At 43.6% G+C, this 250719-nt stretch overlaps 5 protein-coding genes across 10 annotated transcripts; 3 read left to right on the top strand and 2 right to left on the bottom strand.

Moving 5' to 3' along the window:
• Nucleotides 1-1271: 1271 nt before the first annotated feature.
• Nucleotides 1272-1978, top strand: LOC134353512 (tyrosinase-like). Its single transcript, XM_063061510.1, has 2 exons — nt 1272-1415; nt 1448-1978. The coding sequence occupies exons 1-2, from the start codon at nt 1272-1274 to the stop codon at nt 1976-1978; spliced, it is 675 nt and encodes a 224-aa protein (XP_062917580.1).
• Nucleotides 1979-7317: 5339 nt separating this feature from the next.
• Nucleotides 7318-125310, top strand: sgsm3 (small G protein signaling modulator 3). The gene is made up of 25 exons (XM_063062598.1): nt 7318-7382; nt 14848-14930; nt 18003-18075; nt 18281-18362; nt 24985-25070; nt 33389-33452; nt 35653-35861; nt 41441-41548; nt 46455-46598; nt 58700-58895; nt 66348-66493; nt 73426-73521; nt 80221-80352; nt 80937-80991; nt 85894-86024; nt 88090-88245; nt 95829-95883; nt 103081-103130; nt 107468-107620; nt 108013-108083; nt 115525-115573; nt 119477-119562; nt 120724-120846; nt 123008-123068; nt 123741-125310. The coding sequence occupies exons 4-25, from the start codon at nt 18353-18355 to the stop codon at nt 123822-123824; spliced, it is 2265 nt and encodes a 754-aa protein (XP_062918668.1). The 5' UTR covers nt 7318-7382; nt 14848-14930; nt 18003-18075; nt 18281-18352; the 3' UTR covers nt 123825-125310.
• A 2587-nt stretch (nt 125311-127897) lies between these two features.
• LOC134353983 (ER lumen protein-retaining receptor 3-like) lies at nt 127898-154087 on the top strand. The gene is made up of 6 exons (XM_063062604.1): nt 127898-128208; nt 139465-139690; nt 141258-141358; nt 144212-144370; nt 150217-150469; nt 151175-154087. Exons 1-6 carry the CDS (start codon nt 128110-128112, stop codon nt 151213-151215), a joined length of 879 nt encoding a protein of 292 aa, XP_062918674.1. The 5' UTR covers nt 127898-128109; the 3' UTR covers nt 151216-154087.
• A 137-nt stretch (nt 154088-154224) lies between these two features.
• LOC134353982 (probable ATP-dependent RNA helicase DDX17) lies at nt 154225-183709 on the bottom strand. Of its 6 annotated transcripts, XR_010019707.1 has the most exons (14): nt 183553-183709; nt 182662-182815; nt 178933-179029; nt 177366-177499; nt 175411-175476; nt 174457-174598; nt 173375-173535; nt 173022-173194; nt 172816-172926; nt 172232-172293; nt 169822-169881; nt 167558-167643; nt 163538-163771; nt 156025-156161 (listed from the first exon to the last, which is right to left on the bottom strand). XR_010019707.1 is itself a non-coding variant. In XM_063062600.1 (13 exons), exons 1-13 carry the CDS (start codon nt 183597-183599, stop codon nt 155515-155517), a joined length of 2088 nt encoding a protein of 695 aa, XP_062918670.1. In that variant the 5' UTR covers nt 183600-183709; the 3' UTR covers nt 154225-155514. The 6 variants fall into 6 exon arrangements, 3 of the variants coding, with proteins under 3 accessions (XP_062918670.1, XP_062918671.1, XP_062918672.1); XM_063062600.1 differs by lacking the exon at nt 167558-167643 and having other exon boundaries at nt 154225-156161; XR_010019708.1 differs by lacking the exon at nt 156025-156161 and having other exon boundaries at nt 163726-163771; nt 167558-169648.
• Nucleotides 183710-187143: 3434 nt separating this feature from the next.
• dmc1 (DNA meiotic recombinase 1) lies at nt 187144-240327 on the bottom strand. The gene is made up of 13 exons (XM_063061511.1): nt 240271-240327; nt 230921-230965; nt 229079-229225; nt 225919-226001; nt 223835-223887; nt 222587-222628; nt 222150-222222; nt 218540-218631; nt 210424-210497; nt 202674-202788; nt 198422-198482; nt 191009-191125; nt 187144-187504 (listed from the first exon to the last, which is right to left on the bottom strand). The coding sequence occupies exons 1-13, from the start codon at nt 240325-240327 to the stop codon at nt 187435-187437; spliced, it is 1029 nt and encodes a 342-aa protein (XP_062917581.1). The 3' UTR covers nt 187144-187434.
• Nucleotides 240328-250719: the final 10392 nt, after the last annotated feature.

Below are 250719 nucleotides of genomic sequence, written 5' to 3' on the forward strand. Positions count from 1 at the left end.
ACAACAGACCCAACACTGATCCCTGTGGCACTTCACTAGTCACAGGCCTCCACTCAGAGAGGCAACCATCGACTACCATGCTCTGGCTTCTCCTGTGAAGCCAGTGTCCAATCCAATTTACTACCTCATCCTGAATGCCAAACAACTGAACCTTCTTGATCAACCTCTCATGCAGAACCTTGTCAAAGGCCTTCCTAGAGTCCATGTAGACAACATCCACTGCTCTGTCTTCGTCAACTTTCCTGCTAACTTCCTTGAAAAACTCAGTAAGATTGGTTAGACTCGACCTACTATGCACAAATTGATTACTCTAATCAGTCACTGTCTAGCCAAATACTTATATATCCAGTCCCTTAAAATAAATTCAAGTTACTTACCCACCACTGACATCAGGCTCACCAACCTATAATTTCCCAGCTTATTCTTAGAACCTTTCTTAAATAACAGAACATTATCTATTCTCCAATTCTCCAGCACCTCTCCCGTAGCTAAGGATGTTTTAAATATCTCTGCTAGGGCCCCTGCAATTCCCACACTAGCCTCCCTGACTAGGGTCCAAGGGAATTCTTTGCCAGGCCCTGGGGATTTATCCATCCAGATTTCCCTCAAAACAGCAAACTCTTCCTCTTCTGTAATTAGTACACGTTCCATGCCTTCATGTACGTGTGTGTGTGTGTGTGTGTGTGTGTGTGTCTGTGTATATCGGTGTGTGTCTGTGTGAATGTGCGTCTGTATGCATGTCCACGTCTGCATGCATGTGCCTGTGTGTGCATGTGTGTGTGTGTGTGTGTGTGTGTGTGTGTGTGTGTAAGTGTCTGTGTATGCGTGTGAGTGTGTGTTCTGTGTTTGTGAGTCTGTGTGAGTGTGTGTATGTGCATGCGTGTATGTATGAATGTGTGTGTGAGTGCTTGTCTCTGTGAGTGTGAGTCCATGTGTGAGTGTGTGTATGTGTGTGTCTGTGAGTATAAGCGAGTGTGTGTGTGTGTGTGTGCGTGTGTACCAGTGAGTGTATGTGTGGCCATACATAGGGGTGAGGTTGTGCGGATTTCTCTCTCCCTTGCATTCATTTATCTCCTAAGCTGCTGTTGTGTTTCCCATTCCTTTGCAAAGTCGGGAACACCTGGGTGAGCCAGGAGGGGCGGAAGGGCCGAAGGGGCAGCGGTGGGGATGGAGGGAAGCTGGAGACAACTGGTGCTGTAACATACCCATTGCGCCCTCCCTTGGCATTAGCTCCTTCCCACGTGGCCCTAGCGGACAGAAAGGTCGCAACCATGTGGGGTGCCCTCTCGGTGCAGAGCCCTCCTGAACTCTGCACCCAGCTGCTGCTGGTGCTGAGGGTCCTGGCCAGTGCCAGTGGGCAGATCCCACGCCTCTGTGCTGGCAGCAAGCATCTGGCGAGCCGCCAGCACTGCCCGGTGTTGTGGAGAGACGGTTCTCCCTGCAGCAGTGCCTCGGGCTGATGGTGGTTCCGGGCCAACTCTGGTGGGACTTCCGGCTGGGCTGGCCCAGACATTTCTTCGATGAGCTGCGTGCGTGCGAGCCCCACTACTCGGGAAGCAACTGTGGGGAGTGCGCCGACGGCTGGCCAGGCTCCCGGTGCCAGCTCCGGTGCCTGGTGGAGCAGCAGGACCTGTGGAAGATGGGCGCGCCGGAGCAGGAACTGTTCCTAGACTGCCTCCTGCTGGCCAAGCGCACTGTCAGCCCACAGTACCTCCTCTACAGCAGCCCCAGCGCCATGCTGAACCTGCCCTTCCGCTTGCGCGATGCCAGCCTGTACAACATCTTCAGCTGGGTGCACTACCTCTACTCCAAGGACCGAGGGGACGACAACCCAAGCTCCTTCGCCCACAAGGGCCCTGGCTTCCCCTCCTGGCCCCACGCCTTCCTGCTGGCTTTCGAGCCAGAGATGTGCAACCTGACAGGAGACCAGGACTTCTACGTGCCGTACTTGAAGCTGGGCCGGACAACAAGGCTGTGACGTCTGCATCGACAAGATCTCTGGCGCCAACGACGGCCAGGGCTTCCTGCAGCGGGCCTCGAGGTTCCGCAAGTGGTGGGTGAGAACAACAAACTTCTCCATTGCCTCTACTCCCACAGTGCCCACTTCTTACCCACGCCCCTCTCCACATCCTGCCCCTTCCACCCCATGACAACTTCCTGCTGGTGATATTAGTTTCAGATCCCTACGAATCAGAATCAGGTTTATTATCACCGGCATGTGTCGTGAAATTTGTTAACTTAGCAACAGCAGTTCAATGCAATACATAATATAGAAGAAAAATAAATAAATCACAGTACAGTCGGCCCTCCGTATCCACCGGTTCCGCATCCGCGGATTCAACCAACCGCGGATCGGGATCGAAAAAAAACCTGGAAGTTCTCTCTCCAGCACTCGTTATTTGAGCACAGATCCTGGCATTAACATTATTGAGCCTCCTCCAAAGTGTCCTTATTCCCTAAACAATACAGTGTAACAACTATTTACACAGCATTTCCATTGTATTAGGAATTATAAGTACTGCAATCTAGAGATGATTAAAAGTATTACTCGTTGTTTGAACATTGTTCGCCTCGTGTCTCGTTCGCTCGCTACTTGTGTTGTGAGCAAGAAGAAGGAGTTTAAGGCTGGTGAGGGATGTCTGGCTGTGTAAAGCGCTACAGCCTCAAGAACTTAAAGATCACGGGAGAATTGGCATCGGCTGATGCCAAGGCAGCATCAGCGTTCCCAGAAGAGCTACGATAGCTGCGTACTGAACATGTACAGACTTCTTTTTTTTGTCATTATTCCCTAATACAGTATAACAACTATTTACATTGTATTAGGTATTATAAGTAATCTAGAGATGATTTAAGGTATACGGGAGGTTGTGCGTAGGTTATATGCAAATACTATGCCATTTTATATACGGGACTTGGGCATCCGCGGAATTCGGTATCCGCAGGGGGTCCCGGAACCAATCCCCCATGGATATGGAGGGCTGACTGTATATGTATATCAAATAGGTTAAAAAATCATGCAAAAGCAGAAATAATATATACTTAAGAAGTGAGGTAGTGTTCAAGGGTTCAATGTCCATTTAGGAATGGGATGGCAGAGGGGAAGAAGCTGTTCCTGAATCGCTGAGTGTGTGCCTTCAGGCTTCTGTATCTCCTACCTGATGGTAACAATGAAAAAAGAGCTTTTCCTGTTTGCTGGGGGTCTTTAATAATGGACGCTGCCTTTCTGAGACACCGCTTCTTGAAGATGTCCTGGGTACTTAGTAGGCTAGTACCCAAGATGGAGCTGACTAAATTTACGAACCCCTGCAGCTTCTTTCGGTCCTGTCAGTAGCACCCCCCCCCCCCCCGATTCAGAGAGTGATGCAGCCTGTCACAATGCTCTCCACAGTATATCTATAGAGGTTTTTGAGTGTTTTTGTTGACATACCAAATCTCTTCAAACTCCTGATCAAGTACAGTCATTAATGAAGAACACCCATTGATGGTCAATGCTCTCTCTCCTCCATCTCCCACTTCTTTCTTGTGCCTGCTTTTCCCCACTCTGTCTCCACGCTTGTTGTCTTCCTGCTCTCTCACCATAGACCCCACTTTTCTTTCATTAATATTCCGACGTAACTCCGAGTTACACTCACGCTGCAGGGAAATGGGTCATTCTGACTCCACAAGCCACACCAGCCAATGGGCACCCATCCATATTAATCCCAACTTCCTGCCCTTGGCCCATAGCCCAATGCTTGGACTATTCAGATGTCCATCTACATCACTCCTCTGCTGTCAGTGTCTCTGCTTCCACCACTTCCTCAGGCAGTGTGTTCCGGGTACTCTCTGCTCTCTGGGTGAAAACAGAACCCTCAGATCCCCTCTAAATCTCTTAAATTCTACTCCAAATCTACATCCTCTTGTCTTTTCTACTGCGTTGATGATACAATGCCACCCTTCATCCCAGTGGTGTATAACCGAGACTTCATGAAGAGCTCACTGGAATTTGGCTATACCTGCTCAGAAATGACCATCTGAACTGACCCCTAGACCCTGCTACCTCAGTTTACCATTGGCCTGCCCTTTCATTTGTATTTCACCCACAACGGGCACAGGAACGTGGTGAGGGTGAGTGGGTAAGGTTTCAAAGTGAGACCAAGTTGCCCCATTTGGAAATATGTTTACCACTAATTCAACATCATGGTCTCAAAGTACTGCAGTGTTCTGTCCCTACCAGTGCCGTGTGAATACCTGGATCCAATTCAAGAGGATAACATGCCGGCCCTTCCAAAGAATAGGAAACTATGAGGCAAGCATGATCCGAGTAGAATTTTCAATACAACAGAGATGGCTGAGGAGATTCAATTCTAGCACACTTCAATTACCATGCAATTTTCTCAGAAGCTTCACAATCCTTTGAGTGTGACCAATCCAAAGGACTTTGGGTCTGGAACTGTTCACAATCACCAAAATGGGGCTGAAATAAGATTCCATACGTCTCCTATTCACACATTGTTATTTATTTCATTGTGTACATATTTTAAAGATCATTTAAGAAGTGATTCTACTGGTAAAATAGGAAGCTTTGCATTTATATAGAACTGTTACCAATCTCAGAACACTTAAGTGAAAAACAGCTGTAAGGTTGGATCACTTCTTGGACAGTATCAAATAAGCACAAACCAAAAATTATTCATACAAGAGGTCAAAATTGTAAGTGCAGAATTTCCATACACATTTCTTTCCTCATATCCGCTTTATTCCTAACAATTAATAAGTGTAACTGGGGACGTCTTTCTCTACATTCATTGTACCATCGATTCTCAAGAAAGCAGGTTCAGCTGCAGCGGCCATTGCCTGAGAGGATTTGGGGCTGCACTGAACCTTCGGGTCAGAGTGAAGCAGCAGGGCCCAGGTTCGAGTGTGGATAATGAACTGATGTTCGCCAGACTGTCCCACGCACCTAATAGTCTGCATAATAATAAAACAAATGCCTCTAACATCTCCTTTAAATATCTCTCCCCCCCCACCTTAAACGCATGTTGTTTAGAATTAGCAATTTCTGCCCGAGGGAAAAGATTCAGTCTCCTTTATCTATGGCTCTCATAGTTTTATAAACTTCCACCAGGTTTCCCTTCGGCATCCAGTGGGTTGCTGGGCGGTGCGGCTGATTGGGCTGCAAAGGCCTGTTCTGCACCGTATCGCTAAATAAATAATAAATACATCTAAGAAAGGAGTAGGGGAAACCATGTCTTCACCCTGGAGAGCAGCTGAAATCAAATCAGCCAATATATTCAAAGGGTCAGTTAAAATACTGAGAACCAGGAGCAAGACATCTTTTGAGTTAGTGGTGGAGAGGAGGTCACTGAACAAGCTGTTATCCATTATGGACAATCAGGCACATCCTCTCCGTGAGCTACTGAATAAGTAGCGGAGCACCCTTTCGAACAGACTCATTCAGTTCGGCTGTCACAAGGATCATTACAGAAAATCTTTCCTACCAAATGCAATAAGCATATACAACAATTCGACAGGAGAATGCACATCATAGTACAATCGTCTGTTTTATTATTACATACATTATTGCACATTGATAAATTATTATTGTGCATATTACTATTCTGTACATCATTAGTTAATATTATTATATTTATTATTATTGCTAAGTGTATTTTTAAATGTTGCTGCTCTAACGAAATAATTTCCTACTCAGGATCAATAAAGTACTTATTACGAGGGGTGATTGATAAGTTTGTGGCCTAAGGTGGGAGGAGTCAATTTTAGAAAACCTAGCACATTTATTTTTCCTACATTTACACACTTAGTCCAGCGGTCGTGGAGCATACGGATCCCCTCTTTGTAGAAGTCGGTGTCTTGGACCTCCAGAAAGTGGTCCACAGCAGGGGTGATTGATAAGTTCGTGGCCTGAGGTGGAAGGAGATGAGTTACTAATTTCAAACTTTCTGCATAATCACTGAGTTGAACTGCATGTGTATGTAACGAGAGCTGTGTAACTCATCTCCTTCTACCTTAGGTCACGAACTTATCAATCACCCCTGTTGTGGACCACTTTCTGGAGGTCCAAGACACCGAGTTCTACAAAGAAGGGATCCGTATGCTCCACGACCACTGGACTTAGTGTGTAAATGTAGGAGGGGACTATGTTGAAAAATAAATATGCTAGGTTTTCTAAAATTGACTCTTTCTACCCTAGGCCACGAACTTATCAACCACCCCTCGTATTATTATATGCTGATTAAGAAAACAGGGTATTGAATTTGGAAAATCAGCCATGGCACAATTAATGATGAAGAATAACCCATTTCTGCCGAGATTTTCTATGTTCTATTCCTATATGAAAGTGAGTGGAGAACACGAACACCAGACAGCATCTGATCCCAGCGTGACAGATGGGAGCAGTCCCAAAACCAGACCTTCAGTGTCAGTGGGCTCTCCTCAAGCAGCACCAATCTCATTTCAGAGGGTCTGGCCAACCGTCTACATTCGTCTCCATAGATGCTGCCTGACCCGCTGAGTTCATCCAGCATCTTGTGTGCGTTGCTCTGGATTTCCAGCACCTGCAGGATCTCATTTCAGACCATGACGTGGTGGACTCCCTGCCCCATTGTGCCGAGGGAGGATGTGAAGGGCTTTCAAGGGGATCCAGTCAAGCAGAGCAGAGTGTGAGAACACAGCCAACAGAATACAATGTGGACAAATTAGAGGTACAAGATCAGCAGAGTATATGTTGACAGTATATTGATGCGCCAAAGCACGTCATTTAAAGCTAAAACCCAGGTGTAGGAAGGCTCGATTACGAGAGGGTCTGCGTACAGGAATACAGACGTTTTGCAGTATTTATATAGCTCCTTGGTGAGCCCACGGGTGCAGCATTGTGTACAATTTCAGTCTCCTTACCTGACAAGGATTTACTCGCTACAGACTTGCCAGGCTGGCTCCAGGACTGGCAGGTTTGCAATAGGATGAGAGGTTGAGCAGACTGGGAACTGCGTTCGCTTGAGTTAAGCAATGGCTTTCAAAGCGGCGGGGGGAGGGAATGATCTTGGCGTGGGATGCGGGATTTTAAAAACTCGGTTCGCTGTCTTTGCTTTTAAGTAAACACTGGTCCCTCAGAGTGGGGAATGTATTATTGGGTCAGCCGGTGTGGGGGACGGGGAGAAGAGTTGAGGGGCGGGAGCAGAAGCCGGCACTGAGGTTAGGGGGCACCTGATCCCTCCGACACCGACCCCGACCCCCGAGTGAGGGCCACATACCGGACCCGGGGGTGGGGAGACCTGGCCCCGGCGCCTCCACCTTAACCCGGACTTCCGGCTCGGACCCGACGTGGCGTAAGTGCTTCCGGGTGAAACAGTGACGTGTCAGCTGGAGCAAAGCGGCGACAGGTAGGTGTCGTGGCCCCTCGGCCCGTCTAGCCCGGCTCTCCCACAAAGGGGGAGATGTGACACCTCAGACAACATATTGATCCTCCACCGGTCCGGTCATTCTGACCATCTTGCCCCTGGTCCAGGCTCCCTGCCCACCTCCCGACCGGTCTCTCTGACCCACGCAACAGCCCTGCCCCTCTCACCTCCCCCGGTCCGGTCACTGACCCAATCGGTCCGGGCTTCCCGCCCCTCTCCCCTGTCCCGGTCCGGTCACTCTGACCCACTAACCCTCCATCCACCTTTCACCCGGTCCGAACTCCCTGCTCACCACACCATCCTGTCCCGGTCCGGTCACTCCGGCCCAATCGGTCCGGGCTTCCCGCCCCTCTTCCCTGTCCCGGTCCGGTCACTCTGACCCAATAACCCTCCATCCCCCTTTCACCCGGTCCGAACTCCCTGCTCACCACACCATCCTCTGCCGGTCCGGTCACTCCGGCCCAATCGGTCCGGGCTTCCCGCCCCTCTTCCCTGTCCCGGTCCGGTCACTCTGACCCACTAACCCTCCATCCACCTTTCACCCGGTCCGAACTCCCTGCTCACCACACCATCCTCTCCCGGTCCGGGCTTCCTGCCCCTCTCCCCTCCACCCATCCCCCTTCCACCCCATCCGTATTCCCCGCTACCTGCTCACCACACCATCCTCCCCCAGTCCGGTCACTCCGACCCAATCGGTCTGGGCTTCCTGCCACTCTCCCCTCTCCCGGTACGGGCTTCCTGCCCATCTCCACTTCCCCGGTCCGGTCACTGATCCAATCGGTCTGGGCTTCCTGCCACTCTCCCCTCTCCCGGTACGGGCTTCCTGCCCATCTCCACTCTCCCGGTCCGGTCACTGACCCAATCGGTCCGAGCTTCCCGCCCCTCTCCTTTCCCCCGATCCGGTCACTCTGACCCACTAGCCCTCCATCCCCCTTTCACCCGGTCCGAACTCCCTGCTCACCACACCATCCTCTCCCGGTCCGGGCTTCCTGCCCCTCTCCCCTTCACCCATCCCACTTCCACCCCATCCGTACTCCCTGCTACCTGCTCACCACACCATCCTCTCCCGGTCCGGTCACTCCGACCCAATCGGTCTGGGCTTCCTGCCACTCTCCCCTCTCCCGGTCCGGGCTTCCCGCCCCTTTCCCCTCCCCGAACGGTCTCTCTGACCCACGCAATCGCGGTCCGGGCTTCCTGCCCCTCTCCCCTCCCCTGGTCCGGTCACTCCGACCCAATCGGTCTGGGCTTCCTGCCCCTCTCCCCCCTCCCGGTCCGGGTTTTCTGTCTATCTCCCCTCCCCCGGTCCGGTCACTCCGACCCACTAACCCCCTTCCCCTTCCCCTTCCCCCTCCCCTTCCCCTTCCCCCTCCCCTTCCCCTTCCCCCTCCCCTTCCCCTTCCCCTTCCCCTACCCCCCTCCCCCTTCCCCTTCCCCTACCCCCCTCCCCCTTCCCCTTCCCCTACCCCCCTCCCCCTTCCCCTTCCCCTCCCCCTACCCCCTTCCCCTTCCCCCTTCCCCTTCCCCTTCCCCCTACCCCCTCCCCCTTCCCCTTCCCCCTCCCCCTTCCCCTTCCCCTTCCCCTTCCCCCCTCCCCCTTCCCCCTCCCCCTTCCCCCTCCCCCTTCCCCTTCCCCCCTCCCCGGTTTGGGCTTCCAGCCCCCCTCTCCTCCATCCGACCCGGACTCCCTGCTCCCTACCACCACACCGTCCTTCCCTGATCCGGTCACTCTGACCCACTGCCTCTCTCCCTTCCACCCGATATGGACTCCCTGTACCCTGTTCAACCGCACCATCCTCTCCCGGTCCAGGCTTCCTGTCCCTCTCCCCTCTACACGACCCGGATTCCCTGCTCACCACAATCCTTTTCCCGATTTGGCCTCCCTGCACACCCCTCCCCCTCCCGGTCCGAGCCCCCTTCGCCCCCCCCCGTCCGACGGTCCGAGCCCCCTTCCCCCCCCGAGCCTCCTTCTCCCCCCGTCCGAGCCTCCTCCTCCCCCCCGCGAGTCCGAGCTCCCTTCCCCCCGTCCGACCTCCCTTCCCCCCTCCGTCCGACCTCCCTTCTCCCCCCCTCCGTCCGACCTCCCTTCTCCCCCCCTCCGTCCGACCTCTCTTCCCCCACCTCCGTCCGACCTCCCTTCCCCCACCTCCGTCCAAGCCCCCTGTACACACCCCCCCCCCCGTCCGAGCTCCTGCACCCCCCCTCCAGCTTCCTGCACACACCTCCCACCGGTTCGGGCTCACTCCCCCAGTTCCACAGAGACTGAGTCTGCGACCTTTGATGTTTATTACTTAATGACTGTATCTACTACACTCATGTTCAAATCAGTCATTAAGTTTGTAGGTGACAGAGAAATCTGTGCTGGTGTTAGTTTGGAGAACAGTTTTGTGTTGCAGAATGACGGTAATCGGCTGGTAAATGGGACTTGAGGATAAACCTGATTCTGATATGGGTCTCCATTGTGGACTGAGAGTGGGAAGGGGAATCATGTTTGGGAAAAAGGGAGGGGAGCGGGAAGGATGGATTAAGCCCAATAAGCATAAAGTGATGCATATTCTGAGGTCCAATAAGTGTCGGACTCACACCGTGAACCTGGAGGAACAAACTGGAAAGTTGGTTTATTATTGGCACTTGCACTGACAGTCTTGTCCTGCCAGATCAGAGTACTGAGGTGCAGTACTGTGCAGGAGCCTCAGGCTAATATATAGATTAGATAGCTAGGGTGCCCAAGACTTTTGCACAGTACTGTCTTTGTTAAAGTGGAGCGGAGAGCGAGTTTGTAAATCTGGCAGGCCAAAGTATTTTGGGAATGCCGAGGGTGGAGTGCCGCGGGGGGGGGAGCGTGAGTGGGGCAGGTGACAAGTGTGCCAATGGCAGGAGGTGTGCCACAGCCGGCCCTGAGACACCAGCTACCGTCTTTTGATCCCAAACAAATGGTTTATTGATCGTTACAGAATGTCTCTCTGGTGCTTCCCGTTCCCTTCCCCTTTTCCCAACCATGATTCCCCTCTCCCTGCCCCCTTCCCACTCTCAGTTAACAATAGAGACCCATATCAGAATCAGGTTTATCATCACTCTCATAGGTCGTGAAATTTACGTTCCTTTTGCGGCAGCAGTACAGTGCAATACATAGAATTACTACAGTACCATGCAAAAGACTTCAGCACCCTGGCTATATGGATGTGCCTAAGACTTTTGCACAGTGCTGTAGAACAAGGTAAACCAATAACAGAATGCAGAATAAAGCGTTACAGCTACAGAGAAAGTGCAGTGCAGGCAGGCAATGAAGTGCTAGGCCCCGAAGATGTCGATTGTGAAGCTAAGAGCTTATCTTTTTATACAAAAGGCCTATTTAGTTGTCTTATAAGAGCAGGACCTCCAAGAGAACCACGGTCTTGTAGGGTTTGGAGACTTGCATGCCTCAATGACCTGGAGAGCTATGTTGGCTAGAGCCAGGGCCCTGTGCTTTGGCTCTTGCCAAACAGGTCAAAGGATAGAAACCAGACTAAGAGTGGTCCACCAGTCCTCCAGGTTTGGGGGTCGAGCTCAGGGCCAACAACCCGGACAAAAATTGATGGAAACAGCACGGACAGACAGAGATGGAGGACCTTCATTGCTACCCTAAACGCCAGTGGCGTAACGGGCAGTAAGTAGGTACGTTCAGGGTAGAAGCTGTCCTGGAGCCTCATGGGTCGTGCTTTCAGGCTTTTGTATCTTCTGCCTGGTGGAGGTTGTCTGGGGCAGGTGGGTTCCGATTATATCGGCAGCAGGAAGTGTAGACAGAGTCCACGGAGGGGAGGCTAGTGTAAGTGAGCAGTACAGGTAGATAGCTGGTGCAGAAGGAACATGGGATACTGGTCTTCACTAGCTGGACCATAGGATAAAGCACATTGATGTCATAGTATGGCTTTATAACATGCAACACACATAAAAGTTGCTGGTGAACGCAGCGGGCCAGACAGCATCTCTAGGAAGAGGTGCAGTCGACGTTTCAGGACGAGTCCTGACGAAGGGTCTCGGCCTGAAATGTTGACTGCACCTCTTCCTAGAGATGCTGTCTGGCCCGCTGCGTTCACCAGCAACTTTTATGTGTGTTGCTTGAATTTCCAGCATCTGCCGAATTCCTGTTGTTTGCGGCTTTATAACATGTTGTCCAGGCCACAGCTGAACAACTGTATGCACATCAACATACTGGAGAGGAAGCAGAGGGGATTCACCGAGGTGTTGCCTGGGGTGGGATATTTCAGTTACAAAGAGAAACGGATGGATTGGGTTGGTTTTCCATTGCATGGAGGAGGCTGAGAAGGGACCTCTTCAGAATTAAGAAGGGTATAGATAGGGTGGATGGCAAGACACATTTTCCTTTAGTGGGGATGCCTGAAACCAGAGGGTGTAGATTCAAGGTGAGGAGTCAGTGAGTCAGAGGGATATGAGGAAACATATCCGTTTCACTCGACTTATGAGGAAATATTTTTCACCCGGAGAGTATTTGCAAGCTGGAATGCACTGCCTGAGGGAGTGATGAATTGGAAAGTAGGTCAGGTGCCATCTTTGGGGAAGAGAACAACAAACTAATGACACACAGTGGTGGCTTTCCTCAGAACTGGAAAGGTGAGAACACAAGCCACGAAGGAGAGGAGTGGGGAGAACAAAAGGAGTGTCAGGGTGGAGACTGAGGTTGTCCGTGTGACGCAGTGCTTTTATGCAGTCAATTGCAGGATGATTGAGTGCAGTTAAAGAGATGGAAAAACAAAATCTGTCTGGGAGGCGGCACATAGTGTTTGCTGGAAACCAGAAATAAAAGAGACTCAGGCAGCACTTGTAAGCTAAATATCAGATTAGGAACAGCCAATTATCTGAAATTGGTGAATTCAGTATTGAGTGCAGTCGGCTGCAGTGTGTCTGATTGGAGGACGTGGTCCTCTTCCTCAGGCTTACCTTGGGGGTTTGTTGTGCACAGATAGGGTGGTTAGAGTGGGATGGAGAGAACTGACAGGTGACTGGAGGCTCAAGGTCATTGTTTTGGATTGAACTGCAAAACTATCGTGTACTCTGATGTGCTTTGTGAGCCATTTCTTCTGAAAGCACTGCTCCGGGGCGGCAGGAAGGGAAGTGGTGAAAGGGCAGGTGTTGCTTCTCTGTTTCAGGGAGACGTGCCACAACAGGAAAATGGTTGGAGGAATTGGAGGAGGAGATGAGTCATTCACTAAGGGGTCAGTCCCTTTGAAAAGCTGAAAGGAGAATAGCTGGTGGAGGAATTTGCTGGGGATGGTTTGTTGGTGGAGATGGTGAATGGTTGTTGGACCAGAGGAGTTTGATTTAGATGGTGGAGAATAATTGCTGTAGATGGTTCGTTGGTGGAGATGATGGAGAATGGTTGTGGAGATGGAAGAGTTTAGTGGAGATGGTTGGTTGATGGTGATGGTGGTGAATGATTGTTGGAGATGGAGGAGTTTGGTGGAGTTAGTGGAGAATGATTGTCAGTGATGGGGGAGGGGATGAGTCATTCACAAAAGGGCCAGTCCCTTTGAAAAGCTGAAAGGAGAATAGTTGGTGGAGGAATTTGCTGGAGATGGTTAGTTGGTGGAGATGGTGGAGAATGATTGGTGTAGATGGTTGGTTGGTGGAGATGGTGAATGGCTGTTGGAGATGGAGGAGTTTGGTGGAGAATGGTTGGTGGAGATGGTGAATGGTTGTTGGAGATGGAAGAGTTTGGAGATAGTACAGAATGGTTGGTTAGTGGAGGGTGGAGAATGGTTGGTGTAGATAGTTGGTGGAGATGCTGGAGAATGGTTGGTGGAGATGGTTGGTGGTGATTTTGGTGAATGGTTGTTGGAGATGGAGGAGTTTGGTGGAGTTAGTGGAGAATGATTGTTAGTGATGGAGGAAGGGATGAGTCATTCACAAAAGGGCCAATCCCTTTGAAAAGCTGAAAGGGAGGAAACGATGCATCTGGTAAAACAATCTGTTTGAGGGAAATAAATTCTAGAGGAGGGAATTGGGAACAGTGTAGAAATGCAGATGTTTGTATTTTGATACACCTCCTCACAAAATAGAAGGAAGTGATTTGGCCATCAAATCTTTGCTTGTCCCATTAGTCCCATTCTATCAGATTGTATCCATTCATCTTCTCCTGCCACCCATATGTGCTAAAGATAAATTGGTTTATTATTCTCACATGTACAGAAGTACAGCGAGAGACCTGTTTTGCATGCTGTCCACGCAGATCCTTTTATTAGAAACACAAAGATCAATGGTAACACACACAAAATGTGGGAGGAACTCAGCAGGTCAGGCAATATCTATGGAGAGGGATAAACAGTCAACTTTTTGGTTCGAGACCCTTCACCAGGACACTATTATCTCAATACAATGCTAATTTCATTAGATCAATGTATTGAGGTAGTACAAAGGGAAAATCAATAATGGGGCAAAACAAGGTGTTATCGTTATAGTGAAGGTGCAGTGCAGGTGGACAATAAGGTGCAGGATCCTAATGAGGTTGTTTATGAGTTTGAAAGACCATCTAATTTACAGAATTTACAGAAACTTAATTTATAGAAACTTATGGGGTAATCACCATCATTATGTGCTGTGTCATTAAATGTGGGTGATCACGGTCTTCCATCTGTCTTTAATCTGACTACCAAGTGAGGGATCATTGACTGTGGGGCAGACCCTCTTCCTGCTGTTGCTCTTTCCACAACCATGATTGTTCTCAGCAAATCTTTCCACTGAAGTGCTTGGCCATTGCCTTCTTCTGGGCAGTTACAAAACCAGCCAGTAACAATACTCTTCTGAGATTGTCTGTCTGGCGTCAGTGGTTGCATAACCAGGACTTGTGATATGCAACACGTGACCCTGATCGGGGCAGCTGGACAGGTACATCTTGCCCCAGGGTGACCTGCAGGGTAGTGGAGGGAAGGACCACCTTACACCTCCTTTGGTAGAGGCAAATCTCCCCTCTCCCCCCCCCCCCCGCCACCCGAGGTAATACAAAAGCTAATTAACCACATAGTTACTGAACGAACATGCAAACTTTGTATAAATAGCACTCAAGGTCAGAACTGAACCCTGTCCTTAGAGGTGAGATAGAAGATTACCACTTGTATTGATGAAAGGTAGAGCAAGAGTAAAAGACCTACCTTTTATGGTCATTCTTATTTCTCCCTTACCCAAAAGTTGTAGCTAGAACTGTCCCTTTGCCCTGATGTTGCAACTTTGAACCCTCCCATAATCTAGACACTCCTGCCCCTGTTCAAATCCTACACTCCTTCCTTCCCCTTGACAAGACACCTCTCCCTCACGTGTCCTCACCGGACATGTACACTAAAGTGAACATCAAACTATTGAAGTTACTGCAAGCCTGAAGTGAAAACAAGTTACTGAAAACTGGTTCGGCAGTGTGCAAGTCGATAATTTGCTTCCACAACCACATCTCTTTCCACAGCAAATGTCTCTGACGCCAGGTCATCAAAATGGATTCCAAATGAAGTTCCGCTCTTGGTAATTCGGATCCAGCCAGGATCAGAGGTATGTTCGAGCAATCCACTGTTTCTCCTGGCAGTGCTCTCCTCATACTCGCAGATTCACGCATAATGCCATGCCTTTGGTTTCTCTGTGCAAGAGCACCAACACCTGATCTAAAAATGACCTTATTCTGCAGCTCCGGTCTGTGCTTCCAGCATTTGTTTCTATAACAAAAGTCACATTCCTTCCGTTCATATATCAAAGTTTGCAAACTTCAACTGTTCACTAATTCCAAACTCATCTGGAGTTTTCTTCCCCTTCACTTTGCTCCATCATCACCTGTCACCCCTGGGATGAAGCCCTCCCCTCGTTATCTGGACACTATTTTCCATCCCCTCCTCTGGCTTGGCCTCTACAGAATCATAGAGAAAAGAATCAGGCCCTTCAACCCACAGTAGCTGTGCCAATCATCAAGTGCCCATCCGAATTACAGCAATTGGTCTGTAGCCTTGCATGAGCTCATTGCTGAGGCTTCGGTCAGACCGCATCTGGAGTATTATGAGAAGTTTTGGGCCCCATATCTAAGAAATTATGTGCTGACAGTGAAGAGGGTCCAGAGGAGACTCACGAGAATTATCCCAGGAATGGGAGGGTTTATGTATGATGGGTGTTTAGATGGCTCTGGGCCTGTACTCGCATTTAAAAGAATGAGGGTGGATCTCATTGAAACCTGCTAAATAATGGAAGGCCTAGATAGAGTGGACGTGCAGAGGATGAATCGGTGGAATTCATTGCCACGGATGGCTACGGAAGCTAAATCATTAATTATATTTAAAGCGGAGGATGATAGGTTCTTGATTAGTAAGGGTGTCATAGGTTACAGAGAGAAGGCAAGAGAATGAGGCTGAGAGGGAAAATAAATCAGCCATGATCGAATTAGCATATTTGATGGGCTGAATGGCCTTATTCTGGACCTATGTCTTATGATCTCATCCTGATACTTTTTAAATGTGAGATTCCCTGCCTCTGCAGCTTCTCTGTTAGCACGTTCCCAATTCCCACCATCCTAAGTGAAATGGTTTCTCCTCAGATCTTCTCTAACCCCCTTTCTCATTTCCTTAAATCTATGCCTTCTGTCTCATTATGGGGAAATCTTTCTCACTATCCACTATATCTATGCCCTTAACAATTTTTGTACACCTCTATCAGGTCCCCTCAGCCTCCCCTGCTCCAAGGAATAGAACCCAGCCTATTTACTTCCTCCTCACAACATCCCGGTGAATCCCCCCTGCATTCATGACCTTACAGTGGGGCGACCAGGAACTGCACTCAGTACTCCAGCTGTGGCCTAACAAAAGTCTAATAAAGTTGTATAATAACCTCCCTACTCCCACCTTCCATGCAGTCGGCCACTCAGCCCCCAAGCCTACTGCCAAATCCAATATGATCACGGCTGATCTACCCGGGTTTCCATAGAGACACAAGACTGCAGATGCTGGAATCTGGAGCCACACAGAGAGCGATGGAACAGCTTAAGAGTCCAGATGAAGGATCTCAACCTGAAGTTTCAACTATCCATTCCCTTCGTAGCTGCTGCCTGTCCCAGAGATCCTCTAGCGCAGGGGTTCCCAACCTGAGGCCCTCGGACTCCTTGCTTAATGGTATTGGTCCACGACATTAGAAAGGTTGGGAACCCCTGCTCTAGCACTTTGTGTGTCACCCAATTTACAAATGGCTTATCAGAAGAGCAGAGGCCATTCATTATTTTGTTCCAAATGGTTACTTGCCAAAGCATTGTGATCTCCAAGCGAGTATTCCTCGACATTTTTATTTCCAAACCTTTCGTGTTATAAAGGCCAATTCACTAATTGCCTTGCATGTTAATTTTATGTGTTTCTGTTAGCGCCTCTGGATTCAACATAGCAGCATTCTCGAGTCTCACGGCATGTAAATAAGTGGGTAAACTCACATTCTTGTGCAAATTTACTTTCCCATCTCCTTGCCCACGCACTTAACCTCCCCGTGTCACTGAAGACTTGTCTTTGTCCTTCTTGCAACTACCTTCATACTGTCAGTCAACTGGCTTTAGTTCCCATGTCCCGTCCCCCCGCCCCACCAGATTTCTTGGCTTGTGTCTGCTGTGAAACTTTTTTTAGAAGCTGGGGGATTTTGACAGACTGAGGCAGTTCAGCTTCCACCTACTTTAGCAGGCAGTTAGTTTCCTTAGTGTTTGTCTTTAGTAACAATTATTTCATGTTGCTTCCTCCCTTTTCAGTATTCTACATTTTTGTATGTTTTTGTGTCTTCCACTATGAAAAGCTACTAAGTGCTTGTTAAACATCACTCCGTTTGTTTATTAACCGTGTTTCACATGTCTCAACTTTCAGGAGATCAATTTTTTTTGTCCTCTTCCTTTAAGCAGGTAGAACTAATTCACATCTGTATTCTTTTCCGTTTTTGACATGCCTGTTACTCCACTGGCATTTAGGACAGCAGTGAAGGTCCTCCATCTCTGTGTATCCTTAGCCATCAAAACCAGTCTTGGTCTTCCTTCATCGTGTCAGTAGCTTCCTCTTGGTTTTCACTGTTGTCGGTCATGCAAGTCCCAGTTGGAGACTCAGGAATACCACCGCACTTTGATGTAGAAGGATTCTTCATTGCTGGCTCCATAACAATTTTGTTTTACCAGTCGCGCTGAACCCCCAAACCAGGAGGACCACTCTACCCTTTGACCCATTTGGCAGGGTGACCTTACCAAAAGCTGTAGCACAAGGCCCTAACTCCTGTCAACATAACTCATTGAGGCACGCCAGCCTCCAAACCCTACGACAAGGTTGTGGTCCTCTTGGAGGAACCTGAGTTCATGGTCCCTGTTATTTCACTGTTGTATTCTATGTGCTGCTCCTTTATGTGTTTTTCAGCTGACTTTGAAAATCCTTGCAGATTTCAATCCATCTCCATTATTTGCAACAATGTCAGCATTTTGTTCTGATTCTCAATATCTTCTTTGACGATTATGAAATATTCAGACATCTGCCACCACTAATGTAGAATTGTATCACTCAATCTAACCTCTCAGCCCACTTCAGCCATTTTTTCCCTCATGCCTACATGATTGTTTGTATTTAATTCAAGACTCCAGTTGTGTGATGGTGATCTGCAGGAGTAATCCTTGTAACAGCTCATGGTCTGCCAACTGTTCTTTCAGGTATGGTGAACTCTGATACCTCATTTTCTGATACACCGGTGGCTTGCATTTATGTGTTGATTAATATGTTGTTTATTATGGCGAGGAGTTTATTCACAGTGAACTGAAAGTGGTTGTTTTCCAAATCGGCTTTATTATTGATTTATTATTTGTGATTTCGTCTTCATATTCCGCAAGGTACCAATCATATTTTCTTGCTCCATAGCGCGGTGAACAATTGAGGCAAGGGAAACACAGCAGAGACTTGTAACCTGGAAGCTGTCCTGCTTGTGGCAAAATGACTTCAGGTATGGAATAAAAGATTGCGTCTAAGGGAGGGAAGGGAATTTAGAAACAGTACGTCACTGAGGAATATCATGTATTACAGATTGACAAGCATGGATCGGTTTACATCACCCATACACCCAGCCCTGATGATAAAATATTATCTTCACACAAATAACTGTAAATTTTGCCTTTATTTCTAACAGCTTAGTAACTCACGTTGTCAGTATTATTTACTTTTCTAAAAATTATTTATACAATTTGTCTTCCTTTCCACATCGGTTGATTGTCAGTCTTTGATTATGTATAGCTTTCCAAAAAATCTATTGTATTTTATTTTCCTGTAATGCCTGCAAGAAAATGAATCTCAGGGAGTATACGGTGACGTATACATATTTAGAAAATACATTTGCTTTGAACTTTATTCCTCAACAGTCACAGTTTCATGACTTAAAATTTGTGACCTTAACATTCAGCTAGCCGTTTACAAGTTGGTAATTGTGTTCTTTTCTCTTGTATTTTGGTTCAACAACATGATTCACAGCTATAGTTACTTACATCCGCAAACTGGTTGTGAGGGAGGAGTTATGCTGCATAACTGTGAGGCTAAATCTCAGCACTGACTGGAGATGTGAGCACGAAGGCACAGAGGGATGTGTGTCACTGGTGGGTGTCCTGTATGGTGAAGGGGGCATTGAAAGAGGTTTGGGGTAATAGGCATAGCAGCTTCCTGAGGAGATTGAGACAAGCGAGACCTTCCCCACCCGCCAACTGAATTTTACAGGAGCACCATTGAGATCATCCTGACAAGCTGCATCTCCATCTGGTATGAAATTAGCCGAGCATCGGACCGGAAATCTCTATAAAGGACCGTGAGAATGGCAGAGAGGATCAGAGGGGTCTCCCTATCATTCACAGGGGACATTTATCAGGAGCACTGCGTGCAGAGGGCCCTTAGTATTATCGAGGATCCCACCCATCCATCCAACATCCTCATTGACTATCTACTATCCGGCAGGAGACTACAATGCATAAAAACAAAAACGGTCAAGGATGGCAAACAGCTTCTCCCCTCAGGCCATTAGGCTTCTGAGCTCCCTCCCTGCCACATCGCATTTAAAGTGTCACCGGATCATTTGTATCACACCCGACTATATTTAATTTATGCACTTTACTTTGTTTATCTATGCATAATTAATCTGTAGATTTAGTTCTTACTTTCCTAAGTTATTGTGTGTTATGTGTACTACTGTGCTTTACACCCTGGTCTGGAGCAACATTGTCTCATTTGACAGTATGTTGTTAAATGACAATAGACATAACTTGTGGGTGAACGTGCTGCACTGCTCGGTTGAGATAATTGAATTTGTGTTTGAATCCAGGAACAAACACCACTGTGATACTGATTCTATAGCCAGAGGCAGCCGGAGGTATTTAATGCTAACAATGAGCACATACCACTTACCTGTCTAATTTCTTCACCCCACAACATCTCATCCGCCAAGATATCAGTGCACCTGTTCATTTTTGTCTCTGCACCGTAGATACTTCCATAGTCAGACAACACACAAACAGCCCCCTCAGTCCAGCACATTGATGATGACCATTTCTACAATAATCTATTTACTATTACTTAGTCCTACCATGCCTTTGTGATTCATATGCATGTCTTGATATTATTTACATCAAGGCATGCATATGAAGATTCTGGCTGCCTCTGTCACCTTCTCAGCCAGTGCCTTCCAGATTCCTAGCCACCCACTGGGTGCAATAAAAGCCCTCACTTCTCTAAAATCTTTCCTCTAAAGCACTCTTACTTCTCACATTAAACCTATGAAGGGTCCTGGCCCGAAACATCAACTGTTTATTCATCTCCATAGATGCTAACTGACCTGAGTTCTTCCAACACTTTGTATGTGTTAAACCTATGCCCTTTGCTTTTAGACATCTCCATTATGGGGAAAATTTCTCACTATCCACTCTGTCTATGTTCCTCAGAATTTTACAGTGCAGTATGTCTTTAGATACAAGTAACAAAACTGATGTATGCGTGTCTCTACCTTTCCCTGTCGCTTTCAAAACTACTACGCAAATGTACAGTCTGCCAAAGTAACACTCTTTAGGCTGCTCTACCCTCACCTCAGGAAGTTAAAATCCTCAGTAGTACCAAAGACCATCCATTTCAATTGAAATTTACTTCACCTACAGAAAATGCAGGAAATAATCAGTAGGTCAGGCAGCAGCTATGAAAGGAGAAACAGCAAATATTTCAGACCTCTAAAGTCTGCAATTTTTGATTTTTATTTGTTTCAACAACAGTGCATTGCATTTCTAAGGTGCTTTTAATGTCAACTAATATCCCAAAGCATTTCATAGAACTGATAGTTAAAAGATAATACAGAATCACAATACAAGAAATGAAAATGGTCAGGAGAGGCTTCATAAAAGATGTAAACGCAAAAGGAAAGTCAGAAGAGGTTAGGTCAAATATTCCAGAATTGAAGGCCCACGCAATTAACATTACAAGTATCAATGAGGTAATCTGGATACCAAGTACAAATGATCTCAGAATATTATAGAACTGGAGATTGTGTATGGGAGGTAACGGAGAGATTTCAACATGAAAGGGGGAATTGTTCAATCCTGGCGAGTTGCCAGGGAAGCATTGGGTGCCAGTGAATTATGGAGTAAATGAAGATTCTGGCTGCAGAGTTTTGGATGTGAGGAGTCAATGTGATGTCCTGCCCAGGAGAACATTAACCCCCAGTTGATTCTCGGGCCTGGGTGATAACGATGCGAACTGTATTTGTGACTGAGTCTGTGCGTGTTCCTGTTTTTTTTCTGACTTTCTATGGATGGATTTTGGGCTTGTTGTCCTTGTCCGTTCCTGAGTTGAATGAGTTGAGGGTCATTGCCTTGATGGTACATGGGTCCATTCTTCCCTTCCTTTCTTTCAATTTTCCTTCCTCCTCCTCTCCCTCCATTCCAATGACACTATGGATGGTTGGGTTCTTTCTAGACCACCTCGGGTGTCATAGAATCATACAGCATGGAAACAGCATATTTGACCCCCTCCCACCATGCTCATAATGATCATAAGGTGATATCCCATTTATCAACACTTGGTCCATAGGCTTTCCTGCCCGTTTAAATACTTATTAAGTGTTTTAATGGTACCTGCCTCAACCACCCATTCAGGCTTCAGATTCTACTGACCCCCTGGATAAAAACCGATCTCACATAAATTCCCTCTAAACCTTCTACCTTTTAAACTAAACCAATCTCTTCACGTTTTAGTTACCTTGGGTGTCGGGAAATATTTTTCACTGTCTACCTTATTTGTGCTCTTGCTATGTACACCAGCTTATCCAGTCTGTCTCGTAACTGAAATGCTCCATCCCAGGAAAATCCTGGGAAATCTCCTCTGCACCATCTGAAGACCAGAACTGCAGACAGTACTCCAATGTAGCCAAACTTTTATAAAGTTGTACATAGCCACCCTGCTCTTAAATCCTGTGCACTGGCTAATGAAGGCAAATATTCGGTATGCCTTCTTCACCATCTTGTGCATCTGTTCTGTCAAGTTTAGGAATCTCGATACTTCAAAGTTCAAAGTAAAATTTATTATCAGAGTAGGTACACGCCACCACATACAACCTGACATTCCTTTTTCCTGTGGGCATACTCAGCAAATCTATAAAACAGTAACTGTAAACAGGATCAATGGAAGAGCAAGATCACAGAAGACAACAAACTGTGCAAATGCAAATACAAATATTTAGCAATAAATCAGATTATGGAATAACACAATAAAGAGTCTTTAAAGTGAGATCACTGGTTGTGGAAACATCTCAATAGATGAGTGTAGTTAACCTCTTTTGTTCAAGAGCCTGATAATTGAGGAGTAGTAACTGTTCTTGAACCTGGTGGTGTGAGCCCTGAGGCTCTTGTACCTCCTACCTAATGGCAACAGCGAGAAAAGAGCATGGCCTGGGTGGTGAGGATCTCTGATGATGGATGTTGCTTTTCTACTTAAATGTTTCACATAGATGTGCTCAATGGTTGGGAAGGGCTTTACTCGTGATGTAGCGGGCCAAATCCACTAACCTTTTGTAGGATTTTCTGCTCAAAGGCATTGGCGTTCCCATATCAGGGCGTAATGCAACCAGTCAGTACACTTTGCGAATAGGTGTTTGACAAGGTTTTTGGTAACATGCCAAATCTCCGCAGACTGCTAAGGAAGTAGAGGCAATTGTCGTGCTTTCTTTGCAATTACATTTATATGATGGGTCCAGGGCAGGTCCTCTGAGATAGGAACACTGAGGTCCACTGTTCCTCAATAACCTCTAGGGGTTTTCCATTCATTGTGTAGGTCTTAATCTTACTAATAAAGATTTTATCGTCATTCAGTTCCATCTGCCTCTGCTGTGACCATTTTTACAATTGATCAATTATAATCCTGCAGCCCAAGCCTCCACTCCTCACAATCATCAAAACTGCCAATTCTGTTATTCTGCAAACTGATTAATCCTCAACAATCATATCCAAGTTATTAGCATAGAAAGTAAATATTAAGGGTTCCCGTGCTGATCCATCACTGGCCTCGGACTCCCAGTCACTAAAACAACACTGCTCCATCACCGCCTGCCTCATTATTGCCAAATCAATTTTGGGACTTGCTGTGAATCCCATGGCGGAATGGGTGGATAAAAAGGTGAAGGAGGCACTTGGGATATTGGTCTTCATTAGCTAGTGCACAGAATTAAGGAGCAGTGAGGTTGTGGGATAACACGGTAGCACAGCCCTTTACAGTACAGGAGACCCGGGTTCAAATCCTGTCATTGCCTGTAAGGAGTTTGTACTTCTCCCTGTGACTGTGTGGGTTTCCTCTGGGTTCATTGTCCCATGATTAGGCTAGGATTAAATGGGGGGGTGGGGGGGAGTTGCTGGGTGGCATGGAATGGCCTGTTCCACAATGTACTCAATAAAAACTTTATAAAACATTTGTTATAATCCTTTCCAATGGATTAGGAAGGAGGAGTTAGAATGCACAGTAATTATGGGAAAGATTAAAGGGAAGAAAGCAAGAGGAAGGCAAAGACAAATGATGATGGAGACAGCAGCCAGAGAACTGGAAATGAATACCAATGAATTGATCCACTTGACCCAAAACAGGAGTGTGTGAACCATGGCAGTCAAAGCTCAAACAGGGCATGGCACCTGATAATAATGATGATCTTGTCATATCGTGTAACATCAACTTTAATTCCCTCATCAATAAACTTTACTACCACTTTAGAAAAATTCAGTCAAATTGTTCAGGAAAGGTGTCTCCCTATCAAAGCCATGCTGACAATGGTTGCCCTAGAGAACAATTAGAAATGAACAAAAATTAATGGCCTTGTCAATACCACCACAGCCTTCCTTTTCTTCCCAAATGTAGATTAATCCTGTCTAGTGTGAATACAGTACTCTTGTCCTCACAAACAGAATCAAGTTTAATATCACCAGCAGATGTCACAAAATTTGTTACCTTTGCGGCAGCAGTAAAATACAATACGCAATAAATATAGTGAAGTAAATAAATCACTTACAGTAAATATATCTACTTATATCAAACAATTAGGTTAAAAATAGTGCAACAGAAGTGAGGTAGTGTCCATTGAGAAATCGGATGGCAGAGGGGATGCAGGATGAATGTGACAACATGGGATGCTGTCGAGATCTATGGGGATGATGCAGGTTTGGAGACTATCTTGACAGTGGTTTTTGTTTGGAACAAAGCAGAGGGCGCACTGATACCAGTGCTGTTTATTGAACTAAGAAAAGTCTGCACAAAGTGAATAGGAGGGGCCCTTTCCCTTTAAAGCTGGGGTTCCAACCTTTTTTATGCCATGGACCAATATCAGTAATGAAGGGGTCAGTGGACCCCAGGTTGGGAACATAGAAACATAGAAAATAGGTGCAGGAGTAGGCCATTCGGCCCTTCGAGCCTGCACCGCCATTCAGTACGATCATGGCTGATCATCCAACTCAGAAACCTTTACCTGCCTTCTCTCCATACCCCCTGATCCCTTTAGCCACATGGGCCATATCTAACTCCCTCTTAAATATAGCCAGTGAACTGGCCTCAACTGTTTCCTGTGGCAGAGAATTCCACAGATTCACCACTCTCTGTGTGAAGAAGTTTTTCCTCGTCTCGGTCCTAAAAGGCTTCCCCTTTATCCTTAAACTGTGACCCCTCGTTCCGGACTTCTTCAACATCAGGAACAATCTTCCTGCATCTAGCCTGTCCAATTTCTTTAGAATTTTATACGTTTCAATCAGAACGTCTGCTTTAAGGGATGATCAGTAATTCGGGGCATGGATTGGCGGAAGAACTAAGATGAAAGGTGAGAAAAAGTTGTTGGTGAAAATCTGAAGGTAACAGCATGAGCCCCGACATCATTTAAACAGAATGAGTTTTAATGATAACTTGTAGGGCTGTGGACAAGAACTGGGATGTGAGATTAACTTGAAATCCAGTTTGACCGGCATGGTTACAATGGGCAGACGGATATGAGTCCAAGTTTGTACACGACTGATATTCTGAACGTGCTTGTCCTTCCCTTCCCACTAACATGGATGTCTGATCTTCCTTAACAGGCAGCAGTGCTCCTCCTGGTAGCGGCCCCTTTACAGCACTGACTCCAAGCATGTGGCCACAGGATTTAATGACCAAGATCTCCCAGGTAAGAGAGAGCCCTTCTCTAAACAAAAGGCTCTGTCCGAATGATGGGTAGCTTGCAGTTTTTCCTCTTGGATGGAATTAACATCTCAGCACTGTGTGAATGAACTTCATTTGTCCGCCTTGGTTTAATAATCGCATGGCAGAGCAATTATAGGAGTTGGAAATAACTGGGAAGATGCGTAGCTGGGGTGGTTGAGTTGTTCTCTGATCTTGGCAATTTACTCTGCAAATGTAAGGAGACATCGTCAATGCGCTGTTGATTGTGGTGTGTCCTCAGAATGCTTGGCCTTTATATACCTTTCAATCAGCTGATTGGTCGAGATTCTGCCCCCCAGCCCCGCATATGACAATTGAGTTTCCGAAATGACGGCCAATCAGCTGAGTGAAAAGTATATAAAGGCCAAACGCCCGGAGGACTCACCACAGTCAACAGTGCACTGACGATGTCTCCCTGCATGGTGACGAAACATTTGCAAGTAAATTGCCAAGGTCAGACAACAACTCAGCCCAACCAGTTATGTTAGTAACCTAACAAAATCAGATACCAGAGTACAAGTGGTCACTGTGGAATTTAGATTCATTTAATAAACAATTTTTTGAAAGGAAAATTGCCATTGGTAATGATGAGCACAGAATGAATGGATTGTCATTTTACTAATGTTCTCCAGAGAGGGAACCTTCCTGGGGAGCCAATGTGGGACTCTAGACTCCTACTCCTCAGTTATCTCTGAAACAGCTCAACAAACAGTAGGGTTGGCAGTTAGGGAAGCCCAGATGCTGAAAGATGAATTGAAGCGAATTAATTATTTAGAGACTGTGGATGGTACTGACGAAGCAATCGTTTTTCTTTTATTTCTAATTGTCTTCTAGATCGGCCTCTTAAATTATTGTATTTCCTTTGCTTCTGGAACTCATAGACTCATATAGTGGTGAAACAGGCCCTTTGGCCAAACTGGTCCATGCCAACTGTGGTGCCTTGTGTGCCCTCATAGTGCAGTTGAGCATCTAGGCCCAGCTATGGTGAAGGGGGGTTCCTAAGGTTGTCATAGCTGGAGGTGGTAATGGGGATAAGCTCCCACTATGTGTAAGGTGCTCCAAATAGCATGCATCTCTAACAGCCTCTGACAATCAAGTCCAAATCTTGGCCTTCACGTGTGGCTTAGCCCGGTGGAACTGTTTCCACTGATAGGAGAAGGTGCAAAGACAGACCACTGGTGCCTCAAAGCCCGTTGCTTCGGGCTGGTGGGGCTCGGCAGCCCACCTAGAAGAAGGAAAACTCTGATTTTAAACCTCTGCTGCCTTGTGGCCATGGGAAAGGCTTCGGACTAAACACCGAGGAAGATATCCGGAGCCGGGGTCGCTAAGGCAGTTTGATGTTTACAACTTTACTCTGGCAACCTCTGCAACGACACTGGTGCCAAGCTGTATCGGCACTTGCCCTTCCCTTGGACTACATCAGTGACGTGGAGAGGGGGAGCCCACTGCATGGACAACAGCCAGTTCTTCAAATCTTCCTGCCCAGGCTTGAACCCTGGAGAGGACACAGTCCATCAAAGGCGCAAACCCACAATCCCCTGGGATCGACGGCTGCCTTCTACTATGGTGAAGGGATGGTTAATATATACCGAGTGGGAATGTGGAACGACTTGGGGACCACGATGACAGAGGCTGTAGGAACGTGACCATTCTGTGAATGGTACATCTACTACGTCAGTAGTGAAGGGAATGAAAGCTTCAGGTGGCAAATAGCATGCTAACTCAGTGTTTGCTTTGTATTATGTTATGGTGCAGACTTTCTTCGATGTTCATTTTCGTTTAGCGATACAGCATACGGTAGGCCTTTCCGGCTCTTTAAACCACGCCACCCAGCAACCTCCGAATTAACCCTAACCTAATCATGGAATAATTTTCAATGACCAATTACCCTACTAACCGGTACATCTTTGGATGGCGGGAGGAAACCGGAGCACCTGGAGAAAACCCATGCATTCCACAGGGTGGACGTACAGACTCCTTACAGAGGACGCTGGCATTGGACTCTGAACTCCAATGCACCGAGCTGTTACGGTGTCGCGCGAGCCACTACAGTACTGTTTTATTAGGTGGCACAGTGGCACAGCTAGCAGAGCACATCTCCAGTGGTCCACGTTCGATCTTGACCTTGAGTAGTGTGTGTGTGTGCGTTTGCACATTCTCCACCCACCCCCCCACCCCAAAACCTTCAGCAACTCTGGTTTCCTCTTGTACCCCAAAGATGTGCAGGTTGTTGCCCACGTTAATCCTCCCAGTTTGTCAGTGAATGGTAGAATTGAGGAGAGGTTGATGAGAGCGTGGGGAGAATTAAGAATGGGATTAGGTAGGGTTGGTGTAATGGGTGGCTGATCATCTCTGTAGACTAGGAGGGCTGAAGGACCTGTTTCTGTGTGTTGTATCCTTGATCATTACCATAGGGCGCCACGGCAGCGTAGCAGTTAGCGTGACGCTATTACGGATTGGGACGTCAGAGTTCAGAGTTCAATTCTAGCACAGTCTATAAGGAGTTTGTATATCCTCCCTGCAGATGCTCTGGTTTTCCAAATGTACCACTTAGTAGGTTAATTGGTCATTTTACATTCTCCTGTGATAGGCTAGTGTTGAATAAGTGGGTTGCTGGGCAGTGCGGCTCGTTGATTCCGCCCTGAATCTCGAAGTAAATTACAGATGGTGCAAATGGTGTCAGGAGTTGAATGGTCCACTCAGGATACCCAGCCTTGTAGACATGGCATTTATGTGACTGGTCCAGTTGAATTTCTGGTTATTTGAGATCCCAGGATCAGGGCTTTGGCGATAGGAATTGGTATATTCTAAACACAAAATAATCTGCAGATGCTGGGATCAAAGCAACACTCACAACACACTGGAGGAACTCAGCAGGTCGGGCAGCATCCGTGGAACAGGACCCCACCACTAAGCACATCTTTCCCTCTCCAACCCTCTCAGTTTTCTGCAGGGATTGGTCCCGCCGCGACTCCCTGATCCACACGTCCCTCCCTACGGATCTCGCACCCGGCACTTATCCCTGTAAGTGTAAGTGCTACACCTGTCCCTGCACCTCCTCTCTTGCCACCATTCAGGGCCCCAAACAGTCCTTCCAGGTGAGGCAACACTTCACTTGTGAGTCTGTTGGGGTCGTCTGTTGCATCTGGTGCTCCCGGTGTGGCCTCCTCTACATTGGTGAAACCCGACGCAGATTGGGGGACCACCTCAATGAGCACCTCCGCTCCGTCCGCCACAACAGACAGGATCTCCCGGTTGCCACCCACTTCAACTCTGCTTTCCACTCCCATTCAGATGTGTCCATACATAGCCTCCTCTACTGCCATGATGAGGCTAAGCTCAGGTTGGAGGAGCAACACCTCATATACCGTCTAGGCAGTCTCCAGCCCCTTGGTATGAACATAGAATTCTCCAACTTCCGGTAATTCCCTCCCCCTCCCTTCCCCTATCCCTATTTCACTCTGCCCCCTCCTCCATCTGCCTATCACCTCCCTCATGGTTCCGCCTCCTTCTACTACCCATTGTGTTTTCCCCTATTCCTTCTTCACCTTTCCTGCCCATCACCTCCCTGCTTCCCCTCCCCCACCCCTTTATCTTTCCCCTTACTGGTTTTTCACCTGGAACCTACCAGCCTTCTCCTTCCCACCCTCCCCCCACCTTCTTTATTGGGCCCCTTCCCCCTCCCTCTACAGTCCTGATGATGGGTCCTGGCCCGAAACGTTGACTGATCGTTTCCACGGATGCTGCCTGACCTGCTGAGTTCCTCCAGCGTGTTGTGAGCAGAATTGGTATATTGTTTTGCGATAGCAGAGGAGACCAGACATTGAAAATGCCTTCATGTTGCCCATGGTTAAACCCATCATCTTCCTTGAAGATCTAAGTCTGGGTCCCTTGGACAAAGAAGCAGAAGTGTCTTGATAGGTGCACAGACATTCAAGGCTAATGGTAGAAGGGTGGTTACAAATGAATGGAGAGCTGAGTGAACAGGTGACCAGAGCAGACTTTATCTGGCATGGTCAACAGGTGGTGAATATAGCTAAGCAAATGGTTAGCAATTATTGCCCATTCCATACTGTCTTCACAAAGGTGGCAATGAGTTGTCACTTTGAATTTCTGCAGTCCGTGTGATAAAGGCACACCCACTGTTGGGCAATTCCAATTTTTCCTGCCCTCTTCTGCTTATCCTTGATTTCCTTTGATTAAAAATTAATCCGTTGAACTAAATGGACAGTGTTTATTATAATTATAATACTAACTTAATCTTTTGAGCACTTTTCATGCAGATGATTCAGTTCAAAGTGATTTACGATGGGAAATGAGTTGTCACTTAGTGGTCTGGTCTTAAGTTGCAACTGTTTTACGCAAGTGCATGTGGGGAAATGGTCACAGGCTTGTGCACCGAGTGACAAACAGTTGCAGCTTTTATACAGAAAATACAGTTGCAGACAACTGGCCTCTGGTACATTTCTCACTGGGTTAGTCACTCTTACTGCTGCATACAAGGGTGTGTACTCAGCTGTGTTTCCTGGTATTTTGTTTTGCTGACACTGAGGGAAAGATTTCTGTCTTGACTCCATGCCACTAGTCTCTCTGTTTTCTTCCTGTACTCCCACCTTGTCATTGTTTGAGATCCGGCCCACTTTGGTGCTGTTAAATGCAACTTTATAAAACTCCGGTTAGGCCACACCTGGAGTATTGTGTACAGTTCTGGTCACCCCACTATAGGAAGGATGTCGAGGCTTTGGAGTGGGGGCAGAAGAGGTTTACCAGGATACTGTCTGGCTTTTAGGGCATGTGCTATCACGAGAGGCTGGATAAACTTGAGTTGTTTGCTCAGGAGCACCGGAGGCTGAGGGGAGAGGTTTACAAGGTTATGAGAGGCATGGATCAAGTAGAGAGTGAGTATTTTTACCCTGGGTGGAAATCTCTAATACCAGAGGGCATGCATTGAAGTGAGAGGGAGTAGGTTCAAAGGGGACAAGAGGGGTAAGTCTTTTACTCAGAGTAGTGGATGCTTGGAATGCAACGCCTGGTATGTCAGTAGAAACAAATACATTAGAGGCTTTTATGAAAGGTTTAGATAGGCACATGAATATGAGAAGATAGAAGGTTATGGACATTGTGCAGGTAGGTGGGATTAGTTTTTGGGCATTTGATTTACTTTTTAGCTGGTATGGCACAACATTTTGGGCCGAAGGGCCTGTTCCTGTGCTGTACTGTTCTGTGTTCTACCTGCAAGCTTATAGACGGAGGTAAATGGCTGCACAGGACATGGAGGACAGTGTGGGCCACGTTAAAGTGCTAGAGCTTTTTGAGAATCAAGATGTGGTGATGTTGGATCTTTTGAACAATATCAAGATGGATAAGTCCCCAGGACATGATATACTCAATCCCAGGTTATTGAAAGAGACAAGAGAAGAGATTGCTGGAGTCTTTACAAAGACCTTTGTATTTTCATGTGCCCCATTCTGGTTGCCCATTACAGTAAGGACATGGAGGCTATGAAAAGGATCTAGGGTTCTGCTTGGATTAAAGGGTGTAAGCCATAAGAAGAATTTCGACAAACTTGGGTTGTTTTCAATGGAGTGTTAGAAGCTGACAGGAGACCTGATTAAAATTTTATAAAATGATGAGCAGCACAGATAGAGTGGACTGTAAGAATCTTCTCAGGGTAGAAATGTCAAGAAATGGGGGTCATGCATTTGTGTTGTGAAGGAGAAGTTTAAAGGAGATGTACTGAGTAGGTTTTCATATACAATACTCAAGGCACTCTAGCTATATGTACAGAATGTGTCTAAGACTTTTGCACAGCACTGTTCCTCGAGTAATAGGTGCCTGGAACAGGCTGCCAGGGATAGCGATGCAAACGGATACAACGGTGGTGTTTAAGAGGCTGGTAGACAGAACGATGATTATGCAAGGAACAGTAAGTTATGGATCACGTACAAGTGGAAGGGATTTAGTTTAATTCAGCATCATGGCACAGACATTATGGGCCGGAGGGCCTGTTCCTGTGCCTGTGCTCTACTGACCTGCGTTCCATGGCAATACCTTCTATGCCTGGGCGATTCAAAGTGCTCGACTAGACACTTTATAAGAGGTGTCAGTGACCCTGCTTTTACCTCTCTCTCAGGTAGCGCTTTCCAGGGTGAAAACGGTCTCCCTCAGATCCCTCTATACTTCTCCCTCACCCTAATTCTAGAAGAGGTCTTATCTACCTCTGACATGAGGAGAAGTTTCCTGCAGTCTGCCCTTGCCCTATCTATACCCCATAATTCTGGACCAGTACTGCTGGGGCCTGATCCGCCCTGGCTGGGTCACCTGGGTGATAATGTCTGAAAGACCCGAGGCACCCAACGACCCCAGGTTACATCACTGCTGATGTGTCCCAGCACATCCTATGATGTATCTCAGCATCATCACACCTCAGCCATGTCCCCTCTTAAACTCCTCTCCTCCAGGAAACAAATCTAGCCTCTCCCTGTTCCCTCTGACTATTTATAAAGCATGGAATCTCTGGGACTCGACAAATTGCACACGGCCAGTGTGGGATCTGAGTTTCCTTCTGTCTGGTATCACTTCATGTATTACAGATAAGTCATGAAGGATAAATGCAGAGAGCCCATGCTCGTGAACAAATCCATAAATTACAACGTGGTGCCTTTTCTTCTTTAAGGTACCTTTAAGTTCCAAATAAAAAATGTTCTTCCCAGCACTTTTGTTCTCAGATTATAAAATGAACACTTCCAGTCCTGTAAACAAAACATAAAAGGTTAACAGCTTTAACCTCTCAGCCTGACCTCTCATATTCACAGTTTCTTTGAGAAGTGCAACATCTTACCAAACACCATTAGCTTTTGTTCTCACACAGCAAAACTATCTCCTCCTCTCACTCTCTCCAATGTAAATTGGCCGGGCTCCCTACAATATTTTAAAATTCAGAGCACCCATACATTTTAAACGACATTGCTCGTGCCCTCTTTATCTGGGTGCCTGATGTGGCCTGGGTAGGAACCGAGTCTACTTAAAGAAGATACTCACACAACTTGTCCCTGTTCTCCCTCAGTGACCTTCACTCCTTGAATCCTGCCGACCACGCCAGACCGTCGAACTAGCTGGACAACAGCAGATAATAGTTCATAGTCGGCAGTCTGGTCTCAAGGTGTAAGTGGTTTAGTCAGGGAATCAGGTTACCAGTTGTGACATGTTGTGGCTTTTATCCAGAAGATGCAATTGCACACCTTATAATGGGTGGACAACTGAGCTGTGTTGGATTTATCAGAATCGGAATCAGGTTTAATATCATCGGCATATGTTGTGAAATTTATGGACTTTGCGGCAGGAGTACAATGCAATACGTGATAATATAGGGGAAAAATTCACAGTAAAATTAAATAAGTAGCGCAGAAACAGAATTACAATCTGTGCCCTTATCACTAGGTCATTCACACCTGTCACCACCTGAGGGGTTAAGGGATCGTTCAGCTGGTTCATTGCCCCTCAGTGCTTTGTCCTATATCCTGTGTCCTGTATATTCTATGTGTCCTATGAACTCTGCACGTGACCTTCCCACACTCATTGGCCATGCATTGTCTTCGTGCTATCATTCTCTTTCTCATTGAACAGATGAATTGACACAAGGCACAGAAACACCAATATCGTGCAAACCATTAAGTACAATCACTCATCCTATTTACCAGCCTTTGGTCCACAGCCTTCTGTCGAATCAAGCGCTCATCTAGATTCTTAAAAGTTTTGAAAGTATAGGCTTTCTCATCCCCTCAGGCAGTGTGTCCCAGATTCCACCACTGATGAATGAATAAGCTTCTACTTCGAACCTCTAACTCTGTACCCTAAACAAGGCTTCTATTTTTAGATACATCTCTTCAGGAGAGAAGTTTTCTGCTTTCTCCTCTGTCTACACCCCTTATATGCCTCTGTACTTGGTCATTCCTCCGCCTGCTCCACGTGAAGGAAAACAAACCCAGCCCATCCAATCTGTCTTCATAACTGAAGTTCTTCAGGTTCCATCCCCCCCCCCCCATCATTCTTCCTCTCATTCCCCTCCGAATTTCCTTCCAAATCCCATATCCACTTCCACGCCAGTTTACCCTACTTGCTCATCCCCGGTGTTGAAGACACAGAGCTTTAAATTTGTGAGTGGCTCCCCCTTTTCAGAGATTGTCTGATTATGGGGATTTCCTGGCCAGGGAGGACTTGAAGGTGTCTAATCACTTGTCAATGCATATATGGCATGGAATTCACCCACTGCTTTTCTTCCAGGAGGATTCTGTAACACGCCCAGAGTTCCAGTACGATGTGTTTGGATTCCGTATAGACAAAGAAGGTAACCGTGCATTTCTGTTCCAGACTCTTTGCTTGTCCACCACTGCCAGTGACCATCTGCAGTTACAGTCCAAATTCACTTCATAGGGGCTGTTTTCAAATAAAATTTCACACTAGATCTGCAAAGTTCAGTTGACCAAATGTTTCGACAAAGAGGGAGGTTTTTACTGTTGCAACACCTAATGAGGACATTCAGCCCATCGGTTCCATGCTAGGTCCCAACAGAGCAATTTCTTCAGTCCCATTAAGTTCTCGGTAACCCTTTAATCTGTTCTCTCCTGCATGCCCACCAACTCCATTTGATTTAACTACACTAGAGTTAATTTGTAGAAATCAGTTGGCCTGCCAACCCAATGTTGCTTTGGGATGTTGGAGGAGGTTGCAGGACTTGGCAGGTGAAGGGAAACCCATGCGGTCACAGGAAATCTCCATAGAGGTGACACCGAAGTCAGGGGGGAGCCCAGGTCACTTGAGACTGCAGCACTAACTGCTCTAACGAGCGACTGAAAAGAAAGGAGGAAGGTTAGGGAAAGAAATGCCCAGGGGTGGAACTTCAATTGTTGAAGATACAGTCGCCAACAGTTGGATCATTAAAATTCAAATTTGCATAAAAACAGCTTTGGAGGAGTACAGAAATCAAAGAAGTGTTGTAAGGCTGGTGAATGTTGCAGTGGGGAAGGAGAGTCTGAAAACTAGGATGAGAATTTTAGAACTGAGGAGATGGTGTTTCAGGAGTCAGCAGAGATCAGTCTATACATATGTGATGAGTGAACAGGGCTAGGTACAAGCTGGAATGTAGCCAGAGAAATTTGGATGATGTTAACTTTATAGAGATTGTGAGATGGACCACAAGTCCCCCTCAACCATCAGGCTCTTGAACCAACGAGGATAACTTCACTTGGCCCCATCATTGAGATGTTCCCACAACCTATGGACTCACTTTCAGGGACTCTTTATCTGGGCACGTGGCCAAGTGGTTAAGGCATTGGACTAGCGACCTGAAGGTCGTGAGTTCGAGCCCCAGCCGAGGGAACGTGTTGTGTCCTTGAGCAAGGCACTTAATCACACTCTGCGACGACACTAGTGCCAAGCTGTATGGGTCCTAATGCCCTTCCCTTGGACAACATTGGTGTCGTGGAGAGGGGAGACTTGCAGCATGGGCAATTGCTGGTCTTCCATACAACCTTGCCCAGGCCTGCGCCCTGGAGAGTGAAGACTTTCCGGGCACAGATCCATAGTCTCGCAAGACTAACGGATGCCTTTTTTTTGATAGTTTATTGTTGTTTATTTTTTATTACTATTTCTTTCTTTCTTATATTTGCACAGTTTGTTGTCTTTTGCACACTGGTTGAATGCCCAAGTTTGTGCGGTCTTTCATTGATTCTATAATCGTTATTATTATATTATGGATTTATTGAGTATGCCCACGAGAAAATGAATCTCAGGGTTGTATGTGATGACATATATGTACTTTATTTTAAACTTTGAACTTTGAAGTCAGGAGAATCCTGGGATATTAAAGGGTTTCAGCAGCACATGACCTGAGGCATACAGAATTGCGGTGTTAAGGAATTTGAAGTTGGGCTGGTCTAAAGTTCACCTGATTCAGCAGGGAATGGATGTAGACAAGAAAGGGGCATATGATGAAGTTTGTCGGCTTCCTGGTGTTTAGCTGAAGAAAATTTGTGCTGAATAAAACTGAAGGGTTCAGGAAAAGCTCTGATAAGTTGGAACTCGTTGTTTCAGCAGACATTTGGAATCCATTACACTTTTGAAGGATGTTACTGAGGAGCAGTATGTGGATGCGAGATATGAGGGAGAGCAAAGGATAGATCTAATCTTAATGGATTCCTGAAGTAACAGCGTAGGAGTAGGAAGCGAAACCACTACAGGGAGCCCTCTGTCTAAAACCAGATAGATATGAATGGAAGCAGGGGATTGCAGTCCCACCCAGTTGGATAATGGAGGAGAGACAGTGCAGAGATGATTTGATGGGATTTTGTAAAGGGCTTCATTCTGGGCAAGAAGATTCTGAGACTTGGTTTATTATGGTCACATCAGATTGGATACCTTTTTGACATTGATAAAGGTTTTAGTTCTGTGTCAGAGAAGAAATATAGTATGGATTCTGTCATGGATTGATTCATTGATGACGTAGAGAGCACCCAAGAGACTGATATATCTTTGTTGCAATTCAATAGATGGATCAGAAGCAAATCACAGGAGAGTTCTTGGAGTCCCACTCCCAGAGGATCCTCAGCAAAGGCTGAGATGGCAAGCATACCTTGAGTTCACGCATAATCACGACGTCGGCGATCTGACGTGGGATAAAATTGACGTAGTACTGCCACGCTCTCAGAAACTGCGAACTTTGGTCCTTTCCGGGATCCCGCACACCTTGCGACCGCAGGTAAACCCACTGGTGTCCTTTCCCCAACTTTGTGACTTTTATTTTGTCTGTTCAGATGATGCTGTGCTGCTCTTTCATTCTCCTCTTCCGCTGATGATCACCTCCTGCACCCACCATCCCTCCAGTTCAACTCTCAGAGACTCATTTCACATTTTATCCCTGGTTTCTTTGCCATTTGTAGTCAGGTTACTGCCTTTGTTTGTAATTTATTATCTTAGTCTTTCCCAATCTTGTGTCTTTCTTAATTAATACCTGAAAATGAATTCCTTTATACTTACTATTGTAGTTGCATGCTAATAGTTTTCTAATCTGCTCTTTGGTTCATCTACTATTGCCAAATGTAGCAATGAGTTACCCAGTGTGGCTGTTTAAATACTGGATTATTATTATGCACTTTATGGTACTTTCATTTCCTTACCCCTTTGTCTAGACCTTCTGCCCATTTAATTTTGGATAACTGACGTCAACATTTGCAAATTGATTTACTAATTCTGCACTGAAGAATTTTTGCAGCAATGCAATGCCATTGACTCTTTTGGCTCCATGACTCTCATCTGTGAATCCATTTTCCAGGAATAATGCACATCAAATTTCCTTTCTTCTTTGTTGAGGTCACTGTATCATGAGTCATCATAATTTATTATCCAATTTTGTTCTAAAGGAGTGCATTTCTCCGAAGTTATAACCATTAATACTAAGCTGGATGTAAGTAATAGAATTATAAAAATGCTCATCAGGTAGACAGCAGACATCTGTTAAATCTTGCCACTTTTGTTGTGTACCATTCAGCTAGGTCTTCTAATGTACAGTAACAAACTACAACAAATTCAGAGTGGATCAAATTGTAGGCACATTTTATTCTTTACTTGCAAGGGAAGCCACTCCACACATTATTGTCTGGTAAATAGCTTCAATCTTATAGCTTAAATAAACCACTATTATACTTTTACAGATAAGTAATTAGGTTGTTCCATTACATAATGGCATTCTTCTGTTATCTGTATCTGCCTCTAGTTCCTGACATTCGGCTTTAGAGGTTTCTTCCCCCATGATAGCTATATTGTTGTCTAAACATTTCCCCCATAAGACAATAGATGCAAGGGTCTGGCTGATTTTGCTTGCTGTCCTGCAATGTTCATCCCTTTCTCCACGGCGCTGAGGCCGTGAAACAATGCAGCTTGCGATGCGTTTTTGCCCCACTGGTGTGATGAACCGGGATCAAGTCTTGGGCCTACTCCGGCTGCTCCAGGAGCGGATCTAGAGACTCAGTCTGGTTCGAAATGCTGTTGGCTTGCTTCTATAGTTGGCAAAATTTGTGGGGTTTTTTCCTGTCTTTCTCTGAGCAGTGGTTTTTGGTCTTTTTTTAATGTGGCTACCTGTAAACAGACTAAACTCAAGGTGTATAATTTATACATTCTTTGATAATAAATGTGCTTTGAATCTTTGGATCTTTGATTTGATAAAGCACACATACAGACTCCTTGTAAGTCTCCATGCAAGCAAACCAACAAACCAGCAAAACACTCTGGGATCACACAGGTTCCATTTTGTCACATTACATTTTACAAAAGTTATAAATTCATAAAGCATTCAGGGTTACAGATATATTTCCACACTTCCATGCTATTAATAATCTGTAACATTTCCTACATGGTAAAAGTAGGCATCCTGAATGTCACCCCTAGAACTGCACTAAGTGATACAAAGGGCAGCAATGTTATAATGGAGTACAAACGTGGGACATCATGTTACAGATGTACAACATGTTGGAGAGACTGCACTTGGAGTCTTGTGTATAGTTCTGGTCATCCTGTCAGAACTGGAAGGACATGATTAATCTTGGGAGGGCACAGAAATGGTTTACAAACATATTGCTGGGACATGAGGGCTTGAGTTATGAGGAGAGACTGGATAGGTTAGGACTGTTTTCCCTGGAACGAAGGAAGTTGAGGGGTAGACATGTAGAGATTTATAAAATCATGAGGAGATTAGATAAGGTGAGGAAGTAGTAGCGGTGGGTACAATTGCAATGTTTAAAGGAGATTTGGACAAGTTCATGGGGAGAAAAGTTTATGGGACTAACTCCTGGTAGGCCACCTGGTTAACGTGAATGGGTTGGGCTGCTGTGCTGTTTAACTCTATGACTGTAAATCTATGAATAGAGAGAGGGGGTGAAAGATTAAGCATATGGTTAGAAGGTCGGAATCACTGGTCCACGCATCTGAATTTGAAAGAAAAAAATGAAATTGTGGCAAAATGTGAAAGGAGTCAGGAGAGCAAGGGATCTTCTGACATTGCAATCTATGGCTTGTTTAAATAAGACCATAAGGCTATAAAACATAGGAGCAGAATTAGGCCATTCAGCCCATCGAGTCTGCTCCACCATTCCATGGCTGATTTATTTTCCCACTCAACCTCATTCTCTTGCCTTCTTCCTGTGACCTTTGACACCCTTACTAATCAAGAACCTATCAACATCCACTTTAAATGTACCCAATAACTTGGCCTCCACATGAATCAATTCCACAGATTCACCACCCTCTGGCTAAAAGAATTCCTCATCTCTGATCTAAAGGAATGTCCTTCTATACTGAGGCTGCTCCCTCAGGTCCTAGACCCCCCCCCCCCGCACCACCCCCACTATAGGAAACATCCACTCCACGTCCACTTTGTCTAGACATTTCAATATTTGATAGGTTTCAGTGAGACTCGCACACCCCCCTCCCCATTCTTCTAAACTCCAGTGAGTACAGGCCCAGAACCATCACACACACCATATACATTAACCCTTTCATTCCCAGGATCATTCTCGTGAACCTCCTCTGGGCTCTTCCCTATGACTGCACAGCCTTTCTTCGATAAGGGGCCCAAAATTTCAAACCAATTGTTTAAGATGTATGAAATACACAGAAAATTACAGAGACACTCAGCGGGTCGGGCAGCATGCGTGGAGAGAGGAACAGTTATTGTTCCAGATTGAAGACCCTTCACCACAAATGAGTAAGCTCTGGTTAAAGGGACTCTCCTAGTCCTGATGAAAATAATTCGACCTGAAGCCTCAGCTGTTCCTCTTTCCGCAGAAGCTGACTGACTGCAGAGTTTTTGCAGAACTTACCATCTTTATTTTAGATTTCAAGCATTTGTAAATTGAGGAATGCCTCCAAGCTTGGTTTGTTATTCAGGACTCGAATGCACCCACCATTCTGCCAGTGATAGGAAGTCCTTAGCTGTTCTATTGTGTATTTCTGTGCGGATTTTAAAGCCACAATCAAGTTCCATGTCATATGCACTTAACTTACAGTAGCAGTCACAAGAAAAGCACAAGTTAAGCATAAATTATACATGGCATTTACAAGAAAGTACAATTAGGCCAACAAAACAAGGCCATTTTAAGGCGAAGTAATCAAAGCAAGTCATAGTGTTTCTAAACTGTAGTGACCTGGTTCCAGTTGGTTCAAGAACTAAATGGTTTTTGGTGCTGAACCTGGTGACAGGAGACTTCAAGTTTCTGTGCCTCCTGCCCGAGGGTAGTTGTGAGAAGATAGCATGGGCCAGAAGGTGGAGATCTTTCATGATAGATGTTACCTTCTTGATGTAGTGCCTCATTTAGATGCTACTGATGCTGGGGAAGGATGTTTTCATGATGTATTGGGCTGAGTCTCTGCAGCTTCTTACGTTGATGCAACCAGTCAGGATATACTCAATAGTACATTCATTCATTATGACCTGAGCGATCATGGTCTTGACCATGATTGTTCTAGGCAGATTTTTCTACAGAAGCTGTTTGCCATTCCCTTCTTCTGGGCAGTGTGTCTTTACAAGACGGGTGACCCCAACCATTATCAATACTCTTCAGAGACTGTCTGCCTGGCATCAGTGGTTGCATAACCAGGACGTGATGTGCACCAGCTGCTCATACGACCATCCACCACCTGCTCCCACAGCTTCACGTGACCCTGGTCGGTGGGGGGGCAGGGGGGGAGGTCTAAGGTGGTGCCACATCTTGCCCAAGGGTGACCTGCAGGCTAAAGGAGGGAAGGAACTCCCTATACCCCCTTTGATAGAGATGCATCTCCACCCCGCCACCCAAGTATTCAACAGTACATCTGAATTAAATTGAATTGACTTTATTACTTACATCCTTCACATAAATGAGGAGTAAAAATCTTTACGTTACGTCTCCGTCTAAATGTGTAATGTGCAATTTATAGTAATTTATAATAAATAGTATGTACAACAAGATAGTCAATATAACATAGAAATATAGTTGTGTCAACGTGAATTAATCGGTCTGATGGCCTGGTGGAAGAAGCTGTCCCGGAGCCTGTTGGTCCTGGCTTTTATGCTGCGATACCGTTTCCCAAATGGTAGCAGCTGAAACAGTTTGTGGTTGGGGTGACTTGGGTCCCCAATGATCCTTCAGGCCCTTTTTACACACCTGTCACTATAAATGTCCTGAATTGTGGGAAGTTCACATCTACAGATGCGCTGGGCTGTCCACACCACTCTCTGCAGAGTCCTGCGATTGAGGGAGGTACAGTTCCCGTACCAGGCAGTGATGCAGCCAGTCAGGATGCTCTCAATTGTGCCCCTGTAGAAAGAAGAGGTTTGTTAATGTTTGGTGACAAGCCCAATCTTCTAAAAATATAAAGGCACTTTCTTACTGATGATATGACTTATTATTCCTAATATGCACAGCTACTTCACCTCTCCTTCTTCTCTGAGTATTTCATATTCTACAATGTCTTGTTGTCAGTTAATGTGTTTTTTTGCAGCCATCTCTCAGTTGCTTTTACAACATTTAGTTTTTGATTGGTGCCTCCAGTTTATAATGAACAGAATGTATTACTGTAAGATAAGTTTTAATAGTGGTTCTTATTTTTTCACCATTTTGTTTAGAGTTTTCATTTAATACCTGGTCAGAGAATCATAGGAAGCTACAGCTTAGAAACAGGCCCTTTGGCTCATTTAGTCTAGTCTCATCAACCTGCATCCAGACCAAGGCACTTCGTACCCCTCCCATCCATGTACCTATCCAAACTTCTCTTAAAAGTTGAAATCCAGCACTTGTGCTGGCAGCTCATTCCACACACTCACTGCCCTCTGAGTGAAGATGTTTCCCCTTATGTTCCCCATAAGGGTTTCACCTTTCACCCTTAACCCATGACCTCTAGTTGTAGTCTCACCCAACCTCAGTGGAGAAAGCCTGCTTGCATTTACCCTATCTATACGCCATATAATTTTGTATGCCTCTATCAAATCTCCCCTCAGTCTTCTACGTTCTAGGGAATAAAGTTCTAACCTGTTCGATCTTTCCTAACAACTCAGGTCCTCCAGTCCTGGCAAATTCCTTGTAAGTTTTCTCTGTACTCTTTCAATCTTATTTACATCCTTCCTATAAACGGTCAGACACGTACATGTCCTTTAACTCCTGGTTTTGATTCAGTCTTAATTCTTTGTCTCGCCAATCCCTAACTCTCCCCAACCCCATACCTAAAATTTGAAATTTCTTGCTCTGTTATTTCTCAGCCTGATTTTGAAGTTCTGTGAAGTTTCTTATTAATCCTGTCTCTCTCTAGATCTGGATGCGGTTGTCAGGAGCTTTGCAGAAGAAACGGAACACTGAAACCTCATACCGTGACATCGTCAAAAACAGCTCCAACGATGGTGGCATTGCAGCTAAACAGGTGAAGGAGTCAGTGTAAATAACTTTAATAATGAAATATTATCCACAGAAAGTAACTATATAGTGTTTTACTGTTCCACGGTGCCTCATGGAGGCACAACCGGTGGTCGAAGTTCAAAAGCTCAAAGTACATTTATGATCAAAGTATGTATACGTTATACAACTTTGAGATTTTCTCCTAACAAACAGCCACGAAGCAAAGAAACCCATATACATATGTCCGTCGAATACCCCAAGTGCAGAGAGAAAATAAAACACATCATGCCCATAAAAAGAACCCATAAAAAAAATAAGGAACTCATATAAAAACTGCCGAGCACCCAATGTGCAGAGAAAATAAAACCACAAGCAAATAGCGTTCTGAACTGAAGTCCGCAAGCCAGTCCCATAGTTCAGCGCAGAGCCGTGTAAACATTGTGGATCAGCGATGTGAACCAGCCATCCAGTGTGGATACATAGAACATGCACTTTGGTTAATTGAGAATGCATTCAGTGTGGCCAATTGGAGCTTTGCAGCTACAGAACTATAGAGCCCAGAAACTGGCCATCTGGCCCACCATTCGAAGACATGACCATTAGTTGTGCAGTGAAAGGGAAGTGCTCAAAGGTTGCAATCAGAACATTGAATTCAGTGAGTAAAGGTGCTGTAGGATTGGAGCCGTTTACAGTAGGCAAGGAGGCAAGAGGACCTGAACCATTTTAAATATGGAGATCTGCACGTAGCTGAACATTAAGTCCCGTTGCAGCCTTACACCTCCCTCTTTTATCTCGTCGTCCCTACACTGATCAACCTCTGTCTTTCTTTCACCAACCTGATGGCATGAACATCGACTTCTCTAACTTCCGCTAAGGCCCCACCTCCCCCTCGTACCCCATCTGTTACTTATTTTTATGCACACATTCTTTCTCTCACTCTCCTTTTTCTCCCTCTGTCCCTCTGAATATACCTCTTGCCCATCTTCTGGGTTCCCCCCATCCCGACTTTCTTTCCGGACCTCCTGTCCCATGATCCTCTCGTATCCCCTTTTGCCTATCACCTGTCCAGCTCTTGGCTCCATCCCTCCTCCTCCTGTCTTCTCCTATCATTTTGGATCTCGCCCTCCCCCTCCAACTTTCAAATCCCTTACTCACTCTTCCTTCAGTTAGTCCTGACGAAGGGTCTCGGCCTGAAATGTCGACTGCACCTCTTCCTACAGATGCTGCTTGGCCTGCTGCGTTCACCAGCAACTTTGATGTGTGTTGCTTGAATTTCCAGCATCTGCAGAATTCCTGTTGTTTCTGTCTTTCTTTCCTCCTTTGAGATGTATTTAAAAATTTTGCCTCATTGATAGTTTGTGATCTGACTAAATATTACGGGTGAATCAGTGTACTTTTCATTGTGATTGTTCTTCTGTGAGGCAGTTTAAGATTATGTAAAGTTATTATATAAATGCAGTGTGCTCTTTTGGAGGGCAGTGAGTCGGTGTAGTTTATTAAGCTTTCAAGGTACCTTTATGATCAAAGTACGTATGCAGTATACGGCCCTGAGTTTCTTCTTCCCCACAGACAGCCATGAAACAGAATACCACAGAACCCATTCAAATAAAAATATTAAACCCCCCACACACAAAAAAAATCATGCAAACGACAACAAAAAAAAAAGAAAAACACAATATAAAACGCAAAGTTGAAAGAGTCCAGGCATATTTCAGTTCAACTCAGTGTTCATTATCTGCAGGGTGCCCCGATTCAAAATTGCCCAAAATCGCAACAAAAAAAGAAGCAACCAAAAAGCAGAAACATATCATAATGTGAACTGCAGAGTCCAATCCACAAACCACATCGATTGGACCTTCCCCAAGAACTCTGGTACCATCCTCTGACAGCATGGAGGGAGAGAGAGAGACCATCCGAATGCAGGGACCTTCCTCTGGGAGCAGCAAGCAAGGGAGGAGAGAGAAAGGGACTGTCACACACAAACACCTTATTCCAGCAGCAGGGAGAGAGAGGCTGAACAACCCCCTCACCTCGATGATTTCAATCTTCCTTGGCACTTTAATCGACGAAAAATGGTGTTGGTTGTGGGCTTGTGGCCTGTCTGCAGGCTTCTTGGTCTTGAGGCCACACGCCTCACGGAACACCCTCAGAGACAGCAAAGCACTAGATTGCTCAGTGCGTCCAAAAACACACCACCAAAATGTAGATCACAGGCTCCAACAGTAGCAGAACCACACTTGAAAGAAAAAGAAGTGAAAGAAGTAGTTTCGTGAACTATCTGGAGGATGTCACCCTTGTCGAGTTGTTCACTGGCACCATCTTCTTCCAGATTGCAAATGCGAGGATGGGGGTTAAGATATGAGGAGAAGAATTCTGAATGAGTAGAACGGTGTGAAGGGAGCACTGGAAAAGTTAAATTAGGATGTGGCAAAAGAATAGGTGAGGATTTCGGAAAGGTTGAGTTGAGAGCTTGGGGAGAAAATATCAGCAGCAATCCTTTGCATTGTAGGGAATATGGTGTCAGAAGACTGAATAAGAGAAAGCAGGATCTCCCAGTGGCCGCACATTTTAATTCCACATCTCATTCCCATTCTGACATGTCTATCCACGGCCTCCTCTACTGTAAAGATGAAGCCACACTCAGGTTGGAGGAACAACACCTTATATTCCGTCTGGGTAGCCTCCAACCTGATGGCATGAACATCGACTTCTCTAACTTCCGCTAATGCCCCGCCTCCCCCTCGTACCCCATCCGTTATTTATCTATATATACACATTCTTTCTCTCACTCTCCTTTTTCTCCCTCTGTCCCTCTGACTATACCCCTTGCCCATCCTCTGGGTTCCCCCCTCCCCCTTTTCCTTCTCTCTGGGCCTCCTGTCCCATGATCCTCTCATATCCCTTTTGCCAATCACCTGTCCAGCTCTTGGCTCCATCCCTCCCCCTCCTGTCTTTTCCTATCATTTCAGATCTCCCCCTCCCCCTCCCACTTTCAAATCTCTTACCAGCTCTTCTTTCAGTTAGTCCTGACGAAGGGTCTCGGCCTGAAACGTCGACTGTACCCCTTCCTAGAGATGCTGCCTGGCCTGCTGCGTTCACCGGCAACTTTGATGTGTGTTGCTTGAATTTCCGGCATCTGCAGAATTCCTCGTGTTTGCGTGAATAAGATTTCAGTAGCTTTTTTTTGTGAGTTTGAAAGCTACTGGGAGGGAGAGCAGAGGCAGTAAATCACCAACAGAGTTTGTGCTGTTACCTGTTTAACCAGATGAAATTGCAACACTTCTAAGGTAGCTGATAATTAATTCAATTACTCAGTCATGTAGAAGTGGAGACAGAGCTGTCTAAGGGCAGACGGGAATCTGAACAGTGTTAAGGTGAGAAGGGGTAAGTTTAAAGGAGATATATTGTAAAGATTAAAGATCTTTAAAGATAGCTTTATTTACTGTATGTAGATCGGAATATACAGTGAAATACATTGTCAGCATCAACAATTTACACAGTCCGCATGATGAGCTGGGGGCAGCTCATGTGTGTCGCCATGCTTCCAACACCAACAGAGCATGCCCACAACTTACTAACCCGTACATCTTTAGAATGTGTGAGGAAACTGGAGTACCCATAGGAAACCCATGTGGTCGTGGGAAAAACGTGCAAACTCCTTACAGAGAACAGCGGAATTGAACCCAGATCGCTGGCACTGTAGTAAAGTTAGGTATTTTTACACAGCGAGTGATTAGTGCTTCAAAAACAGTTAGGGAAGGTGGTGGAAGCTGATAGAATGGCAATGTTTAAGAGGCGTTTAAACCCATGACCAAGCAGGAATGTTGGAATGTACAGTACTGTGCAAAAGTCTTAAGCACACACACACACACACACACACACACACACACACACACACACACACACATATATATACATATATATGTGTGTGTGTGTGTATATATAGAAATATATATACAGACTTGGCACAGTACTGTATTTGTCAATGTGGGGTGGAGAGTGAGTTTGTAAATCTAGCGGGAGCAAATGATGTTGGGAATGGTGAGGGTGAGGTGCCACAGATTGGGGCGGGGGGCGGGTGTGTGATAGGTGGCAGAGAAGGAGTGTCAGAGGCATGGGGTTGGTGCGGATGCAGACACACCCAGCCCCGAGACAGCAGGCAAGACACCATTAGGTTTATTGATCTTTATAGAATGTGTCTCTGGTGATTCCCATCCCCCCGCCTTCGTACATGCTCAGCAAAGGAGGTCTGGAAGGAGACCTGACGTAGATTGGGAGGCTGCTTCACCGAGCACCTATACTCCATCCGCCAAAAAAAGCACAATTTCCCAGTGGCCACCCATTTTAATTCTACCCATTCCCGTTCCGCAATGAGGCCACACTCAAGTTGGAGGAGCAACACCTTATATTCTGTCTGGATAGCCTCCAACTTGATGGCCTAAACATCGATTTCTTGAACTTCCTGTAATGCCCCCCTCTCCTTCACCATTTCCTATTCCCAATTCCCTCTCTCATCTTATCTCCTTACCTGCCCATCACCTCCTGCTGATGCTCCTCCCCTTTCCCTTTCTTCCATGGCCTTCTGTCCTCTCCTATCGGATTCCCCCTTCTCCAGCTCTCTTTCACCAATCAATTTCCCAGCTCTTTACTTCACCCCCTTCCCCTCTCCTGTCACCTACCACCTTGTACTTCTTCCTCCCCTCCCCCAGCTTCTTACTCTGACTTCTCATCTTTTTTCTCCAGTCCTGAAACATCAACTGTTTACTCTTTTCCATAGAGGCTGCATGGCCTGCTGAGTTCCTCCAGCGTTTTGTGAGTGTTGCTCCACAGGATCTACACTAAGCTTGGACCTGACCTGCATGGCTGGGTCTGGTCTGGTTAGGTAGCCAAGTTCTAATTTGTCTGCTAATTTGACTATTTCTTCGTTTCAGATTGAAAAAGACCTGCTGCGCACAATGCCAAGTAACACATGTTTCTCCAACATGGACAGCATTGGTGTTCCAAGATTACGGCGAATCCTACGTGGGCTGGCATGGCTATATCCAGAGATTGGTTACTGCCAGGGAACAGGAATGGTATGAGCTTTTCCTCCATATTCTTGATATCCTTATTGGCTGAGATTGGTGGAGGTTTATTTGCCTAGAACCCTTACACAGATCAATATTTTGTAGTATACTTCCCTTGGTCCCATGGTCAAACTTTATCTAGTAGTCTGACTTCCACTCTAGTCCATTGCAGACCATCCCTTTTATTCTGACTAACCCATGTCTTTGTCCATTCTCCTCCATCCTAAATTCCCAATGCTCCACGCTCGCTATTACTTCATGCAAGCAGAACCACCTGTGCCATTAGGAAATATTACAGGGATTATATTCATTTTATATATATCAGGAACAGGAACAGTTAGTACCTCTCAACTATCTTGAACCAAAGAGGATAACCACTTGCCCCATCATTGAAATGTTCTCACAGCCTACGGACTCACTTTCAGGGAATCTTCATCTCATGTTCTTGATATTTATTGCTTATTTATTTATTATTATTATTTCATTCTTTTTTACTTCTTTCTTTACCTCTGGTTCAAACGTATTCAAATATCTTTTACCTCTGGTTCAAGTGTATCCAGACTCTCCTTTCACAGCCTTTTCAAAGATAGAGTTGGACGGTTTATTGTGTTTTGCATATTGGTTGAACACCCAAGTTAGTGTGGTCTTCCATTGATTCTGTTTTGGTTGTTCTTCTATTATGGAGTTATTGAGTATGCTGCAAGAGAATGAATCTCAGAGTTGGATATGGTGACTTATATATACTTTGATAATAAATTTACTTTGAAATTCGAACTTGGACCTACTAACCTAAGACTCCCAGATGTCTCTGAACACTTGTACTCATTAGCGACAAACTTTTTAAATAATATTCTGTTTTTCTATTCTTTTTACTGAAGTGGATAGCAAGAAATTTACTCCACCCACTCCCACTTTTGCCCATTCGTTGAACCTATCCACGTCCCTGTGCAGATTTGTATGTTCTCTCTCACAGCTTCCTTTCCCATTTGGTGCTGCAGGCAAGCAAACGTAATACCCTAAGAGTCATGGACTCTCTGTGTCTCCAAAAAAACTGCCTCATAGACGCTCCCCGTTATATCATCACTCACATATGTCATGAAACTTTTTCACCCGGAGAGTGGTGGATATATGGAATGCTCTGCCCCAGAAGGCTGTGGAGGCCAAGTCTCTGGATGCTTTCAAAAAAGAGATGGATAGAGCTCTTAAAGATAGCGGAATCAAAGGTTATGGGGATAAGGCAGGAACTGGATACTGATAGTGGATGATCAGCCATGATCACAGTGAATGGCAGTACTGGCTCGAAGGGCCGAATGGCCTGCTCCTGCACCTATTGTCTGTTGTATTGTCTATTGTAAATTAGTTTTTTTTTGTGGCAGCAGTACAGTGCAGTGCATAAAATCACTACAGTACTGCGCAAATTGACTTTAAAAGAGTGTCCCAGTTCTTTATGCTCCCACAAGAAGCAACATCCTCTCCACATTTAACTATTAAGACTCATCAGTTGCCCCTTTTGACTCCACTAAACTCCCACGGATACAAGCCAAGCCAGTCGAACCTTCCCTAATAAAGCCAGCTATTAGTCACGTTTCAGTGGCGGGGTGGAGATATGTCTCTACCAACCAGAGTGTAAGGCACTCCTTCCCTCCGCTTGCCAGCAGGTCACCCTTGAGCAGGGTCTAGCACCTGCTTAGACCACCCCACCAGCCCGATCGGGGTCATGAGAAGCCATGGGAGCACTGGTGCATATCGCAAGTTGTGGTTGTGCGATCACTAACTCCAGGCAGAGAGTCTCTGAAGAGTATTGATAATGACTGGGGTCGCCCGTCTTATAAGGACGCTGCCCAGAAGAAAGCAATGGCAAACCACTTCTGTAGAAAAAAATTCCCAAGAACAACCATGGTCATATAAAGACCATGACCACCCACGTCATATGACACGGCACATAACGAACGAACGAATGGTCTCCAATGTCATAACGATTCTGTGATTCCAAGGTTCTGTGTTCTGTTATGCATCATATTTGCCTTCCGAAGTCCGTATCTCACACTTCCTGGATTGAGTTCCATTTGCTGTGTTTTTTCTTCCCCACTTAACCAAACACTTGAGTTCTGATATGGAGTCTCGGATCCGAGAAGCTGACGCTTATCCTTTCCTCAGATGCTGCCTGGTCTGCTGAGCTTTTCCAGCATTTTCTGTTCTGGCTCAGATTTCATTGACATGTTTCCGTGAGCCTTGAGCTTTCTCCCTGCTGTCAACCACATTACAAGTTTTGGCATCATTGGCAAACTCAGGAACATCGATTTGGAGAGGCAATATTAAGCACTGTGGAACTAACACAAAATATTGTTTTAGAGGAGTGTGAAGTCAGAAGTTGGTTTACATAGACAAGAGTTCATAGAGGCATACAGCAGGGAAACAGGCCCTTCAGCCCATCTGATCCATACTGACCAATATATCCCATCCAACCTAGTTCCAGTTGTTAATGTGTGGTGCATAATCTTCTAAACCTTTCTAATTTATGTATAATTCTGTGCAAAAGTCTTAGGCTCATATGTATAGCTGGCATGCCCAAGACTTTTGCACAGGACTGAAGTAATTTTATGTATTACACTGTACAGCTGCAGCAAAAAAAAATCATGACATATGTGACTGATGATAAATCTGATTCTGATTTGGGTCTCTATTGTGGACGGAGAGTGGGAAGGGGGTAGGGAGAGGGGAATCATGGTTGGGAAAAGGGGAAGGGAGAGAGGAGGGAGCAGGAAGCAACAGAGAGACAATCTGTAATGATCAATAAACCAATTGTTTGGAATCAAATAACCTTGCCTGGTGTCTCAGGGCTTAGATATGTCTGCACCCATGGCACCCCCATACCCATAGCACTCCTCTGCCACCTGACCCACACCCCTCTTGCGGCACTCCACCCTTGCAATTCCCAACATCCTTTACTCCTGCCAGATTCACAAACTCGCTCTCCGCTCCATGTTGACAAAATGCAGTATTGTGGAAAGGTCTTGGGCACCCTAGCTATATGTATGAGCCCAAGACCTTTGCAAGATGGACTTGCAGAAAAGGAGGACGAACTGGCCAACTTGGTCAACCATCTTGAGCCTCCACAAAGTTTGGAATGGAAATAAGTGCCGAGAAAACCAAGCTCATGGCAAATGCCAACAGTGCCATCACAACAGACATCTTAGTCCATGGTCAGAAACTTGAGACAGTGCAGCAGTTCAAATACCTGTGATGAAGAATCAAGACCAGAAGTCCTGGCAAGAACCGCACCGACAATGACTGCACTATCCAAACTCAAGACAATATGGAGGGACAGCAACATCACCATGAAGTACAAGATCAGACTCCTGCGTGCACTGGTATTCTCCATCTTCCTGTACGCATGTGAGACATGGACCCTCACAACAGAGCTACAGAGGAAGATACAGGCATTGGAAATGATGTGCTATCGCAACATCTTGGGCGACTCATACTTGGACCACATCACAGACGAGCAGGTCCGCAAAACCATCCAGCACCACATTGGCCCCCATGAAGACCTTCTCACAATGGCGAAGAAAAGAAAGCTGAGATGGTACGGCCACGTAACAAGATCCGGTGGCCTTGCAAAGATCGTTCTACGAGGAACTGTGGAGGGGAAAAGAAGGAGAGGCAGACGGAGGAAAAGATGGATGGACAACATTAAAGAATGGACAGGGAAAACACTTGTGGTGACCCAGGCTCTGTCACACAACCGTGACAGATGGAACAGACTGGTGCAAAACTTGTCATGACGGCACCCCGACGACTCCACCAGGAGTTAAGCGCGCAAGGCAAGGCAAGACCTTTGCACAGCACTGTATATCCAACTGTTTTAAAATTTGTTCTTGTACCTGCCTCAACCACTTCCCCCGAAGGCTCCTTCCACATTTTGGTGCATGTTGCTCTTTGTGTAACAAAAAAATTGCCCCTCAAGCTTATATTAAATCTCTCCCCTCATAGCTTAATCCTATGCCCTCTAGTTCTTGATTCCCCAACTCTGGGAAAGACTGAGTGCATTCACCTTATCTATGTCCCTCACAATTTTAGGCACCTCTATAAGATCACCTTTCAGTCTCTTACACTGCAAGGAATAAAATCCTAGCCTGTCCAGTCTCTCCCTATAATTCAGTCACTGGCAACATCCTTCTATAGATTTTCCACACTTTTTCCAGTTTAATAATATCTTTGCCATAGCAAATGGAGCACAATGCTCCCAGGCATGCAGATTGGTGTATTTGTCTGTAAATGCATTTGAAAGAGGTCAACACTCAGGGTGTCTGAAACTCCAAAAACATGCGGCAGCCTCCTTCGCTAACCTTATCTTTGTCAACTGGCAGTCCTGTTGTTCAGACCCGTTTCTCAAGTAAGTCATTAGGCCCATTTAAAATGCAAATATAATGACTCATCTCAGGATGTTGGCAGCAGCTCGTCCCTTGGAACCGAATGCTGCTTAGATAATTGTCGTTGACTAATGGTGGCTTCGGGCAGCACTGTGGTACGGCTGGGAGGACTGGTGCCTCACAGTTCCAGCAGCTGAGTTCCCTGGGATAGCACAGGAGTTTCTCCGGATGCTCCGGTTCCGTCCCACGTCCCAAAGACATTGGATTAATTGGCCGTTGTACTGTTGCCCCTAGTGCAGGTGGGTGGGCTGATGTGAGTGTGCTGAGAGCAGGTTGTAGGGGAATGGAATTGCTCTGTGTGCCGCCATAGACTCGATAGGCTGAGTGGCCTTGTACGCATTTTTTTAAAAATGATGGATATTATGTGGCACTTATTGAGTTTGTGCTTTGTGTTAGACTGTTTCAAACAAAACAAGCTCTGTAGTTGAGACTATGGTTTAGCTCATGGCTGAGAAACAGCAGGCACCGGAAAGCCAGCTGCAGTTCAGCTGGACGACTCTCTTGATCTAGATAGAATGCATCCTGAGGCTGTGGAGGAATGCATGGGTGGAGAGATCCTATATCTTCCCAGCATCTGTGGATTCACTGGTGCGGTGCCTCAGAAGACTGCACGTTTTACTCACCTGTTTGAAAAGGGGTGTACTGATAGTTACGTGACCCACAAGCTTGGGTGGCAGGGTGGAGATGCGTCTCTACCAAAAGAGGTGTAAGGCACTCCTTCCCTCCGCTAGCCAGTCGGTCACCCTTGGCAACGCATATCACCTGCTTAGCCCCTCTGGTCAGGGTCATGCGAAGCTGTGGGATCAGGTGGTGGATGTTCATATGAATAGCTTGTGCATATCACAGATCCTACTTATGCGACCACTGACACCAGGCAGACAATCTCTGAAGAGTATTGATAACGGCTGGGGACACCCATCTTGTAAAGACACTGCCCAGAAGAAGGCAATGGCAAACCACTTCTGTAGAAAAATTTACCAAGAACAATCAAGGTCAAGACCATGATCGCTGACATCATACGACACAGCACTGAATGCTGATGATGTTATTTATAAAGGGTAGCTGCAAACTTGTCCATTTGACCCCCACTAGTGGGGTATATTACAGAATCCATAATCAGTGCTGGAATTATCAAGTGCTTATTGATGAGAGGGAGTCAGCATAAAGCTGTTAGGTGACAAACGTGATAGTATTTGCAGCTTACAAACAAAATGTCATTGAAGGAAATGATGGGGCAGATGGGGGCTTGCTGAGCCTGCATGCAGCACGGTCGTCATCAAGGCCGTAGAATTGGGGATGCAGGGATAGAAGTTGGTTCAGAGGCAGAAAAATAAGAGAAGTAAAAGAGGGAAGTGTACAGTGGAGTTCCACAGGGACAGGTACTACTGCTTTTCTGGATGCATATCTCTGACTCAGACTTGCGTGCATAAGCTACGCTTTCCAAATTTGTAGATGACACAAAGGTTGAAAGTGGAGGCAACTGCATGGCGGAGTGAACACCGTGCAAGAGGTCAAATGATGAGAAAAGTGAAGTGGTCCACTTTGTGGGACGGAATGGGCAGAGGAAACGTTAATCAGAGGAAGCAATAGCAAAAGGGGGTCGAGGAGTGAAGTGAAGCCTGTGGTAGATGATGATGAAAACAGTGAGGTTTGTGGTTACATGTGTATAATTAATTGAAGATGGCTGGTCAGATGGAGGAAGTAACCCAGGATAAGCACAGCCTGGGATAAAGGAAGGGGAGAGATGGGGCTGGGGTTTGAGGTTGCTTGAGGCCTTGTTGCCTTATTGTTTTTCTGTGGCAGCACAGACCTGGAGCTGGGTCTCAGAATCTGGGTCAGGTTTTTGATTGCTATAATACTATGCTCAGTGGCCGCTTTATTAGGAAGCCCCTATACCTAATAAGTCTGCCACTGAGTTCACATTCATGGTCTTCTAGCCCATCTACTTCAAGGTTCAACCTGTGCGTTCAGAGATGCTCTTCTGCGCACCACCGTTGTGATGCGCGGTCACTGAGTTACCGTCGCCTTCCTGTCAGCTTGAACCAGTCTGGCCATTCTCCTCTGATTCTCATTCATTACCCACAGAACTGCTGCTCACTGGATGTTCTATTTTGTTTTCACATTATCCTCTGTAAACTCTAGAGGTTGTTGTGCATGAAAATCCCAGGAGATCAGCAGTTTCTGGGATACTGCACCAGAATCATCCCATGGTCAAAGTCACCTAGATCACATTTCTTCCCCATTCTGATGTTTGGTCTGAACAACAATTAAACCTCTTGACCATGTCTACATTGAGTACCTGCCACATGTTTGGCTGATTAGATATTTGCATTAAGAGCAGGTCTGCCTATTAAAGTGGTCTCTAAGTGTATATTGTGAATGTTGTTATTTTGTGACAGCAGTACAGTGCAAGACGTTTAAAAAATGACTATAAATTACAATAAAAAGGTGCAAACGAGGAATAGTGAGTTAGTGTTCATGAAACGTTCAGAAATCTGACGGCAGAGGGTAAGGAACTATTCCTGAACCGTTGAGTGTGAGTCTTCAGGTTCTTGGACCTCCTCCCTGGTGGTAGTAGTGAGAGGAGGGAATGCCCCAGATGGTGAGCATCCTTAATGATGGATTACACCACCCTGAGGCACTGCCTTTTGAAGATGTCCAGGATGGGCTGAAGGGCTTGTTTCTGCGCTTTGACTCCAAGCACACCTTCCTGAACTAGTGGTAATTTATAATAGCCAGCTAATATATGGACCAGCATTTGGGTGGGATGTGGCAAAAGGTTGGTAAGCCCAGGGAAAACCCACAAGGTCACAGGAAAACGCCACTCCCGACAACATCGACCCTGGGCTACTGGATCTGTGAGGCAGCAGCTAGACCTACCATTCCACTGTGCCGTCCCTCACACTTAACAAGTGAATGAGCTGAGCTTTGGAAAAGATAGAGTGGTTCCATCCTTTGGCGTATTAGTTCCATTTCAGGTTTTGAAACCAGAGAGACGGAAGTGGTGCCAGGAACAGCTTGTTCCTATGAAATCCCTCATTTGTCAAGTCAAAAACTACATATGCTGAAAATCTGAAATAGAAAATGCTGAAGATACTCAACAGGTCAGACATCATCTGTGGAGAAAGTCGGTGTATCAGATCAATGAAACGTTGTTGACATTAACCATTCTGTTTCTACTTCTCAAGTTCAAAAGTGTCGATATTCTCCATTTCTCTTGGCTAACACTGGGCAGTGGGCAACATTAACACAAGAGACACTGCAGATGCTCGAAATCTTGAGCAATACACACAAAACTTTGGAGTTTACTCAACAAGTCAGCCTGAAATGTCGACTGTTTATTCCCCTCCTTAGATGCTGCCTGACTTGCTGAGTTCCTCCAGCATTTTGTGTGTGGTCAACATGACTCCATTTTCACCACCACCTTCAGATTCCTAGATAGAGGAGAAAAATTAGGCCATTCAGCCCATCAAGTCTATCCCGCCATTCCGTCATGCTGACTTATTATCCACCTCAACCCCATTTTCCTGCTTTCTCCTCATAACCTTTGACACCCTGACAAATCAAGAACCTATCAACCTCTGCTTCGAATAGACTTAATGACTTGGCCAACATAACCGTCCATGGCAATGAATTCCACAGATTCACCACCCTCTGACTAAAGGAATTCCTACTTATCTCTGTTCTAAGTGATGTCCAACTATTCTGAGGCTGTGCCCTCTGGACCTAGACTCACCCATGAAAGGAAAATCCTCTCTATCTAGTCCTTTCAATATTCGATAGTCTTCAATAAGATGTCCCTCTCATTCTGCTAAACTTCAGCAAGTATAGGCCCAGAACCATAGTTCCCTCTAAGCTGTGCGCATGCACACACGTTTTTCAACCAGTGCACAAAGGAAATTAATATGCGCATAAAAGGTTAGTTACCTAAAATAATGTAGTAGCTAATAATTATACTTATTGAAAATAATCTTTTAGCTAACTGTTTCTGTTAACTAGTTAGTCGGTTTTTCAAATACCACAATGCACGTCACTAATTTACGTCACCTCACCTATCCTGTTCCGGTTTGTACAGCTGCATCACAGCGGCAGCCATGTTTGGCGGACAGTGTTCATATCTTAAAGTTTACAAAGATCTGTTTCAAATCCTGTAGATAGCTTACTAAGTTTTTATTGGAAAAAATACTGATTCGCTATGTCAAATTCAAAAGAAGTGAAGGGCGTGAAGCGCAAAAGAATGGCAAATTTGTTTAAAGTTGAATGGCTTAACAAAATAGTAGAAACTGTTACACCAAAAGCTCATGAGGTCATGAACGTTCAGCTACGAGAAATATTTATGTATGATTTGGAAACTGGAGTTACCTGTTTGTATTGTCGTGATGCAAAAGTTGCTGGAGAATTTGCTAGTGGAAAGAAGTGGGATGATATTTGGAAACTTGACTTTTTGAAGTGTCATTTAGCAAGTAAAAACAGAACCCATCATTACCCGTTACAGGATTGCTGCGCATGTTACGGTTGAGTGCAGATGAGTGAGAGCGAAAACGATCAAACTCAGGAGATCAAAGTTGAGGTACAAGAATGGTCAGCTTTTGATTCCTCCACAATTGCAGATTGTGACTTCACATTTGGCGATGAACAAGTTAATGCCTTATGTCTAAAATATCATGATTTTCTAGCTGAAAATATTGTAATGGTTAGACAGTTTAATGATTTCAAATTTTTCGTGCAAGAAAAAATTATATCCAAACCGATTTCAAACTTTTCTCAAATGGTGGCATTTGTATTTCAAAATGAACAGATTTGCGACCTCGCACAGTTGATGGACACTGGGGGAAGCTTTCTTGCATCTAGTGCAGGCTGTGAGCGAGGCTTTAGCCAAATGAATCAACTCAAAAACAAGCTGAGAAACCGTTTAGGTGAATGTCATTTGGATATATTAATGAGAATCAAAAGCTATCAATGCAAAGGAAGTTCTATTAGTCGAGATAGAGTTTACAAAGAATGGGTAAATGCCAAAGACAGAAGAGGGAAAAAATAACTGAGTGACTTAAATATGATAAAAATTAAATATCTCCAACCTGATGGCATGAACATTGACATCTCTAACTTCCGTTAATGCCCCTCCTCCCCTTTGTACCCCATCCCTTATTTATTTATTATTATCATTGTTATGATTTTTTCTTTCCCCTTTTTTTTCTCTCTTTTTTCTCCCTCTGTCCCTCTCTCTATAACTTCTTGCCCATCCCCTGGACTTTTCCCCCCTTCCCCTTTCTTTCTCCCTAGGCCTCCCGTCCCATGATCCTCTCCCTTCTCCAGCCTCGTATCCCTTTTGCCAATCAACTTTCCAGATCTTAGCTCCATCCTTCCCCTCCTGTCATCTCCTATCATTTCGGATCTCCCCCTCCCCCTCCCACTTTCAAATCTCTTATTATCTCTTCTTTCAGTTAGTCCTGACGAAGGGTCTCAGCCCGAAACATTGACTGTACCTCTTCCTATAGATGCTGCCTGGCCTGCTGTGTTCACCATTATTTTTTGTGTGTGTGACTTAAATATGTATGTTATTTTGTTGTTATTCTGTGCAGTTTTATATCAAGTATTTTGTAAACCTACATAAACTGTCCCATGTGTGCATTCAGTGTGCACATACTTTTGTCACAGGAAAAAAAATTTGCACAACATAGATTTTTGCGCACACTGACTACTAAAAATTAGAGGGAACATTGTCCAGAACCATAAAACACTCCTCGTATGTTAACCCTTTCATTCCTGGGGTCATTCTTGTGAACCTCCTTTGGACCCTTTCCAATGGCAGCACATCTTTTCTTAGATAAAGTGCTCAAAACTGCTCACAATACTCTAGTCTGACCATAGCCTTATAAAGCCTCAGCATCACAACCCTTGCTCTTATATTTTAGTCCTCTCGAAATGATTGCTGACGTTGCACTTGCCTTCCTTACTACCGACTCAGCTTGCAAGTTAACCCTTAGGGAATCCTGTACAAGGACTCCCAAGTCCCTTCACACCTCTGATTTTTGAATTTTCTCTCCATTTAGAAAATAGTCTGTGCTTTTACTCCTTCCACCAAAGTGCATGACTATACACTTCCTAACACTATATTCCATCTGCCACTTCTTTGCCCATCCTCCCAATCTGTCCAAGTTCTTCTGCAGACTCCCTCCTTCCTCAACACTGCCTGCCCCTCCATCGGTTTTTGTATCGTCTGCAGGTTTGGCCACGAAGCCATCAATTCTATCATCCCAATCATTGACATCTCATGTGAAACGAAGCAGTCCCAATACCAGCCCCTGCAGGACACCACTCGTCACCAGCAACCAACCAGAATGGGCCTCCTTTATTGCGACTCTTTGCACTCTGCCAATCAGCCAATCTTCTATCCATGCTAGTATCTTTCCTGTAATACCATGGGCTCTTGTTAAGCAACATCATGTGCGGCATCTTGTCAAAGGCCTGAAAATCCGAGTAAACAACATCCACCGACTCTCCTTTATCTGTTCTGTCTGGTATTTCCTCAAAGAGTTCCAACAGATTTGTCAGGCAAGGTTTCCCCTGAAGGAAACCGTGTTCCCTTTGGCCTACTTTATCATGTGCCTCCAAGTACCCTGAAACTTCATCCTTAAAAATGGACTCCAGCATCTTCCCAGCCACTGATATCGGCCTAACTGGCATATAATTTCTTTTCTTCTGCCTCCCTCCCTTCTTAAAGAGTAGAGTGACATTTGCAATTTTTCAGTCCTCCGAAACTTGCAAGATCATTACTAAAGCCTCCACAAGCTACCTCTTTCAGAACCCTGGTGTGTAGTCCATCTGATCCAGACCTATTAGCTTCCCAAGCACCTTCTCCTTAGTAATAGCTTCTCACTTCTGCCCCGTGACGCTCTGGAATTTTTGGCATACTGCTAGTGACTTCCACTGTTGAGAACGATGCAAAATACTTATTAAGTTCGTCTGCCATTTCTTTGTCCTCCATTACTACCTCTGCAGCATCATCTTCCAGTAGTCCAATATCCACACTCACCTCTCTTTTATTCTTTATATCTGAAAAACTTTTGGTATCCTCCTTTACATTATTGGCTAGCTTACCTTTGTATTTCATCTTTTTTCTTCTTATGGCTTTTTTAGTTGCCTTTTGTTGGTATTTAAAAGCTTTCCAGACCTCCAACTTCCCACTAATTTTTGCTATATTATAACCCTCTCTTTTGCTTTGATGCTGTCTTTGACTTTCCTTGTCAGCCATGGTTGCATCATCCTTGCTGAAGAATAGTTCTTCATCTTGGGGATATATCTATCCTGTGCCTTCCAAATTCCCTCCAGAATAATCAAGTAGTGAAGAAAGGTGGTTGTCTAGCATTTGGGGAGAGGGAGCTGTTTGACAGGCATGAAAGGATGATCAATAGTACAGACCTCTGTGCTCCTGCCCTAGCCACTACCCACCCAGCCGTGCTCTCTCTTTCTGCCCAGCCCAGACCGTATGCTCTGGCTCTTCCCACTGATTATCACTGACGGTAGCTTTTCTGATTTAGGTTAAGGCTACACTGTGGTAACTGCTCTTCAGTGAAGCAGTATAGACTTCATCTTCAACCAGTGTATCTGGTTCCAGGTATATTTCTGATCAGTAGTTTAGCTGTGAGGTTTAATTCCTTGTTTTAATGCCTTCAGGTTGCAGCTTGTTTGCTGCTGTTCCTCGAGGAGGAGGATGCCTTCTGGATGATGTGTGCCATTATTGAAGACCTGGTTCCTCCTTCATATTTCAGCACCACACTTTTGGGGGTGCAGACTGACCAGCGTGTTCTCCGTCATCTGATAGTACAATACCTTCCCCAACTGGACAAACTTCTCCAGGAACACGACATCGGTAAGTCGCAGTCTTTGCTGGGCAGAGTTCATGGAGGTGGCAATGTTTACCTCAAGATTCCCCCACTGAATTACTTAATTACTTACTGCCCGTTTAGGGCAGCAGTGAAGGTCCTCCATATCCTTGACCAATCAATTTTGGTCTTTGCCTTGGTGGTGTTCAGGGCTTCCTTCATTGTGCTAGTAGCTTCCTCTTGGTTTTCACTACTGTCAGCCATGCTAGACCTGGGTGGAGACTTGGGAATACCGTCACACTCAGATGTAGAAGGATTCTTCATTGCTGTTTCCATAACAATTTTGTTTGACCAGTCAGGGTTCTTAGCCCTGAGCTGAACTTCCAAACCTGGAGGACTGGTGGACCACTCTTACAGTAGTCTGACCTCTACCCTTTGACCTGCTTGGCATGTGTGACCCTATCAAGAGCCTAAGCATAAAGCCCTGACTCTAGACAACATAGCTCTCCGGGTCACTGAGGCACACAAGCCTCCAAACCCAATGTCAAGGTTGTGGTCCTCCTGTAGGCAATTCTTCCCTACCTATCAACACCGAATTTTAATGTCACCCACACAACCACTTGCTATTACCCAAGAACGTAGGTCGTCATGCCCAGAATAGTTGACTTTTACTTCATCTTTAATGAGATGATCCTCCAGGAGGACCACAAACCTTATTGTAGGGTTTGGAGGCTAGTGTGCATTAATGACACAGAGAGCTATGTTGGCTAGAGTCAAAGCCTTGAGCTTTGGCTCTTGGTAGGGTCAAAGGGTAGAAACCGGACTAAGAGTGGTCCACCGGTCATCCAGATTCGAGGGTTCAGCTCTGGGCTAACAACCCAGACTGGTCAAAAACGTTGTTACGGAAACAGCAATGAAGACTCCATCTTTATCTGTGTGCAGTGGTATGAACAGACAGAGATGGAGCACCTTCAGTGCTGTCCTAAACGCCAGCAGCGTAACAGACAGTATCCTGAGAGTTAGGTCAATGAATATATCACCAGCCTTCCTCTGCAGCGGAAACCTTCTGCAGAAGTATTGAAAGGTAGGATCACATAACAGCAGCTGCAGTTGGGTCTGAAAAATTGCAGATGAGAAGACCCACTCCATTAATTTAATTGCAGTGGACTTGTTCCAGCTTTAGCAACGCACGTCTTGTCTGCTTCCATTCCTTTGGCACTCTTCTCCATTGCTGGATGACTGTTCTGCCTGGAAGTCAGTGTTCATTTTCATTGGTCTTTGCCATCCCAACAGTGAGAAAGTGCACGTTGTGTAGTATCGCCGTCATTGGTTTAAACGTTTATATTTCCTCTTACCGCTACATTGAAGCATTCACTTCAGCTACTTTTTCTTTAGAGCTTGTTTCATGTATTTCTTGCTATTTTCCTCTCATATTCTATCTTCTGTCTGAAACGATTTCTGATTACAATTACAATTTCTGGAATTAATATTATAAGTCTTTTCCTTTAGAGTCGTAGGGCACTACAGCACAGAAAGAGGCCCTCATTCTCCCCTTACTCACCCTTGGCCCATCGACCTAAACCATACCCCTCTCATCCATGTACTTAACCAAATCTCTCTTCAGTGATGAAACCGAACGCTCATCAATCACTTCCACTGAGAGGTCACTCTATACTCTAGACATTCCCCTTCATGTTCTTCTTAAACATTTCACCTTTCACCCTTAATCCATGACTAGTCTCACCAAACCCCAGTGGAAAAAACCTGCTTATGTTTACCCTGTCCATAGCACTCATAATTTTACATGCCTCCATCAAATCTCCTACACTCCAGGGAATAAAATTCTAACCTATCCCTTTCCCTATAACTCAGGTCCTCAAGTCCTGGCAACATCCTTGTAAATTTTCTCTGTACGCTTTCAATCTTACTGACATCTTACCTGTAGGTAGGTGACCAGAACTACACACAGTACTGTATACCAAATCAGGCCTCACCAATGTCTTTTACTACTTCAACATAACATCCCATCTCCTATACACAATGCTTTGCTGTATGAAGGTCAATGTGCCAACAGCTCTTTTTACAACCCTGTCTACCTGTGACTCCACTTTCAAGGAATTATGGATCTGTAATCCCAGATCCCTTTGTTCTACTGCAGTCCTCAGTGCCCTAGCATTCACTGTATAAGTTCTTGCTGAGGCCAGCGCCAACTCTCAGACACCTCCTCTTACTTACCCCTGGAACAGGACCCTACAAATTAACACCAGGCCATTGTCTCCCACACCTTATTACCTCTGAGGATCTCCCATCCACTGCCACCAACCTCATAGTTCCCACACCCTGCACCTCCCATTTCTACCACCTACCCAAGATCCACAAATCTGCTTGTCCACATAGACCCATTCTTTCAGCTTGTTCCTGCCCCACTGAACTCATATCTGCATACCTTGACTTTGTTTTATTCCCCCCGAGTTCAGTCCCTTCCTTGCTACATCCGTGACATTTCACACACTCTGGATCTTTTCAAAGATTTCAAGTTCCCTGGTCCCAATCATGTTATATTCACTATGGATGTCCATTCTTTATACACCTCCATCCTCCACCAGAAAGACCTCAAAGCTCTCCGTTTCTTTCTGGACACCAGACCCACCAACTCCCCTCCACCACCATTCTCCACCATCTGGTGGAACTTGCTCTTAATAATTTCTCCTTTGGCTTCCCCCACTTCCTTCAAACAAAAGGTGTAGCCATGGGCACTCACATGGGTCGTAGCTATGCCTGCCTTTTTGTCGGCTACGTGGAACAGCCTATGTTCCAAGCCTACACTGGTGACCATCCCACACTTTTCCTATGCTACATCGACGACTGCATTGGTGCTGCTTCCTATGCCTTTGCGGAGCTCCTCGACTTCATCAACTTTGCCTCCAGCTTCCATCCTGCCCTCAAGTTTACTTGGTCCATTTCTGACACCTCCCTCCTCTTTCTCAGCCTCTCTGTCTCTATCTCTGGAAACAGTTTATCTACTGATGTCTAATAAAAACCCATGGACTCTCACAGCTACCTGGGCTATATCCCTTCCACCATTACTTGTAAAAATGCCTTCTGTCAATTCCTCTGTCACCGGCGCATCTGCTCTCAGGATGAGGCCTTTCATTCCAGGACAAAGGAGATGTCCTCCTTCTTCAAAGAAAGGGACTTTCCTTCCTCCACCAGCAACGCTGCCCTCAACCACATCTCTTCCATTTCATGCACGTCTGTTCTCACCTCATCTTCCCACCATCCTACCAAGTATAGGGTTCCTTCTGCCCTCACCTACCACCCCACCAGCCTCCATCTCCAGCACATAATTCTCCATAAGTTCCACCATCCCCAATGGGATCCCACCACCAAGCACACCTTGATCTCCCTCCTAGCACCCATCCTTGCAAGTGGAGCAAGTGCTACACCTCCTCCCTCACTACCATTCAGGGCCCCAAACAGTCTTCCAGGTGAGGCAACACCCTGTGAATCTGTTGGGGTCATTATCTGAGAGCACATGTCCAGTGCTCTCAGTACAGCATTCGGTTTATCCGTGAGACTGATGTAGATTGGGAGACTGCTTCATCGAGCACCCAGTGTCCACCCATTTTAATTCCACTTCCCATTCCCATTTCAATATGTTAATCCATGGCCTCTTCTACTGTGGTAATGAGTCCACACTCAGGATGGAGCAACCACACCTTGTATTTCGTCTGGGTTGCCTCCAACCTGATGGCATGAACATCGATTTCTCAAACTTCTGGTAATCCCCCCCCCCCACATCCCTTCACCATTCCACATTCCCATTTCCCTGTCTCACCCTATCTCCTTACTTGCTCATCACCTCCCTCTGGTACTCTTTCCCCCACCCCACCCCCCTTTTTCTTTCTTCCATGGCCTTCCGTCCTCTCCTGTGAGATTCCCCCTTCTCTTTCACTAATCAATTTCCCAGCTCTTTACTTCACCCCTCCCCCTCCCAGTTTCACCTATTAACTTATATTTCTCCCTCCCCTCCCTCCACCTTTTAAATGTATTCATCATCTTTTTTTCTCCAGTACTGCTGAAGGGTCTCGGCCTGATACGTCAACTGTACTCTTTTTCATGGATGCTGCCTGGCCTGCTGAGTTCCTCCAGCATTTTGTGTGTGTTGCCTGGATTTCCAGCATCTGCAGATATTCTCTTGTCTGTATAAGTTCTGCCTTGGACTGTCCTCCGAAAATGCAACACCTCATACTTGTCTGCAATAAATTCCATCTACCATTCTTCAGTCCATTTGTCCATCTGGTCCAGATCTTTCTTCAAGCTTTGGTAGTCTTCCTGTCTGGCTAGTACACCCCCAAATCTTGGTGTCATCTGCAAATTTGCTGATCCAATTTACCACATTATCATCCAGATCATTGATATAGATGGCAAATAGCAAAGGGCCCAGCACCAATCCCTGCGGCTCTCCACTAGTCACAGACCTCCGGTCATCTACTACCACTCTCGAGCTTCTCCCACAAAGTCAGTGTCGAATCCAATTTACCACCTCATCCTGAATGCTAGGTAACTGAATCTTCTTGACCAACCTCCCATACAAGACCTTGTCAAAGGCCTTGCTAAAGTCCATGTAGACATCATCCACTGCCTTTCCTTCATCAACTTTCCTGGTCTCCCTGAAAAACTCTATAAGACTGGTTAGACACAACGTATCAGCACAAAGCCATGTTGATTATTGCTAACAACAAGAATTCTGCAGATGCTGGAAACTCAAGCAACACTCATTAAAGTTGCTGGTGAACGCAGCAGGCCAGGCAGCATCTCTGGGAAGAGGAACGCAGCAGGCCAGGCAGCATCTCTAGGAAGAAGTCTTTCTCCCTGGGCCTCCTGCCCCATGATCCTCTCATATCCCCTTTGCCAATCACCTGTCCAGCTCTTGGCTCCATCCCTCCCACTTTCAAATCTCTTACTAGCTCTTCCTTCAATTAGTCCTGACAAAGGGTCTCGGCCTGAAACGTCGACTGTACCTCTTCCTAGAGATGCTGCCTGGCCTGCTGCGTTCCTCTTCCTAGAGATGCTGCCTGGCCTGCTGCGTTCACCAGCAACTTTGATGTGTATTGATTATTGCTAATCAACCTTTGTCTATCAAAATCCTTACACCTCCAGTCCCTTAGAATACCTTACAATAACTTAGCCACTGCTGACGTCAGACTCACAGGCCCATAATTTCCTGGCTTGTTCTTAGAACCTTTCTTAAATAATGGAAAAACATGATCTATCCTAAATTAGATCTAATTAAATCTAACACTTTACAGAATAGCCACATTGGGGCTTCTTTAGCCGTGGGCTGCTTTACATAATTAAATGTACGTCACTTGAAATATCTCTTCACATTGTTATTCTAACTTTTTAAATATAATTTCCCAATCTACCTTGACCAACTTGCTCCTCATGGTATGTGCTATTTGTCTTGCTTTGGCTCAAGAAACTAGTCTTGAATGTTTAGGATTTTGGAGTCACCCCCAAGGAGGCAGTGCACAGACCACTGCTTTTCTCTTGACAGATATTCCAGGATACACAGCCCACAATTTCCACATTGCAGATGATATAGAACTTGGAAACATAATGAACGGTCAGGAGGAAAGCGAATACAAATAAACTACTGGGGAGGAGTACATTTCGGTGAAATGATCTGATAGACTGCAGGAGAAATTTAATACTATAGTTTATATTTTGATAGGAAAAATGGGAAGTAGCAATATAAACAGGAAAGCATGATTCGGAAACAGTCATCATAATAACACAAAGTTTTGCATTGGTCTAAGAGTGACACATTCAAAACTGGAACCTTAAATTCCTAAGTCCTAGTCAATAATTTTCTCTCGATTAGTATCAAGGAAAATAAAATACCTGATCATTATCATGTATCTTTTGTCTCTGTTCAAAAATTATGTCACATTTCTTGGATTGCAATATCTACTATATCAGAGGTTCGGAAAGCTCTAACCTTCTTAATGCCTGGACCAATACCATTAAGCAGGGGATCCGTGGACCCCAGGTTAGAAACCCCTGTCTAAATAAACATCTTCTCTCTTAGGAAGTTTCCTGAGTTTGAGGGTGATTTGTTCCCAGTCTAGTTTTGTGGGTTTTGAGGCCAAAGTGGAACAGCAAGTACTTCCCGAGGTGGGCTAGTGAGTGGTTTTTGGGTCGTGCTCCCTACACCATCTACACAGGGCTTCTCTGAGCATCTGATACAAGGACTTAAAGGTCACAATGTCCCTTCTTTAGATATCATAGGCCAGGGTTTCTCAGAAGTTGATGGGGATGCAACATTTCTTCAGGAAGACTTCATACACATCCTTTAATCTTTTCCTCTGTCTGTTCAATGCTCTCTTTCCAGGACAGAGTTCAGAATAGGCCATCTGTTTTGGAAACATGGTGTCAGGTATGCGAATGACATGGCCTGCCCAATATAATCCACTGTATATACCTAAGGGCTCAATCCTGGGGGGATGCTGGCCTGGACAAAGGCACTGATATTGGCTCATCTCTCCACCCAGTGAATTTGGAGCATTTTGCAGGGACAGACGTGTTACTTTACCAATGCTTTCCCACGCCTGCTGTAAAAGTATATCGGAGGGCAGGGACCACTGCTGCCCAATAGAGCTTGAATTTAGTGTCAAACCTCCGGTCTTCATTTTCAAATATACTTTTCCTCAGTCAACCAAAGATTGTGCTGGTGTTGTCTGCCGTGTATAGAGGGTCTCCTGAGATATTGGAAATAGTATGTGCTTTATTTCATTTATTTAGTTATTAATTGGTTGATTGATATGCAGCGCAGAGTTGGCCCTTTCAGCCCCAGTTTAATGCTAGCCTAATCACAGGATAGTTTACAGTGACCACACTAATGGATATGTGGAGCTGCCAAGGGGAGAGAAAGATGAGTACAATGTGCAACACTTACAAGACGTGTGTAGACAGATTTATCATGGTTACGGGCCAAATGCAGGTAAATGGGACTACCTCAGGAAGGCACCTTGGTTGGCATGGATAAGTTGGACCTGGTCCTGCTTCAGTGCCGTATAATTCTCCTCAAACTGATCTAATTAAGTCACAGAAAGTCCAGAGTAATGAAGTCCCTCTGAGATTTATCTTAATCATTTTTGCATGGTGATGCTTTGACTTTGCTCTGGTTTCCTGGACTAGATATAAGTAGAATGCTGTCTTGTTGGGGTTTTATATTTCAAATAGGGAAGGCACCTTACAGTTGGTGTAAAACCCATTTCCCTTTACCCCTTGGCTTGTAGGATTATTTGAGTGCAATAGCAAACGATCTGCTGGAGGAACACAGCAGGCCGAGCGGCATCTATCATTCAGGATTGAAACCCTGCATCAAGACGTATGAGGTCCTCCAGCAGATGGTTGCTCCAGCTCCCAGCTGACTCTTGTGTCTTTACTTTAGTTGCACCTTCTAATGGTAACCTATTTTGTGTTGTATCCAGAGCTGTCCTTGATCACCCTGCACTGGTTCTTGACAGCATTTGCCAGTGTAGTACACATCAACATCCTCCTCCGGGTCTGGGACCTTTTCTTCTGCGAGGGCTCTGTTCTGCTCTTCCAGATCACTTTGGGAATGCTGAAAATGAAGGTATGCATACAGCTGTATTGAGTGAATCGACTGTAGTATGTATTTTGGAAGAGGTGTACATACATCCTCCCCCCACCCCCATCCCTGTTGTTTATGGCAGCGCGACTGTTGTGAGCTTCACAATAACGGTTCGTGTTAAGTGCTGAGGATTGCAAAGGGTCCAGGGCTCTCAGTAGTTTCCTGCCTTTGTGTGTAGTGAATTCAGTTGGCACAAGACTGGCTTTTGCACTTGTGGGAGTCTTTGTCAGAGCTTTGGCCATCTCCTTTGTTCGCCCTTACCCCCTCGGAGACTGGGATACATCTCATAAGGCACTGGGCATTTTTTCACTCTTTTTAAGGAGGAAATTATACTCCCTCTGAGCCTCTCACATTGAGTCAGTTGATACTGGGAAAGTTGAAATTCTCTGTAATTATAACTCCATTCCTTGTGACGGTGGTACATTCTGTAGAACATGAAATAACGCAGGAACAAGCCCTTCAGCTCAAAATCCCTGTGCTGTCAATGCCAATTTTAACTCATCCTATCTGCTTATGCATGGCCCATATCCTTCGATTCCCTGACCGAAAAAAGGCCATTCTATCTAATATATTTAATATATGAGGCGCTGGCACTCTGGAGAAAATACTCCATGTATCTCCAAGCTTTCCTGATAGGTAATACAATCTGATCCACAGCTACCTAGTGAACCTTTCCAAAGCCTTCCCATCCTTCCTGTACTGTGCGCAACATTCCAAATGTGACCTAACTAAAACTTTATAGAACTACAACGTGATTTGCCAACTTTAATTCTCAACACCCGACTGATGTATGCTGTATGCCTTCTTTACCACACAATGTACTTGTGTTGCCATTTTCGGGGAGCTATTTTGGGTTTGCACCCCAAGATCCCTGTGTACAACAAAGCTCCTAAGTATCCTGCCATTTACTGTAAACTTTCATCATATACTTAGCCTCCCAAAGTATAGCACCTCACAACAGTTTACATTTGCAACTTTACTAACCAGTCTATATCCAGCTGAATCATTTGACAATCTTCCTCACTCTCCACATCTCTGATTATTTGTATCATCTGCTGATTTAATAATCAGCTCACCTATCCAGATATATATCCCTGCAGAACACCACTGGTCACAGAGAGCATGGGCTCAGGACCCAGGTATGTTCAAGGGTGTGCAGGAACTTCTGCCCCAGTGTGTTAGAAGGAGTGTGGGAACCGGGGCCCCGGTGTGTTAGAGGGAGTGTGGGAATCAGGGTCCTAGTGGTTGGAGAGGGAGAGTGGAAACCAGGGCTGAGGTGAGCAGGAAAATGGGCCCTGCCGAGTGAAAGGGCCGCGGGAATTTGGGCCCAGTGGGTGGTATGGATACATGACAAACATTACCTGGTGTTCCAGACACCAGACGACTGGGGTTTCCAAAAAGTCAGATAGTAGATTATAAGGTTTTTATTGGATTGTCCAAAACCTGACCACCTCAGATTATTGCTTCATCAATAGTCCCATTCCATCAGGCCAGACACGGAGGTGGAGGCTGGAATTCCAAACGTTTTCCATGTCCCTGCCTACTTGCAACAAGGTCCAGACAACATTCTGGAAAAGGCAGGTCAGATTTCCACCAGGCAATCGACCAACAAGAGAAAGTCGATGCATCTTTACCATTCAATAGCATTATCATCTTCAAGTTTATCATTACTGCATCAGCATCCTGGGATTAGCGCTGACTAGGAGCTCAACTCAAACCAACCTCATTAATATTATGTCCACAAAGACTTGGGTATGCTGTGGTGCCTGGTTACCCACCACCATCCCCATCCAAGCTCTGTAGACCCAATCCCTATCAACCATCAACAAGGTACCTCAGAACCTTTAGGAATACTGTACACTTTTCTGGATGAGAGCAGCACCAACAACATTTAGCCACCACACCTCCTGAAGGATGTGAAAATCTTTTGGCTGGGCCACGGCTGCAGTAGAATGGAGAACCCTGCCTGGGTGGGAGGTAGAAGCAAGTACTCTCGCATGTTAGAAGATCGTAGGTAAACACTTGAATTACCAAGGTATAGCTGACATGAGACCAGCCACTCATAAATGGGTTTAATATAGATGGGTGCTTAGTCAGAATAGATGTAATGGGCAGAAGAGCCTGTTTTTGTGATGCATGACTGTAACCTGTAAAACCTTTAATTGGGGTTCCCAACCTGGAGTCCATGGTCCCCTTGCTAAATGGTATTGGTCCATGGCATAAACAAAGGTTGGGAACCCCTGCTCTACATTGTCCAGGATGCACAGGAATAATTACAGAGGAAAATGGCAAGCAAGCCAGAAAAGTAGACCATTCTGCGATGCCCCCAAGTGGAGCAAGTGTCCATTATGAGCGGCCTACGTTCAGATGGTTGGTTGGAGAGTAATGGAGTGTTTTCGAACAGTGGGGATATTCTTGAATAGTAAGCAGCTTGGAGGAAAGTCTGTATCCTGGTTTGATTCATTCAGACATCGGGGTGATGGCTGCGCCAGTGCAAGCCACAGAGAAGGTGGAAAGTGAGAAGCTCAGCTATAATGAGCTCTTTTCCACCTAACCAAGTGACATTGTTGCAGTGGAGAAGATTACACGAGACTCAACCCTCAAACCTGATCACCATTCAGTATGACCATGGCTAGATTCTTATTCTTTCTTAAGCTCATCAACACTACCAGCAGCTCATCAGAATCCTCAAACCTGGACCAGTCTTTCAAGTTTCTTGGTGTCCTTCCTCTCCCAGGGATGAGTTCTTTCAGACTTCTGTTGGTATTTCTGTGGATTTTTACAGGATGAGGTTGCTAGCCCCATACCCAACCTTTCTCCTTTCACATCTGGGCTTGGACCATCCATGGCAGAGTTCTAGATTCTTCTAATAGCTTCATATTGCCCTCAACTCCCCTATATTTCTAAAACTCCGCTCCTTATTAAATATCTGGGTGGTGGAGTGGAGATGCATCTCTACTGAAGGAGTGGTGACGTGCTCGTTCCCCCCACTAGCCGGCAGATCACCCTTGGGTGAGGTGTAGCAGCTGCTTACCGCCCCCCCCTCCCGATCAGGGTCACATCAAGCCATGGGATCAGGTGGTGGATGGTCACATGAGCAGCTGATGCATATCACGTCTTGGTTATGCGATCACTGACACTGGGCAGACAATCTCTGAAAAGTATTGATAATGGCTGGGGTCACCCACCTTGTAAAGACACTGTTCAGAAGGAGACAATGGAAAACCACTTTTGTAGAATTGGCCAAAAACAGTCATGGTCAAGGTAAATGACACAGCACATAATGAATGAGTGAATTAAATACCTCTATTGATGTAGCCTTCTCAACCCTCTATGTTAGAGGTTCACCACCTTCTTCAAGAAGGAATTCCTGTTTGCCTCATTGTCCTTCCCTTGAGACCCTCCCACCATCTCAATGTCTATCTGTCTTGCTCATTCAGACCTTAAGTTTCAATAAAGTTACTCTTCCTTTTCTAAATGACAAAGTATAGAATGACAGAGCAGACTCACTGGGCCAACTGGTCTAATTCTGCTCCAACATCTTATGGTTATAATACAGATCTGACTTTTTAAGTCATTCATGATAAGTCAACCCTTCCATCTCAGGAATTAGCCCAGTGAATGGCCTCTGGACAGCTACCAGGACAACACAGCCCACTTGATTGACACAACATCAACTGTCTAAACAGTCATTCCCTCTGTCACCGGCATATGGATGCCTCAGTGTGCACCATCTACAACAGGCACTGCTGTTACTCACCCAGATCCTGTCAAACGTATGACTTCTCTCACCAAGAAGGAAAAGGGCAGTAGATGGCTGTGAACACCACCGCACTCTGTCATGCATCATTCTGCTTTGGAAATTTATCACTATTCCTCCATTGTCACTGGTTTAGAATCCTGATAATAACAAAAAGATTACCTTAGCTTGGGGATTTCTCAACAGTAATTATGCACAGGCTGTAAATTTCAGAGTTCTTGTCAATTTCCAAACCCAAAAAATTTTGAAAGAAAAACCTAAAGGAAAGACAGCTAAACAAAGGCCTATCGTTGACTCGATGGAGCAAACAGTTTTCTCTAATGCAATTACAATGTCATAGTCCTACCCTTAAACAGCAGTAGGAAGGCGTGGAAGACCCCAGTAAGAGATGGTATAAGAAGCTGGTGTGTACTTGCAGAATGCAGAATTTAGGCAACCAAAATTTAGATTGAGCTAAATAGATTAGATTTTGAATGAAATGTGATGTTCAGGATGACCTTCTGCAACAAGATGACCAAAACTAGCAAGAAACAAGTAATCTTATTTTAGTAATGGGCCAGATTTAGCTAACAGTCTTTAAAAGAGTGAACAATTATCTAATACCCATTATAATACCATTGTGTGCAATGGAAGGGGAATTGGAAGGTGACCCTAAGATTTTATATTTGGTTAAAGTTGTCCCTGATATTCTGAGAGTATCTTAGAGTGGATAAAAACAGAGTGTATTGATGAAGGTAAAAGGATTAACCATGATGTAGAATATTTTGTACAAAGAACATAGAACAGTACAGCACAGGAACTGGCCCTTCAGCCCACAGTGTTGTGCTGGCTAAAGTAAATTTTAAAAACCCAAAAACTAATCCCTCCTACCTATACAACATCCATATCCCTCCATCTTCCACACATTCATGTACCTCGCTGAACATCTCTTAAAAGCCTCTAATGTATTTGCCTCTACCACTGTACCAGGCAGCACATTCCAGGCATCCACCACTCTCTGAGTAAAACACTTACCCCTCACATCCCCCTTGAACCTACCCCCTCTCATTTTCAATGCATGCCCTTTGGTATTAGACATTTCAACCCTGGGAAACAGATACTCTCTGTCCACTCTATCTATGCCTCTCATAATCTTATAAATCTCTATCAGATCTCCTCTCAGCCTCTGGTGCTCCAGAGAAAACAACCGAAGTTTATCCAGCCTCTCGTGATAGCACATGCCCTCTAAACCAGGCAGCATCCTGGTAAACCTCTTCTGCATCCTCTCCAAAGCCTCAACATCCTTCCTATAGTGGGGCGAACAGAACTGTATGCAATATTCAAAGTATCCTCAAAGATAAGGGACATTCTAAAGTCCCTTATCTTTGTACAATATCACAATGGCTAGTGCCAAGAAAGGAACAAAGAACATTTTTTAAAAAAGGCAAAAATTGAGTGGAAACAGTGGAAATAAAATTGCATATGTAAACAAAGTCTTAGGCACATATAAAAAAATTCTGTAAAGCAAAAATGCTTTCAATGGTAATGAAGTGAAAAATTTGTAAATATCAAAAAAAATACTATAAAGAGCAGTAAGCTAAATCAAATCAAATATTTGGTGTGACCACTCTTTGCCTTTAAAACTGTATCAATTCTCAAAGGTACACCGTTGTGAAGTTTTGTAAGAAAATCAGCTGTTAGATGTTTCCTAGCATCTTGGAGAACTTGCCACAGTTCTTCTGCAAACTTTGGCTGTCTCGCTTGCTTCTGTCTCTCCAGGTGATCCCAGACAGCCTCGATGATGTTGCGGCCAGGGCTCTGTGGAGGTCACACCATCAGAAACCATATAAAAAATCTAGGGTGCCTGAGACTTCTGCTCAGTACTGTATAAGAGAAAATTAAAGATGAAGGAGAAATATGACCTATTTTGAAATAAATAATGATGATTTTGTAAATTAATATAAGAAAATTGCTGGATATGTTGAATTGTTACTTTGGGTCAGTATTTACAATTGAGGGAAAGGACAACCTCTGGCCATCCCAAGAAATCTACTACTAAATGGAACACAGGAACTCGACAAAATTAATGAGTGCAAAATATTTTCAGGAAATCATAAGTCCATAATTAAAGATAGAGTGATAGATGAGAATGTTTACATGATTAGGGCGAGCCCAGATGAAATTTAATAGCATCATGCAGAGCAAAGAGAGAGGGAAATGTAAATGGATATTGTTATGTGGACCTTTAGAAGGTGTTTTATAAAGCAATTCACTAGAGGCATAACTAAATTTGTAGCTCTTGGAATTGAAGTACAATATTAAGTTGGTTAGAAAACTTGTTCAATATTGAGCAAGTATCAGTGACTGCATCATTCCTCATGACTATTTGGTCTCAGCAGTGAGAATAGATCTAGTTCCATCTACCATACCTGGTAACCTTTACAATTTGCATTGTTTTACAAACTTGAGTATTACTCCAGACTCACAAATCTCCACAGCTGGGGAAATTTCTCCGAAGTATTCTATACTGCTATCTGCTATTGCTTGCATGGTGGGGCGGGTTGTGGTGCATCGGCTGGTGCAAGTGGGGGAGGAGTGATTCTTCTGTTGCTGCTTGTGCTTGGGAGGGGGAAGGTGGGCATTGGGGTTCTGAAGTTACTGTCTTTCATTCTTTGGGATTCCTTGTTTTGCGGATGTCTCTGTGAAGAGTAAGAATTTCAGGATGTATACCACATACGTTCTCTGATATTAAATTGAACCATTTGATTTGAGCCAGTTATACCGTAGGTCAAATGCGGAGCATTCCTGGGTGTGTCAGCTCAGCCAGGATGTGTGCACAGCAGTGTTTGATAAAGGTGTGAGTTAATGTTGGATGTCTTATCTTTTAAATAATTATTTTAGGTAAGGTTAGATATACCAAGCCACGTGAGCGCCCGCTGTGCTGTTTGAAGTTGCTCAGGGAGTTTATCAGTATTCTGAACATCACTCCTCTCTGAAGGTACATTAAAACACACGAGTTGGTCATTCGTACAGTTGTCATTCCTTTGCTTTTGCTGCATAGATTTACTCACATATTTGTGCATCTGAAATGCAGCCACACCTGTACCTGGTGAGATGCCTGGAGTAGGCACTAAGGTGCTTTATAAATTTAAAATTTATTGCTCTTTTTTTTTAGGAAGAGGAACTCATCCAGTCAGAAAATTCAGCTTCCATCTTCAACACTTTGTCAGACATCCCGTCGCAGATCGAAGATGCCGAATCTCTCATAAAGGTCCAGTGCCGTTCAAAACTTATCATCAGGTCCAGACAAGGTGGCTCAGGCCACCAAGCCTGCTCTTGGGCTTGCAAAGTACAGTGCTGCTAGAAAGTTTGTAAAACCTGTAGAACTTTCTCTATTTCTGCATAAGTATGACTTAAAGTGTGATAAGATCTTCATGCAAGTCCTAAAACTAGATAAGGAGAACCCAATTAAATAAATAACACACACAAGCAGCAGCAGACGCATCGATCCCCCCACCCCCACTTGCACTACACCCCCCCCCCACATGCAAACAATAGCAAATAGCAGTATGGAATATTTTAGAGAAATTACCCAAGCTACGGAGACTTTTGAATCTAGAGTATTACTCAGGTTTGTAAAGCAATACTACAGGGTTCACAAACTCTCTAGCACCACTGCATTTATTGGGTAGTGGACCAGACTGTAACACAGAGTGTGATGGAGGAGTCAGCTTGTGCTCTGTTATTGTTGTTTCACGGCCAGGCAGCAATTGACAGCTGAGAAAAGTGACGAACAGCCAGTCAACAATAAACTACCAATAATATAATTTGTAGTGAGCTCCTGATAATTAACAAATGTCCTCCAAGAGGACCACAGCCTTGTTGTAGGGTTTGGAGGCTTGCGTGCCTCAATGACCCGGAGAGCTGAGTTGGCTGGAGTCAGGGCTTTATGCTTTGGCTCGTGATAGGGTCACCCAAACCAAACAGGTCAAAGTGTAGAGGTCAGACTAAGAGTGGTCCACTGGTCCTCCAGGTTTTGGGGGTTCAGCTCAGGGTTAACAACCCTAACTGGTTAAAAAGATTTGTTAAGGAAAGAGCAATGAAGAATCCTTCCACACCCGTGTGCAACGATATGGACAGACAGAGATTGGAGGACCTAAACGCCAGCGACGTAATGGGCAAATGAATGAATCAATTGACAAATGTGATGAGAAGTCGTTCACTGACAAAGAGCCAGCTGCAGAACGTGCAGTAAGTAAGTCAGTAATAATTAACTCGAGCACTGTGTCCGATCATCAGTTTAACACTGTGTGTGACGGGTGAGTCAGTTACTAGTGAAGGACCAACAATATATTCCATTAAAATAATACCCCTTTATCGGAACAGTGCTCACAGAAGAAGACACCAAACCAGGATGAGGGAAGGATTACTTGTTTATGACAGCTTAGAAGGAGGCTGTTAGATACTTTGCTCAGTTGTTTGGGTTAATCCAGGGATGTGCACAGACCACATCAAACCCACTTGAGATTACTTTCCAGCGTGACTGGAGACTCCAGTGTAGCTGCAAGGGCTGAGTCGATGGGTAACGCACAGAGAATAATAAGTATTCCGCTTTGGATACTGTTGGGGGTGGGACAGTCTACCGGGGGGAGCCACAGTGACCGGGTCTCTGGCACTGAGTCTGCCTCCGTGGCTCAGAAGGGGAGCGGGGGGGAGAAACAGAGTACAGTAGTGATAGGGGGTTCCATAATTAGAGGAGCAGAAAGCAGATTCTGTGGATGTGAAAGAGACACCCAAATGGCATGTTGTTCCCCAGGGTCAGGGTCAGAGATGTCTCGGATCGGGTCCACTACATTCTAAACGGACAGGGTGAACAGCCGGAAGTCATGGTATATATTGGTAGGAAAAGGGAGGAGGTCCTGAAGAGTGAATAAAGGGAGTTAAGCAGAAAGCTGAAAAGCAAGACCTCGAGGGTAGTAGTCTCTGGATCACTGCCCTTGCCATGTGCCAGTGAGGGTAAGAACAGGATGATCTGGCAGATGAATGCATGGCTGAAGAATTGGGGCAGGGTTTCAAATTTCTGGATCATTGGAAACTCTTCTGAGGAAGAGATAAGCTGTACAAAAAGTACGTGTTACACCTGAACCCGAGGGGTACCAATAACCTTGGGGGCAGGTTTGCTAGAGCCTTTGTGGGGAATTTAAACTAATTTGGCAGGGGGGTGGGAACCAGAGTGATGGGGCTGTGGATGGGGCAGTTAGCAGATGCAGAGTGTAGTGAGACTGTGAGGAAGGACAGGCAGATGATAGGGCAAAATTTCAGTCAGTGGGACGAGTTAAAGTATAACCAGGGGCCAAAATCAAAAGGGTGATGAATACAGGACTGAAGGTGTTATATTTGCATGCAGTATACGGAATAAGGTAAATGATCAGTTAGAGGTTGGCGGGTGTGATACTTAGAAAGAGGTGACATAGGATTAGAAGATGTAGAATCTTTGTGGGTAGAGTTAAGAAACTGCAAGAGTAAAAAGACCCTATTATACAGGCCTTAGAACAATAGACAGGATGTGACTACAAACTGCAATGGGAGATAGAAGAGGCATGTTAAAAGGACAATGTTGCGATTATCATGGGGGGATTTCAATATGCAGGTACATTGGGAAAATTGGTTGGTGCTGGATCCTAAGACAGGGAATTTGTAGAATGCCTATGAGATGGCTTTTTAGAGTAGCTTGTGTTTCTGCCCACTAAGGAAAACAGCAATTCTGGATTGGGTGTTATGAAATGACCCAAATTTGATTATGGAGCTTAAGGTAAAGGAACCCTTAGGAGGTGGTAATCATAATATGATAGAATTCATCCTGCATTTTGAGATGGAGAAGCTACAATTGGATGTATCAGTATTACAGTGGAGTAAAGGGAATTACAGAGGCATGAGAGAGGAGCTGGCCGAAGTTGATTTGAAGGGAACACCTGCAGGGATGATACTGAACAGCTGGCTGGTGTTTTTGGAGGAAATTCAGAAGGCACGGGAAAGATACCTCCCAAAGATGAAGAAGAATTCTATAGGAACAATGAGGCAACCATGGCTAACAAGGAAGTCAAAGACAGCATACAAGCAAAAGAGAAAGCATATAATATAGCAAAAAACAGGGAAGGTAGAGGATTGAGAAGTTTTTCAAAAACGACAGACGGCAACTAAAAAGGCTATTAGGAGAGAAAATATGAATTAGGAAGGTAAGCTAGCCAATAATATAAAAAAGTTTTTCCAGATATATAAAGAGTAAAAGAGACGAGAATGGATATCGGACTGCTGGAAAATGATGCTGGAGAGCTAATAATGGTGGACAAAGAAATGGCAGACAAACTGAATACACAGATTCACTGTGGAAGGCACTAGTGGAATGCCAAAAATGCAAGAGTGTCGGGGGGCAGTGAGTGTGGTTGCTATTACTAAGGAGAAGGTGCTTCGGGAGCTGAAAGGTCTGAAGGTAGTTAAGTCACCTGGACCAGATGGACTACACCCCAGGGTTCTGGAGGCAGTGGTAATGATCTTTCTAGAATCACTAGATTCTGGAATGGTTCCCAAGGACTGGAAAATTGTCACTTCATTCTTTAAGAAGGGAAGGAAGCAGAAGAAAAATTATGGATCAGTTAGCCTGACTTCAGTGGTTGGAAAGATGTTAGAGTCTTTTATTAAGGAATAAGGTTTTGGAGTACGTTGGATGTCAAAGTTAGCATGGTTTTCTAAAGGGGAAATCTTGCCTTACGAATCTGTTGGAAATCGTTAATGAAATAATAAGCAGGATAGACAAAGGAAGTCAGTGGGTGTTGTTTATTTGGATTTTCAGAAGGTGTTTCACAAAGTGCTGCTCATTAGGCTGCTTAACAAGATAAGAGACATAGTATTACAGGAAAAATCAGTAATAGCATGGATAGAGATTGGCTGGCTGGCAGGAGGCAGAGGGCGGGAATAAAGGGAGCCAAACGACTTAGACAGATTGGGGAAATAGGCAAAGAAGTGGCAGATGGAGTATAGTGTTGGGAAGTGCATGGTTGTGCACTTTGGCAGAAGTATTAAAGGTGTGGACTATTTTCTAAATGGGGAGAATATTCAAAAATCAGAAATTCAAAGGGACTTGGGAGTACTCATGTAGGATTCCCTAAAAGTTAACTTGCAAATTAAGCTGGTAGTGAGGAAGTCAAATGCAGTATTAATGTTAATTTTGAGAGGACTGGAATACAAGAGCAAGAATGTAATTCTGAGGCTTTATGAGACATTGGTCAGACCGCACTTGGAGTATTGTGAGCAATTTTGAGCTCCTTATAGTCATAGTCATACTTTATTGATCCCAGGGGGAAACTGGTTAATCTAAGAAATGATGTGCTAATGTGCTGGGACATTTTGAATTAAGGAGGAGGGAGTTTTGTGTCTTTTGAAAAGCGTGAAGGTGGATAAGTCCCCAGGGCCTAATGGCATATACCGCAGAATATTGAAAGAAGCAAGTGAGGAGGTTACTGGGGCTTTGACAAAGATCTTTCATGTCCTCACAGCAACAGGCCAGGTCCCAGAGGACTGAAGAGTAACAAACATTATGCCTTTGCTCAAGAAGGCAAATTGGGATAATCCAGGTAATTACAGGCCAGTGAGCCACCTGTCAGTGCCTTACAAGACGCAATGACCATGACTTGGATGAAAATGTAGATGGGTGGATCGGCAAGTTTGTGAATGACACTGAGATTGCTGGGGTTGTGAACAGTGTAAAGGACCATTAAAAAATAGAGTGGGATACAGGTCATATACAGATGGGGCAGACAAGTGTCAGAACGTAATGTTCAGAGATTCACTCATTGATTATTTAAAGCTCTGTATGATTCAGAAGTAAAAACAATACGTAAATTACAATATAATCAACCATTAAGGGTAGAGTGCATCAGTAATAGATTACTTAGAGCATGTGTTTTGCACATGTAGGAAGAACTAAATAATTAAAGCAATAAAGGAGAAGTAGATCATTAATAAATAACTTGAAACTTTTATATAGAATTAATGTTGCTGCAAAGTACATTATTGTGAATATGGAGAGGGGGACCAGTAAATGCTAACTTGAAACAGTCATTAGACAGAAGGAAGCTGATAATAAAGTCAAAGTTGAGTTTATTGTCATAACCACAAGTACATGTCGAAGTCAAAGTAAATTTATGACCAAAGTACATATATGTCACACGTACAACCCTGAGATTCATTTTCTTGTGGGCATCCTCAATAAATCATTAATAGAATAATAACCATAAGAGAATTGATGAAAAACCGCAGGAACTTGGGCGTTCACCCAGTGTGCTAAAGACGAGAGGCCGTGCACAAGTCTTGTGAAAAACATAACTTTCAGCAGCATCACAAGATAAACAAATTATAGACAGCTTTTATTAAAAAAAAGAACGCAGAACAAAGAAACAAGTCCATTTTAGTGCAAGGTGATAATAGGAGAACTAAATCTGTCATTGATCTGTCAGTAGTTTTAGGTCCCTTATTTAAGAAAGGATGTAATGTTGAGGCTTTATAAGGCACTGGCAAGGCCTCACCTGGGGTATTGTGAGCAGTTTTGGGCCCCTTATCTCAGAAAGGATGTGCTGACAGTGGAAAGGGTTCAAAGGAGGTTCATAAGAATGATTTCTGAGAATGAAACGCTTGTCATATGAGGAGCGTTTGATGGCTCTGGGCCTTTACTTGTTGGAATTAATAAGAATGAGGAGGGATCTCATTGAAACCTATCAAAAGTTGTAAGGCCTAGATAGAGTAGATGTGGGGAGGATGTTTCCTATAGGGGGGGAGTCTAGGATCAAGGGGCACAACCTCAGAATGGAGGGTCCTCCATTTAGAATGGAGATGAGGAAGAATTTCTTTAGCCAGAGGGTGGAGAATCTGTGGAATTCCTTGCCACAAGCAGCTGTGGGAGCCAAGTCACCAGGTATATTTAAGACGGAGGTTGATAGGTTCATGATTAGTCAGGGCGTGAAATATTACAGAGAGAGGGCAGGAGACTGGGGTTGAGAGGGAAATGGATCAGCCATGATGAAATGGTGAAGTAGACTTGATGGGCCAAATGGCCTAATTCAGCACCAATGTCTTGTGGTCTTGGATCTCTTAAAGCACAGCATGTTACGCAGATAGAAGAAAGCTGCCGATTTCTCATCACCTTGATGGTTAAGTAAGTCTAGATCTGTATTCAGTACAGTTCTCCAAATATGATAAATTGCTAAAAATACTGTTGGGCAATGTGAGCCAGTCACCTGGAGCTATCTTCATTCATATGCATGGTTAATTTGGCTTTAGAGAATGTTCAAGTGGACTCAGAAATGTTTGGGAACTTCCAGATGGAAAAAGTCAGTTTATTCAGCAGCAACAACCTCACTGTGGTCACCCTAGTGTGCACAGAACCTCTCCAGCAATGGTTATAACCTCACCACTGAAAGGGTCCTCGACCTGTGAGTACGCGCGGCAGCAGGTGATGAGGTTGACATATTGAGGGGCGGGGAGGGAGTCTATACTCACTGGAAGTTTAGAAGTAGAAGTGGTCTTGCAGAAGCGGGCAAGATTCCAAGAGTGCCAATGAGAAGGTGCTTCTTCGAGATTGGACAAGGGGCATGATTTCAGAATCAGGGGCCACCCGTTTAAGACAGGGTGCCTGTCACATAACGTCATGATAAATCATTGTTCCCTATAGTTGTAGGGAATGGATAGGAAGGTAGAGCTGAGGTCCAAATTACATCAGCAGTGGCCTTGTCAACCATAGGTGCGGGCTTGGTGAGTGGGGGGTAGCCCACTCTCTACTCCCTACTGCCGACTGTCTGTGTGCTCTGCCCTCTCTATAGCCCAGTCCAGACCATTTTAAACACGACCTGAGATGACTTTATCAGCTGGCCTCCCAGTTGCAGATTTGTGCATTAAACAACTGATCATTTCTCTTCAGGAGTCGATGAAGATTGCTGGGTCACTGACAGACGTGATGATTGAAGCACAGAGGAGCAAACATCTGGCCTATTTGATAGCGGAGCAGGGCCAGCTGAACAACTCCCAGTCGCCACTGCCAAACTTCAACAAGGTGAGCGACCAGGCAGCACTCTCTGTCTGGGATGCTGGTAGCAGAAAGGGTGTGATGGTCCTTCCACAAGAGCATGAGGGTAAAACAGTCAAGCTCTGCAGGTGTGGTGTGAGAGGTCAGGGGGACTGAGGGAGCCCAAGCAACATGCAGGTGTAGGGTGGAGAAAATTGGGGGGGGGGGTTCAGAGTTGTAGAAGGGACAGGGAGCAATTGTGGCACAAGGGGTACGGCATAGGATCAGGGAATCCAGTAGAAAAGGTGCAGGAACTGAGAATGGGTGGGTGCGGGGGAGTGATGTGAGAGTAAGGGGTCTGTGGCTTTTGAGTGACTGGGTCCAGAAATGCTCGTGGTGTTAGTGTGGCTGCGCTCTGTGAAGACCGGCTGGGTATGATCTGGGAACTGGGTACAAGCCTCAGTTCGGAGCGAGGTAGTGTTTGTGTTGATGCCGTGGCCAGTCCACTGGCCTTGTTCAGGAGGCTCTTAAGCCTCCAGGAGATGTTTCTGCAAAGATGCCAGGGGCTGAGCTCTGGCTTTGTTGCTTTCGTGTTTTACCATGGCCTGTCACTCCTTTGTCTTCATTTCCAGATAGTTCGACGACAGTCCCAGCGCAGGAAGTCCGGCCTGGGAGCTCTGCTCTTCGGTAAGTTTATTTTCTGCTGTTCTGAGACGCGCACTTGCATTTTCCTGAATCTCAGTGTGAAAGGAGGACTAATTCTATGCAAAAGCAATCTACTCATCCTCTCCTTCCCCCCTCCCCAACCCCACTCTCCCCACAGCCAGCAACAACTCTCCTCTGCAGACACAAATCGCTTTTAAACACTTTCAAACACTTTTAAATTGCTTTTAATTGAATCCATCTCCCCCTGGCAATGCGTTTCAGACCCCCAACCAATAAGTGGGGTGGGGGGAGGTAAAAAAAAACTTAGTCCTGTCATTCTTGGTTCTTCACTTGCCTTCATTCTGTGCCCCCTCTTTCTTCCCCCTTCAGCCAATGGGAGCAGATACCCTTGATATATACCTGTATCAGATCCCCTCGCAACCTCCTCTGTTTGTAACGATCTGCAGACTCAGGGCTCATTAGTAGAAATTAACAAGGAATATCTATTCAGAGAATAATGCAAGGAACAATCAAACTAAGAGCTCATTTACTGGGGACTTGAGCACACAGAACAGTGGGTCACCCAGAACTCGAATCCAGAATTCAGCCATGAGTACTGGTCCAGAATAATCTTAAGTAGAACATATTAACATGAAGACCATATTGACAGACAGAAAGATGAGCACGTACACTAAAAACAGAATACTGCAGTGCTGCATTTATTCTATCCTGACTTATGGAAGTGAATGCTGGACCATTTCTCCAGCAATGGAAAAGAGACTAGAAGCAGCTGAATTATGGTTCTACAGGAGAATGTTAAAAATATCATGGACCACACACACATCAAATGAAGAACCCAAGCAGTTCGATCACTCATACCAACAATAAGAGAAAGACAATTCAGATTCCTAGGACACATCATGTGGAAAGATGAACTAGAAAAACTCATACTCTCTGGAAAGATTGAGGGGAGCAAACCTAGAGGAAGACCTCGGTTTATGTACATCAAAAGCATAGCCAGGTGGCTACACATCGAGGAAATGGAAGTCATCCAAAAAACGAAGGATAGATCTATATGGAAAACCATGGTCACCAAAGTGCACATCGGATATGGTACCTGGACAGACAGACAGAACATACTGTAAAACACAGGAAGCTGGAGGAACGCAGCAGGCTCGGCAGCATCTGCCAATAAGAGTAAACAGTCGACGTTTCCTTATGAAGGGTCTCGGCCCGAAACGTCGACTGTTTCCCCTTTTCTATAGATGCTCCCTGACCCGCTGAGTTCCTCCAGCATTTTGTGCATGTTGCTTTGGAATTCCTTCATCTGCAGACTTTCTCTTGTTTTGTGATAAAATACAGGAAACCTGTGCGGGTCGAAATTCAAAACAAGTCACGAAAGGCATAGGGAAACCGTAATCTCTTAATGAGTGTGACGAAAAACACAGTGACAGCCTAATAATAAAAGTAGTTATTAAACAACTCTAATAAACTCATAAATTACACTCGGGAACATCGAGATCTGCCACAACATGGCGCCCCCTGCTGGTCTGAGGGTTTCATGACATTGTTCCAACAAGAACAACTTTAGCAGCTCTACTCAATTCACAGAACTGAAGGTCTTCATCTCTGGAATCTCTTTGGAAATCACTTCCATGCCTTTTTCAAAGCCTTCACATCATTCCCGAAGTGGAATGACACTCTACAGTACTTTACCTGAGGATAAACTAGTGAACTCCAGGATCTGTTTGCTTTATAAATCACTTCCTCTGTTTGCTCTACCACTTTCAATGAACTATCCACTTTTAGTTCCAGATCTCTCTGTTCTTGTACCCGTCATTCAGAATTGTGCCTCGTCCCAGTTGCTCCCAAAATGTAACACTCTAGAATTTCAGCATTAAAGTTTAATCTGCCGCCGCACTACTGGCCCTTGCTTGCCTGCCTAAGGTTTCATTGTGGTTCACTGTGCCTTCGTATTTCTGAGATCTGGGCCCTCGTATCCATCCTAATCGTCTGCGCAGAAAGAGAAGTGTGCAAAGTTCAAAACTTCAAAGTAAAATTTATTATCAGAGTACATATATGTCATCACATACAACCCCGAGATTCTTTTTCCTATGGGCATACTCAGCAAATCTATAGAACAGTAACAGTAAACAGGATCAATGAACCACAAACTTTGCAAATGCAAATATAAATAAATAACAAGAGCATGAAATAACAAGATAAAGTGAGATCATTGGTTGTGGGAACATCTCAAGAGCCTGGTGGTTGAGGAATAGTAACTGTACTTGAACCTGCTGGTGAGGGTCTTGAGACACCGGTACCTTCTGCCTGATGATGGCAGCAGGGAGAAAAGAGTGTGGCCTGGGTGGTGGGGATCTTTGTTGATGGACGATGCTTTCCTACAAAGTGGCAGAGCGGGTAAAGCTGCTGCCTCTCAGCTCAGCGACCCGGGTTCAACCCTGACCTTGGAATCGGCACCTTCTTCCCGTGACCCAGGGTGCTCTGAATCCTAAAGACATTCAGGTTGGTGTGTTAATTGCTCAGTGAGTTGTCCAGTTCCAGGGGAGTTAATGAGATTAATGTAGTGTTAGTGTAAATGGTTTTGTTGATGGTCAGCACAAAGATGCTTGTTCCCATATTATATTGCTCCCTGAAAGCAATGGTCCTTGTACAAGTCAAAGGAAACTCCTAATTCAAGTTCAGGTTTAATTGTCATTCAGCCATACACATGAATACAGCCAAATGAAACAGCATTCCTCCAGGGTCAAGGGGCAAAACACAGTCCCAGCAGTCACGCACAGCACAAGATACAGTTAGCACATATAATTATAATAAAAGTAAAACGTGCTGTCATGAAAATAATAATAATGGTAAAGCCCAAGTCCTTGAGATGTCTGGCCTGTAGAAAGGTGGTGCATGAGATGATTGTCCTGTAGCCATGTTTCAGCAAAAACAAGTACACAGCAGTTCCTCATCACAGGTTCATGCAGCTGCAGACAAACGCAATCCAGCTTGTCTTCTTGTACGTTTCTCTCCAATAGGAAAAATAACTTTTGACAAATCTTTTCCCTGTTATTTACCAACTTTCTGTCTGTGGTACAACCGAACCTCTGGTCTGAATGGAAATGTTTACACCATAAGATACAGGAGCAGGATTAGGCCATTTGGCCCATCGAGTCTGCTCTGTCATTTCATAGTGGCTGATCCATTTTCCCTCTCGGTCCCAATCTCCTGCCTTTCTCCATGTAATCCTTCACGCCCTGACTAATCAAGAATCTATCAACCTCTGCCTTAAATGTATCTAAATGCTTGGCCTCCACGGCTGCCTGTGACAACGAATTCCACAGATTCGCCACTCTCTGGCTAAAGAAATTCCTCCTCATCTCCGTTCTAAAAAATGCCCCTCTATTCTGACACTGTGTCCTCTGGTCCTAGATTCCCCCACCATAGGAAACATCCTCTCCATATGCACTCCATCAAGGCCTGTCAGCTTTCAATAGGTTTTAATGAGGTGATTCTTCTGAACTCCAGTGTGTACGGAAGAGGCACCTTGAGGCATCTTACCCGAAACAATCAGCAGAGCGGCAGTATTTCCCTCACAATTGTCGCTGTATCTTCTTAAAAAAGTACTAAGTTGTTCAAAGGAATAGAGCATGTTGGATGGAAGCAAGTTCAGAGAGAAAACAAGGAAATACAAACTGGGTTTAGAAAGCTTGTGAACAAGCACAGGGTCCTGTGAATAGTGTTATTGAGCTGTGGGCACGAATAAGCCAAGTAGGATTATGATCTCGAGACACCAACTGATACTTGACTTGATGAAAGGACAGCGCTGTGCATTAACATTCAAGGTGTTCGGAAAGACTCAGGAATGGGGAAAGGAAGTGAAGTGTTGTTACTAATCTTGGAAGATCATGCAGTTCTGGACGTTTGGTCCCAGATCAGGGAGTCTACAGACCCCTTGCTTAATGGCATAAAAAAGGTTAAGAACCCCCTGGATTAGACAAAAGATGAACAGCGAGGAGGACAGGAATAGACTGCAAGAGGATGTCCGTACACTGGCTCTATGGGCAGGGGGCATGGCAAGTGGAACTTGGAGGAGTGTGAAGTACCACAGGCCAGTATGAGCAGGGAGAATATCTCTGCGATGGCGGAGTAACGAGCGTGCACCAGGGGAGAATCTGGGAGTACCTTTCTCTAAGTTCACCAGGGGCCCAGGACGCGCTGAGGCAGCGGTTAGTAAAGCAAATGGGATCCTGGTATTTGTGACTGGAAGTACAGACCACAAGGGCAAGGAGGTTATGTGGACCCTATTATGTATCACTGGCTGGATCACACCTAGAGCACATTACCAATGCCAGTGACAGGATGTGAAGGTTGTCCACAGCGTTCAGAATATTGGCCAGAAGATGCAGGAGTCATGAGGGGAAACCTTTCTACAGCTGGGAGATGCGACTGGGAACTTCCTCCCCGTAGGGCTCGTGGAAACGGGATTAGATAAGGAATAGTAAAGACGCGCACACAGAGAAGGGTAATTCACAGGATTCTGGGGAGAGGGTGGGAGTTCAAATTGCAACCCAGAGTCATAGAGAAGTACAGCATAGAAACAGGCCCTTCAGCCTGTCTAGTCTATGCTGAAACCAGAGGTAGAATTGATGAGCTGAATGGTGTCCTGTGCCCTTAAAATACTAGAAAACAAATAAACAAACATATTCTTAAAAATATTAAGAATTAAGAATGTAATTCTCACCGCACCCCTTCTGGGAACTATTTTTTCCCTAGAATACTTCTTCCCCCCACAACTCTCCCCTCACTATTTGCCTCCACTACTTGCCCCTCCCTTCCTCTCTACTGTTGCAGTCGTCCCACCCCCTCTCCTCTCTCCCCTTCTCCTGCTGCCTTGTCTGCTCACGTACCTGCTCTCTCCACCGTTCTCGCTGACAGGGGACAATGAAGATGCCGAGGCACTCAAGGCAAAGAACATTAAGCAGACGGAGTTGGTGGCAGATCTGCGAGAGGCCATCCTGCAAGTAGCTCGGCACTTTCAGTGCCTGGACCCCAAAAATTGTACTATTGTAAGTAGATCACACAGCCCACGCAGTGTCCACGCACCTCTCGGGGAAGGTTTTCTGTGTTGTAGATCAGATAGCCTCAGAAGGTCATCACCCTGAAACCTCTCCACAGGTGTTATCCAGCATTTTGAATTGTGTTTCATACTCACAGTATTTATTGAAGTTTGCTCTGTTAAATTTCAAGCAGATTTCTGCGTAAAAACAGCACGCGTTTGGAACTTCACACCAGAAGTTCACACCGCTGTAGTTATACATGGAGACCACACGGGGGAGCAGTTGGATGCTGTTGGGTACTGAGGGCCGTCTTCCATTAGCCACCAGCTACCTGTCCCTACTTATTGTTGCTGGATTGGAGGCTAAGCACTGGGTAGTGAGAAGTTTCTTTCTCCGAGGGGAGTCCCCACAGATGCACTGGCAGCAGGAGAGGATGCAAACCTTTCCCCATTAATGATTGAACCCATTGGCTGCTGGGGGAGCTCAAGGGTCAGCGTTTCCCAGTTGTTGAAATGGTTGGGTGGTGTCAGAGACCAGCACTCACAAAATGCTGCAGGAACTCAAGTCGTGCAGCATGTATGGAGGGAAACAAACAGTCAACACTTTGGACCAATACCTCTTAGAATCAGGATTAAAATCGCCGGCATATGTTGCAAAATTTGTTAACTTTGTAGCAGCAGTACAATGCAATACATAATAATGGAGAAAAATTGTGAATTACAGTATGAATATATATATATATAAAATATCAGACTGTGATATAGCCAGTTAGAGTGCTCTCTGCTGTGCCTCTGTCAGAATTTGCGAGTGTTTTTGGTGACATATCTGGTCTCCTCAAACTCCTGATGGAATAGCCGCTGTCTTGCCTTCATCAGGATTCAACAGTTTGGTGCGTGTTGAACCAGATTTCCAGCATCCCCAGTCTCTCGTGTCTCTGCCGCAGAGTGAGTGCTCAGGAGTGGGGAGCATCCTAGTTTGTCCATAGCGGTGTCTGCTGAGGGCTGGTGGCGGCTGTCTACGTGACCCCAGTGTGCGGTGGGATGGGTGCGATTGGGGGGGGGTGGTCGGCAGTGAGCTGGAGAAGTCAGAACAAGGAATGAGGGTGCTGGAGGAATGTGTGTGTGAGAGGGATAGGGAGGAGTGGAAATGGGCAGACTTTGGAGGTGGTTGGGTCAAGTGCTGAAGTGAGGGGCGAGGCTGAGCACATGGGGCCTGCCAAACCGGTAGAGTTAAAGAACGTAGACCAGTACAGCGTGGAGCAGGCCCTTCAATCCGCCATCTCTATGACGACCATGACAGCAATTCAACTCATCCCATTCCAGATACATAACGGGGTGAGGAATTTCTTCAGCCAGAGCGTGGTGAATCTGTGGAATTTGTTGCCAAGAGAGGGTTGTGGAGGCCAAGTCATTGGATGTACTGAAGGCAGCGATTGACAGGTCTTGGTTGGTAAGGGAGTTAAGGGTTAGGGGAGAGAACGCGAAAGAATAGAGTTGAGAAGTAAGTCACCCATGATTGAATGATGGAGCAGATTCAACAGACCGAAGGGCCTAATTCTACTCCTATGGCCTGGTATCCTTCTGTATCCTTTGCCGTCTACAGTCATTGCTAATTCTCACATTGACCGCAAACTAAATAACCAGACCACCTACATTTTCATGTTCATTTACTGTATATCACAAACAGAGGGCCCAGCACTGATCCCTGTGAAACGCTCCAGTCACGGACCTTCAATCAGAGAATTCCTCCATCGCTATGTTGTGTCTTCAGTGACCAAGCCAATTTTGTACCCATTGGCCCAGCCAATTTGTAAGGGGAGAGATGGGCAAATTCGCAAGATAAACCTTTATGTTGCATTCAAGAAAATGAAGTTTTTCCCTGTGTCTGCTTTCTTAAATTGTTCACTGCCCACTGAGTTATGAAGGCACTCAAAAGTTATTCAATGATTTTCACGTTTATCATATATTGTGCTTGATTTCGATCATGCCCACACCACTTTGCCCCCTCCCCAATCCACTCCACCTATAGAGAGCTTTTTATCACTGCCTGACTGTGCAACCTGCCTCCTTTACAGGAGCTGACGCCGGATTATTCCATGGAGAGCCATCAGAAGGACCACGAGACCTACATTGCTGTGTCCCGAAATCGAAAGCGCAGAGCCAAAGCCCTCCTGGATTTTGAACGCCATGACGACGATGAGCTGGGATTCCGAAAAAATGACATCATCACGGTAGGTAGAGCCATTCACATATCGCATCCATTTGCTTGTGCCTAAAAGAGTGATGGAAGCAGAATTCCTCGTTATATTTAAAGAATCTTTGGGTTTGTGTTTGCAGAGCCGTGATCTGCAAGGTTATGAACCCTGTGATGGAAAGAAGGGTGCCATTGTGTTTTCGTTATGTGCCGTGTTGTATGACATGGGCGATCATGCTCTTTCTGTGACCATGATTGTTCTTGGCAAATTTTCTACAGAAGTGGTTTGCCATTGCCTTCTTCTGGGCAGTGGCCTTATAAGAGAGGTGACCCCAGACATCATCAATATTCCTCAGAGGTTGTCTGCCTGGCATGAGTGCTTGCATAACCAGGACTTGTGATATGCACCGTAGCTTCATGTGACTGATCGGTGGGGGTGGGGGGAGGGCTAAGCAGGTGCTACACCTTGCCCAAGCGTGACCTGTAGGCTAGCGGAGGAAAGGAGCACCTTACACCTCCTCTGGTTGAAATGCATCTCCACACCGCCACCCCATCCCAGTGTACTGTCGCTAAGTCTGTTGGCAGTACAAAGTCAGGTGGGCTGGCAACGTGATGTTGTATTCTGGCGCATTAATCCAAGCTTTTTTCAGCAATCAGAAAAGAGACACAAAACTTCTTGCTTCACAATCATTTTATTAAGTGTTAAGAGAACAAAGAAATTTGAAAGCAGACAGTAACAGAAAGGAGAAAAGAAGCAAAAAGATGGCTGACAACACACATCAAAGTTGCTGGTGAACGCAGCAGGCCAGGCAGCCCACGGATAAGGAGCATTCCATTCAAATTTGTAGATAAGAGTCAACCAATCATAGACCCTCTATTCAAATAGTGCAGGACCAGAGAATCTTCCAGAGCTTTCCAGAATGATACAAAGAACTGAAACCACTAGGAGACACACTGAACAACTGTATCCAGTTACATGTATGTATGTAGTTATAAAAAATACAAGCAGGTAATTAATTTTAAGCTGCAAAGAAAATAACAAACAGTCTAATCTAAGGATTAAAGTCTATTCTAAGAATTAAATAGTCTAATTAAAGAATTAAACAGTCTAGTCCGGTGGTGAGGAGGATGCAAAGAGCCTACAAACAGATATGGACAGGTGAAGTGAGAGGGCAAGAAGTTGACCACCTGGGTCCTCAAGTCTGTTTCATAAGATTAGAGCTGATGTACCCCAAACCTCAAATTCCCCTTCGCCCTCAATTCCCTGATCTTTCAAAAATTTATTTACCTTCACTTAAAGTACTTCTAATGATTTAGCCTCCACAACTCTGTAGGGCAGAAAGTTCCAAAGATTTACAACGCTATGTGAGAAGAAATTTCTGTGTACCACAGTTTTAAAAGACCATCCCCTTGAAGCTGCATCTCCTCGTTCAAAACTCTTCCATTAGTATAAACATCTCGACGTTTATCCTGTCAAGCCTCCTGAGGACCTTGCAGCTTTCAATAAAGTCATGCTCACTCTTCTAAGTTCCAAAAGCATTCAGACTCAAATTGTTTAGCTTCTGCTGATAAGACAAGCTATCCATCCCAGGAATTAACCTGGTGAATCTCCTTTAGACCATCTCCAATACTACTATGTCCTTTCTTGGACATTCCTGCCACTGCCTGTAAGGAATTTGTACGTTCTCCCTGTGACCGTGTGGGTTTCCTCCACAGTCCAAAGACGTGCCGATTGGCAGGTTAATGGTCGTTGTAATTGTCCTGTGATTAGGCTGGGGCTGAATCAGGGGATTGCCAGTTGGCGTGGCCAGAAGGGCCTATTCCACTCTGTATCTCAATCAATAAAAAATAAGAAAACAAATAAGATGGACAAAGGATACGGTAGCACTGGAAGCAGCCGAAAGGATATCTCCTTTGTGAAGACAGAATCAGAACTTGAAATTAATTGTTCCACCATTTTTTCCCCATTATAAAGACTCCATTTCTGACTACAATGAACCTTCATTTGTCTTGACTAACTGTTTCCTCATCAGTCAGTTTCTATGTTCTCTGCAATCTCCCTCTCATTTTATTTCTCTAGTACAATCCCTGATTTATTTTGAAATCCAAAGTTTAGCCTCCTTTGCTGCTTTTTACTCCAGTCGGGAATGAACCATTGTTATCATTCATCAGTGAGCTCTGTAAAAGTTTCCGGTTGCCTCTCCACAGTCAAGCTTTACAGTGTTTATAGATAAGGCATGTGAGTATGGAGGGATGTGGACATTGTGTAGAAGGGATTGGTTTAATTAGGTGTTTAGTTGCTGGTTCAGTGCGACATCGTTGGTCAAAGTGCCTGTTCCTATGCCCTAATGTTGTATGAGGAATGCTGCAAGTCCAGCTCACTGATTTATTGGCGGACGGCGGGGAAGCTGCAGGGCCTCGGTCGTAGGGGTGACTGGGCCTCAAGCCGCAGTGTCGCCTGTTTACGGCTGCTCAGGAGCCAGGCGTCCGAGCTGGAGTCGATGCTGCCACCCAGTGTTCACACGGCAGAAGACAAGATGTATTGTGTTTGACTGCAGATTTCTACAACTTTCATGGATTTAGGGTCTTGGATATAGTTTTATTTTGTGTGACTGTATTTTACTGCTATCTTGTATGTGCTGTGTGGGACTGTTGGTACTGTGTTTTGCATTTTGATCCTGGAGTAATGCTGTTTCATTTAGCTGCATTCATGGATATTCATGTACGGTTGAATGACGATTAAACTTGAACTATGTTCTAGTGTTTCCCAATTTATCACACCCATCTCTCACATCATTGTTTGCCTTTTATCGATTCGGGATGCTAGCTACAGAATCTGTCTCTGCTCCCCCACCCTACATCTTAATGAAGAATTCTTTTCAGTATTGGTTGTCTTTCCCTAAGGGAACCCCCTCCCACCTCCCACTTCCCCAGAGGAAGATTAGTTATTATTCCTTTCTTCATTACACAGTTCCCAGTCTGGAATGGCGTGCTCTCAACACACTGAGTCATGGAGATGTACAGCACAGAAACAGGCCCTTCAGCCCAGCACAGTCATGCTGACCCCTTTGTCTAGCTACAGTGATCCTGTTTGTCCACATTAATACCTACGGTACTGTGCAAGAGTTCTAGGTACATACCTGTAGCTGGGGCGCCTAAGACTTTTGCACAGTAGTGTAGTAATTTTGTGTGTTGCACTGTACTGCTACCACAAAAAAATCGTTAACATATGTGAGTGATGATAAACCTGATTCTGAAATGTGTCTCTATTGTGGACTGAGAGTGGGAAGGGGGTAGGGAGAGGGGAATCATGTTTGGGGAAAAGGAGAAGGGAGCGGGAAGCACCAGATAGACATTCTGTAATGATCAATAAACCAATTGTTTGGAATCAAGTGACCTTGCCTGGTGTCTCAGGGCAGGGTGTATCTGCACCCACACCAACCACCTCCCCACCCTGCCACCTGACCCACACCCCTCCCGCGGTGCTCCACCCTCACCATTCCAAACATCCTTTGCTCCCACCAGATTTATAAACTCTCTCTCCACTCCATATTAACAAAGAGAGTACTAGGCAAAAGTCTTTGGCACCCTAGCTTTTTAAGTGTGCCTAAGACTTTCGCACAGTACTGTATTTAAGTCAGTCTAAATGCCTTCCTATCGGAATACATCTTAAATACGGTAATAGTATTTGATTCTAGTACACCCTCTGGTAGTAGATTCCTGGTATCAAGCACTCTCTATATATAAGAAAAAATACCCCAAGGAACCCCGTTAAATTATGCTTTCAGTTTAAAACTATGCCTCTTGTTTTTAATACCCTTGCCATGGGAAAACATTTGACTATTTACCCCATCCCTGCCTCCCATAATCTCATATACTTCCATCAGGTCACACTCAGCTTCCGGTCCAGGGAAAGCGAACCCAGCTTATCCAATTCCTCCCCACAACTGAGGGCCTCCAGTCCAGGCAACGTCTTTGGAAATCTTCTCTCTGCTCCCTCCACTGCAACCACGTCCTTCTTCTGCTGTGGTGAGCAGGACTTTGCACAGTACTCCAACAGTGCCTTAGCCATTGTTTTAATGTCCCTGCTCATATATTCTGTGCCCTGACCTATGAGGACAAGGATGTCTATGCCTTCTTCACAACCCTGTGAATCTATGTTGCTGCTTTTAGTGAACCATGGTCTCTATTCATCGGCGTTCCTTACATTCATACCATTTACTGCACATACACATTCTCTCTTCTCCTCGTCATGAATGAAATTGACATCATGAATGGCTGCGATGCTTTGCTCCTAGATGAGCTCAACTCCTTTTAGGCACGCATTGAAAGGGAGAATAAAACTACACCTGTGCCAACCCCTGCAGCATCCGGTGACTCCGCGATCTCTGTCTCAGAGGCCAACGTCAGAACATCTTTCAAGGGGGTGAACCCTCGCAAGGTGTAGGCCCTGTTGGCGGACCTGCTGGGTCTCTGAAAACCTGTGCCAACCAGTTGGTGGGAGTGTTCAAGGACATCTTCAATCTCCCAGTGCTGCAGTCGGAGGTTCCCACCTGCTTCAAAAGGACGACAGCCGTACCAGTTTGGAAGTTTGGGAAAGAGTTTGCAGAAGTTTCAGCTCCAATTGAGAAGCCATCATCAGTGTGCAGTTGAGGGTGTTGTCTCCTTGGAATGCCAGCTTCTACACTCCTCTGGGGTTCGAATCGACAGTGACAAGATGTCATGATCTGGGTGGCTGGTTCAAAACGCTGTGAGCAGTTTAGCAGTAGAAGATTTTGATTTATTGGCTTTGAGGGAGGATCATTGGGACTGCGCTCTGACGATGGCCTCTCGATTGGAGCCAAAACGTCTGCAAACACTTTGCCGAGCTCAAACTTCCAAATAGCCAACCCGAGCTGCCAATATTCCGCAATATTTCAATCATAACAGTGCCTAAGAGGAGGAGGGTGAGCTGCTTCAATGACTATCACTGGCACTTACATCTTCTGTGATGAAATGCTTTGAGAGGTTGGTCATGACTAGAACCAACTCCTGCCTAAGCAAGGACCTGGACCCACTGCAATTTGCCTACCAACACAATAGGTCTGCAGCAGATGCAATCTCAATGGCTGTCCACTAGGCCTTGGATCACCTGGACAATTGCAATACCTATGTTAGGCTAAAGACTAAAGCACAGCATTCAACACAATCATATCTTCAGTTATAAACAGCAAGCTCAAAGACCTGGGCCTCCGTACCTCCCTCTACAACTGAATCCTTGACTTCCTCGCCAGGAGACCACAGTCAGTGCGGATCGGAAGTAACATCTCCTCCATGCTGACAGCCAACACTGGCACACTTCACAATGTCAGTAAGGCCAAGGAATTGATTGTGGACTTCAGGATGGGAAAGTCCAGGGAATACACACCGGTCCTCATCGAGGGATTAGAAGTGGAAAGGGTGAGCAGTTTCAAACTCCTGGGTGTCACCATCTCTGTGGATTTACCCTGACCCCAACATATTGATGCAATTACAAAGAGGGCACGACAGTGGCTATAGTTCATTAGGAGTTTGAGGAGATTTGGTATGTCACCAAAGACAGTCACAAATTTCTACATATGTACCGTGGAGAGCATTCTAACTGGCTGCATCACCATCTGGTACGGAGGGGCCACAGCACAGGATCAGAAAAAGCTGCAGGAAGTTGTAAACTTTGCCACCTCCATCATGGGCACCAGCCTCCCCAGAATCCAAAACGCCTTCAAAAGGCAAAGCCTCAAAAAGGTGGCGTCCATCATTAAGGACCCCCATCACCCAGGACATGCCATCTTCTCATTGCTACCATCAAAGAGGAGGTACAGGAGCCTGAAGACACACACTATGATTCAGGAACAGCTTCTTCCCCTCTACCATCCGATTTCTGAATGGACGATAAACCCTTCAACATTACCTCAGGAGTTTTTCTCACTACTTATTTAATTTTACATATAGTGATTTATAGTTTTCATTATTATGAATTGCAGTGCATTGCTGCCACAAAACAACAAATTTCACGATATATGCCGGTGATATTCAACCTGGTTCTAATTCTGATTCCCCGCTCACATCAGGCAGAAGATAAAAAAGCATGAAATCACATGCCATCAGGTTCAAGGGCTAGCAGCCTTCTATCCTGTTGTTATAAGGCTACTAAAATAAGATGGTCTCTTGACTTCACCATTGACCTCGCTATGGCCTTGCACCCTATTGCCAACCTGCACTGCTGTTTCCCTGTAGCTCTTCAGCGTAGTGGTTAGCACAACGGTTTACAGTACCAGAGACCCGGGCTCAATTCCCAGTGCGGTCTGTAAGGAGTTTGTACATTCTCCCCGTGACCGCGTGGGTTTCCTCCAGTTTCCTCCCACAGTCCATTGGTCATTGTAAATTGTCCTGTAATTAGGTTGGGGTTAAACTGGGGGATAGTGGGCAGTGTGGCTCAAAAGACCGGAAGGGACTACTCCATGCTTTGTCTCAATAAATAAGTACATACATACATACATATATAAATTTATTCTGCACTCACTTATTGTTCTACCATTCTATCTCTGGTGAATCTATGGAATTTGTTGCCATGGGCTGCAGTGGAGGTCAAGTCATTGGGTGTATTTAAGGCAGAGATTGATAGGTATCTGAGTAGCCAGGGCATCAAAGGTTATGGTGAGAAGGCGGGGGAGTGGGACTAAATGGGAGAATGGATCAGCTCATGATACAATGGCGGAATGGCTGACTTCTGCTCCTTTGTCTTATGGTCTTATGATCTCAACGCACCTTTGTAATAGTCTATTGCACAATGGGAGGAGAAGATGTCCAGGATGGGTGGGGTCTTTGATTATGTTGGCAACTTTACCGAGGCAGCAAGAAGTGTAGTCCATGGAGGGGAGGCTGGTTTTTGTGATGTGCTGAGCCATGTTGAGAGCTCCCTGCGGTTCTTTACGGCCTCAGGCAGAGCAGTTACCACAGCAAGCCATGATGCATCCGGATAAGATGTTTTCTGTGGTACATCTAGAAGAACTGGTGTGGGTTTACGGGGATATGCCAAGTTAGGATGTCAAATAGGCGTAAGGAACATGCAAAAGGTGGCAGGGCACTTGGAATGTGAATCTACAGGGATGTCCATAGTTCCCTGGAGGTGGCATAGATTGGTAGCTGTCAGTATCTGGCCCTGCCTGGGATAAGGAACACGCAGACAATGGTCTCAGAGCCCAAGAGAACAGTATCTCACCCTTCAACCATTGAAATATTTTTCTCAGCTTGCCTCCTGCCTCTCTGTCTGAAGTTCTGCAAGGTTCAAGGCCTGCTCCAGGACAAATAGACAAGCCACAAGTTCGGTTTTCTGAGGCATTGAACATGTGGAAGCGAAAGCAACATCCCTCCCTCAACAAAGCGGTTAAAAAGTATTGGATGGACAGTCAGTGCCATTCCTCAACCACACGGTTTACACTGTAGGGTGTCTGATGATCCTGCTAATTCATGTGAAGTGACTAGTTTTCGATCAGGTGCTCTGCAAACCCGGTTGTTCTTGCAATGTTCTTTGTTGCTTTGGTTGTTGAATCTCGAAGCCTGTATTTCCATGTAACTGAGGTGGACACTTGTACCTTTCAGATTATCTCTCAGAAGGATGAGCATTGCTGGGTGGGAGAGCTGAACGGTCTACGAGGTGAGTGCCTCACATTGCCCTTCAGTCTGTCAGCTTCGTGGATAGTCAACCTGGGTCGATTGAGGGGCGTTCGGGCTTGGGACAGACTCCTGCCCACCTGGTTACAGTCTGGACAGGTAGAAATTATATTCACAACAGCTTCTGCAGATGCCGGAAATCCGGAGCAACAATAAACACACAAAGTTCAGGAGGAGCTCAACAGGTCGGGCAGCATCTATGGAAGGGAATGAACAGTCAGCGTTTTTGGCCGAGACTCTCAGAAAGAAGGGGGGAGGGGGAAGAAGCCAGAATAAGAAGGTGGGGCTGGGCAAGGAATACAAGCCGGAAGGTGAGAGGTGAAGTGCAGTGAGGGGGAAGGTAGATGGGTGGGTCGGGGAGGGAGGGGATGAAGTAAGAAGCTGGGAAGTGAGAGGCGGGAACGGTAAAGGGCCAAAGAAGGAATCTGTTAGGAGAGGAGAGTGGACCATGGGAGAAAGGGAAGGAGAAGGGGCACCAGGGGGAGGTGGTGGGCAGGTGAGGAGAAGAGAAGAGGTAGAAAGGGAGCCGGAATGGGGAATGGAAAAAGAGGGAAGGGGAAAGGGGAGAGGGTTTTAATTCTACCTTACAGCTTCTCACTTCATTTCCCCCACCTCACCCACCCACCTTCCCCCCTCACCTGTCACCTGCCACCTTGTACTCGTCCTCGTCCTTCCCCACGCTATTTCATTTTATTTAGGGATACAGCGTAAAACAGGCCCTTCCAGCTCAGCACCCCACCTGTTTAACCCTTAGCCTAATAACAGAATACTTTGCACTGACCAATTAACCTGACACCCCGTACGCCTTTGGACTGTGGAAGGAAACCAGAGCACCTGGAAGAAATCCATGCAGCCACAGCTAGAACGTACAAACTCCTTTCAGACCGCGCCAGAACTGAACTCCGATACCCCAAGCTGTGACAGCATCACGCTGACTGCTACACTTTCTTCTTCTCCCTTCTTTTCCAGTCCTGATGAAGGATCTCGTCCTGAAACATCGACTGTTATTCCCCTCCATAGATGCTGCCTGACCTTGTTGAGTTCCTCCAGCACTTTGTGGGTGTTGCTCTAGACCAGGGGTTCCCAACCTTTTCTATGTCATGGACCCTTACCATTGACCAAAGGGTGGGTGGACCCCAGGTTGGGAACCCCTGCTCTAGAAATTACATTGTGGGCCATGACTTACCAGAAGTTCCCAACATATAGCAGCACTGACCTGTGAATCATTCTGGCACAGAGGCAGCTTGTTGCTGGTGGAGCCGTTCCTTCAGTCCCACTCCCCACTTTACTCCTCTGCCCCGCAAATTAATCTTCCTCATTTTTAAAATTCGCCTTCTGGATGTTGCTAAGTTCATCATTAAGGAGCTGCTGACGTGCCTCTTTCCTGAACTGCTGGAGTCCAAGTGCTTTACTGTAGAGTTGCCAGGTGTGTCCACCAGTGCTGGAAAGTGAGGCTGAGATGTGAGATTAATCATAGCCTTGACAGCTGGCAGAACAAACTCAAAAGACTGAATAGGCTTCGTATGATAATTCACTTTACCAATACCCCACAGGCAGTGAGACCCAGATCCACACTGACCACACGAGAAAGTTTTTGTCACATACCCTTTTGTTCAAAATCTTAAAATCTGTGCCCTAACCCTCCACCCCCTCTTGAATCACCTGCTGGTGGGAGCTTCAATCTCCCCCCTCTGAGCCACTCATGATCTAGAGCAGGGGTTCCCAAACTGGGGTCCGTGGACCCCTCAACTAACGGCAGAGCTCCAAGGCATTAAAAAGTTCTAGACTGTCTACATCAAGTCACCTCTCAGCCTCAGATGAAATCAGCAGATGCTGGAAACACTCAGCAGAACAGGCAGCATCTGTGGAGAGAGAAACAGTTAATGGTCCAGTTTGACAACCCATCATCCAAACCCTACTCTCAGCTCTCGTCATTGTTAGGAAAGCAGCCACAATCTCTCCCATCCTTACCCTGAGGCTGACCTTGCCCCCCCCCCCCACCACCCTTTAACCCTCATCCTTCTAAACTCTCTGGAATACCGACCTAGATTGTCGAGCCACTCCTCATAGTTACAACCCTTATCCCAGGAATTAGCTTGGTGAATGTCCTCTAAACCAGCAAAGACCTCTTCCTTATTGAGTTGGAAATTGTTACATAACCAGGAAGGTCTGCTGAATGTATTTCAGAAGATCCTCTGTTGCTTTGTCAAATAGTCTAACCTTTGTTCCAGACTGCAGTCTCCAAAGTCACCACTGTAACAGCCCATCAGCTTTGCTTTTCTTCCCCCCTTCTCTCCCTCTCTATCTGCCCATCCGCTTCTCTCCCTTCTTCCTCTCCCACCCTCTCTCCTCTCCCCCTCTCTCTCCCTCCCTCCTTCTCTCCCACTCTCTCTTTCTCTCTCACTTTCTCCCTCTCACCGTCTTACCTGTAGAATTCCCTCAGTAACATTTGGTATCTCTTCACTGTGCTACTTCTCTGGAGTAATTGACCTACCATTAGTGTGAAAAGCTGCTGAGGTTTCTGTGACAAATTTGATTTTGTTTGTTCTTTAAACAACGGTCTTCTTTCAGCACATTGAGAGTTTGCAGTTTGCCCAGTCATGCACAACTCTTCTCTCTTGGCTGGCATCAGAGTCAAAGGTCTTTAACCCACAGACGGCAGACTCACAATGCCCTCCTTTCTCTTCCTCACATTCCTGCCTCTCTCTAGTTTTCAAACGTTCTCTTTCCGACATGCCTGCTCACAACCACACTTTGACTTTTGTCTTCTTTAACTTCCTGCAACCCCATTCTTGCGCCCTCTGACACACCTTGCCCGTTAGCCTGTGAGTAAACCCCTCCCCTCTCACTCATTTCCTCCCCCCACCCCCCGACACACATCAGCCCCATCCAACTAGCTCCCTCCACTCTTGAGTTGGTCTGTTTCCCCAGCTGAGTCATTCTTACCCTTTAATCCGTTCCCCCTTTGGTCTGTACGTGTGGTCACCCGCTCCCCACCCGTTAGGCAGCCGGGCAAGGAGGGGGATGCAGGCATAGCCAGGGAGTGGCAGAGAGAGATGTTACAAAGTATAGATAGATTCATGTGTTCAGACAAACACTTTGTGCTCAACTAGGTCCCTCATGGGAGGCTTAACCAGAAGATTAAAATTCATGAGAACTGAGCAATTGGATTCAGAATGGGTTTGCCTGTGCTTATTAGACGAGGCATTGAGTTCAGAAGTCAAGAGGTTATGTTGCAACTTTATAAAACCCTGGTTTGGCCATGTCTGGAGTATTGCCTACAGTTCTGGTCGCCCCACTCCAGGAAGGATGTTGAGGCTTTGGAGAGCTTTACCAGGATGCTGCCTGGTTTAGAGGCCGCAGGCTATCACGAGAGGCTGGACAAACTTTGGGTTGTTTTCTCTGAAGCTGCAGAGACTGAGGGGAGAACTGATAGAGGTTTATAAGATTATGAGAGGTACAGATAGAGTAGACAGGGAGTATCTTAGAAATGTCTAATACCAGAGGGCACGAGTTAAAGGTGAGAGGGGGTAGGTTCAAGGAGGATGTGAGGGGTAATTTTTTTACTCAAAGATTGGTGGATGCCTGGAATGTGCTGTCTGGAATGGTGGTAGAGGCAAATACATTGGAGACTTGTAAGAGATGTTTGGATAGGCACATGGATGTAAGGAAGATGGAGGGTTGTGTACATTGTGTAGGTTGGAGGGATTAGTTTTTGGGTTTTTTTTAGTTTACTTTTTGGCTGGTTCAGCACAACATTGTGGGCCAAAGGGCCTGTTTCTGTGCTGTACTGTTCTATGTTCTGTGTTCTAAGAGACAGGGTAGTGGTTGATGGGACTTATTCTAGCTGGAGATATCTGTGACTAGTGGTGTTCCTCGGAAATCTGTACTGGGACCTGTTTGTGATGTATATAAATGACCTGGGTGAAAATGTAGAAGGGTCGGAGAGTAAATTTGTAGGTGATACAAGGATTAGGTATAGAACCAGATTGGTGATGTTGTGAATTGCACAAAAGACTGGCAAAGGGTATAGTGGGATAGAGATTAGTTGCAGTTATGGGCCGAGAAATGGTGGATGGAGCTCAGCCCAGCCAAATGTGAAATGTTGCACTTTAGGAGGTTGAACATAAAGAGATGGTACATTATCACAGCAGTTAGCGCAACGCTGTTACAGCTGGGGCATTCCGGAGATCGGAGTTCAATTCCGGCGCCACTCTGTAAGGAGTGTCCATGCATGTCCCCTGTGGAATGTGTAGGTTTTCACCCGGTGCTCCGGTTTCCTTCCACAGTCCAAAGACATACTGGGTAGGTTAACTGGTCATTGTTAATCAGGGTTGCTGGAGCGGTGTAGCTCGTAGGACCGAAAGGACCCACTCCGCGCTGTATCACTAAATAAAAATAATGGAGAGACCCGTAACAGTGTTGATGTGTAAAGGGACCTTCGGGTCCAAGTCCCTCTCTCCCTGGTTGACAGGTGGTGGAGAGGGCGTATGGCATGTGTTCCTTTATTAGTTGAGGAACTGAGTTCAAGAATCAGGAAGTTAAATTGCAGCTTTCTAAAACTCTAACTGTATTAGGAGTCATTCCTGGTTGCCCCATTTAGGAAGGATAGAGATTATTTGGAGAGGATGCAGAAAAGGTTTACCAGGAAGCTGCCTGTTTTAGAAGGAATGTGCTAAAAGGAGAAGTTGGACAAACTTCAATTGTTTACTCTGGAGACTGAGGGGAGACCTGATAAAGGATTATTAGATTATGAGAGGCAATAGATAGAGAGCCTGCATCCCTTTCAAATGTCTAGTACCAGAGGATATGCATTTAAGGTGAGAGGGGTTAAGTTAAAGAGAGATGTGTGGGGCAAGTTCTTCACGCAGAGATGGGTGAGACCCTGGAACTCAGATATGATAGCAACTTGAAGAAGGCTCCAAGCTAGACATATGAATGCCCAGGGTATGGACATTATGTAGGCAGCAGGGATTGTTTAGTTGGACATTTGATTACCAATATAATTATTTCAGGGCAACGCTGTGGGCCAAAGGGCCTGTCGCTGAGCTGTACTGATCTATGTTCTATGTTCTAGAAACAGGCTCACCCTATCCATGCTGGTCATTAAGTGCTCATCTGTACCAATCCCATTTGCCAGCGCTCAGTCTGTAGCTTCCTTTGTCTTGGTAATTCAGATACTCCTCTAGATACTACTTAAATGTTGTAAGAGTACCTGTCTCCGCCACCCCCTCAGGCAGTCTGTTCCAGATTCCAGACTCCCTCTGGATGTACAGTAGTGGATCCAGGTGAGAGGGATGGTGACAACGGTAGATGGAAGTATTTCTGAGGGAAAGCTGGTTGGATATGGGAAGGGCAGGTCAGCTCCGAGGGAGTTAATGGAATTTTATTGAGGACATAAAATCACAACAAAAAGGGAGCTGCAATAGATCATCTAGCCCTTCGAGCTGATTGTGTATTCATCAGGACCTTGGCCGATCTCCTACCTCTGTGTCATTTCTCAACATTGTGCACGTGTCCTTTGATTCCCTTAGTGTTCACAAATCTCTTGACCTCTTTTCTGAATGGGGTTAGTCATTTACCCTCTGCAGTGGTTTGGGATGGAGAATTCCAAAGGTTCATCCTTCGTGTTAAAAAAAACACTTCTCCATATCCTAGTCCCAAGTGGCCAACCTCTTACCTGAGCCGTGACATCAAATTGTTGATTCCCCAGCGAGGGATGCCTCCTCCCTGCATCCATCCCTGTAATGAATTAGTAAAGTTTAATGAGTTCTCCTGCCACTCATCTAAACTTAAGAGAACACTGGCATAGTCTACTCAATCTCTCCTCACACAGCAAACCTGCCACCCCGGACCCATTTTTCTGAATTTTCATTATACTTTCTTTATGACAAGTGCATCCTCTTTTAGGAAAAGAGGCCAAAACTACAAATGATGCTCCAGGTGTGGTCTCACCAAGGTCTGTATAACCGTACAAAGACTCCTTACCCTTGTCCTCTACGTTGTCTCATAATTAAAGTCAATAGAGCAATTGCTTTCCTAACTACGTGTGTTGGCTTTCAGTGTGTACAGGAAACCTAGGTCTCGTTGAACATTAACATGATCCAATCTCTCACTATTTTATAGTCACTCCACATTTTTCCATCTCTCAGATCCCTGGTTTATATTGACAGCAAACTTGAAGATATGGCATTTTAACCCACATCCATCATTGGCAATAGATGGGACACAACGAATAGCTGTCACTGATCCCTGCTGTGCCCTACTAGTCACAGCCTGTGAAGTATCCATTAATTTCTGCTCTTAATGTCAACCAGTTCTCCTCCTTGTTTGTCCATCACTCCTGAGTCTATGTGCTCTCACCATGTTAGCCAATCTCCTCCTTTGTGGGATCTTACCAAACATGCCACATCCTCCCTATTTATTCTCCTGCTGACATCTGCTTAAGTTAGTGCAATGTGATTTTCCTTAAAAAAGGAAATCCACGCCGATCCAGCCCTATGCTAGATGTTGTTTTTCCATCCCTCATTTTCCCAACTACCAGTGTCAGATCAGCAGGTCAGTACTTCCCCGGTTCATATTTGCCATCCATCACTCCACAGAAACCATTCCAAAATGTGTGGGATTGTGAAACAATAGCTATCTTCACTACCTCCATATCGGCCTCTCCCAAATCTCTGGGACGTGGATCATGAGATCGTTGGAATCTGTCTCACTATCTTCTCTAGAACATAGAACAGTACACAATGTTGGCGCTGAACACGATGCCAAGTACATCTCTTGTGCCTGTACATGGTCCATATCCCTCCATTCCCTGCATCTGGAACGGCACTGTCACATCTGCTTCCAGCACTCCTCCCTGGCAATCTGTTCTCAGCACCTACCACCCACTGTGCAACTAAAAGCCAAACATTGCCTCACACACGTGCCTTAAGCTTCCCGCCTCTCCCCTTAAACGCATGACCTCTGATACTTTTTACCTGATACTAATTCCCCTCAGTTCCTCATTCTCACTCGAGTCTTTGTCCATCTGTAGGTTGTTTGCGTCTCCGGTGAAGACGGACACAGCGTTCCTGTTAATTCTTCTGCCTGTTGCTATTTCACGGTGGATTCAGAGACGGGGGAGAAGGAGTTCGCTTTGATTCTAATAAACTCATCTCTTGAACTTTTCCTCCAACAGGCTGGTTTCCTGCGAAGTTCGTGGAGATCCTGGACGAACGTAGTAAAGAGGTGAGCTCTCTGATGGGACAGCTAAGTTAGTCGTGAGTAGTATCCATACTTGTGTGCCCAGCACCTACACGCGGTATAACTGCAGTCACGTGCACAGGATACACATCCTTCTCATCCTCTCCTGAGAATGACTTTGCCCTCACTCCAAGGTGAGCTTAATGACAAGTCAAGCATGTTTCCATGCTGGGTAACTTTATGAATCTATAAATGCCATTGAGCCACAGCAGGCAGAAGTAGAATTCACCAAGTGAAGGTGTATTGTGTTTGACTGCAGACTGCTAACAACACAATGTTCCCTCTAAGGTGTGAGCGTGTGCACGTGCACACATCTTTTATTACCAGTGCACAAAGGAAATTAAAATGCGCCCAAAAGGTTGTCACCCTCTACCTCATTGGCACATTAAGTATATTTCATGATCGTACACGGTCACATTTCCTTTTCCGGTTTCTGATGCAGGTGGTGTTGACAACATGGAGTTTGCGATGTTTTGTCTGCAAATTTTAGAACTGGCTTTATTTATACTGATTTTATTGAAGAAATTATTGATTCACTATGTCGAATTCCAAAGAAGCATGAAGGGCAAAAGAACTGCTAGTTCACTTAAAGTGGAATGGCTTAATGAGACAGTAGAAACTGCTTCACCGAAAGCTCATGAGGTCAGGAACATGCAGCTAAGAGAAATATTTCTGTACAATGCAGAAACTGCTGTTACTATGTGTATTGTCACAATGCAAAAGTTGCTGGAGAATTTGCAAGTGGGAAGAAGCAGAGCAACATTTGGAAACTTGACTTTTCAAGGCGTCATTTAGCAAGCAAATCACATATGGACGACGTTCAAAAGCTCTGGCAAGAAAATCCTTCATTACCCATTACAGGCCTGCTACGTGTGTTATGTGAGAGGGCAGATGAATGAGAGCGACAACGATCAAACCCAGAGGACATCAAAGTTCTTATTGACAGTGTTTTGCTAGCTGTTAAAAGGAACACCTCTAGATGTAAAATTCAGTGCGCACATGTTGTTGTCACTGTGCAAAAAATTGCACAGCATAAAATAGTCATAGTCATAGCCATACTTTATTGAAAATCAGGTTCCGTCGGGATCAATAAAGTATGACTATGACTATTTTTGTGCACACTAGTCTTTATGAGTCATCACTAGTCATTATTGTGCAACTCAGGGACATGGACTATATTTTTTGTGTTACTATTTTATTGATATATGTTCTTGCTATCTTATATGTGCTGTATTTTCCTTGTACTGTGTATGACAGTTAGTACTGTGTTTTGCGTCTTGGCCCCGGAGTAGCGCTGTTTCGTTTGGCTGCATTCATGTGTATGGTTGAATGACGATTAAACGTGAACTTGAATTGGAGGGTGAGGCTGTGTATGATTAGTCTACGGAGAGAACATCAGAGCTAGTGACCGGTGAGTGAGAGCAAAGCCAGTACTGGCAAATATCTCCCTGCAGCCGGCCATATAAAAATGGAATCAAGCACTCTGTGGTGTAATTTAGACTGGAATGGATGGGTTGCAATTAAAAAGTTTATCACTGAAGTCAAAATTGGTTGTGTGCTTGACAGTGAGGAGGATGGTCTCAGATGAATGGGCATAGAAGTGCCAGGTGGAATTCACTCTGAAGGAGGGTGTGGTGGGAGGAGTCAGGGAGGGCAACAAGGCAGGAGAATTCAGATAATGAGAAGCGAATAGGAACAGAGGAACTTCGAAGAACCTGTCCACGTATCACTGAAGGTGGTAGAACAGGTAGATCAGGTGCTTGGAAAGGGATACAGGATTACATGTATCTGTACCTCAGCCAATAACAGTGAGAGTGACAAGGACATTCTAGAAGCATGTTGAACATGAATTAGGCCACAGATACATGAGTTCTGGTCTCTTCAGAGTACAGGAATGACGTGAGAGCACAGGGAGAGTGCAGAGGAGATAAACAAGAATGTTGCTAGAGCTGGAGAATTATAGAGTGATAGTTGTAGAACACAGAAACAGGCCCTTCGGCCCAACTCGCCCATGCTAACCAAGGTGCTTTTGAGACTCTACTTTTAACTCAGGTTGACAAGATCATTTGGCAGAGCTTTTCTGCGCATCCTTCCTATAGTGTAGCAACCGGAACTGAACACAGTACTCCAGGTGTGGTCTCACCAACACTACTGCTCAACCCTGATTTCCCAATTCTTCATGTCAGGTCCAAAGAAGGCAAGCGTGCCTTTTGCCTTTTTCATCCGGTTATCTACCACATTTAGGAAACTGTGTACTTGTACCGCAATGTTTCTCTGTTCAACAGTGCTCCCAGAGCTCTGTCGTTTATAGTGTAGATTCTGCCCAGGCGTAACTTCCCAAAATCCAGCACTTTGCACTTGTCTAAATAAAATTCCATCTGCTATTTCTTTGCTACATTCCCAGTAGATCTAGATCCTGAGACAACATCTTCCCTTTTCACCACACCTTTAATTTTGCTGTCATTCACAAACTTAACCATTCATGTCACCTGCCTTCTCATCCAAATCATTAATATGGCAAACGACAGTGGGCCCTGCACCGATCCCTGTGACACACCACTGATCACAGGCTTCCATTCTGAAAACCAACTCTCCACTACTACCCTCTGACTCCTACCAGCAAGCCAGTTTTGTACTCAGTTACTGGCTCACCCTGAATTCCACGTGATCTCACCTTTCAGACCAGTCTAGCATGTGGGGCCTTAACAAAAATCCTTTTAAGTTCATGTAGACAGTGTCTGATGTTCTGCCCTCACCAATCTTTTTGCTCACCTCTTCGCAAAAACTTAATTAAATATGCAAAGCATGAATTCCCACACACAAACCATGCTGACCATCCCTAATTAGCCTTCCCCTTTCCAAACGTGAGTAGATCCCACCTCTCTAAATTCCCTCCAGTAACTTTCCCATCACTGCCCTGTAGTTCCTTGGCGAGTCCTTCCAGCTTTTCTTAAACAAAGCACAATACTGACCACTCTCCAGTCTTCCAGTACATCAAATGTGGTTAAGGAAGTTACAAATATTTCTTCCAGGGCCTCTGCAATTGTTTCCTTTGCTTCCCACAATGCCCTTGTATACATTTGGCCAAGCCTGGCGATTTCATAATATGGATATGTTTCAGTATATCGCTGTCTCTCTTCCCTGAATTCACTAGCTTCTGTGACCACCTCCACAACAAATATGAGAAATATTCATTTAACACCTCATCGGTCGCCACACATAGACAACCACAATGATTCTTAAGGGGACCTATTCTCTTCCTCGTTACGCTTTTGCTCTTAATATAGAATCTCGAGATTTTCCATTACCTTATCTGCCGGGGAGTCTTAGGTCAACTTTTTGCCTCCTAGTTTCCTTTTAAGTGTACTTCTACTCTTATAGAATACCAAGAGGGAAGTTGTCCACACTGCAGTTCTGTTCTTATACAATTCTAAATACATAGAGTGAACAACCAAAAACCGTAGCAGAGAGGACAATAACTCTTGGGCATTAGCTGAAGTTAACTATTAGAAGAGTTCGAGGAGCGTTGAGGAAGCATTTCTTTGATTTCTCTGAATTTGGAAGACTTGGAGGAGCCGGATTGGGTTCGGAGGAGCTGCCAGCTACTCAAAGGCATCAGAGTTGGTGAGCAAAGGCAGCGTGCAGTGTAGCCACGGGTGATTGTCTTGGACATTTCTCTTGCGATCACAAGACCCTGTTGGATATTGTAAGATGCTGAAGGCCTGTTCCCCTTGTTTGGTAGCATAACAGGCAGCAGGAAAGCTGCTTAGCCTCAGTTGTAGGGAGGAATGGGCCTCAAGTCACGGGCTTGCCTGCTGCTGCAGTCTGAGAGAGGAGACACCTTGGCAGTGCAGCGTGGCATCCGTGCTCTGTTGGGGTCTGGACTCTCCCATCGGTGCTGCCCTCCATTGTTCAATCGGTGAAATAACAGGCTAGATTGTGTATGCCTGTGCACTGCCGAGAACTGTGCCACCAACTTGTGGGAAGTGCAGCTCTGGGTCTTAGGCTATATGTGTGTTTTTATTGCATGACTACGCTTTGTTTTTGCTCACTTTTTTGAATGTGCTGTGTATGTTTTGCACCTTGCTCCCAGCAGAACATTGTCTCATTCAACTGATTCCATGTATAGTTGAATGATAGTTAAATTTGATTTGATTTGACTGACATTTCTACACATTCTTGTTATTTTCTTACTATGCTGTGGACAGGCACCCCGTCCTCTAGATATTCATTTCCACGTTCCAGACTCACTGCTTTGTTATGGGAAGCGTTCCCTGATGTGTCTCTGCAGCTGACAGGGTGATTTGTGTTCCCGTTTGCAGTATTCTATGGCTGGAGATGATTCAGTTACGGAAGCTATCACAGATTTGGTACGGGGAACACTTTGTCCGGCACTCAAGGCGATATTTGACCAGGGTTTGAAGAAACCATCCATTCTCGGTGGTCCCTGTCACCCCTGGCTTTTTATTGAAGAGGTAACGGCAGCTCACCTTAGATTCTAAACGTCTCAATTTGTTAAATATTTCTCAGTGCTTTTGTGCAGAAACAAGTTGTAGCTCATTAATTTGTGTTATTTCTTCTCTTTCTCTATTCCTTCTTCCTCTTCCTTATTCTTTTTCCCACAACATTTCTATTTCCTTTGTTCCTTCTTCCTTTCACCTGTTTTTCAATCTCCCGCTCACTTTCCTCACTATCGTCTCACCTCTTTCCCCACTCCCCTTATTCTTGTCACCTATTTTCATCCCGTCCCCCTTCTCTACCCTCATACATTTTCCTTACTCTTTAACTCCCGTCCTTGCTTACCCCCTCCCCAATCCTCCTCTTGCCCCCACCCCCCGTCCTCCACCGCCCGTTCTTTATCACCTAGGCTGCAGGGAAGGAGGTGGAGCGAGACTTTGACTCGGTGTATTCTCGACTGGTGCTGTGTAAGACGTACAGGTATGTTCCGCTGCTTTGTGCAAGTTAGGATTTGTTTTATTGGTAAAACAAACAAAGCCTTGTTTGTATTTAATGCACGCTTTATGTGCTTACTGTAAGAGTCTTTGATGGGACAAAGTTAAGAAATTGGCAAGTTAACTTTGTTTGATTGTTACTCACACCATATAGGAACGCTGGATTAACAGACTTGATGTCAGCGTGACTCTAGCGCAGGGGTACCCAGCATTTTTATGACATGAACCCATACCATTAGCCAAGAGGTCTGTGGACCCCAGGTTATTGAACTCCTGCTCCAGCCCATGTTGCTGTAAACAGCAGATTTTAATATGTCTTTCTAACAGCAATATTATTCTTCTTCAATTCCATGGCTTTAAATTAATTGGTACAACCACATACTCTGCATGGACCTGTTCAGTCTCCTTCACTGGCTTTTGTTGCTCCTGGAAGCCCAATTATCCCAGGAGTTCTGACAACCGTCACATTATCCCAGGAATTCTGACAATTATTTACATTATCCCAGGAGTTCTGACAACCATTACATTATCCCAGGAATTCTGACAATCATTTACATTATTCTAGGAGTTCTGACAACCATTTACCTCTGCTGCTGTAATGAACCAGAGTCTGACTACCCCTCAAATGCAACAGTCCTGGCAATGGTTGTCAAGCTAAGGAGTGGTAGTGGGGACAAGCTCCCATGACCTAAAAGTGCTCCTCACGGCATGCACCTCAAATAGCCTCTGACAACCAAGTCCAACTCCTGGCCTTCTCGTGTGGCTTAGCCGCTAAGCCTGGCAGAACCGTTTCTACTGACAGGAGAAGGGGCGAAGGCGGGTCCTGGCACCCTAAAACCAGTGCTTCGGATAGATGGAGCTCATCAGCCTGGGTAGGCAGTCCATCTAAGAGAGACAAAACCCTGATTTCAAACCTCTGCTGCTTTGCGGCCATACCCACGCATGGGAAAGGCTTCCGGAGTAAACCCTGAGGATAAATCCGGAGCTGGAGTCCCTAAGGCAGTCCGACGTTGCCTTCAACCTCGTTCTGGCAACTCTTGCGACGACACTGGTGCCAAGCTGTATCGGCCCTTGCCCTTGGACAACATCGTCGTAGAGAGGGGAGACTTACTGCATGGGCAACTGCTGGTCTTCCATACAGCCTTGCCCAGGCCTGCGCCCTGGAGAGGACGTAGCAAGACTTTCCATGGTCTCGCGAGCCTAACGGATGCCACCATCACCAGCACCTGACAATGGTGGCATGTATCACCCATCCTCATCCCTCCTGATCTAAAGGGCAGTTGAGAGACTGTGAGCTGAATGAAGTTAAAGCGGCAGATCAGTGAAGCAAGTGGGATTTTGTGACCAACCACTTTAATTATCCAGTCATTTAATTACTCAGATTTTAAGTCCCTGAATGCAGTGGTGGGATTCAAACTAATCTCTGACAAAATGGGCCAGGACTCTGCCTGTCCAATCCAGTAATGTAGCCTTAGCCCTTGCACCATGCCCTTCTTCCTGTAACCCGTCTATTCTCTCCAAGTACTGGTTCTTGCAGCCACAAGCTCCATCTATCCTCAGATGAATCTGAAATCTCCAAGCCAGTAAATTACACATTACCTTGTGTGTCTAATGCAAACGTGACCACTTAATGATGGTCACTCTTCAAACTTCTTTTATTTTTGGCCTCATCTCTATAAGTCATACTGAGTTTGTAAAGGGGTAATATTACATTTTGTTGATTTATTCCTGAGGAGCCATGCTGGCAAGGTCAACATGCTTGTTTCTAATTGTCCTTAAGAAAGTGGTGGTAAGTCACTGCTGTACCTGTGGGAAATATATTTTCACAGTGCTGTTATGTAAGGTGTTTCAGGATTCAGACCCACGTACCACAAAGGAAAGGCAGGTCAGGTAATGTGAGAGATTTGCCTGTGTCTTCTCAATAGTGCAGCTTGTGAGAAGGGGTCATGGAACTGGAACTGGTTGATTATTGTCCCTGTCCCACGCACTGAGATACAGTGAAAAGCTTCTCTTGTATGCTGTTCATACAGATCAATTCATTACACCATGCAATGAGGTACAGTTGCAAGAAAAATACCACATTTTATGCATAATTAATGCAGGAAAAAAGGTAAAGGGTTCACAAATTTTTTCTTGATCGTGTGAATAGCCAGAGGCTTTTTCCCCATGGCTAACACGAGGGGCACAGTTTTAAGGTGCTTGGAAGTAGGTACAAGGGGGATGTCAGAGGTAAGTGTTTCACACAGAGAGTGGTGGGTGTGTGGAATGCACTGCCAGCGAAGGTGGTAGAGGCGGATACAATAGGGTCTTTAAGAGACTCTTAGATAGGTACATGGAGCTTAGAAAAACAGAGGGCTATGCGGTAGGGAAATTCGAGGCAGTTTCTAGAGTAGATTACATGGTCAGCCCAACACTGTAGGCCGAACGGCCTATAATGTGCTGTAGATTTCTTTTTAAAAATTGTAGAACGAGGTAAAACAATAACAGAATACAAAATAAAGTGCAACAGCTACAGAAAAAGTCCAGTACAGGTAGACAATAAGGTGCAAGACCATAAGAAGGCATACTGTGAGGTTACTAGGAAACCATTCCGTCTTAACCACGAGGTAGAATCGGTCCTTGATACCGGGCGTACGTACTTTCAGGCTTTTGTACCTTCTGCCCAGGAAGAGGGAATGTCCAGGCTGTGTAAGGTCTTTGATTTGCTGGCTGCTGTAGCGAGGCACGAAGAAATGTAATCAGAGTGTATCGAGGGGAGGCTGGTTTCCGTGACGTGCTTTCTTGCGGTCACGTGCAGAGCAGTTGCCAATATCATGCCCTTGCACGTCCATATAGGATTGGAATTGGTTTATCATTGACATGTGCTGAGATACAATAAAAAGCTTATCTTGCATACTGTTCGTACAGATCATTACACAGTGCGTTGAGATGGAACAAGGTAAAACAATAACAATGCAGAGTAAAGAGTAAAAGGTAAAAGAAAATGTACTGCAAGTAAACAGTGAAGTATAGAATGATAATGAGGTAGATGGTGTTATCAGGAGTCTAGCTTATCATACTAGCGAGCCATTTAATAGTCTTATTACAATGGAGTAGAGCTTGTCCTTCAGCCTGGTGGAACGTACTTACAGGCTTCTGCCCAATGGAAGAGAATGTCTGGGGTGGCACCTTGGATTATGTTGGCTGCTAAGGCTGTGGGAAGTATAGGACAGAGGTGACAGAGGAGAGGCTGGTTTCTGTGAAGCATTGATAAATATTTGGTAAGGATCATCAGGACACGGCCAGTTTCTTTAGCTTCGTGAAGAAGTAGTGGCATAGCTGAGCTTTCTTCGTTGACATGTCGACGTGGTTGGAGATGTTCACTCCTAGGAGTTTGACGCTGTCAACCCTCTCGACCTCAGCACCATTGATGAAGACAGGAACACGTTCTCTGTCCAGCCCCACCATGAGGTCAGTGACCAATTCTTTTGTTTGTTGACATTGAGGGAAAGGTTGTTGTCATGAAGCCATGTCACTAAGCTCTCTATCTCCTTCCTGTACCTTGACTCATCGTTATTTGAGATACAGACCACAATGGTGGTGACATTTGCAATCTTGTAGATGGAGTTAAAGCAGAATCTGGCCACGCAGTGAGAAGTGGAGAAGGTGGCTGAGAACACAACCAGCGTTGAGAATAATCATCGCAGATCTGTTACTGCCATTCCTTACTAATTGAAACCAATTAGTCACGACAACAAGGATCCAGTTGCAGAGGGAGGCATTGACTCCCAGGATTCAGAGTTTGGGACCAAAGAAAAAACGGTGATAAATCACTATTTGCACATTGATACTATGGTTTCTTGATGGTGAATAGGGTGCCAATTAAGTGGACTGTTTTGTCTTGGGTGGAATGTTCTTGGAGCTTCAGTAACCAGGCAAGTGGGAGGTCTCCCATTAGGTTCCTGGTGTGCCTCAGAGATGTGAGAAATCTTTGCCGAATTAAGTGAAGGCACACTTCCTACATTAGACCCAGCCAGCCTCTGTATTTGTATGCAACATACACAAAATGCTGGAGGAACTCAGCAAAGAGTACAGCCGACGTTTCGGGCTGAGACACTTCGGCAGAGTTGGAAGGTGGGTGGAGGGGAGGGAGAACCACAAGGTGATAGGTGAAACTGGGGGGAGGGGTGAAATAAAGAGTTGGGAAGCTGATTGGTGAGAGAGATACAGGTCTGAAGAAGGGGGAATCTAATAGGAGAGGACAGAAGGCCATGGAAGAAAGAAATGGAGGGAGGAGCACCGGGGGAGGCAATGGGCAGGCAAGGAGATAAGGTGAGAGAGGGAAAGGGGATGGGAAATGGTGAAGGGTGGGGGGGGGGCATTACCAGAAGTTGGAGAAATCGATATTTATGCCATCAGGTTGGAGGCTACCCAAATGGAATATAAGGTGTTGCTCCTCCAACCTGAATGTGGCCTCATTGCGACAATAGAGGAGGCCATACACTGACGTGTCAGAATGGGAATGGGAAGTGAAATTAAAATGGGTGGTCACTGGCAGATCATGCTTTCTCTGGCAGGTGGAGCGTAGATGCTCGATGAAGTGGTCTCCCAATCTACGTCGGGTCTCACTGATATACAGGACACCACACCGGGAGCACCGGATACAGTAGATGACCCCCCAACAGACTCGTAGGTGAAGTGTTGCCTCACCTGGAAGGACCGTCTGAGGCCCTGAATGGTATTGAGGGAGGAGGTGTAGGTGCATTTGTATGACCCCTAACTTGTTGAGGGTGAGGAATTGAGTGATGGTAGTTCCAATGAATATCAAGTAGTGGAGTTTGGACTCTCCTTATTTGAGATGATCATTACTTGTGAGGTGCAGATGTTACTTTCCATTTGTTGGCCCCATTCTATCCAGATGCTGGTGCAGGAGGGCGTGTACTGTATCATTGTGTGAGGAGTTGTGAATGTTGTGCAGTCATTATAGTGAACATTTCACCCCTGACATTATGTTGGCTGGGTGAAGGTTCATCATAAGGTCAGGCATGAGATGTTCACGGTTGCCATGGTAGCGTGATGCCATTAGAGCTCAGGGCGTCAGAGTTCAGAGTTCAATTCTGGCACCATCTGTAAGGTGTCTAATGCATGGGTTTCCCCAGGTACTCCAGTTTCCTCCCCCAGTCCAGAGGTGTACCAGGTTGGATAATTGATTAGTGTAAATTGTCCCGTGCTTAGGTTAGGGTTAAGTCAGGGTTGTTGGGGGGTTGCTGGGGCGTCACAGCTCAAAAGGCCAGAAGAGTTTATTTTCCACATTATATCACTAAAATAAAAATTTTAAATCAGGAGGTCCCTTATGATGGGTCCTTGATGAAACAGCCAACATTGATTCAGCCCAGGACCCTTCCCTGAGGAACTGCTGCAGCAAAATATTGGAGACAAGATGACTGACCTCCAACATCCACAAACAGGTCTTTTTTTACGCAATGCGGGTCCCCTTGCTTGCTGCTGACTTGTTGTTCCGCGGCTTCTCCACGCCACACTGCTTCAGGTGACATCAGGGGCAGGTGGCCTGGGATCCAGCTATTCCGATCCATATTTAACCAGGTCTGGAGCTGGGTGCTGCTGGTGAAACCCACAGTAACCAGGTTAATGGTGAGAAGCACATACAGAGTGCTGGAGGAACTCAGCAGGTCAGGCAGCATCTATGGAGGCAAATAAATAGTCGACCTTTTGGGCTGACAGTCTTCATCAGGTGAGCTGGTACTGTTTGATGACGTTGTCAGTCAGAATCTTCTTTTTAAGAATTAGAATTAGAATTTATTTCTTACATCCATCTCACAACATGAGGGAGTAAAAATCTTTATGTTGTGTCTCTGTCACTATGTACGAGCAATAAGGAAGGGAGATGTGGGAGGATATTGCCCAAACACTAAGATTGTATACATAATTGTTCTGTGTGCATGTATGTCGTCAGATACAATGTACAGTCAGATATTCAATCAGAGCAATGTGTATTGATAAATCTGATGGTCTGGTGAAAGGAGCTGTCCCATAGCCTGTTGGTCCTCGCCTTAATGCTGTGGTACCATTTGCCAGATGGAAGCTGCTGAAACAATTTGTGGTTCGGGTGACTGGAGTTCCCGATGATCCTCTGGGCCCTTTTTACGCATCTGCTGCTATAAATGTCCTGAATAGAGGACAGTTCACATCCACAGATGCGCTGGGCTGTCCACACCACTCTCTGCAGTGCCCTGCGATTGAGAGAGGTACAGTTCCCGTACCAGCTGGTGACACAGCCAGTCAGGATGCTCTCAGTGGTGCCCCTGTAGAAAGTCCTGAGGATCTGGGGACTCGTGCCAAACTTGTTCAGCTGTCTGAGGTGAAAGTGGTGCTGTTGTGCTCTTTTCACCACACAGTCAGTATGTACAGTCCAGGTGAGATCCTGGCTAAGTGTACACCGAGGAACTTGAAACTACTCACCCTCTCAACTACATTTTACTGTCGCTGACACAAGTTGTGAAATTTGTTGTTTTGTGGCAGCAGTACCATGCAGACATAACAAATCACTGTAAGTTATAAAATAATTCAGTAAATAAATAGTGTTCATGGACCATTCAAAAAGCTGATAGCAGAGGAGAACATTGAGTGTGGGACTTCAGGCTCCTGTACCTCCTCCCTGGATGGTAGTGATGAGGGGGGCATGTCCTGGATGGTGAAGGTCCTTAATGATGAATGCCACCTTCTTGATGCAGCCCTTAGCTAAAGTGTGAATGGTGATGATAGAACAGGGGAAGGTAACTCCAACAGGCTGACCTCTTGGCAAGATACAGAGCTAGCTCTTATTATAATCAGCAGAGGGACCTGAACAAGTCTGAGAACACCCCTGGTCCGGGCATTGGCATCTGTTAGAACACAAGCGAGATATCATAAGGATGTGCCCAGCACCTGCCCTTTGAGGGGTACCAGTGATCGTCGGACTGATCACTGAGATGGAGGGTTTCTATACGGACAAGACTGTGGATGGGACGGGTTTATGTTCCTCGGACTAGAGGAGGCTGAATGGGGACCTGACTGAGATGGTCAAAACCATGATCAGCAGAGGCAGGGTAGATAACAGTAAACCGCTCTCCGTTACTGGGTGTCAAAAAAACAAGAGGACATGGGTTTAACATTTAAGGGGAAGAGGTTTACAAGGGATTTGAGTAAAATTGCTCTCACCCAGAGGGGCTTGTAATCTGGAACGCAGTGAGGGGGTGGTGGAGGCAGGGACTCTCGCAACATCTAAGAAATACCTTGATGATCCCTTGAGTCGCCAAAGCATAGAAGTCTGGAAATCAAGCGTAAAAGGAATCAGTGTAGATGGGTAATTGATAGTCAGCATGGACGTGGTGCTTCTGTGCGTTTTGACTCAATGTCTATATCACTTTAACGGGCCTTCATTCTTACAGGTTGGATGAAGATGGCAAGGTGCTGACCCCTGAGGAGCTCCTATATAGAGTGAGTAATGGGGAGGGGGTCAGTTTCTGAGCAGGGAGGGTTTCTGCATGTTGGATTAGATCCTTGGGGTGAGCAGAGGGGAGAAGAAGGGATGTGAGGTAGGAATAGAAGCTGGAGAGGTTTCAGGTTCTCTGTCGTTAAGGAGTTGGGGCACAAATAGAGGAAGTTAGTGTGGGCCTCCAGTTACTGAGGGAATTGGGGCTGACCAACAGTGACTGGAGCAGTAGGAGGGTGGGCGATGGATTCTGGCCTTCATACTATTGACTGCAAGTGGCTCTGTGTGGTGTGATTGTCTGCTTCTGGCTTCATAGTTCTCTCAGCTTTGTCATACTTTTGTAGGTGTCAGCCATCTACCTCCGTCTCTCTCTGGAAGGTGTTTACATTGAGGCAATGGAAAAGTCAGTTTCGACCATAATACATAGGTGCAGAGTTAGGCCATTTGGCCCATCGAGTCTGCTCTGTCACTTTCTTGTGGCTGATGCATTTTCCCTCACAGCCCCAATCTCCTGCCTTCTCCTCGTTCCCTTCATGCCCTGACTAATTTAACAACTTCTGCCTTAAATATACCCAATAACTTGGCCTGACAATGAACTCCAGAGACTTCCCACTCTCTGACTAAAGAAATTCATCCTCATCTCCATTCTACTTGATTTTACACATCGAGTTCGGATAATCCCGTAAGTTCCGTAATATTCCTAACCATGTGATTTTCCCCTTGTCAAGAGCAGTGCAGGCAATTTTCATTCTTATTGGAACAAATTCACTGTTGGCCAAGGGCCTGAAACCTGATGATCTTGGCAACTAGCCGAAGTCGCCTTTGTGAAATGGCCAGTTCTTTATCCATCCTCAGAATCTGTGGAGCACCAAACAGCACAAAACCCAATCGAGCTTTCGTAGACATAGAACTGACCATTTCTGCGTAGAGGGATCGACTATAATCACAAGCTAGAGATCACCAGAGTTTAGAAGTCAACATTAACCTGTGGACCCTTGGGTAACCCCCGTAACTGAGGCAGATTGTGCAGGTTTGACATTGTTGTTACGTGACCACGAGGCATTTTTCACACTGTGTTCGTTTCCTGGAAATGATGCTTTCTCTTTTAATAGTTGTTTAGCTTCAGAATTCCCTTGTAGTCTTCATTGGCAATGGTTAGAATATATTCTCTAAGAGACTGTGAAATAGTGCACAGAATATAAGAGCAGGGAGGTTATGCATAGCACTATAAACCATTAGCTGGTGTACTCTGTATAGTTGTGGTCACTGACAAGAGGAATCATAAACTTGCACTGGAGAGGGCAAAGAGCTGGTTCACTGGGATGTTGCTTGAGATGGAACATTTCAGTTATGGGGAGAGGCTGGATTTGTTCGCCTTGAAGCGGAGGAGGCTGAGGCAGTACCATATAGAAGAACATAGAGTACCGTGCAAAAGTCTTTGGCAAATATATAAAGCCTGGGTGCCTAAGACTTTTGCACAGTACTGTAGTGATCTTATGTATTGCACTGTATTGCTGCCGCAATAAAAACAAAATGTCATGACATCTGTGAGTGATGATAAACCTGATTCTGATATGGGTCTCTATTGTGGAATGAGAGTGGGAAGGGGGCAGGGAGAGGGGAATCACGGTTGGGAAAAGGGGAAGGGAGAGAGGAGAAAGTGGGAAGCTCCAGAGAGACATTCTGTAGTGATCAATAAACCAATGGTGTGGAATCAAATGACCTTGCCTGGTGTCTCAGGGCTGGGTGTGTCTTCACCCACACCACGCCACCTCCCCTGTCCTTGGCACTTCTTCTCTGCCACCTGTCCCACACCCCTGCCCCCCCCCATGGCACTCCACCCTCACCATTCCCAACATCCTTTGCTCCTGCCAGATTTACAGACTCGCTCTCCGCTACATGTTGACAAATACAGTACTGTGCAAAAGTCTTAGGCACCCTAGCTATATATGTGCGTAAGACTTTTGCACAGTACCGTAGATAATGTTGTCTACAGAGGCTTTAGAGGGAATCTGGGGAAGAATATTTTTCACCCACGTGGCACTTGGGATTTCGAACTCATTGCTTAAGTGGGTGATGGAGGCAGGGTCTCAAATTATCCAAGGAATATTTGGGCGGGCACCTGGATCCCAAGGCTATGATCCAAATGCTGGTAAGTGAGATGAGTATGTTCAGGTGAAGAAAATGCAAGTGCTGGAAATTTGAAATAAAAACTAAAATCCTGGAAACAGCATATATGGAGACAGACACCGTGGCACGATATACGTTGGCACCCAAGTGTGGAGGAAAGACGGGCTCTGAAGTAGAGACGGCTACAAGAGTTTATTCATAATCATTCCACAAGATCATCGGTGGCTTAGCCAAGCCGCACCACAAGAAGTAATATTCTCCAAACTACGACCCCGCAATTAGCGCTAATCAGGCATCCACTTAAATAATACAAGTAATACAGAATCCCCAAGTCTATCAAAATAAATTTAACCTGTTTAAACAGAAAGCACCAGGAGACTGCATTACAAAGGGCAAGTCGCTCAAGAAAAAGCACAAGGAACTAAACAATTAACAACTCTTATTAAACAACAATTAACCAAGTCAGGAGCTCTGACAACCTCCTATGGCGCCCCACACAGGCCCAAAGAGCTCATTACACATAGGGAATGATCCTTTTGCAGCTTATTTTGTGACAAAAGGAATAACTGTGGCTCACAACATGAATGATTTGTACCAATGAAGAGGAATTTCTTTAGCCAGAGGATGCTGGATCTGTGGAATTCATTGCCACAGACGGCTGTAGAGGCTAAGCCATTGGATATTTTTAAAGCAGAGCAGACTCGCTGGGCCGAATGGCTGCTGTGTCTTATGGTTTTATAGTCAGAATGTGAATCAGGTTTAGTATTACTGACATACATATGTCGTGAACTTTTTTCTGTTTTGCAGCACCAGTGCATTGCAATACATAAATATACTATAAATTACACTAAGAAATACAATGTATATTAAAACATTAAGTGAAATAAGTCGTGTAAAAATAGTGAGGTAGTATTCATCGGTTGGTTCACTCTGCATTCAGAAATCTGATGGCAGAGGGGAATAAGCCGTTCCAAAAATAGTGTGTGTGTCTTCAGGGAACACACGCAAAATGCTGGAGGAACTCAGCAGGCCAGGCAGCATCTATGGAAAAGAGTAAACAGTCAATGTTTCAGGCCGAGACTCTTCATCAGGACTGAAAGAAAAGATGAGAAGTCAGAGCAAGAAGGTGGAAGGAGGAGAGGAAGAGGTACAAGGTGGTAGGTGGTAGGTGAAACTGGGAGGGGGGGTGAAGTACAGATCTGAGAGTCAGTTAGTGAAAGAGCGGCAGGGCTGGAGAAGGGGGAATCTGAAAGAGGACAGAAGACCATGGAAGAAAGGGAGGGGGAGGAGCACCAGGGGGACGTGATGGGCAGGTAAGAAGATGAGGTGAGAGAGGGAAACGGGAATGGGGATAGCGATGGGGGGGGGTGGGTTTGGATTTCCAGCATCTGCAGATTTTCTCCTGTGTGTCTTCAGGGTCCTTTGCCTCCTCCCTGGTGGTAGTAATAAGAAGAGAGCCTGTCCTGGGTGCTGGGGGTCCTCCATGACAGATGCCGCCTTTTTGAGTGGTGTGAAAGTGCAATGAATGGAAGTAGCTGGAGCTGGTACAATGGTACAAGTTAAGTACTTGGACAGATACGTAGAGGGGCAGGGCTGGCGGAGCACAGGATATGGGGACTGGCTGGCTGAACAATGAGATCAGCGTGTCGTGGTTTGCCAAAGGGCCTGTATCCATGCCGTAATGACGGTCCTCTGACAATCCGAGCGCACGAGGACCCGACCGTTTGGCTGTTTAAACCCGAGTCTCCACAGAGTACCCAGCTCTGCTTTTCTTTCAGGCTGTGCAGTCCGTCAACGTCAGTCACGATGCTGCCCACGCACAGATGGACGTGAAGTTTCGGTCGCTGATCTGCGTGGGGCTGAAGTAAGTCACCCTCTCCACTCCTATTTAATTAATTTGTTTGTTTATTATTGAGATACAGTGCAGAGTAATCCCGTCCAGCCGTGTCACCTAGCATCCCCCAACTTCCCCCAATACTTTATCTCCAAACAAGGGAAAACCTGCAGACGCTGGAAAGGCAAGCAATACACACACAATGCTGGAGGAATCAGCAGGCCAGGCAGCATCTACAGTCGATGTTTTCAGTCCAAGACCCTTCAGTGTCCTGCACTCTTTTCTGCAGATGCCACCTGGGCTGCTGAGTTCCTCCAGCATTGTGTGTGTATGCGTGTCACTTTATTATTTCCCATCAGTTACAGTATGTACAGCCTAGTGTCACTTTATGGACAAATGATCTGTCTATGTTTATAAGCTATCTCATGTATTTATTATGTTTTTGTATTATTACTGTGTTCTTTATCTTTTGTGGGGTTTTTTGCGTGCATCAGATACGAAGTAACAATTATTTTGTTCTCCTTTACACTTATGTACAGGAAATGATGACATTAAACAGTCTTGAATCATGAAATCAATAGCATAGAGTCGTAGAGAGTGCTAGTGTGGGAGCAGGCCCTTCAGCCCATCGAGACTGTGCCGTCTACCCATCAACCATTTTGCTCACTCCAACCCTTACTCACAGTATTCTCCCCACGTTCCCGTCAACTGCCCCAGGTTCCACCACTCACCCCTGGGCTGTGCCCAGCTTACGGTGGCCAGTTGACCCACCAGCCTGAACGATTTTGGGAAGGGGGAGGAAAGCCAAAGCACCCTGGGAAATCCTCGCGGTCACGGGGAGAACATGGAAGCTGCAGACAGACAGCCTCCAAGGTGAGGATCAAATCCAAGTCACCAGAGCTCTGAGGGTTCTTCGTTCTGCCCGTAAAGAGCTTCTGCTGCTGCAGAGTTCAGTTCATTTTGCAGGATAAGGAACGCTTTCAGTTTACCACAGAGTTATCCAGTACCTGCGGATAACATGCAGTTGAGACTGTCTCTGATTGGAGCACCCTTGTGGTAGTTTTCCAGTCAAAGTGTGATTTCCAAGATTGTTATTTGGTGTCCAGGGGTCTCAATCTTGCTAATAATTGATGCGTTCACTGTCAAGTGTGTCTACCTGAGGGGATGATTACCGACCTTGTCTTTCTGTAGTGAGCAGGTGCTGCCCCTGTGGCTAGAGGTGCTCTGTTCAAGTATACAGACCGTGGAGAAGTGGTACCAGCCGTGGTCCTTCCTCCGCAGTCCTGGCTGGGTCCAGATCAAGTGTGAGCTCAGGTAAGAAACTTCCCTTGCACCTGCGCCTCCCTTCTCCTTCACCCCTACAGCCCCTTGTCTTCCACCCCTGCAATGATACAGCATAGAAAGATATCCGTACTGACCATCGAGTCCCCATCCACAGTAATCCTTTCATCCACACTTAGTCTTCTGGAGCGCCTTGTGAATCAAGTGATTGCCCAGATACTTCTCAGGTGCCAGAGGAGTATCTGGTTCTAGCACCCTCTGGTTGAAATAATTTGTCCGTAAGTTTCTTTAAACATTTTTTTCCTTTACTTTAAATGTGTACTCACATATTAAACAGCTCTGCTTTGGAGAAAAGTTTCTATGCATCCCATCTATACCCCTCATAATTTTATCTCATACTTCTCCCACCCAAAAAAAGGATGCTGTATCATTCCAGGGGGGGAAGATCCCCTTGATCTTGCCTCCATCCAGATTAATTTCTTTTGTAACTTTCCCCATTTCCAACAGTATTCCACTACCAGACACATCTTCCCTTTCCTACTCCTTCCAGCATTCCAAAGGGACCAATCGCAAAATGGTTTCCTTCCTCCTCCACCAATCATTCGACTTTTTACTGACCAGTACTACCCCACACATTAGAAGGAGATGCCACACCTATCTCTTCACTTTCCTTCCCACTAAGGAGTTCTTCCAGTCTGTGATGCCCACAGTGTGAACATTCAGTCTGTAAGGGTGACCTGTCACTCCCATTGTTCCAATGAAGCTCAACATAGGTTTGAGGAACAGCATCGATCTTCTGGCTCGGCATGTCTGCGTGATGTTGAATTCAACAATTTCACATAACCAGTTTGTGTCAGAATGGGCAAAACAAAGTCCATCTCTCTCCACAGATGCTGCCTGATCCAAAGAGTATTTCCAGCGTTCCCTTGTATTTCATATTTCTAGCAATTGCTGAGTTCTATATCCTACGGTTTGAGCATCATCCTTTATTTTACCACTGCCTTCACTTATTTACAAAGATTAGTGAGCAAATCTCATTCTCCTTAGCTGGCACCAACCACACATGCTGCCATGGTCTCCATCCTATCACACACATTCCCTCTGTTCTCCCCATCCTATCACACACATTCCCTCTGTTCTCTCCATCCTATCACACACATTCCCTCTGTTCTCTCCATCCTATCACACACATTCCCTCTGTTCTCTCCATCCTATCACACGCATTCCTTCTGTTCTCTCCATCCTATCACACGCATTCCCTCTGTTCTCTCCATCCTATCACACGCATTCCCTCTGTTCTGTCCATCCTATCACACGCATTCCCTCTGTTCTGTCCATCCTATCACACACATTCCCTCTGTTCTCTCCATCCTATCACACACATTCCCTCTGTTCTCTCTATCCTATCACAAATATTCCATCTTCTCCATGCTCCCCCTTCTAGCTGAAAACATGCTTCATCTCTCACTCTGATGAAAGGCCACCAACTTGAAACATCTCCCCAGATATCACCCTGACCTGTTGAGTAACTCCGACATTGTCTCCAGTTACTCCAGGGTGTTCCACTGTGAATTGTAAACCATCATTCAAACAGATTTTATTGTTTTCTGCCCTTGACTACAGACTTTGAGTATTTTTAAATAATTTTCTTTATTTATTTAGAGATACAGGGCTAAACAGCCCCTCCTACTGCCCAGCAACCCACCCATTTAATCCTAGCCTAATCACGGGATAATTTACAATGACCAATTAGCTTACTAACCGGTACATGTTTGGACTGGGAGAAGAAACCCACACGGTCACTGGGAGAACGTACAAACTCTTTACAGACAGCGGTGGGAAGGAGAAGAGCTCCATGAATATCCTCAGTAGTTGAGTTGCCACATTCCACTGAGTAGGGAATCCCAAGGTTTCATAACCCTCTGTACGAGGAATTGCCTCTATCTTTTTACTCTCCCGGCCCACTCCCTTCAACTTTTGTTCGCACAACTCACCTTCACACCTCTGGTCAGGTTTGCATTGAAGAATACCTGAAGTTAATTAATCAACCACTTACTGTCCAGGTTCTGCCCTCTCCACTGTCTACAGGGTAGATGTCCAGAGAGCTCCAGCCTAAGTCATCTCCGCTCAGATTAATCTGCAGGACTAAGATATCACACATTCGCTGAGTAGCTTTTCTTCCTCTGTCTTGTAGAGTGTTGTCCAGGTTTGCCTTCAGCCTTTCACAGGACTGGGAGCTCCCTGTCAAGAAAGAGGTAAAGGAGGATTTAATAATGGACACTGATTTATATTGGCCATTAGAGGTGTGTGTGGGTGGGTGTGTGTGTGTGTGTGTGTATGTGCTGTGTGTGGTGTGTGTATGTGTGTGTGTCTGTGGCAGAGCAAGCTGTGTGGTGTGAGAGAGATTATGTGTGTGTGTGTGTGTGTGTAGAGCAGGGGTTGGGAAGTTTATGAGAGTGTATGGAGGGAGTGCTTGTGGTGCCAGGTATAGATGGTGAGTGTGTGTGTATGTGTGGGAGAGATTATGTACTCTGTGTGTGTGTGTGTGTGTGTGTGTGTGTAGAGCAGGGGTTGGGAAGTTTATGAGAGTGTATGGAGGGAGTGCTTGTGGTGCCAGGTATAGATGGTGAGCGTGTGTTTGTGTATGTGTGGGAGAGATTATGTACTCTGTGTGTGTGTGTGTGTGTGTGTGTAGAGCAGGGGTTGGGAAGTTTATGAGAGTATATGGAGGGAGTGCTTGTGGTGCCAGGTATGGACTGTGAGTGTGTGTATGTGTGGCACGTTGATCATTGTCTCTCAGTGGGACTGATGTCTGAGCCATATACGGGAGCTGAGTGTTGTTGCTCATCAGACCCCCAGCTCCATCTCACCAGACACTCCATTCTGAACAGAACAGTTTGCACCTGAACTATTTCTTTGTTCATCAGGAGAAAGAGAAAAAGCCTCTGAAGGATGGAGTCCAGGACATGCTGGTGAAGCACCACCTCTTCAGCTGGGACATTGATGGTTAACTAGCCACAGACAATCGCACTCCAAACCCACACTCGCGGTTGGCACTACAGGTGTCTGTGTACATAGCAACCACCAGCTTTGTATGCACACATCCTAAAGGGAAGGAGACAGTCACCTCGACAAGGAATGTTGCACCATTATGATTCTTAAAACTCTTGGGAACTAATATTCTGTTCTTTTCCCTGCTGTCTGTAAAATAAGTTCAGTTACACAGCATCCTTACATAATTCTCATTGGTGGCAATTGGTAACTTGGTTTCACCTGGGTCGATTGACCTGCACTGTAATCTTTCCCCGTTCCTGTTCCCTTCCCTGCTGGGGGGCACTTTGTGCATCAGATCAGAGCCGGGATTTCCGCCTGTTACCGCGGAGCTTGGCTCGAGGTGTTATCGTGCCAGGGGTAAGGAAGTGACAAGCAGAGCAGATACAGCACGTCGGTGTGGAGGTGAGCGGGTTTGAAAAGGCTTTGGGACACAATAAACACTTTACAAGATCACTGAGCCAAGGAAGCAAAACGTAATACTCTTTGCCCTCAAGCAAAAGTCACCAGCTGGCTTCTACCAAGCCCTGAGTGTTGTTACTGGAAGCCTTCATGAGGAAGCCAGCCCACAGCGAAGGACGCACCTTATCAGTCAGTCCTCTGCAGTAGCTGTGTATGTACAGCTAATAAAGATAAAATTCCAGCAGCCTGCACGGTTAGAATGCTTGGAATCCAACACAAACTGTTCAGTTCCAACAAATAGAACCCATGCATAGTATCCAAGCAGTCCCATAGCATACGGGATAACACTGGGACCCAGGGGAATTACGTGAGACATTTTAAACAGGCTTGTTTAAGCCCGTTGAGTCCCTGATTAAACAGTTTTCAGAAGTCAGGACCGCTCGGACCTCTGTTGCAGGTGATGCCTGTGTCTAGGGAATCAGCACTCCGTCTTTTCACTGTTACCCCTCAGTTCTAGTGCACCCCTTCTCCAAGTCTCTGGAGTTTGGACTCTATCCTGGTGCCTTTGGTGGCTTGTTCAGTGTGGGAATGTGAGTCCCGTAGCACTGACAGCATGCCTGCTCATGGCTGTCTCCTCGAGACCCCACCTGAAGCCGGTCAACGTCAGCAGCCAGGGACGGTGCAGAACGCTGAAGCAACTGCTGAGGTTGTCAAGTGGCTCAAAAACTACTCATCAAAATTGTACCCTTCTCCAGCACACGGAGAGCAGACAGGAGGCGAGTATTATCCCAACTGGAAGGGAACTTCCTTCGGATTTTAACTTGAGGATTGTATTGCAGTGCAGGTGTGTGGGAAATCAGATCTTAGAGATTAGTCCACAGTTTGAGTCTGATGATAGCAGGTTTTAATTTATTCCTTGTTCTCCCTGATTTTTATTTGTTCATTACCCAGTCTGTATGTAAAAACTTTATATCATGTGAGCTATTTGTATATAAGTAATAAAGGAACCCTGGTTTACTGGCAGAGTGCATCAATTCATGTCCCCTTGTGGCAGTGGCTTTCTGACCTGTTGGCTCGGGGAGCATTTGGAGCACACTTGATCTCAGCTGGTTACCGATGGGGTGAGGGACAAGGTTGGAGCTTAACCCTGGAGTTGAAGCTGTTTCAACTGATCTAAGGGACATTGGCAAGTGCAGGAGAAACGGGTAGGAACCATCCTGGGTCACTATAGGAACGGCCAACTGAGCTACCAAGGGGATTTGGCTTTTCCTGCTGAAATCACCAGGTTTAGAAGTGCGGCCCTCAAACTCTTTTAACGCAACAAGAATCACCAGCTGCTACAAAGCCTGTGGAAGGGGGCTGAATGACCTGCTTCGCTGATGAAACTGTCATGTCCGTGATCGGACTGAGGATGCGGATGCTGCCTTGCGTTTAATTGCCTGATGTGTTCTGTGTGACTTCATGTAGCGTCAGCCTCAAACTATCCAAGGCACCCACACTCCCACCACTCAACCCCACCAAGGTGAGTGAAAGAAACCTGTGTCTCATTTGACTTTAACGTTATCCTAAGATTAGTTGTTGAGGTGAGTGACGTTCACAGTGATATTCTCCCAGGGAAGAAGCTTTTAGCTGGAACTCACAGGTCTGGGTGAGGGGGGCCCAATTGTATGTACTTAATATTCATTGAAGGGTAATTTCAGCTGACTGGCCTAATGCTGTTTGGATGTGTGAAAAGGAAGTGGGAGAAATCACAGCACGATTTTATCACTGCAGCCTCAGAGAATGGACTTTGATGTGTAAGGAGCTCATGTCTATGGGAACTTCTCACCGCAGGCATTTGGTCGGATAGTGTGGCTTCGATCCCAGTCAGGTCACTAAGTATTCTCACCCTTTCTATAGCTCAAGTACTGTAATGGAGTCTACAGCATAGAAAACAGACCGTTTGGCCTAACTGCCTTTTGCCAGCCAAGATACCCATCTAAGCCAGTCCCAACTGTCCGCATGTGGTCCATATCCCTATAAACAGGGGTTCCCAACCTGGGCTCCATGGAATAGTAGAGGTCAATGGCATCAAAATGTTGGGAACCTCTGCTTTAAATCTTTCCTATCCATGTATCTGTCCAAGTGCCTTTTGAACACTGTTAATGCACCTGCCTTAACCCTCTGGCAGCTTGTTCCATACGCTAGGCACTCTCTGGGTGAAAACGTTGCTCCTCGGGTTCCTATTAGGCCTTTCCCTCTGCAGGAAAAGGGATTGGATTGTGATTTTTAAGAGGCTCAGTCCCATGTGTCACCCGGCTTGCAGTATGTAGGAATTCTGAAACACTCCTTGCCGTCACAATGACTACCTCTGCAGGAGCTGCCGCTAGTTTGGATGCTCCAGTGTGAGTGACCACTAAAGACATTGCAGTACATCTGCAAGGCTGGGAGTTGCAAGCTTATCAGGTTGTTGGAGGTGGTCACCCTGTAGCTCAAGGAAAGGGTGCCCTCCAGACAAAGGGAGCAAGGCTGACGAACAGGGAAACCTCAGGATGCATCTCATCAAGGCCATATCTCCAGGCTAGAAAAAGGTAGGAGTGAATGTATCTCTCTTGAGTCCAGTCAGTGCCACCATCACATCACAGGGGGTGGCTCAGCTACTGGAGTGTAATGGCAGTGGTGGTCAGAGCTTTACACAGTGAGGAGGATGGACAAACCAGGTGTGAATCGAGGATGGTGCATTACCTCCCTGGTGCTGGGGCCCAGGACGTCACTGAACAGTTGCAGGACGTTTGGGTTTATTGCTTTACTATTGTTGTCACATGTACCAAGTCACGGTGAATAGCCTGATCTTCATTCAGATCAATTCATTACACAATGCACTGAGGTTGGTTGGCATCCGTCTCTCTGGAAGGACAATCGGTGATGATCATCATCACAAGCCCGGCCAGAAGGTATGGAGATCCTGAGATGTCCAGTTGTGAAGATCCTCCTCTCAGCCTCACCAGTGTAGTCCGAAGGAAAGCTTATGAAGCAATACGTTTGGCACCAGCTTGGCTGCAGGAACTGCCGGAAGGATGTTCAATGACGTCCAGCTGCCTTAGGGGCTCCACTCCAGATTTTCTGTCTGGGTTTACTCCCGTATCCTTCGTCTCTCCCGAGGCTGCCCACAAGGCAGCTCATGAGCACCACACACTGGTGGGCCTGCGTGCTACGTGTGCAGGGGCCAGACCTTCTCCCCGTCCCTTGTAGTTCAGCCTGAGTCCAAAAGGAGTGCAGTTATTGTAATACCCACAAGAAACTGCAAGGATGCTTTGTAAGCTGTACTGCTGAGGCTTTATCAGGCACTGGTGTGACCTCACTTGGAGTAAAGTGAGCAGTTTGGGGCCCCTGATTTAAAAAAGGATGTGCTGACATTGGTAAGGGTTCAGGGGAGGTTCACGAGAATGATCTGGGAATGAAAGGCTTATCGTATGAGGAGCAATTGATGGCTCTGGGCCTTAGATTCATGCTGCAGAATCTCATCACTGTGTGGACTCTGACCTCCTCGTTTAAAACAGATAGAGAGCTTAGTGACGTGATGTCAATGTCAACAAAAGGCCTGGTCATTGACTTCACAAACGGAGACGGTGCACACGCTCCTGTTTACATCAATGGTGTCGAGGTTGAGAACTTCACGCTCCTAGGAATGAACATCACCAATAAGCCTGTCTCGGTCCAACCATGTTGAAGTCACAGCTGAGAAAGTTCACCAATGTCTCTACTTCCTGAAGAAGTTTGCCATGGCCCCAGCGAGCCTTGGCAATTTTTATCATTGCATGATGAAAAATACACTATCTGGATGCATAACAACACACACACACAATGCTGGAGGAACTCAGCAGGGAAGGCAGTATCTATGGAAAGAGTACAGTCGACATTTCAGGCCAAGACCCTTCGTCAAATGATGCCATGCTGGTAGAGGTAAGGAACAAAGAGGGGGCCACTCAAATGACTTGTGTTATATTACAGGTTTCTCAATAGTCAGGAGGAAACAGAGAAGCAAATCACAGGAATATATAATTTCAGGTACCTTAGTGTGAAAGGTTCTTAGGAAATGTGTGGGTGTTTTTATGAAGTCTTTTCACAAGAGCTTTTGAAGCTGGTTTGGTTTGTTGACAGTCCTACAAGAAGGGGGTGTCCTGGACCTAACCTTAGGGAATGAAGCTAGGTAAGTGATTGAACTGTCAGTGGGAGAGCATTTCAAAGATCCTGACCATTACTCTCTACATTTCAAGGTGGTTATAGGGATGGATAAGATGGACCAGAGGTGGAGGTCCTAATTTTGGAGTAGGAAGACCAATTTTAATATCAAAAAAAACACTGGGAGAAGCTACTTGTAGGAGGTCTACCTTTCATGGTGGGAATTAATTATGATAATATAATGAGAGTTCTGGGCCAGTAATTCTTGAAGAGTGAAAGATAAGGCCAGGTTCAAGGAGATCAGAAGCTGGATGAAGAAAAATAAGCCAATAGCAAGTACAGAACTTTGAAATGGGAGGCCATTCCAGAGCATGGAATGTGTAGGAAATCGGGTAACCATCTAACAATTACAGCACAGAAACAGGCCATCTCGGCCCTTCTAGTCCATGCCGAACTCTTACTCTCAGCTAGTCCCACCGACCTGCACTCAGCCTATAACCCTCCATTCCTTTCCTGTCCATATAGCTATCCAATGTAACTTAAAATGACAACATCGAACCTGCCTCAACCACTTCTGTCAGAAGCTCGTTCCACACAGCTACCACTCTCTGAGTAAAGAATAAAGAAAGTAGGGCAAATGAGAGGCATGAAATATTGGAGGATGTGGTTAATGAAAATTTCAAATCAGTTTATTAGTATGTTAAGGGCAAGAATGAACTAAGGAAAGAGTAGGGACCAAAGAGTAGCCAGAAGATGTGGGTAGGATTTTAAAATGTCTTCTCATCTCCATTCTCCAAGGAGAAGGATGTCAGATGTGGATAATTCAGGGAAGATGATGTAGTGAACGTTGACAACATGTTATATGAACAGGAGGAAGTGGGCTTACATCAGAATAGATCACCAGGACTGAATGAGCTGTATAGAGGGAGGCCTGCAGTGGGGCCTGATAGAGATGACTAAATCTTCACTGGCCACAAGTAAGGTGCAAGATGACTGCAGAAAAGCAAATGCACTTTTATTCGAGAAGGAAGACAGGATTTGCCAGGAAACTATACCCAGTCAGTCTAACGTAAAATGTTCCAGTGGACAAAGTTAATTTCTGCTTGAAACAGCAGGAATTAATCTAAGATAGTCCACATGGCTTTGTTAAAGGGATATCCTGCCTGATTAACTTGATAATTTTTTTCTGAAGAAGTAACTAATTGTATTGGTGAGGACATGTGTTTGATCTATTCTACACAGACTGTTAATCCCTGCACATTTGGCCAACATAATCATGGCTGATACTCTGAATACTGTCTTCCTGCTCTCTCCCCCCTTACTCTTTGATGCCTTTTGTGTCTGGAAATCTACTTCCTTTTGTGGTAGTGAACTCCACTGGGTTACCACCCTATGAGAGAAGAAATGTGTCCTCACCTCGGTCTAACTGACTTCTAAATGTCTACCCTGTATCCTGAACCCTCTGATCCTCCTCCCCACCATTCCAAACCCCTTGACCCAGGGGAAACGTTTTCTCCCATTCCAGCCAGAGGTACCCAATGAGATCTCACTTCATTCCTCTAAACTTCAGCTAGTAGAGGCCTTGTTGTCCCAATTTCCATATAAAACTAATCCCACCATCTCAGGACTGTCCTGTAATGTAACATAACATCCTTACTCCAGCACTCAAAGTTTCATGCAATGAAAGCCAATGTATCATTTTTCCTCTTATGTCTCTATACTTGCTACAAGCCGGAATACAAAGACTCCCTGGCCCCTTGATACGTAACGTTTGCCCCTCCATCCCCAGTTAAATAGCATGCTGCCTTCAGCTTTCCCCACCAAAATGGTCAAGTTTGCATTCGTCCACATTAGGCTACATCTGCTCTGCATTTCCACTCCTCCCTTCACTCATTATGAGCCAAGTCCTATGATGTGGGCAGTCACGGTCTTTCCATGATCATGATTGTTCTTGGCAATTATTTTTACAGAAGTGGTTTGCCATTGCCTTTTTCTGGGCAGTGTCTTTACAAGACGGGTGACCCCAGCCATTATCAATACTCTTAAGGGAATTGTCTGCCTGGCATCAGTGGTCGCATAACCAGGACTTGTGATGTGCACCGGCTGCTCATACGACCATCCATCACCTGTTCCGATGGCTTCACATGACCCTGATCGGGGGGGGGGGTGGTGCTAGCCAGCTGCTACACCTTGCCCAAGGGTGACCTGCAGACTAGCTGAGAGAAGGAGCACCTTACACCTCCTCTGGCAGAGACCCATCTCCACCCCACCACTTATGCACTCCTTCAGTTTGATTAAATCACCCTGAAGCCTCTTCCCATCCTCCTCACAATCTCACAATCCCTCAGAGATTGTTGTTGGCAGATTTGGAAGTGGTATTTTTCCTTGTCGAAATATTGCTGGTGCCCAAGCATCGATCCCTGCAGTTCCTGTGTACCACAAAACACCTATTTAATACTACTCCCGGTTTCCCGTACATCAGACAATTTTCAGTTCCTACCAATATATTACCCTCACTCCGTGCGCTTTAATTTCGCTAACCTCTTCTGTGGGAGTTTATCAGTGGCCTTCTGAAACCTTAATTGCACCAAAATCCATTTCAGCTCTTGTTCCCGTTCCCCTACACTTTCCCCTCTGTCCTGCAAATTCTTCCCTTTCAGGTACTCCATCTAGCCTGTTTTCAAACACTGCAGTTGAAATCTGTCCCCACTTCCCCCTCCAGTGCCATTACAACGACCATTCACCGTGTTAAAGCATGCCCTTGTTTCGTTTTCCAGTTCTGTCCCCATCCTTTGTGTCCTTGGATCTCATCCCTTCCATAGGTTCTCCCTGTTTACACACTCCACAAGGTCGTCAGATCTCTTCCCGACCAGCCCGATCCCAGCTTCTCCACACCAGGCACCAGTCCCTCATCCCTGGGAGTACAATAGTAAATCCCTTCTGCACCCTCTCCCAAAACTTCACAGCCTGAAAATACAAGTGGACGCATGCTCCATTGTGATTGAGCCTGTCACGCAAATGCTCGCCATCGCACTCGTAATCTTTTCCTCAAAATCCCCGTCACTGTCAGTACACTAACTACATACGCATTCTGTATCTCCCCGACCTTGTGGCCTCAGAGATTATCCCGCCTCTTCTCGATCTTCTTAGCGAGACACACCTCCTCAGTATACCAGCCACCCCATGGGCTGTACCCTCACAGCGGCTGTTGCGGTCCTGACTGCTCACCGCGTCCCTGGACCGTGTCAATACTTAAAAACACCAGAACATCTGCAAAGCAACACACACAAAATAAGTGGAGGGGCAACACCTTATATTCCACCAACCTGATGAAATAAATATCGATTTCTCGTTCCTGTAAAAAGAAATTCCCTCCTTCCCCTCTTCTTCTATTCCCCACTCCGGCCTCTCACCTGCCTATCACCTCCCCCTGCGCCCCCTCCTCCTTCTCTTTCTCCTGTGGTCCACTCTCCTCTCCTGTCAGATTCCTTCCTCTCCAGCCCTTTACTTTCCCCACCCACCTGGTTTCACCTCTCACCTTCTGGCTACCCTCCTTCCCCAAACCCCCACACCCCATATTTTCATTCTGGCGTCTTCCCCTTCCTCTCCCGTCCTGAAGAAGGGTCTCGGCCCGAAACGCTGACTGTTTATTCATTTCCATAGATCCTGCCTGACCCGCTGAGTTCCTCCAGCATTTTGTGGGTGTTGCTTTGAATATCTAGAAGTTGTGCCCTTTAATCAGTGTCCAAGCCATAAATAGCCACGGAGGAACGCAGTGATGATTCCAGTAACAATCCCCAGACAGCTTGTCTGTATCTTTTCCCTCCATCTGAAAACCATCCTCTGTGCCTGATCTGTTCAGTTGTGTTTTTTTTTCTTTCTCTCTCTCTCTCTCTCTCTCTCTCCTCCCCCCCCCCCCCCCACCCCGACCCCGCCTTAACCTCTTTAATCCGCAGGATTCGGTCTGTTATCTGGCACCGTATCAAACTTTCTTTGGAAGTCCATGTAAACCACATCACAGACCCTCAGTGATTCCCGTGGTAACTTCAAAAACCCGTTGTCAGACAGAATTTGCCTCGAACAAACCCACGCCTGCTCTCTCTAGTCAATCCATGCTTATTGGCTTCTGTTTCTGATCCTTGTTTCTAGAACTCTCTCTCCCTCTGGTTAAAGTGACCGGTCTGCCATTACCGGGTGTCAGGTCTACATCCTTTGACTAAGACGGGGAGTTTTCTCCCGAGCCTGGAGGTGATGTGATGAAGTATAATCAGGTTACAGTATAAGGGACATATAGAACTGTGAGAAGTCTCAGGCACGTGTGTATAACCAGAATGCACAGTACTATATTTGTCAACTCGGAGCGGAGAGCGAGTTTGCGGGAGCTAAGCAGGTGCTACACCTTGCCCAAAGGTGACCTGCAGGTGAGTGGACGGAAGGAGCGCCCTACACCTCCTTTGGTAGAGACGTATCTCCATCTCCCCAGATGGGGATCTGAGGGGGGAAGATTTTACAGAGAGGGGTTGATTTCTGGGATACACAGCCAGAGGTGGTGGTGGAATCAAATAAAATTATTCTGCTTAAGAGGCATTTAGACCGACACAAATAGGCAAGGGACAGACCTAATGTGGGCAAAAAGGGACAGCATGGATGGGTTGAAGGGCTGTACTATTCTGAATGATGTAGTTTACCCATGTCCATCCACGGCCTCCTCTACTGTAAAGATGAAGCCACACTCAGGTTGGAGGAACAACACCTTATATTCCGTCTGGGTAGCCTCCAACCTGATGGCATGAACATTGACTTCTCTAACTTCCGCTAAGGCCCCACCTCCCCCTCGTACCCCATCTGTTACTTATTTTTATGCACACATTCTTTCTCTCACTCTCCTTTTTCTCCCTCTGTCCCTCTGAATATACCTCTTGCCCATCCTCTGGGTCCTCCCCCCCCTTGTCTTTTTTCCCGGACCTCCTGTCCCAAGATCCTCTCGTATCCCTTTTGCCAATCACCTGTCCAGCTCTCGGCTCTATCCCTCCCCCTCCTGTCTTCTCCTATCATTTTGGATCTCCCCCTCCCCCTCCCCCTCCCCCTCCCCCTCCCCCTCCCCCTCCCCCTCCCCCTCCCCCTCCCCCTCCCCCTCCCCCTCCCCCTCCCCCTCCAACTTTCAAATCCCGTATTCACTCTTCCTTCAGTTAGTCCTGACGAAGGGTCTCGGCCTGAAACGTCGACTGTACCTCTTCCTAGAGATGCTGCCTGGCCTGCTGCGTTCACCAGCAACTTTGATGTGTGTTGCTTGAATTTTCAGCATCTGCAGAATTCCTGTTGCTTTAGTTTACCCAACCTTGAGATCCACCGTGTAGGGCTGGATCGTTGCTAGGGTCTTTGTGCTTTTGGCCTCCATGTATCAGCTGCAGATGGTGGGCAGTCCCACATGATGCTGGAAGAACTCAGCAGGTCAGGCAGCATCTGTGGAAAGGAATAAACAATCGACGTTCCAGGTCGGGACGTTTCCCTCCGTCGATGCGACCTTTGTGGTTCCAAGTTTCCAACATCCGCAGCTTTTTTTGTATCCTTCCTCTGCTCCCTGCGCACGGAATCCCTACACCCCTCCGCTCTCCCACAGGTGAACCTACTGGAGGAATAAGTACCTTGGGAAGGTACCGATGAGCGCATCCCAAATCCCAGACTAGTCATTCTACACCAACAGCCGCTGACTTCACTCGTGTACCCGCGGAGGGTGAATGTTCACGTCTGACGTGCTCCAGGAGGTGACTGCCTGCGGCCAGAGACAGGGGTTAGAGACAAGAATCCGGGAGGCCTGGGTGCATCGTGCTCCCAAACTGAGCTCGGGAGGGGCAGTCGGGGAACGAGTGACAGAGGGAGGCAGGGAGGCATCCGGGAAGACCACAGAACCAGCTCGGCTGCAGGCGGCAGAAGGAGACCGAGTCCGACAGCGACGCTTAAGAGGCGTCAGCAGCAAGAGGAATGGACAGACACAAACGTCCATTGTCACGGAACAGCTGCGGGACATTTTAAAGCAGGAGGAGGTCAAGGTCCACACTGGCAAAAAGAGAATAAGATCTCTCAGGGCTAAAATGGCGAGTACGATAGGGAATAACTTTAAGGTGATTGGAGGAAAGTATAGGAGGGATTTTTTTTCACAGTGGCGAGTGTGTGGAACTTGCTGTCATGTGTGGTGGTGAAGGCAGAGACTTAGATACATGGATGAAGGAAAAATGGAGGGTTATGTCGGAGGGAAGGATTAGATTGATTTTAAAGTAGGTTTAAAGGTCAGCCGAAGGGCCTGCGCCGTGCTGTAATTTTTTTTCTCTCTGTTCTACGTTCTGTAACACGAATTTAGGGAGCTTGCTCACAGGTTAAAGAGAAGAACGTCCAAGGTTGCAATCTGTAGATTGCTTCTGTTCCCTGGAATAGGGTCAGGGGAGTGTGTGGCCGAAGGGACGGCGTGGGCTGGAGAGGTTTGGAATTCTGGATCACCGGGACTGCTTCTGGGGAAGGGGGCTTCTGCACAGGAGGATGGGCTGCATCTGAACTGGGACGGGCCCAACGTGCTTGCAGGGGGCTTTGCAGCTGGGAGAGTTTTTAAACGAATCTGTCAGGGGAATGGGAACCAAGTGAGAGGGATATGCAGAGTCACGTAGAGAAGGAAATCCGTGTGCCCCGAGTCACGCTAACCGCAATGCTATGGTGGCGGGGTTGAAAGTTCAATCTACAGAAAAGGATAATGGTAAACCGGACTTGGTTGTCACGTCTCGAATTGGGAGAAGGCCGATTTCAATATGTACGGCAGAACCCGGCCAGCGTAGACTGGGAGTAGCTACCTGCAGGAGGGTCTCTATCGAACCAACAGGAATCATTCAGAAGTGAAATAACGAGGGTTCAGTGCCAACATGTCCCCGTAAGGGTAAAAGGGGCAAACAGTAAGTTCAAGTAATCGTAAGGGGGGGGGCGGGGGTAGCGCAACGGTCTACAGACCCAGCGACCCGGGTTCAATTTCCGCCAATCTCCTGTAAAGTGTTTGCAGGTTTCCTAACAAATCCAGTTAATCAGTTAAATTGGGGAGTTGCTAGGCGGCGCGGCTCGAAGGTCTCAATCCAGATCTAGATAAAGAAGCAAGAACTGAAAACACTCCCAATGCGGGAGGAGCTCAGCAGATCAGGAGGGGAGTAAACAGTCGGCATTTCCGGGCGAGCCCGTTTTTATCGGAACGGGAAAAGAAGTGGGTAAAAGCCAGATTTTAAACATCCTGGAGGATGAAAATAAACAAAGAAAGTATTTAGCAACATACTGACGTCAAGAGGTATAACTGGCGAAAGATTATAGTCATTGGGGCAACCCTTGCAGAGACAGAGAACATATGTGAGGTGTTAAACAGACACTCGTCCTCTGTCACATCAAGAGAAAATCTGTAGATACTGGAAATCCGAGCAACGCACACAAAATGCTGGAGGAACGCAGCAGGCCAGGTAGCTTCTATAGGGAAAAAAAATGTACAGTAGTAGTTTTGGGTCGAGACCCTTCCCCGGTCCTGCTGAAGGGTCTCAGCCCGTAACGTCGACTGTACTTTTTTCCATAGATGCTGCCTGGCCTGCTGAGTTCCTCCAGCATTTTGTGTGTGCTGTTTGTCCTCCGTACTCACTGAGGACTTGGAGAATTTAATGGGAGGGGGAGTGGTGAAATTCCACAATTTGCTACCGTTAAAAACAAGGAGGTATTGGTTGCCTTCAAGGGCTTAAGAGTTGGAGAAATTGGAGAAATCCCCAGGAGCTGACCTGATCAGATGTGCCCCAGGCTCCTTTGGAAAGCAAAGGAGGAGATGGCTGGCTCTGTGGCAGATAGTTTTTAGAATCTTTGATGATCACAGACAAGGTGCCAAATGACCAGATTGTGTTGCCTTTATCCAGGATGGGCAGTGAGGAAAAGGCAGATAATTACAATCTCTTGAGGCTAATGTCAGTGGTAGAGAAATTATTGGGGAAAAAATCTGAAGGACAGATTTAACCTGCACTTGGAAAGGCAGCATTTTATCAAAGATAACCAGATGAATCTGTGGCTGAGGTACTGGTGCAGGGGCAGGGGTTCAGGTTCTTTGCCCATTGGGATTTCTTCAGGGGTAGAGGTGACCTGTATGGGAGGGACGGTGTGTACTCAAACCAGACAGGAACCGATACCCTGGCAAGGAAATTCGTTAATACTGTTTGACAGTGTTCAAAGTAGGTTGACGTGCATCTGGGACACTGAGCAGGAGAGAGGACCTCCACTCGTCAGGGTCGACCATGGATATGGTCTCCCGGCCGTCGACAGGGCAGTATGGAAAACAATGCAGCAGGCTCCCCCTCTCCACACAGCTGATGAAGCAAAAGGAACAGTGGAGACCGATACAGTTTGACACCGGCGGCCATGCAGGAGTTGCCAGTCAGCATTGAACTCAACGTAGGACTGTCTGAGGGACTCCAGCTGCAGATTTTTCCCTCGGGGTTTACTCCCGAAGCCTTCCCCATGAGTGGGTTTGGCCGCAAGGAAGCGGGGGTTTGAGATCAGAGTTTTCCCTGTCCTAGATGAGCTGTCAACCACAGCTGATGTGCCCCGTCTGCCTGGAGTGACTGGTTTTAAAGCCTTTGCACCTTCTCCCATCAGTAGAAACAGTTTTGCCGGGCTTAGTGGCTAAGCCACACGTGAAGGCCAGGAGCTGGAATTGGTTGTTAAAGGCTATTTGAGGCGCACACCATTGGGAGCATTTAATAGGTAGTGGGAGCTTGTCCCCATTACCAACTCTGACCTTAACAACCATAAGGAACCTGAGGAGAAGTAAGACGAGGGTCAAAGCAGCAGCCAGCGAGAGAGCAAGTTTCATAATCAGGATAGCCAGGGACAAGGTGAGCACTGGGAAAGGAATATACATTAAACTCCATTTATTTCAGTGCATGAGTTTTAACAGGTACAGCCGATTAACTCAGAGTATGGATTGGCTTTGAGGATTGGGATACTATAGCCATAACAGAAATGTGACCAAGGGAAGGGCAGGACTGTCAGCTCAGTACTCCAGGAAACAGACGCTACAGGCATGACAGAGATACAGGTAGTGAGGATGGCTAACGCCTTTTTGATAAGAGAACTCACAACAGCCTTTGGCCCAGCATTTAAGTCGTCCAAACATCAGGTCGTTCCTCACTCTAAGACCCTTGCCATTGGTTATTTGTGTGAACAATTGCAAAAGGCTCGATCAGCAAGTTTACCATGCCACAAAGTTAGAAGGAACTGTTTGTAGTGAAGAATTTCAGATTACAGTGGAATCTTAATCAGTAAGGGAAGTGGGCCGAGGGGTGGGCGACGGATTTCTGTACAGGTACTGTGAGTTGATGGCATGTTGGAAGCTTAAAACAGCGTAAGACCCTCGAAATATACTATAACAGAGGGACCAGGAGTACAAATGCATAGTTCATTGAAATGCACACGCAGATAACGTCTTTTGGTAGTATACCAGCCTTCATCAGTCAGGGCACTGAGTACAGGCATTGGGAATTGTGTTGCAGTTGTATAAGTTATGGAAAGGCCACACTTGGTGTACTATAAAGACGAGAAATTCACAAATACCGGAACACACAAAATGCTGGAGGAACTCAGCAGGCCAGGCAGCATCTATGGAAGTGAATAAACAGTTGACATTTCGGGCCGAGGCCCTTCTTCGGGACTGTATGTGCAGTTTTAGATTAGTTTTATTAGATAACGTGGTGCTCTGTAACAACAACCAGCACAGTCCAAATATGCACCGGGGGCAGCCCGCAAGTGTCGCCAAGCTTCCGACACCAGCATAGCACGCCCACAACTTACTAACCCCTACGAATCCAGATGGTTTCAGAATGTGGGAGGAAACCGGAGCACCCAGAGGAAACTCAAGCAGCCATGGGGAGAACGTACAAACTCTTTACAGACGAGAGAAGGAACTGAAGCCCGATTACTAGCGCTTGTGAAGCGTTAAGCCAGCCATTGTGCGACCAGGCTGCCCAGTGTTTTGTTAAAGGGAAGACGTGGTTAAATTAGAAAGAGTGTAGAAAAGATTTACGAGGATGTTGCCGGGGTTGAGGGCTGGAGTTAGAGGGAGAATCTGACCGGGTTAGGCCTTTATTTCTTGGAGCAGAGGAGAATAGGATGCGGAATTGTGTAAGACCATGAGAGGCCATAGATAAGGTGGATGGTAACAGTCTTTTCCCAGGGTCGGTGAGGCCACATTCGCAAGGGCCTCGGCCCAAAACGTCGCCTGCTTGTTCATTTCCATGGATACCCTGAAACGAAGAAGAGATATACCAGGATGTCGCCTCGGATGGAGTGAGTGGTCAGTGATGAGAAGAGACTTGGATGGTCTGGGTGTGTTTTCCTTGAAGCGGAGGAGGCCCAGGGGGTACCTGACAGAGGCATACAAAACTCCGAGGGGAATTCATATTCGCAGGAAAGTATACGTATGTAAAAACAGAAGGCCGCCTGAGGGGATCTGAGGAGGTAGATTTTGCCCTGAGGGGTTGTTGGGATCTTTGTGTGGGTGGAGGAGGCTGAGAGATGCCGTCTGAAATTGGACTTCACGTCGACAGCCCCTCGATTGTCCGCACGGACAGGTGGGTGAAGGTATTGTTTCTCTCAGTGTGTCCGCACCGACACACCGGGATGCACAGGGTTCGAGTGTCTGAGGTGACCGAGTGCCGGGAGAGACACCAGGCTTAACAAGTGCAGTCGTTTGGGGGGTAGGGTCATGTCTGAGACTCTGGGGATGTAATAAAACGGACTGGTGAAATTTCAGCTAAGTGTTTGATCAGGAAAATAAAAATCCAAGGATCCAGCCCACTAGTCTGTGTCGTCCATCAACCGCCCACTAAAAAGGGAATATTTCCCCCACTTATCTGTCTCCCCTCTGTACTCCCCCACCCCGTCCCTTTCCCTTTCTTCCGCTCCTTCCTTTTCCTCCCCCCGTGTATATCTGTTGGTATTTTTGCCGCCTTTCTATTGGTTGTTCCCCGTGCCTTTAAGACATTATGTGTCGGAGGACAGAGGCCGCCTTTAAGCGCCGCGCTGGAGCTCCGGCCACGTCACCGAGGGGGAGCCGCGCCGCAGCCGAAAGTTCGCACCGAGTCCGGGGAAGTTTGTCCGACTGAATCCGGAGAGATGAACGTGTTCAGGCTGGCGGGAGACCTCTCCCACCTCCTCGCCATTCTCATCCTGTTGATGAAGATCTGGAGCACCAAGTCTTGCGCTGGTGAGTGGGGAATGGAGGGAGGAGTGAAGAAGTTACTGAGGCAGGAGTGAGTGATGGGGATTCTGGGAGAAGGAGGGGAGTGAGGAGGAATTAGGAGATTGAGGGGGAGGAGAGGGTGTAAGAGGATATCGTCGTGGAGGGACTGCGATGGATTGAGATAGGTGAATGTGAGAGATGGAGGGAGTGTGACAATGAGTGGGTGAGAGATGGAGGGAGTGTGACAGACTGAGTGAGAGATGGAGGGAGTGTGAGAGAATAAGTGGGCAAGAAATGGAGGGAGTGTGAGGGAGTAAGGGGTAGAGTGATGGAGGGTATAGAGTTGGTTACCACGAGGGGTGAGTGGATTAGAGTGAAGAAGGAGGAGATGGTGTGTGAGGGATTGGGGGGGTGTTGGGGATAGTGAAAGAAAGGCGAGTGTCCCATCTGTCTTCGGGAGGGGATGTAGAGGGAAGGGTTGGAGTATTGGGAAAGGAGGTGTGATTTGGGATGTAGAGGGAAAGGTTGGAGTATTGGAAAAGGAGGTGTGAGTTGGGATGTAGAGGGAAGGGTTGGAGTACTGGGAAAGGAGATGTGAGTTGGGATGTAGAGGGAAGGGTTGGATTATTGGGAAAGGAGATGTGAGTTGGGATGTAGAGGGAAGGGTTGGATTATTGGGAAAGGAGATGTGAGTTGGGATGTAGAGGGAAGGGTTGGAGTACTGGGAAAGGAGATGTGAGTTGGGATGTAGAGGGAAGGGTTGGATTATTGGGAAAGGAGATGTGAGTTGGGATGTAGAGGGAAGGGTTGGATTATTGGGAAAGGAGGTGTGAGTTGGGATGTGGAGGGAAGGGTTGGAGTATTGGGAGAGGAGATGTGATTTGGGATGTAGAGGGAAGGGTTGGATTATTGGGAAAGGAGGTGTGAGTTGGGATGTGGAGGGAAGGGTTGGAGTATTGGGAAAGGAGGTGTGAGTTGGGATGTGGAGGGAAGGGTTGGAGTATTGGGAGAGGAGATGTGAGTTGGGATGTGGAGGGAAGGGTTGGAGTATTGGGAGAGGAGATGTGAGTTGGGATGTGGAGGGAAGGGTTGGAGTACTGGGAGAGGAGATGTGATTTGGGATGTGGAGGGAAGGGTTGGACTACTGGGAGAGGAGATGTGATTTGGGATGTAGAGGGAAGGGTTGGAGTATTGGGAGAGGAGATGTGATTAGGGATGTGGAGGGAAGGGTTGGAGTATTGGGAGAGGAGGTGTGAGTTGGGATGTGGAGGGAAGGGTTGGAGTATTGGGAGAGGAGATGTGATTTGGGATGTGGAGGGAAGGGTTGGAGTACTGGGAGAGGAGATGTGATTTGGGATGTGGAGCGAAGGGTTGGAGTACTGGGAGAGGAGATGTGATTTGGGATGTAGAGGGAAGGGTTGGAGTATTGGGAGAGGAGATGTGATTAGGGATGTGGAGGGAAGGGTTGGAGTATTGGGAGAGGAGGTGTGAGTTGGGATGTGGAGGGAAGGGTTGGAGTATTGGGAGAGGAGATGTGATTTGGGACTGGGGTATTTGGTGCTTCTACGCTGATGATTCCTTTTCCTCACAGGGATCTCCGGGAAGAGTCAGCTTCTCTTCGCGCTGGTGTTTACAACCCGATACCTGGACTTGTTCACCTCGTTTATCTCTGTCTACAACACCAGCATGAAGGTGAGAAGGGTGGGATGGTCAGCAACAAGTGGTGATGAACAATGGGACACCCCACATTTCTCCTGGAGAGTAGACCAGGCTGCCCACTGTTTAACCACTTCCATCCTTGGAACAGACTCCAAGGAATCTGGGGTGGAGATTGCAGGCAACCATCCCCTCTCTCATCCACATTCTCTGCCAGTCATCCTTTCTTCCCTTAACTCCTGTCTCTCCAACAAACCTTTGATCAGCTGCTCCAATATCTGAAACGTTGACTCAGTTTCTCTCCCCATAGGTGCTGCCCGGACGGCTGAGTGTTTCCAGCATTTTCTGTTTACGTAAGGTTTTGGGGGTAATAGCGGCTAATTCTGACTTGTATGACGTAGCCTCAGCTCTAATAATGAACGTTCCGAAAGTCGAAGAGAAACATACAATCTTGAAGCGATGAAACTTAAGTGTACCCAAGTGTAAGTTAAGCGTAATGGAGCAGTCAGCAAAAGATATGACATCCATCGGTCCCCAGCTGCAAACTATCACGAATGAAGGCGTAACTTATTCCCTTCGCTTTTACCACGCCCCCACTCGTGTGACTAGTTACCATTAGAACCATGATAAACGCATAACACGAAATACAATGCAGATAGACAACAGTTGTGTGATCCCGACAGGGGTGTCCACAGGACAACGGGAGCATCGTTAAAGTCCTCCGAGAGGAGGAAGATTTGCGGGTTGTGTACTTGTCCCTTTCTACCCCAGTGAGCTGTGTTGAGATTGAGGGTGAGGCCCAGAGGATGACCCGATTCCTCGCTGGTGTCGCAGGAGATTGGGACAGTGGGCGCAGCTTTCAGGGGTCTTTGCGCTCGAGCGATCTGTGTCCCTCTGTCCCTGTCTCTCTCTCTCTGCGGTGAGAGAGTCTGTTGGCTCCGAATCGCGGGAACTTGCAGACTGTAACATCGAAACAGCGAACTGTTGGTCTCCTCTCTCACTGTGTCAGGAGTGATATCTCTCTCTCTCTCTCGTTAGTGAGAGGGGTTTGAGATGTCGAAGTGTTGGGATGGACAGTAGTTTCTGATGGATTCTAGATCATGGTCTCTGGGGTCTAGTTATGGCATGGTGGGTGGTGGGGGTTGATGTTTTTGTGCTGCTGCTTCTGTGTGGGAGGGGGGCTTTGGGATTCTAATGTTTTTCTGTCATTCATTTTTTTTCCCCTTTCTGTTTCGTGGATGTCTGTGAAGGGTAAGAATTTCAGGTTGTATACTGTATACATTTGCTGATTTTAAATTGAACCTTTGAAAGTGAAATGACCATTTGGACTGGAAATGCTCAGTAAGTTGGGTGGCGTCCATGGAGAGAGAAACAGTTAACATTTCAGATCGATGACCCTTTGTCAGTGTTGGGCTACAAGGGAATGGGGAATGGATGTTGGCCACAATTCTATTGACCAACCAAGCAGGCTCCAAGTGGTCATCTGCTCTGATCTAATGCCGGACGCTGGGCAGTGGAGCGTGAGGGAGCAGAGATCGCGTGGTCTGTTGTTCTACTAAAGGACACTGTTGGTCCCCAGGCCCAGCATGAGGTTCACTGTGAATGTTGTGGATTTGGGCAAAATCTGTGGATGACCCAGGGTTTAGGAAGGCGGTGAGCACCCAGGAGAAGAGATGGGCTGCAGGACTGGGAAGATAGATGAATGAAAGGGGGAGTGGACGATATGGAGAAATTCGCAGCAATTAGGAGGGGAGGGAATATATCACAGTCCAGACAGGTTTATAGAAAGTGCAGACTTCTTTAATTATGTTTTTGGAATTAGGAGTTTTAAATAAAAATTGAGCTGTTCTTGGACTGTTTTAATGGTGAAATGAGGGAAGGGGAAATTATACTAAATCCTTCTCAACCCAGAGGAGAGAATTCTGTCCCGGACACCATGTCATGGGTCCGGAATTGCGCATGCAGATCTTCTGAATGTCCCTGTGGATGAGGGGATTACAGGGAAGAGCAGAGGTACGTTCCCTAAAGCAAAATTTAATAGAAATATTCACAATTTTAGAGTAGCCAAGACAAACCGTTCTGTGGGCGCAGTTTCTCTGTAAGCATGTGGGCATCTGTCGTTGAGGTCATAAGAAATTTCTCTTTGCCTTCCCATATTCCGGCCCTTTCCCACAAAGACATGTCTGAAAGCTTCCAATCATGGCTCAGAAATGGCCTGTATCAGCGCTGGGGATGAGGATCGCGTGGTAAATGTACCTGTGGATACATCTGAGCCACAGTACTCCCCATCCATTCCCATCTCCAGCAGAGTTACCGCAGGGGCTCAGTGGTCAGCTGCAGCCGCTCAGTTCCATCATCCCTGGTTCTGCCAGTCTGACAACCAGTCACCAGCTCCTGCTGTCAACTCCTCAACCTACTTTTTCAGCATCCAGAACAGGATGACCGTAAATTTAGTATTTGGCCGACCTGACTCATTAAAAAAATTACCGATGGTTACTCCACCAGCCAGTGGAACAGTTTTGTACCCCACTTACCTCAGAATAAAGCAGCCCAAAGATCTGTCGCTCAAGGGCAGGTACGATTCTACGTGCAACACTCACAAAATGCTGGAGGAAGTCGGCAAGTCAGGCAGCGTCTACGGAGGGAAATAAGCAGCCAATGCTTTGGGCTGGGACACTTCATCAGGACGCCTTTCAGGGTCTCAACCTGAAATGTTGACTATTTGTTCTTCTCCATAGATGCTGCCTGACTCTGGCATTTTGTGTGTGTGTGTGTTGCTCGAGATTTCCAGCATCTGCAGAATTTCTTGTCTATCTCTTATCTGATGTTTTCTGGTCGGATGTGATTTATTGTCACATTTAGCTAGTTTCCAACTTGTTTGTTTTCTAGATCATATTCCTGCTCAGTGCCTACATAACCATCTACCTGATCTACTTCAAGTACAGTTCGACCTTCGACCGGGAGAACGACACATTCCGCGTGGAGTTCATCCTGGTCCCCGTCGCTGGTCTCTCCTTTCTTGTGAACCATGAGTACACTGCACTGGAGGTGAGAATGGCTCTTCCTTTTCAGGATGTGCGCACTGTCTACAGTTCTGACCTTCAACGACTGCTCCTCTACGGTGGGGCCGAGCCACAGCCCTTCTGGTGAAGCTGCTCCCGCTGTGCGGCGTGGAGGGGTGGGACCACAGGATTTATACCCAGTGACGATAAAGGACCAGGTCAGGGTGGTGTCGGACCGAGAAGGGAACCCTTGCCCCCTTAACCCTCCTCGGTGGTGGAGATCCTGGGTTTGGCTGGGTGGCGGCAGTGGTGTAAAACTACTGCCTTGTGTTTACCATAGCCCAGTAAGTGAATTTTTCATGAATGATAAAAAAAATATTTAATTTGTGCTAAAATAGCTTTATTTTACAGTTTGTTGTCTTCTGCCCAAGTTAGTGTGGTCTTTCACTGATTCTGTTATGGTTATTATTCTATAATTTATTGAGTATGCCCACAAGAAAATGAATCTCAGGGTTGTATATGGTGACATATATGTACCTTGATAATAAATGTATTTAAACTTTGAGTTTGCAGTCATAACCGAACATGTAATTTTCACTTAATATATAAACCTTAAAGTAGATGATTTCAGATTTTTCTACAGTATATTTTAATTGCTTGTTTACTTAACCTGTCTATATTCCCTTCACAGCCATAGGTCTCGTAGGTTAATATCACCAAAAAATATAATACATTTGTCCACGGCCTCCTCTGCTGCCACAGTGAGGCCACGCTCAGGTTGGAGGATCATCACCTTCCATCTGGGTAGCTTCCAACCTGATGGCATGAACATTGACTTCTCTAACTTCTGGTTATTGCCCCCCTCCCTCTCCTCCACCATTCCCCATTCTTGTTTCCCTGTCACACCTTCTCTTCTTAACTGTCCCATCACCTCGTCCCCCTTCCCTTTCTTCCATGGTCTTCTGTCCTCTCCTGTCAGATTTCCCCTTCATCTCTTCCACCATCTTGCCAGCTGTTTACTTCACCCCATCCCCCCCTCCCAGTTTCACCTTATCACCTACTACCTTGTACTTCTTCCTCCCCTCCCCTCTTCTTATTCCGACTTCTTCCCCTTCCCTTTCCAGGTGAAGGGTCTTGGCCTGAAACATCAAGTACTTACTCCTCTCCATAGATGCTGCCTGACCTGCCGGGCCCCTCCAGCATTTTGTGCACATTGCTGTAGATTTCCAGCATCTGCAATACCCCTTTGTCTTTATGTATGTAATACATTTGGCCCTGTTTGTCCGGATCATTGATACAAACCATGACCTCAACATCGATCCCCGTCACAGGGTCACACCTGAAAATGACTCATTTATTGCTACTGTTCATCTTCTGAACCAATCAAATCCACAATGTTAGCCGTAGAATCCTTTCCTCTGGTCTTAATCAACACTGCATTGTATCTTATCAAAAGGCCTAATGCACCACACCTACACTCTTCCCTTGCCATCTGTTTTATGAGTTCATCTATTTTATAATCTCCAATAAATTCAATGGGCATTAATTTTAAGCCTTCTCTTGTATTCTCCTCGGGTTAAATCCAAAATTTTCCAAATGTCTGTGCTTGTTGCTTTCTGTTTGACACATTGCTACATCTTCCCTATGGACTTTTCTTGCCGTCCATAACTATGTCACTTTTTCTGCTGGTGTTTTGAAGGATATACTATGTACTGATTCCATTGTTGGGCACTGTTGGTTTACCATTTAATAGTTTTCGGGTTTTCTATGACTGGCACTTAGTCTTTGTGGTCTGATTTATTTTACTTTCATTTTATTTTATTTTATTTTCAAACCCTGGTTTTCCAACTGAATTAACAATTTACAAACCTGATATAAAGTGTCATTTTTTTTGACACCTCTCCATGAGAGCTTCTTGACTAGGCCATCCCTTTCACAATATGCAGTAACAGTTTCCTTTGCAATTGGCTAATCTAGAAAACCGTCTCTTCCAAACTTAATTTCATCCTTTGGACTATTGCTGCTGATTTAGTTTGCTGATCTACAACCCCTCCCCTAATGATTACTGGCACATCTAATTTATACTATACCCTACATTCATCGTCACCATTACGTGCCGAGTCGTATGACATTGGTAGAGACGTATCTCCACCCTGCCACCCACCCTGCATTACCCCTCCTGTTTGGGGTCTACCTAATTGACTTTTTGACCCTTGTCCTTTCTTAGCCCCATCCAGACTAAAATTCTCCCATTTTACTGATTTATTTCCTTCTTTAAAGTTAGGGCTACCTCATTTTCCTCTGCCATTTGATTTCTCAATGGACATTGAACCCATGAACACTACCTCACTACTTAAAAAAATATTTCTGCATCACTTATTTTAACATAACTATTTAATATACATATAGACACTGTAAATAATTTTCCTATATTTATCATGTATTGCATTGTACTGCTACCACAAAGACAAATTTTATTACATGTGCTAGTGACATTAAACCTGATTCTGATTTTGTTTTCTATTTCACCTCTATTCCAAGAATATTCTAGGATATTCAATTCTCAATCCTGGCCACCTTGCAACGAGGTCTCAGTAAATGGCTATTAGTGTCCCGTTTATTCCAGTCATGATTATACTTGCTTTATTACACCTGTTGCATATGTTTGTGTGAAGAGCCAACGGTTCTAACTTCGTAGCTATTCTCTGCTCTGTGAAGGTATTTCTATGTTTTCTAGGCTCCATCCCTCCTGACTTACTCTGGTGATTATCCTGCATTGTGTCGTTCTTTTCCTCTAACTTGCAGTTATTCCCCCACCAGGATCTGGCTCTCCCATTGCTCAGTTACAAACAGCCCTGGTTATTCAGTTCAGTAGGATAGTGGTCCCAGAACAAGTGAAGACAGTTCCAATACAACACACGTCAAAGTTGCACTCTAACTTGACTTCTCTAACTTCCACTAGTGCCCCACCTCCCCCTTGTACCCCATCCGTTATTTATTTATATACACGCATTCTTTCTCTCTCTCCTTTTTCTCCCTCTGTCCTTCTTGACTATACCCCTTGCCCATCCTCTGGGTTCTCCCCCCCCTTTTCTTTCTCCCTGGGCCTCCTGTCCCATGATCCTCTCATATCCCTTTTGCCTATCACCTGTCCAGCTCTTGGTTCCATTCCTCCCCCTCCTGTCTTCTCCTATCATTTTGGATCTCCCTCTCCCCCTCCCCCTTTCAAATCTCTTACTAGCTCTTCCTTCAGTTAGTCCTGATGAAGGATCTCGGCCCGAAACGTTGACTGTACCTCTTCCTAGAGATGCTGCCTGGCCTGCTGCGTTCACCAGCAACTTTGATGTGTGTTGCTTGAATTTCCAGCATCTGCAGAATTCCTCGTGTTTACAGTTCCAATATGACAGCTTCCCCAGTCCCCTGTGGTCAAGGATGTCCCGCTTCCAGTCTGATTCTGTGGGTGATGAATATGAAATTGCAGCCTCTTCCACAGTTGGGGCAGGTCGATAGTTTGTGAGGTGGGAAGGGTTTTCCACCACCGTGTTTTTGCGTGCTTCCGAATCACGGCCTCAATACCATCCCAAATGCCCTTGTGCTAATTTCTTCCCTTTCAGAGGCAGGAATAAAGCACCTCTTCCAAGAACACCACGCACGAAATGCTGGAGGAACTCAGCAAGTAGTATCTGTGGGGGAGGGGGTGAATGAACAGTCAACATTTCAGGCCAAGCCCCTTCATCAACTTAACTTGCTTAGTTCCTTCAGCATTTTGTGTGAGTTGTTCAGCTTAATATAGTTATAGTCATACTTTATTGATCCCGGGGGAAATTGGTTTTTGTTACAGTTGTACTATAAATAATAAATAGTAATAAAACCATAAATAGTTAAATAGTAATATGTAAATTATGCCAGGAAATAAGTCCAGGACCAGCCTATTGGCTCAGAGTGTCTGACCCTCCAAGGGAGGAGTTGTAAAGTTTGACAGCCACAGGCAGGAATGACTTCCTATGACGCTCTGTGCTGCATCTCGGTGGAATGAGTCTCTGGCTGAATGTACTCCTGTGCCCAACCAGTCCATTATGTAGTGGATGGGAGACATTGTCCAAGATGGCATGCAACTTGGACAGCATCCTCTTTTCAGACACCACCGTCAGAGAGTCCAGTTCCATCCCCACAACATCACTGGCCTTACCAATGAACAACATCTGCAGAATCTTTTGCTTACCTGTTACAGGAGATGGCCATACAAGTGATGGTGTCTTAGTTTAATAATGGCTGAGTGAGTGTGGGGATGTTGGCCATGGTGAGGTTCTGACATCAGTTTAAATATTCTTCCAAAGAATTTGGGGGTGGGGGTGGAGGGGGCTTGTATGGAGACAACGGCGGTGCTGTCTCTCCGGTGCCTTGAGGCACCTGCTCTAGGGAGTGCTTGATAAATTTCTGCTGCTGGTGGTACACAGCCTATTTTGAGCTGCCTGATTTGGTCTGAGTACATCCTATTGACCTTCAGGACTCTTCCAGCAAGGTAGTAGGGCTGCTATCAAGCTACTCTCACCTGGAGTACACGCTTTGTATCCCTTTCCCAAGTACCCAAATTGGGGTTCAAGAATGTTGGGTGGTTTTCTTGTCCATTGCACTTATGGGATCTTCAATTAATTTTGAGGGCTCCCTCCTCCCTGTATACCACCATACTTGCTTGCTGCCTCTGGTGTGTCTCCCTGCTGGTGAGGCAGATGTCCCAGGGGATTGTGGATAATGACATATTCAGCTCAGTATCTGTCAGGTATGATTAGATTGAACAGGGCTCCTGAGACCAGTCTCTGGACTGATTGGGCTGGATGTGATTTTTACTGTGTCGTGAGCTTGGTTACCTCCTCCTGGATTCATGTTCTTCCAGAACTGGATTGCTGACCAATGGGCAAATGTAGTTGTACTTAACTGGATTTTCTTTCCTGAATGATCAAGATGGGTCTTGAACAATCTGAAGTTTCATGATCACCATTACCAAGAGTAGTTAATTCACTTGTTCTGTCAAGTTCCTCAGCTGCCATAGTGAGAGTTGAATATGCATTTGTCTATCTGGTTCACATTGTGTTTTTCCAATGACTGGTGCCCGGGGTCAGTAATGTTTGCATGTCAATATCACTCTGGAGTTAACAGTCTGAATTAATGTACTTTGTGGTCTAGTTCATTACTGGCCTATTCCATCACTGCAATGCTTTATGAAACCTGACTTGCTCCAATGCCATCCGCCACACTGTTCCATAAACACCAACTGACCAAGCATAAGCAGCAATGTTACAAATAAAAAACATCAAAACCTGGGTTGAGTTGTAGAGACAATTGTAAGTGATGGTTTGCGATTGTGGTTCCTTTGTTTGCACACTGATGTTTCAGTGCAAGGATGGCTGTTGAGTTGTATGGAGCCTTTGTGAATGATGTGGACAGTGCAGGGATTTCAGTGATATGTCCAACCTCCAAGGTGCTTTTTCGTCAGCTAAGCATGAGGAATTCAATGCTGCCATCCTCAACCCCAATCTAGCTTCTAGATCTAGTACATATTTTTTGTAAATGCCAAACCAGCTGGATCACTATTTATTCCTTTTTTTCCTATGCTGGGTTTCTCATTGTTCTTCGCATTGCTATTGTCAGTTAAATAATATCTACTAAAATCCCTTTCCGATTTGACCTACTGTTTCAAAAATCTCCAGATCCTTTCTAGCCCTTGGCTCCCTCATTCCCAACTTCTCTCCGAATTCTTAATCAATTTGGCTCATTCAATCCTCCCTAAATCTAGTGCTGATGGATTTGCTTCAAATGTGAACCTGTGATAGTCTAGTGGAGTCATTGCATGCTGATTTTCCAACTTAGATTCAATTTTGCCTTAATTTTCAGATTTGTTGGACATTCTCCATTTACCTGGAATCAGTTGCCATACTGCCACAGCTCTTCATGATCACCAAAACTGGTGAGGCAGAGACGATCACTACTCACTACCTGTTTTTTCTGGGAGTGTATCGGGCTCTATATCTTGCCAACTGGATCTGGCGTTACCAGACAGAAGGGTTCTTTGATCAGATTGCAGTGGTGTCTGGGGTTGTGCAAACAATCTTCTACTGTGACTTCTTCTACCTCTACATCACTAAAGGTGAGTACCAACCCTCTAAGCTTTCTTCTGGGTGTGGCCACAACTGAATTCTGTAAATGTCAAATTTAGTGCAAGGGTTGGTAATGCTGTAACTTCCATTGTAAGCTTGAGATACATGTGAGGTGAAATGCAAATTCAAAATAATTATGCTGCCATACGACCTGGATACAGGCCCTTCGCCTAACCAGTTCATGATGAACAAGGTGCCTACCTGGCTAGTCCCAATTGACTATTCAACCCATATCCCTCCTTGGGCCTAACCAAGAGCCTTTTAAATGGCAGAAAAGGTTCCATGCTTTCACTAAAGGGACAGCTGTGGACACTTTACATGCATCACCACTAATTTGTCAGCACAGTGAGAAAATTAGGGGAGTGGAAGAGTGTAGTAGCCCTGGTGAGTACAGATTGAATCATTACAAAGAAAAGCTGTGTGAAGCACGCAGAAATAGCCAAAGATTCAAGACTTCCGTTTTAGCCAAAAACCACATTTTAGCAGATATTTTAACTTTTGTTCTTTGTAATAAAAATAGCAAATTGAAGACTTGATAATAATTTGTCCCAGAATGGCTTGGGCAGGAGATTCAAATTCAGGACGAAACAACACATGAACATTAGGGTGGGTGCAAACCTAGGTGTTTAGGGCGTACCGTTCTGTGTGGTCTTCACTTCTTGCTTCTGATTATATATATTTTTTTTATTTTTCAGTGCTGAAAGGAAAGAACCTGGGCCTTCCCTTACCTGTCTGAGACCAGTGTCACATACCATGCAAGCAACACACCACAGTGCACATGTACAAGTGAAAGATGGGAAGTGGTTTTTAATGAAATGGAACTGAAATATGATAAGGAGAGATTGTAACAGAAGTGTGTGGGTGCTGAATGGCATTATTCTTCAACCATGTAATTAGCACAGCGGATAACCTGCAGTATTGCCAAGTCTTTCTTACCAAAGACCCCAAACCATTTCCTAACCCTCACTATGGGGACACAAGTTCTCTTCCCACCTGACAATTAAAAAACTTACTTATAATGTTCAAATGTACCTTTTAATTGTGACCCATGATATATCTGTTTATAATTGTGCAATGAAAGTCCACCTTGAACATAGGACATCTATATTAAAAAAGTGAAAATCATTTTCCCCAGTTACTTATCTGTACTGCAACACATCCTTACCCCAACCTGGCATAAAAAAATCCAGAAGGAAGATGAGCATTATAAAAAGATGAATTACATTTGGGAGATATTAAATGATTTACATAGAACCACCATAGGTACAATAGGATTGTTTCATTCTACATGTGACATTTAATTACTATTTTTCAGTAGCCCTAATTTATTCCACATTACACTAAATACTGTTCCCCTCATTTAGGATCAAAATACTCTATAACTATAACCCAGGGAGCAATTTGCCTGAATCACTTACCACTGATGCTTTAACTTAAAAATATTCATTACCAACACCATGAAGACAACAGCCATTATTCCTGGAGTAGAGGGCAGGATAACCCTTAACATGGGTGGTCCTGCTTTTTGATGGTTGCAGCTACGGCTGGAGTCAGGTTTGCTTCATGAGGTTTACATGGTTCAAGTGTGGCCAACTGTGATCAGAGCAGAACCCAGACAACTCTGCATTGTCCATCAAGTGCTTCATACTTTGTATTTCTATTATTACTTTTGTAAAAATATTAATATAACCATCACTGTAACTGCCTGAAATGTTTGCAGCAACTTTCTTCTTTCCTGATAATATTGCCATGTTATGTAGAATGGTTATCACTTCTAACCCTCTGCAAAGTGCAGAATGAGAATGAAGAGGCACTGATGACATGGAAGATTATTGAGGGATATTAGAAGAAAGTGAACCAATTAAGTCAGAGGGGTGTGGTGGAGTCAGGGAGAAGACAGAGCATAATAGGGAGGGTGGGTAAATTGGTATTTGTTCTGCAATAGACTGTATATTTTGAACCCCACAGTGTTTCGAGTATTTATTTTAATGTTTCCAGGCTAGCTTGCATTTAGAAAAAGCAGACATTCCTTTGGTAAATCTCTTTATTACTGGAAATGCAAAATACAAGAAAACCAGTACAGTATCAAAATAGCACATTATTAAGACTGACACTGGGTACAACTTAACAAGGTGAAACACAGCTTGCCTAAGTTGCTGAGATGCTTCACCAGCTGCAGGATTCCTAGAGTTTAAGAGCAGTCATAGGTGGGCCTTATCAAATCCCAGAGAAATTTTAAACTGTTTCAATTGCATAGAGCAAATCATCAATAACATCAAAGTCAATTGTGGCACTGTTAAATCCTGCAATTTGTTCAGTGATGGGGGAACCTCATCAAAACGGGTTTTAAAGTGTGCAGAAATACTATCAGTGTGATGGCCAATACTTCTCACTTTTCCTAGAACCTACTGGTTCAATCTCTTGGCTGTTTATTTTCTACTGAGCAGAATGTAACCAATTAATGAACATTCAACAACTGACAAAATTACCAAAAAGCATGAGACTCCTAGCTATAGCAGAAACTAACTCGGGAAAAATTCCACAGGCTGCAACCAAGCTGCACACAAGAATACCGATAACATGCAAAATGATTTGCAGCAAATAAAACTCAAGACACTGGTTTCTGTTTGTCTCTCTCAGAGAATGCAGCAGTATTGTGGGAAACATACCATCACACAACTTACTGCGACCACGATTTGCTTTGAACAGGCAACTAGCAACTGGTAGTAGTGCTGACAGTCTACTCGGGAAGAAAAAACTTGGTCCCAGCTGCCCAAGGACACCTTCATAAAAGTACTGACATTACAACTGCTTCACTTCTTTCACACATTAACTTCAGAACAACATCATTTAAATTACCCTGACTGACCACCAACCCCCCCACCTCTTGCTCTAAATCAGAAATATCTACAGGGGCTACCTCTTGAGTGCAAGTAAAAGGATTGATGCTGGATCCAAGACCAATAAAATTTTGCACAGCCAAATCACCTCCATTTATGGTAATCTGTTATTGTTACCAACAGGAAAAATAGTGCATTTCATGAACTGAACTTCTCACCCGACAACCACTTGCATCTACACATTTGCAGACATAAAAACCAGATTCACAGCAATTCAAATCTTTTACAGGAATAATGCTACTAATTGAAAGCAGAATAATGTGCACACAAGAGACAGTAAAGGTTATTCATTTTGCCGTGTGGCCAGGGATTACAGCCCAGTGTTTTTTTAAAAGTTCAAATTTCAACTAATTTGCATCTTTTTGTTATAACTTCCTAATTAATAATGATAGTAAATTTGGACCTATGAAGAACTCTAGGAAAGTAGTTCTGAAGCTCTGCCATACAATCTTAACCCTACTTCTAATAAAACTTCCAAAAAATCATTTAAAAATTAAATTCAGCTACAACAGCTTTTCTATTATAATGCCTCCAAACAAGTGAATGGACTTTAAATGAGCTCATTTATGAAACACCTACCTTCAACGAAACATCCAGCATTCAAACATTTGGAAAAAATGTCAGTAGCATGAATGGCTAGCAACATAACTAAAAACTGGCCAATTATACTTGAGAAAATAGTCAAATTAACTTGAACATCAATGCAACAGGAACAAGCCACTGATACTAAATATGGAAAAATTGTTCAGATAATGGTGGTCTGAAGTATTAGATTGATCCCAATTCTGCAACTTGTCATCTATCAGTTAGCTTTAGTACCTGAAGGATTGCACAACTGTTCTTGGGTAATGGAGCGAGTAACACGATGGGCACCATAGCCTTGTTGAGTAAATTCCAGTTTTTCAGGTTGTCAATTTAAAGTATTTGGAAATCACTGAGTTGGACCTCACTGGCATATTACTGCAACAAAACATGTTCACTTTATAAAGGAAACTAGGAATAACTTACATCAATGTGAAACTGTTACACCCTTCCCTCCCCACAGGTGCTAGCTGACCTTGTCTTTATATTGGAAATGACCCAAGTATAAAATCAGACAGGCTTGGGTAGCATGGGGACTGGTGTTTGGGTGGTGTCAGCTGAATGTCACTTTCAGACTAGCTTACTGTGATGCCACTCCCACTTCCCCACAGGCTGCCACCGTTCTAAGTTTTGCCTATGTATGGTACTGGTGAAAATTCAATGCACCATCTAGCCGGTCAATAACTAACACCAGCATCTATCACCTCAACCTCCAGGTTAACGTCCAATTCACCTTTCCACCACTCAGCTTTCCTATCCCCAGCACGTTGTGACAATTTTACAGCCAAGGTGTTCAGTCAAAATGCCTATGCTTGGTAAAATATATAAATATAGAACCAAAAAGATTTTTTGTGAACTTTAGTCCCCCCACTGATGACAAGAGTAGCTATAATAAATTTCAACACTATTAAGAATTTCCACTGTAAGAAACCTAAAATGAAGCATAATTTTTGATGGATATGCAAAAACTGAAAAATCTGACAACTTTTTCACTTGTCATATTATAACAATTATTTTCATTTGAAATTTCTGTTGTCACAATGAAAATAAGGGTCAAATCTGAACCTCTGGCTTCAGATTATATCTGAATTACAGGAATATTCCACATCCTGATAGAATTGCACTATATTAGCAGAGACACAAAACCTACCTTTTTAAAAGATAAAATTATTTTAAAATATTTCTGGAGAGTGGTTGAACCCAGAGCACCATGGAGCTTGCTTACTCACTAGGTTCAAAGGGCCAAGCAATAATCCAATGATCTGCCACCAATTCACAGAGTGATCAGCAGCTCAGCTCTGTGCCATGATTTGCAAGTATTCACACTTGTGCAGATCATCTATCAGTAAGATTTAAGGTGGACTTCAGTAAACGTTTAACAAGTGGATCAATGTCACAAGGTTTGCTGTGCAGCACACTATTGTAACAAAGTAAAGGTGAATACAACTGTATAATTTACTTTTTTAGTTTCGCTGTTCAGTAGAAAATGGAATTGATGCCTATATCTTTACAAACAGGGGAACAAAACATGAATTTTAGAAAAGCAAAATTATTTATTTACGGGTTGTTCCCTGTGAAGGGGGAGGTGGTGGGGGTGGTGGCGTGTACTGGTAGTTTCCCTGGGACATATAACCCAACAATGAGTTGCTCTGTTGATATGTTTGAGATAACAGTGGCTGTGGCTGTGGCTGTGGCTGTTGCCCCATCCCGTTCTGCCGGTATTGTGGTGCTGTCTGTGAAGGCCGCCCTCCACTGGCAGATGTCGTAGCATTGAAATTATTGGAGGCATAAGCCACAGCTTGAGCAGCAGTGCCATAACCAGAGGCTCCAAATGCAGCTGCCGGGGTTGAGGTTTGGAAAGTACCTGATTTTCCAAATGCTGTCTGGGAAGCAACTCCATATACAGTTTGATTAGTAGCCCCAAAAAGCCCACTTTGGGTAAAGTTAGGGTACTGGATTGACTGTTGTCCAAATACGGTACTCCCAAAACTGCTTGCCTGTGGAGATCGGAAACTCTGCTTACTTAGAGGACCTGTAGCATCACGGGACTCTCGCTGCCCCCCAAACCTGCTCCCACCATCTCCCCTATCTCTGCGGTCCCCATCGAGGTCTCTAAAAGACCGGCCGCGACTTCTGTCTCGATCATCTCTGTACATGGTGTTAGGATTGGATCCAGTGGGCCGATAACGGGAACGGCCTCCTAAAGAGGGAAAAGCAAGTTCAATATAGTACTTAGAATGAAATTGTACAACACAACATACCATACAAATCTTAACATCTTTTGCCGCTTTAAACAAAGCTGATCATGCACAAATTCTCCAAGCTTACTACGAAGCTCCAAATAACTCTCTGCAACCCCACTGCTTCAGCTCATTCTGTCAGGCACACAAAAATCTATCTGGTAGAGCACAACTGATTGGCTTCCCAGCCATAGTACATCAAAATTTGCAAAAGCTCAGCCCATCCAGTGCCAGCAGACAGATGACTTCTAAAATATGAAAGCTCAGGTCTGCTTTTGCACAGAACTGACAGCATCACCTATCTGACCATTCCATAATACTGCACATCTGCCCTTTTACCTTAAGGAGAAATGCAAGATTGCTTAGATAATTATGTAATAAAAATTGGGAAAACAAGCTTTAAACCACGTAGCTTTAAACACAAAACTAATAAAGCCAATTTATTACAATAAACCCAAGTAAAAATGCTGGAAACAGTATGTGCGAAATGTGAGACAGTTAAAGGATGTGGGGTAGGAAACATTGAAAGGATGCACATTCCCAAGAACTACAGCACAGAAATAGGCACTACACCCCACTATACCTGTGTCGACCATGATACAAATCTCATTCCACCTGCCTGCACATTGCTCATTCATTTATTGTGTCTAAAATGCTTCAATGCCACAATCATATCTGATTCCCCCCACCTCCCCTGCCAGAGCATTCTAAACAGTTACCACTGTGTTATAAAAAAGCAACTGCTTTGTACAACTCATTTACACTTTTCCTTTCAGCTTAAATCCATATCCTCTAGTACTTTAGATTTTCACACTGGGGAAAGACTCCATCTACCACATCTATACCATCAATTTTAACTAGATACCTCACACTGGAAGTTAGCTTTGCTTCTCTCTCCACAGATACTGCCTTGAGCTGCCCAATATTTCCAGCATTTTATGTTTCTCTTTCAAATCCTTCATGTTGTGTGCAGACTCTGACTATAAGGGCAAGCTTGGTTTCAGTTTAAAGCTCCTTTCATTTTCAATTATAGGAAGATGCAAGTGGCAAACAAGGATTGCATTTATTTGAGGTAATCTGGTTATTTGGAATGTGGAGCTCAGGGAGCTAAAGCGATGGAAATAAATAATTCTATGATAGGTAGCATGTGGGGGTTAGAACTGCACTTGATTACCAAGTTATAAGGAAAGCGGCATGGGGTAAATAATATTAAAGAACCTAATGGCTGTGGCAGAAACAGCACAAGAACTTCGGAAAGAGGCAGCTATTCTATTGGGATGGGCTTTACCTGAATTTAGTTGGGACCAGTTCCCAGCAAATTGAATTAGACCCGTCGATAGGCTTTTAACTAAATAGTTGGGGGTACGTGGTTTGCATGCAGGATATTTAGAAAACTGAAGGAAAAATTTTCAACATAATTGTATAAGGGCTAAGAGCGTTATAAAAGCGAGCCTGAAGGCTTTGTGTGTCAATGCAAGGAGCATTCGTAACAAGGTGGATAAATTAAAAGTGCAGATTGTTATTAATAAATATGATATAGTTGGGATCACAGAGACATGGCTCCAGGGTGACCAGGGATGGGAGCTCAACATTCAGGAATATTCAATATTCAGGAGGGATAGACAGGAAAGAAAAGGAGGTGGGGTGGCGTTGCTGGTTAAAGGGGAGATTAACGCAATAGAAAGAAAGGACATTAGCCCGGAGGATGTGGAATCAATATGGGTAGAGCTGCATAACACTGAGGGGCAGAAAGCACTGGTGGGAGTTGTGTACAGGCCACCTAACAGTAGTAGTGAGGTTGGGGATGGTATTAAGCAGGAAAATAGAAATGTGTGCAATAAAGGAACAGCAGTTATAATGGGTGACTTCTATCTACATATAGATTGGGTGAACCAAATTGGTAAGGGTGCTGAGGAAGAAGGTTTCTTGGAATGTATGCAGGATGGTTTTTTGAACCAACATGTCGAGGAAGCAACTAGAGAGCAGGCTATTCTAGACTGGGTATTCAGCAATGAGGAAGGGTTAATTAGCAACGTTGCCCTGAGAGGCCCCTTCGGTAAGAGTGACCAAAATATAGTGGAATTCTTCATTAAGATGGAGAGTGACATAGTTAATTCAGAAACAAAGGTTCTGAACTTAAAGAAGGGTAACTTTGAAGGTATGAGACGTGAATTAGGTAAGACAGACTGGCAAATGACACTTAAAGGGTTGACGGTGGATATGCAATGGCAAGCATTTAAAGATCGCATGGATGAACTACAACAATTGTTCATCCCAGTTTGGCAAAAGAATAAATCAGGGAAAGTAGTGCACCCGTGGCTGACAAGGGAAATTAGGGATAGTATCAATTCCAAAGAAGAAGCATACAAGTTAGCCAGAAAAAGTGGCTCACTTGAGGACTGGGAGAAATTCAGAGTCCAGCAGAGGAGGACAAAGAGCTTAATTAGGAAGGGGAAAACTGGCAGGGAACATAAAAACTGACTGTAAAAGCTTTTATAGATATGTGAAAAGAAAAAGATTGGTTAAGACAAATGTGGGTCCCTACAGAGAGAAACAGGTGAATTGATTATGGGGAGCAAGGACATGGCAGACCAATTGAATAACTACTTTGGTTCTGTCTTCACTAAGGAGGACATAAATAATCTTCCGGAAATAGTAGGGGACAGAGGGTCCAGTGAGACGGAGGAACTGAGGGAAATACATGTTAGTAAGGAAGTGGTGTTAGGTAAATTGAAGGGATTAAAGGCAGATAAATCCCCAGGGCCAGATGGTCTGCATCTCAGAGTGCTTAAGGAAGTAGCCCAAGAAATAGTGGATGTATTAGTGATAATTTTTCAAAACTCTTTAAATTCTGGATTAGTTCCTGAGGATTGGAGGGTGGCTAATGTAACCCCGCTTTTTGAAAAAGGAGGGAGAGAGAAACCGGGGAATTATAGACCGGTTAGCCTCACATTGGTGGTGGGGAAAATGCTAGTCAGTTATCAAAGATGTGATAACAGCACATTTGGAAAGCGGTGAAATCATCGGACAAAGTCAACATGGATTTGTGAAAGGAAAATCATGTCTGACGAATCTCATAGAATTTTTTGAGGATGTAACTAGTAGAGTGGATTAGGGAGAACCAGTGAATGTGGTATATATGGATTTTCAAAAGGCTTTTGACAAGGTCCCACACAGGAGATTAGTGTGCAAACTTAAAGCACATGGTATTGGGGGTAAGGTATTGATGTGGATAGAGAATTGGTTGGCAGACAGGAAGCAAAAAGTGGGAATAAACGGGACCTTTTCAGAATGGCAGGCAGTGACTAATGGGATACCGCAAGGCTCAGTGCTGGGACCCCAGTTGTTTACAATATATATTAATGACTTAGATGAGGGAATTAAATGCAGCATCTCCAAGTTTGCGGATGACACAAAGCTGGGTGGCAGTGTTAGCTGTGAGGAGGATGCTAAGAGGATGCAGGGTGACTTGGATAGGTTAGGTGAGTGGGCAAATTCATGGCAGATGCAATTTAATGTGGATAAATATGAGGTTATCCACTTTGGTGGCAAAAACAGGAAAACAGATTATTATCTGAATGGTGGCCGATTAGGGAAAGGGGAGCTGTTAAGCATACTTTACGTATATGGTTTCAATTTCGAAGATTTTTTGGGTTTAATCAATTTATGTTAGCAAGTCCTATTATATCTAATTTCCTTTTTCAACCTTCCACTATGGATCAAGCTTACTTTGATTGGAAAACCAAAGGTATAGTACATTTTCATGATGATTTATTTTTGGATAATTGTTTCATGTCTTTTCATCAACTTTCTAATAAATATAACTTACCCAGATCTCACTTTTTTAGGTATCTACAGATTAGAAACTTTTTAATTACTGCTTCTCCTAATTTTCCACACTCATATCCAATGGATACTTTGGAAAAAATTTTAGATCTAAATCTCTCTCAGAAAAGTGTTGTAGCAATTATTTATAATATAATTATGAATTTATGTCCTGATCTTTCCAATAAAATTAAAGCTGATTGGGAAAGAGAACTTAAGATTATTATACCAATTGAAAAATAGGAAAAAATTCTTCAGTTGGTGAATTCATCCTCTGTATGTGCTAAACATGTGTTGATACAGTTTAAAGTAGTGCACCGGCCTCATATGTCCAAAGATAAACTATCTCGTTATTATTCTCATATTAATCCAATATGTGATAGATGTCATTCCGAGATAGCTTCTTTAACCCACATGTTTTGGTCATGTACTTTGTTGGAAAAATATTGGAAAGATATTTTTGATATTATTTCAACGGTGTTGAACACAGACTTACAACCTCTTCCAATTACTGCTGTTTTTGGATTACCAATGATAGACTCAAATTATTTAACCTCTTCAGCACGCCGGATGATTGCATTTCTTACTCTAATGGCTAGAAGATCCATTTTGCTGAATTGGAAAGAGATTAACCCTCCTACTATAGTTCATTGGTTTTCACAAACTAAGTTGTGTTTGAATTTGGAAAAAATTAGAAGTGTGGTTTATGACCCTTCCATTAAACTTGAAAAAACTTGGAGGCCATTCATTCAGCATTTTCATATGATGTAATTTGATCATTTCCAAACTTATTTTACTTCTCTGTGCTGTTGGTTGAGAGGAATGGAGTCGTTGACACTAAAGTTTTCTTCTCTTCCATTTTTACGTTGTTAGAATTGCCCAAGTCTTTTTAGTTTAGTTGACTAATTCTGTTTAGTTTTTCTTTTGGGGTGGGGTTTGTTCTTTTTTTTCTTTTTTTTTCATAATTTTTTTTCCAGTTTTTTTTGTTCTGTAGTATTCATTGTTATCCTACACAATTGGGAGTTTTGTCAATTTATACTATTTGGTTTTATAATTACTCAATTTAAGTACAACAATGTATCTCCAACTACTTGTATTATTGCTATGTTATGTTTATATTTTATGAAACTAATAAAAAGATTGAAAAAGAAAGGAAAAGGGGAGGTGCAATGAGACCTGGGTGTCATTATACACCAGTCATTGAAAGTGGGCATGCAGGTACAGCAGGCGGAGAAAAAGGCGAATGGTATGCTGGCATTCATAGCAAGACGATTCGAGTACAGGAGCAGGGAGGTACTACTGCAATTGTACAAGGCCTTGGTGAGACCACACCTGGAGTGTTGTGTGCAGTTTTGGTCCCCTAATCTGAGGAAAGACATCCTTGCCGTAGAGGGAGTACAACGAAGGTTCACCAGATTGATTCCTGGGATGGCAGGACTTTCATATGATGAAAGACTGGATCGACTAGGCTTATAATAATTGGAACTTAGAAGATTGAGGGAGGATCTTATTGAAACATATAAAATCCTAAAGGGATTGGACAGGCTAGATGCAGGAAGATTGTTCTCAATGTTGGAGAAGTCCAAAACGAGGGGTCACAGTTTGAGGAGAAAGGGGAAGCCTTTTAGGACCCAGAGTAGGAAAAACTTCTTCACACAGAGAGTGGTAAATCTGTGGAATTCTCTGCCACAGGAAACAGTTGAGGCCAGTTCATTGGCTATATTTAAGAGGGAGTTAGATATGGCCCTTGTGGCTAAAGGGATCGGGGGTATGGGGGGGGGGGGAAGGCTGGTACAGGGTTCTGAGTTGGATGATCAGCCATGATCATACTGAATGGCGGTACAGGCTCAAAGGGCCGAATGGCCTACTCCTGCACCTATTTTCTATGTTTCTATGTTTAAAAAACAAAGTCATTAACGGAAGTGCTCAAGTACAAGACACAGAAAACCTTCTAGAAATAGTGGAGAACTACTGGTCTGGAATAAGTGAGCTCAAAGAAATAAGCACTAGTTTACAATTAATGAGACTAAAAGCTGATACATTGGTAGTGTCTCATCCTCCAAAATAATTACAGATGCTATAACAGTTTCCACAGATTGAAAAGGAGGGAATCCAAGCGCACATTGCATTATGACAATTCAGATTATGGAAATTCATCCTGAATTCAAAAAGCCAGGGAAAAGAATGAAAAAATCCCTCACAATATTTACATGGGAAAGAAATAAATTACATTTCCTCAATCAGCAATTCTTGGTGCATGCATAGATGATGTGGATTTGTTATTTAGAAAACTGTGATATGAAAAAGAAATCACCTGTATACCCCCACTTGCTGAGGAGGGAGTGGTAAAGCAGGAATCTATAGATCAATCAGCCTGACATCAGTAGAATAGAAAACAATGGAATGTATTGTTAAGGAAGAAGGGCACTTGGAATGCTGGACAGAATCAGAAAGGATTTGTTGGGAGTTCAGAAGTTGCAAGTAACAGAACAGACAAGGGAAAACCAGTGTTGGTCTTGGACTTTCATAAGGCAACACAGAGGATATTATTAAACAAAATTACACCATGATGTTTGTGGCACTACATTGATTTTAATTTAAGATTAATTCCTGGATAAAAATAAGTAATGAACAAGTCCGTTCCTAGTTGGGAGACTGTGACCAATGGAGTGTCAAAGAGCTAAGTGCTGAGGGCCAAGTCCTTCACAACTTAAATCAATAATTTTGGGTATGTATAATCAACTTGTTTGTTGAATATACAAAGCTAATTAGCAGGTTGGGCTCTGAGAAGGATGCAAAGATGCTTAGGGATATGGATGTGTTAAGGTATGGCAGGACATAAGGGACTAAATGACCTACTACTTCAAGAAATGGCAGCAAATACCTCATTATGGACTATGGCTTGCTGCTAAATACCAGCAATTCTTGACACCCAGAACTCCCATTGAGTTTAGGATTCCCACTAATCCACAATCTTTCTAGACTGAATGCCACAGGTTATTTTCCAACTGTAGTCTGACGCCAGGGCTGCACAGAATTGTGATTCTGGGATTCTAATATTTCTGAAGATCTTTAGAGAGGTCTAACAATTGAAGCAACCCCTGAAAACAAGTTCACTGAAGTAACTGCAGAAGCTGAGTTCTTGATCACATCTGTTAGCAGCAAACATGGCAAATGCTGGTTTGGCAGTTCCAGAGGTACCTTTAAAAACACTGTCCAACTATGGAGAAGCTTAAAAGCAGGATTCAGGTCTTTGTGCTCAAGGTGAGTAATCAATATTTTAAACAGGATTAGATTTTATCTGACACCAAGGCAGCTTTACATATTGTTATTACTACAGTGTTCATTTAAAATATTAATCACTTTAACTTGAAAGACACTGATAATCTTGTACAATTGCAGTCAATTCCACACAACAGGCCTGCAAGCAAAATGACAGCTCCACTGAAGAAGCATTACCTGGTGTCTCAGCTGGATTTTATAGTTTCCAAAGTAAAACAAAAGCACTTACCTCTTCCACTTCCTCTTCCATGATCAACAAGCTGTAGCAGCTTTGGATTAATAGCTTGGCTGGCCTCTTCCAATACCTTGATCAGCTCCCTAGCCTGTTTCACATTGCCTGGTGTGAAGAAGGTGTAGGCTGTGCCTTTATTTGTACTGCGAGCTGTACGACCAATGCGATGTACGTAGTCTTCAGAGGAATTGGGGTAGTCGTAATTGATGACAAATTTGATGTCTTCCACGTCTGTAAAAGCAGAATTGCAGTGTGGTGTGGAAAGGTGGGGGATGTGCCAGTTTGAACCAGCACAAGCAGTACACCACAACAGCCAGGTAGAAAGAAGAGTTAGAACAAGATTTAGTACAAGCACCCCTTACAGTCCATGTTTACAGTATTGGCCTTCCATGCAAAGAGCTTAAACCCACACCATGCTTTGAGCAAAAACCTCACAAACCAAAAGGCAGAACACTGAGCACAAAAGTATAAAACAAATTTATTACTGACCCACATTCGGTGTTCAGAACCCTAATACACCCACCTCAAGAAAATGGAAAAACTGAGGCCTGTTTCATTGAGTAAGCCTGCTCCTCTTTGCTTAAGTTGCAGCTATAAAGTGGAAGACTTATTTGATTTTCATCAAATTCTAACTATTTTACTCACTAGGTGGATATAAATCTGAGTGAGGAGAAACTTGAGATTGAAATAAGACTTTACAACAGACCGTGCCACCTTTTAAACAATTCCAAGGAATTGTATGTTCATTCTCATCTCAAAGTTCAAATACTACCATAACCTTTGCTTTTGTCCTTCCTGTAACAATTGAACTAAATGGCTAAAAAGTTGTTCAGCTTTTCAAATATCTATTTGCTGCAACAATTAAACCTTTAAAATAGATCAGGAGCAGCTTAGGTCTAAAGCAATACTATGCCGCCAAACTCAACCAGTTTTTGAAGTCAGATGAAGCCAGTCACATTGTACCACCTCACATCCTGCTTTCCATTATTAAAGTACACAGGGACAATAACCAAGAACCTTTACACATTGAAAATATATCTCAGATGACACATGGAAGAACACTTGAAAATATCCTCTGAAATTCCCACTATGAATCTGACAATCCATAAGCTTCAGAATTAAGTTCCAATCTATCCCTGACAACTGACACCTCCAAGCAACATTCACCAAATTTTATGAACCAAGAATGCATGCTTTAAATCTATGTTTAGACTACCACTCTGGAAAAGAAACCTGTGGGCAAAAATACAGATTAGATAAATTCACACATTACATTACTGCCCGAACCTCTATATATATTTTTTTTAAATAAACAGCAGTACACAGGTATTCCACCAATTTACCATATTTAAAATACTATTTCAATGGACGCAGTTACAAAACGGGGCAATTTTTTTAAAGATCTGGAAGACTCAGAGATAAGGCTACTTTTTCGCACAATGTAGACTAGACCAATCTTCACCAAAGGTCCGAAACAAAACCAGTTCAAATTTCAGTGCAAAATAACATTATTTAATTCTGGCCTAAATAGGTAGTAAAGGAATACTCCCTTCTTGTCTTCTTAATGTAGCATTATTACAAATCTTCAAACATTATGGTTGTCAGGGTTAGAAATTACCATAGCATCACTGGTCCATGAAAATCAGAATCAATCTGCACAAAACCAAGGTGGACCATAACTGCTAATACTGGATCTGGACATGCTATTCTCAATACAAAAACTATTATCATTTCAGGGAAATTCATTAACACATATCAAAAGAAGTCACCTTTTGTTCAGGTTATGAAAACTAGAAAGATCAAGTGCTGATTTTGAACTGATAATACTGTAAATGGCAGATTACTTGGTAGCCCAATTGCAAATCCACGTCATACTAAATATAAACCTCTGAATAACCAAGAGGAAAGGTATCAACATCCAAAACCCAGGAGATTAGAACTACAAAAACTACAAGAATTTGTTATGGAGCTGAAAGATTGTGATGCATCCCAGCTTAGACTATTACACTGCCACCCACTACAGCACAATCACTACTTGGACCATTATAATGACCAGCATTAAAATCTATCCTGATATTTGTGGATGAGGATTCAAAGTTTGTTAATCCAACATCATCTGGGGTTCAGTTTGTAAAATGACAGGGGCGCTGGAATGCAGAATCCTGATCTTCGATGTAATTCATTCACTGCGCTAAGCTAATGAAATCAGTTTGCTTACCAGTCACTGTATGGTAATTTTTAACCCAACAGACAACTCCAGATTTGGCATGTTGTCATTGAAATCCATACTTTAAAGTTGAAATCCAGAATAAATTTCGACTTCCTCCCTTCTGTGTTGAATAGTATTTACCAGTCCGATGCACACTCCCGTTTCTCTGGTTCTGGCGGTCTCCTTTCGACCTCCGCCATGCGACATGGGACCAGTGGAGCTGGGAGAGCATGCATCGAGCATTCCCTTGTAGCGAGAAGTCTCACACGTTGGGATGGATGGCTTTTCTGCAGCCCGACTTTCATGTAGCACCAGAGGACCGCAGTCATTAAATAAGGTCCTCAAACCCAATCTCTCCAATAACTCCCAGCCCACACTGCATCTATTGCCCAGACTCAAATTATTTTTTTTTTCTTTACAATTTACTGACAAACTATTTTTCAAGTCTGTTTCTCATTACAAAAATGGGCTCAAGTTTCACTTGCTATTTCTTATTTCATTAGCGAGTGTTTCTATGTTGAATCCCAAGACAGCAATAAACAAGAGACAGAGAGGAAAAGTGTACATGAGAAATGAAAAATATTCATATTAAAGCACATATTGATATCAAATAGAAATGGACACAAACAAATAATGTACACAAGATACAGATCTCAGGTAGCCAGCTTTGATCTGTACCCCATTCTAAAAGGGCAACTCCATTTATATCACAGTGAAGCCAAAAGCTTACACCATAATTGTAACCTACTGTGCAAAGTTGTTGCCAGCATCCTCTTTAGGTTCTAGTCTCATAATTCACATTCCAGGGTGCATTTTACACTTTAAGCTGTAAGTGATTGCAAAGCCCAATTATTTTCCCTACTTCTTGGATCACCAAGAACTCCGAAAAAAATACTGGAAATTGAATACAGTGGCACCCTCTTATTGTCTGAACAGTGCAATACCCTAAGAATAAAAGGAAGTGAAAAGAATACAAGAAAATCTACATAACAGCACCTGCGTGCTTCATGGTCAACCTGGCGATAACCCCACTTGGACTCTAGACCCTATGTTGGCTGACCTGTGTACTTCAAGTTACAGAATTTTTTAAAGTATCCTATTATTTTGAGAAACAATCAGACTGTCAAAACCAAACAATAACAATATTTGGTCATTCATGATGCAATACAAGAGTCTTCTTGTTCACCGTCTCTATTTTTATCCCTGTCCAGTAGCATACTTCCCACTGACTGGCAAGAGATGGCTCTGATAGTGCAGCTGTGAAGACCTTCTGTGGAGTAACTCCTGCAAATCCAATCCTAGCTGATGATACAAAGGACAGGAAAGTTATTATGTTAAGGAATAGGGACAGGAAAAAGTGTGGAACATTAAAGTCTAGATTCTCTCAAGTATCGTTTTGAATAAGTTTTAGCATAATCCTGCAACAGCCTGTATATAACATAAACTGCATATTTAAAAAAAAAATCTGAGCCCATTGTTAATGCCAGACTGGGAAAAATACTAGGTAACGCATCTGTTGTGGACATTTGATCAAAATGTGTCGTAGCTATACTAGTTTTTATAATAGTCGCGCCTTCTTGGAAAGTTTCCCATACACAAAGCCCCAGACCCAAATATGCACCTTCAAGGTGGCACCTTGACAAAGTTGTCCATTGGCTCTCCTATGCCTCAGAACAAATTTTTCCCAGCCTGATGTAATCAATAGGTAACAAGAAACAGACTGACCTAAATGAAATAGTTCTCAGTTTTGTATCAAATTCAACAGTGTCTAGGCAAGATGCAGAAAGCAGCAATCTACTCATTCCTACCTTCAAACCTTTTTGCAACCCGCTTTTCGGGCAGTGAAACCTCAGACAGGCCCAAGATGTAACCGGACAAGCCCCGACATGACGTCCTGTGAAGGTGAGGGAGATACTTGGCATGCTTGGCAGTAGGGGTTTCACAATAGTTGAGAGTAAACTGTTTGCACCACATTACTCCACTTCATAAGAAACCATACCCCGAAGATTGCAATAGAGCCACAAATCCACAATATTCCAGATGGATCAGTTGGCCTCTTGCTGCGAACCAGCGGGGATCAAGTAGTTTCTTCTGTATCCGTACTAAGAATGAGCAAACTGTTCCAACTGGAATTCCCCCATTAAGGGACATTTTTTCCAAAGATGACATAATCTAAACTTGTAGCCAAATCCTGCAGAGACCAAGGACACAATACCATTAATTCCTATCTTACTGCCTTTGCCCGTTAAAGGGGAGGTTATTTCGGAACAGTCTGTCCATCTCAGTCTGAAATAGTGGGCCAGTAACAGTCAGTCCATGCAGTCTTCCCATCCACATCAGTGGCTAGAAAGGTTTATTTCTAGCTCCAAGTCACTTAACAGATTGATTGCAGAACTGGCCTGCCATTTAAATGCAGTGCTCGGTGTGAAACCCCTAATCAGCAGACATTTCCACACGCCCCTTAGTTTCAGCAAGTAAACCAATTATCAGGTGTGTCAAATTTGAATGAGGGGAGAAAGTCAGATTTCAACAGGGGAATTTTGGTTCTGCTTTCAATTTTCTGATCTTGGAATTGGCTTGTGCTGGTTTTAAATGAACAGGGCTTCAGATAATGATGCTTGCCAGTAAAATATTAAGATTGTACTGGATTCCAGCAGTTAGAAAATTAAAGCAGTATAGTTGTAAAAGAGCTCTTCTGGACCAAACTGGGGACATATCATGTTAAGTTGCATCCGCCTCTTTAAAAAAGAAAGTTAATCCTAACCCATTTCAACACCAATTATCAGAATACCCACAAATATTGCAGGCTGCGTCAACTATCAGAACTACTCCATGGTAGTCACTTACAAATACAAGCTCGTTAATCAAAACTGCTTCAGCAAGTCAGTAAAAAGTATTTTACATGTGCACATATAGCACATTAGTACTGTTGCCAACCGACCAAATACCAAACTGCCTGCATCTGTCAAGAAAACAAGCATTTCATTTAAATAATACAAACCAATGACATTAGTATATAACAAAAACATGCTTCAAAGGGAATGCTTCAATGTCCCTTAATGGGCATCTGAATTGCACCACTGTAGTCTCCAAACTTCTAATATGTATTCCCCTACATTATTGCATATCATACTGTCAACTCTTACAGTGTCATATACATTACACTGAAAAATTGCTGTTCTGTAGGAAGCAACTGATATCATGATATGGATTCCATTCATTTAATTGAAATTCACAGTTCAAAAGTAATCTAGATAGGCGTTAACTCCTAATAACTTTATACCTGGCATTAAACTGCCCTGTGGTTAAATATTAAACCTGGTGACCACCCAAAAATAAACACTACTAAATACTTATATCTGCTTCTTCCTTAGCGACAAAACCAAGACTCTTATCTAAATCGAGAGCCCACAGTGCACATAGCCATTAATCCAGCCCCATTGTACACTAATCTGGTATAGATGGGAAAGACTACCTGGAACTAAAATGGATAAAGCTCCACTGGTTCAGTACTACACTATGCTAGTTTGATAGGCAAGTCAAGATGTTTAAGATATTCTCTTCAAAAGTGGCAGGGAGTGGGGCTTCAATTCCAAGTGAGCAAGCCATGCTGGAAATCCAGTCAGTTGACAAACACATCATCTGAAGACCCTATTTATTTTAATGAACCAATCTGCTGCAGAGGTTGAACCAGACAGTGCCAGGGCGAGCTGGATAACGGCAGATGGGGTAAACATTATCCGTAGACCCCAAATTTTGGACAGCCAGCCCAGTGCATAGGGGTTAAAGGCCCCACATGGTAAGGCTAAGCTTGGTTTATGTAGGTGGCGGTAGATGGATATCTCCTCTCCCTCTTGGTGCTCGTTTTGTCATGCCTAGGCCTTGCCGCAGGCCTGTACCTTAATATAAAAACAAAGAGATATTTTAAAAAACAAAATTAAGCCACTTAGTTAACATACTCAAGATGGTGAGGATATCATGGTTCGTCACTTTAACTACAATCTCTCCCAAGTCAGAAAATTTCAGAGTCTGTTCTGAAAAGCATTTTTCTGTAAACAAGTCAAGTACAAACCTAAACCTCGAGATGCAACGTCAGTTGCAATAAGGATGGGTGCTTTTCCTGATCGGAATTCTGCAGAAAGAACAGAAAAGTGCTTTACTTAAAAAAGACAAAACCAGGATATTTTCTCTTTCAACTCCGTCATTTTTTCAGTTAATTTTAAGTAATTAAAATAGAAGCCAGTCTAAAGGATGCAGATTTTCCTGCAGAATATTCTTGCTCCAAGGAGAACAAAAGATAAACAATAATTTGTGCAGATCAGAATGATTTCTCATGTCCAAGTACAGGACATCAGCCCAAGACACTTCACACTAGATCACATAACAAATATATACCATTTGTCAAATATGTAAATTTTATGGAAACATAAGGCGTGCTCATCTCCCAGAATGTTCAACAGAAAGCGGAATATAGTCAAAGCGAGTACATAGTTGGCATAACAACATTCAATAAAATTAAACAGCAGTTCAATGAACACAGTTATACTTCAAGTTACTGTTAACATATTAACCACTGCAAAAGGGGTGGTGCTTCTGGAGAATGGAACTGAACCCAATTTAATGCATTTATGCCAAGCAATGTAAATATTACATTTCCAGATTTAAAATACACAAATTTTTAAAACAGTCATGAACGGGGCAAAATTCAAAAGCTAAGAGCACAACCAAAGAACAGTTGTAAATATATAACAGCTAAACAACCACAGAAATAATCAAAATTAGCTAGAAATGTTCTGTTAGATACGTTAATATTAAATATCACAAATGGGGATCAGTGAACTCCAGGTATTATCACTCCTCTTTGCTTGTGACCTTAAGATATCAGAAAGGGCAGTATAAATTATGTAAAGATCACTGTGAAGAGAGCCTACAGCTAGAAACAATTAACATTCTGCACTAGCGGCAGGATGAATAGAAAAGAAAAACCCATTTAGGGAGATAATGTAGAACCAGGCAGCATAGATTCAGAGTCATGCACAAATTCTGAAAGGTATTCAGATTAAGGATCAAATTTATTTTAATTTAAGAAAGCTCAAGTCTTAAGGAAATTAGCAGGATCAGAAAGTAATTAGTGCATTAACAAAATAGGCAATAAAGGACAACCTAACAAAGATGGAAGGGGTGGAACAAAGTTAAGGGTTATCCATGTGAAGCTACGATACACGTCACAGGCATCTAAGTAAAAGGAGTATTTAACTCTAATAATTACTACTGACAGGTTATTTTGAATATTGCCTACCTATCTTCTAAAATTTAAATTCAACAAGATGAAAGACTGAAATATCAACTGTTTCCTTCTCCGGAGATGTAGCCTGACCTGGTGAGTACAAAGAGCATTTCTGATTTTTATTCAGAGATGTAGCCTGAGCTGCTGAGTATACAGAGCATTTTTGGTTTTCATCTAACTTCCAGCATTAGCATTTTTGTGTTCTGTGGGAAAACAGGCATTAAGATGATGCTGATTCTAACTAATTAAGAAGTAAAAGAGCCAGACTGAATACGTTGACGTGGATATATACAATAGGATCGCAAGAGCCTGATAGTCAGTCAATCTGAAAAGTGTTCTGGGGCAGCACTGAGATAGTGGCACAATCCCGATATCATGGGAATTGCTGCACTCCAAGGTTGGAAAAGTAACCTAGTTAATGCATAAAAGCCAACTAGGTTTTAAATCAAGGCAGGCATAACAGTAGCAGAATGCAAATTTTGTGCCTGGTATTATCTGAGGTACCAGGGAGTTTTCCTTTCAGAGTAAGTAGTTTAGTCCAAAAATGTTCAATGGACGAAAGACTCCTCTCTAAGTTCTTATGTACTATGAAACCCGCTTTTGATCTGTAATGAGTAAGGAAGTATTACAAAATTTTAAAAAAGCTGCAGTTCATGTAATGTTTAAGCAACTCATTACAATATTCATGTGAGCATTGACTGCATTTTGTTATTTATAAAAACTTTGCTTGCAACAGCCAAATATGAAAGTACAATCCGCTCCCCCCCCCCGCCCCCCCATCTTTGGCGATTCCAGAAAGAGGCTGACATATGAAGAAAGGTTAAGTAAGTTGATCCTCACGGAAGCTCAGGAGAGTGAAGTGACCTTCTTGAAACTAACATTCTGAAGGGGATTGGTAACGGATTGTTTTTCCTCAAGGTGGGTATATACAAGCAGGAGGAATAGCTTCAGTCACCAGTTTCAGGTGGAGACGGGGAGGAATGTCTTTCACAGCTAGAAATCCTCAAAATCCTTTACCCTAAAAAGATGCGGAGACAGCACCACTAGATATAATCAAGATAGAGATTGACAGATATTTAAAATAAAAAGGAGTCAGAAAGATTGGGCAGAAGATTTGATCAACTACAACAGTGACAAAGTAAACTCAAGGACAAAGTGGCCGACTTCTGTTTCTTATGTTATTTAATATTCTTACCATTAAGGACCCAATCTCTTTCTGGCTGACTTTTATCTCCATGAATGCACATCGCTGGCCAACTGAAAGAAGGAAAAAAAAATGTTGTTCAATCTTTTATGTGACACAGCCCAACATAACACCACTGTTTCTAATTTTCCAAGTGTAAACACAGGTTTGCTCTCCTATCCAGCACTCCATCAGCACCAGCATTCATCTATTCTGCCACATATTGTACCAAATGCCTACCACAGAAAGAACACCTAATCCTTTAATGTACTGCACCCAAATCTTGCAACTCTTTATCACTAACCTGAAATGGTAACCAATTTCCTCCTTCATAGCTGCCGCCCAAATGCTGAGAATCTTTATTTTAAGTTCTATTCCAGATTTTGAGCAGTGATTTTTTTTTGATTTTTCCATTAACTATATAACCACAATGCCTTTCATCCAGTCAATTATGGTACTCCACTTAAACTAGTAATCACAGGAAATAATTTAAAGATACCTGAACTACACTTTGGAATACAACAAGAAATCTAGATTCTCTTTAACATTTATAAGCTAATTGTTCTGGCTCTGAGTTCATGACAGCTAAAGCATACCCATCTCTTCTCATCCTACGGGTCAAGTCATCACAGCGACGCTTGGTTTCTACAAAGATGATTGTTTTATTTTCTTTCTCTGCCATGATTTCTTCCAGCAGATGGAGCAATCTACAATTAAACACAAATTCAAACATCACAGTTTTTATATACCACAAAACTCGACTTCAGCAAGATAATAAATTATAAAGAAGATTACAACTCACTTCAGGTCCTTCTCCGTCTCCTGACACACATCAACAATTTGAAGGATGTTGTGGTTGGCACTCAGTTCCAGGGCTCCAACATTGATCTGGATGTAATCCCGTAAGAAGTCCTCAGCTAGTTGTCTGACCTCTTTTGGCCAAGTGGCACTCCACATCAGAGTCTGTCTGTCCGGCTAAAAGAAACAAAGGAACGTTTTTTGGTCTCCACCATGAAACCATGTCACCAATTATGATTTCCCATAATTTCTAATCCCCTGAATACTCTGTCATTACTTTCCACTGTGACAGAATGAGGAATGTTTGGGTTCAAGGTATATAACAGCAATTGTTATAACAAGGAAAGGAAATCCTACCCGAATTTGCTCCACAATTTTCCGAATCTGAGGCTCAAAGCCCATATCCAACATACGATCAGCCTCATCAAGTACCAGGTAAGTGCAACGACGGAGATTAGTCTTTCCAGCTTCCAAAAAGTCAATCAAACGGCCTGGTGTTGCAATACAGATTTCCACTCCTAGAACAAGACAAAAATACAACAGAAAGCAAATGATCCATGTTAAGCAACATCCTAGTGAATTTCTTCTCCAATTACAATCATGTTCTTCTGATACGTTGACGATACTCTACTCCAGCGGAGAGCTAATCAATCAGTTATAAAGTTGTACTGTTAATAACACTATTACATTCAATGCTTAGGTGAAAGAACAGCATCAAATGGACCCTCTTTACCACCTTATTTAACTGTGCTGCCCTTAAAAGTATTCTTGGACTTATATATCTACATCAACCTCAATACTCAGAAGGCCCCATCACACACTGTGTATATCCTACCCAGCGAGTCTGCAAAAATGAAGAGTTTCATATTGTGATTAAATTCCAATCAGCCACTGCTGTTAATATCTTACCAAGTCATCAAGGTCGTGGTTTGTCCAAAATCATGCTTCTTAACATCAACAACATAATTACCTGCATAATCTGCAAACTTGTAGTTGTACCTTCCTGTACTCATATCTGAATAGTTAACATAATTATAACCAGCAATCTCTATGGTATACACATACATTAATTATAGGCTTCCAATCATAAAAGCACCCTTCTCTACCATCATCCTGTTCCCTACTGCCAAGCCAATTTTAAACCTAATTTTCCAACTTTCCTTGGATTCCCTGGGCTCCAACTTTTAGGACCACTCTTCAATATGGTAACTGGTCGAAGACCTTATATAAGCCCATGTTAACCGTATCAACTGCACTGCTCTCAACAGTACTCTTTTGTTACTCTTTTAAAATAAGCTCAATGATGGACTAGGAAGGCCTGAAATTACACAAGTAGCCACAGAGCTTCAGAGTAAGATCAACATATACAATAGGCCCCAGGATCTGCACAGACATAATCCTGTGAAACAAAAAGTATGGCCTGTCATTGTCCCACATACCTCTCTCCAGGTCCCGGATCTGAGGGCCTTTAGGGGCACCACCATAAATACAGGTACTCTTTATTCGTGAAGATTTCCCATAGTCTTCAGCAACCAGCTGCACCTGCTGCGCCAGCTCTCGTGTTGGTGCCAACACCAAGCACTGTGGAAGGAGAAACACAGAAATACTCTCAGTACCCAGTTACAGAACAGTACAGCACAGGAACAGGCCCTTTGGCCCACAATGTTGTGCCAAACCAGTTAAAAGGTCAATCAAACTTGCCCCCCTCCCCAAAAACCAATCCTTCCTATCTACACAACATCCATACCCCTCCATCTACCTCATTTCCGTGTGCCTATATGAACATCTCTTGAAGGCCTCTTAATGTATTTACATCCCAGGAATCCACCACACTGAGTAAAAAAACTTAAAACTCTCACATCCCCCCTTTGAACCTACCCCCTCTCACCTGGGAGAAGAAACAGGTCATGCAATTCTATTTCATAATACTGTATCTCCCTTGGTATCCAAGATTCAAACAGGCTAGACATTGAATATACTCAACTCAACACAGAGCTAGTAACTGAAATGCTTAAACTGCTGAGAATAATTAGCAGGCCAGATAGCATCTGTAGAAATCGGAGGTGGAAAGTAAGAGTGTTTTCCAGCAGTTCATTTTTTTTGTTCACTCTAGTTTCTCCAATTCCTTTACAGGAAATTCACAACCCAACAGATGGAGCCGGTGAGCTTAGGGCTCTTAATACCAGGTCGCCCACTGAATGCCAGGTTTTTCAGATTTCCAAGTTCCTTACAAGTTCTGTTTAGATTGCTCTTATATAGGGCAATAGAAGCTTAAGGCATCTTTAAATGTCATAATTTGGTGAACTTACTCCCAACTATAAACCCACCATAGAAAACAAGCAATTTAAGAAAAATACTCGTAATGTAACTTAAGTCTAAATTAAAGAACTTACAATGGGGCCGTCACCTCGCTCGAGGAATGGCTGGTGGTTAATGTGTACGATGGCTGGCAATAAATACTGGAAATTAAAGAAATCCTCAGTCATAAATTAATCATTTAATATATTTACTTACAAGATGATTTAACTCTTCTATTAAAACGACCAAAAATGAATTTTGTAATGCCACCTAAAATAAATCTTCTGTATATTCAAACTAACCAATACAATGTGCCTGCTGCTCTTGTCCTAGACAGACAAACAGACCGTGAATTTGTAAGATACTGTCAGAGCCACCCAGGCAAGGAATTGGAGTGCATTTTGTAGAAGGCTGCACAGCTTGTGCCCATACAAGTTTTACCATGGCCCATTGATGCCACTTGAAATTCTGCCTTCTTGGTGTTAGCAGTCACCAACAGTCTGCTAACGACTGAGTGTAGAACACACTGCAATCCAATCTGGCTAATTACCAAATACCGAGGCAACTTGCCTCATTGTTCAGTAGATGTCACAATTATAACTGCACTGGAACATTTCAGCTAAAAGCATGCCTAGTTCTGCATTGCAAGTCTAGTTCTATAGTTGGGACATTATCTAGTCCCACAGCCTTTACAGAGAATCCATCCCTTAGGGCGTTCAAATGTTTCTGGATATCATCAGGGAGGAGGCTATATAGCATCCAAACCAGGACTAACCAGACTCAAAAACAGTTACTTTCCCAAGGCAGTAAGGCTGATCAACATCTCCACCCACTAACCCACCTCTCCACACCCCCAACCGTCTCTACTTTATCATCTTTTGTTAATCACCTTATGTACAGCTACTCCTTTGCCTAATGCCAATTTATGGACATATAATTCATAAATATATAACTGATATCTTCAGTATGTATTCAATACCATGTAAAAGTCTCAGGCACATATACATATAGCCCTGAGACACCAAGCAAGGTCATTTGATTCCAAACAAGTGGCTTATTGATCTTACAGAATCTCTCTCCAGTGCTTTCCACCCCTTCCCAATCATGATATTCCCCCCCACACCTCCCTATCCCCTTTCTGTCCACAATAGAGACCCACATCGGAATCAAGCTTATCATTCACATATGTCATTAAATTTGTTTTTTTCTGTGGCAGCAGTACAATGCAATACATAAAATTACTATAGTACCGTGCAAAAATTTTAGGCACCCCTGCTATATATGTGCCCAAGACTTTTGCACAGTATCATATTTACAATACTTTAAAAAAAAATTATCATGGTGTCCTTTATATTATTGTCCTTTTTTGTGCTGCATCCGATCTGGAGTAACAATTATTTTGTTCTCCTTTATATTTGTGTACTAGAAATGACATAAAATAATACTGAATATCAAGCAATAAATGGAATCAGATGGAGACTGGCTTCATAAGCCGAAATGGATCATTCATTCATTGTCAGTGGATGGTCATGACTGTGAGTACTTCCTGCCTTGACATTAACACTCATGAGTTCCCCCCACTTATTGCATGTTTAATTGCCCACCATTTTTGACTAGATGTGAATGTGACAGGAGTGTAGAGCATTAATTTGATCTGGATTGTTGAATCACTATCCCTGAAATACTGCACGCTGCATTTCCTATTCAGAGCATCTGTAGTTTCCACAGTACTGGCACTTTATTTTTTTGGCATTCCTGATGCTACTCCCAATATGCCTTTTGGCAGTCTGCATTGACCGAGAATTGAACCTCAGCTTCCCTGCAGCTGTGGTGACAGGAATATGGTGGGCCATAATATTACTGACTGTGGTGTTCTACATTTGTGGCATCAATGAGAAAAATGAAAAGAAAACATTTTTGCAGCTATTGACATTGAAGGATTCAAACCTGCAGACCCCATTGCATGCTACCACAAAGAAAACTGTATTCAAGCGTTGCTTGCTCGAGTGGTAAACTAAGAATGAAAAGGAAAAATACTAGAAGTACGTACAGCCAGAGTTTTGCCAGATCCAGTCTGTGCAATTCCAACCATATCACGCCCACTAAGTGCTACCGGAAAGCCCTGGCACTGTATTGGCGTCGGCTCCACAAAATTCAGCGAACACAGAACATCCATCACATAGGCTAGGAAAAGTAGCAAAATATTAATGCTAGACACTTTAAAAAAATCTAGAATATAGTACAGTAAACCAATTAGCCAGTACCAGAGCAGAGAAATGCTGTGGCCAGGCTGATGTAATATAACACTCCATCATAATGCAAATCAAAGGAGGTTTGCACTCTGACAGAGCTTCAGTATCAGAGATTTTGCTTTTCTCCATTAGTAACCCATCTTCTGTTCTCAGGTAACAAGTCTACTACCAGACAGTCCGGACTAAAATGCATTCAGTGTGGTTACTGATGTCATACAACATGCTGTATCATAGTGAAAGCATGCACTCTAATCCTTCGTTTAACAGCAAATTATGAAAAATTTAACAAGATTATGAAAAAACTGCTCGACATCTAAAATGAAGCAAAACACGGGAAATATTCAGTTCAGACACTTTCTATGAAGAGAAACAGAGCTTTATGTTTCAGGTTGACAACTTTAAATCAGAAGTAACAGGAACTTCATACAAATTACAGGAGTGACCTGATAAGGAATGTAGTACACACACAAAACACATCTAGATGAACTAAAGCATTTCTGTTCAACTGTAATTAGTGCTACAGAATTCCCAACACACTAAACAAAATGTAGTCAAATACTAATGTGAAACTATTTTGAAAACATTTGTTTTTAGATATATACTTTCATGAGAGCAGATCCTGAGCAGGAAGCTTAAGGTAAAATAATAACTGAAGAGCATTATAACTCAATTCCTTCAAAGTATTTAACTTTATGTCTCTTTGTCAGAACTAGATTCTTTTAACATTATCAATGGGACCTTGCACAGAGTAACATCACGTGCAGTAGAATTGAACTGCTTCTAGATCAAGGACCATTGTTAAGCAAAAGAGAGATGTAATCTATTCCAGGCCCTCTATTGACGCACTTTGACCTTGACCAACTGTCAGTAGTCATTAATCATGGCATTTGCAAATAGTATGCCCTGCAGACCTGGTAGTTTTTTTCTAAGTCTGAATCATCAATTTACTGTATAAACTGCACAAGGAAGGTGTTTCCACCACACTGCAATCATGTGTCATGGAATACACTGACGGCAAATATTAAGATACATATGATTAGAAGAATATTTATAAGAAGCTTTAATCTGCAAAGGACTGAAAGTGTTCAATTGAGGCAATGGTGCTAAGGTCAATTAGATTTCACACTCAGTTGAGAAAGCTTTAAGATCCACGCATGGTGACTTTCTCCTGTAATTTTGTTTTTAACATAATCAATGTGACATTGGAAACACTAATCAACATAACATAGATTCAAAATGATTTAGTACAACAGGCTACTGCACTGAAAGAGCTGCTTCCTGATTTTCAAAGCTGCAAAATTAGAATCTGGCAATTTCACTGTAGTTAAGCTGATGAGATGAAAGTGACACATTTGATAAACTCACAAGGGAAATTGGCTTGATGAAATTGGAACACTGGCTTTGGGCAGTCCGTTCCCTTTGTAGTAATTTCTTTCTTCCGACGGAAATCATCCACTTCAAACTGCCGAGAGAGTCAAAAAGCAATCCAAATTAAGTTTTCAACTTCAGTAATAAGCTAAGCTCCTTGTCGCAAGACAGCAATGACAAAATCCAAAACATCAGTGACAATACCACTGGCATTCCTTCAATTTATCAGTCCAAATGTGTTTCTAGGTTTTTCCAAGATCTGCTAAATTACATGCCACTTACCTTAAAATATATGTTCCCATTATTGTCTCTAAAACCTACTTGGCAGGACCCCTAAATACTTTAAGATGCTTCAACATTTCAGCTTAGAAGGTACAGAGATCTATATAAAACTGAAAAATGGTTGTTGATGCTCCACGTTAATTCCTTCCATTTTGCCTTTTCAGCATATCTTCCTATTCCCCTCGTCTACACAGATGAACCCGTGTCCCTTACCAAGCGGTGTTTTCTCTTCAGTTCTGGCAGACCCTGTATGAATCAATTTTCCAATTCCTCCTGCTTGTCAATCATGACCTGAGAGGTGAAAACTGATTAGGGTCCAATGCAAATTTACACATTCACTCCAAGTTCTTTATCTCTGGAAATAAATCCCAACAATTTCACATTTTTTATATTGCTAACCTATAAACGCTGTTTTCCAGACCCGTCTGTAATTTTAGTTCCTATTGCCAGAATCCACTCTTTTAAAAAGTGCAGCTCACATTTCTATCTTCCTAATGAAATGTGCATGCACACACCTGCATCCACAATAAAGCTCTGCCAACTTAACATCTTGTTGCATCTTACTGCACTGCTAACTAAACATTTAATCACATAATTACCTTCCCAATTAACTCACCTGACCTGTGCATTCTGTACCATTATCTAGGATATTCAAGCCAAATCTTAGTAAATAGTTCCCCCAATTTTTTTTTAAGTGCTTGCTAACAGAATTATCTAACAGATTTATTGGTGTCACCAGGTAAAGAGTCGGAAACATCTTCAGTTGCAGACTGAAAGCAACAATATTTTTATACTTTTGGTTTGCACTATATACTACTTAAGAACTTACATTACACAAACATTCATAAACCCCATCCCCAATGTCGTAAATTTCTGTCAGTTTTCCAACACTGCCAGGTTTCTAAAATGGATGCCAACTGTCACAATAACTTCCCACAATCACAGAGAAGGCTATAGGATCATTTGAATTATTCAAAATGATGCAGGTTTGGTAAATGAAGATATAAATCTAGCACTTAGTATCCAGAAGACACAAAGATCTAATCTGCAAGCACCCAAGGAGGAACAGATTGTAATCTAGAATATACTACCTCAAACAAATTCACATATTCTGTTTGACCAAATTTCATTTCTAGATACTCAACTGTTATTTTGAGACAGTGATCATAAATTCTAGACCCCTAAATTAGGGGAATTATAGTCCTTGCAGCTATCCTACCATGCCCGATCAGATTTTTTTTCAATGGCTAATGAGACCACTTTCATCTAAACCAGGAAGTCCTAACCTATTTAGTGCCATGAACCCCTTTCATTAACCTCATCCACATTAGCCTTAATTACCTGTGTAGTTGTTAGTTTCATATCAGTAGCAATCTTGGCAATGTAAAAAAAATCAATATACAATACTGTGCAAAAGTCTTCTCGTTACTGAACTGCAGCAACTTATACCCACAGGGTGGAGTGAGATTCTCTGCCAAAGAGGCTCAATTCCCAAATAGATTCTAGGCAGAGGTGACTGACTTTGATATACAGAACTGTGCAAAAGTCTTTACATCCTAGATTTTTTAGTTTTGTTTTAGATGGTTATTTTTTGTCTTCTAATAATACTTTATTGATTCTGAGTGGGAAATTCTTTCGTCACAGCAGCAACATTTAAAAACACACTTAGCAGTGTGCTTAACTAATAATAAGTGTAAAATCGTAATAATCTAATATGTACCAATGTGCAAAAATGTACAAAATAATAAAGCAGGGACTATGATGTGTGTTCACCTGTCACACAGAGATGAACTGTTGTATATGCAACATATTCTGCAAAATGCATTTTTTCATTACTGTCACCAGAAAATAGCAAATTTTAGATTTCCAGACATTTATTTTTCAAAAAATTAAATGTAAGAGATTTGTTGTATTTCATTAAAGGTAAAGACATGTAGACCACTCTTCAAATAAAAACTTGATTACTTTGTAGGTATACAGCCCAGTGCGTGATTAAATAAAGATAACAAACAGGAGTTAATGATCAATGACATAATGAGTTGAATGAACTCAGCTGACTAACTAAAACAGAGACTGGTGTAGAAGGAATCAAACTGGACTAAGGACAAGAAAACTAAAATGTGTGGATGTAACAGATGTGACAATTTAACCTTCAAATCATCATGGCAAGAGTGAGCATAACAAGAAGACACAAGGTTATCCTGCATCAGCAAGGTCTCTCCCAAGCAGAAATTCTGCAGCAGACAGGAGTTTCAAGATGTGTTGTCCAAGCTCTTCTGAAGAAGCAAAGAAACACGCTAGGTTGAGGATCAGAAACACAGTGGTTGGCCACGGAAACTGAGTGCAGCAAATGAGAGACACATCAAACTGATGTCCCTTCTAAATGGGAGAAATCCACTGCTATCAGCTCTGAACTCACAGAGACATTGGAACCTAATTACACCCTTTTACAGGCTGGTGAAGTCTTGTCAGAAGTGGTCTTCATGCAAGATTTGCTGCCAAAAAGCCATTCCTCCAAAATGGAAACAAAGCCTACGAACAAAAGCACAAGGACTGGGGTGCTATGGACTGACAAAGCAAAATGTGATATTTCTGGCCCAAACAGGAGGCAGTTTGTCTAAAGAAGAACCTGACAGCGCTACATGGACAAGTGTCTGCAGCCAACAATGAGGCTTGGCGGAGGTTCTTCGCAGGTTTGGGGCTGCATTTCTGCAAATGGAATTGGTGACCTAGTCAGAATGAGTGGAATCCTCAATGCTGAGAAGCACAAACATATTCTTATCCATCACATAATAGCATCATGAAGGGGCCTGATTGGTCCCAACTTATTTTGTAGCAGGACAATGACCCAAACACATGACCAAGGTCATAACATTATCTTCAACGAAAAGAACAAGTTCCGCAACAGATACTATGGCCTTCACAGAGCCTTGATCTCAACATCATCAAGGCTGTCTAGGATTATCTGGAGAGACAAAAGCAAGCGAGACAAAGTTCACAGAAGAACTGAGGCAAGTTCTCCAAGATGCTTGGATCAACCTAGCAGCTAATTTCCTTATAAAACTGCAGGTTAGAACTAACAGTGTACCCGAGAGAATTGATGCAGTTTTAAAGGTAAAGGGTGGTCATAGCAAATATTGATTTGATTTAATTTTTTTTCTGTTTACTGCTCTTTTAGATATTTAGAAACTTCTAATTTCATCAGTTTTGAAATAATCTTCACTTTACATAATTATTTTACAAGTGCTTCAAACTTCTGCACAATACTGTAGGTTGGGAATTGTTAGGACCAAGAGCTAAGGTAAAATTAGTAACATTGTGGTTGTGCCAATATCATAACCAAAATTAATACATCATAACCCTAACATCCAATTCAGCAAGCAGAATAGGCACCATGAATAACAAGCTTTCACTTGGAATATTATACAACAGAATGATACGTACTGGGGTTAATCTAACCACTTCAGGATGCTCTACGTAAAAATTCTTCTCAAATTTTGGTAGCTCATCCATGTCCCACTTCTTTTTTCTAAGACGTTCCCCAGGCTGTCCAAACTTCTTGCCCAGTGATGAGCCTCCACCAAACCGTGGCCCATTGCTGTTGCAGAGAAATCAGATCCGTCAGAAACAAGAACACAAACAACACGTGTATGCACTAGTCATATTGATTACTGAACTAACAGACAGCATTTATTAACCACTAAGAAAACATTTGCAGGTGAGATGTTAAAATACTTCTTCTACAAAGGTTATCTAAGTTGCTGATTATTTCCAGCATGTTTGCCAGTATCTGCGGTTTTATTTTGAATTAAAAACACATGGCCAAGCAGCATTTGCGGACGGAGATCAGAGACTCCAAGAGGCCTCGTCTTGGTGATGCAGTACCCAAACCAGCCTCCCAATTTCCGCTCTTTACTGTCAATTACGTCATCACTGCATCAGCTAAAGTCCCGGATGTGAGTGGAATGATAATTGACAACATCTCAGCCAATCGGTATGAAGAATTCACCAGCAGGCAAACTAACCAGTCAGAGGGGCAGTACACGCCAATCCCTCCAATCCGAGCTGGAAAACAACGGAAGGCGGGACCAGCTTCGTCTATTCATGGTGATCGGCACCAACCGGAATGAACCGGCTTACCCAAACGGTGAGCCGCATAAACCAGGCCAAGAGTCATTACTGTCAGGCACCGATGTTTCGCGGCTAGGGCTACTGATAATTTAGCCTTCAGTCGGGTGTTTCGACAAGGCCCGAGTCTGATGCTGCCTAATTAATCGGATTTACCTCGATTCTCGGCCTCACCCCTCTTTAAAGTAGCCCGGTTCCTCGCCTTACCTTCCCCTGTCTCGGCCACGATCGCGTTCTCCGCCAAAACCTCTCATTTTCCGTCGATTTTCCTCCTGAAGGAACAAGGAAAGAGCCGTACACGTCCGTCGCTCACCCGACCTCAGCTCCACCCGCCGGAACCCGCTCCGCCCAGCAACAGTGACGTCAACGGCCGGCGGAGTCGCGCGCCCCAAACGGCATCTCCACCAATCACGGCGCGCCGGGAGGCGGGGGAGGGAGGCAGGTTAGTTGTTTGTTCTCCCAGCCCCGGTGAAACCGGAACGTCTGTACTGTACTGTTCTGTTTTTCCATAGGTGCTGCCTGGCCTGCTGAGTTCCTGCAGCATTGTGTGTGTTCTTTGGATTACCAGCATCTGCAGATTTTTCTCTTGTTTGGGAATAGACGTTTAGTGTGACCAGGGGTTGGACATAGCCAAAATGGGAGTAAAGGTCAAACCCCTCTACTCCGGGTTTGTGGAAGGGCTAAAGCCCATGGCTCAGGTCTATGGGTAGCAAGGTCAAATCCTCGTAGCCGAGGTGTAGGAATCAAAAAGCCCCCTATGCCCCACAGCCCAGGTGTGGGGGAAAAGTCAAAGCCCCATAGCCCAGGTGTATGGGGATGGTCAGTGCCCCACAGCCCAGGTGTACGGGGATGGTCAGTGCCCCACAGCCCAGGTGTACGTGGCAAGGTCAGTGCCCCACAGCCCAGGTGTATGGGGTGGTCAGTGCCCCACAGCCCAGGTGTGGGGGAAAAGTCAAAGCCCCACAGCTCAGGTGTACGGGGATGGTCAGTGCCCCACAGCCCAGGTGTACGGGGAAAGGTCGGTGCCCCACAGCCCAGGTGTACGGGGGAAGGTCAGTGCCCCACAGCCCAGGTGTAGGGGGAAGGTCAGTGCCCCACAGCCCAGGTGTAGGGGGAAGGTCAGTGCCCCACAGCCCAGGTTTACGGGGAAGGTCAGTGCCCCACAGCCCAGGTGTACTGGGAAGATCAAACCTCATAGACCAGGTATTTGGGTGGGTGGGAGGGGGGAATCGAAGCCTCATAGCCCAGCTTTAGTTGGAAGGTCAAAGCCCTTAGTCCAGTATACAGGGAAGGTCAAAACCCACTGCTGAGGTGTAGAGGGGAGGTCAAAGCCCCATAACCCAGGGGTACAGGGAAGGTCAAAGCCCTAGAGCACAGATACAGGGAAAGGTTGAAGCTGGTGAAGTCCATTGTGGGAGGAAAGTTCAAACACCTAGAGCCCTGCTGTAGGGCTGTTCCAGCAGTAGAAGGTTTGGGGGAGTGGGAAAGTGAAAATGAAATAACTCAATTTTGCATGTATTTTAGCTAAAATATCTGAAACCACTTCTACTAAGGAGGGCCTCAGGGCTTAATGTTTATCTCTGAAAACTCTTGAGATTTTTTAAAAATTTGTTTTTTAGGTACTAAATATTTGGGTGACCTGCAATGTGAAACTAAAAGTCTTTGCACTTAGTGTCTGCAGATCAGCTACGAATTAAACCAGTTAGACAAAAGTATTTCTGAGAAAAAAACTAAACTTAACAAGATACCAAATAAATTGTCTGTTAAGGAGGCCGTTTACATTGGCCAATGTATGCTTTTATTGGAAAGGGATAAACTTCCCTTATTAATGTACTTATGACTAATTTTTAAATGAAAATATAATTGCCCTGCTCAAGGCATCATCACTTTTGACCGAATGGAAAAAAAACTTTCAGCTTGCCACATCATATTGAAACTCAGTCTTGATGCTCAGCGTGTTTCAGTTGACCATATGTGTTGTGAAATCAATCATGAAGGAATGTGATTTTGAGATGCATACAATCTCCAACTGTTTTTAATAGAAATAACTGTTGTTATTTTGACAATATCTTCAAAGAATAAGTTTACTTGGCTCAGAAAGATCTTTTCCTGTTGTAAACCTTTTTATTTATTTCATAGTTTGGAAAGAGGCACAGGCAGAGATAACAATAGATATGACACGGTAAAATTTAGAAGTTTTCAACAACCATTGAAAATTGTGTCTTATAATGGTTATAATAAACATGCCAGAGAGTTGCAAAAAAGATGTGTATCATGTTGTGTATCTTTAAATATTAATAAGTTATTCAAAGTTCTATTTCCTCTTCAAAGATTTACAGATGAAGAAAGCTACCAACCATTAAGAATAACAAATTTATCAATTCAACATTTTGATAATGACAATCAGCAGTTTGATTTCTAGTTCTACTTTTGAAATAATCTAAGAAGAAAACAAAACTAAGGACTCTGCTGTCATCCTTCATTCACTCAAACGAAACTTAACACATTCCAGCTATTACAGTGTCAACGCTGGTATAGTGACAAGAGAAAGCAATTGCACAACAGGAATAATAGCATAGCAAATACAGGATCAACAGGATGCTAAGCTCTCACGTACAAATACACAAATTTTGCCATAGTATCCTGTGTCCAGGCTGAAAAAGAATGTACAGCCTGGATTGGGGGCGGGGGGGGGGATAGTGAATTGGTCTACCGAGTAACAGTCCATAAGTGAGTTACAGTACATTAAAATGCAAAATAAAACCCAAATCTTCCTGGGTGTGGTCAAAAATTCTGATGGAAAACTACCAGTTTCCATCTATTGGCACTGAAGTAATTCCCTGATCTATAAACACTCAATAAGTCCAGAACCTACTGAGTGACAGATGCTGCTGGAATGAATAGCGACAACTTAAATAGGGAATGGAAATGCAAGTTGCCTTAAAACACAAATCATTTGACTAATGTTTATAATCGCTTGTAATTATTTAATATGCTTCTAATAAAAATGACATAAACATTTAAAAACTGTTAGCTTCCTTGGCAGTTTTGGAGAAAGTTAAGCTGAGTTCCAGCTTTGCCTTCTGCCAAAACCCTTTGGAGACGTTTCCTGGATCTTGTCCCCCGAGTCCTCACTGATGTCTGCGGGATTCACAGCATCAAGATCCCCCCATGTTCATGTGCGCCAGGGAAAAGTGTGGGTAATGACTTTGGCTGGCAGTCCTTATTCAGGAATTGATTTTAAAATGACGTTCAGCCTTCTGTGATCTTAAGGTTTAATTCTCTCTCAGCTAAATATTGAGATAAATATTACTTTATAGCATTTATGACTGTTTCTCATTGCCTTGGCATACTGAATAATTTATTACAAAAAGGGTGTGTATATCAAATATTTGACAGGTAATACTCCAATACAAGATTCAACTGTGTGGGCTCTACTTATCTGTATATATCTATCATACAGACTGAAGATTTTCCAGGTGTGTTATGTGCAGTGCTACTAAGGATGTGGCAATAGACAGTTATGAAGGGGACATGTGAATTACTGTATTAATAGGTTTTTTATATATATATATATATATATATATATATATATATCCAAATAAATATTTAGTATGTGCCTCTATATCTGCAGTGAATGGAAAAAGCTTTTTAAAGAATGTCATTAAGTTATACTTTTGTTGTTGCATTGCAGACCACTGCCTAAACTGCAAGTACATAATACTAAATCATAAAAGACACATGGATTAATTCTATGGCATGTTATAGTACAATTAAATACCATCCTATAATCCAATCAAACTCAGGTTTGTATGCAAAAGAGTTCTACTATTTATTTTGTAATATTGTTGTAGTCTCTCAATGTGATTTACTTCCAGGAATTTGGGAGTGCCTAATTTTGAACATGCCTAGACAAAACAGAGGTTGGATATCAAATCGTACATTACTTGACAAAAAACTGATTTTTCACAGTTTTTTAAATGTAAACCTGAATTACCTTGTAATCTTTTAAATTTCTATACTTTAATAGTTAAACAAATTAGTACTCAGGAAACTCAAAATATCATGCTCATCTCTGTTCTGGAAGCCTCACTCCTTTGCATCACTAATTCCTCCAGCAGTAATGGCAAAAGTGGCTTCATTCTCTGGTAAATCTGGGCTGAAAACAAGGGGAAAAAACCTTTGCATGAAATAAAGAATACAACAACAGGCAATTGATGCAACTCTTTGGTGCTTTTGCTCCATAGAAACCCTCTCCCACCTAATTTTACTTCATCACCCTATTGGCATATTCCTCTTTGCCCTTTTTCTATCCTGCACTTGCAGTTTTCCTTAAAACATGTATGAGGCAATATCTCGTCAGCATCATGGAAATCACTGAAAATATTATACAAGAGGCCATTCTACTCATTCTTGTAGCAATCAATAAAAAGCAACCTAACCTAATGCAACCTTCCAGCACATTAAAAGCTGTGATCTTCAGGGCTGTGGATCAAGCACAAAAGCAACTTGTAAATGTGATGAGAGGTTTAGACATTGAATTCCAGACCACTGCTGCCCTCAGAGTGAAAAAATACATTTCTTTCTAATCCTCCTACCAATTACTTTAAAATTGTGAACTTTGGTTTTGACCCCTTAGCCAAGGATCCTTCCATCCTTGCTTCCTGTCACTGAGCCAAAATGAAATCCAATTTGTCACCTTTCCTTAGATACCATGCATCTTTATTACTCTAAAGAGCCCGCCATCTCAATGTTGTTAAAAACCATGTTAAGATTGTCAGACAACCTATGTAAGCTGGACAGGTTTCATTTGAGGTGGAACATCGTTGAGGGAAGGTTGGTGCTGTCGAGAAGGGTTTAAACTAATTTAAAAGAGAATGTAGTTAGTGGGGAGTTGATGTCAAGTATAGAAGTCAATCCACTCAGCAAAGCATGCATGAGGGCGATGAACCACATGGGAGGAATGGAAGATTATACTCTAGCTAATTTAATGTAAGAAATTTGACTGGTAAAGTAGATGAACTTACAGCTTGATCAGCACATGGGAACATGATACTTTGTAAACACTGATACATAATTGAGAGGACAGTAATGGAAACTCAACAATCCAGTGTGGAGAACCTTCAGACATAACTTGAGATGATGTAAGAGGTGACGGCATTGAAATATTGATTAAAGTACTAAAGGAGGATACCTTGAAAGGCTAATCAAATCAAATGAGGCAAGGTGGGTACAAAAAGGGGGTGACCAGTTTGCTGGGGGTATATTACAAGCCTTCTACCAGTCAGTAGAAGATACAGAATCAGTCATAAAGTACTGTAGCACAGAGACAGCCCTTTAGCCCACTTGGTCCATGCCAAACTATTATTCTGACCAGTTCCATCGAGTCGCACCTGGCTCATAGCCCTCCATACCCCTCCCATCAATGTACTTATCCAAATTTCTCTTAAGTGTTGCAATCAAACTGGCATCCATCACTTTTGCTGACAGGACCACCAGGTCTATGCTGACCTATCTGTCAACATACACTAATGCCATTTACCTGAATTAGGACCATATCCTTGTATGCCAAGTTTCCATCTGAAGGCCTTTTAAATATAGTACCTGAATCTGTTTCATTATTTCTTTTTGTACTACAGACTTCTCCGTGTTATCCCTCAGGTCTCCTTTAAAATTCACTTCTCTCAGCTTAAACCAACATTCTTCTGTTTATGCTGCCTTTACCATGAGAGAAAGATTTTTTTTACTGTCTCCCATCTATACCTTTCATAAATCTTATATTCTTCAGTCAGGTCACCCATCAGCCTTCTTTGCTCCAGGTGCCTTTCCAATTCTTCCTATAGCTGAAATATTCCAACTCAAGCAACATCCTGGTGAAATCTTCTCAGCACTCTCTTCCGTGAAATCACATCCCTTCTGTAGCATCACAACCAGAAGTTCACACAATATACCAAGTGTGGCCTAACCAGTGTTTTGTAAAGTTGCAAAATAAATGTCCAAAACTTATATCCTGTTCTGTGAAATATAAAGGCAATCATGTTATAAGCCTTTTACTTTATCCTATTAATCTTTGTCACCTCTTTCTGAGAACTATGAACTTGATCACACCCCCTCTCCAGGTTTTTGTTTATCAACATTCCTGTGACCTACCATTTTCTGTACATTAGATTCCCAAATACATGATCGTGTATTCGTGACAATTAAATTCCAACAGCAAATGCTCCTCCCAGCATTCCATCTGACCATTACTTTTTGCGTTAGCTGCAAACTCAGTATTCGTTTTATTTAATTATTCTTTTTAATTTAGAGATGCATCACAGTAACGGGACCTTCCAGCCCAATGAGCCTGCGCTGCCCAAATACACCCAAATAACCAATTAACCTATTAACCTCTACGTCTTTGGAATGTGGGAGAAAACCGGAGCACCTGGAGGAAACCCACGTGTTCCCAGGGAAAACATACAAACTCCTTACAGACAGCGTTTAAAATGGAACCCGGGTTGCTTGTGCTGCATTAGTGTTACGCTAACTACATCCCTCCATCCCTCTACCAGTACCCTCCTATCACCAAGCAAATTTTGGATCCAAATAACAAGCTTGCCTTGAATCCCATACCCCATACTTCTGGACCAGCCTACCACGTGGGACCTTGTCATGTTCTTTATTGAAATCCATATTATACACAACATCTACCGTCCTGCCTTCATCATTCTTTGAACCTCCTCAAAAAAAGACATCCAATTAGTGACATGTATTTCACCTGCATATTCCTGGTCAGTTCCTGCATTTTCAAGAGTACATTAAGCTAAGTTTACTTCTTTAGTTGTCCTACCACTGACATAAAGCTCATTGTCCTTTTTAAATAAAAGAACACTTGTTATGCTAAAGACTCATCAAATGAGGCCATTTAGTGTGATACAGGCCTTGTCACAGAGAGTGGAAGATAAAAGTATAGACTTGTAGACACATCACTATGTGGTGTAAGATATTTAACTGGGACATCCACTGAAAGGCTTTGAGAGGATAATTTTAAACTGTGTCCAATAGATTTTTTTTTTGAGTTTTTACGTAAGTAGTCCTATTCAAAAGAGGCAGTACTGGATCTAATCTTAGGGAATGTAGCCAGACAAGTAATTGAAGTGACAACGGGAGACATTGACCAAAACCTTGTATGTTTCAAGATATGGAAAGGGATAAGGATGGATCAGAAATTAAAACCCTGAATTGAGGGAAGGCTGATTTCAGCAAGACAGGAAATGGGAGCAGCTGCTTGCTGTAAATGTAGATCCTAAATAAAGATAGCTTCCTTGGGTTTCCACTTGACTAGGCAGATTTAGCACATTCCTAAGCTAAAGTTTTTTTTTCATTCATGGAAAATAGACATGACTAGAAAGGACAATCTCGATTGTCCTTCAACAGAGGAGGCAGTTAAGAGTGAGTCCAGAGTTATCCTGTATATGGGCAGGGCAAGGACAGCAAATTACATTCACTTTTAAATTTGTGAACTAGTGGAATTTTTATGGCAACTGGTAGTTTCATGGTTATCATTAGTGATGATCAAATTTGCTGTGAGTTATGATACCTACACTAGTGAAACATGGTTTGCATTTTTTAGATTAAGCATTTGTACTATTAATGCACCAAGTGTTGTTGGGAACATTACCTATCATAGATTTTCGCAATACGTAGTTCACCCCGTCCTTTCCGTAGACTAATCCTCGTTGTAGATGCGTGAGCCAGAATGTGACCACCAATTGGTTTCTTTGGATCTGCTTGGAAGCTTGAAACAAAAAAAAATTTGAGGAACATAATCCATTAGAAATAACCATAAAGTATTGCTGTATTGCTTAAGCTATGAATCTAAAACAAAATATGAGCTGGTGATTATGAGCTATTTTTATTTTCTCCACCGCTTTTTGGGTGGCACAGTAACACAGCAGTTAGTATTGCAGCCTCACAACTCTGGCAACCTGGGTTTGATCCTGATCTCAGATGCTATACGTATGGAATTTTCACGTTTTCCTCTGACTTTCATTCTCCGCTAAGTGTTACGGTTTCATCTCACATTCCAAAAATATGCTTAAGTTAACTGGCGACTAGGGGTGGGTGTTGGGAGAATCGAATGGGGTTGGGATTGATGGGCATAAAAGAGAGGTAAGTTAATGGGAATGAGGAGAGAATCAAAATAGTATTAGTTTAACATAAATGGGTGCTTAATAGTCAGCACAAACCCCGTGCTCTACATAAAAAAATATCCTTCCATATCACATACTTACAAGTAATACACACACAATGCTGGAGGAACTCAGCAGGCCAGGCAGCATCTATAGAAAAGAGTAAACAGTTGACGTTTCAGGCGAGATCCTGGGTCTCGGCCCAAAACGTCAACTATTTACTCTTTTCCGTAGAGGCTGCCTGGCCTGTTGAGCTCCTCCAGCATTTTGTATTTGTTACTTTGATTTCCAGCATCTTCAGATTTTCTTGTTTGTGATTCATATACAAGTAGTTATTCTGTATCTGTTGTAATAAATTGAAGTATTCCTACAAGTGCCTGGAAGAAAACAGCTGATTGCAAGTCAACACTTTTCCATTCATGGAGTGTAAGTTCAGCGCTCACTAATAGAAAATCCACCACATTAAATCCCTCCATAAATGATTACTTATGTAGCATGTAATACTCGTTTTTCTTGAAATAAACAATCCACTAAAATTCCCTCATACTACTATGTCTAAATTAAAGATTTATATTGAAATAGCGACAACCAAGTTTAAAGGGGCTTTGTTAAGTTCACTGTAGCTATTGTTAATTATTCTTGTTGTCTCTTAGGGTGGTTTCCAGGATGAAGTATAAAATAGTTATAGAAACATAGAAAATAGGTGCAGGAGTAGGCCATTTGGCCCTTCGAGCCTGCACTGCCATTTATTATGATCATGGCTGATCATCCAACTCAGAACCCCGCCCCAGCCTTCCCTCCATACCCCCTGACCCCCGTAGCCACAAGGGCCATATCTAACTCCCTCTTAAATATAGCCAATGAACTGGCCTCAACTGTTTCCTGTGGCAGAGAATTCCACAGATTCACCACTCTCTGTGTGAAGAAGTTTTTCCTAATCTCGGTCCTAAAAGGCTTCCCCTCTATCCTCAAACTGTGGCCCCTCGTTTTGGACTTCCCCAACATCGGGAACAATCTTCCTGCATCTAGCCTGTCCAATCCCTTTAGGATCTTATACGTTTCAATCAGTTCCCCCCTCAATCTTCTAAATTCCAACGAGTACAAGTCCAGTTCATCCAGTCTTTCTTCATATGAAAGTCCTGCCATCCCAGGAATCAATCTGGTGAACCTTCTTTGTACTCCCTCTATGGCAAGGATGTCTTTCCTCAGATTAGGGGACCAAAACTGCACACAATACTCCAGGTGTGGTCTCACCAAGGCCTTGTACAACTGCAGTAGTACCTCCCTGCTCCTGTACTCGAATCCTCTCGCTATAAATGCCAGCATACCATTCGCCTTTTTCTCTGCCTGCTGTACCTGCAGGCCCACTTTCAATGACTGGTGTATAATGACAGCCAGGTCTCGTTGCACCTCCCCTTTTCCTAATCGGCCACCATTCAGATAATAATCTGTTTTCCTATTTTTGCCACCAAAGTGGATAACTTCACATTTATCCACATTAAATTGCATCTGCCATGAATTTGCCCACTCACCCAACCTATCCAAGTCACCCTGCATCCTCTTAGCATCCGCCTCACAGTTAACATCCAGCTTCGTGTCATCCGCAAACTTGGAGATGCTGCATTTAATTCCCTCATCCAAGTCATTAATATATATTGTAAACAACTGGGGTCCCAGCACTGAGCCTTGCGGTACCCCACTAGTCACCGCCTGCCATTCTGAAAAGGTCCCGTTTATTCCCACTCTTTGCTTCCTGTCTGCTAACCAATTCTCCACCCATACCAATACCTTACCCCCAATACCGTGTGCTTTAAGTTTGCACACTAATCTCCTGTGTGGGACCTTGTCAAAAGCCTTTTGAAAATCCAAATATACCACATCCACTGGTTCTCCCCTATCCACTCTACTAGTTACATCCTCAAAAAATTCTATGAGATTCGTCAGACATGATTTTCCTTTCACAAATCCATGCTGACTTTGTCTGATCATTTCACCGCTTTCCAAATGTGCTGTTATCACATCTTTGATAACTGACTCCAGCAGTTTCACCACCACCGACGTTAGGCTAACCGGTCTATAATTCCCCGGTTTCTCTCTCCCTCCTTTTTTAAAAAGTGGAGTTACATTAGCCACCCTCCAATCCTCAGGAACTAGTCCAGAATCTAACGAGTTTTGAAAAATTATCACTAATGCATCCACTATTTCTTGGGCTACTTCCTTAAGCACTCTAGGATGCAGACCATCTGGCCCTGGGGATTTATCTGCCTTCAATCCCTTCAATCTACCTAACATCACTTCCCTACTAACATATATTTCGCTCAGTTCCTCCATCTCACTGGACCCTCTGTCCCCTACTATTTCTGGAAGATTATTTATGTTCTCCTTAGTGAAGACAGAACCAAAGTAATTATTCAATTCGTCTGCCATGTCCTTGCTCCCCATAATCAATTCACCTGTTTCTGTCTGCTGGGGACCTACATTTGTCTTTACCAGTCTTTTCCTTTTTACATATCTATAAAAGCTTTTACAGTCCGTTTTTATGTTCCCTGCCAGTTTTCTCTCATAATCTTTTTCCCCCCTCCTAATTAAGCCCTTTGTCCTCCTCTGCTGAACTCTGAATTTCTCCCAGTCCTCAGGTGAGCCACTTTCTCTGGCTAATTTGTATGCTTCTTCTTTGGAATTGATACTATCCCTAATTTCCCTTGTCAGCCACGGGTGCACTACCTTCCTTGATTTATTCTTTTGCCAAACTGGGATGAACAATTGTTGTAGTTCATCCATGCAACCTTTAAATGCTTGCCATTGCATATCCACCGTCAATCCTTTAAGTGTCATTTGCCAGTCTATCTTAGCTAATTCACGTCTCATACCTTCAAAGTTACCCCTCTTTAAGTTCAGAACCTTTGTTTCTGAATTAACTATGTCACTCTATGTAACTATGTAAGCTATAAAAGTTGAACAGATACAGTAGTTATTTATACAGGAAGCACAACATACGCTGCACAGTGTCAGGTCAGGAACAGAAGTATGCTCAGGAGGAAGGGAAATTCCAGTATAGAACGAGAGTACATCCAGTTATGTTCTACCATCCCCCTTTTGCTCTTTTTCCATAGAAGGACAAACAAAAGGAGTGCTTCATATTCAGGTCACCTTAAAAATCAACCTAATAAATTTCCTGTGTTTGTGAACAGCCCAATTCCAGGGATATTGATGCAACAAAGCTTGAGAACGATGAGTTCGGAGAAGGACATAAAGATACGGAAGGCGCTGGCATGGAGGGCTATGAACGACTTGAAGGAAATCTGGAAGTCGAACCTGACCAGAGGGCTTAAAAAGAGGATTTTCATACCAGTCATAGAGTCCATTCTCACGTACGGATGCGAGATGCAGACACTCACCAGGACGATGCGAAAGTCTCTAGATGGTTGCTATACACAAATGCTCCAGATGGCTCTTGACGCGAGTTGGCAACAGCACATGACGAACGTCGAGCTCTATAACAACCTACCGATGCTCACCACTAAAATCGAGGCGAGAAGACTGCAACTAGCGGGGCACTGTCTACGCCACCCCGAGCTACCTGCCAGCCTAGTCATCATATGGGAGCCCAACCATGGGAGGATGAACCCTGGGCGCCCTCCCAAGACTATGGTCAACACGCTCCTAGAAGACAGCGGCGCGGCTAATGTGTATGAACTGAACACACTGAGGGAGAGGGAGAAGTGGAGAGTCCGTCATTGTGCCCGACATTGGCCCCCTAGGCCTGAGTCGACGTAGTGGTAGTAGTAAAGCTTAAGGAGTGCTACAGAGAATATTTATAGATAATTTAAGTTGCACACATGCAGTTTTTTATGGTCCCAATTCAGCTGCAGCAAATCATGAGTGATTTTAAGAAACGATGCTATGTTATCCTGAACTGCACTTCTGTCCCCTCCATCATTAAGACCTTCTAAGCTTGATTCCTTTGGATTATGCCTCATCCTTTGCTCTCTTTAAAGTTTAACTCATCAAAAATCCCAAATTCCAATATTGATTCCTATACCAAATACATGTTTGTCCTCACTGATATAAATTGGGACCCATTGCTATCCAACAAGAACTGCTGACCTGACCACATGTGGTTTTGTTGATACAACTTTGGGTGTGTGTACCTGTATCATGTACATTAGTTAAATTCTCATCAGTATTCAAAAAGCAGTGCACTGTCACTTTACATTTAATCTCTCAAAGTGCAACAGTTCAGATTTGGCCTGGTTAAACTCCATTTGCCATTTCTCCACCCATACCTGTGACTGATTAATATCCTACTATATGCTTTGGCGGTCTTCTACACTATCCACAAAGCACACATTTTCATATCCGTCTGCAAACTTACAAACTCACCCATCTACATTTTCATCCAGGTCATATTATATATACAGTAGTACAAACAGCAATGGCCAATTTGCTGTGGATCCCATGGATCTTAACCTTCTTGATGACCCTCCCATGAGGGATCTTGCCAAACACCTTACTAAAGTCCATGTAGAGAACGTCTTTGCCTCATCAATCACCTGCGTCACCTTCTCAAAAACTCAATCAAGTTAATATGATATGATGTACTCAGCACAGTCCCTAATAAGGCTATTATTTTCCAAATGCTCATAAATTCCATTCCTACAGATTTCTCCAGTAACTTCATTACCACTGATGTTCAACACATTGGTCTACAGTCTCCAGGATTATCCTCATTTCCCTTCCTGAATAATGGAACAACATCAGCTACTCACCAGTCTTCCAGGACCTCACCTCTAGTTAGAGAGGGCAGGAAGAAATTGGTCAAGGCCCCAACAAGATCAAAAATTATCTTAATGTGGTTAACTCTTGAGCACTACCTCCTTCATTTTGAAATGCCTTAGCATATTAGCATGCTCCACATTGATCTCCCTATCTTCCACATCCTTTTCCTTGGTAAATTCTAATGCAAAGTACTTATTTATGATTGTTTCCATATCCTCTGTCTCTAAGCATGTGTCCCTCCTTTATCGATGAGTGGTCCGACCTTGTTCTTGAAGTATGTATAGAATTCCTTGGGATTCTTTTTAATCATACTTGTCAGGGATTTTTCGAGGCCACTCCTGACTTCCTAATTCCCTTCCTGAGTTCTTTTCTGGCTTTTTTTTATAACCCTCAAGGGTCTGTTTGACTTCCTAAAATTTATATATGCTTCCTTTCTCTTTTTGTTTAAATGCACTGCCTCTTTCGTCATCCAAGGTTCCCTTATGTTGCTATTCTTGTTTTTCCCTTTTACTGGTACAAATTTGTCCCATGGTCTGCGTAGTTGATCTTTAAACACCCTCCACATATCGGATGTGGACTTGCCCAAAAACAGCTGTAGACTATTAACTTTCCCTGTTTCCTGAACAATAGTTTCAAAATTTGCTTTGTTTCAATTTAATACTCTGTCACAAGGTCCATATTTATCCTTATATATTAAGCTATCTTAAAACTTAAGGAGTTGTGGTCACTGTTTCCTAACTGCTCTCCCACTGAAAGATCGGTTACCTGGCCAGGCTCATTACCCAACACTAGGTCCCGTTCAGCCCCTCCTCCTGTTGGACTATCTACATATTTGTTTTAGGAAAACTTTCCTGGATGCACCTAACACAGCTCCCTCCCTCTAAACCACATGCACTAAGGAGGTCCCAGTTTGTTTCTACACTTTAACCTAATCTGCCTGCATTTCTGTTCCTCAATGTCTCAGTGTCTGTGGGAGGGAGGTGGTCAGTAGTATAATCCCATCAGAGTGCTCATATCATTTTGTTATTTTTAAAATTTCCACCCATATACATTGGATGAGTCCTCCATTATGTCCCCTCTGAGTGCAGATATGATATTGTCACTGATTAATAGTGCAACCTCCCCTACCACCACCCTCCCCTCCCCACCCCATCTTAACCCCCTCCCCCAACCTTTTCTAAAACACTGAATCCCTGGTACATTAAGCATCTATTCCTCACTCTCTCTCTCAACCAAGTCTCTGTCATGGTCACATCATAGTTCCATGTACTGATCCATGCTCTAAGTTCATCACCCTTACCTTAATAATTCTAGAATTAATATCCACAGATTTCAACCCATTCTACCTTCTGCTCAATCGCACCAGTTTCTGACCTGGTCTCTGGTTCCCATCTGCCTGCCAGGCTAGTTTAAACCCTCCAAGTCACGCTAGTGAACTTCCTGATCAGGATATTGGTTGCCCTCCAGTCAAAGTGCAACCTATTCCTCTGTACAGGTCACCCAGGCCCCAGAAGAGATTACAATGGCTCAAGAACTTGAAATCTTGCCTCCTGCACCAGTTCCTCAGCCACACATTCATCTATTCTGTTTTTCTATTCCTACCTTGACTGGCAGGAATAATCCCGAGATTACTACCTTTGAGGTGCCGCTTTTCAGTCTCTTTCCTAACTCCCTATACTCACTGTGCAGAACCTTGTTGATAGGAAAAGCTTAAAGGAACATGGACCAAACGCAGGCAAATGAGATTTTCTCAGATGGCATCGATGGGCCAGGTCAAAGTGCTGTATAAGTCTATGGCTTCAATGTCTTTGTTCTACCCAGCACATTTTGTCTTTACTGAATGGAATACAATTAGTCATATCTAAGTAGTGGTAAATGTGATGAATAACACCATACCAGCCTGCTGGATTCAAAATGCTCACGTTTGTGTTTAACTGTTTTCATGGCCCTAATTTTGTAATCACCAGAAAACCCTAGAGCTCCCCCAGGCCCAACATCAGTCTAACCCTGATCTCTCCAACCCGTCAGCATCAGGAAGATTAGCTGATATTCTCCTATGTGTTTCCAATCCCACCGGTACACGATCACATATAAATCTGATTAAAAATAAACCAAATGTATACCTCATGGTTGCTCCTGGATCTGCAGTCATCTGATTGGAAACGAATATGGCCACATTGTATTCTGAAGGAAAAAATGAAGAAAGTAGTTCAACATAACCAATTGTGAAAGAAACTTTACAGAAGAAGAAATCTGCCGTGAATAAATACTCAAAACCTAACACAGTCTCACTTGTAATAAGGTAAATCAGCAAGATTCCAGATGGAATTAAACCCATCTGGAATTACACCACATTTAACAGTCATAAAGTTTTCTTCACAAGTTAATTGTTTTCCAACAGATTATTTACACAGCTCTCTTAATATAATCATAGAATCATACAGTACAAATATGAGCCATTCAGCCCACCATGTCCATGCCAGCCCCTTTGTCCATCTATACTAATACCATTTGACTACATTAAAACTACATCTTTTTATGCCTTGTCTATTTAACTGTCTAAATACCTCCTAAATATAGTAATTGCATCTGATTTCTTCACTTCCTCTGCCAGTATTTTCCAGATATTAGCTGTTCTCCGTGTTATTAAACTTACTCATCAAGTCTCTTTTAACTCTTCTTTCCCTCACCTTAAACCTGTTTATGAAATCCTTACGATAGGAAAAAGATAACCACCTACCCTATTCATGCTTCTTGTGATCTTATATACTCCTATTAGGTCACCTCTTCATTCCGGGGAAAACAAGTCCAGCCTATTCAATTTCACCCCATAGATAAAGTCTTTCAGGTGTTACTTCTGTGACATAACATGTTGGCGAATAGAGCAGCCAATGAATTGGTCCCTATGATTCTGAGGAGGTAGTTGAAACTTCCTGCTGTGTCCTGCAGGCATCCAAGTATTTACATGGGCAACTCCTCCTAAGTATTTCACCAAGATGCAGCACAGAGCGTCATAGGAAGTCATTCCTGCCTGTGGCCATCAAACTTTACAACTCCTCCCTTGGAGGGTCAGACACCCTGAGCCAATAGGCTGGTCCTGGACTTATTTCATAATTTACTGGCATAATTTACACATTACTATTTAACTATTTATGGTTCTATTACTATTTATTATTTATGGTGCAACTGTAACGAAAACCAATTTCCCCCGGGATCAGTAAAGTATGACTATGACTATGTATTTCTGCTTCACTTCTTTTTAAGTGCAAGGAACTTTCATGAAAGCCACACATGTTGCAATAATTTCTGAAGAATCACAGCAATATGACTCTTTCATGGAAAGGCTCTTGGCAAAATTAGCCACCATATTATAGGAAAGATGTGGGTGTGCTGGAGAGAGTGTAAAGGAAATTCACCAGGAAGTGGCCTGGATTGGATTAGCTACGGGGAGAGTGTGAATACGCAGGGTTGTTTTCCTTACAATGGAGGAGGCTGAGTGGAGACCCGAGTGGTACATAAAATTATAAGTGGCATAGGCAGATAGTAAGAATCTTTTCACAATAGTTTGTTCATTATGTATCATGCCATATGACATGGGCAATCATAGTCTTTTCATGACCATGATTGTTCTTGGTAAATTTTTTTGTAAAAGTGGTTTGCCATTGCCTTCTTCTGGACAATGTCTTTAGAAGATGGGTGGTCGTATAACCAGGACTTGTGATATGCACCATCTGCTCATACGGCCATCCACCACCTGCTCCCACAGCTTTATGTGACCCTGATTGGGGTCTAAGCAGGAGCTACACTTCGCACAGGGGTCACCTGATGGTTAGCAGAGGGAAGGAGTGTCTTACACCTTATTGTAGCCAGGGCATCAAAGGTTATGGTGAGAAGGCGGGGGAGTGGGACTAAATAGGCGAAAATGGATCAGCTCATGATAAAATGGCGGAGCAGACTCGATGGGCCGAATGGCCTACTTCTGCTCCTTTGTCTTATGGTCTTATTCGGTAGAGACATATCTCCACCTTGCCACCCAATTCACAATAATAGAGATATTTTAAAAGGTTTAGCTATAAACATAGAAGAGTACAGCACAGAAACAGGCCCTTTGGCCCACAATGTTGTGCCAAACCAGTCAGAAAGTCATTTAACACCCCCCCCCCACCAAACTAATCCCTCCTACCTACCCAACGTCCATTACCCTCCATCTTCCTCACATCCATGTGCCTATCTAAACATCTCTTAAAAACCTCCAATGTATTTGCCTCTACCACCATACCAGGTAATGCATTCCAAGCATCCACCACTCTGAGTAAAAAACTTACCCCTCACACCCCCTTTGAACCTACACCTTCTCACCTTCTTGTTTTAGATATTTCAACCCTGGGAAACAGATACTCACTGTCCACCCTATCTATATTTCTCATTATCTTATAAACTTCTATCAGAAGTTTATAAATAACCGAAACTTAAATTGAATAAGTATCAGAAAGAATTCATAAAAATTGCACTGGCAGTAGCTAAGAAGGCTATAGCAGTTATTTGGAAATCTGATTCGTATTTAAGTATGAATCATTGGAACAATGAAATGGCTAGTTCTATTCACTTGAAAAAATTACTTATAATTTAAGAGATAAATATGAAACATTTTTGAATATTTGGCGCCCTTATTTACAAAAGATAGGATGGATGTATGTTGGATGGCATATTTAGTTGCTCCGATGATAAAGATCTTGGTCCCTTGGGCAAAGTAATATATAAATATACTAAATTTATTTTGAATCCCATGGAGCATGTGGAAACCTTCCAATATCCAGGCGGTTCTCTTTTTTTTTCTTTTTTCTTTTTTCTTTCTTTCTTTTCTTTTTAGGTAGGAGTATATATCGGGGGGAAGGGTTAAGGGGAGGGGGGAGGGTTGACACTATCTTTTCATGTATTCACTTTGAAAACTCAATAAAAATTATATTAAAAAAACTTCTATCAGATATCCCCTCAGCCTCCGACATTGCAAAGAAAACAATCCAAGTTTGTCCAATCTCTGAGGCACATGAGGCAGCATCCTTGTAAACGTCTCTGCACCCTCTCCAAAGCCTCAATGTTCAGGTGAGGGGTCGGACTTTTTAAAAGGGGAATTGCTGAGTTTTTTTAAACACTTGATATTTGGAATTCATTGCCACAGGAGGAGATGGTGGTATCAGACATAATCACTTTATTCAACATATATTTAGGGCAGGTGCTTAAATAGATAAAGCAATGAAGGATGAGGATCTACTGCAACCAATGGGATTAGGTAGATGGGCACAAAGGTCGGAGAGGCCAGAAGGGCCTCAGCTCTATGACTCTATGAGAGGTGAGTCTGGAGTACAGTGAAGTAGCAATGCTTGGAGTCCCAGAAGCAGGGAACGGTGATACCACAACAATGGTTAAGGCAGGGATCAAAACAGTGGAAATAGGCTGTCTTTCTGATGGACAGGATAAGGATCAAGAACTCAGTTCACAGTCACACATCAGCCAGGGTCGTAGTCTGGTTTAATCTGAGACATCAACCAGGTTTTCTGATAGGTCTAAAATCAATTTCAAAACTTTCTTGCCCAATGTTTATGATAAAACATGTGAAAATATATTTCCAAAACATCAAGCGTAATACTCCCAAGCCACTTGGTCTGCACATACAGTATATCCAGCAGCTTTCCTGATTGGAATAGTGCTATAAATTAGAACATGCCTGGCTTCAAGTTGAATTTTGCTGTAATGGGAATAGTGAAGCCCCTTGAGAAAAGGAGCCTTAATTAGGTCACATATATTTTACAAAACATACTGGAGGACATGGGGATCAAGTGTGCTTTCAGCTGGGTAAGAAGTATCATCAAGAGTCTTCTGTTTAAGTAGACAATGTAGGAATGTTTCTGATTGAAAGAATTTTCCATCCATGCAGTGGAATGAGACAGAAAGATTGCTATCAACACCACATTCTAGTACATTTGAGGTCAGGGGTTGCCAGCTTTGGCCGATATAATATTAAATCACATGCAACATTGGTTTCCACTTTCAATTTTAGTTAATCCTGAAGAAAATGATACTAATTCAAAGCTTAAGTGACAGCCATATGGCTTTTGCTGCCCAAAACATATGCATGACAGAACAGACTAGGAGAAATGGCATAAGAAGCAAAAACAGAATCTCTGCTCAAAATCCAAGGCATCTTTTTTAAAAAGTTAACCGTGAGGATACAGTCTCCTACCAAGGATATTGTATTTCAAAGATTAACTTCCAAAATAATACGGCATGCATTGCCCATGGTGATCCCTCACTCTTCATTACTGTACAGCTTTAAAATAATGTGCTTTGAAGTACACGTTATCTGTTAATGCTTACCCTCAGAGATTTTCTGCAGGCGGGAAAGCATCTGAGCCAGCTTCTGCTGGCGCTCTGCAAGCTCACCACGGCCACTGAAATCAACTCGAAAAAGTGCCATGATTGAATCTATGATCTGAGCAACAAATGTACTGTCAGGAAAATTCCTTTAAAAACACTATATCAAAGTCATTAAACTCCAGTACAGCTAAGTAAGGAAACAATTCACTCCAAGCCCGATTTTGAAATATTTGCGGATTAGCAGTTGGTAAAATGGCTGGAATGTAGTACAGATTATTATTCAGTTTATTTTTGTCTGTGGCTAACTGAACATGACAAACAACACACTTGCCCCAGTATATACAGGTGGATGCAGCTGAAGGACCTATGAGGCTGAGAACATAGTGACACAAATCAACTTAACAACAGGAGTTATTTAGGATTTTCGGCTTTGTTTTCTGCCATCAGCCAGCTGAGGCTCCAGTGACAGGAAGCTGTAGTTTCTCGGGGCTATTTCATGGATGTGGTCATGGCTTGTAGGATAATCCCATGATTGAAGTGAAGGAACAGGTGGCATGAGAGATATGGGAGATAACCCTGTCACTGGAGGAGAAAGATCTGGAAAGATCCGAATAAAAGAGGAAGGCTGCTACAGTATTTTGTGAAGTAACATATCTATGATTGGGAGAGAAGCAGCAGTCAGCATTACGAGAGGAAGGAGAAACTGCATTTATGATGGTAGAAGGCTGACATAGGTAGGAGGAGAAAACCCTCATTAAGTCTTGTGTGTTTAGGAAAGAGGCTGCAGATACAAATGTTGCAGAAGCAGGAAAGGACAGGTTCACAACTTCATATTTTCCTCAAGGTAAAAGGATGCTATTCAGCCCATCAAGGCTCTGTGAACTCTGAGCAGTTCCATCAGTCTCTCTTACTCTGTGGCCTACTCTTTCTCAAATGCCAACTCTAACCACCTACCTACACTTGGTATGATTGAAAGTAACCAATTAACCTACGAACACATCTTTAGGATGTGAGAGGTATAGAGAGGCCCGTGAGAACCCACGTCGTCACAGGCATAATGTGCAAATGCCACAGTTAGTAGTGAGATCAGTATCACACCTGGGTCACTGGAGCTGTGCAGCAGCTGTACTGTCTGCTCCATTACTGTGCCGTTCTTTAAGAGAGCTTAGTACAGCGCAGGAGATAAACACTGCAAGAATTTAAAAACTGGATAGGAGAGAGAGGCTTCAAAGATGTGTTGATTTTCCCCTGCCTGGAAGTCTAGAATCACAGAAAATACTGAAAATACTCAGCAGGTCAGCCATATTTGTAGGAAGAGAAACAAAGCGAATGGTTCAGGTTAAAGACTCTTTGTCAGAATGGGGAAGGAGCCAAAAGAAATTAGGTAAGCTGCAGAGGTGAGGGGATGGCTCTGATGGGGTAAATCAAGAGTGACCATGGGGGAATAAGCCGTAATCAAAGTTATTTGGTCAATGAGTGAGTAGGAGAGTGCAATCACCTCAATTTCTGATCTTATAATAGAAGAATCATGACTGATAAAGCAGCTGAAAATTATTGAGCACTCCGAATGCACTGTCTGAGGCAGAGTTGATTGACTACCGGTAACTATCTTTGTGCTAAATACGATTCCAGCCAGATGAATAGTTTTCCCTTCATTCCTACAAACCAGCATTTTCTCAGTGCTCTTGCTTCTGGTGTTCACCTCCATGTCAAGGTCAAGGAGGTAATGAAGTCTGGAATGCTCGTGGCTAAGTGCTGCTTAAACCACCTAACAAGAGTATTCTCTATTACCATGTTGATAACTGTGAGTAGATTGATGGGGCAGTATTAAATCAGATTGTGTTGATCTTTGTGAACAGAATATAACAGGGTAGATATGAATGTTATAATTGTGCAGGGAGCAGTAGGAGAGGAAGAACATTGATACAAGAATGTAGGAGTAGCAAAATACAGAGCAGGAAGATAGACCCACTAGCTCAGATTGGCATGTCTTCCACTTCCAAAGTTCAAGTTTAATTGTCATTCAGTCATACATGAATACTGCCAAATGAAACAGCGTTGCTCCATACAGACACATATTTTATACATACACACACACACACACACATATATAGAGCTGCAGCATTATCTCACAGTGCTATCACCTGTTTAAACTCTCAAAAAGATGCAGCAGAGTGAAGCCTATACTGATCATTTGTGACCGTGCTGAATGATAAGGGATAGAGGTTGGAACTATCATGTCAGCTAGAAAGCTGCTTAGTTATGTTCACATTGATAATCCTCGGCAGAGTTCACTGGCCGTGTGTTGCTGTAAGCTCACCTCAGTGTTTAAATGATGTCTCGTATTTCCAAAGGATTTTCTTAACAAACCAAGGCATAGAAGTTGTCATTAGTGTCACCAACATGAGAAAATCTGCAGATGCTGGAAGTTCAAAGTAACACACACACACACACACACACACACACACACACACATTGCTGAAGGAACTCAGCAGCTCAGGCAGGATCTGTGGAAAAGAGTAAACAGTTGTCATTTTGGGCCGAGACTCATCAACAATACTGGAAAGAAAGGCAGAGAAGTAAGGTGTGGGGTGGGGGAGGAGAGGAAGAAGTACAAGGTGGTAGATGATAGATGGAATAGGGAGAGGTTAAGTAAAGAGCTGAAATGTTGATTGGTGGGAGAGATAAAGGGCTGGAGGAGGGGGAATCTGATAGCAGATGACAGATGACCATGGAAAAAAGGGAAGGGGGAGGAGCACCAGAGGGAAGTGATGGGCAGGTATGGAGATAAGGTGAAAGAGGGAAATGGGAACAGGGAATGGTGGAGTGGGGCATTTACCGGAAGTTCAAGAAATCAATGTTCCTGCCATCAGGTTGAATTGGTTGTGATTAGTATCTGGGTTAATGTACTTACCAGTATTATTTTGAAAGCAGAATGAAGAAGAAATTGGTTAAGGACTATGGGGGGGGGGGGGTGCCAAGATAATGTAGCGGTTAGCGCCCTGCTATCACAGCTCATGGAGTCAGAGTTCAGAGTACATTTTGTGACTTTGATCAAAGTCACCTGAGAGACACTGAAGCTGATGGATATTGAAGTATTTATTCAACAAAACAATCAGGCATGATACTGCAGTCGCTTGGAAGAAGAGACTTCCTGAACCAATATTACATGACATTTTGTTTGTTAAAGAACAAAGGTAACAACAGGACAATTTCTGTAGTTACCATGCATTCATCATGCATCCTTTGAGTTGCACATAATTTCAAACAGCTAAATCGTCACATCACCAGACTCAAAATGAGTGTTAATCACCTCTGTCTCTGAATTGCATTCATGCATATGCAAACATCTCAGGTGAATGGAGTGTTTCCTGATCTGTTAACAACAGTTCTGTAGCTCCAGGAAGACCATTGCTCTGAGCTGCATTTTAAATTCAATCTACAATCCATATTCAGGTCTGAAGACTGGTGGCTGTTGAAATTAATATTTGCTATACTGTATTACATAATCTCCACCTTCACATTTCATTTCCAGCAGCATCGGTATGCAAGTTTGTACATTTCTCCCAGCATGTGTATGGGTTTCCTCCAGGTGCTCTGGTTTCCTCTCACAGTCCAAAGACATGCCAGTTAGTACGTTAATTGTTGTTGTTGTTGTTATTTTTTTTACGAGGTCGAGTTGCTAGCTCAACGCTCAACCCAGCATAAATGGAAACCGTGCAAGGAGCTGGCTGGATTCGAACCCGTGACCACTCGCCTTGAAGCCTGTTGCGGCTGCGACTACACCAGCTGGCTAGTAGGTTAACTAGTCATTATAAATGCCCTGTGATTAGGCTGGGGTTATATTGGCTGGTTGCTGGATAGCGTGGCTCGATGGGGGCGGAAGGGCCTGTTTCACATTGTATCTCTAAATGCTAAATACTACACACACACACACACACACACACACACACACACGATTCAGATGAATTAGGCTATTGGTTAATTGGAGCAGCTGTCTATTTGGGACAACTCTTAAAGAACAAAACCAAATCAAGAAAAGAGCCAGGATTCCTTTATGGATTTTGGACACTATGCCACTTAATTGGGACAGGAGACAGTCAGTCACGTGCACTTCTGTGGCCTTTAGACACTGCACTGGTCTTACAGCAAACAGTTGTGTCAGTTGTGCTTGTGTTATGTTATCAATTTGGGCTGATGGTCACTGATTGAAAAAGCAGTCATTTTTGATAATTTTGTTTTTTTTTAATTTTGAGACCCTTTCCATGAAATGATTTGACACTAGCCAAAAAAATTACCCTTTAGGACCAAAATAAAAGTTATCCAACAAACTCCACTCATTGTTAGCTGTAGAGATAACTGGAGTGCCAAAATCTACAATTACATATTCGATACATCAACAAGAGGAACTGTGAGAAGGATGAGCATTACATCACAAAACAAAAGCATGAAAGTAAGGATCCAGATGATGAGGTGGCCCTCAATTAATGGTTTTTCATTTTAACCATACAAAGTGTATGTGTCAGTGGACCAAAGTTAAAAAAAAAACAAGCTAGGTAAGAAGGTGGTCACAAAGATTTTAAAGCCACAGATGGTTGATTGGCTCGACGTAAATGCAGGCACCACATTAAATTCAAGAAAGCACATGGTGAGAAGGGTAGTGCTGATGCTGTAAGTACAGAAACATGGAGATCTATAAGACTCCCTGACTTGCTTCAAAATTATGTATAGATGATATCTACAATGCCAATAAAACAGGCCTTTTTTATCATGCCAGGCCAAATGGTTTCTTTTGTTACAAACACGCAACACTATCAGGTTCAAAGAAAGCAATGGATCACATAACTGTGTTATGTTATTCAAATATGTCAAGAACTGATAAGAAGAAATTGTTGCTTTTTGGGAAATGTGTGACCTTAATCTTTAAGGAGCTAAGAATGCATATTTTACCAAGCAAGTACTATGCCAGCGTACACTCAATGAATTCCTCTGTGCGTATCCATTATGAACTAACACACAGTTTTAGAGTATTGTAGTACTATTGGTAGTGTTCCATTTTGTTCTGTATTTATTTTAAATGAATTGTTACTCAGTTAAATGGTAGTTTGCCCTTTTTATACCTTTTTAACTATTTGCATGAAACTTCAGATAATTGGGCCAAAACATATTGGTCCTGATGTTATAAAATGACTAGAGAGAGCAATACATTACATATTTGAATTTCAGTTTATAGCTAGGCAGGAAGGAGTGTAGTGTATTTAATATTTCAGTAGATTTGAGTAACATTGTAAATATATTGTTTGATTAAACATTCTTTGTTTACATAATTCATTATAGGTTATATATACGTGAATGGCATATGTCATTCAATGGGTCAAATGGTCTAATTCTGCTTATATTCATTACACCACCACGTCATATTGCATGTGAGCGCTTCACCAAAAAAGTGGGGTAGGAGGAACTAAGTAGAAAAGTACCCCAGCTCCTGTATTATTTTTTTCCCAATAGTTTCTGGAGTTACAAAACATAAACAGAAAGTATATTCACAGATGCCGACGTTATTCCACTTGTGGTCTAACCTTTGTTTTAACAGTTGTATCAAATTCTCCCTTCATGCCTTGTCTCTGCCCCAGCTAATAATGGCAAGCATCCAGCGTGCCTGCTTCATCACCCCTCATATACCTGTGCTACCAACTTCAGGGATCTTTGGATATGTATTCCAAGACCCCTTCGTTCCTCAATATCCCCTCATTTCTCTATTACGGATTTATTGAGTTTGCCCGCAAGAAAGCTAATCTCAGGGTTGTATATGCTGACATATATGCACTTTGATAATAAATTTACTTTGAACTTTGATCGTGCCATTCATGGTATACTTCCTAACTTTTTATGACCTCCTAAAGCACAATTTCACACTTACCGAAATTAAGTTCACTCTGCCATTGTCCTGTCCAATCTTATCAGCTTACTAAAGACTACCCACCTCACCATCAACACCACCAATTCTTGGTGCAACAGTACACTTACTAATTATATCTATGTTCATATTCAAGTCATTAATGTACTGTACATAACAAATAGCAAGGGTTCCAGCACCTACACTCTGTGGTACTGTACATCACTGGTCACAGGGTTCAAATCACAATAGTAATCCTCTGCTATCACCCTGCCTCCTATTACAAACCTATTTTGGAAGTAATGTATCATGCCCTGATTCCCATGGGCCAGCATTCCATTTGGGACCTTGGTAAAAGCTTTATCAAAGTCTACATGAACTATATGAAGCACACTGTCCTAATCAATATATTTAGTTATCTCTTCAAAAAACTCAATTAAATTCGTCAGAAAGGATCTCCCATCAACAAATTCATGCTGTCTGTGATCAATCCCTGTCTTTGCAAGTGAGATTATTCCTGTCCTTCCTAATTTTCCTGTAATTTCCCTTTCACTTAGTGCATTGAGAAAGTATTCAGCCCTCACAACCGTTTACACATTTTACTGTCTCATTTTCCAAATTTAAAATATATTGAAGTAGGATTTTTCAGCCAATCTACAAAACATTGTGTACCATGGCAAATCAAAAGAAAAATTTCAAAACCTGTCAACAATTTACTAAACTTAAAAACCAAAGTTATGAGGCTGAAAAAGTATTCATTCCCTTTGTAATCACTATACTAACTTTCCTCAGAAACAATATATACTGTATTACCTTACCAACTTACCCAATTTGTTGATGTAGAAAATTGGAGGATCACCTGTTTTCAATTAATTCGTAAGACTAAATACCCCCTCACTCTCTGTAAGGTCTGACAGTATGGTAGATTTTCAATAGATCAAACCATAATGAAGACATAATGAGGAAGGTACAAGACCATCTCAAAGGCATTGAATATACTTTGGCGCTCAGTGCAGTCCACGTGGAAAAAGTGGGAAAAATATGAAACCACAGTCACACTGCCGAGGTCAAGCTGCCCCTCTAAATTTAGTCACCAGATAAAAAGACACTTGTAAGGGAGGCTACATACATCAAAGTTGCTGGTGAACGACGAGACATCAACCGTCTCGACTTCACCGCACCTTGTCCCCATTCCAACCTCACTCCTTCGGAACGCTCTGCTCTCCACTCCCTCCGCACTAATCCTAACATTTTTATTAAACCCGCTGATAAGGGGGGTGCTGTTGTAGTCTGGCGTACTGACCTCTACCTTGCCGAGGCACAGCGACAACTCGCGGATACCTCCTCTTATTTACCCCTCGATCGTCCAGCAACTTTGATGTATGTTGCTTGAATTTCCAGCATCTGCAGAATTCCTGTTGTAAGGGAGGCTACTGTGATGCCAACATTCACTCTGAGTGAGCTGCAGAAGTCAGTGACTACAACTGAAGATGAAGCTCATGGCTCCACATCTCTAAAGGCTTTTACAAAAAAGGGAATTTATGGAAGAGGAAGAATCAAGTTCCTCTCCAAAATACAATCAGTTAATGGATCCACTTTCCAAAGTACAACCACATAAAAGCCCCATTCTCTAGTAAATGCACCTGTTCCACAGAACAATGTTGTGCCCACTCTTCAACATATAACTAAATAATGGACACAGCCCTCAATAAACAATGGGCCAATGATTCCAGGTGAAAAATAGATTGAATGCCTAGCTCCAATTATACTTCCCAAATTCAGAAGACTAATACCTACTATCGTTCATGTACAATGCAGTTTTGGACAATTTGAAAATTATTAGTTAATGGATACCAAGAGTTTGAAAATTCCACCCTCTTCATGGAATTTGGCTGCTACGTAATCCAGTAATTCCATCTGGTGTTCACCTGTCAATGAGACAGTATGTGAATGAACACAACAATTTTCAAATTCAAAAACAAATAGATTCACATTTCATTAAACAACTCTTATTGAGATAATATAGTCATTTCTGTTTGAATTCAAAGTGACACTTGAAGACTAATGTCTGATGAAGGCAAGAAAAAATGTATTTTATAATGTTAAAAAGGGACTGGATATAAATTTGAGAAACATTCTCTAATTTTGTGTATTTATCTATGCGATAGCCGAATACTGATATTAATTGCTCTAATATTCACCTTCCAGAATACTGAAGCATAAAATTGTGTTAGGAATCTTAAGGATCTAATTGTTATTAATTATCCAGGCTGATATCAGTGCTTTAGCTGACACTAGTTTGGCTTTTCACCAAAATATTCAACTCCTGCGATTAGTTGGAGGGTAAAAACAACGTGTCCTTCCTCAGCAGGTTGACTGAGACCCTTAGGTGACCAACAAACAACATGATGTGCATATGCCATGAGACAGATGGCACAGCTTTTAAAGCTTCATGGATTCTTTTCTCCAAGAATCCTTCACTACTCTCAACTTATTTGTGGCATTTTGTAGTCACATCAACAATCTGCACACAGGTATCATTCAGCTGAGATCCAGTTTGAGCATACTCAGTCAGGTGCAGTTATTGCATCAATTTCATTTGTGCATGCTGTCAGGCTGCAGTAAAATCCATCAGGCTTTGCAAAGCCACGGAACCACTACAGAAAGTAAGAACATAAGAAACAGAAATGGGCATAGGCCATTCACTCCATCAAGATCATGCTTGATTTTCTACCTCAACACCATTTTTTAGCACTGTCACCATATCCCCTGATGCCCTTAATATCCAGAAATCTAACAACCTCTGCTTTGTATGCATGAACTTCCAGTCTCCAAGATTCCCCTCTATCCACCTCTCTTGGGGGGAGAGAATTCAAAAGTAAATTGAATTTTTCCTCATGTCAGTTTTAACTGACCTCCTGCTTTCCTCTCAATCTCAGTGTGGTCCCAGACTCCTCAATCAGGGGAAATATCCCCACTGCATCTAGTCTGTCAAGCCCTATAAGAACTTAGCATGTTTCAATTAGATTTCCTCTCATTCTTCTAAGCCCGGAAGAATCAGAATCAGGTTTATTATCACCGGCATGTGACGTGAAATTTGTTAACTTAGTAGCAGCAGTTCAAGGCAATACACAATATAGAAAAAAAGTAATACTAATAATAAGTAAATCTTATTCAGTATACTTTATATACTACACGTATATTGAATTGATTAAAAATCATGCAAAACACAGATATGCTATATATTTTTTAAAAAGTGAGGTAGTGTCCAAGGGTTCAATGTCCAGATGGACATTGAATCAGATGGCAGAGGATAGAAGCTGTTCCTGAATCGCTGAGTGTGTGCCTTCAGGCTTCTGTACCTCCTACCTGATGGTAACAGTGAGAAAGTGCAGGATGTCCTTAATAATGGACGCTGCCTTTCTGAGACACCACTCCTTGAAGATGTCCTGGGTACTTTTTACGCTAGTACCCAAGATGGAGCTGACTAAATTTACAACCTTCTGCAGCTTCTTTCGGTCCTGTGCAGTAGCCCCAAGCTCCTTAAGCATGCCCTACTATTCAACAAGATCCTATGATTGTATTCAAAATATGTATCGCCTCTCGGAATACCTCTAAGGATCTCACCCCCACAATCTCTAAAAAGAAAAAATTTGAGAAGTTACAGTACATCAGTTTTAAATGACATTTTGTGAATATGTTCCATTGTTCAAGATTCTTCCACTCATAGAAACATCTCAACATCTTCTCTGTCATGCTCCCTTAGAATCTCATATTTCAATAAAATTACCCTCCACTATTTTAAACTCCAAGGAATATACATCTATTTTCTTTAGCCACTCATGATAGGTCAACTTTTTCCTCCCGGAGTTAGCTTAATGAAGCTCTTTTGGACAGCTTTAAGGGGCCAAAAAATTGTGCACATTACTCAATGTTTGGCCTCATATATATCCTGTACATTTGTATCTTTCCTAATTGTACTTCCCCATTTCTAAACTCCAGTCCTCATGCAATATATCTCAACTGTCATTTGGCCTCCTAACCACTTGTTACGCTTATTGTGAGACCCAATGCATGACTGTAGGGATCACTTCTCGAGCACTTTCACTCCATTCTCCATAACAGCCAGAGCCTCCAGGTAACCAGACATTTTAATTCCACTTCCCATTCCCACAGTGATATCTGGCCACATCTTCCACATTGCAGCCAGATGCAGATTGTAAGGGCAACACCTCATATTCTGTCTTGGTAGCCTCCAACTTGACAGCATCGTTGGTTTCTCTAGCTTCTGGTAACCATCTCTTTCCTCCCCCTGCCCCCTTTGTTTTTCCTTATCTCCCTGGCCCCTTTACCCCTTCTCTTCTCCCCCCTCCTCACAATCTGCCCATCACCCACACCTTCCTCCTCTGGCTTTCCACCTCGTTCCCTTTGTTATATGTTCTAATATCCTCTCCTACCAGATTATTTCTTCTTTAGCCCTTTGCCTCTTCCACCCATCATCTCCCAGCTTCTCACATAATTTCCCCCACCCTCCCCCACATCTCACCTGGATTTGCTTAACACCCACCAACTTATGCTCCCTCCTCTTCCCCCACCTATTTTTTCCAGCTTCTGCTCTCTTTCTTTCTGGTCCTGATGAAGGGTCTCAGTCTGAAACATGGACTGTTCCCACGCCTCCATAGATGCTGCCTGACCTGCTGAGTTCCCAGGTTTGAGTACAGTATGTTACCAGACTTCCAACATCTGCAGTCTCTCTTGTGTTTGTGCTGCACTTACCTGCTAACTTTCTGCAATTTATACACAATACCTACATTCCACTGTGCTTCATCCATCAGCAATCTTTTTCCATTTAGAAATAGTTTGCCTTTACTTGCACTTACCAAAGTGCATGACCTCATATATCCTCACTCTAAATGCCGTTTGCCAATTCTTCACATGCTCACAATACTGCTAGCTTAGTGTTATCAGCAAACTTAAAAATATGCTATCTGGTTCCATTGATGATGAGGCCTCCGTTGGTCAGGGTTGACCATGGATGTTGCATCCTTGCTGTCGTGATATGCAAGCCTGGGCAGTACAATATGGAGCGCAAGCTGTTGCCCAAGTAGCAAGCTCCCACTCTCCATGCATCTAGTGAACTCAAAGGAACAGCAGAGATTGATACAGTTTGGCACAAGCAGCATCACACGATTTGCCAGTCAGCATTAAACCCAACATAGGACTGCCTTAAGGACTTCAGCTCCAGTTTCTTCCCTCAGGGTTTACTCCCGAAGCCTTCTCCATCAGTGGGTATAGCTGCACGGCAGCAGAGATTTGAGGTCAGAGCTTTCCTTTTCCCAGATGAGCTGCCAACCACATCTGACAAGCCCTATCTGCCCAAAATCGTTCCCTAGCCATTGGTATAGATCATGAATAGCATAAAAAGACTGACCTTCATTTCTTCTAATAACCACTCCTCATTTGATGTCAGTATATTTTGTGCAATTCTACGTGTTCTAACTCTATTGTCCAAATTCCAGGGAAGCTTCCAAAAAATCCAAGTTCATCATATCCACTAGTAGCCTCTTATCTATCCTACCCATCACATCTCCAAAGAACTCCAGATTAGTCAAACATCGTTTTCCTTACATTATTCCAAGTTTACTTTTCTCAGTCTTATTTCACTTTCATTATAGATTCCAGCTTTTCCCCTTCCACTGATGTTAGGGAACTAGTTCATTAATTCCTTTTTTTTCTCTCCCCCTCCTTTCTTCCCTCCATGCTATTCTCTAAACATCTGAAACAATTTCAGAGTGTGTTAACCCTGGAAGATGGCACTAGAGCAGCTCTAAAGCCACCTTCATCAAAACTCAGGGATGTACGTAGTTGGTATTTATCAGGTTTCACACTCACAAAATTCTTGTGTTTTTGATTAGTTCTTAATTTCTTCACTTCTTCACTCTTGTTAGAAACTTAGCAAATTTTGTGTTTCCTTCCATGAAAAAGACATACACAAACTAATTATTTAATTTTTCCCCAATCATAACTTCTGTCTCGATCTGCAAGGGATTCACACTCGTATGTCTTTTCCACTTAAATGCCTATAATTTGCTTACAGAACATTTTTGCTTCCTGCCTTTCTTTGTGATGTTCCTTTGCTGAGTTTTAATATGCTCCCAGTTGCCAGGCCTACTGCTATTTCTGGCAACTTAATTAGTCATTTTATTTAGAATAACATTCTTTAATTACAAACAAGAGAAAATCTGTAGATGCCGGAAATCCAAGCAACACACATAAAATGCTCGAGGAACTCAGTAGGCCAGGCAGCATCTTTGGAAAAAAGTACAGTCGACATTTTGGGCCAAGACTCTTCATCAGGACATTTCAGATGAAGCATTTACCTTTTGGGTTTTTGTTCCTTTACAAATTTACATAATGAGACACTGCTGCAGCTAGTAGAGTGCTGCCTCACAGCTCCCCTTAGCTTCCGCTGCTCCAAAGAAAACAATTCAAGTTTGTCCAACCTCTCATCACAGTACATACTCTCTAATCCAGGCAGCATTCTGGTAAACCCCTTCTGCACCCTTTCCAAAGGCTAGATCTGTAATGGGCGACCAAAACTGTATGCAATACTCCAGATGAGGCCTAACTAGAGTTTCATAAAGCTGAAACATAACTTCCTATCTTTTGAACTCAATGCCTCGACTAATAAAGTGACGCAACATCAGCTCCTCCTTTAGCTCGAAATGCCCACTAATAAATATTGTTCTTAACCACTCTGTCAACCTTTCAGGGAGCTAAGAAATTGGACCCCAAGATCCCTCTGCTCATCAACACTGTTAAAGGTCTTGCCATTTGACTTACAAAGGTGCAACACTTCGTATTTTACCAGTTTAAATTCCATCTGCCATTTTTCTGCACTTATCTATAACTGATCTATACACCACTGTATTCTTTGCCAGTGTTCTACACTGTCCACAACACCACCAATCTTTCTATAATCTGCAATCTTACTAACCCACCCAAAAAACATTTTCATCTAGGGTATTTACATCACAAATCGCAAAGGTCTCAGTACAGATCCCTGCGAACACTGTTAATCACAGACCTCCAGGTAGAATAATTCCCTTCGGCCTCTACCTTTGGTCTTCTATAGGAAAGCCAATTCTGAATCCAGATGGCAAATTCACCATGGATCTCATGCATCTTCATCTTCTCGATGAGCCTCCCATGAGGGACCTTATCAAAAGCCTTTCTAAAATCCCTGTAGACAACATCTACAGCCCTATCTTCATTAATCACCCTCGTTACCTCGTCAAAAAACTCAGATCAATTTAGTAATTCATGACTTGTCCTCCACAAAGCCAGACTAGCTCTCCCTAATTAGGCTATGGTTTTCCAGATGCTCATAAATTCTATCCCTAAGATAGAATTCCGGTAACTTCCCTACCACTGACATGAAACTCACCAGTCTATAGTTTCCAGGATTATCCCTGGTTCCCCTCTTGGATAATGGAATAACATTAGCTTCTCACCAGTCTTTTGGGAGCTCGCCCGCAGCCAGAAAGGACAATCTCTCCTCTTGCCTCTCTCTATAACCTGGAGTATATTCTATGAGTCCCCAGGGACTTATCCAACTTAATGCTCTTTAAGAGATGCAACATCAACTCCTCCTTTAGCTCAAAATGCCCAAGCATATCAATACTCTCAACATTGATCTCCCTATCCTCCACATCCTTCGCCTTGATAAATATTGATGTAAAGTACTCATTAAGGATCTCACTCACATCCTCTACATCCAAGAAAATGTTCGCCCCTTTATCCTTGAGTGGTCCTACCCTCTTGCTCTTGATGTATTTCTAGAATGCCTTGGAAATGTCGCTTCTATGTCTTTTTTTGGCCAGAACAGATGTGCTGATATACACTCCAAACAGGCCTCAGAGTACAAAAGGTGCTGGAAACAATCAGCTGCTCGGGCAGCATCCATGCAAAATGAAACAGAGTTCATGTTTCAGATTAAGGACCCTTCATTATTTTCTCTTTCCACAGATGCTGCCCAACCTTTTCTGTGCTTCCAATATTTTCTGTCTTTATTCCAACATCTAGTTTTTTTTTACAAACAACAGGAATTCTGCAGATGTTGGAAATTCAAGCAACACACATCAAAGTTGCTGGTGAACGCAGCAGGCCAGGCAGCAGCTCTAGGAAGAGGTACAGTCGACGTTTCAGGCCGAGACCTGGCGAAGGGTCTCGGCCTGAAATGTCGACTGTATCTCTTCCTAGAGATGCTGCCTGGCCTGCTGCGTTCACCAGGAACTTTGATGTGTGTTGCTCTAGTTTTTTTTAAATTTTCAATTGCCTCTCCTTTACAGCTAGGTTTAACTGCACCCCTCTCATCCCTCATGAATTCCTTGTGAAATGAAGCACTGCTCTAGATTATTGTCGCTCATCTCTTGCACTACCTCTACTAGGTGATGCTCTGTGGAGAGAGATGCAATGACGCAGTGTATTGCACTTGGCAGGATTCCAGTTGCTTGGGCCCATAGACGCTTCACTAGAAGACTCTGTTAATGAGTAATTCACCTCTGCCTCTGAAACAATCGCCTTTGTCTCCAGCTCTTGTGATTGTAATAGTAGTTAGGATAGTTAGGGAGAAACACATAAGTGCTAGAATCTGGAGCAACAGGCAATCTGCTGGAGGAACTCAGTGGAGCTTGACCCCTGCTGAGTTCCTCCAGCAGTTTGTTTTTTCACTCTCTTGTTGTATGAATCTACCTATGTATTTATTATGGGCATGGGGGGCTAAATGTGGAAAGTAAATAATTTTCTTCAGATCAATGTTTATTTACGCATGACACTGGACTTTGACATTATCTGGGTGTTAAAAACTCTTTCTGGTACTGATCCACATTCCTAGGTGTGCTGATCACCCTCTTGCCTTCATGTGTTTCCACCAGGACTTCATATCTCTCTCCAGGTAATTCACGGGACACTTCCCTGGTTTTAGTGTTCTCTCTGTGCAGTATAGTCAAACACACACCATTTGCTTCAGTGAGTTTGGCAATGTTGGAGCAGTTATTCTGGGGGCTGTGGCTCTTGCTGTAGGTGTTATATGTAGAAAGGTTAACACTGTTGCATTATGCCTGTTGCCATCTAAGGCAAGGTTTGCCATTTCAAACACAAAGTAAATGATTTTTAAATATTGGCAACTGTATATAATGAATGACACACCACAATTTCATCCAGAAACCGCAATCTCACACAATCGCTGGCATAATGTCTGCTACAATTTTCTCTTCCAGAACCCAAGGGAATAGTTATATTTTAGGTTCCTTACTTTCTCTAATACTTACTGTGTAGACATATTAGTAACCCTAAATCCCTCCCTGAACTCAATGTGTACTTCATTTACTAAGACCTCATTGATTAGAGGTTGAACTGAAGGTGTTTCTTTCACCAAAGGAATGGTAAAGGGTTGGAACTCACAAACCAAAAGGTTGTAGAGGTGAAGCTGCTTCCATTTTAAAAGTAACACACATAAAAGTTGCTGGTGAATGCAGCAGGCCAGGCAGCATCTCTAGGAAGAGGTGCAGTTGACGTTTCAGGCCGAGACCCTTCGTCAGTCCCCAGCAACTTTTATGTGTGTTACTTGAATTTCCAGCATCTGCACAATTCCTGTTGGTTCCATTTTAAAAGTGACTGGATGAATCCCTACAATATCATGATACACATGTTCATTTCCTAAGAGCTGGGCAGTGAGATTAGTCTACATCGCTTTTTATTGACTAGTGTGGACACCATGACCTTCACAATTTCTATGCTGGAAATTTCTATGGTTTCCTAAAAGATGATTTACTATGTGAATGCATGTATGAATAATTGTGGGAAGTAGACACAAGATCAACAAAAAAGCATTGCTATACATTATGTTAACCAATATCACTATGCTCAGAATCATCTCATACTTAGTAATGTGTAAATATTTTCTTACTTGTATAGGCACGTGCATACAGCACATTATCCAACACTGCATCTGCATCCACATTAAACCGTCCAGCAATCCCTCGTAGTCTATCTGGGCGGCTAATTCAGGATAAGGATTTTTGGTCTATGTAACTGGATATTTATAGAATATCACATGATAATATCTCAGTTCCCTCAGGATTAATCACTTAAATAATTGTAATACATCAACATAAATACTGAAACTGTGCTGAATAAAGAAAATATACTTAGTATATTACTACATATGAGCATCATGCTGGATGTAGATTCTGATTATTTAAGGTATCTAGAGATTGTAATTGTATCAACATATGAAATACAAATATTTGGCTAGGTTTTCCACAGATGAAATCCTCAGCAGAACAGGAAGATGTGTGTAATTGCCCAATGAATAGGTAGTCAATCTAATATAATGATGGAAGATACATGGCAATCATTAGGAGTGAGATATACCAGCGAGTTGAGTGGTGTCGCAATAACAACCTTACACACATCAGTAAGACCAAGAGCTGATTGTGGACTTCAGGAAGAAAAGAGGAGGGAACAACTTAATCCTCATAGAGGGATCAGAAGTGGAGAGAGTGAACAACTTCAAAGTTACTATACCTCCAAGGATCTAATTAGGTCCCAACATTTTGATGCCGCTATAAAGAAGGCAAGACAGTGGCTATATTTCATTAGGAGTTTGCGGAGATTTGGTTTGTTACCTAAAACACTCAAAAACTTATACAGATGCAACATGGAGAGCATTCTGATTAGCTGCATAACCATCTAGCATGATTCGGGGGGGGGGGTACAGCAGATACATAGTAAGCTGCAGAGAGTTGTAAACTTAGTCAGCTCCATCATGGTCATTAGCCTCCTTAGTATTTAAGAGATCTTCAAGAAGCTGTGCCTCAGAAAAGTAGCTTCCATCGTCAAGGACACCCGCCACCCAGGACATGCCCTCTTCTCATTATTACCATCAGAAGCCTGAAGGCATATACTCAGCGACTTGGGAACAGTTTCTTCCCTCCTGCCATCCAATTTCTAAATGGACATTGAACCCATGAACACTACCTCACTACTTTTTTTCTAAATTTCTGTTTTGTACTACTCACCTTTTCTCTATATTTATCATGTACTGCATTGTACTGCTGCTGCAAAATTAACAATTTCATGATATATGCTGGTGACATTAAACCTGATTCTGATCAGAATTAATCATATTGCTTAAGGTCTTCAAACCTCCCAAGTACCAGGGAACTAAATCACTGGAGAGAACTGAATGAAGAAGAGATTATCAGTAAAGAAAAACAAGTAATGGAGGCAGAAACTGGAAGATAAGCCCCAGGTGTGTGAAACCCATCAATTAATCTTGCAATGAGTGCAAACACACTGAACAAGGTAGCACTGGTGATATATGGTGAAGTTTTGCTGGCAGCTCACAAACTACTAGATATTCTACGAGATACTATTCTTCTGAACTATGATCAGTGCAACCCAAAGCCTGTAATTTCTCTTCAAGAAATGTACTTTTGTACTGTCTAGACAAGCTAACAATTTTATGATCTCCTGAAGGTTTCAGCAAACTTGACTCTCAGAAATGCAGGTATGGTACCTTGAAGATGAAAGTTGACCATCATCGGGGCAGCCATCGTTGGGGCAGACTTGAAGCCAAATTAAGGGTCAAGGCCCAACAGCAGAAAAAAATGTTCAGCTCCACTACTCCATGCTGATTATAGCATCAAGATACAAGAGCAGAAAATAAACTGGTGTTAGTCCCATTCTTCTGCACCAATCAAAGCTTCAAGCCAGATTAAAGCATCAAGGCCCCAGAATGGAAATTGAACCAGTATTCAATCCCATTACTCCGTACTAGCCAAGTATGGGAACAGTTGTTGTCCTACAGCCATTGGGCTCCTGAACATGCTTCACTTGCCTCAACACTGAACTGACTCCACAGCCTGTAGACTAGTTTTCTCTGTTCTATGCATTATCTGTTTACATTTTTTTATTATTTGCATAATTTTTCATCTTTTGCACATTGGATGTTTATTTGTCTTTGTGGAGTGTGTTTTTTCCTGAATTCTGTTGTGTTTCTTTATTTTGTGGCTGCACGCAAGGAGATAAATCTCAAGGTTGTATATGGTATACGTACTTTGATAATACATTTACTTCGAACTTTCATCCGATCTTCAAACATCTTTATACAGGTTGAAACAAACAGACATCCCACCACAAGATAGCAATACATCCACATTAATAAGATAGTAGCAAGTGGTAAGTATTGGTGGCTCAATGGCACAGCTGGCAGAGCTGCTGCTTCGTAGCTTCAGCCACCTGAGTTCATTCTGGACGCTTGGTTCTGTCTGTGTAGACTGCATGTTCTCATGATTGCTCTGATTGCTTACCTTTCTTTCCACAGACAAAAGACATGTAGGTTGATAGATCTGGCTTTCTTGCAAAGTTTGCAGATGATACGAAGATCGGTGGAGGGGCAGGTAGTTTTGAGGAGATAGAGAGGCTACAGAAGGACTTAGATTAGGAGAATGGGCAAAGAAGTGGCAGATGGAATACAGCATCAGGAAGTGCATGGTCTTGGACTTTGGTATATGAAAGGGTTGACTATTTTCTAAATGGAGAGAAAATACAAAAAAACTGAGGCACAAAGGAATTTGGGAGTCATTTGCAGATTGAGTCTGTGGTGAGGAAGGTAAGTGTGATGTTAATGTTCATTTCAAGAGAACTAGAATATAAAAGCTAGGATGTAATGTTGAGAGTTTATTAAGCACTGGTGAGGTCTCAAATTGTGAGCAGTTTTGGGCCCCTTAGAAAGGATGTGCTGAAACTGGAGAGGGTTCAAAGGAGGTTCACGAAAATAATTCCAGGATTAAATGGCTTGTCATATGAAGAGCATTCGATAGCTCTGGGCCTGTACTCACTGGAATTCAGAAGAATGAGGGGGTGACTTAATTAAAACCTATTGAATGGTGAAAGGCCTTGAGAGAATGGATGTGGAGAGGATGCTTAAGACCAGAGGACACAGCCTCAGAATAAAGGGGCATCCTTTTAGAAAGGAGATGAGGAGGAATTTCTTGAGCCAGAGAGTAGTGAATCTGTGGAATTCATTGCCACAGGCAGCTGTGGAGGCCAAGTCTTTATGTATATTTAAGGCAGAGGTTGGTAGATTCTTGATTGGTCAGGGCATGAAAGGATACGGGGAGAAGGAAGGAGATTGGAGCTGAGAGGGAAAATGGATTAGACATGATGAAATGGCGGAGAAGACTCGATGGGCTAAATGGCCTAATTCTGCTCCTATATCTTGTGGTCTTATGTTCTTATAACTTTAAAATTATGGTCAAGCCAACTACCTCTATAAATTTCTCTGTGCAATGAACAGGTAGTATGTGATTTGTAGATGCAAATTGAAATGTTCGTATTGAAATTGAAATATTTGTCCTTGTGTCTTAGTAAAATATCTTAAGGCAGTAAAAAGTCAGGATTCAAATACAAGGAAGAAGGAAGTAAGTAAATTACTTATCATATATCAACAGGATCTGTGACGACAACAGAAGCAACCATGGAATGCTAAAAGCTAATAAAACAAAGGATACAAGGTATTCTCTGTATCAATGAAAATCACTTTTCCTCCACAGTATCCATTGGGTCCAGGAAGCTGAGCAGTCACTACAATGGAAGAAATTTAAATTATTTATCAAGGATAAATCAACTGATACAGTGCTGTACTCTTATCCACCTGTATACCAACCTTCCCCCAAGACAGTCTACAAAACTCGATTCTCCCAAAAAACTTGTCTGTTAATTACTTCCATCTCCACCAAAGAATATAACTTTCCAATTACTGCAGATAAAATGCTATGTCTTTAATTCCCAACAGCTTGCTTTTTTAAGACTTTTAAGTATATAATTTTCACTGTTAAGTATGAATCACAACAAAGACTCAGATGTTCTAGTTCACATCCTGCAATTGTTGTAAATTCTTTTAATGTGTTGGTACTAAGCTATTTGTGTATTTTAAATGGGAGCTTACCACAGAAAGTGTGTGACAGCTGTGTCTTTCCAGTTCTAAATTCTGCAAATAAAAACAGAAATTAGTGACTTAAAAATAACGCAATACCCTGAAGATCTGAAAATGCTTTAATGTTAATGAATTACTTCTGAAGTGTAGTTTTGTATACAAGTAACAGAGCACATTAAGATACTACAATCAGAAATAAATTAAATGATGTTTCAGTGCTTTTGGATCCAGGATCAAAGTTGATCAGAACATCAGCGTGTAATCCTTTAAATAGTGGCAAGTGGTAAGTATTGGTGGCTCACTGGCACAGTTGGTAGAGCTGCTTCCTTGCAGCTTCAGCCACTTGGATTCATTCTGGCTGCAAGGTCCTGTCTGTGTGGACTTTGCATGTTCTCCTTATGACTCAGGGTGTTCCACGTTCCTTCCATGACGCAAAGACATGTGGGTTGTTAGATTAATTGTCCACCGTAAGTTGCTCCTAGTGTGTAAGTGAGTGGTAGAATTTATAAGTTCCTTGTTATAGACAAAGGCCAAAGTCAAAAATGCTCAAATGCTGATTAAATTGCTTTAGATGAAACAAATCCTATGGGAGATAAACCATCTGTAGTAAAGAAACCCTCAAAGAGCACCTCTATAAATTAAAAAAATGTTGGAAACATTCAGCATTCTTTTTCTTGACCTGCTGGGCATATCTCATATCCTCACTATTAACAACAAATTGTTCAGACAAGGAAGGATAATGTGCTTGTAATTTTCTCCTTTAACCCAGTTGGATTCTGTTTGTTCTACCCAAATCATCTAATCCCTCCCTCACCTTCTCTACTACTGAAAATAAACTAGTTTTTCTCCCTTTCCTGGTTCCTTCCTGAACCTGAAACATTTGTTTGAGACACAAGAGACTGCAGATGCTGGAATCTGGAGCAACAATGTGCCGAAAGAACTCAGTGAGCCAGGCAGCATCTCTGGAAGGAAAGAGACTATTTCTGTTTCAGGCTGCAACCCTACTTCAGGATTGGGAGTGGACAGGCAAGATGGCCAGCATAGAGAGGAGAAAGGGGTGGCAAAAATGGTTTCAGGCACAATCGGTGGACTGAGGAGGTGTGCAAGATGATGGACAGATCTTGCCAGGTAGAAAGACTATGGCAGGTGAATAATATATGAGGGCAGATAAAGGGAGTGAGGAAAAAGAAAAAAAAACATAGTATTTTGAATTTATTTATTCATTTATATTAACTAATCATTGTTTCTCTATGCACTCACCACCAAACACCTCTGTAATTGCCATGCTTTCAATTCCTCCACCCAGCAATTTACTGCAAAACAACATGAATATTAATGATACACAAAATCTCATTCATTTTCTTGCAAAAGGTGCAGCACTCATCAGGTATGTTGACATGAATGTGGCAGATAACAATAGTACAGACAGCAAACTCCCTTTATATGTACACAAACCATGAATTATTTCCCTGAAATCCGATTTAAAATATTTTGCAATTTCATTAAGAATTTTGAATTATTCGCCAGCCCATTTTGCTATTTCTGCTTTAAATGAATTTTTTTTTAAACCGAGATTGCTAGAAATCCAAAATGAAAATGTAAAATCTGAAAACACTCAGCAGACTAGGAACATCTGTGGAAAGAGAAACAGAATTAATCTTTCAGGGCAAACAATCTTAAAGAATATTTATAGCCATAGTCACAAAGCAATACAGCATGGATATAGGCCCCCTGGCCCAACAAATCCATGCCAACCATGGTGTCCACCCAGCTGATATGAATTTCCTCTTTTACTCCATATCCCTCCAAGTACCTATCAAAGTGCTTCTAAATGATGATATTGAATCTGTCTCAACCACTCAAACATAAATGAAGCAGTTTATTCCATATAATCAACACCCTCACTGAAAATGTTGCCCCTTTGGTCTTTTCTAAATATTTCCACTCTAAGCCTAAACCTATGTCCTTGTTTTAAACTCACCTACCCTGTGGACAAAACTGATACCATCCACTTTATCTGTGTCCCTCATCATCTTAAACATTTCCAAAAGCTCGCCCCTTATTTTCCTATGTTCCAAGGAATAACTACTTAGCCTGGCCAACCTCTCCCTATAGCTCAGGCCTTCTAGTCCTGGCAACATCCTTATAGATCTTCTCTGCACTCCTTTGAATTTAACCATCTAATACGGTGACCAAAATTGTACACAGTTCTCCAAGCGTGGGCTTACCAATTACTTATACAGCAGCAACATAATGCCCCAACTGCTCAGTGTCCTGCCTGAAAAAGGCCAGTGCATTTTTAATGTGAAAAATATGTATTTTTTTTAACCACACTCTCTACCTGTGACGCTTTTCATTGAGCTATGCATGTACTCCTAGGATCTCTGTTCCATATACCTTTTTAGTGCCCTATCCTTAATAGTATAAAGCTTTATACTTCGACTTTCCAAAAGGCATCACCTCAACCAGTGGTTACAATAGGCAAATGCTTACAAAGTGCATCACATGAACTTATCTCTTCCATTGCCTTGTAGCTTCCGCAATAACTACAAGAAACATATACCTAGAAATGCAACTGCACGTTTCTTTTCAGCATAAAGCAACTAAAATTTATTTTATCAGCATTGGAGACATGTGTTCTGAAAGGAGGAAAGGTATTATCAGCAAGTACAAGGGATCCTGGATATCAAGGGATGGATAAAACGAAAGGAAGTATACAGCAGGTGTAAGGAACTGAAAGGAGGCGAGGCTTTTCGGGAGTACAGAAAGTGAAATGGGGTACTTAAAATAGAAATTAGGAGGGAAAAAATGTGTATGAAATATCTCTAGAGGACAAGACTAAGGGAAATCCCAAAACATTTTCTAAGTTACTTTGGCCAGGAGGATAACTAGGGAGAAAGCAGGGACCAAATTGATAATCTGTGTGTGGAGACAGAGGACACAGGTGAGGTCAAAGAGGGATACTGCTAATTTGTATTCATTAAGCACAATGTATTGTAGTTAGAGAATTCAGGGATGGAGGGGGCAATGAAATGCTAGAACATTAAAAGGGAACAGGTATTAAGTGTCTTAGCAAGCTAAAAGCTGCTAAATCCATTGGGACTAATGTGATGCATCTTAGACTGCTACTGAAGGTAAGGTAAGAGATTGTGGAGACCCTGGACAAACTTAGAAGGCATTGGATCAAGGTCTGCTAAATGGGATTATTATAAATGGTCAGCGTAGACATAAAGGACCAAACATGTCATTTCTGTTCTGTATGACTTTAAAATCAAAAATATGCAGATGTTCTGACTCCTTTAACTATAAATGACTTTGCTTCCATAAATAAATATCATTCTCACTCTAATTCTTGGCTGCCAGTAGTAATGTGAAACACTGTTTTCCTCTTCTCGCTATACTCAAATGCAGTGAGAAACCCTGGCTCCTGCAACACATAAACAAGATTTGTTCACAAGTAAATCACTCAAAGTCTTTCAGAAATATCATTCTGGGCAATAACAAGAAAATATCATATTATGAGCAGAAACAAAAATATAATAGTCTGCAGATTACATAAACACGAGATATTCTGCAGATGCCGGAAATCCAAAGCAATACACAAAATGCTGGAGGAACTCAGCAGGTCGGGCAGCATCAATGGAATTGAATAAAAAATCTTTGGTTTGTCCCAAGATCCTTCTTCAGGACTGGAAAAGAAGGGGGAAGGTGCCAGAGAAAAACAACAGTGGGGGAGGGGAAGGTGGTAAGTGGAGCCAGGTGGGTAGGAAAGGTAAAGGGCTGGAGAGGAAGGAACCCGATAGGAGATGAAAGTGGACCATAGGAGAAAGGAATCCAGGGGAGGTGATAGGCATGTGAGAAGAGTTAAGAGGCCAGAGTGGGGAATAGAGGAAGAGGAGAGGGGGAGGGATTTTTTTTAACTGTAAGGAGAAATCGTTGTTAATACCATTGGTTTGGAGACTACTCAAGTGGAATATAAGATGTTGCTCCTCAACCCTGAGGGTGGCAGCTTGCATTTATGTGATACACCATTATAAATGTTATTAATTAGTCATCTGAGTGCAACTATCTCAGCTTCAGGACATTGAGTAGAAAGGCCACAAGATCTAAATGACATTCAGGCTTTAGTTGCTAATAGCACATAACCTTTTTTAATCATACAAATAGAAAGTAATTTTCATCTCCAACAAAATTTAAAGTACTGCCCTGTGGCTCTCAATGCATTACCAATACATTGCTGAATTCAACACCTATAGTTCTGCCATCATCACTGGCCATGCATTTTACTTGGACATGCCATATTATTACTCCAGCAACATAAACAAATGGGAAGTCAGACACCAAGGTACTCAACTTCATTACAGAATTCATCACATCAAAGTACATTTCTGATCAAAGTATGTATAATTTATCCACCTTGAGATTTGTTTGCATACGGGCAGCCACAAAGAAGAAACCTGAAGAAACCAATTTTAAAAATTGCCCAAGCCTCAATCACAGTTCAGCATATTAGTGGAGCAAAAACATGGTGAAACTTGTGACTCTGACTGCCACCAAAGAGAAGAACGAACACTGTGAGAGAGCGAGTGAAATCAGCCAGACTTTCGCCTCCGCATTCAGGCTTTCAAGTCTTTATGAGTTGGCATTTAAATTGTCTAAGCACTGGGTAGTGCCTCGCTCTATGACCCATGCTCCAGCTCAGCGACACACCGCACAGCTCAACGCCGTTCTTGATCTCACCAAATCGGCTCTGAAGGAGGGAGAGCAGGGGACATAGTGCAGAGAGGGAGAGGATGATAAGTGGTTGGAATATCAGCAGGAAAGCATTTTGGAAACAGTGACTGTAGTCAGTGAGTTTTAAGGTGTGGAAAATGATAAGGATGGTCCAGGAATTAAAGTCCAGAAATGGAGAAAAGCCAATTTTAATATTTAAGATATAATCTGGCAAACGTAGAGCTGGAGCAGCTACTTCCAGAGCTCACAAGTGCAGGTCAATGAGTTCAGGTCCAATGTGTTCCCACCAGAGTGAAATGAAAGAACAGAAAGGTCAAGGAACTCTGGATATCAAAGGATAATTAGAAATGGATAAAAATATGGAGCACATGGCTGTACGGAGAACTGAAAATGAAAGAAGCCCTTCAAGAGTAAAGAAATACAGGGGATACTATGAAGAAATTAGGGGGGAAAGCATATGAGAAGGAGAAAGGAAAGAGAGAAGGAGACCAGGTGGGGGAAGAGTCAGAGGAAATTGGGAGGAGTGAGAGGGTAGGGAATGGTTATGGAAAGGATGTACAAGAATGGAAAGTGGGCAAAAGAAGAAGGAGCACATGAGGGAGAGAGAGGAGAGAGGGGAGAGGGGAGAGGTAGAGGATGAGAAGAAAGGAGAATGCACATGAGACAATGACACTCTTACAAACCTTGACCATTATGGTTAAGGTTAATTGACACTTCATAGCATTTATTTCATGTACATGAAGTTTCACTCCTGTCACTGACTTTAAGGTTAACATCTTCCCCTAGCTACTTACCTAACGAAATGGATTATTAAATAGTTTGTACTAAAATAATAAGTAATAGAATTAGAAGTGGGTGAGCAATAGAGTCATAACAACAAGATGGGAAAGGGACAAAAATTTCATATGTGTCCTGCACCAGATGAAATTGCTGCCGGGTACTTAATCATTATAATTTCAAAGCCCAGTAAATCAAAATAAAGACTGTAGATGCTGGAAATCTGAAACAGAAAAACCGAAAATACTCAGCCGATCAGGCAGTAGTTATAAGAAAGAGAAAATCTGCAGATACTGGAATTCCAAGCAACACACACAAAATGATGGAGGAACTCAGCAGATTAGGCAGCATCTATGGAAAAGAGTAAACAGTCAGTGTTTCGGGCCAAGACCCTTCTTCATGATTTATGAAGGGTCTCGGCCTGAAATGTTTACTGTTTACTCTTTTCCATAGATGCCACCTACCTGCTGGGTTCCTCCAGCAATTGTGTGTGTGCTGCAGGCAGTAGTTATTCTGGTTTTATTGCAGATTTCCAGCATCTACAATTTTACCTGGACAATATGACTCTGAGGCAACAGTGAACAGGAGTCAAGGGATTTGCTCTGAGACTTCTGATCCCCATGTTATAAAATAAATAACTGGATAGGCATCATACTTCTGGGAAAATAAAATAGTAAAATGATCTGATGTGACCCTTGGTATTATGACTATTGAAATATGGAAAAGATATTCTACTTATAGAAGATAATCACTAATACCTCCAACTAAGAAGATAGAATGTCGAGATGAAACATTCAAATACATTTAAAAGGATCAACATGAAGGAGAAAGAAATAGAATTCAATGAGGAAGTGTGGAAGGAAGCTCCACCCTTCCTCATTGAGAAATATTGGTATAGTATGAAGTAGTTAGGGCCATTTTTGGTCAAAAGGCATTTGAGTTTTCTTCTCTAATAATTGGGGTGTAACAGGGACAGTATGTTTGGATTCTTACAATGAGTTTGTTGGCTGCTTCCTTGATTTTATCAACCTTAGCTTCAGAAAGGCCCTTAATGTTGCACAGCGCCCTTCGTGTTGTCATCTGAATTCCTTTCACTGTACAGATTCCAACTGTTTTCATTTTCTTAATGTCAGCAACATTCTGTAAGCAAACAGCAAAAAAAAAGCCCAATCATTAAGTGCAGAAACAAAGAATTATTTTGTTTAAAATATGCACATCAAATAAAGGTAAAGGATTAGGTCCATTAATGTTTTGGTTTCATGGGCTTTCATTAAAATGGAACTGAAGTGAAACTCTTCAGCCTGAAATAGTTCTTTCTGTCTGCATCAGAACTGGACATTTCTGCTTTTCAATTTTTCTTATTCTATTCATATAATCTAGCTTATGGGTATGTCCCACATTCTCAGTAATAACACATTACGAAACAAAGTATGCTTATATCTGCTAAGCTAATTAATAACATTAAACTATTTGGACTAACCATATCATAGTTATATTTGCATTCTTCTTCCCACCATGGATCTTACTGAATACTAAATTTTTTTATACCCACTTCTGACAAAGCACCCTAAACCATTAACTGCTTCTCTCTCCACAGAAGCTCCCTGACCTTATAAATGTTTCTAGCATTTTCTGTTTTTAATTCAGATTTCCAGCGTTTATCTTAACTCTAAGATATAACTGATATATTCTACCTGATTTTAGGTAGAATACCACTTACAGGATTTGCTCACACTAGATCTCAAGAGTGGTATGTCAAAGATATCAGACATGCTGGAAATAAAAGAATTGAAAAATAAAACCTAGTCTTGATAATGGGATCATTGTTATCATAATAGAGAAATAAATTTACTGATCTTTCATGTCTGCCACTTAGATAAGCCCTTAGTGATATAGTTCGGAAAACTTCTAAATAGTCATATTCTGAAAAGTTATTCAGTTGAGGTAGCAAAACACTTCAGATGTGTATCATAAACCATGATTATGACATGAACAGCACTTCAAAATGAAGCAACAATTAATTTGAACATTACACAGTTTAGAGTATTGCATTCAATGCTCACAATGCAGATTCTTCTATATTAGAGAAAGCAAATGCAAATTGAGTGACTATCTGTGTAAAGCACCGTTGCAGGCGTGATCCTGAGCTTCCAACTGGCACTTTAATAATCCATCATACTCTTACTCTGACCTAATGGGAGATTCCCACACCATCCCAGTGAAGCTTAAAATAAGCTTGAGGAACAGAACCGCATTTTCCATGTGGGGGAGCCTTTGGAATTCAATATCAAATTCATCAATTTCAGCAGATTTGTTTTCTCTGTATCAGAATGGTCAATCCTTCTACAATATCTTTGTATCATTTTAATTAATTTCTCTCCATTGGCATAGCCCTACGTGCTGTGCATTTTCTACATCTCTCACGTGTTTCACAGTCTTTACATGTCCTTTTATTTGATTTTTTTCCTATTTACCCTCACTAAAAAATCTAACAGATGGCTTCATCACCAGCTTGTCACAACAAACCTAGCCTCAACCATAAGGTTATTCCTTCTGTCCTATCCATCTCTCCCTGCCGTTTCTGTAACTTAAAAGAAACTTGTTTTCTTTCATAGTTGTGATGAAGGGTCTTCAACCTGAAACTTTTCTCCTTCCATAGATGCCAACTGCCCAACTGAATATTTTCTGTTTTGCTTCAGGTTTGCATCTTCTGCAGTTATTTTACTTTCATAAACTATGACTCAATGTATAGACAAATCCACTAACAAATTTATTTGCAACCAAAAGTGAAGATCTAAGATTAAAGCTTAGATAGTCACAGTTTACAGTACTTACAATGCCATGTTTCTGTAAGAGATCGATGTCCTGGAAGAAGGACTCCTGAAGGAACAAAAATAAAGTCACATTAGTTCATACTTTTCATCAAATTATACCAAGATATTACTCTAGGCCATAAGATATAGGGGTAGAAGTAGGCCATTTGGCCCATCGAGAAAGGGTCTTTAATGGTTACCTCAAACTTAGTGCCCATATATGTGGTGTATGACCATGACTCTACCAATCAAGCAGGAGATAAACAGGACAAAGACCTGAAAGAGCTGGTCTGCATTAGAATTAGCTGTATTGTAAGGCTGTAGTCATCTGGGAATCAAGGGGGATAAATTACCTGGGGAAAACAGGACATCAGCAAATCAATAGGTGAGAATGTTTGAGATAGGAGTTGGCAAATTGAGGGACTGCAATAATCAGCAAGGGTTTGGGTTGGCAGGTCTGGGGGTCTGAGCAATGGCCAAGGCTTGAGTGCAGGGATCAATAAATCATTGAAATGAGTCCTCTTGGATTATCAATGCTAACTATGATGCCAAGGGAGTTACCAGAGCAATGTTGAGTCATGATATGGAGACAGTTGATAGTAATATAAAAATAGTTCAGTTTGAAATTATGAATGGTAGGGGAGAGAAAACACAGGTGGGTGTAGTCTATCGACCCCCAAAATGTGACATCTCAAAAGGACACAAATATAAATGGCAAAATATCTAGGCATCTTTAAAGGGAACTGCATTCATCATGGGAAATTTTAATCTACATATTAATTGGATGAACCCAATTGGAAAGAGTATCACAGAAGAAGAATTTGTGGAGGACGACAGACTTTGCTTCTTAGTACAATAGGTATTGAACCTACCGGAACAGGTTATTTTGGATTTGGCCATGAGTAATAAGGAAGGATTAATAAGAGGTCTTATGGCTAAATATCCCCAATATGATAGGATCCCAGATACATTTTGAGTATGAACATTATAGGAAGAAAACAACACACATCAAAGTTGCTGGTGAACGCAGCAGGCCAAGCAGCATCTGTAGGAAGATGTGCAGTCGACGTTTCAGGCCGAGACCCTTCGTCAGGACTAACTGAAGGAAGAGTGAGTAAGGGATTTGAAAGTAGGAGGGGGAGGGGGAGATCCAAAATGATAGGAGAAGACAGGAGGGGGAGGGATAGAGCCAAGAGCTGGACAGGTGATAGGCAAAAGGGGATACGAGAGGATCATGGGACAGGAGGTCCGGGAAGAAAGACAAGGGGGGGGGACCCAGAGGATGGGCAAGAGGTATATTCAGAGGGACAGAGGGAGAAAAAGGAGAGTGAGAGAAAGAATGTGTGCATAAAAATGAGTAACAGATGGGGTATGAGGGGGAGGTGGGGCCTTAGCGGAAGTTAGAGAAGTTGATGTTCATGCCATCAGGTTGGAGGCTACCCAGACGGAATATAAGGTGTTGTTCCTCCAACCTGAGTGTGGCTTCATCTTTACAGTAGAGGAGGCCGTGGATAGACATGTCAGAATGGGAATGGGATGTGGAATTAAAATGTGTGGCCACTGGGAGATCCTGCTTTCTCTGGCGGACAGAGCGTAGATGTTCAGCAAAGCGGTCTCCCAGTCTGCGTCGGGTCTCACCAATATATAAAAGGCCACATCGGGAGCACTGGATGCAGTATATCACCCCAGTCGACTCACAGGTGAAGTGTTGCCTCACCTGGAAGGACTGTTTGGGGCCCTGAATGGTGGTAAGGGAGGAAGTGTAAGGGCATGTGTAGCACTTGTTCCGCTTACACGTATAAGTTCCAGGAGGGAGATCAGTGGGGAGGGATGGGGGGGATGAATGGACAAGGGAGTTGTGTAGGGAGCGATCCCTGCGGAATGCAGAGAGAGGCGGGGAGGGAAAGATGTGCTTAGTGGTGGGATCCCGTTGGAGGTGGCGGAAGTTACGGAGAATAATATGTTGGACCCGGAGGCTGGTGGGGTGGTAGGTGAGGACCAGGGGAACCCTATTCCTAGTGGGGTGGCGGGAGGATGGAGTGAGAGCAGATGTACGTGAAATGGGGGAGATGCGTTTAAGAGCAAAGTTGATAGTGGAGGAAGGGAAGCCCCTTTCTTTAAAAAAGGAAGACATCTCCCTCGTCCTAGAATGAAAAGCCTCATCCTGAGAGCAGATGCGGCGGAGACGGAGGAATTGCGAGAAGGGGATGGCGTTTTTGCAAGAGACAGGATGAGAAGAGGAATAGTCCAGATAGCTGTGAGAGTCAGTAGGCTTATAGTAGACATCAGTGGATAAGCTGGCTCCAGAGACAGAGACAGAAAGATCTAGAAAGGGGAGGGAGGTGTCGGAAATGGACCAGGTAAACTTGAGGGCAGGGTGAAAGTTAGAGGCAAAGTTAATAAAGTCAACGAGTTCTGCATGCGTGCAGGAAGCAGCGCCAATGCAGTCGTCGATGTAGCAAAGGAAAAGTGGAGGATAGATACCAGAATAGGCACGGAACATAGATTGTTCCACAAACCCAACAAAAAGGCAGGCATAGCAAGGACCCATACGGGTGCCCATAGCTACACCTTTAGTTTGGAGGAAGTGGGAGGAGCCAAAGGAGAAATTATTAAGAGTAAGGACTAATTCCGCTAGACGGAGCAGAGTGGTGGTAGAAGGGAACTGATTAGGTCTGGAATCCAAGTATATAAGTATATATACTTCCATCCTCCATCAGGAAGGTCTCAAAGCTCTACGCTTCTTTTTGGATTCCAGATCTAATCAGTTACCCTCTACCACCGGAATTAGTCCTTACTCTTAATAATTTCTCCTTTGGCTCCTCCCACTTCCTCCAAACTAAAGGTGTAGCTATGGGCACCCGTATGGGTCCTAGCTATGCCTGCCTTTTTGTTGGCTTTGTGGAACAATCTATGTTCCGTGCCTATTCTGGTATCTGTCCCCCACTTTTCCTTTGCTACATCGACGACTGCATTGGCGCTGCTTCCTGCATGCATGCAGAACTCGTTGACTTTATTAACTTTGCCTCCAACTTTCACCCTGCCCTCAAGTTTACCTGGTCCATTTCCGACACCTCCCTCCCCTTTCTAGATCTTTCTGTCTCTGTCTCTGGAGACAGCTTATCCACTGATGTCTACTATAAGCCTACTGACTCTCACAGCTATCTGGACTATTCCTCTTCTCACCCTGTCTCTTGCAAAAACGCCATCCCCTTCTCGCAATTCCTCCGTCTCCGCCGCATCTGCTCTCAGGATGAGGCTTTTCATTCTAGGACAAGGGAGATGTCTTCTTTTTTTAAAGAAAGGGGCTTCCCTTCCTCCACTATCAACTCTGCTCTTAAACGCATCTCCCCCATTTCACGTACATCTGCTCTCACTCCATCCTCCTGCCACCCCACTAGGAATAGGGTTCCCCTTGTCCTCACCTACCACCCCACCAGCCTCCGGGTCCAACATATTATTCTCCGTAACTTCCGCCACCTCCAACGGGATCCCACCACTAAGCACATCTTTCCCTCCCCGCCTCTCTCTGCATTCTGCAGGGATCGCTCCCTACACAACTCCCTTGTCCATTCGTCCCCCGCATCCCTCCCCACTGATCTCCCTCCTGGCACTTATCCGTGTAAGTGGAACAAGTGCTACACATGCCCTTACACTTCCTCCCTTACCACCATTCAGGGCCCCAAACAGTCCTTCCAGGTGAGGCAACACTTCACCTGTGAGTCGACTGGGGTGATATACTGCGTCCAGTCTCCCGATGTGGCCTTTTATATATTGGCGAGACCCGACGCAGACTGGGAGACCGCTTTGCTGAACATCTACGCTCTGTCCTCCAGAGAAAGCAGGATCTCCCAGTGGCCACACATTTTAATTCCACATCCCATTCCCATTCTGACATGTCTATCCACGGCCTCCTCTACTGTAAAGATGAAGCCACACTCAGGTTGGAGGAACAACACCTTATATTCCGTCTGGGTAGCCTCCAACCTGATGGCATGAACATCAACTTCTCTAACTTCCGCTAAGGCCCCACCTCCCCCTCGTACCCCATCTGTTACTCATTTTTATGCACACATTCTTTCTCTCACTCTCCTTTTTCTCCCTCTGTCCCTCTGAATATACCTCTTGCCCATCCTCTGGGTCCCCCCCCCTTGTCTTTCTTCCCGGACCTCCTGTCCCATGATCCTCTCGTATCCCCTTTTGCCTATCACCTGTCCAGCTCTTGGCTCTATCCCTCCCCCTCCTGTCTTCTCCTATCATTTTGGATCTCCCCCTCCCCCTCCTACTTTCAAATCCCTTACTCACTCTTCCTTCAGTTAGTCCTGACGAAGGGTCTCGGCCTGAAACGTCAACTGCACCTCTTCCTACCGATGCTGCTTGGCCTGCTGCGTTCACCAGCAACTTTAATGTGTGTTGCTTGAATTTCCAGCATCTGCAGAATTCCTGTTGTTTGAGGAAGAAAACAACTGTCTTCAACTTCAAAAAGAGCAAATATAATGCTGTAAAGGTGGAGTTATCTAAGATGATTTAGCAAATAAACTAAGAGACAAATCAATGGAGAAATAGTGCCTGATACCTAAACAGAATACTCAGCAGGAATTTATCCCAATTAGAAAGAGGGATTCCACAAGAAAGATGAACAATCTGTAATTACCAAAGGAGGTAAAGGATAACACTTAATTGAAAAATAAGGCATACAAAATGCTAAAGGCTGGTGGTGGGTCTGAGGACTGGGAATTTTCTAGGGCTCAGCAGTGAAAGACTAAAAAACTTATAAAGAAGATGATTGATTTTAAAATAAAATTTAAATGTAATATCAAGACAAACAGTAAGAATTTCTGTGGATATATAAAAATGAAGAAAGTGGCTAAGGTAGATATGAGACCACTAGAAAATGAGGTTAGTGAATCAATAATAGAAACAAAGATATGGCAGATATATGTATTATATGAGTTTGTTTCCTCAGGCTTCATAGAGCAATAGAACAATACAGGATGGAAACAGGCTCTTCAACCCAACATGTCCACGCCAACCACGGTGCCCACCAAGCTAGTCCCACTTGCCCATGCTTGCCAGTGTTCCTCTAAATCACTCCTAACCATCTGCTTAACTGAATGTCATTTAACTGTTGTTATTTTACCTACTTCAACCACTTCCTCTGGCAGCTCATTCCCTCTGAGTGAAAAAGATCCCCCCCAAGATCCCTTTCAAATTTTAATCTCTGACCTAAAACCTAAGCTTTCCATTTCTAACAAAAAAGACTATGCCCATTCACCCTTTTTATACACCTCATGATTTTATACAACTCTATCGGATCAGCCCTCAATCTCATATGCTCCAGGGAATAAAGTTCTAGCCTGCCCAACTTCTCCATAACTCAGGCCCTTGAGTCCTGGCAGGAAGCATTCTCATAAAACTCATAAATCATTTCTGTGCTCTTTCTGGTTTAATGATGTGTTCCCTTTAGCAGGAAGACCAAAACTGTACACAATATTCCAAATGCAATCTCACCAATGTCTTATACAATTGCATTATAACATGCTAACTCCTATACTCAATGTCTTGACTTATGAAGGACAGTGAGCCAAATAGCTTCTTCACAATCTGGTCTATCTGTCATGCCACATTCAGCAAACTTTGTACTTGTATCTCTAGGTCTCACTGTTCCACAACACATACAGGACCTGACCAATGACTATATAAGTCGTTGGGAACCAATCGACTGCACCCTTGGGATCTATTGGTTGAAAATTTTCAAAACTACCTAAATTCTGAGAGGCTACTAGAGGTCTGGAAAACATTAATTGTAATCCACTTATTTTAAAAAAATGGCAGAAAGACAAGGACTGTGAAACTATAGGCCAGTTAGTTTAATATCTATTGTTGGCAAAATACTAGAATCAATGATCAAAGAGGAAATAACTAATCATTTACAAAAGCTGAATATATTCAAACTTGGCCAACATAGTGTTATGAAAGGTAAATAATGTTTAATATATTTGCTTCAATTTAGGTTGATAGAGGGAACTATTAGATATAGGATATTTAGATTTCTCAAAGGCCTTTGACAAGGTAAAACATAAGAAGCTGGTGCATAAATTAAGAGCAAAATGTATTGAAGGAAGCGTGTTAACATAGATTGAGCAAAAACCTGACAAACGGAATTTTGTGTGGGGAAGACTGAGGTCATGCATTTCAGTAAGAGGAAAGGGTCATCTAATTATCTAATTGAAGAGAGGCTGGAAATGAGTGAAATTTGTTGTCATAATGCATGGATCATAAAAGCTAGCAGCCAAGTCCAGCAAGTAGCTAAGAAGGAAAATGGCATGTTGGCCTTTATTGCAAAGGGATTGGAGTTAATGATTAGGGAGATTTTGTCACAGTTGTACAGGGTTTTGGTGAGGCCCAATCTAGAATACTGTGCAGTTTTGGTCCCCTTAACTAAAAAGGATAATAAAAACACTGGAGACAGTTCAAAGGAGGTTCACCAGGCTAATCCTTGAGATGAGGGTGTTGTCCTATCAAGGGAGACGAAACAGTTTGAGTCTGCATTCCTTGGAATTTAGAAGAGTGACGTAAAAGATTGTAATTTGTTTGGTAGGGTAGATGATCAAATGTTTTCACCAATGGAAGAGTTATGGCCAAGAGCATATAGCTGCAAAATAAGAGGGCATTTAATTAAAACTGAGGAGCATAGACAGTAGTGAATTTATGAAATTCTCCCAGAAGGTGGTGGAGGCCAGATTATTATATATATTTAATTTGGGGAAAAGAGAAATGTTTGAAAGATTGAGGAGTTGAAGGCTAATGAGAACTGCTACAAACAGAGTTGAGGCCCGTATAAACCAGCCATGATCACACTGATCGGTGGGGCAGACTTGAGGTGCCAGCTGGTCTGCTCCTGCTCCTATTTTCATCAGTTTTTCTTTAAATTTCAGTTTCTTATATATCCCTATGGTTTTCATTTCTTCACTTAACCCTTGATATACCTTGAATCCAGGATTCCTTGGAGATGTCCTTACTTTTCACCGCTATGGGAATATGTTCATTCCTGTCCAAAGATGCTGCCTGATATGCTCAGTTCCTTCAGAATTTTGTGAATGTGGCTCTATTTTAGTTTCCTCACAGTTATTAGATATAAATGGCAGTCCCAGTCCTTTGTTTTTTGGTGCTGAAATTGGCCTTCACCATTTTAGGACCTTAATTTTTGATTCACCTTTGCATCTTTATGGATATAGTCACTATCTCCAAAAGACTCTCCCACTAAACACTGTAACCACTTACCTTGCAATATTCCCTTAAACCAAATCCAATATGTCCCCTGCTCTTGTTGGATTATCTATGTACTTACTGGGTGCAGTTTAAAAATTCTAATAGTCTTCCACACCAAGGTAATCCAGTTAATACTGGGAAGCAGGAATCACCTACTACCCTTTTACCTTTTTCCTCTTGCATCTCTGTATAGCTTCAGTTCCTTTTATTTCTTACTGGTTGTTAGGAAACCTGTGATATAAATGCAAAAGCAACTACCCCTTTTTCTCAAAGCTCTACTCAGGTGGGCTCACTTAAACAGGCTTCTTTGAGAGTTTCCCTCATTACTGCAGCCATGGATTCATTATCACTATTGCAATCATCTCTCAATTATGTCTCAGTGTTAGCAACAATATTAGAATTTCATGCACTCATCAACACTCTAAGTTCATCTTCCTTACTAGTCAGACTCTTCGCATTAATATAAAATAGGAATTCAGTCTGGCATTCCTCTCATGTGCCTTATCACTCCTACGTCTGTACTGCCCACTGGATTGACTTAGTTTTCCATATTTGACCATAAGCATATCCCCCACACCCAACAACTGTACATTTATCTGAAATTCCATTTTCCTGCCACAGTACATCACAATGAAGGGAATGATGCCAATAAAGAGAAGAAATATTTTATGCTGACCTTGTGTTGTGTGGGGGCGTGGCTTATTTCCCAGTTAAAAGTTGCTTCCACCGTGTCGGTTGTTGATTGGTCCATTTAAAAACTGCAGTTGCTCTTTCCTTTTGGCTGGTTTGCGTGCTACGGCACCAATTTCCAGTACCTTGGGTAGGGGTATAAAGTAGCAAGTGCAGGAGGCATGGTCTCTTGCTCTCTCTCTCTCCTTTATCTCCAAGGCATGCTTCATAGAACCATTGGGAAGGTAACCTCTGCATGCACTTTTAGCTAAATATCTGTTTGTTGAGTATTTAGTTTTGTAGTTCATGTAATTAGGGGGACTTAAATGTTTGGTAGAATTTTTTACTATTTGTAAACAAGCAATTTATATGCTTATTTGTAGTCAGTGTTTACTGTCTCACTCACCAAACCCATGAACCTGCTTCCACATTAAAGCTACAAGACCCATCATCATGTTGAACAGCTTAACTCTTCAAAATAAAGAGGATGAATATGGCAGGAATTTTCAAGCATATCATTGTTACTGCACACGCTGAGGTACTATGACATTGGATGAACTTACCAAGAAGTAAGGAGAAGAAATGACAGTCTATTGCAGCAATGATTTTCCAATGGATGAGTTATAGTTAATCATTCTTAAAAGGCCAATGGCAATGGTAAAAAAAAACTAAATTGGGCACTTGCACCAACCTAACAATTGAAAATTGGGACTGAGCACCCTTTGGTCTGGGCACCATCTCTATACACCTGATGCCTGAAAACCATGTAGAATCAGCAATTATGATATTATTCAATGTGAAACATCGATAGATAACAGCTCAGTCTTTTTTCTAATTATATTCTCTAATTTACCATCTATGTTAACCTGGAGGTAGCGGGATGGAGATACATCTCTACCAAAGGAGGTGTAAGGGGCTCCTTCCCTCTGCTACCCTGTCACCCTTGGGCAAGGTGATGCACCTGTTTAGCATTCTCCTCCCCCCCCACCAATCAGGGTCAAGTGAAGCCATGGGAGCTGGTGGTGGATGGTCGTATGAGGAGCTGGTGAATATCACAAGTCCTGGTTATGCAACCACTGATGCCAGGCAGATCATCTCTGAAATGTATTGACAATGGATGGGGTCACCTGTCTTGTAAAGACACTGCCCAGAAGAAGGCAATAGCAAACCACTTCTGTAGAAAAACTTGCCAAGAACAATCATGGTCATGGAAAGACCATGATCATCCACGCATACAACACAACACATAACAAACAAGCGAACAATGTTAACCTGGTGCAGTACATGGCAAGACACCCCACTTCCCAGATGCAGCATCACTTAAATAATTGATTTCTGAATTGGCTTCATATGACTTGGTTGTTAAATTCTGAATTCACTTCACATGACTTGAACGTTTCAGATTCTATTTCTAATACTGTATTACTATACCTCTTCATCCTGGAAACCAACTTCCTCTTCCACTACCTGATCCTCCATGGCTTTCATGGTTACAAACAGCAAAGTTCAGTTATTTCAAAGAATCAGTTGTACACCTAGAATTACAGAAGACAAAAGTAACCAAAAGTGGAGAAAGGAAGTCACCTACATAGCTCATTTTCTGAGTGCAGGACATCCAGAGTTGTTACTAGTGTAATGGAGCAATGAAATAGTGATAAATCATGGTGCGAAGTGCCTGCCATCTTGTGGACTATACACAACATTGTCAATGCAATAGACTGCGAGTAATAAAACCAAATAAGGAAACACTTGGCAAGCAGGACATAGAAAATTAATATCCTGTATACAACACATTTTCACTTTTGTCATATATTGATCCATTGCATAATGTTTGATCATTATGTACATTTGGTTATCTGCCAGAAGTAAACTTCAGCTGCACAGGAACAATAAGAACAGGAACTGCTCGGGATGCTGTATAGGTCAGGCATTATCTGTAGAGATGTAGAGAATTAACATATCAAGTCCATGACCCTTCCTCAGACCTGGAAAAGTGAAAAAGAAAATCAGCACATACTCTTTTACTCACATTCCACAATAGAGACCCATATCAGAATCAGTTTTATCATCACTCACATATGTCATGAAATTTGTTTTGTTTCTGTGGCCAGCACCACAGTGCAATACATAAAATTACTATAGTACTGTGCAAAAAAAAAATACACACACACACACACACACAAAACCACGATTCTGATGCAGGTCTCTATTGTAGACTGAGTGTGGGAGGGGAAATCATGGTGCCTGAGACTTTTGCACAGTACTGTATTGAGTTATAGAAATTGGGAAAGGTGCAGAGAAAGCGGGGAATATCGTCGATAGGATGGAAATCAAGGTTATTCAATTGATATAACTGCTCTTTATGCCATTTAGGAGGGGGAAATAACTGTTTGTTCTTCACGGTTATCTGTTTGGAAAAGAGTAAATAGAAGAAAATGAATAAAAATAGAAGAGAGAAAAAAACATGCTGGAACATGTAATATAGAACACTACGCTTCTGGTAATGCAAAACAATTGAAAATCCATCAATTGTTAGGTAGCATCCGTGAACTCAGAAAAACTGAAGTTAATATTACAGGTGGATGACCTTACAGAACAGGTCAGATCTGATGCAAACAAGGAAAGTTGGTTATGTGAAATTATTGAATATTGAATTTTGAAAGTTCAAAGTAAAATTTATTATCAGAGTACATACATACATGTCACATAGAAACATAGAAAATAGGTGCAGGAGTAGGCCATTCGGCCCTTTGAGCCTGCACCACCATTTATTATGATCATGGCTGATCATCCAACTTAGAACCCTGCACCAGCCTTCCCTCCATACCCCCTGATCCCCGTAGCCACAAGGGCCATATCTAACTCCCTCTTAAATATAGCCAATGAACTGGCCTCAACTGTTTCCTGTGGCAGAGAATTCCACAGATTCACCACTCTCTGTGTGAAGAAATTTTTCCTAATCTCAGTCCTAAAAGGCTTCCCCCTTATCCTCAAACTGTGACCCCTCATTCTGGACTTCCCCAACATCAGGAACAATCTTCCTGCATCTAGCCTGTCCAATCCCTTTAGGATTTTATGCGTTTCAATCAGATCCCCCCTCAATCTTCTAAATTCCAACGAGTACAAGCCTAGTTATACAACCCTGCGATTCATTTGTAGCATGGCTGAATAGAAAATGAGATACTGTTTGTTGAGCTTATGCTGAGCTAAGGGTTGCCATTGATATCTCCTCTTTTCTATCAGTTAACCATTTGGTAATCTGTACCTGTGCATTTCTACTAATTCCCTGTCAGCAATGCTATCATTTTGCTATGAAACTGATAACTTCAGCAGCTGGATGAACAACCTGATGGGGTAAGGTTTCATCCTGTTGTGCTCTAAACTTGTTTGCAAATCCCCCATGTTGAATTGCATTGAAAAGCTTCTATAAATGTAAAGGCTTCAAGGAACCCACCAAGGCTTCATAGTGAACCAAGTGAACATCGACAAAAACACACTGGGTGAAATATAATTTGAAATAAAACACTGGTGTGTGAAACGGGATGAGTTTTGGAGATAGTTTTGTTCAAAGAGACCAAATACTCACGGGTTACTGAAAGCCATCAAGTGCATGAAATGGAGGAAAGGTGAAGATAGATTGGGGAAACACACAGTGCCATTAAATGGAGGAGGTAGGTTTAGGATAGGGGAGGTTCAAATTTCGAAGTAAGCGAAGTAAATTTTATTATCAAAGGATATGTCTGTCACCATATACAGGTCGACCTTCACTAATCCGGCACCATTGGGACCTGAGGAGTGCCGCATTAGTGAAAATGCCGAATGACGGAAGGATCACATTAAACATAATCAGTGCCGGATTATCGAAGGAACCGGATTACAGGTAGTCGGATTAGTGAAGGTCGACCTGTATAACCCCAAGATTCATTTTTTTGCAGGCAGACTCTATAAATTCAACAACCAGAATGGAATTAATGAAAGACAGCACCAAAAGGGCAGACAAGCATGATGGCTTTGATTAAGTAACCTGTGAGTACTTGGTCTATTTGAACAAAACCACTTTGAAAACTGTCCGCCCTGTTTCATGCTCCAGTGTCTTATTTCAACTTGTTTTTGTCGATGTTCATGTAGATATCTCCTTAAAGTTTTGGTGAGCTCCTTGAAGTCTTTCAGCTGAGAGGAGGTGGGTCTAGTACAACTAAGCCTTTACATTTATGGGTTTTCAATGCAATCCGATATTGAGAATTTGTCAATAGGGTTACAGCACCACAGAGAGGAACTTTACATCATGAGAGGTTGCACATCCCGCTGCTTAAGTTACCAGTTTCATGGCAAAATTCTAACATAGGTAACAGGGAATTAGTAGTTATGCACAGCTACAGATGATCAACTGGTTAGACTTTAGAAAAGATGGGATATAAAGGGATCCTTACAGGCCGATTGGCTGTGACTAACGGGGCACTACAAGGATAGGGCCTGGATTCCAAGAACCAACAATCTATATCGAGGGGGGTAAATGTCACACACTGTAGTCTGCTGATGATGCCAAACTGGATATGGCAGTAAATGGGGAGGAGAATGTAAGGACGCATTAAGATGGCAGACCAGCTGAGTAAGAGGACGAGGACTCAATAGATGGAAAATAATGTGGAAAAAGAAGATGCCATCCACTCCGATATACGAAAGGTATTTCCCACAGCCCTAATTCCTCTACTCCCTTCTCAGTTCCCACTCCCCTCATCTTCCCCTCCTTTATTTTCACCACCCTCATATTCTCCACGCCCCATCCCTACCCCTTTCTCTACTGAGGTAGTCATCTCATAGTTTCCCCGTGCCCCAATCACTATCTTATCTCTCCACCTCAATTCTAACCACTGCCTCCTCAACCTCTCTTCCTCCACTCCCCCGTCCTTTCAGTTCCCTCCCTATCTCACCAACACAGACGGCGTCGTGCGGCGGGGAACAGCGCCTCAGCTGGCGGCGCGCTCATTGGTCGGTCCCGTCACGTGCTTTCGAGACCAAGGCGGGAGGCGCATTCATTGGTCGGTTCCGAGACCAAGGCGGGAGGCGCGCTCATTGGTCGGTTCCGTCACGCGGCCTCGCTGCCAAGATGGCGGCGGCTGTGGGCACCGGAGAGCGGGAGTGGTTTGTCACGTGTGGTGGGCTGTGTGAGGACCCGCTCCGGATTTATTTTTATCCGTTTTACTCATGTTGTAAACTGAGAGCAGGGTTTGGTCAGTGTTAGGGCGCGGGTCGGGATGCCCTGAAGAATGGGAAATCGACGGGATAAAATCTTACCTCACCAGCTGAGGTTGCTGTCTGTTTCGATGGATAAAGCTAGCAGATTAGTTGCTATCACAACTACAAAATCCACACCTATCGTTTCTTATGAATAAGAGTCGTTTGACTTCATCCATCCCGATTCCTAACTTTCAGAATCCGCACGTTGGCACCAATAACGCTAGGTAGCAATCGGGTTCGATCACCCTTCCACTAAAGGTATTGCATATTTTCAAAGTAAGCCATCTTTCATAGTTTAGATTCGCTGGTGAGTTTAGATGTTGATTTTCAAGTCTTTAGGGATTCTCCGGAATGATATTTAGGATGCAGCGAATGTTTGTTAAGTGGTCAGTGACTGAATCTAGTGCTCAAAGTTCAAAGTAAATTTTATTATCAACGTATACATACACGTCTCAACATATACAGCCCTAAGATACATTTTTCTGTGGGCATACTCAACAAACCTATAGAATAGTAGCTATAACAAAATCAATGAACAACCCCCCAACTAGGCGATTGCATAAGACAACAGACCCTGCAAATGCAAAAAGAAGAAACAGTAATAAAAAATAATAAATATTGAAAACATGAGAAAGTGAGTCCATTGGTTGTGGGAGCATTCAGTGATGGGACAAGTGAGGCCTATTGGTTGAGGGGTAATAACTGTTCCTGAACCTGGTGGTGCGAGTCCTGAGGCTCTTGTAACTTCTTCCTGATGGCAGCATCGAGAAGAGAGCATGACCTGGGTGGTGGGGATCCCTGATGATGGACGCTGCTTTCCTGCTACATTGGTTCATGTAGGTGTGCTCAATAATTGGGAGAGCTTACCAATGATAGACTGGGCCATATCTACTACTTTTTGTAGGATTTTCTGTTCAAGGGCATTAGTATTTCCATATCAGGCTGTGATACGGTTAATATACTCTCCACTACACATCTATAGAAGTTTGTTGAAGTTTTAGATGTCATGTCGAATCTCCACAAACTCGGAAGTTCTCTGGGCGCAGGACACATCCTCTGAAATGATAACACCAAGGAATTTAAAGTTGCTGATCCCTTCCACCTTTGATCTCTGAAGAGGTCTGGTTTAAGGACCTCCAGTTTCCTTCTGAAATCTATAATCAGTTCCTTGGTCTTGCTGACGTTGAGTAAGAGGTTGTTGTTGTGACACCACTCAGCTAGATTTTCGATCTCCCTCCTATAATCTGTGCTGTGCCAAGTTATAGATATGAAGTCCAGTTAATACAACTATTATTAAACTTACAGCTACCTTCATGTGCTAGACTAGGTAACAACTAAAATCAACACCAACAACTGAAACATTAACTCTCCCCTCATAGATGCTGCCCGGCCTGCTGTGAGCATTTCCTGTATTTTCGGGTTTTATTTCTGTTTTCTGGTGTTTTGTTCTGGATTTTCAACAAGCATTTAATAAAATTAATCACACACACAAGTCAATTTGGACTTAAATTGTCCAAATTGAGAGATCTATATCTGAATCATGAGGACCAACCTAAAATAAATTTTATGTTCTAAAAGAAGTCTATGAAGAACTTGGAAGTTCCAACAACTGTCGAATAATCACAATGTGTGCATTCTTCCGTGTTGTCAAGATCATCTTAGAGTCATACAGCATGGAAGCAGGCCCTTTGATGCAACTCATTGATGTTGATCATAATGCTCTCTATGTTAGTTCCATTTTTTGTCCCATATAAACCCCACTTAACCGCGTATTTATCATTTTAATTCCACGTCCCATTCCCATTCTGATATGTCTATCCACGGCCTCCTCTACTGTAAAGAGGAAGCCACACTCAGGTTGGAGGAACAACACCGTATATTCTGTTTGGGTAGCCTCCAACCTGATGGCATCAACATTGACTTCTCAAACTTCCGCTAATGCCCTACCTCCCCCTCGTATCCCATTGGTTATTTATTTACTCACATTCTTTCTCTCTCTCTCCTTTTTCTCCCTCTGTCCCTTTCACTATACCCCTTGCCCATCCTCTGGGTTTTTTCCCCCCTCCCCCTTTTCTTTCTCCCTAGGCTTCCTGTCCCATGATCCTCTCATATCCCTTTTGCCAATCAACTGTCCAGCTCTTGGCTCCATTCTTCTCCCTCCTGTCTTTGCATCATTTCGGATCTCCCCCTATTCCTCCCACTTTCAAATCTCTTACTAGCTCTTCTTTCAGTTAGTCCTGACGAAGGGTCTCGGCCTGAAACATCAACTGTACCTCTTCCTAGAGATGCTGCCTGGCCTGCTGCGTTCACCAGCAAATTTTATGTGTGTTGCTTGAAATTCCAGCATCTGCAGATTTCCTTGTGTTTGCGTGTTTACCACGATGCATTTTGAATGTTATTGTACCCACCCTAACCAGTTCTTCTGCCAGCTCATTCCGTATGCACACCATCATCTGCATGAAGAAGTTGCCCCTCAGATCCCTTTTAAATCTTTCACCTTTTACCCTTCTCTGGAGAAAGAAAGACTGCCCGTCATGATATTATACATCTCTATAAGATCCCTCAATCTCCTGTCCTTCAAGGAATAACTTCCTAGCTTGTCCTATAACTCAGGTCCTCAAGTCCTGGCGGCATCCTTGTAAACCTCTGCATCCTTTCCAGTTTAATGATGTCTTTCTTATAAAGGGTGACCAAAACTCTATATAATGCTCTAATTATTTGTTCATGGCAACTGAATATCACTAGTAATGCCAGCACCTTTTGTCCATTTTTAATTGCTGCTGAATTGACAAGGCATTGGGTATCTGTGGCCCAAGCACCCACCCAATGAGAGCTCAAAAAGAATGGAGAGGTGGTTGGTGCTAGGTGGAACACTTTGAAATATAAGAGACTGTAGATCTTCTAATCTGGAGCAACACAAAAAGCTGAATGAACTCAGTGGGTTGGACAGCATCTAGAAAGAAATGGACGATTGATATAAGGGCTGAGATTGATATTAGGGATCATAATATCATCCAGTAGCAGTCATATCTATGGTGATGAAATGCTTTGAGAGGTTAGTCATGGCTAGAATCAACTCCTGCCTTAGCAAGGACCTGGACCCACTACAATTTGCTTATCACCACAATAGATCTATGGCAGATGCAACCTCAATGGCTCTTCACACAGCCTTGGATCACCTGAACAATACAGACACCTATGTCAGGATGCTGTTCACTGACTATAGCTCAGCATTTAACACTATCATTCCTACAGTCCTGAGTGAGAAGCTACAAAACCTAGGCCACTGTACCTCCCCCTACAATTGGATCCTCAACTTCCTAACCGGAAGACCACAGTCTGTGTGGATTGGTAATAATATCTCCTCTTCGCTGACTATCAACCTTGGTGCACCTCAGGGATGTGTGCTTAGTTGACTTAGTTGTACTTAGTCTACTCCCCCTATACCCATTACTGTGTGGCTAGGTCTTGCTCAAATGCCATCTATAAATTTCCTGATGCTACTACCATAGTTGGCAGAATCTCAGATGGAGATGACAGGGTGTACAGGAGTGAGATATGCCAGCTAGTTGAGTGGCGTTGCAGCAACAAGCTCGCACTCAACGTCAGTAAGACCAAAGAATTGATTGTGGACTTCTGAAGGGTAGGATGAGGGAACACCAACCAATCCTCATAGAGGGATCAGAAGTGGAGAGAGTGAGCAATTTCAAGTTCCTAGGTGTCAAGATCACTGAGGATCTAACCTGGTCCCAACATATTGATGCAACTATAAAGAAGGCAAGACAGCAGCCATATTTCATTAGGAGTTTGAGGAGATTTGGTTTGTCACCTAAAACACTCAAACTTCTCCACATGTACTGCGGAGAGCATTCTGACAGGCTGCATCACTGTCTGGTATGGGGGGGGGGGCGGCGTGTGCTACTGCACAGGATCGAAAGAAGCTACAGAGGTTCTAAATTAGACAGCTCCATCTTGGGTTCTAGACTCCATACTTCCATACTATCCAAGACATCTTCAAGGTGCAGTGCCTGAGAACGGCGGCATCCATTATTAAGGATCCCCCACCACTTAGGACATGCCCTTTTCTCATTGTTGCCACCAGGAAGGAGGTACAGGAGCCTGAAGGCACACACTCAATGATTCAGGAACAGCTTCTTCCCCTCTGCCATCCGATTCCTAAATAGATATTGACCCCATGAACACTACCTCACTTTATTTTATTATCTCTGTGTTAGTATGCATATATTTTAATTGATTTACTAATTTATTTTTCTATATTATCATGTATGCATTGCTGTGCTGCTGCTAAGTTAACAAATTTTTCAACATAAACCAGTGATATTAAACCTGATTCTGAGACCATTCATCTGAAGATCTCAACCTGAAATTGCCCTGTCCATTTCTAGGAGAACTTTGAGTGTCTCCTCAAAGCATATGTCTTTGACATGAATGCCTAGGACACCATCCACACTGATATGTTATCTATTACATCATGAGCTTCAATAGTTTTGATGTGGCTCTGCACTAAATGCCTTCTAGAAATCCAAGTAAATTATATTCATCACACCCTTTCCTTTATTCTCAGCATGTCATTTCTTCAATAAATTGCTCAAACATTATTTCCCTTTCACAAAACCACAATGACTGCCTGAATACCTTGGATTTTTTTTTATTATTGTGCCTTGTTATAATGTGTTTAATAATAAGTATGTAGTATTTTCCTGTGATTCTACTGCATGTAGTTTTCAACTTCCTGTACCCTTCCTCTTGTGAATAAAAGTTACATTTAATCTTTTCTAATCTAATCTCCATTCAATTCAAAGCCACAAAGGTACAGTATTTATAAATTTCATTGAGAAGAACAGTTTAGTGTGCTGCCAATCAAATTAGAAGATAGGTAGTCTTGGATTTTATTTTAGGGTATAGGCCTTGGCGAGTAGGAGGATTGTCAATGGAAAACCAATTTCATGCAAGTGATCATAATTCAGCTGGATTTAATATAGTTATGGAAAGAGGCCATAAGTTGAAGTTTACCATTAGACCTTTAAATTAGTATCATGGGTGGAAAGTCTGTTGAAGATGAAGTGCAACAGTGACATAGCCTAGCTTGGTACCAGTCTACACAGAGATTTACTCTATTGTAAACTTGTCAATTAGGATTAAGGGCCAAGGTTTTCTCAACATCAGTAACTGAGCTGCAGTAAGCAGACAATGCTTGCACTTTTGAATGATAGGAGACTGAGTACCAAGTCATCAAAGCAGACAGGAGGATGGATCTTTTATGATCAGGGCAAAGTGTTTCTACCAAGTTGAACCATTTTATCTCAAGAGCCACCTCTAAGCAAAGACAGCTATCAATCATGAAAGTCAGCATAGCTTTCAGTCGTTGACTAAGGAAAAGTGTTTTGAAGATCTGGACCTCAAACCTGCATAAAATATGCTGCCACCTCGGGTGCAGCAGGAATACACACCACCACAAACTGACCACCTGATCAGGTATCCACTGCTCCAACTTGGAAGAATTTGCACAGTAGACTCAAAAGGTACAGGACCATAAGAAAGTCATCCCTAATCCTAGGTATTGCCCAAGAACCCAAAGATAAATTAGAAGGTCCTAAATAGGAATGCAGCCAATTTTACTGGACTGGGATGTAATTGAGAAAAATTTGACTGGAAACAACTAAAATATTAAGATTGGTTTATCCTTGGGATTTAAGGAGATCAATATAATCATATTCTTCCAAACAAATTGTGTAGGGCCACTGAAATCAAGCTCACCTGATGACCAGGTGTATCGAGACTAGGATAAAGGGTAATTTTTTTTGTCATACACAGAATACTGCAGCAAAAAGTACAGACAAGAAAACGAGTGAAATTGAAAGGGAATTTAGGAAAACAAAGCACATATTCAGCAAAGAAAATCCAGAGGTGCTTTTATTTATATATACATGTGTGTGTGTGTATATATATATATATATATGTATGTATGTATATATATGTGTGTGTATGTATATAGTATAGGTATAGTGTATATGCATGTGTATATTTAGGTTGATAATTATTGTGTGACTATCTGCAAGAAAGTAAATCTCAGGATTGTATAATAACAAGGTTATTGTGGTGGGAGATTTTAATTTCCCAAATATTGATTGGCATGTCCCTAAAGCGAGGGGTTTAGATGGGATGGAGTTTGTTAGGTGTGTTCTGGAAGGTTTTTTTGACACAATATGTAGATAAGCCTTCAAGAGGAGAGGCTGTACTTGATCTGGTATTGGGAAAGGAACCTGGGCAGGTGTCAGATCTCTCAGTAAGAGAGCATTTTGGAGATAGTGATCACGATTTGATCTCCTTTACAATAGCTTTGGAGAGGGATAGGAACAGCCAGGCTAGGAAAGTGTTTAATTGGAGTAAGGGGAAATATGAAGCTATCAGGCAGGAACTTGGAAGCATAAATTGGAAACAGATGTTGTCAGGGAAATGCACGGAAGAAATGTGGCAAGTGTTTGGGGGATACTTGCATGGTGTTGTGCACAGATACATTCCAATGAGACAGGGAAAAGATGGTAGGGTACAGGAACCGTGATGTACCGTTTGTACAAAGGCTGTTGTAAATCTAGTCAAGAAAAGAAGAGCTTACAAAAG

Source organism: Mobula hypostoma, chromosome 11 (genome assembly GCF_963921235.1).
Source record: "Mobula hypostoma chromosome 11, sMobHyp1.1, whole genome shotgun sequence".
Classification (NCBI taxonomy): domain Eukaryota; kingdom Metazoa; phylum Chordata; class Chondrichthyes; order Myliobatiformes; family Myliobatidae; genus Mobula; species Mobula hypostoma.

What these genes read in the sequence shown, in the direction of transcription:
- dmc1 (XM_063061511.1), bottom strand. Translation starts at nt 240,327, where the DNA reads ATGAAAGCCATGGAGGATCAGGTAGTGGAAGAGGAAGTTGGTTTCCAG. An exon ending in GCTGTCACACACTTTCTGTG is followed by an intron (nt 222,223 to 222,586) that starts GTAAGCTCCCAT and finishes CTTCCATTGTAG; the next exon opens with TGACTGCTCAGCTTCCTGGA. An exon ending in CCTGCAGAAAATCTCTGAGG is followed by an intron (nt 198,483 to 202,673) that starts GTAAGCATTAAC and finishes TTTTTCCTTCAG; the next exon opens with AATACAATGTGGCCATATTC.
- sgsm3 (XM_063062598.1), top strand. An exon ending in ATGCCGAATCTCTCATAAAG is followed by an intron (nt 73,522 to 80,220) that starts GTCCAGTGCCGT and finishes ATTTCTCTTCAG; the next exon opens with GAGTCGATGAAGATTGCTGG. An exon ending in ACCCCAAAAATTGTACTATT is followed by an intron (nt 86,025 to 88,089) that starts GTAAGTAGATCA and finishes CCTCCTTTACAG; the next exon opens with GAGCTGACGCCGGATTATTC.
- LOC134353512 (XM_063061510.1), top strand. Translation starts at nt 1,272, where the DNA reads ATGTGGGGTGCCCTCTCGGTGCAGAGCCCTCCTGAACTCTGCACCCAG. An exon ending in CGAGCCGCCAGCACTGCCCG is followed by an intron (nt 1,416 to 1,447) that starts GTGTTGTGGAGA and finishes TCCCTGCAGCAG; the next exon opens with TGCCTCGGGCTGATGGTGGT.
- LOC134353983 (XM_063062604.1), top strand. Translation starts at nt 128,110, where the DNA reads ATGCTGGAGGAACTCAGCAGGGAAGGCAGTATCTATGGAAAGAGTACA. An exon ending in GAGCACCAAGTCTTGCGCTG is followed by an intron (nt 139,691 to 141,257) that starts GTGAGTGGGGAA and finishes TTTTCCTCACAG; the next exon opens with GGATCTCCGGGAAGAGTCAG. An exon ending in CTACCTCTACATCACTAAAG is followed by an intron (nt 150,470 to 151,174) that starts GTGAGTACCAAC and finishes TTTATTTTTCAG; the next exon opens with TGCTGAAAGGAAAGAACCTG.
- LOC134353982 (XM_063062600.1), bottom strand. Translation starts at nt 183,599, where the DNA reads ATGAGAGGTTTTGGCGGAGAACGCGATCGTGGCCGAGACAGGGGAAG. An exon ending in GAGACGGAGAAGGACCTGAA is followed by an intron (nt 172,927 to 173,021) that starts GTGAGTTGTAAT and finishes GTTTAATTGTAG; the next exon opens with ATTGCTCCATCTGCTGGAAG. An exon ending in CGTAGGATGAGAAGAGATGG is followed by an intron (nt 172,294 to 172,815) that starts GTATGCTTTAGC and finishes TCCTTCTTTCAG; the next exon opens with TTGGCCAGCGATGTGCATTC.